At 39.4% G+C, this 235955-nt stretch overlaps 5 protein-coding genes and 3 long non-coding RNA genes across 17 annotated transcripts; 4 read left to right on the forward strand and 4 right to left on the reverse strand.

The window, feature by feature from the left end:
* Positions 1-7139: 7139 nt before the first annotated feature.
* Positions 7140-19987, reverse strand: SEH1L (SEH1 like nucleoporin). Of its 2 annotated transcripts, none has more exons than XM_052786966.1 (9): positions 19811-19987; positions 18118-18168; positions 16951-17097; positions 15332-15543; positions 14024-14122; positions 12826-12966; positions 12366-12523; positions 11530-11680; positions 7140-7903 (listed from the first exon to the last, which is right to left on the reverse strand). In XM_052786966.1, the coding sequence occupies exons 1-9, from the start codon at positions 19919-19921 to the stop codon at positions 7714-7716; spliced, it is 1260 nt and encodes a 419-aa protein (XP_052642926.1). In that variant the 5' UTR covers positions 19922-19987; the 3' UTR covers positions 7140-7713. The 2 variants fall into 2 exon arrangements, with proteins under 2 accessions (XP_052642926.1, XP_052642927.1); XM_052786967.1 differs by having other exon boundaries at positions 7140-9555.
* A 1546-nt stretch (positions 19988-21533) lies between these two features.
* Positions 21534-25861, forward strand: LOC128141805 (uncharacterized). The gene is made up of 2 exons (XR_008235180.1): positions 21534-21666; positions 23309-25861. It is a non-coding gene; the product is annotated as an uncharacterized LOC128141805 (long non-coding RNA).
* Positions 25862-38429: 12568 nt separating this feature from the next.
* Positions 38430-71825, forward strand: PTPN2 (protein tyrosine phosphatase non-receptor type 2). 2 transcript variants are annotated; one of them, XM_052788351.1, is made up of 10 exons: positions 38430-38637; positions 42010-42100; positions 49880-49980; positions 50617-50715; positions 51889-52026; positions 59430-59639; positions 61095-61253; positions 64948-65138; positions 66778-66981; positions 71464-71825. In XM_052788351.1, exons 1-10 carry the CDS (start codon positions 38569-38571, stop codon positions 71483-71485), a joined length of 1284 nt encoding a protein of 427 aa, XP_052644311.1. In that variant the 5' UTR covers positions 38430-38568; the 3' UTR covers positions 71486-71825. The 2 variants fall into 2 exon arrangements, with proteins under 2 accessions (XP_052644311.1, XP_052644312.1); XM_052788352.1 differs by having other exon boundaries at positions 66778-66879.
* Positions 71826-73694: 1869 nt separating this feature from the next.
* On the reverse strand, positions 73695-75408 carry LOC128142349 (uncharacterized). Its single transcript, XR_008235358.1, has 2 exons — positions 75280-75408; positions 73695-74649 (listed from the first exon to the last, which is right to left on the reverse strand). It is a non-coding gene; the product is annotated as an uncharacterized LOC128142349 (long non-coding RNA).
* A 1056-nt stretch (positions 75409-76464) lies between these two features.
* Positions 76465-83576, reverse strand: PSMG2 (proteasome assembly chaperone 2). The gene is made up of 7 exons (XM_052788353.1): positions 83432-83576; positions 81915-82086; positions 81048-81106; positions 80078-80196; positions 78563-78736; positions 77241-77361; positions 76465-76820 (listed from the first exon to the last, which is right to left on the reverse strand). Exons 1-7 carry the CDS (start codon positions 83501-83503, stop codon positions 76728-76730), a joined length of 810 nt encoding a protein of 269 aa, XP_052644313.1. The 5' UTR covers positions 83504-83576; the 3' UTR covers positions 76465-76727.
* A 52-nt stretch (positions 83577-83628) lies between these two features.
* On the forward strand, positions 83629-99557 carry CEP76 (centrosomal protein 76). 4 transcript variants are annotated; one of them, XM_052788347.1, is made up of 12 exons: positions 83629-83742; positions 84825-84980; positions 85321-85402; positions 85766-85990; positions 87066-87251; positions 90149-90246; positions 90926-91054; positions 93770-93961; positions 95890-96056; positions 96994-97327; positions 98524-98741; positions 99205-99557. In XM_052788347.1, exons 1-12 carry the CDS (start codon positions 83680-83682, stop codon positions 99341-99343), a joined length of 1989 nt encoding a protein of 662 aa, XP_052644307.1. In that variant the 5' UTR covers positions 83629-83679; the 3' UTR covers positions 99344-99557. The 4 variants fall into 4 exon arrangements, with proteins under 4 accessions (XP_052644307.1, XP_052644309.1, XP_052644310.1 ...); XM_052788348.1 differs by lacking the exon at positions 83629-83742 and adding an exon at positions 84152-84438; XM_052788349.1 differs by lacking the exon at positions 87066-87251.
* On the reverse strand, positions 98418-101013 carry LOC128142350 (uncharacterized). 2 transcript variants are annotated; one of them, XR_008235360.1, is made up of 3 exons: positions 100910-101013; positions 100206-100380; positions 98418-98747 (listed from the first exon to the last, which is right to left on the reverse strand). It is a non-coding gene; the product is annotated as an uncharacterized LOC128142350 (long non-coding RNA). The 2 variants fall into 2 exon arrangements; XR_008235359.1 differs by lacking the exon at positions 100206-100380.
* A 787-nt stretch (positions 101014-101800) lies between these two features.
* On the forward strand, positions 101801-235620 carry SPIRE1 (spire type actin nucleation factor 1). 4 transcript variants are annotated; one of them, XM_052786833.1, is made up of 18 exons: positions 101801-102382; positions 114856-114890; positions 161363-161596; positions 184584-184709; positions 194882-194965; positions 196030-196194; positions 203258-203344; positions 203729-203858; positions 207476-207517; positions 214535-214698; positions 219697-219787; positions 220950-221092; positions 223716-223889; positions 227255-227392; positions 228939-229009; positions 229761-229788; positions 229877-230013; positions 230881-235620. In XM_052786833.1, exons 1-18 carry the CDS (start codon positions 102061-102063, stop codon positions 231131-231133), a joined length of 2424 nt encoding a protein of 807 aa, XP_052642793.1. In that variant the 5' UTR covers positions 101801-102060; the 3' UTR covers positions 231134-235620. The 4 variants fall into 4 exon arrangements, with proteins under 4 accessions (XP_052642793.1, XP_052642795.1, XP_052642796.1 ...); XM_052786835.1 differs by lacking the exon at positions 207476-207517 and having other exon boundaries at positions 101802-102382; XM_052786836.1 differs by lacking the exon at positions 223716-223889 and having other exon boundaries at positions 101803-102382.
* Positions 235621-235955: the final 335 nt, after the last annotated feature.

Raw genomic sequence — 235955 nt, forward strand, 5'->3', positions numbered from 1 at the left:
AAATCAACTGGCAAAAGAACTTGAAACTTGGGTACCTCCGGATAATGAAGGGGTTTTGTTACAGTATGTAGATGATCTCTTAATAGCTACTGAAACCAGAGAAAGTTGTATTCAATGGACTGTGAATCTTCTTAATTTTTTGGGTTTGAGTGGATATCGAGTCTCTCAACAGAAAGCTCAATTAGTCCAGCAACACGTGACCTACTTGGGACTCGTAATCTCGGGAGGACAACGGGAACTTGGGACTGAACGAAAAGAGGCCATTTGCCAAACTCCGGAACCCCAGACGGTGAAAGAGCTGCGGACCTTCTTAGGGATGACAGGTTGGTGTCGCCTTTGGATACATAATTATGGATTATTGGTAAAGCCATTATATGAGCTGATAAAGAAAAACCAGTCAAAATTAATTTGGACTGGGGAAACACGAAATGCATTTAAACAGCTCAAACGAGAGTTAATGAGAGCTCCTGCTCTTGGACTGCCGGATGTTTCAAAACCATTTTGGCTGTTCTCTCATGAAAGACAAGGAATAGCCTTGGGAGTACTAGCACAAAGACTTGGTCCCTATAAACGGGCAGTAGCTTATTTCTCCAAACAACTGGACGAGGTGAGCAGAGGATGGCCTGGTTGCCTTCGAGCTGTCGCAGCAGTTGTTATCAATATTCAAGAAGCCCGAAAGTTTACCATGGGACAGAAAATAACAGTGCTGGTCTCTCATACAGTTTCAACGGTCTTGGAACAAAAAGGAAGCCATTGGCTCTCGCCCCAGAGATTCTTAAAGTACCAAGCAGTGTTAATAGAACAAGATGATGTAGAAATTGTGGTTACTAACATTGTCAATCCAGCCTCTTTTCTTAGTGGGACTCTGAATGAACCAGTGACACATGATTGCATAGAAACAGTAGAAGCTATATATTCCAGTCGACCAGACCTCAAAGAAGAACCTCTGGAGGATGCTGAAAACTCCTGGTATACCGACGGGAGTAGTTTTATAAAGCAGGGACAACGTAAAGCAGGATACGCAATCACAACCACCCAACAGCTAATCGAATCTAAGTCTTTACCTCCTGGGACTTCAGCCCAGAAGGCGGAGATAATTACCCTCACCCGAGCATTGGAATTGGCAAAAGGTAAAAAGATTAACATTTGGACAGATTCTAAATATGCATTTGGAGTAGTTCATGCTCACGGTGCAATTTGGAAAGAACGAGGATTGCTAACTGCTCAAGGAAAACAAATAAAACATGCAGAAGAAATCTTAAAGCTATTAGAGGCTGTAAAACAACCAGAAAAGGTAGCTATCATGCATTGTCGAGGACATCAGAAAGGAAACACAGATCCAGAAATTGGAAATCGACTGGCAGATTATGAGGCTAGGCGGGTGGCAGAAGAAGCGGAAGCAGAAACATTATCCTTAATACCAGACGGTAAAATCCAAACCGTAAGTACAAATCAAAAACCAAATTATTCAAAAGAAGATCTAAAATTAATTGAAGATCTGGAAGGTAAAATAGAGTCAGATGGATGGGTTCGTTTAGCGGATAATCGTATAGTAATACCATCCAATTTAATATGGACAACAGTTTTAACTGAACACAATAAGACGCATTGGGGAGCAGATACCTTGTACAAGAGCTTAAATCAGAAATTAATAGGACGCAATCTGTATACAATGGTGAAACAAATATCTCAACAGTGTGAAATTTGTTTACGTAATGACCCTAATGTGGCGAATAAAGTAAAGTTAGGAATAATTGGTAAAGGGAATTATCCAGGACAACAGTGGCAAATTGATTTTTCGGAACTCCCAAGAAAAGGGGGGTACCGATACTTGTTAGTCATGGCTGACACATTTTCAGGCTGGCCAGAGGCCTTCCCCTGCCGAACAAACAAAGCAAGGGAAGTAACTAAGGTATTGTTGAATGAAATCATTCCTCGTTTTGGAATTCCAGCAACAATATCTTCCGATCGAGGCCCTCATTTTTGTGCCAAAGTAGTACAGCAGGTGAGCAAAACCTTGAAGATAGATTGGCAACTACATACCCCATATAGACCTCAAGCAAGCGGACAGGTTGAAAAAATGAATCATTTAATTAAACAACAAATAGCGAAAATTGGTCAGGAGGCCAATCTAACCTGGCCCCAATCTCTCCCCCTGGCGTTACTTAGAATAAGAGTAAAACCAAAAACCAAGGAAAACCTAAGTCCCTTTGAAATATTGTATGGAAGACCATATCAGTTCCAATTTACAGGGGAGGATTTAACCCAACTAGGTACAGGACATTTGTATGACTATATGATATCCCTCCAAAAACAATTAGAAAATATAAATAAACAGATTTTGGGAACCAGGGCTAGAGGATTAGATCAACCAATTCATCCCTTTAAACCAGGTGACTATGTATATGTAAAGATCTTTTCAGGACAACCCCTGGAGGAGAGATGGGATGGCCCCTATCAAGTGTTACTGACGACCTTCACTGCCATTAAGATCAAGGAACAGCCGGCTTGGATTCACTATTCGAGAGTGAAGAAAGCACCTGAGAGGCCATGGACGGTCACCTCTACAGGACCCACAGGTCTGCGATTTTCCAGATCATGATAATAACTGAGTTATTACTTGGTCCAAATGAAGCTCGGTGGAACTCGAACTCACATTTCTCCTTGACACAAAACGTTTCCCAAATTCTGAACAGAACTGATTGTTGGATATGTACTCACATGCCAGAATATGGTGGAAAAGGGATCTCGCTGATTGGCATCCCGATACCAAGTAACCACTCCTGGGCCACTCTTTGGGAAAGTACCACATGGTATACTGGCAATGACGAAGTTCAGAAATTAGAAATAACTAGTCCTAAGGCCCAGGAGCCTTATTGCACGTGTGTACAGAGGTGTAATCCACCTAAAGGACTCGGAAAACTTGACTGCGTTAATGGGACGTATGTAGGGAATCACACAGTTTGTAATAAAACTATAGATATTGGAACTTCAACTTCCGTTAATACTACAGCATGGCCAGTGCCAGAGGGAAAAGGATGGTACTGGCTATGCAATGACACTGCCCGGAAAGTTTTACCAAAGAATTGGATGGGAACATGTACTCTGGGAGCTGTAGTACCGAATATGACTATACACAGTTCTCCACCAAAAGGATGGGTGCGAACACACTTTCACAGGTTTAGACGAGAAGTTGAAAATCCTTTAGTAAAGAGACCTACTGCCTTTCACAGCTTTGTCCGATGGTTCCTTCCATGGTTGGGAGTAAGTGAGCTAGAAAAAGCCATAGTTAATATTTCAGCAGTAATAGAGAATCTTGAAAATAAAACAATTGATGTAATAAAAGCCCAACAATTGGAGATATCCAGTTTATCTCAAATTGTACAACAAAATAGAATGGCATTAGATCTATTATTGGCCTCTCAGGGTGGAGTATGCACAGTTATAAACACGAGTTGTTGCATGTATGTGGATCAAAGTGGAAGGATATCCACTGACTTAGAAGAAATTTGGAAACAGACCAAAATACTACATGAAATAGCAAAGGATGACACTTCATGGGGATTTCAGGAATTATGGGATAAATTAACCTCATGGCTACCGAACTTTAAATGGTTAAAGCAAATATTCATAACATTTATAATTCTCATAGCCTTAGGAATAATAGTATGCGTAATGCTTAAGTGTTTCATGTGGTGTAGCCAGAACACCACCGAGAGCTATGAGAATTGGAAGCGGAATAAAATTAAACATCAAGTAGAAACTGGGAAATATTTCGCTCGGTCTCTTGAAAATAACGGAATTATATGATTGCAAAAGAATTTGCAAAGGTATAAAGAAAAGGGGGGAATGATGTGAAGACTCAAGAGACTGTTATAAACAATTATATTAATTGTTAATAATTGAGGCCTGTATGTGTAATCTACTGACTGTGGTGATGTCCTTTCATCCTGTTTTTTGTGTTTTGTATCTTTGTATCCCTTGATTTATGTTCGCCTAGGCAAGTTTAAACCCTTTGGTATGTAAGAAAACCTTGAGCTTTGTTAACAGTAGGCACAAAGAGATAAGAAACCTTGAGTTCTGCTGAGCTTCGTGATTAAAACTGGCCAGGGTCAGCTAACTGGGAGGAAAGAGATAAACCACCTGGGATGACCCACACTGCGCATGCCTTAAGAGAAAGGTCAAATAGCGGACACCGTGAGGAAGACTAGCGAAGACCACCAGAGGACGTCCGAAAGACCACCAGAGGCCTTAACACGCATGCGTAACGAACATTATAATATGTTAATGACTTCTCGGAAAAAGGATGAATATGTAACGTGTTTCTCGGAAATCTAATGCATATACATGAACGCTCTGTATTTAGTCTGTACACTAAAGCCTAACGGGGTGCACGATAGGTGGAGCGATCCCCCGTGCAACCAGCGCTGCTAATAAAGAATACCTACTTAATAGTTAAAATTAACTATTGAGTCAATGTCCTTTGAATCATGACAGTTTTTATTTATGCGGCGGGCGTTGTTTATATTACCGACTTTGTTTTCTGTTGTATTGTGGCTGTATGAGTCACTTAGGTGAGGTTGAGCAATGTGCAGTTCATATACAGTACGTGGCAAATTTTATTTCCATTTTGAAGCATAAATGTCACTTTTTTTTAAGTAGAGGATGAGAAGGCAGCAGATGCCTTCCAAATACACGTGTATGTGTGTATGACAAGTTCAGAAGATCTATAATCAAATTCATTGTCACTCCAGGACGTTTTTACAACACACTGCTACAGCTGTATTCCTGGTATGGAGATTGCAAAAAGCAAGAATGAGAGTGAAAATTCACACACTTGATGTCATCAGAAGTTCATGCTGTGTTCAAATATGTTTGAAACTAAACCAACCAACAACAAAACAAACACCAAAGCCTCTTCCTGGCTATTACAAGACCCCAAAACTTCTGGTCCTGAAGTTCAAGCTGAGATGTGCTCCAAACACATAAACAGCATATGGGATAATGCATTTCTTCTCTCAGAAGAAAAGGGACGGCAGCCTTACAATAAATTTAAAATACCGCAAGTACCTGCTGTAATTATCCCTTTCTAAGCCCTTCTATAATGTCGCTCCCTCCTGGGGGTTCTGCTGCTTACGTTCAAGGGCCCAGATCCTGCACAGAAGTACAGTTCGCCATCTTGAGTCATGGGAGCAAGAGAGATTAATAAAGAGGGATGCATGAGTTTGAGGAAATGGAGGTGGCCAGTCAAGGATATGGGGTGAAAGGTGCTGGTTTGGGGAGACGTCAATGCAAAATGGCAGGCAGGGGGAAAGGCAAGCATCAGCCACAAAACCAGCATAAGTTCATTTGTTGAAGTCAAAGTACTTGGCCAGTCCATTGGAAAGGTGACTTGTTTGCACCGAAATGTAAGAGCATGTTTCCATTAGTAAGAAGTGTGACTGGAGTTAGTCACATGGAATAACAGATGTTCAGCACAGAGGAAAATAACGTGACCATGCTCAATTAACTATAAAAAAATGCATTAAAAGCTGCAAAAAGTTGTCATTTACTTTATTATTACCATAACTGGTTATTCTGGGCTCCAAAAGAATAACAGAAGCAAATCTAAAGAAAAAAAAAAAAGAAAGCAGGACTCTTTCCTTTAGATCTGGCTTATCAAGGATAGTTATATGTAAAGAATTATCTTTGAATTTATTTTACACTCCTTGTTGTGACACTGCAGTAATTGAAGCATACCCGACATACACTGTAGGGTCTCACAGCACAAACTTTTAGCGTTGGGAAACAACAGCATATCTAGACACAGCCACTTTGCTTTCCTTGATGGCTGCTTAGGAAGGAGCCCTGGTTCTTTTTCCTGGTACAAGTGGAAGTGGTACCAGTAAGAAAAAGATCAATTGCGGTATTGAAGGAAGTAACCTTTTAAAGGGTTAAGACAGAAATTCTGGAAGTGGCTTAAACCTTCAAAAGTATATTCTGCTGCTTGCGTACCCAGAAACAGCTTGTTCTGTTTTTTCTGTTTTAGGAATGAATCCCAGTATAATAGCTTTGATCTCTTTAGGAATGAATCCTAGTATAATAGTTTCAATCTCTTTTTTATTTAAATTACTCATTCTCCCACAGAGGAATATTGTTACTTCCTACACCCATTTAAACTGTATTTTTTAATCCTGTAACATTTCTGTTGTTTACCATACAAAGTATGGCATGATTTTGTAGAAGTTAACTTTTTGGTAAAAAGGTCTAAGTACCTCCTCTTACTAAACCTCCCCCCCCCCAGTTCTGTTCCTGCTGGCTGAAAAGTATCAGCAGCCTACCTCCACACACTGTTGTCAGTGAGCACACCGTAACACTGTTGTTACCTGTCATTGTTTTTCAGCAAATTAAAACTAGACTCCTCAAAGAAATCAAGAAACAAATGTGGTGTATCTGAGCAAAAATATAGCACCTGAGCAAATACAGTTTTCAGAATACAAGCACAACTCACAGGAACTTGCTATCCTTTCTAAGAATGGAGGTTGCCCTCTCCATTACCTTATACTAGTGGTCTAGTCCAGGAAGTAGCATAAGACCACTTTGAAGCATAAGCCCTACACTATTAGGCTTTGGGTTTCTGCTGCACAGAGCACACCTTTATCCTTCCTCCCCCTAAGATGGGCTGAACGAGCTCAGCTATCACATCCTGTGCAGTAATGCTACTCCCTAGCAATACCATGTAGTCATTGTCCAGTTTTATCCTCCCGCCTGTCTCACACCAGCCAAAGCTTGAGTCAATGCCAGCATGCTGATCCATCCACAGCAATGGTGTTCCTGTGCTGACACATCAAAAAAGGAGGCTTTTAAGTCAGTACTATTTCTTCAAAACATCTTAAGTGAATTATTCAGTCACTGGAAAAGAATTACGAGATAATTTGAAATCCAATGACTCTAGTATTCTGCAGACCTTTAACACATCCATGAGAAAAGTCAGAGCACACCCTGTGGCAGAAAAATGTAATACCCAACTGCACATCCAGAATGGCATATGACTTCACAAAAGCAAAACTATGAGAATGGACACCTGAATCAAAAAAGCTCCTTGAGCAGGAGCCTGTTTAAAAAAAAAAGCCTATTACAAGAAAAAGCATACTAATACAGACCTTTTAGAATAAGTTTATTAGTCAACCACAATTATAAAATTTAAATATTTATGTAGCAAGATGGAAAATTCTTAAGTAACCAAACACTCCAAACTATTTTGCTGCAGTATACACAGGAATGGTTTTGTTTCTTTTACAAGTTGATCCAATATCATTCTTTAGTTACTCAACTTCTTGAAGGCATGTTTAATTTTAAGAAGGTATTTCACATTTGTCAGTGCAATATACAAAAAGAAAAAAAATTCATACTACACTGATTCCAAAAATAAAAGGAAAAAAAAAAGAAAAAAAAAGGACAGGCACATTGAAGTCAGCTACACCATAAATAGCTCGTGTTTAACACTGTTTGTATGTGTTGCCATAGTTAAAAGGGTACAGATTAAAATGTTCCTTTGATACACAAACATAAATAACATGTTCCAAATGTTGTAGTTTGTTCTGCAAAACATGCATGAAGTTCCCAAATTTTTTAAAATCTTCTGTACTAGAGAAGAAATACAAAGGAAGCCAGAAAGGGAAGCATTCACAAACACCAGAATAAGGCCCTTCAGAGTTTATTTAAAGTAACATGTTAAACCCCTTCATTCTCAGGTAATAGATTAAGAGGCCGAGATACACATCGTCTGCGAGGGTGAGGATACTGGAGGTTGGCAGTGTCAGCATCGCAAGAGTGCTCTATCAGAGGAGGAGGAGGAAGGAGCTGGGCATGACTGGACCATCTCGATCCAGCCCGTGGGGAATCCAGAGGGGGAAAGAAATACCTGAAACAATTAAGAAAGGAACAAAACACCAAAACAAAAAAAAAAACAAAAAAACAAACAAACAAAAAAAAAAAGAAAAAGAAAAAGAGAAAGGTAGTAAATACAAGGAGAACCAAAGGGGAGAAAAGACATGCTGGAAAAAAAAAAAAGGCTTTAGTATATCCATGCCAAAACCAATAGAACATAATAGCAGAAATCAATGCTTGTAATTCAAAACAAGACAAATCTGGAAACTGTTCTTTAAAGGAAAATAATACAGTCTTTTCCACTGAAATTCATAGAAAAGAATACCATAATAATAATCCTAGTATACGTTTTTACAAAAGAACAGATTGCTTTGGAAATCAAAAGGATGTTATAGCACAGCTATTAACAGGCTTTCATTCTCCCAGAATTCCTGCGATTCATTAACAGAGCTTTTAGTAACGCTTCACTTGTGACACAAAGTATACATTAAATATTATCTAAGTACATTTTCTGCATATGCATCTAATTCCGATTAACTTCACAGCACTTCTGGAATAGCCGTAAAAACATCATTGTTTTTACAATACTTTAAATTTAATAATATACATTTACAGAGAATCACTACTGTCAATGAAATACAGTCTTTGTATGTATTTACATATTTCTGCAAAATCCTCAGAGTAAATTTAAGATTCCTGGTGAATGCAAGACTCAGAATTATGCCATTTCGTGCCATTTTTCTGCTGTTTTTATTAAACTTACCCGTAATACTTGTGCATTTAACTATGTTAGATACCTACAGATGTTTTCTGTCTTATTTACAGTTCTGGGGACTTACATAAAGGAACAGCTATACGATTAATAAAATTATGGGACAATTCACAACAAGCTGCATTTTGGTTTCAATCTTTTTTAGGATACTATTCTTAGAGAATTTTAGTGACTCCATGGAATTATTACCACAGGAACGTACAAGTACAGATCAGAAAACGTACTTTGCTTAGGATGAAGAAAGTATGACAGTACTTACAAAACATTTATTTGAAGTCATACTGAGGTATAAATGAAGCAATACCAAACTATTAAAGCTACCGTCTGTACAATTGTCAAAACACAGTTTTCTTATTCCTTTAAAACTAACAGTTCCATATATTACAAAGCAGATACAAATTTGTGATGTTTAGGAATCTTAACCAAATGCTGAACACTATGAAATGCAGAACAAACTAGTTATCAAAACAATTTTCATGAAAATTACTTTAATGGTCACTTCCCTCCTCCCATCCCAATCAAGGACAAAAATTCTGATTTTTAGTCATGAACTATATTTTAATTTGACAAGCTTTCAAAAAAAAAAAAAAAAAAAAAAAAGCTTTGATAGAAGTTTTGGGGTTTGGGTTGTTGTTTGTTTGTGGTTTTTTTCCGAACAAGAAGCCTCTCCAAGTATTTTTCTATCAGGAGTTCCAACAGTATCAAACTGTGCGGGCTAGTACAAAAAACGTACACAATGTGTTTTAAAAAGGCTTTTTGAATAGCATTTAGTAGTTAGCAGGCTGCTGGTGTCTTGGGAGAGGTCAAACGGCGTTGGGGAGAGAAAAAAGGAGTTCGTTTTCCATTCCTGTGTGCATGCAACAAGCAGCAAAACACGAAAGTTACTCCAGTTAGCTTGGTATCAGCTCTGCTTTCTGTTAAAAAGGACATAATACAAATGGAGAATGGAAATTGTATCATAAATCTAGGCACACAATTACATCAACATAACAACATAGCCCTACTGACTTATTTTCCAACAATCTACATCATCTGTTCTGAAACTATTTTGATTACAAATCTAGTTTGATGACCATGCTTTAACAAAGTTTTCCAGATCTGCCTATGCTTTAGCTGTTTCAAGTATAGACACTAAAACACAGCATCTACAGTCACAGACAAAATAAATTCTGTGTAGGATACCAATTTAGTCAAATGTCAGTACATAAATCTTTATTGTGTTAATACACTAAAACAAAAGTTAGCAACTGTGCTTACGCAATTCAAGCCAATGTGATTACAAAAGAGAAAATGTAGTTAACTGCATCTTTTTTATAGTAAGGCTCAATCCTAGGACAAGACACCATATCTTTTGAAATTCCACAGCCACAGGCTTAATTCTGTAACAAAATGTTACTTCCAAATTGGAACTGAGAATAATTTATTAAAAAACAAAACAAAAACGAACAAACAAAAAAAACCCCACCACACTTTCAAAATACAAAGCAATGGAGGGAGTCTAAAAATAATGCTAGAAGTTTCAGTTTCACAATGGCTTACTACCAACTTCAGGGAGAGAAGAAGGACCGGTGGGGTAGGGTAGTCTTGCTGGCAGCAACACAGCCTCAGATAAGGAGACTGTGAAACCACGCCCTATGCTAAAGAGGTATAAAATAGTCTGTATCTCCCTGTAGGAGCCCAAGCAAATACAGTTACATAGGTTTGGATATCACATTTCCAAGACAGGACTACATTTCAGCATTTTTTTGCTACACTCTAAGTAGCACCTGGCACCAGGTGACCAGCATCATTTTGTCTGCCTTTCTTGCTGGAGACTTGGCCCATTACCACCTCTTGCTCTGCCATCTATCTTGTGAGGAAAATGATGAGACAGCCCTTCTCTGTTCAATGCAGCTAGGGATCTGGAAGCCAGAACTGCCATTCAGGACTGACTGCTGAAGGGGGGGTGAAGGCTACTCTCCAAAAGCAAACTGTCATAGTACTTCACAGATGAGCATTTTAAACTGAACAAAAGCCGTATTAGTAGCTGCACATGGATGAAAATGGGAGGCTATCCCAAAGCATTTGGGGGGGGGGGGGGGGGAAAGGTGGCCACAAAACTTGGAAGCTGCTGCTATGGAATTTGGCCACATCCAGTCCTTACATCCTGTAAAGTTGACTGTACACACTCCACCGTACAAATGTGGGGCTCAGTGTACTTCTAGATTTTGGTATGCACAAATTGAAATGGTTTTCTGAAGAGGCAGTTAAATTTACCTACTAAATAGCAATTATTACAGAATAAAAACATAACAAAGCAAATTAATCTGCAGTAAGAATGCCATATGAGGAAGATTAAAAAAAAACCAAAACCTTCATTCAATTGATGTTACACCTGCAAAAATGCAAGTAAACTAACACTAGAATACGACTTTTGAAACCATACATTATGAAGTATCTTTTCCTCCTTCCTTTCTGCTACATTATCCCAGTGAAAAACAGAAATTGTTGCTGGCATTTTTGCTTCACTTTTAAACATGCATCTAAAACAAAAGGGGAGTTACACAGCAGTATGATAAAGTTTCTCCTTGTTTGAAACTATTTCAGAAAAGTTATTTTTAATAATGTGAAAGAACTAAAGGTGAAAATAGTTGTTTATATTGCTTGTTTACATTGCTTATTTACACACAATGATTCAGTATGCCTTATGGTTTTGTTCATTTTCCTCTGAACACTGGCATAACAGACACCATTAGAGTAAAACTACAGAGCTTGCAGAAGTATTCATGCGATAAATGACATTGCACTTGAAAAAAAATTATAAAACAAACATGAAAGCTAAGTAAAATTAAGAAGATTCAGAGAAAAGACTATTTACTGAAATTCAGTCTCTCTGCTAATTAACCTACCTGCTGACAGATGATCCATTTAGTGAATTCTGTAGGCTTGTATTGGCTGAACCTAGAGAGGCATTAAAAATTCCCTGCTGAGAACTACCATTCACTGGACTGCCGTTACCCTTCAGTATACCAGTACACTTCCAGTTGTCCATGTAATTAGCTGCAAATATAGATATATAAAAACTTTTAGTTTCTCTTCTGAAGCTCAGCTTTTGATACAGCTATGATGTTTCAACTACTACGCACCTCGTGTGAATTACAACTGAACTTCAATACCAACATATAAATTCCAAATAGCTGAGGATCTGGCCCTTTAGCTGTCTGACACATTCTCTACCTATCCACAACATGAAACTCAGTTTTGTTCAGTAGCAAGAATGAGTTTCCTTTATTAAAATATTGAGAAACAGGTGACAATGGATGAGGAAACTGCCACTGGTTTTTTTTGTTCTTGGTTTTGGAAATTTAAACAGAAAAAAAGCCAGTTTGCCTGAACATTTTTGCCTGAACATTATTGCCTGAACCCTGAATGTAGATTTTCTGGTTTTGGCAGCAGGCAAAGACAGTAATGCAGTATGTATGTTAATTTCAAAAATTACAACTTTACACAGCTCTAGTCTGGTGAAACAATTTGAGGGTACAGTAACAACTATTCACAGCAGCCTAAATCATGCAAGTGTTCCAGCACAGAAAATTATTTCCTTTGTCTGAAATGTAAATATATAAAAATCTATCATTCACAAATCTAAAATGAACTTTGACTCCAGAATTATTTTTTGAGTAAAATTTCTCAAGTATATTCAGCATACTACAAAGCTAATGTATTTCAGGTTCGGTGACCTTACCCTTCCAGAGCCTAACGCACCCATCATCACCAGAGGAGGCAAGCACTGTGCCTGTAATATTCCAGCTCACTCGCCACACCTGGGAGTTGTGATTATCAAACTGTGCCACAATATGAATTTCAAATTTTGTTAGTCCTCCAGATGAAGTCAATTCTTTCCTGTTTAAGAGAGAAGTGACAGCTCTGCACACAACTGTTCAAAAGTCTGGACTTGAATGTGATGACAAAAAGAGAGATCTACATCTTTTGAGGAGTTTAGGTAACAATTGTTACTAGATTAGGAGTATTAAGAGGTATTTAGACAAAATTATACACTTGCTCACAATCTTGTCATCTTAAAAATCAGGCTGCTAAAAAAAATCCTGCATACATTGTTACTTCTTCTGCTTCTCAGATACTACTGAAATAAGACTATATAGTATACGCCACATCGTACAAAACTATCTTCCTTTTAAGCTCACCTTAGAGGTTTTAGTGTGAAAATTCGTACATCTTTGGTTGCTACAGCTAAGATGTGGAAGGATCTTCCCAGATTTGGAGCAAATGCAATATCATGTACAGGATCTGTGACTGTCATCAGAGCTTCTGCTTTTGCGTATTTCCTGTACAGCATAAGAAATTAACCTTTAATGCCATGAAAATTGCCAGCGCTGCAAATTATATAAACCAGAGATAGTGGAACAGGGAAAAAGGGGTTAGTATACTATAAGACTTGCAAAAATAAAAATATTTTCTTAACATAAATGTAATGGTAAGTAGTAATTACAAGCCGATTTCTTCAGAAATGGAATACATCAGATAGAGTAACTACTAAAAACAGTATGCTACATCATACAACAAAGCAAGGATTCCACTACAAAGAACATTTTTGTCTACAGTTGGAAAAGGGAAATAAAAAGATTCTTCCATTCACAAATCTAAAGGGAACTTGTGTCTCAGTAACTTATTAAATTTTCTGGGCTTGTAAGCAGACCGTTATCTGCCTCCTCCGCTGCACGACAAACACGTATTCCATTTTCTTATTTAACACCAGGTAAGTTACAACTTTTCTTTATTGTTAATGCACAGAGAACATTGTCTGAAGCCAGGCATAAATCCACAGAACACCTTGGCTCCTTTCCCACACCAATCACCCTGAATGAAACACAAGTTCTCTATCATCATTTAATTGACCGTGGTTGAGCACACACTTCCTGGCCTTTTCTAGTTCTGAATTCTTAACTGTACAAACTGAACTTTCACAGAACGCTAGGAATTCACAGGACTTTCTGTCATTATAAACATGCTTTTAAAAGCATTTTAAGGTCGTCTTGAACAAAACAGTGCCTAGTGCAACACAATTCAAATTTCAACTTTGCCCTATTAATTCCTTGTGCAAAATTAAGCATATAAATTATTAGAAGCGGAAACAATTCTCCCTTTAAAATGCTTGTATGAACACTGGCATTTCTGCACTGAGATAGAACAAAATTATCAGTATCACATTTGTTAACATCAGTTACCATTCTGAGGTCTCCCCCTCCTCTCCCATCCAATGTCTCAGAGACAGAATTAAGGTATTATTATTTACTAGTCCACTCCACATCTAATGACAGGAATAAAATAAAATGCCTTATATTACAAACTCCCACCAATGTTTTATGTTGTCATTTACCATACCTGGTATTTTCATTATATTCATAAATTTGAACCTTAGCCAATATATTTGGACTGTTGTCATCACTTCCTACAGCGATCATTGGAGAATGTGCTCGAGAGCTAAAAGGTGAAAATAAATACTGTTATATTTACAAATGATTCCACAGGAAGTACACCAACCCATTTTTTAAATTTCAGACACATTATCTATAAAGAAAACAAAACAATAACAAACAAAAAAAAGCACACAGAGGAAAAAAAAAATCACAAGGAAACATAAGTAAGTGCCATTCACAGTTACTGGTACAATCTCCATTCTGTTGTTTTGAAAGTCCACTTTATACACCCACTAAGGTAAAGTCATTAGGGAACATTATTTGGCAATTCAAGATGATGCTCCCAGAGAATAGGATCGATTTTATATATGCATCTGCCACAAGTTTCATGGCAGAGTCTGCATTCTTTGCAGTACTTTCAACGATTGATTTAGTGGGATTGCATTCAGATTTTGGAAAATAGATTACAAAAGCTAAATGTAGATGAGTTCTAGTTTTTAAATCAACTTTTAACCCCATCCCATGCGTTAAAGTGAAAGCCTGTACCTTCAGCACAGACTACTACTAATGAATAGAAGAATAACTGGATCAGCAGGACACAGACCACTATGTCTATAGGCAAAGCCACCAAGTGCTTCTCGACAAACAGAATCCAAAGCAGTTCAGCCCTGAATGGTTCTTCCCTTCCTGTTATTGCTGGGGGAGGATGTGAGAAGGGAAGCAAAGGAGAACCTCTGCTTGTATGTGTTCTTCGGAGTGGGGACTACCCAACCAAACTCCTCTCTGATTCCTTCCTGTTCAAGAAGGTTAATTATATCACTGAGCCCCTGAGGATATTACTAAAAGAACTCTTAGGCTTAGGGTGCATGTCCTTGTTAGAGTTGTCAAAATTATTACCTATTGCAACACCTTTCTTAAGGAAAGAAGAAAGAGACAGGAATTGTCCCTTTATAAACACTTTCTCTTATGAAAATCCCAGTTAAGTTTTGTGAAATAAAGAGCTCATAGCTCATTAGCTCATTACTTGCTAAAAATAATTAAGCTGGGAATATTTCCTCACAGAGCACAGGAGGACTTTTTGTAACACCTCTCTGGCTCTGCCAAACTTGCTTTATTAAAAGAAACGTTAGCAGCTTGCTTTCAGATCCGAGTAATGTCCACTCAATCCTCTCCATGCGTGTTTTAGGATTTATTCTACAAAATTTCAGAACTAACTCTTTGGATCTTCTGCTTAAACAGTCACAAAGCAAAACCTACAGTTTTAATAACATACCTTGAAGGATTCCAAGAGATACAACTGCAGCTTAGCTTACATGAGATTTCATGCTGCAGTGACCACTGACTGAGATTCATCACATCTGGAGCTTCATAAATCCTTACAACTCCATCCGCTGAACAGGTTGCCAACATAAGACCCATATGTTTGGGAGCAAACTTCACATCTGTAACAGATGTCCTACTGTCTACTAGAGTGGTCCTCTTTACCTGCAAAGAAAGGCAGAAATTCTTGAAGGAAATGCTAGCAATTTCCATCAAAAATTTATTCTCTACAGAAGGCTAATGAAAGTCTGACAACACCACTTCATAGGATCACTTACCTCTTCCATCAAGAATTAAAAAATCTTTAAACACCAATGATTTGGAGAAATGACAGATCATTGCACTGATGCAATTCCAAGCATCAAGAGATATACTCACAGTGGTATCAAAGTTCTGGTATCAAAAAGAGTCGGTTAGATTATGCTCTTCAGAAAAAAACCCGAAACACGTAACATAAGCATAAAATACAAGAGTATTGGCCACAGGCAGTTTGAAACTGTCCTCTTCATTCATACTGGTGACAATATTAACTGCAATGCCTAGCAACAGTGCTTTCTAATTTCAGTGCTGCTGAAGTTTACCATGAAGCATTTTCCAACAGAAGCATCAAAACAAGTATTTCTGATAAGGGAATGGGTGAATACAGCAGACATTTGATAGGAAGATTAGCTATGGTGACAGAGGAAAAAATCATTAACGTTTGTTTTTCAAGTTGTCTCCTCTCCTGCCAATAAAGCATGAGTTTGAGCTGAAAACTATGCCTCCTGCACACAGAAGTCAGCTTTCATACCCCACTGGGTGCCAAAGGTCCTGACAATCCAACTCTTCCCAATTATGCATTTTAATGTTAGAAAACTTCAGTAGAAAGTAGAAAACTGCAAATATTACAGCAACCTAAAACAAAACAAAACATTAGAGGCAGGAATACTATACTGAGTTATATAAGATTACACATGGAGAACAGCTGCAAAATAATCTGTTCAGATCTAAAATTCCCTTGACGAAATGCTACGCAGAAAATCCACTTTCAAGCAAACTATTTCCCCCAAAAACCTGATCTATTGTTTGAAAGATGAACAGCATGAGACAGTTTCAAATGAGCTCTTGTCACAGAAGAAAAAACCCACAACTTTAATTCTACTGTAGAGGGGAATTCATGTCTGCAAGCTGTCTGTCAGGGAACGTCTTATTAAGAAACACCAGTAGTAGTGACGCTAATTGGCCTGAATGTTGCCATTCAGCTGTTTTCCCCAAATGCATTAAAAATACTTACTCTATATTGGAATATTGCCACAAACTAACAAAACATCAGCAAAATCAGGAACACTTTGTATTAACAGAAGAAAACAGGGCGCTTTCTCTGTTTTGGGAATAGAAAAAATGTTGCAAACCCAGAAATGTCCAGTTACTTGGTATTTAGAACAATTTTCATGTTCTGTCTTCTGTTTAATTCTGGAATTTAAACAGTGTAAAGCTTCAGCCCATTACGATAAGCAAACAAATCAATGAGGAACAGTAAATCTGTTTATATGAGAACATACAGAAACTGTGATTAATACATTAACGTCTCACCCAGTGACTCTGGCCTCGGAGTTTATCGTTTGACTCTCCCACTATTTCTTCCCATACAGCTGCTGTTCTATCAAAAGAGCAGGAAGCCAGGACCTGCCCAAATTCAGGATGGGCCCACGTCACACGCCACACAGATCCACTATGTGTCTGCAAGGTAACACCAAAACACTATAGAGAAACATACTTATTTTATTAGTCCAAGCGATTGTGTATTTTCACGACTTTTTGCAGAAGTAAATTCTAGGAAGTAGTAAGAGTATTCCTTTGAAACCTATGTTCATTTATAAAGCTCGAAGTTACACAGCAGCTGTTGCATTTGTTTATTCCTATAAGCACTGCAAAGTTTTGTTGCTATTAGTTAATGGTTAAAAGGTAATTACAACTGTATTTCAAGGCATTATTTACTACTCCTTTGAACTGTAAGTTCCAAGCTGAGATTTTGCCTTGATGCAAAAAGTACATCTTTGTTTTCAATTTTCAACCATTACCATGCTCACTTCTAGCTTGCCTGTACTCTTCCAAAGCATATGCAGAGCATTATTCATCTCCTTTTTTACATGAAACTCCTCTGTCATACCTAGTCAACCTAACACTTCTTTTTTTAGAGAAGGGAAATTCAAAAGCTTCACTCGCCTCCATTTCTATCTACAGGTATTATTGTATTGTGGTTCTATTAAATACAAGGTTAAGGACAGTTCAGAAGCTGAATGCACTAATTATCCTGATGTAGCAGAGTCTCTAATGACAACAGTTCCCGGAAAGGTTTTGGAACAAAAAACAAAACAAACAAACAAAAAAAAGAGGTCAGATGTTGTAACATTTAATAGCCAGACCTTTTGCTCTTTCTTGGGGTTTTTTTGGTTACAATATGCGAAGGTACTGTTTTCCAACTCCCTAAACACCAGTTACTGCTATGTTTACTGATAACAAAATCTGCCAACATAACTAAGTACTAATAATGTAAGACTGCATGCCAGCCTCTGCTTTAAGTGAGAAGCATTAGAGATGTTTTATAAAAGCAGAGAAAAAGTATTTTACTGTAAGAAATACAGGATCTACAACAAACCAAAAGTATTTCTACTCTACAAGTCAGCAAAACTAAGTATGTTTCTTTGAAAACAAAGGAGAAATTATGGTTATAACTGTATAATTTTTATAAATACAAACCTTCCAGCTGGCAGTGCAATGCCAATCCCCATTTTCACTTTTGTCCCAGACCTGTTGAGAAATCAAAATACAATCATACAATTTGTGTATAAAGTTTACTAAGTAGTAATACAAAACACAGCCATTAAAAAAAAAAATATATAGATACACCACTAAAAATTTTCACCTGGAAAACTCTGCCTGGCTCAGTACACAACTGCACTTCACTCAACCTTGAAAATATCCCTACTACAGCTAGGAAGAAGAGGCATACACCTGCCAAATCCACTATTGTATGAAGTCTATCTTTTTAAACAATAAATTATTCACAGAAGACAAATTATTACAATTCTCAACACTTCATTCACTCTGTTCCACGAGTACACTACTCAGTTTTGCTCCAGAGCCCCCACCACGGCACATGCTCAGCCCTGGTCGCAAAACCCTGATGTGGCTCCTGGCAATCACCCCACGGAGAGAGCAGGGCAGCAGAAAGAGAATCAGGCTAGTGGGGGAAGAGATCTCCTTTCTGTTCCTGACATTTCTGCCTTGGTTTGTAACCACACACAAGTCACTTAACCTTCCTTTCTCTTGATTTCCCATACATCTTAATCATCTTTGTGACTTTTTTCCTGAAAAATTGCGAAGTCATGAAAGTTACCAGATGACAGATGCCTCTGGAAGCCTGGCATCCACTCCTGTTTGTCACTCCTTCACTATACAACTTTACTGAAAGTCACCTTGCTTTTGCCCTTCTGGATCTCTAATACAACCTCGGCTGTTACCATCACAGCCCAGCTTTGTCACTTCTCCCCGACTGCTGTTCTGCAGGGCCCACCGAGTGAGAGCGGGACCTGCGCCAGTTACAAGTTATCATAAAAGTCTGGCAAGAGTAAAACTTTTCTTAAGACAGTCTCATAAAGGATACCATTATGATTGGAAAGTAACATTGCTTTGCTAAAGAACATAAGTTTTGAGTCCTACCTACCTCTTAGCATCTTTCTTAAGAACATTCTTTTTCGGCTGTGAGTTTTATGTGGACAGTCCAGGCCAAAAACTGACATGGCTTTGGCTTACTCTTTGGGGGACGTTTTTTTCGTTGTTGTTGTTTTGTTTGCTTTTTAATATGTGGTCAGGGAGAAGGGGCCACTGGCTTGTTTTTAAGCCTCATCTACATTTGACGTAGCTTTCTACGGAAGAGCCGTTTTCTCAACCGTTTACCTGGTCTAACCAAAGATATGACTGCTCTCTGCAAATTACATTTCTTAAATCTAACCGTGTAACTCCTGGATTTTTGTCCGTCTTCTCACGATGTGCAAAAAACGGAAAAAACAATTCGCTTTTCCCTTACTTTTATTCTCTTTCCTCTAAAGGAATGTAAAATCAAGGTTTCTGATGGTTTCCAGTTTCCCTGGTCTGCCAGCGCACACGCGGGACACTTCAGCCCTTTGCCTGTTTGCACTTCCCCATGGAACGGCACCTTCTGCCCTTCGCCAAACACGGATTCTCAGCTGAACCAACAAAACCAGCAGCACCGCCTGTGGCCAAAGCAGCGGGTCGGGAAAGAAGCGGTGTTTTCACACACGTACGGACAAGGAGCGTGACGGGCGAACGCGGGAGGGAGAAGGCCGCCGCCCCGCCCGCCCGGTAGGCCGCGGCACCGCCCGCCCGCTCCCTCCCCTCCCCAGCACAAGGCCCGGCGGCTCCCGCTCACTTTGACGCTCTGGTCGCTGGAGCAGGTCGCCATTCGCCGCCCGTGGAAGTCGAAGGAGACATCGTGGATGAGGTCGCGATGATCCGCCGCGATGCTGCGCGCCACGAACATCGCGCCGCCGCCCGCCCGCCCGCCCTCCTCACGCGGCGGAGGCGGGGCAACGGCCGCCCACCGGCTCGCGCGCAGCCGCCAGAGCCCGCCGCGCTCGCCGGCGGCCTTCGCGCCTGCGCGATCCCTCCCACCCACAGCCGAGCACGGCGCGGGCGCGGGGCGGGGCGGCCTGGCAGAGCTGAGGTAACATTGCTCTGCAGGGGACCGGGGCGGGTGCCTGAGGCCTTTCTTGCCCTGACTGGAATGGCGGCTCGGGTTGGGGTGCGGAGTGTGGGTTTCTTGCTCCACGGCCTCGCGAAGGCGTGCGTGAGGCGGGCAGTTGCCGTGGTTTTGAGTTAGGTCCGTATGATGGGCTGTAGTAACGGGCAGTGTCGGATGAGCCCTGAGAAGGCTGTGGTGCGACAGGACGTGAGGCCTGCTTCTCATGTGTGGGGCTGGGTTCGGAAGGTTTTACAGGGAGTTAGCGGACTTAAGAGGCAAAAATAAATAGTAATGAAATTATGATGGTACTTCATTTCAGTTCCAGAACACTGCTCGAGGCACTAGGACACCTTCACTGCCTTATAGCTGTGATCCAGTTTTCAAATTGTACATGAAGTGATTAAGGAAGAGAGTCAAATGTAAAGTGTCCTGACATGAGATATATTCAAACTCTCTCGATGCAAGTCCGCTTCGGGCCTTTTCTAGAACATTTTTTACATCTGCACCTTTAACAGTAGATTAGTTTTACCATTTTCAAAAGGGCTTTTGATCTCACCGCTTCCACATTTGGTCATGGCAATAAGGCGTCAAATTCTATCCCCTTGATGAAGAGCATTTGTTCAGGGGTGTTCAAATACTTAATTATAAAGAAACCATTACCTGCTTGTGGAATAAACCTGGCAGTTTGGGTTTGATATTTAATGCGTTTATTTTTACAAACCGTAAGCTATGTTCCACAGCAACTGACGGAGCTGCTGCTATCACGTGCCATAGAGATCACCTTGCTGTTTTCTGCATAATCTGCAAGCATCCTTAACATGCAAGCATTTAACATGCTAATGCATGTGTTTCATTAGTGGACCTCATATTAAGACTAGATATGCCGGTACCCAAATGTGATAAGGAATGATAATAGATTAATGATAATAGACTGAGATAAATGACAACAAAGTTGGACTTGAAGGGACACTAGGACTTTTAAGATGCTAGGATTTAATTACTTTAATGATACTAGGTAAGGAAAAGTTAACATGGTGAAAAATATTTTGTTGCCCAAGTACAGGGAGTATGATAAAAATGTTTTCAGTTAGAATGGAAAATGCAGAAGTATTTAGAAGAAAAAATCACTAGCTGGTCTTGCATTCTTATCTAAGTTGGCCAATGATAGTTTAAAAATGCTATTTTTTTAAACACTAGAGAGCTAAATGTTAATGGAGCACACAAGATGGAGTTGAAGAGAGGAATTTGCAAGCTGTTGTCAAGAAAATTAAGACATCTAAGTTTTACCTATTTATATTAGTGGAGAATTTGGTTTGGAGTTTGCAAATAACAGAGAATTTGTAAAGCATTTTTAAAAATGAGGAGCTAATGAAGGGGGTAATGTTTTCTTGTTTCTGAAGATGAACTGGTATTGCACAATTCATCTCCTAGAGGGAAACTCACTGTCAACTGTACGGCCATGGTCAACATACCCTTTTTTTTTTCCTCCGCAATCACATGCAGCCACTTTGGAGGTTGAAATTTCAGCATTTTCCAAATAACAGGTAAAATTTAAGTAAAACAGTAGGAGGAGCAAGCAAAGTTGCTTGTTCCTGACAGTGCTGTAATTAGAGAGGTATTATGTTTTTCATGCTAGAGGGAAAACACTCATATATATAAGAATAAAACAAATAAAAAAAAACACCCAAGAAATAATATTCATGCACTTACTTGGATTGCTAAGGAGAAAGATTTGTTTTATCTTTCAGCATGATTAGAGACATTCCTACTTTGAAACTTCAGTTATTGCTTCATTCAAATAGATGGAGAGACAGTGCCTATTAAAAACATTAAAGCTGTTTTGTAAGTTCTTTAGTTCATGGCAGTATCTCTGAATGGTTGATTTTGTTACCTATTTTGGGGAAATGTCTTTTACTTTAAACCGTTGATTATAAAAAAATAGCATTTCTTTTTTTTTTCCAGAAGAATTGTTGCCCATCATTGATTCAGCTGTCAAAAACCCATTCTTTTGCAATTTTTAGTAATGTAATGATTTTGTCTAGACTCAAGAGTATATTACAACTAGTGAATTCATATTTTTCACCTGCTTAAATTTAATTTATTTCTTCAGCCAGTAATATCAGTGTAGCTGGAGCAGGGCAAAATTGTCAGGTTCACAAATAATTGGCATCAATCTGTTTCATTTGAATAATATATAGATATTTCAATGTGGCACAAATACATGTTTTTGTTTGACCTAAAAAGTTCATTTTCTTTGACAAGACAACAAAAATTGTACACTTCATATCAAGACTAGACTTTTTTCTTACATTTTAGTTTGGTCAGTAAGCAAAAAAAAACCCCACCTTTTAAAATACATATGCACTTCCACAATTATTTATTCATTTAAATACAACCTACCCCTCTCCTTGGTCTCTAGATTCAATGCAGATAGGTCAGTTTACATTTATTTAGAAAGTGGGTCCAAAATCTTTACTTACTTAAAAAAAAATCGAGGAAATACGTGGGGGATTGTGATCCCAGATTGTTAATTTACCATTGTGTCTGATTTCAGTCAATACCCAGTAACGAGATACATTTATCCCATGTAGACATTTGTATCAGGTGTTCTTTGTTAGGGGGAAGACTGACACAGAACTAAGGCTCAACAGAGGAAACACTTCATAGTGAAACATCAAAATTACCAAAGGGATGAGGGGACAAGCTATAGCCTTTCTTAAGGCAAGCAGTCATTAAATAGACAACCAAAGAAGAGGGCATGACATCCAGTCTAACGAAGAGGCATTCGCATCTTCTGGGAAATGAAACAACGCTTATTTAAATTCTTTTAAATAGCCAGACTATCTCCTGGATTAAAAGTAAAATAAAATTTATTGAATAAGATTCAATCTCTCTGGACCTCTTCAGGAAGACTTCAAATCCTATAAAAGAAATTGGCTATAAAAGCTAAGATGCCACATCAAAAGAGGGATTTTCCAATTATGTAACATGAGCATAAAATATCTAGGACCACAAAAGTCTTGACATCTAGGGTAGAATGGTACATCAGATGGAAATAATATGACTAGTATGCATAGTTTAAACATTTTACTTCCTCAGTTAGGTCTAATGTAAACTCTTGTTATTCTGTTGCCTATTTTTAATCTCATTAATAAGTACTTCAATTTCTTTTTTTCCTTAATCTAGATGAAACTGAGAATGAATTCAAGATTACTGCCTAGCAAGACACTCCCTTTTGAATGGGGTAACGAATCTAGAAAGCAAGGCACTGAGCACTGAAAAGTGCTGCAGCTCCATGCTGCATTTCTAGAGTATCCAGAGGGTAGCAGAGTTGGTGCACCATAGGATGATTCAAGCTGCACAGCGGTGGTGGGCAGCCACCACAGCCACGGTCAGGACGGCACAAGCATCCTTCATGACTGATGGTAACCAGAACACCGCGTGCCACGTAGCAAGATAACGGGAAGCACGCTTGAACTCATGGACACTCCAGGAAATTTGCAGCTTCCAGTTATTGAGCCATGAATTAGGATTCAGCTATTAGCTAACCTCAGTGACTTCCTCTTAAGCTGGAGCTGAACAGTAAAGAAAAACATGCCATTCACACTGATGGTGTGCATGAGGTGGAAAAGACAATTGTGTTTTAACCTTACTATTTGCTTGATCATGTGCAGAGGAAGCCCATACTGAATTACAACAATCTTGATACATATTTTTTAACATTTGGGTTCAGTATTATCTCTAGATTAAATTAAACTGAACCACAGCATAGGAGAAGAAAGGAAAGTGTCTATAATTAGGTTAGTTTTTCACTTTTGACACAGTAGGCCAATTTTGTTCTCAAATTGACTGTATAAACCTGCATAACTTAATTTACTTCTGCTGGAAGTTCAGTGTAATTGTATTAGCATTGGTAGAGATGATACTCTCATTCAAATTGACTATATCTGATGCTGCCTTGGATTTAAAGAAAATACAGTTAGTACTTTCCTTTTTTCCCTTTTAACTACCTTCTTCAAGTAAAAGATGCTCTTGCCTGTAGAGGGAGATTTTAAAACGTACAAAGACCTGCCCAAAAGAAAGTAAATCATGAACTGCATGCATTAAGGATGTTTATATTGGCATAGGGTAGAGGGTGAGGAAGCCTGTCTTATATGGCTACCTCTGTCATATGCTTCGGTCCTATCTGTACTAGAAGCTGATCTATTATGGACAATCAGGGATTATCATGCAAACAGCTTACAGCATAGTTAAAGGTTCCATTCCTGATAACCATTTTAAAATATTATTGTTGACAGGGAAGACCCACCTGGCCCTGTGAAATTCATACACTTTTCTGTACCATGTTTTCCTTAACTTAAAAACTGGATTCCCAACAATTCATAATATTCCATAGGGAGTAAAATAATATCTGTTATTCTGAGATTCCTGGATTAAGGCACTGTAGAAATACAAAGTGTTATTACTGAGCAATTAGGTTCAGGGAAAAAATCTAGTAAACCCAGTCACTAAGTAGGTTGCTTACCTTTGCGAATCTGAAGCTTAACGATTAGAAAGAGTTCGAAAATGTTAGGCATACTGCCAGTAAGTTGTCTTGTATGTGTAACATACTGTGTCATACAAACCAGAAGTCTAAAGGTGGATGTTTCAGAGGAAAGCACCCATAATCACAGCAGTGTGTGAAAGGTAGAGGATGAATTCCTGTTAGGGAAAAAGAATACCAGCAATTACTGCTATGAAGGGTAAGTCAAATTAAAAGAGGATCATTTACCAGGCATGACTGGCAGATCATGGAAAGAAATTAGTAGCAAAATTAGATTTCATGGGCACAAATGAGGTTAAATAAAGTCCCCAAGTCTTTATGTGAGTAAACTGAGAGTAAAACTCCTACAGGCATTTAAAGAAAGCAGAAGAGTGAACCTTTCTTTATGTGTCACCCTGCTTTGGTGCTGCTGCGATCAGAGTTCCACTTGCAACCTGTTATTGTTTGTTTTACTAGGAAATCACTAGAGTATCCCAAACTGAAATTAAAACTTACTGTTTACCTAAAAAAGGACTATTAGAAAGATGCAAGAAAAAGATAAGATCCAACTCCTTCAAATTACATTTTACCATATAATGTAAAAAAGAGTACTGGAAGACAAACTAAGCAAAATAATAATGGATTAGCCCAAGAAATGCCATTTGAGCAGAACAGTTACCCAGTCATGATCAAGTATAGCTTTGTCAGCAGATAAAAGATGAGTTAAAGGGAAACAGAAGTGATGTTGTATAGGCAAGTGGCTTACAGATGGAAAACTATTCTTAGTCATGTGAATGTGCAAAGAAATGTAAGGGAAAAATGGAATGACAGACTGACAAGCAACATAACTGACAGCTAGGAAGGGAATACTAGTGGCTTCATAACAGATGAATATGAAGGTTGATCTCAGATCGTATAACTACATCAGAGCTATCTTTAAACTAGTGATCTCGGATGTGGAAATAGAAACAGAGCTTGTAGGAATAAAAAAGGAAAATAGCTGGCCCTGAGAGTTTTCACAGTAGGAACAGACAGAAAAGTCTAAACTCGGCAGCAGTGGCTTTCCTCTGTCTGTTTTGGTCTGTATGGAAAGAAACAGTGTAAGTAGAAGATGATGTATAAATTGCTAACAAAGTTGACAGTTAAACCATTTTTGCAGGCTAGAATTGTGATGCAATATTAAATCAAATGCAATATTAAAGCCGTTGCTTACAGAATGGGTATTTATGCTGCTTTATAAGCGGAGGAAGCCTTTAATGCCTTTACTCATGGGTGGTAACGTGAATCTTTCACTACCTTAAAAAAAGATCTCACAGCACCACCAGATACTATAGTAATATTCAGTCATTTGGACAGCGGGGTCAGACAGGGTTTGGTGAACCGTGTTTGAAGAAGGACTTCACCCCCCTAATGCTGCTTCTCCTCAGATGACCTGCCCTTCCCAAGGCCCAGAGCCTGTCCTTTTGCATGTCAAAAGCTGCAGCATAGCACTGAACTATCCCAGCTGTCCTCCTCCTGATGGAGGACCCTCTGACGAGTACGTCTCCCTCAGTGAACACCCTTCTGCAGTCCGTAGTCTCTCAGTGACGCCACACGTGAGCCAGCTTTCATCTCCTTCAGCAGACTGCTGATGAGGGGGAAGAGCGGTGCTGCTGAGGGAAGGAGCAAATCTTACAGCCTTTCCTGTCGGCTATGGGATGGAGACACTCTGCAGGTGGCAATGTCCCGCTCCGGGGGGCCACAGAAAGCAGGGCTGGGCTATGTTACACAGGGTGGCTTCTCATGGGGTACTGTTTGATGCCAGGTATGCATCATGATGCCATCCATGTCGAATGCAACTTCATTTCATTTACCATAGGTATATCTGGAGTTTTTCTGTCTCACATTTTTGAAGCGAGTATACAACTTGATGTGATCTGCTTAATAGATTGCAAAATTTTAAGTGGTTAGTTACTGGAGCTGACTCAAGGCTGCTCCACATACAGGCAAATTTGAATTTTGCAGCAGTAGTAGTCAGAGTCTGTATTAAAAAGAACATGGGGGTTGTGGAAGGTGGAGGTGCACGAAGAAGAGCATGGAGGAAAGAGAAGAGGGAGATCCACTGTGGAGACAGGCTGAGAAGGCTCGGTGGGGTTTTGGCTGACTAGGAGTAGAAATAAGAGGCCATTTTCATCTGTCACTGGATCCCAGCACTCCAGTCTCTAGACGCAGGAGGTGGTGCCTCTCCTTGCCCACACTCCATACCTCTCAAGCAGCAGACAAGTCATCATTTACATCTCCTCCACTGCTGCCAGGGCTGAGCTGCTCCCATAAAGGGAAGGGGCAGAGAGAGGACCGAGTCAGAAGGGTCAGGTTTGCTACTGCTGCTGGTGCATACTCATTCTGAGACTCAGTATAAAACACATATAAATACAGTATAACACACACACATATATATATACACGCACACACATATATATACACAGTATGAAAGTATAAATTACTCAGGCTGAGGGAGTTTGCCAACAGGAAATCAGTTGTTCACATACAGCATGAACAGCTCAAACGTGGTCTTCCTCTCCACAGGAGAAAGGCCTTGGCAGAGGAAAGAGCGGAGCTTGGCTGCTCTTTATTGGGACCGTTTTGCCACCCTGAGTATCTGCATCCACAGGCAACCTGCCGACATTGGCTATACCTGCAGCTGGCCCTGCTGTTCTCTATTCAAATAAAAGAAAGACTCTAATGTTAAAATGGAAACGTCAGCATTGCCTATCAGTAGAAATAAATGTCTTTAAGAATTTAATTTTTTTATTTGGAAAAAAGAAGAATAGATGTTTATATTAGGGCATAATATTTGAATATTTGTCTGGTACAAATCTGAACTTACAGTGCAGCAGAGGTGGTACAGTGTGAAAGAAGACAACACCACGATGTTATTACAGCATTAGCTATGGAAGTAACTGTCTCATTACTCTGCTTACATGATCAATACTTTTGTTGTCAGTAAGTGTAACAAACCTGCTCCATTAAAATGCTATTTAGCTATAATAGGCTAAAGAGCTTTTGAAATTAATGTTGTAGGAAAACCACATATTCCCCAAACCCAAAGGACTACCCATTTAAAAAAAAAATTATTTAAGCAGCTATACAAGGACATTAATGTATTTCTGCATCTACAAGGGCAGCAGTTTCACAAACGCAGGGCCCATCCTAAAAACAGCCTTATACTTCTGACTTCCAGCAAAAGAATAATCCTTGGGGCCATTTTCATGTATCTAAAAAAAGTGCTTAAGGAGTCACGATCTATTATGTGCTCCAGGGCTAACAGGAATCCCACCTAGGGCAAGTGGCTGTACTTACGAACGACTTCAAGGCATATTGTTGAAAGGGTAATGTGAAAGGGCATAGCCAAGGTTTTCAAACTGTTAGAAAACACTTTCAGCTCTTCTTATGTAGAATAGACCCTGTCTCTCTCTCAGATTTCAAATTTCTACCTGGCACATGGGTAGACTATGCAATAGTTTTAGCATCACCTATTTATGAATGCCATATGTTATATATACCTTTTAGATCATTGTGAGACATAACAAGATGGAGTTCATTTAACTAAGGAATAGTCTGGGGACATAGTCCAGATAATATATACCAGCAAATGTTAAACAGACAATGCTGGAGTAATTTTCTAGTTTGACCACCGTTAGGAGAAGCTAAACAGATGTGTCTAGGAAGGTTTCAGGCTCCAGTAGAGAGAACACTGAAAGGCTCCCCAGAAGTCTGCTAAACACTCCTCCTCCCTCTGACTTTTCTAAAAGCAAAGATGATGAATTTATCCTGACAATAATAAAAGTTCATTGTTTCCAAAGCATTTGAAACATCTGGATTAAGAACATGTAATGAAATCCCAGACAAGATTCCGGGGAAGCATACTTGAATTTCTCAAAGACACATGACTACAAAAGCTAATTGCCCGTTCACTGGAAATTTTGAAAATGTTTTGTTGTGCTCACTTAAGGCTTCTCCCCTGCCAGTGAAATTCTCACTAACAAAAAATGCTGCCTTACAGTCAGCTATAAGGGTGCACTCTCTTTGAAAAGAAACTGTGATTTTATAGTCATCATCAACCACTTGATTCATTACATGTCTCAACCCAGAGGTACTGTTAGATCAGAATCGTAACAAGGAGAAATTTCCAGCAGGAATTGCTGTGAGGACAGATCACCCAAGGGACCAATCATTAGGTGCAGCAAAGAAGTTACATAATTTTAACTTGTTACTGCGTAAACTGTATGGTCATAGTTTATGTTAACATATCAGCAATTAAATTATTTCTAAACTTCACAGTTGCAAGACAAGAATCAGGTCTGCATATTGTTAAGTCTCTTTTCTACAAACTTGTACTAATTAGCATGGTTAGTTGGCCTTACAGGAAAAAGGGATGTTTGTGCTGTGACAGATATTTAAACTGAAAACTCTAGACACGTGTCAAAACAAACCCAGTCCAAGGCTAAGAGAGCACCTGCCTTATGAACACACTGGAAAGAGCACTCGAGTATTTTAAGGCGTGTTCACATCACGCTTTAGGATTAATGGCACTTTGAACATTCCCACACAGCTCTATTGTGCAGGCTTATTAGCAGCTGAACAGTGAATACTCCTTTCAGCAAAGGTCAGATAAGTGACACTAATTACCAGCAATTGCTTCCTGCCCAAGGTTAACTCACATGCCTGTTGTGGAGCAAACAATGTATACCTAACAGACGTAATTTCTACTGACACAACCTATTCGACGTTTCAGATTTGGTGAGTGGCTGATGTACTGTCCCCAAGTACTGAGCATAACTTTTGAGCCTATGTCCTTGAGACATCTGAAACGCAAAGAGAATACACAGCCCATTGCAGTGCTCTGTGGGAGGACAGCAGGAACAGATGGTATTTATAAACACAAGTATTATGCACAGAGCATAAACACACGCATGAAATGCTGAACAGAAGTGTTCTGTGCCTGGAGTTTACTTATCCACTGTCTCTTGAATTGCATAGATTAGTCAAACGGAAATGTTATTTCCATTTTTCCCCAATAATGCTATATTCTCATGTTGAAAGAGGTAAACTTCAAAGAGTTAATCATGCAGTTACCTGCGTGATTATTAAAAGTATCATCTGCCCTACTTTTTATAATAATATTTTTAAATTATTCAGAAAAATATAGTTCAGCACTTGGTAACTCTAGCTAATTTAATTTCCATCACATCTGGTAACACTGGGTAGGTTCAAAGGTAAACTTATATGCAACTCACATTACAAACAATTGTGTAAAATGCTGTGCACGTAAGTCTCCAGTAGGAGTAACCTGGGGGGTATAACTTGCAGCATAGATTTCATTAATCTAATTCATTATTGAATTACTAATGAGTCACTCCTCTGTCTGAACAAAGCACTCCCAACTACTTCTGCTCTCAGGAAAGTTAGAGGTAAAAGAAAGAGAAGGTAAAGTTTTACTGTCATCCTGAAAGGCATATATATTTACGTTTTTAAAACATAATCATTGCATTATTTCATTGGAAGCTCCTTTCCAAAAATATTCAGGATTTACTGCACTTGCTGTGACAGAATTGTGTAAATTCTGTATTAATATTGCACACTGTTGATTGGTGTTTGACAGCAGATTTAGCTGTAATGGCTAACGCAGTTACCTCCTCCAGCTATCTGCCTCATCCGACTTTCCAAGGTTGCTGAAACTCTGGAAATTAAGTGAGAATTATCCATACCACTTTTTATGGGACCAAGAAATACTGGCATCACAGGATTTGTGACATTCCCCAGAGAAAACCCCTAGAAGGGTGTTTGTGTGGCAGAATTTCACAACTAACACATCCCACTTCTCATTTTACCATTGCTGCTGTCATATTTATTCCTTATATGGTATTCACCAGCCAAAATATATTTGGAATCTAGAAATTAGATTGTGCATTTATAACTTCTGATAACATTATGTATAAGGTATTACCAATGTGTTGAGAAGCAATGGGAAATCAGGAGTGTACTGATTAGATATAGATGTTAATGTCACACCTTGTTGGGGTATGCAGGTACAGGCTTATGGCAGTCGTATTTCCTAATCCCCTCCTCACAGAATCACTTTCAGGAATCTAATCACCAGACTCAACTAAATATTCTTTCTTAATCAAGAAAAACAAAGGGCAAAACTGAGGTGGTCTTGCTTGAACACAGAAAAAAAACCCTTTGCTTTTGCTCTGTGTCCTACCTTTCCTGCTTAGTGCTTAAGAGGGGGCTGGTAAGAAGAAAACGGCCATCTTGGACAAAGAAAATCAATTTCAAGTGAATAGAGCTTCCAAAATTAGAGTAAGAGAATGGGAGCTAGAAGCTAGCTGAGATGCTAAAGTGACCCTGGAAGATATTTCTTGACAAATCTAATCTTAATAACATACCTTGTTTCTTTATCTCTTTGTAGCATTGTTCCATTACTGCCAATCTGTTAGTAAATACATTATTTTATACTTAAATCTTGAGAAGAATCTGACTCTGAGTGATCTAACACACAATCAAGACATTTCTGATATAAAAGGGTGGCAAAGTAAAGAAAACGGTGTACTAGGACACCTTAAGCATTTTCTTTGTCACAAATTGCTTCCAGTGTATTTAGAGGGGACTACTGTCTGCCACTAAAGAAGCTGCAGTGGTCTGTTTGAGAAGTGGTACCGTAAAGTTGTTTTTTTTTTAAATATCTTGTGATGACTAGTGATGCCTCTTTGCGTGCAGTGAGACAGTAGGAAAAATATCTAAAATTCAAAAGATCCGGAGAATTTCATACACCCATTTCCATACTGGACACGTTCTGTACAAGGGCACTTTTCTCCCCAGGTTGTTAATTCCAGTAAGTGGTAGTGTCATGACTTGAGCTGCTGGAACTGTTCCACTGGCTAAAATAAGACGTTAAAGACCTTGACAGCATTCCAGTTGGAAAACTTGTGTTATGGATCCTTCTTTCAGTACATTACACTCAGTTTTTCATTTCTTTGAGAAAACAAACAAATTGGTTTAGCAGTTACAGCAATTCATATGCCATAAGGGTACGAATTAGAGGTTTTAAATGTCTGGACCAAGGAAAACATAGCATACATTCAGAAACTGTAATACACTTGTTATGCAAAACAGATTTTTTTAAGACTCCTTACTTTGGTAGATTAGTTTCAAAGCCATTTTTATAAGAGACATTATCAAAGAAAAAAAGGAAAGATAAATTTTACATGCACTACTCATTTGTTTTTGTTAGGAAATCATACTGCCTGAAAAATTAACAGTTTCTTCATGGCTCTTTGCCACCTACAGGCAACATCTATTTTCCTCCTTGCTTTCTGATTTACTCTGAGGGTAAAAAGAGAGGTACATCGATTATTGCAATCCTGCCTTGCCAAGTAAATGTAGCTATGCAAATTCTTATCTACTATTCCAGGGTCCTTACAAGATTCAGTGCCTCTACACAGTGACAAAAGCGTGAACACCTTGCTCTGTATAACATACCAAAGGACATCTCAACAGACAAAACTAGCCACACGTTCATGGAACCCTGCCATCAAAACAGTGACTCAGAGAATGTGGCTCCTGCTGGGCTGCTGATTATCTCAATAGGACGAGCTTATACGGGAAATGTATGAAATCACATATATTAATATCAACTTAAAAACAGGAAAAGATATCACAAATCTTGCACAGATCTACCTCTGCTAGCACAGGAAAGACAGAAGTAATTACTGTAATACATGTTGAAGGCTCACCACCACATGGTAAATTTAAGTTTCTTTGAAGTTGGTAGCAAGATTTTGTAAATCATTATTACAGCTAGTAGTAAAAGAAAAACCCTTTCCTGTTATTGGCACCTCAGGTTTTCTAAGGCAGAAACATAAATTACAAAATGGATTACAATCCTAAATCAAACATAAATTACAAAATGGATTACAATCCTAAATCACGTTGCCAAAAAGACTTTTATTACTTTAGTTCAAACTATTGGGGTGGGGGGAGGCAAACACAATTTGGAGATTTTTAGACCCATGAAAATTGCTTTGTTCGGATGCTGGGAAACCCAAAGAAAAATGGGAACATAAAATTGAAAACACAAATTCATAACAAAAACATTTACCGATACTCCTCAGTACAAAGTCATCTTCTGCCAAAACAGTATCCTCTTACAAGAACTTCTCCTAGCAAATAACAGTGGTATGAGTCGTGCGTTGCAACCTTTTAGCTGCAATTCAGAGAATGCCCTTAATTTAGTAATTTGGAAGATAAGCTTGAATGTAGATGAAAATACATATAATCAAGCATGGAAGACACTAAAATATAGAATCTGTGCTATAGACAAGTTACAAGATCTTGATAACATGATTTCAAAATTATAAGAGAATGTGAATTAAAGACTCACCGGGCAACAAAAAGGTGTTTCCAGAACTGCAGTTTAGACACCTCTTTAACCATTATACAGTATTGTAAAGTGATGCTTTGAAACAGTAACTGTGAGATTAGAAATGGTCTAAGCACATAACAGCCCTATTCAGTCTGTGAGGAAAACAATTTTAAAATCCGATAAACCAGTGATCGTCAAACAAATGTGTCTCAGTAAACTTTCAACGTGAAAACTTTATGTCAGCTATAGGCGGTTTCTATAGATGCAGTTTCTAGCAAAAAATGACCTTCTAACCAGGAATGTGGAATGACATCAAGCCACTCTGCACACTTGTGGAATTAGACTTTCTCACTTGCAAACTATGATTTTAATAAATGTCACTGTAGCTAGGGGTGAAAAGGAAAGAGGGACGGCAAATCAAGTATCGTATACAAACCATCCCCAGCAAGCAAGATCCTCTCTACAAGCAATAAAAATAATAACTTGGACTCATCTTTCTCTTGGCAACTGGCTCTTCTCCTCTTCCTGTAGCCGTACCCCGCACCCCCTGCGTTGACTCACAGGCATTACGTTTTGCGGCTGACTGCACACCCCAGCTTAGCTTGCTGGAAGGGCTGCTTCACAAAGCCACAGCAGAGCCTAAAGTTGTTCTACCCATCAGACATCCTGGCTGGCTGCCTTTTCAGCTAGCTAGTGTCCATTCACTTGTGACAGCACTTCTGCCAGTTGCTGTTTTCTTTTCACACTCCACAATTGCTTCAGCTTCACCGCAGGAGTCCAGTGCCATACAGACTGGCACAAATCTCTGGCCTATAAACCAGACTTCCTTAACAGATCTTAATCTTTCCTTTCTTCCTTGGCTGTGAATTTCTCCTACCCAGAACTCCACTACAGTTTGGCCAATCATTTAGTCTGGACACAGCTGTGTTGTCCTTCTCTTCAAAGCATAAATAGAGCTTTGATAATTCCATCACTTTTACTACACAGCCATTTTTTAACAGACATTGGACACTAGAATCCCACTGCTGTGGACCTGTGACTGATGTGACAGACTTCCTTAGCTGAATGCAAACCTGTTAGGGCCCCTTACGCTTCTGCTACTGTTGCTGCTACAAGGATTTGCATTTGCTACATGCATTTTGAAGTTGTTTTTTTCTCTTGTTGCATGCCAAAATATAGTTTTGGGCGAGGGAAGGAAATCAATAAGATAGCTGGGGACAGGTATTTGCACTGGTGCCCACTCTCAGTAATAGGAGTTTTAATGTTCACTTGAACAAGGAATACAGTCCCCAAAAGTCTGAAATAGGAAGACTCTACTGTAAATGCACAGAATAAATGAGACCTGTTTTATCCTGACCATTGGACCTTTTCATTCAGCTTCCCCTGCTCCCTACCAGATGCCGGAAGAGTGGCCAGCCCTTCTGGGTTTCCAGTCCTATCCAGTTCGTAGGGGAAGGGAGGATCCTCTTCTCCTTTAGGACTTGGGCTATAAGACTTAAATCAGGAATGATATGTTCTCATCCTCTCACATCGTGGCAAGCTTAAGCACTTTACAGCTTTCTTCCTTAACGGCTAAGATTGATATGGAGTGTGTTTGTGAATAAAACCACCTCAGGGAAGAATTTGTTCTTCATCTACCAATATCCAAAATGGTTCTCAGAAAAGCAGCACAAAACAGATCATTTCCAATAAATGACACTTAAGTAATTCCCGTGAATGACCCCCAAAAAAACATACATGTGGAGGAACAAGCACTTAGTCCATTCCAGGCTGGTACTAAAGTTAATTGTTCAGCCAAGGTCACTGGACAAAAAACATTTAAAATTAACTCGATTGGTCTTTTTCATTCAGATGAGCAAGGTCACCAAAACCATTTCTGAGATCAGAACTGCTGTGGATACCAACTACCCTGGGGTGACTGTTTCGTCAGCAAAGCAAGGGGCTTCTCAAATTATCCGACATTTTAATAAGAAAACATTGCAGTAACTACTTGTTTGTGTTTATACTAAGACAGAAAACACTAACAATATACCACACATACCAGCAACTCCGTTATCCTGCTTTGCGTATGTCTCACACCATCTCAAGGGTTTAAGAATTTCTGTAGTAGTTCATCCGAGTTTGGCTGCACAGCTAATACAGAACTGGAAAACAGTACTGGCAACAGAATAAATAGTTTTCTAATGAGTGTACTTGGTTTACGTTGTGTATACATTTCTCCTCCACAGACCATTATAGCTGTAGTCCTGGGCCTATCCTGGGCTCAATTCCCAAAAACCAGAGAACTGGTACAACATTTTCAGCATACTTACAGTAAAAAATAACAAGCAAACAGCAAACAATGGCAATTTCTCCAGGAAACCCTGGCTTACCAGTTATTGCTTTTCTAAGCCAGCTGTAAATCACAATTAATAAACAATTCTTTTAGTTTTCCATGAACTGTCTCTAGGCACTGATTTGCATTACAGATTCTAAACGTAGCTGCTGCCATAAAACTCCTTCTCCTAATAACACAATTACATTGCTTTCCCAGTATGAACTACATCCCCAAATATCACAAGCAACGACAAGCACAAGCTTCTCATATGCCTGACAGCTGCTAATTAGAAGAGCAGAATACACGTTCCTGTGTTTATATATCAAAACTACCACTTCTCCTGCATCCTTCTCAAAACACACCAGTGTCTCAATGGCCCACTCAGCTGATACACACGGCGTGCGCCTTAGCTGATAGAGCTGTCCTTGGACTCAAGCGTGACATCTTCTCACACTCCATGGGCAGCGACCTCCAAGTCTTCCCTGGCTTTTGCACTAGAATAAAGAGAAAGTAACATGTCATTGGACAGCATCACTGTTCTCTGGACCAACGGGACGGTGACTGGGCCCTTTTCAGCTGCGATCCATGTCGGATGGCTTCATGGGCATCTGTGACCTACAGGTAGCTCCAGCGAAGGGTAAAAAAGGCTTTAATCGCAAATACTACAAATGCAGATCAGTCAGCAAGTTCATATCCAGAGAAAAGCCTACTGAAGACTAAAATCAGTGAGGAAGTTGTATATTTTAATTTCTTTGTTAAAATTTGTCATTTGGCAGACAGTTTCTATGTATCTATATACTTTCTTACACCCAGACCATGCAAGATCAGTTTTCTGAGGTTAAGAACACGTTTTGTTCATTGAAACATGAATTCAGAGAAAGATATTTTAAATTAAAAAGAATCATTACCTTGAGGATGGGCACTTAAGATTCTTCTCTGCACTCCCGAATCACAATTCACAAATGTTGTCTTATTTACTTATTTCATTAACTGATCACATGTAGCACACTGATGAACTGGAGAACACCTGCAGAACTACAGACATGGCCTGTCCCTCAGTCTTGCAGGCCAAAACATCCAGAAAAGCTACTCCCTATATCAATTTCAAACTTTGAAGCCACAGTTCGAGAAAACCTTCTGCAACATTTCCTTGAGTTACGTGGAGAAACATGCTATGAACTTACTAATGCATACTGTCCCATCAGCCATGCTTGAGAGGTGCATCACCCAGTCCCCTGGTGTACAAGATACCAGCTTTCGTTATAGTACTTGAGGGAGCACGTCAGCCAGTGGATTTGGAGTGCTGTACCGCGCTGCAGCCCGCGGACAGGAAGGAAATGCAACAGCAGACGACAGGTGTTTGGATGTCAAAACCAGAAGTCTGTTCCAAAAATATCTGTCTTACCTGTGTAACCACACACAGGTTTCTTGCATCATGCCGAGTGACCCTTGTGGCTGTTTCCTAGCTATAAAACACCACAGTGGAAGGGAGCGTGAACGCGGCTCACCCAGCACTGAGGCCACATTTCTCCAGCGTGCAACTTTCGGCCTTTAGGTGTGACGTGGGCAACCCTCATGCCAGGCCATCGTCCCTGGCTGCCCCTGCCACCGTGGCCTTCGCACTGCGCTGCTTTAATGGCGGGTGGCCGGCACACCACCTCATCGGTAGCTTACCGACGGAATTGCGTCAGCATGCCAACGGTGCGAGCGCCTCGCTCTGCCCACCTTTCCTCCTCACGTCACACGTCTGAAGTTGTTCTTAAAAACCACCCCAGGCCTAGCCCTGCACCACAGCGTCAGCTCCCGCTCGGGGCTTCGCTGACAGTGGGCAAGGGAGCGCAGAGGCGGTACGGCCACGCACGGGACCGCGCAGTTGGTCATCACGGGGGCTGTAGGTGCCCCGCTCAGCCCTTGCACGCGTGTACAACCCCGGTTTACGGGGCACTCTGAGAGGGACCGGGGCTGAGGGGGCCCGCTGAGGCCCGGCCACCGCGCCACCGACGACGGGCGCCGTGGCCAGGAGCGGCAGCGCGGGGCGGGGCTAAGCGCCGAGGGGCGGGGCTAAGCGCCGGAGGGCGGCAGAGCCGGGGAGCCGAGGGGAGCGGCCGGAGCACGGCGCGGGGCGGTGGCCCCTCGGGGCTGGGAGAGGGCAGAGAAGAACGTTCCCCGCCAAACCTCCCAGTTCGTGAGGGGCCGCGTTGGGGGTGGAGGAGAGCCCGCTGCCGAGGGGAGGGAGGGCCCGGAGTTACCTGCGGGAGAGGGACCCTAGGGAGAGGAGATGGCTGGGCTGTCACTGGGCTCCGAGGAGAGAGCCCGGCACTTTGATCTCTTCCCCTTTGGGACGCTAATTAACACCGCGCACGTTTAAGCCGCCGTACGCTGAGCGGCGACCTGCGCTGAGGCGCGAAGGGCGGCTAGCCCGCCCGCCCGGCTACAGGCGCCTCTCCCCCGCGCTGAGCTGTGCAGTGCCGTGCATTTCCCTGCAGCTTGAGCAACCCGGCCCTCGCTCGGCCCCGCCCGACCTTCGGCTTCGCTGAGCGTCTGCGGAGCCGTTTCCCGAGGGGCTCTCTCTCCCCAGCGAGCGCGGAGGGCTGCGGCGCTCCGCCCTGCTGCGTTCCTGCTTTCGAGACGGCAAGCCCTGCCGTCCGCTGTTTGTCCGACACCTTCCCGTTTGCGTACTTCTGCTTTTTCAAACAAGCAGCTGAAGGCTGGGCGCCGGCTGCGCGCCGGTCCCCCGGCCTCTCACCGCGCTCAAGCGGGCCGGGGACTCACCGGCGGCGGCGGTGGTCACCGGGCTGCCGGCTGGAAGCGCTCTTTCACTCGCGGAGCCCTGCCGGCGCCGTGTCCCGTCAGTGACGCTGGGACAGCAAACGGCTGGCAACGGCTCTGCGCCGTCTTCCGACCGGCTGAGGCGCCGCGGAACAGCCCCCGGGCTACCTGAGGGAGGTTCTCCCCTCCCCGCCGCCTCTTCCTCGCCCCCGCCGCCCCGTGACGTCACCCCAGGTGTTTCCCTCCTCCCCGAGGGCGTGGTCTCGGCCGCCCTCGGTGGGCGGGGCGAGGCCCGCGCATGCGCCTGGCACCGGCGGCAGCGGGACCCGTTGCGAGCGTATGTGCGCGCTCGCCGCTCCCGTGCGGTGGGCGGCGGGTGAGGGGTCGGGGGTTTGCCGGCCTCCGGACAGGCTCGCGCTCTGGCCGCCACCGCCATGGCCGCCATCGTCGAGCAGGAGTTCCAGGAGATCGACGCCACTAACGACTGGCAGGCGCGTTATCTGGTGAGAGAAGAGGCAGGCAGGCGGGGGGTGGGGGGGCGCCGGCGGCGCCGCCGCCGCCGCCGGAGCGAGCGGAGGACGGGGAGAGGGCCGCGACCCGGCAGCGCCCGTTGCCGGTATGCGCCGCCTCAGCGGGGAGCGGAAGTCGCTGGGCCACGGACTCGTTTTCAGGTGCACGCAGCGAAACTGCGGGCAGGCGCCGCGCATGCTCGCGGGAGGCGGCCGCCGCTTCTCCCCGGGAGGGGAGGGCGGGGGGGTGATTAGTGCGCAGGCGCTGTGGCGGTACGCCCGCGCGCCGGCCGGCGGCGGGGGGTGCTGGCGGCGCGGTGCGCCTGCGCGGGCTCGGCGGCGGCCGGGACCCCTCTGCGGGCGGCGGGGCGCGGAGGGCTTAACTGAGTGGGCCGAGCCGAGCCGGGGGAGGGTGTTTTCCGCCGCGGTTTCCAGTCAGAGCGGAAAGGTATCGCCGATCCGTATCGATCCGGCCAAGGCTTGCCGTCGCCCCTGGGTCCGCGGCTCTGTGCAGCGGTTCCTCAGGCTCCGGCTCAGCCTCCTCACCCGCCCGTTACCGCTGCCTTCGCCCGCTTGGCGCCGGCAGCAGGCCTGCACGATCACCGCTCAGAAAGTACGCTGCTTGCCCTTTTCCTCTAGAAACAACGGGATTTGGAGCTTGCAACTATAGTCTTTGGGTCAGTCCCATAAAACAGACTTCGTGTGTAAGCTTGCAGTACGAAAGCAGTTATTTGAGCCAGTATGTGTTTTGTAGTGCTCTCTGACAAGTGAGGAAAGATAACCCAAAACGAAAGGTCTCTTTACTAACTTTAAGTTGTGCTTTTTCTCTGTTAGATTAGCGGCGTATTGGATTTACGTGAACTTCAAATACATTACTTCTAGACACATGTGTTATGGAACCGAAATGTGGTTTGAATTTAACAGGGAACAGCAGAAATAAACTGTGCTAAGTGAATGAGATAAAAGTGTAAGGGAAGAATTCTGCAACCAGTATTTTTCATGAGGTAGGAAAGTACGCACACATATTACAGCTGGTATATCCAGACTGAACAAGTTAGCTTTCCCAAGTTAATTTTTATATTATTTAGTTGTACTTGGAGAAGTAAACTGAGGAGAAAATTGTATATTAAGCTCTGCTAAACTTTGTATGCAGATTTTCTAATCTTACTACAGCTATGCTGTAAAATATTTTTTAATAAAGTCTTTTGTATTAGAATTTTATGTTTCCCTGATTTTGTAGATTTTGCAAACTCAGGATTTTTTCAGGGTACTTAATGCATTTGTATTATGTTAAAACCAGGGATTACAGACCTGCTTAAAAACATAAAGAGAAAATAGCAACTGATGTTTCTAAATAGCACAAACTTGTAGAAAATACTCCAATTGCTGACTCCTTGTTTTTATGCCAAGTTTTTGTTTAGGAAGGTATTTTCCTATGGTATGGTGTTGTATAAGAAACATACATACTTGCCCTGAGAAGTGCAAGTTTCTGTGAAGAAAAAAAATTGGTATTAAGGTCTTTTTACTCTTCTGGCTGAGACCAGTTTTGTATATTTGCCCTTCAGTTCCATGAATGTGCCAAGACTTGTGGTAAAATCCTGTGAAGCTTGGAATTATTTATGCTGACTCCCGGAGCTCCTATCCAATCTGAATTAATGACTGAATAAATAATACTGATATTCACTTTTTTTTTTTCAGTGCAAGTTTTTCTGGTGTAATATGACTTGTATTACATCTGGCATCTGGTTTGTTTCTCCAACTTGTGATGGCTGGATTCTGTGTGGGGAAAACTGATTTTAGAACTAGTCATTAAACTTCCTTAGGTTTAACTCTTTCTAGCAAGCCCCTCCCCCCTCCACTACAGTAGTGTTTCTAGCTGTTTTAACGTTTCTTGAGCAAATTACAGGTCTGTTTCTGTGGACAGAGGATGCCAGTGCTTTTAAAAACAAAATATGTTGCATCCTGTTATGGAGTAATATAAAATTTGCAGTTCATGGGAACTTGGTTGTGAATGCCTGCCAGATGCATTTATTCAACATGCATGTGGTTGCTCCCAAAGCTTGTAAGCCATATAAGCTAGAGGAGAAGACAAGTTCCAGTGTGCTGTATCTAAATAAAAAAACCTGATTGTCTAATAGAGGAAGAGATTTTTAAACAAATACGTAGAGCATTGATGCTTGACAGTTGCTGCTCCACATTGTGGTTTAGGTTCTTTACAGGTTGGCACTGTGCTTAAGTAATGTCATGCACAAGGTGCTAAAAAATGGAGCTTCCTTATGTATATTAGATTTCTACTGAAGTCCTTTTTGGCTGGGAATATATAGACTATTTAGGAAGTTTGAGAAGACAAAGAAGATAATGGAAATATAGAGAAGACCAAAGAATGCTTAGTTGTAAAGAGAACTCTAAAGCTCTTTGGGACATAATGATCACATGTAGCAACATCCTCTAAAAACAAAAGGAGAATTCAAAGTAAAATATTGTTAATTCTGTATCGTACAACATGTCTACTGAGATGGCATGAATACAGAGATATGAAAGGATAGTTCAATTCATTGGAGGCTGCTTGTCAATAGCACTTTAGCTGCGTTTTCAGTTGTCTAGGAAAGGTAAGTGTGTATCTTAGTGGAGTTGTGGAAAAGATACACTCAGAGGCATAAAATTAGTAAAACTGAACATTCAGAGTATGTGAGCAGTACGCTCCTTAAAAAAATAGCGTGTAAATGAGTATATGTGAATAGCTTCCAAATGCAGGTTATTGAAAGGTTTGTATTAATGCCTGGGGAGCAGCAGGCTGTGATTTCATATGGATATTTGTGAGTCTAGAATTGTTCCTTCATATTGGGTCATGTTTAACTACAGCTATATGGGTTGAACCGTCAAACCACCAACAATAATCTTGTGGCTGTTAACAGTGGCCATAAAATCATTAACTAGTTCACTTACCTTTGGGGGGATTTATGCTGCAAGTTGGTGTAAAGGAGCTAGCAGTATACTGCTGTTAGTTCTGTCTATCTGAGTCTCTTATTACTGTGGGAGATAATGTGCAAGTCTGAGGTAAACTGTGAGTATAATAAATATCTGGGGGTTTTTCCCCTTTGTTCCTGCTACACCTCATTGCGCTTATGTTAGTTTGGTGGTGTTAGCCAAGTGTGGGAAGATCTAAATGGCAACAGCTTGGCCAAGAATGAGACACACGTTTTCTGAGTGAAAATAACACTAGGTGTACTAAGGTTGGTTTAAAAATGTTAGTTATTAATAACCTTGATTAATTAATAAGCTTGAAAGTCTTACAATAGGATGTGTAGAACACTAACCTTAATCAGGTTACCAGCTATAAATAAATTGCTGTTTTGTCTTTTAAAGGAAATTCGACACAAATCCAGTGACTACCCTCACAGAGTTGCAAAATATCCAGAAAACAGAAATCGAAACAGATACAGAGATGTTAGTCCATGTAAGTATCTTTTCTGTAATTATTGCAGTAAACTTTCTAGACTTTTTACTTGCCCAGTTTACTTTTAAACACTAAAAGTAACTAATTAATTTACTTTTAAACACTAAAAGTTACTAAAAGTAACTAATAAATCATGGTCATTGAAGAGTTTGTATTTTGTTTATTTCTGTAGGCGTGTGTCCTATGATAAATGTGTTTTTCGTAATTCATACACAAATGTGTATAACAGAAGGGAGAAAAGTCTGCTGGTTAAAGTCATTGTGCTGAATGGTGAATGAGAGATGACTGCAAATCATAGTTATTAGTATATAGGTGAATGTTTCTGAGCTGCAAAGTGATATTTTAAAGATATTTTTCTCATAAGGAAATTATTTGTTTAATATTGCTTTACCTGTCATTAAAATTAAAAAAATGAACATCTGCTGAGCACAGAAATTAAGTTAATAACCCTTGACTAACACAAACAGTTTCCTTTTGGGCTAAGTGATTCTGCACATTTATGCGATACTGTGTGGATAAATGTCACTCGATTTCTACTGTTGCTTTAAAAAACACTTGAGATTTCGTTATTTCTGTCTGTTTGGAAGAATGTATTCATGTAGTTGTTCTTTAATTTTCTCAGTGCAAGTAGATGTGGTATGGAGTGCTTTGTATTTTACTAACAGCTGTAAAATGGTCTTTGTGACATAACGGTCTTACATCTCAGGTGAAGAGAGGTTTTCTTTACCAGCTTCTTTGCTACTGAGATGTTGTGGACTTTTTTTCAGCAGCATTTACTTTAGAAACTGTAATCCAAAATCATCATAAAAATACATGTGAGCAAAAGATTACCAATATGTAGTTATAGCTGGTGAAAACTATCATAAGTCACTTTCAAAAGGACTAGGAAAAAAATTTAGTAGAGCCTTAATTTCTCTAGAAAGTATTGAAGTTGGAACAGGTTAAGTATTTGTGTGTTCATTAGTACAAAGTCTCCCAGAGCACCAAAGCCTCATAAAAAGCCTTCTTGTTACTGGATCTACAATTTTTGAAGGGTTGCTGGTGTATTGGGGCTTTTTGTTCGAGAGCCTAATCTGAATACCTACTGTAAGATTTGGAGAAGTGCTGAACTCCTTGTTTCCAGTTGAAAGTTGTGGTAATAGCATGTGCATAGAACTTCTCAAAATGACACGGAAAGGGTCTCGGATTGAGTCATGCTGGTCAGATGCAGTGCTGTGTGCTGCTCCTTAGACTGCTGCCAGAATGCTAACTTGCACAGCGTATTCTCACCAAATGGATCCAGTCTGGCATAATGCTGAATCTCGGTACTGCACTCTGATGAAACTGAACTTAAGAGTTCAGTGCACAGCCTCTTTGCTGTGTCTGCATGGCATTCCCCACCACGGTCAGTTTGAGAAATGTACAGCTCTGAAGAAGACACCCCAAATTAGTCAAGGCTTACTAACTTCCCCTGTATGCTCAGCAATGGGGGACAGGCCTCTGCTGGACCTTTGTTGATCTATGCAGAGGTACTTACGTGTCCCAGGTTTGTTGTCCTGTTGCAGCACAGCATTAGGACCTTATCAGTGGTAAAGTACATCATGTTTTATTCACTTCCTGTTTCATACCTAAGTTGGGATGGGGGTGGTAAGAAGAGAAGGCAGGAAATTGGATTTGAACCCATGAGACCCAAGTTCTATTCCTGGGTCCAATATCCTATACAACTTCTGTGGCAGAAGCTGTATTCATGCATTTACCATTTCTCCTGCCCATGGATTTCATTTCTTAGGCACTACTGCAGAGAGAATGGCAGCTTACCTTCAATGTATTTGTGGTTTTTCTTTCTTTTTAAAAAGAGTGTTTCTGAAATAAATAAGTAAAAAGACATTGTGTTATTTAAGTAGCATCTAATAATGCCTGCAATAATATCTTAGAGGTGTGAGTTGTATTCTTCTCCTGTAGTTTCTTGGACCTCAAAATTTTCCTTAATCATGGCATGCCATTTAAAATAGTGAAGAGCACCAAACACCTCGGCCTTCCTCATGGCAAAGCTTGCTTCTGAAATGCTCGTTTAGCCAGGAGGAAATTAATTATGTAATTGTATTAATCCCTGGACCCTGTGCAAAAGCAGAGAGACAGTTAGATAAAATCTAGTCTTGAAGTAGTAGCTGGGCTCAGGAAAGGGTTTGGGTATTACATGCTAGTTGACATGAAGTATAATGTGATGACTGAACTAAGATGGTGAACTTTGTGAGGCATGTCTCAGTATTTAGCATTTACGAAAGAAAGAAGGTTTGAATTGGGCCACCAAGATGGCCTGCAGAACTGGGCACTAAGGAGCAAGGCTGGGTAAAGTGAACAGAGCAAAACACTGTATTTGAACTAATTCCTGTTGAATATTACATTTGTGTGTTTTCAAATATAACTCATTGTTTCTGTAAGAATGGTGAGAGCTGGGAGGAGAAAGAGACCTGGAAGGGAATATAGGGTAAATAACATTCTAAGATAGCAGTACCTAAATTTCAAAGCAGCTGGGTAAAAGCTGTGTGGTTTGGTTACTGTGGTGAACAAACCTAATCGTGGTGCATGTATGCAAGGAACTGGCGTTGCAGAAAGGCAAGACTACTCAGTCTTACACAATCTTAACATCTCGGTCCTTCACTTTGCAAGTTTTACTGCTCTTTAACAGTGTTTAAATGAAAAAAGGGTAATAATATTCACTGATAGTCAAAGGCCTTCAGAACTAGCAGTTAGGCTTTTAAGATCTAGCTACTTAAACATATTGTAAGACATAATTTGATGAAAATGTTTTATTTCTCTATAGCAGTGAGAAGATGGTTTGTTAATCTAGATAGTGGCCAAGCCCGTCTAAAATCTGAGGTGGTGTGTCTGCAAGAGGAAATGCAAAGATTATTCTGTCTTAAGGAAAAGATGTCAATTACAAGTGCAGGAAAAAGTGCTTTGGGTTGGTTGGCCCCATTTCAACCATAATAGGCAGGACAGGTACACTGAAACCAATTTGTGTCTGTTACATACATTTCTAGGTAAAAGTTGATTTTCTGTTAGCTGGGAAAGGCTAATCATCTTTGCCCATTACAGTTGAGTTTCACATTGTCTCCAGTTTCATAAATATTTTTGTTAGTGTCCAGTTTTGTTGGCTAAAGAGCTATGGTGTGTATAAGTTTGGTTGGGTAAAAGCCCTCAAGAGTTACTGCCTAGCCAAAAAAACCAGCAGTCTAGCAGTTTGGTATTAGTCTAGAATAGGGAGAGGAATATTTTGGCTATGTAGTGCTCTTGAAACAGGAAGTTAATCTGAAATAGGTTTGGTTTGACAGCCAGTCATTTCCTGACAGATGAAACCATTTCTCAGAAAACATTGTTAAGCGAGGCAAATAACTTGTGGGGTTATTATTGTTTATTGATAACTTTAATGAAATGCTAAGATTTCTGTTACTGCTTTCTTTCTAATTCTTATCCTTAGTTGATATCAGAGGAGTCTAGTGTCTCAGATCGACTGCAAACACCTTTAGAGATCTGCTTGCTGTGTTCCCAGATTTAGAAGGCAAGAAGGAAATCCCCTTGGCAAAATTGGCAGGGTTTTGGTTTTTGCTTTTGCTTTTGGAGGGTAGATGGGGGTTTACACAGTTTTATCTTGAGCCTTCCTTTGTAATGTGATGTGTAGCCCAATATTTTAGGTCATCTGAACATTTTTTGCCTGATAGATCATGTTGCTGTTGGAGGATCTTGAGAGGTGGTGATTTCTCTTGTTTTGTTCCTGTGGCCATTAGTAGACTTTATGTTGGACCTTTCAACCATTGGCTTACAGTTGTCATAGCGTATATACCAGGGAGAGAGGAACATGAAGAGTATTGTGCTTTACAGGGAACAGAGTTGGAGCTGATGTGGGTGGTATTGCACATAGTGCTGATTAATTGCCATTACAAAAACGTTCCCTTTCTGTCCTGTGTTTAGAGTGTATGTGCTAAGAACAGGGAGATGTTCTGTCCAAAATAAGCCTACTGCAGTTCTTGTTGTCCGTATTAGAAGCTGACATCGATGAATTTTATGACGTTATCTAATGATTCTCTGAAACATCTTGGTACCAGAAACATGGTATAAATAAACTCAACATGCTGCTTTTGGAGGTATTTCTTTGTTTGGGGTTGGGGAAGAGGGGAATTTTATAGCACATACTGATCTGAACTTTATTGTATCTTAAGTTTTTTTTCACAGTCCTGCTTAAAAAGGTAAGGATCCTGTGGGGTAGTTATGCATATATTTCAGTATGAGCACATTTCAGTTATGAGTGAGGCCATGATTGATATGGCATTCATTGCGTACAACCAGTGACAGGGTGGGGAAAAGTCACTTTGCCTTTCCTTTGCCTTAGGCTACCTCTGAAACTTGAGACTGTAGGTCTAGTGACAGAGTATTGTAATTTGAATAATTTAGCAGCTCAGATAGACTAGATTTAGATTAGTGGAATGAAGGGGATTTGCTGGTAGGCGGGGAAAGGGTCAGACTGGGTCATTGGGATGGCTTATGGCTACATGTTTTGTTATGACTTTCTTTAATCCACTAAGTAGCATTTCACCCTCCTTTGTTATTAATAGCTGTATATTTGGGGAGCCAGAGAGATCTCTTGGATAAAAGAGAATTTTTAACTTACACAGTGGTTTCACTTCTAGAAACACAGTCGTTTTCAAATAAAAACCTTTCATTAACCAACTGCAAGGACTGTGTGATGTAAAATGCCAAATGTTTCTTATCTCGGTTTTAACTGGATGTGTATTTTTCTTTTTAGCAAGGAGTGGGCAAATTGATGTGTAATGTGAAGTCTTGGCCTTACTTGAGACACCAGGAGTGTTGTCAGTGGTATCAGTTGGACAGAGTTTCACTTGAAGTGGGTGATGAGAACTTGCTTATCTCAGACAAGGTTATTCTGGGAGTACTTTTCTTAGTGCAGGAGCCAGAATGAGAAGCATTTTTAAGGTTTCCACTTCCTTTTCAGGCTGCATAGTTTGTTGAAATAGGGGAATTAGCACTTCAGAAAATGAGTACTATATTTTAGCTATTGTGGGCATGGCAACATTCAAGACAAATCTTTAAGATAAGATTTAAGATAGGTTTATCGTTCATATAAATCTAAAGTACTTTGTAACTGGAAATGATTTACATACGGGAAATATGTTACAGCTAACTCGCTGTCAAAAGTTGGCTTGCTTCATTTAATTCAGAAGAGCAAGCCAGGGCTTGAACGAGGTTTCTGGGTCATTGTGTCCTTTAGAAACCTTCTCCCTTGAAAGAAGGGAAATTAATATATTCTCGTGGCTTTCTTTGTCCTGTGGCGTGTTTGCAAGTGTATTTGTAGGATTGCCTCTATTTTAGTTAGGGAGGAGGAGGGAGGCTGACTGTGCATAGAATTAGTTGTTAAAGGGGCTTTTAAAAAACCTTTCAGAATTTTATTTGTCATGTTTACAAAGCAGAATTTGTAAGAAGGAAAAAATAAGGCTGAAAATGTGTGTAAGGATTATGGTAGAAAACCTCATTAGGGCCTTGGCAATTATCTCCTACAGGCAGCAATACTGCAGCTGCTGCTGGGTGATTAAACTGTTAACAGTGCTTGCTTACGTCATCTTTCCGAGAACACTAGTACCGGTATGTGTGATTTACTATAACAAGATCTTAAGTTTTTCCTGTTGGCAAATGTCATGTAATATTTACAAAGGTCTTGATTTCTCTCCAGTAGAAACATTTCAGATAAAGTGATACATGAAAGGAAAAAGTAACACTTTCCTATCCAGACAAACAATACAAGGAGCTATGTTTTACTTTAAAATGCACATATGTCTTAATTTTACTGTGACTTGGCTTTGATAATGTTTTTTCATCATACAGATGTATCATAAATTGCTTTAAGACTCCCTAAAGTCAAGATGGTGTTGCCTTACAGCTGGAATGCTAATGAAAACAGACTAAACCAGTAACTTTCTCATACTTTTATATTAAAAATAGGTTTTCCAGCATATTTCTGTTCTCTGCACGTTCGTGTGTGACTGCATATAAAAGCTAGTAGCTAAAGGAGATAGGATAACAACCCCAAATCTCAGTCCTTTAAAAAAAAAAAAAAAAGGTAATTTACTGCCAACTTCTCTCCTTGAATCCAGCAAGATCCTCTTTGACAGTTGCCAATAGCAGATAGATGAGGGAGAGTATAAAAGCAGATCAAGACCTGGTAAATGTACTTTTCCCAGGTTTCCAAACATATGGAAAGTATTTACAAAATCGTATGAGCAGCCCGTAGGACAAGAGTCTAATTCAGTAACTATTTTTTGATTCCCATCAGCTTTTTGCCTATCTGGGGTCATACTTGTGGATTTCTTAGATAAGCCTTGTGCTGTATAGACTGGCTGGGATATGGGGACTTAAACCTGAGTTCAGCTATCATAGCTGCCCTGAATGTGATACTTGGTGGTTACTCATGTTAAAACTTATGGATTTTGTGCATTTCCCAAGATGTTTGTCAAAAGGAAGTTAGCCTTTTGGTGTGGGGATGGGAGAGGAAAAAGGGGGCTGACATTTTAACAGCAGCTGTGCCATCAGTCTGCACCCTGAATGAGTTTTGTGGGTTAGACCAGGTGAACGTAGGTTAAAAAACTGGCATTGCACTGAAATTCACTCTCAGCTCTGTTAGTTTCTTTATGGAATCTTTTCCATCTCTTGTGAAATGTGTTGAAGTCTCTTAAATTCATTTTAGTTTGCTGTTTTTTTATTTACTCTTCTCATAAGCAGTCTGTCCAGTCAGTTGGATCTCATTTCCTGGCATGCAGTTGTGTACAAATCTTAAACTAAAAATGCTGTTTATTTAATACAGTTCTAATAAATGGCTGAAGGATTACTTACTGTGAACAAGTCTGATTACCTAACTGTCTCCTAGAGGGTGATAAATCAGATGCTAAAAGGTTCTAGCAACAGCCACAGTGACTTTTTATTATGCAGTGTTTTAGTATGACAGTCTGATAATCTTTCTCATATCAATGTTAGAATTTTAAATTTAGTCCTTTGCTTGCCTCTGCTGTAAATAGGGGAATATTCTGTCTTGCCTGTGTAATAGTGAGAGACTGAAGCTGTGTGATTAGATTAGGTTTCATTTAATTTAAATAGGTACATTTTTGCATGTGCCCTTTCTTTTGTATTTTTAGTTTGTATAGTATTAATAAATTACAGGGAAAATTAAATTGATCAAAGCTTGGTTTGAATTATTGCAAGTAGAAATTTTTTTTTATTATTTTTTTTTAAGCTGTGTGAGTTTAACTTGATGATTCTCTCTCAACCTATGAAACTTCAGTTCACCAAAAACCTTGGAATTCTGAACTTAAAGGATACCATGCAGTGGAGTGATCTGGTGTAATAGGAGAGAGTGCTGCCTGGTGTGGGTTATAGTGCTGTTTGTTGTGTTAAGGAAATGCAAGTGTTGAGGGATGACTGTGAGCATCTTTCAGCATGTGTGGGAGGGTTGTTTTGTTTGGTTGGGTTTTTTAAAGAAACTGGGTATTCCAGTTTTCTGAGCAGCTTCTATTAATAGCTGCCTGAAATTACTCTGATGGGATGCCGAGGGGAGAATGAGACAGGCGGTTATCAAAGGTACATGAGAAATTAGTTTCATGTATATTTGTAGTTTGCCATTTGGTTAGTACTGCAGAATTTATTTCTAATTGCTTGTCAGACCTAAACTTGCCTGTTAAACAGTATTCATCAAGATCAGTGCATCATTAATTCTTAATTTTCTTTGAATTTTAGATGATCATAGTCGTGTAAAACTGCAGAACACCGAGAATGACTATATCAATGCCAGCCTAGTGGTCATAGAAGAAGCCCAGAGATACTATATTTTAACACAGGTAAGTAGTACCAATTACTAGGTTGTGGTAGGGATTGAGAATCTGGGGGAGGGGGATTTGTACAGTTGTAATTTGTATTTGGATGGTTCCTTGTCTCTGTGAATTATATATATCTCATACTAACTGCCTGTTTGATCTAGTTGTGAACACATTATTTTGTATTTTAAGAAAAAGCTAAAGGGAATATTTAAGTATGAATAATTTAATGCATAAAAAGCTTTTCACATATGTCTTGCTCTTTTCTTCAGTTCTTTTGGAAATAGGTTGCAACCATACCTTTACCCCTTATTTCATCTTGTACCTTCTGAGCATGCCTGCAGTAGCTTTTCTTTTAACAGCACAATAGTATTGATGCCCAAACAGAAACATCCATTCCCTGAGTTCTTACTGTTTTGTTGTTTGTTTATGGTTTGTTGTTTTGTTTTTGTTTTTTTTTTCAAAACCCAAACAACTTGTAAGTACTGGAATGATCTGTGCAGTGTGGTTACTTTCTTGTCTGTCATTTCTATCATTCTGTTAATAATTTGTTTAAACTTCTCAGAGGAAGGCTTTTTCCTGTTTCACACAGTGAAATACTGTGTTCAAACACTGCTTTGCCTGTATGTTCTCACACCCGTTTTTTCCTTTACTACACAGGGTCCACTACCTAATACATGTTGTCACTTTTGGCTAATGGTATGGCAACAACAAACAAAAGCAGTTGTCATGCTGAACAGAACTGTTGAAAAAGAATCGGTAAGTAATATTAGGCCTAAAGTGGTCGAGTAAGCCACATAATTTTAATACAGTTGAACAGTGTTTGATTGTTGTGTTAAAAGAACCAACAGACTTTCTCACTGGTGTACAACATAACATGTATTTAATATAACATTAAAGTGATGAAGCTAAGACACAAAATTCAGTTTGGGGAAAACAGCATCTAATAAATGTACATCCAGAAAGGTGAAAGTAACATCCTGAGAAAGGAGGACGTACAGCTAGAAATAAGATGGAGTAGAAGCAGTGTAAGATGCTCTAGAACAAAATGGAAGATGGGAAAACAAGTTTGCATTAAAGTATCTTCAGATTATTTCTTCTAAATCTAATAGAGTAGTATATTTGTTATATAGTGATCTTAACTGTAACAATGAAGACAAGCTGCTGCCCAGCAGCTGGCAAACTGATCTAGTTATTTTTGATTTGGTACAGCTGGTGTTATACATGCAGAATACATGAATCTTTTGTTACGATGTAGTTTTTCTGCTAATGTGCCTAAAACCACTGCGAATTTTAGTTATAAATGCATATCATTTGAGATTTATGGTTTTTCTTCAGAGTAGATTTGTTAGTGAAAAAGATCTGAGTAGTCCATTAAAAAGTCACTTACTTTCTCATGCAGAAATTTTCCTACAGAACGTTTGAGGGCAGGGCAAGAGGAGTAAAGGACAAGGGACAGTTTTGCATTGCTTTGTTAGTGCATCCTTTTGTTTCACTAGAATCTTCCTGTATTCAGCAAGCCTTGGGAAAACTGATGTGTTACATCAGTTATGTAAATGTGCAGGTGTGCACATCAGAAATGGAGGAGGGAAATGTTGAAGTAGCTGAGTAAAGATCTCTGTTCACTGCAGAGAACTAGAGGGGGCAGAGGGAGAAGGGTTAAGGTATATCTTAAAACATGCTAGCCCTGTGATGAAAGAAAGCATAAACAGATAAAGCTGGAATGCATAATACCCATTGAAACAGTTGTAGTAACTTGGTTGTAAACATTGCGGACTTTGAGAATCCCTCAAATTGGGAGCAGGTACTGGAGTCTACTTTATTGAATAATGGGGTCTCAGAATGGGTTCATGCAAAGCCTAAGATACTAGGATACTTAACCAGATTTTTCTTTTCTTTTTTTCCTCTCCTTTTTTTAAAAAAATAAAATAGGTGAAGTGTGCACAATACTGGCCAACAAAAGAAGAGGAAGTTATGACATTCAGTGAAACAGGTTTCCGTGTGAGGCTAGTATCCGAAGACATCAAATCCTATTACACAGTACATCTACTGCAATTAGAAAATATCAACGTAAGCTTTTCTCAGTCTGTAGAGCTCATATTCCTGGGCTTAAGTATATAATGAAAACTGTTCAGCATATTGTCACTACAGGTTTGATTGAGCTTTTACACTGAAAATTTTAATGCACTTTGCTTCTGATAATGTTGAAGATGTATGTGTGGCGTATAAGCAAGTGAGTTAGACCTGAATTAATCTATACATTAAAAGAGATAACAGCTTCAGCATTTTTAGATTTATATTTTCCATTTGGCAGTACCTTAACAAGCTGAATTGTAATTGATGGTAGCGGTGATTGTAAGAGGAGCTGTAAGAAATACCCTAAAAGGAGGAACCTAGGAGTTGAAAATTCTGATTTCTTTTGAATATCAGAAATCAGACTCGGTAATTACTGTTTTTTTTAATGAAACTTTAGTTTTCCATATAAATCAGTCCAGCTATCTAAGTTTTTGGGGGGAGGGCTGATTACCACCTGTAGATAGGTAACTTTATCTCCTCTTGCTTACCTCCCCTTTTGCTCCACAGGACCAACCATCCTTTTCTCTTAAAAATTAGAGCACTTTGACAATTTAATCAAGTTAAGCTCAAAAAAATTGTTCCTGGCCTGAGCTTGGGTTGGAATTTGCTGCTTCTGTTTCAGAGCTGAAGACAGGATTGAAGAGCTTGTCTGTTTGTTCCAGCTATGTCTTGTAAGATATTCTCTCTCCCTATAAACCTTGCCTTATATTAATTGAAAGTGCTAGTATGGCAAGTTTTATTCAAGGTTTTCTTGTCAGTGGATTTGGGAAAGCAAAGCTTGAAGATGTTCCTTTGCATGTTGTTTTATACAACTAAAGATTGATATGTTTGGTCAAAATTATTTGAATTTATAGTAACTATTAATGGTACTTTGAGATAATGTTTGTTAATTTGAAACCTCCCTCACAAGATCAACGTGGTAATGCTTGGTATGTTGTTCCTCAGTCTATTCAATGTAAGAAGAGCTTTATGAAAATCTGTCCCACTGACCTGAAGAATTTCTGTTTAGTTGTTTGTTTGTTGACAGCAAAGGCAAAGAAAAGAGCAGTGTTTGCAAGTTAGAGCCTGAGAAAGTATAACTCTCCTTTTTGGAAAGCTGAGGCAAGTTTTCCTAACTACTGAAAAGGCTTCTTCACAGCATTGTCTGGCTGATGTTGGCCCCTAATCTTAAACTTCCTATTTTCAAAGGATGCAATTTTCATGATATGTGTATGTTTGGATGTAAGATTAGCTGGAAAATGCAGAAATCCCTTGAGGAACAGCACAACATATACTATAGTAGACTTTTGAGTTGGAGCTATTTAGCACTTAAATTTCTGGGTTTGCTTTGGACTGGTAATGCAGGCCCATCAGTGCTGTACAGTGTTTCTTGTATGTCATGTAAATCAGTTTCGCAAATACTTAGCAAACTTACTGTATTGAATTTTTATTTTAATGCCATAGCGCTCCTGTAATGCTCCACGAATATTAACTCCAAAAAATATTTTTTTATGTAAAATAGCTACAAGTAGAACATACTTGGTTACTCAGAAAAACTACATAGTTCTAGAATAACACTGCAAATGTTAAGTGCAGCCTTCTGTAAGAATTTGATAATTATACCAGAAAACTTTGGGAACTGAGTATTCACAGTAACTTGTGAGCTTAACTATGTTTATACAAGTTATGCTGGAGGGATCTTTGGTGGAGGCAGAGTAGTAAGACAATTACCCACTTGACACCTGGAATATAAGGTGACTCATGAACGAAATATACTCTGAATTCCAAGAATACTTAAGAGAATTTAGTATTTCCTTGAAAACAGAACTAGAATTGTCTTTATAATACAAGCATTCTGAACTCAAGTAAATTTGTGTTACTGCAACAAATCTCTCTAATACATGAGCAAAATACATATGTATGGATATGTATGGAGAGTAAAGTGCTTGTTTAAGGTTGTTACCAGTGAAAGAACCTCCGAGTATTCAGTTGGTTTTGGTGGTGGTGGTTTTCTTTTGTTTTGTTAAAGAGCAGTTAGAAGTACAGGTGGGGTTGGGAGGGGGGCAGGCAATGTTTGTTTTTTAGGATTAGATAAGACATTTGGTGGTTTGATTTGTTTATATCTGTTAAAGGCAGACGTTTGTTTTTGCTGTTGCCGCTACTGTAGTCCAATAAAGCTTTGGAGAGGAGATCGTGTTTATTGGTATCTTTCAAAAATTTTTGAAAATATTTCTAATGTGCTTTTTCTTGCTGGTGATTATTGTGGAATTTCCTTATTTTTTGCCTGACCCAGTCTGCATCTTAGAATATAGTAATTTGAAGCTGCCTTTCCACCATGGTTCATTGCGTATCCTCCATCATTTTGTTGGTGTCAATTGTCAGCTCTTCTGGAAGCTGGCCACTGCTTTCTGCTGTAATTGCTCAGGTTCAGAATTCTCCTTGAGAAAAGACTGACTGTGAAGGCTTCCACAAACCCTTGCCTCTTGGAAAATAAGGGTAGAAGGAAAATACTGTGCTCATGTTAAAAATTTGTAATCATTTATGTGAGAAGCTATTGCATGTCTGTGATTTGAAGCGAAGTCTCCCAGTATACTAGAGAAGTGATAGGTGTTTGAGAGCCTTTTGTTAAACCTGTAAAATAACCTTATTGGATGGGGTTGTTAAGTTTTGTGACCTTATTATGGGAGAATTGTTAGATATTGACAGCTGACTTCTGGAAGACTCAACCACCTTGTGTTGAGTATGTATTTTTATATTATTCTTTATTGCTGCTTTTAGCTTTTCTTGTCACAAGTATAAGTACTGGTCTTTACAGAAAGAAAACTTTCGTTTTCTGATGTGGCAACCCAGATAGCCTGGAGAAAGATAGTGTGACACATAACCAATGCTTATAAGCAAAACCCCACTGTTGATACTGGGGAATTCCAGGAAGCAATGGAGAGGGCAAGTGTGCTTCAGTACTTGAGGGAAACCAGGGATTGACTGGGTGAGGAAATGGAGCAGTGGAAAGGAACTGAAATTGCTGGAGGAACCTTGATAAATGTGTCTCAGGCTGAGTTCCTAGGAATAAGAATAAAGCAGCCAAAGGAGAGGTTTGCAAAGAAAATACTTGCTGGAGGAGAAAGGCCTAGTAGAAATGAACTAGACTTGATGTGACCCTGGTGTATGATGCTTTAGAGTAAGGACCATTAATAAATCCCGAGTGGAATCTTGAGTCCTCTGCAAACAGCAAATATCTGGAAAAACCCATTAGCAAAATGGATTCTCGAGTTAGTACCAAGCCTCTGTGTGGCCATTGCTGTCAGATTAAGGTGACACAAGACTGCTTAGTGGCCCTCACTATCTGATCCTGTGTATGAACCAGGAAGAGTCAGTGTAGTTCAAGAAGATAAGATTTGCTTTGCTGCTAGTTTACAATGTCCAAAATGTTAAAGGTACTGAGAAGATCTTTTGTTTGTGGAGGCAAGCAATCTCATGGCAGGCGATGTTCTGGGATCTAGTGGTATCTCTGTATATGGATGTGTATATGTATGCAATTCCTATAGTGTTTTGAAGGGATTTCTGAGACATGGCATACACTTGCTTTTAAACTTGTGGGATGTCTTCATATCACTTTTGTCAAACTGCAACAGGGATTAATTTTGGTCTTCATGACATACACTTGCTTTTAAACTTGTGGGATGTCTTCATATCACTTTTGTCAAACTGCAACAGGGATTAATTTTGGTCTTCATGACCACAGGAATAAGACTGAGGTGTTAGGAAGGTATTGGTGTCAGGAAAGGAGAACCCAGACTCACTTGAATGTCAAGTGTTTTGCAGATTCAGTGGGCATAGCTATTACCATGTTGACTTGCAGGATAGGCACTAGTTATTAAAAAACCCCACAATGTTTGTGATGATTATTTGGCGCCATTATCCTCATTGCCATTTTTATGTAGATTTTGAAAATCATTTTGCCAAGCGTCAGAATGAACAAATAGAAGAGGTTGTGGTAAAAGTTGATTTAAGATTTTGAATTTCAGTGCTTAGAATATTGCCTTTATGGCATGTCTTCTCATTTTTATATGATCAAATTAGTTGTTAATGCACTTAAGGCATGATCGTTAAATACAGGACCACTATGGGGTTGTATGTGTATTTTACACCTTCATATGTTAGACCATTTCGGTAGCCCTTAAACTATGAAACGAAGGCTTTTATAAAGAGTGTGTGAAATTTGACAGACCAGCATTTTTCTGTCTTCACCTGTTTTACTTGACACTGAAGGCATCAACTTCCTTTGAGCATTTTGGTAGTATTTTATTCATGTTCATACTCTGGGGTGATGGAACAACCTAAAGTTTTTCTAAGATTTTTGTACAGTTTTGTTTTGAGTGATTGGATAGTCACTGTAAAAAGGGTATGACAAGGCTTGTTTTGATGAAAGTTTGTTTAATGACATTATATTATTTTTCTGCTGAAGTCTTCATGTGGATGTCTGCTTGTAACCTGGAGCATGGCTTGTGGTTTGATCATCCTTTCATTATGCTGTTAGTGTTGCCAGCAGTCAGTGGAGGACTGTGCAGTGTGGTGGTAACTTTCTGAGTTTATCAGGTTTAGCTATGTTGGTTATTTACTGAAAGCTTATCCCTGTAGTTTGTGAAACTTTCACTAGAATGGTTTGACTCATTTTCTTGAAAAGTTTTTTGTTTAAATGTTGTCCCACGATTATTCAAGGATTTTTTGAATTTTTTTTTCTTTTCGTAGCTAGTCTTAAGGAATAAATCTTGGAAGAATATGTTGTGGTTACCATAGATTAAGCTGGTTTTCAGTTATCATGCAGAAATGTGATCCCTGTGTATCATATACATAAAATTTTATGCTACTGCCCGAGCCTTGAAGTTCAGCTTTTTTTCTTTAGAAGAATATCTAGTTTTCTGATAACACTGTAGATAAAATTAGTTGTTCTTTAAAATTGAATTTCTGTCCATCAGTAGTTGTGAATCTTTAGCAAGCCAAACCTTTTCTCATTACAGTCCTGCGTCACTTCATGTAAGTCATAGCTGTGGTGCATGGCTCAGTGACGGGGGGCGGTGCAGTTCTTTAAGGAAGGGTGGTACAGATATTCACACAAAGGCAGTATTTCAGCTGCACAGCTTGACTGCCAAGCACCACTTGAAAGAACCATTCTGTTTAAGAGAGAAAATGTGGGAGGTTTGAAATATTCAAATGGGATTTGGCTGTACGATTAGAAACTGCAAGTTCAAAGAAGACCAGCCAGTTCTGGTGCACTAAAATGGCACTCGTGAAGAAAGATGAAGAGACTAGATATTTTCAAAATGAGGTGAAGTGATAGAAAATTGTGGGAAGGATAAAGCCTTCGTGCAGTATGAGGAGGAAGAAAAAAGTAATTCTGTGTGTTGGAGCTGGATGAGATGTACAACAGCACTGTTTAATCTCTCCCTTAGAAATACCTATTTTCAGATTAGTGTATGAGCAGGGTGATGGTTGGTCACGTGCTTGAAGTGCTACTGGTTTTTTTTAGGAGGAGGATGCTAGTGCTTGTTACAGTGTAGGATTTGGGAAAAAAACCCAAACAAACCACAGATCACCTTTGTTTTCTATAGCTAAGGGCATTTTTGCCTTCTTGAGGTATAAGGGAAGCTTTCATCTAGAATGCTATTTAAGAATTTGGGGGAAGGGAGGGGGGGGGGGAGTATCAATTACCACTTCCAAGTATCATCTAGATTCACAAGAAACAGCTTTAACCTTTGCTTTACCTAGTATCTGCATTTAACTCATCTCTCCAGTTTTCCTCTTAATTTTGTTTGTAAATTGATGAATTATTTTTCTTAGAGGAAATTGCTTAAGAGTGTTATCTTCCACTCTTACTTTTTTTAATGAGAAATCTGGAAATTATCTCCTTCATGATTTTTTAACAAATGGGTCATTTCAGTTGATTAGTGAGTTAAGTCACTGGTTGAAAAACTAGGTGCAGAAGACCAGTAAGAAGTTGTCAGTTGAAAATGCAAACTTTTTTTTAATTCTTTGCTTCAGACAAGTAAGAAAGGGAAATCCCAGTGTATTTATACAATTTAGGCCTTGGTAGATTTTTTTTTTTTTTCCCCCTTTGAAATGTTACTGTGTACTTATTTTCCCAATATGATGGATCAGACTCTGTTGTCCTTGTTGAGCCTTTAGCCAAAAGACAAAATATTCCTGGAAGGTAACTGTGCATTTGAGAGTGACTTGAGTCATGTTAATATCCACTGTTTTCTGTGAAAGTATTGACATTCTTGCAGTATCAGGTGTTGAAGGCAAAAGACAAAATGGGAGGGTACTTTTGTTACTGTGGTAACCATGAACTGGATTATTTTAGTTTCACAAAGGAGTTTTGTAAGTTGTCCCTCATAAGAAGTTGAAACAGACTGAGCAGATGAAGAACAGTAGAATTTATTTGAATTTCATAGCTATATTTTACTGTTGCTGAAAAAGAAAAATAGCTTTTCTGATATACATTGATATTTAAAATACCTTCTTGTGTTCTGACTTTGTGGAGGTTTCTGGAGGTTTACAGTCTCTGTGGAAACTAAGATGAAATGGAGGGAGGATAAAAATAACTGAACCTTTCTAAAATTCCTGAGCTTACATCAGTGATCAAGTTGTCTCAAAATCACTGTGCAAGGAGTAGCATTTAACAGCAGGTCTGAAGTGAGTTCCATAAAAATACGATCCAAATTTGTCATCAAAGCTTTTCAGATATATACATACTCTCTTGCTGTCATTTCAATACTTGCAGTTAGTTGGTCATGTTAGGAGAGGAGCTGCATGGTTCTAAAAGAACTGCATGGTTTTGGAATCCTTGTTTCTTACTTACAAAGAATGAATATGTCCAGCAGAAGTCTTACTAGACATCCTGCTGTATGGGTTCTTATAGGCCTTTCCCATAAATCTTCCTGCTCCTCTCAGTAGTGTGGTTCGTATAACGGAGATGCTAATACCTCTTGATACTAAAATTTGCTCTAAGCAAGAGCAGAGAGTGTTTAAAATGCTGACGGGTGGGTTTTTTCAGTGGTATTAATGCTAGCAGTCTAGTAGCTGCTGTCAGCCATTAAGCTGCATTAATGGTAGAAAAAGAAGAATATTTGGGAGCAAGTAGTAAAGCAAACCAAATACGGTATTGGAAGTTTGAGAAGAATAAAAAAAAAAATGCGTGTGGTAATAATTGTAAAGGGGAAAATTACCAACACGGATGAACACCTGCTTCATGTTGCACTGTTGGTTGTCACCCAATTTGAAGCAAGTTACTGGATTGTTTGTCTAAATGGGAGGTTTAAAGTAAGAAATAGCTATTGATTTAGATTGGGGAAATGTGTGCTAGCTAAAGAAAAGTAGAATACTTTCTAGTTGTATTGTTTATTTGTTTTCACTTCTAGAGTGGTGAGTCCAGGATGATCTTCCATTTTCATTATACTACATGGCCAGACTTTGGAGTTCCTGAATCCCCAGCTTCATTCCTAAACTTCCTGTTTAAAGTCAGAGAGTCTGGTTCACTAAGTCCTGAACACGGACCTGCAGTCATTCACTGCAGTGCAGGGATAGGACGTTCCGGCACGTTTTCATTAGTAGACACTTGTCTTGTTCTGGTAAGTGTTTGGTTGTTTTCTCTGTCACCCCTTTCCTTCTCCTGACGCCCTGCCTCCCTTCCCAATATGGGTTTTTTGGTCAGAAGGCTTTAAAAGCATTTAAGTTAATGACATGCCAGTGAAAACTTTATTTAAGACATCATATTTTTTTTTTCCTTCACGTATTTTGACAGTTTAAAAACACAGCTCTTGAAACACATTTACAAATCCATCTTGAAGTACATTACACATTTTCAAAGCTTCCTGGAAAGTAAATAGTAAGCATTCTTTTCCTTTTATGTAAGATATGCTTAGAAGAGGTTGAGTTGTTGGGTTTTTTAAAATGTGAGCTTAAAATTAGGCTTGTGAATATATATTGAGACAACTGAATATATAAGTCTTTTTCTCTAAACATGGCATATCTTGCAGGTCTGACAGGCCCCTTTTCTTAAGGTTGCAGAAAATTGGTATCTGAACTAGGATGAGAACTTGGGCATGTGCCTGGATCTCCTGCTGTGTGTAATGGAGGATGGTGCAGAATTTCCCTAGCTGTACAGCCTTCTGGGAGGTGGGGCTGGGTAGCCAGTTGCAGTGCCACATGAATGAGTAGATTTTTTTCTGTACTCAGTGAACTGCATCATCTATAATTGCTCATGACTTGAGTGAACTTTAAATGTTAAATAGTATTTAAAATCTCTTTAAATTTTTGTTGGATTTTAAAGTCCAGACACAGACTATTTCTCTTTGGCTGTGCTTTGTATAGAAATACAGCACAGGGTTAGGTGAAATAGGATTTCATTTAAATTATAAGACACTCGTCTTCTGGTTTGGTTAGGTCCTCTCAACTTATTTTTCATATTTTCTTCAGTTTTTCTTTTTTTATTTTCTGCATTTTGGAAAACATAGGTGTATATTTTGATGCAAGTATACTTTAATATTGGAAGAATCAAAATGAACGTTGCAAGAAATGCAGATACGTGGTTAAAAACACCCCGTGAATGTAGTGTGGGGACAAGTGTGTGCATTGCTTGGATTAGGGGTTCTGCTTTAAATAAGGAAACTTCTGCCACATTCAGTCATTCTGAATTGCTCTTCCATTCAGGAGCAGTGGGAAATACTGCTTTACGGTTCTGATTCTCGCAGTCCTATTTCAAAGTACAAATACATGCCTGAATAAAATCAAGCATATCTAAGTTTCTTAATTTTAAGACTTGGTATTAGGGTACTGATTTATTCGGTTAATACATGATCATTGATTTGTTCATAATAAGCTTTCATTAGACGGTTTGCTTTTTTCCTGTAAAAACAATTTAGAAATCATTTGAGATGTTAATTTCATATATAAGTAATAGAAACATAGTATGAAGAAATTAATTTTTAGATTTAATTTTATGACTAATTTTTACTTATAGTTATTTTTTCTATGTTGTCTTTCTATCAATAGCAATGACACTTTTGATGTAACTTTCTTTACAGATGGAAAAAAAAGACCCATTTTCTGTAGATATTAAGAAGGTATTACTGGATATGAGAAAATATCGAATGGGACTTATTCAGACTCCTGATCAACTAAGATTTTCGTATATGGCTGTAATAGAAGGAGCAAAATTTATAATGGGGGATTCAACTATACAGGTAAATGTTTAGCTCATGTATTTAAACATAAACAGTAGACTGCTAACAGTATTTAAAAATGAGCTCCGAACTGTATTAAAACATGTAACTTTGTGGGATTTAAATAATCTGCTGTTTTCAGTAGATGCCTAGAAGGTGTTAGAGGGTACCTGATCAGCGCCTTCTATCAGCTAAACTTCTAATCCTAGGTATTTGTCCCCTCTTAGATAAAATATAAAAATAACTTGACTGTACAAATGTTTAAAAAAAAAAAAAAAGGTTAAATCTATATCTTCAATACTGAAAAGCAAAAGTAATGCCCAGTATCACTTTGAAAAGATAGTAAGGATCTTTTTATGATTTCTTGAACTTTGCTATGTATTTTCCTGACAGTCATGTGTTACAGTTAGTAGAATCTAGCCAAATATAATGAGTTTTGGGGCAAACAGATTACCAAATCTCACTATTAATGCGGTTTTCAGATGTAAGAGTAGCTACAGCTATTTTGAATGGCTTGGGCTAGGTGGGAGGGAGGACTGTGAGGAGAGGCTGCGAAACAGACTTAATTCTGCTTTCATACGCTAGGGCTTTTTTATTTTGTTGATTTCTTAAAATCATGAATGAAGCAGATAAGCTAAAACACATTTCCTTTTTTCTGTGGTTCTGGTAGTTGTCAGATTTTTCTCTTTGACAAATGTTTCTTGACTTGCTATGTAAATAAAGAAATAATTTTGCACAATTACTAATCAACACCTAGGTAGTGTGCTGCTAGTCTAACACCTGTGCCACATGCTTAGAAGACTGCATGATTCATCATAACACTAACAGCAATTTAGCCTCTTTATTTTCTGGAAGCTGCTTCTGGTGGTATGATGGTATTCTTTCTAATAATTTTTGTGCTTTGTTTTTTAAAAAGCTGTGCTCCAAACTGTGAGCAGCTCTGGTTCCCGCACTTACCCATCTAGATCACAGGATTTCTTGTTTCTGTATACAAGGAAGCATTGTCAACTCAGAATATTGCTTGTCAGGTTCAAGTGTGTTATTTCTTCATACTAAGAGAATGCCTATGAAGGCACATGTCTCATTTGTTCTTTTTTTCTTGTTATGATTGTTCAGATGATCTTTCTTAAACCAGTGTTTTCTGCAGTGCAGGCAGCTGTCCTGGTGCTTTTCTCTTACAGCCTTAGGGTCATGTGCAGAAAATCAATTGGCAGTACTTAATAGGAGTATTTCTCTTTTCAAGGTCAGCTAGATCGTGTTTTTTTCCCTGCGTATGGAACAGTTGTACTGTCCAGGGCGTGAGAGTACAGGTTTATTTCTCTCTGCTAGCAACTGGAGGTCATGAAGTCATTGAACGCTTCTCTAATATAACATTAACCAAATGTTCACCTCTGATGTCTCCACGGATTTTGGAAGTCAGTAAACTCTGCAGACAAACACAATGTATACTTGAAAACCTTTACTTGCTTACAGCTGGTGGCTGCAACTGCAGCGCCTGTGTGGGGGGAGAGGAGTCTCTTCCCTCGTTCAGCACCAGTAGGATTTCCACCCGTGACTGAAAGGAAGGATCAGGCACTCGCTGAGGTTGCCCTGAAGGCCTGCAGAGGTGTGTGGTTGGTGTGCCGCTGCATGGTGCTGTAGCTGAAACAATTAACTTGCTTCCAATTGTACTACAGCGCTGCACTATATAAAATGGCTGAGGTGGAACAAGATTGAAATATTCATTTCTATAAAATTCCTTTGTAATAAAGATAAGTTAATATTGCTTCAACAACATAGTAGAATAACTTATCATCACTCTTTCAGAAAAATCTGTTGAAATGAGTGGTCTCTGGAAAACAAATTTGTGGCTTTGAAAGGACAAAGAAGGTTGAATTCCTTAGATCGGTAGATGTGCTTTGCAGACAGAGAACAAGAATGTTATAGTTTTGTACTGAAACTTGTGAATCCAAAAACTGTATCTGACATTCACCTGATTATGTCAACTGAACATCTTAACATGCCTTTCCGTTGTGTCCCTTCATTCCAAGAGGCAGTACAGGCCCTAAGTCTAGCTCCCCTGCACAGGCATTTTGGTTATAATTTTAAGGACAATTGTAATCTTAAATCGCATTTCATCACTTCTTCGTTTCTTCCAGCCATAATTTCACAAGATGCAGTATAGTACTTCAGTTCCCGACATACGCTTTTGTCGTTCTTTTTGTAAAGTTGCAGGTACTGTCATAAAATGGCAAAGGTGATTTAGCAACACAATCCTCAGTGTCTGTCTGCTCCAAGCCGTACGTTATTTTACCAGTCCTGCCATTCATGTAGTCTTGTCATAGATATTTAAACTTAAAATTACCAGCCATTTGATCTGTTGTTATTACATGTTTAAAATAGAATTCTTGGTAGGAAATTCCTTCTGTTTGACAAGAGTAGTAAAATTGTCTCTGGTTTCAGTTCTTCCTGTGTGGCTTATCGCTCCAGATGGAATCAGTATTCATCTTAGCCAGCAACTCTCTTAGGGACGCAACTATGTCTTCCAAAAGGCCTTTTTCCATGACAATAAGAGGGAGCTGCTAAATGGATTTCCATTTGTTAGTGGCTGTTTCTTTTTTGGGTTTTGTTTGTTTGTTTAAGACAAAACAAAGAAAACCTCTGACAGTGAAGTGTCTTGTGCATGAAGACTCCCTTTGTGAATTCCAGATCTATAGTGGAAGCTCCTCTGCAATGGAGGAGTTGGTTCATTGTTAAAGCTCATTCTGCCAGCAGTTCATCTATAAGTAGCTGGGTTTTTTTGACATCACTTTCCAAGTTTGATATTTAGTTTAGACCGGCAGTCTTGAATTCATTCCACAGATAAGAATCTAACACTTGCTTTGCGAAAGTCAATTTTCAGTTCATCTTCCTTATCATAGACATTTAAAAGTAGCTGATTTTTTTTTTTCCCCCAAGGTATTCTGTATCTTTACAGGCTGGCTGATCTGTGTGAGGAAAGAACTGGTTGAATTTTTTTAGGGGCGGTTCTTTTTCTCCTTGTTACCTTTCTAGTTTCCTTCTACCTTTCTAGTCTAGAAATCCTTCAGACTATTGATCATTAGGACAGAGATCTAGCAAACCAGTTTTACTTCTGATTTTTTTTTTTTTTTTTTTTATTCCTTCCATCTAATTTCAGATTACTTCTCAAAACAAGGTGAATATCTGTTTTATGATAGCAGTAGATCTCTGGGCTAATGGACCACTAGGTGAAATAGTAGGCCATGACTTTGGCGTAAATAACCCTAGATTTTTTTCATTGGTGTTGCAAATTTTTCCAGTTCTCTCTTTTTAGGCAGTTCTTGCACACAAGGTCCTACTGTGTTTTGGAGCCATGAAAGGTAACAGCACAGCATAGGCCTTTAGAGAGTAGAGAGAGATGGAAAGTGCTGGACAATGAAGGACTTCACAAGACAAGTTCCTTCCTCATTGTGGAGCTACTGTGGACAGTACAAACCCCGAAGTTAGTGGCCTCATACCTTCACAGTAGCATCATCCTGGAGAAGTATAAAAAGGGATCATTGTTGGAAAGGATGCATCTTCACCTAACCTTATTTCTTCATCAAGCAATTTTTTTTTTTTTTTTTCTAGTAGTTCCTTTAATCTACTTCTGTGACTCTTTTGTTGGAAGACATCTTGGGCAAAGAGGGCCTTCAGTGTTAGGGGAGTGTTTGAAATATGTTCTCCTTGTTTGCAGAAACGGTGGAAGGAGCTTTCTAAGGAGGACCAAGCACCAAGTTCTGAGCAGTCTCCTCCGCACCCAAACAAAATAACCACAGAGAAGTACAATGGGAACAGCATAGGCCTGGAGAACAAAGATCAAATGGAGAAAATTAATACTGACCTGTCCAATAAAGTTCAAGACATCACAGATGGAAACATTGAAAGGTAGGCAAGATGAAGAAACAATTTAGAAGGCAGATACACTCTCTTAAAAGGCTGAATGTATGCTTTTCTTATCATAAGAAACCTTCAATATCTTTCTTCAGTAGAGGGAAAGGACAGGTGGTATTTGACGGTCTTATTTAATTATTTCAAAAATACAACTTCAATTATTCCTTGTGACTAAGTTTTATTGTTTAAAGGTCAAGAGAAGAAAAACAAATGTCTCCAATTGAAGCAGCTAAATGTCATGCTTGAAAGCATTTTCCTACAGGCTGTCTGTGAACTCTATTGGGCAGTGTGAACTAGGTCCTAAAAGTGCCCAATGTAATTCAATAATGATTTTTAAATAGAATGCTAACTTCTGTTTGGAAAAATATATGATACCTCAGAAATACAAAGTCTTTATCACCTACCGCTTTCTGTATGGTGATTGAAATCGTGTCGTTAAAGCCATGTGTTACCCTCCGCTCCTGTTAAATCTACCACTGTGAATAGATTTCTGTGCTTTAGCTGCGTCATGTGAATTTGTCTTTCTCTGTCAAGTCTGTCTGCCTCATGAGTACTAATGCCTCGGCTGTGAGCTGCTGTGTTGGGAATTACCATCCGAACTGCTGCTCCTTGAGGCGCTGTGTCGCTCTGGCCTGCCTCCCTCCCCCTCCACCGTCCCACCCTGAGGGCAGCCAAACGTGGATCCATAGCCAGAGACCCAGACACCGGACTGGGGGCCGTGCAGTGCAGAGGAGGAGGAGGAGGCATGTCTGTCCCAAAGGGCTGCAGTCTGAGATGAGATGCAGCGGTTCAGTGTAGACAGACTGACATTCTGAAATAACAGATGTTGTGCTGAATGCCCCGACGAGTGTATCTTTCCATGCGTTTATGAGTGTTTTGAGGGAGAATGACAGCGGTTCTGTAGATGTTTGAAGGAGCCCCTCACAAGCAGGAGGGGGGCACGGGTGTGAGTGTGGTGTTTGTGTGCTACGGCTTGGACAACCAAAGCGGTTTTTTGTGTCAGAGTTACGCTTTCTTAGAGATTGTGAGGATACTCTTGGAGACAAGAATTACAAGGTGGCCCCGATAGTGTAACAACATACAACTGATTTTAAGCCTGTGTCTTTGATCAAGATTTGGTTTACAGCCTAAGATGAGCAGCATTAAATCTGCATGCAGACGTGAGTAGGTTACGATCAATATACCAGTGAGGCTAGCGTGAACTCTGCAGTGGAGGCACGCGCTTAAATACTGTGAATGTTTGCACATGGTACCTGACATTGCATATAAAAGCACCTCCTGTGCAAAAAATATCTGCCACCAAGTGGGGCACTGACAGGGGTGAAAGACTAAGTTCGGATAATAAAGTTCATTCTGTTCCCTGTTGAACACGTAGGTTGAGCACCACTTACATCTTTACATACGTCATTTACTTACTTCATGGGGCTTCACTGACCTGAAACTGCCCACATCAAGGTTGTTAAAACAGAATAAAGATTGTTTGGTTTAGATTTTATGTACTGCTGCCGTATACTACTGGTGGGTTAACTATTGGGAGTGTGTTGGGAAGAGGTTTGTTTTAATATTTTAATGGCCTTTTTTCCTGTTCTACAATTTAAGATGTCCCTTTTTTTTTTTTTTTTTTTTATTTAAGCACTGTCCGAAAACGACTGCGAGAGGATAGAAAAGCTAACACAGCACAGAAGCTGCAGCAGATGAAGCAGAAGCTAAATGAGACTGAAAGAAAAAGAAAAAGGTGGTTATACTGGAAACCTATTCTCACTAAGATTGGGTTTGGCACACTGATTTTAGTTGGTGCTTATTCTTGCTGGAAAATGTATTTTCAAGAACATTCCTTGTAAGTAAAGAGTAAGCCTGTCTGCTCCAGCAGCTAATTTTGCTGCAAGTTAATGACTAGGGGTGTGACTTAAAGCAGTAAACTCCCTACACCTGGAATGGGTACAGACCGTTACATACAATAGAGAAGTGATGTAAACTTGATCCTATGTCAACATCTCAGGACTTTCCACTGCAGGTACTTACAAAAGTGAACTGCTGCCCCCCAGCAAAGTTGATGGGTTTTGTTTCTATGAGCAGGTACAAACTTGCTCCAACTGTTTATACACTTTTTAAAATGGTGTTCTACCAGATTCTAAGCAAACCCTGAACCACAGAGGTTTAGCTACTGAAGGCTGTCTGGATTTAAATTTACATGCCTGACATAAGCAATAAACAGTGTTGTATCATTTACATTATTAATGCAAAGAAGTTATCCTTAAATGTGTGTAATGTGTAATGTACTAGTGACATGAACATAAACATTTTATATTCTTATGACCTAGGATAAATATATTTTATAATTGCATATTTAATCTTTTTGTAGTTCACTGTACTTTTAAAAGCTCAGTTTGTACAAATTTCTGACCAAAAAGAATTTGATTTTGAAACTAAATGTAATTATAATTTGTGCATGACAATAATAGTGCAACCATTCCCCATATTTTGACTCTCCACTTTATGATATGAGCAGCTAGGGGTCTGAAGAAGCACTTACCAATTTCTACTCTGTTAATTTGCATTCCTTATTTATTTTTTTGTAGTTTTCATTATTTAAGTAAGGCTTGGAAATCTGATTTTTTTTTTTTTATAAGGCTTTTGAGAACTTAGCCCCCACTGAAAAGCATACTGTTAAGTTGATTAATGTATTCAGACTTCAACTACTGTTTGAAGGCCAACATTGTTAAAGTTCTGACATTCCATTAAATGTGAAACATAATGTTTTGTGTGTCTATAGATTCTAATTGCTAGAAAGAATAAAATTCATTCATCAGTAATAGGTGTAGAAAGCACATCAAAGGAAACTGTAGCTGGACTTCCAAAGGTGATTGTAATAGAAAACAAATGTTGGTAGTGTTCTCCTGTACCCAGTATGTTCAGCTGCATGAGCCACTTCCATGACTTCGCAAAGCCCAGAACTGCTTTTCAGGTTCCCCAGCACTGTATTAGAGCGGCATGACTTAAAACACTTAATGACTAGTATTTGAGGAATTCCTAGGCTACAGTGACTTTAAAATTATTCAGCGCTCCCTTTCCACTAGTTGGGTGATAACACTTTCTAAATAGTAATTCAACACAAATCCCTTTCTGTCCTTTGAATACAGAAATCGTATGTGGCTGTATGTAGCTTGCTGTCATTCAGGTTGAGACCTAATAATTTGTAGTATTGGACTGCACTTTGAAACCTGGATGTTATTTATTCAAGCATTGCCTTGCTGGCCAACTTCAGAGAAGTTGTGTTTTCTCCCTCCATTTTCCTAGCTTGGTTATTTTCTGTTGGGTATGGGGTTTGGGGGGGGTTCTATCTGCTCCCCCCCCCCCCCCCTTGTCTTTTTGTCAAGCATTTCTTGGATTTACTACTGAAAAATACTAGAAGAGCTAGACAATGACTTTGCTCCTTATCCAAAGGAATTAACTTGAAAGGTTTCCAGTATGTTCAAGCTTAGTAGTAACATACCAGGCATGGGTCACAAATAGTCTGATATTTACTACGCAAAGCTGAGTTGAGTTTACTCTTTGAAATTCTCATTTCACAATAGCTAATACTGTTTTGGACTACGCTGTTTATATAGTAAACAAATGCTTAAGGGTCCAGATATGGAAAACAAGTGTAGTTTCACACAGTTCTGAATTTGGGAAATTGTGCGTCAGTAAAACGAGACAGTTTGTCCTGTGGCATTACTGACCAACTGTACAGCTCTAATTTACTGACGGGTGTGACACAGTATAGGCAGGCAGCTTATGTATTTTAAGACATGTCACAATTTTTACAACCACGTTAACTCTTTTAGCCAACAAGAGGCTTGGCAAAAGATTCTCTTTTTTCTTTAAATTGAGAAGACAGGTTTTTCAGTATCACCTATAACTGATAGTAGGTGTAAATGTATGTGCCTTATAAAAGTTATTTTGGTTATGGAAAAAACCATGGAATGTAATTAGATGCTTTTGTAACATAAATACTCCAGATTTTATTCTGAATACTTAAAGGCAGCTAAGGAAAAAGTGCAGGCAAAACCTTGACTGAAATCACACTCTCATTTCTCACCTTTCTGTTTGCATGAGAAATATGTCCTGGGCCACCAGTATCCTACAGACACAGAGCTCTAACTGTGTCTTGTCAAGCTGTCACTTGGATTTTTTCCTGATTCCATCTTCTAAATGCTGGCTCTTTTGTTTTCTCAATCCTGAGCAGGCATTCCTCTTTTCTGGGTGGGACAGGGTGGGAGGGGGCCATCTTGCATCACCTCACACTCTTTTACCTTTTTGATGCAATAAAGCAGGACTTTCACTTTCAACAGCTGATCTGTAAAAAATTTGGTTTGGTTCTATGATTGGAAGTGTCTTGAGAGCCTTAACTGTTAATAATTTAAGGACCACAAACCAATACAAGTCTTGGACAAAACTATTTTGTACAGCGAATTGACCGTGACAGTATGAGAATAGGAAGGGAAGTATTAGATCTCTTGGTATGTCCCAGGAGATAATTAGGATAAAACTCTTCTTTCTGGTCCATCAGTAATCCTTAAAACCCAAAATCTGCGGGAGGCTTGTTCTCCTTACTGCAAACTGAGCCCTTGTGACACTTGGTTATTCTGTGGGATTTAAACTTGCAGCAGTGTTGCACAACTTGGATGTTAAATAAGAACAAATACGGGCCAAAATGAAGAACTGTTGATCCCAGTGACCTGTGTCATAGGAAATGCTTAAAGAAAGAGTAAAAATGAAGGGTGTGCCTTCTGACCCCTCTCCAGCCTCCCTCCCCCCCCTCCCCAGTTTCTGGCAAGCTGCTGGCTGGTCCTGTGCTGCTTCTAAAATGCTGTTGCACTCGATTGAAAGTGTTACTGTGTTGGGTTTTCCCCGCTGTCCTGGAAATATTATCACTCAAAATATTGGATGCATAGTGGGCTTCTCTGAATTTTGTTGAACAATGTGTGACTCTCAGATGAACGCTTGTGTACAAATCATGCATGTTTTTACAGAAAAAAAGAATTGCTAGCAAACATTTGGACCTCTGTTGCAAGGGGTTTGCAAACTTGGATTTAGTCCTTTAGGTTTTCTGTTTATGTTCTTGCTGCAGGGACAGCCTGCTTAGAGTGATGGTACATCTGTATTATTCTTGAAGTGTATTAAGTAAAATAAGTGAATTCAGCGTGAAATAGTGATTTGAAAGAAAATCACAGATTTATTTTACGGAAGTAAGATGTTGCAAGTGAAGCAGCTTATTTTGTTAAACCTTGAGTAAAATGGTTTACTGACATCAGTTTATATCCCACTGAGAAGGGAAGAGGTGTAAATGTGTATGCCTGTATGTGTGATTGGATTGTGCAGGCAATTAAACAGCCTGGCAAGCTTTAAGTTTAACGAATGTTAAGCAAATTATTTAGTTTGCTGTTTGGCGTTATAGTTAAACCTGAGTCACTTGAGGACTGCACAAGAAACTAAATTAACGATGACAAAAGAGGAAGTCTTCTGCATGGCCAAGCAGCTTAAGTCAGAGGACGGGATTTACAGAGTTGACACAACACACAGGAGTCTTCCTGGGCTTTTTTGTTTTCCCCCAGAGTTTTAGGTCAGTCTTTCATTTTTCTGTACAAAAAATAAATGTGTTCAAAATTGCACCTCTGTCTGAGTCTTTATTGAAATTGGAAGGATAAATACTTGGAGGAATTTTTTTTAAGTGTCTTAACTGATCAAAGAAGGCTGCTTTATGAATCAGTGTAGTGCTTGCAGATCTTGGAAGTGGTTTACTTGTAGTAGTACCTTTTAAGTACCAAGGCCTTTTTCTGTGTTCCTTGGAGTAGAGGCTTCCCTTGCCCCAGAACAAAATGTCCTGTGTGGGGATGTCTTCCTCACTAGGTGAAACCTTTGCCTAGAAACTCTGATTTCCATGCCACTGTGCCAGGACTGGCCTACAGAGCCATGAGAGGGGATGTTAGTGTTTTGAGATGCAGCCTTCTGTAGTCCTGCTAAGGCCCAAGAGGACTTCTGCAGTGCTTGTGGTCAAACGCAGGAGTAAGTGGTTTGCTGGACTGAGACCTGTACTTGAAGCTCTCCAGCACGTATGTGCCTTATACTGTAATACGGAAATACCTTCTGAAAAGGCAACAGCTTTCCCAGGGTGCTTGCTGCAGGCAAACAGTAGTCGGTAGTTGCTACAGGGAATGCATGAGAAGCTGTTTGGTGGTTATAGTGAGTTGCAAACCCACTGTCTGTTCTTAGTTCTTTTTTTTTTCTCCGTACTGTGTACTGAATCGGTGACTTTCTTTTGCGTTGTATGTCACAGGCCGAGACTGACTGACACCTAAGCCTTCAAGACTTGTGAATATTCTGCAGCTATAAACTGCAAATTATTGACATGCAAAGCGAGACATGAACCCCTCTTCGGGAACAAAAAGTGAGGTCTGTTAAGTACCAAGAAGACCTCGGTTATCTGTTTACAGCGTAAACTGCACCGAGGGGACGAAGACCACCAGCAGCGTGCTACTTTGCAAAACAAAATCATTTGCCATCTTCTGTTTTTATAATGCTTGTATTAATGTAGAAAGATGTAAAAGAAATAAATCAGGAAATATTTTGTTTTGTACTGCCATTCTTATTGTATTTTTATACTTTTTGGCAGCATTAAATATTTTTTTAAATTGACAATATGCTGTTGTGTGCGCATTATGTTAGGGAGAAACCGTTAAGAGCTTGTTTTGCGGAAAAAGAAGTGGTTCGCCATAAGGTTTCCTGATATCCTGTCTTAACTGGAAAATGGCAAAATGAGTAGAACGTGCTTCACGCAAATATTTTCATTAATGCTAAGTATTGTAGTTTGAGCTAGGAGGAACTCTGGCACGTCTTTTGTAATACACCACTAAGAATATTATTTTATTAATCTGACCAGTTGGTTTGGTAATCCTTCTGATGTTTGCTACAAAATACGCACAAAATGTCCAGAGACACTTTGTGAAGGGAATGTCTTTTGTTGTTGATGCTTTAAAGGGAAGAAATGGGAGTGGGTGCTGAGGGCCAGGTGGAAGGCACACAACAGCAACCGTGTCTTTAATTAAACGGGTTTTGGATTGTGTCATCAAGGTGTGTTGTATGTATAATATTTTACTTCACATCTGTCAGCGTTCACCCTGACACAGTCTGAGCAGCTGGACTGGGAAGGGGTAAATGGAATGCCACTCGAAGGAGGTCTTCTCATGGACTTAGCAGGGTTTCCAGCCCTCTACCTTCTGTAACGGAGCCCATCGAAATTCTGCACTCGATGAGGTTCTCTGACAGTTTCACATAGGCCTTAATTCACCAAAACCTTCTACTTAATATGACTGTCTAGACTAGTATGTGGTGGGGTTTTATATGTAATTTGTACTTTGCATATTTTTGTAACAAGTTTTTGTACAAATCGTTAACAGTTGCTGATAGTGAAGCATGGAAGAGGGGGGAGATCCAAGCCAACTTAAGGCTATTTTTGCTAAAATAAGTAGCAACCGGAAATTGTAACTTGGCTTGGAGGCTCAGTCACGAAAACAACTGCATTCAGCGTTGTGTTTAACTTGAAGGTGAAGCTGAATCAGAGGAGCCCCTAATGCCATTACTTGAGCTAAGTATGTGCTTGACGCCATCTTGAAATCATCTAAATCACCAGTCTGGTTTGTCTGAGTATTTTTAATTTCTTTAGATGATGAGTATTGTTCCTAGCCGATGTTGGAGGAGAAAACAACATCACAACTTGACTCAGCTTTCATTTCCTTCACGTTGGTGCAGCTGTGAGACCAGGAGCATTCATAAGGAGAGACCAAGGTCTGCCAGACTACGGCAATAAACCCTGCTGAATACAGGAGCAGAGCCTGTTTGTGCCACCGGGGACATCTTTGGGTACGGCTTTCAGCCACTCGTGCCTTTTACCTTCAGCTATGATTTAAGTTTTCATTGTTTTTGTCCTCTGTGAATTTTGAGTAAGCATAAGGTGTGTGACTACTGGGAATGTGTACATGCTTCATTATTTTACCTGCTGCTATCAGAGATGACTATCAAATATGCAACTGATTTGGTTTATCTTGTGGGGTATAGAGAGCTGAATGTACTTTGGCCCTTGTCGCACCGTGGACGCTTATAAACAAAATGCTGATTGCTTTTGGTTTTTAAATGGTTTCCATCTACTGAGCTGCTGGACTAAATTTGATGTCAGGCTAACTTGATGAATAGGCAAAGGCGATAAAGATACAGTAGTTCCAAAACCAGAGCTTTGTTGGGTTTTATTGAGGGCTGCCTTGTGACAGCAGAAGTCTTAGCTCACTGGCCCAGGAACTTCTGACATGTGCGCTGGTTCTGTTATTTCTACACAAGGCCACAGTTCTTTACTACTACTGGGAAAACGTATGTGAAATGGTGAAGGAAGGGGAGATGCTGCCTTCTAAGAGAAAGGACAATTGAGTGTCTAACTGCAGCCTTAAAAGAAAGGGGGTTGGAAGAAGGAGAGACTTGCAGATTTTCAAATGAAAAACCTGTGATTTGCTGGCTGCCTTTTCTTTTTTTCTTTCATTTGTCAAGAGAAGTGTCACAGGGGTACTTGCTTTTATTTTCGCTAGTCATCTTAACAGGAGGACAAAACTGCTGCCTTGTTCTCCAGCAAGGTTTTGGCATGCAGAAGGGTAGGCAGGCAAGGTGGGGGCAGCGGTTAGACTCGTGTGTCCCACGGGCAGGCGGTGGAAGCAGCAGGCTGGGGTGAAGCAGACCTGCACCAGCACCTGCCCTCGGGGCGAGGGGCAGCCAAGGGCAGCTGCTGGCCACGCTGCAGTGGCACCTGGAGAAGCCGCCTTCTTGTCCTGATAAAGACCGAAAGGTCCGGAAGAGCCAGAACCGGTACCTTTTCCACAGGCAGCAGGAAAGCCTTCAGGGTTTTCTCTTTTAGAAAGTGGTCACAGTACTGAGTGCTCCCCTTTTTCTTTATCCTTGAGGCTTTGCTCCGCTGGGCCTCTTGAGGAAGTACTTTAGCATCTATGGCTCATGTAAGAAAAATATGGAGGCAAACGACACCCTCTTCATTGCTTTTGTCTGATCCTTCATTCCTTCAGTACTTAATTTGTCCTCTTGCTACATATACACCTCATAGTACCTTTTAAAAAGTTACAAGGAATCCTTTAGTGCTTAAAAACGCTCAGCCTTGTCTTTTTTCTCCTCCGCTCCAGGGTATGTCTTGCTGGTCACAAGTATAAAAGTATAAAGAGATTATCAGTTTGAATGCACTACTGTTCAAACACAGCTTCCTCAGTTTGGAACAGCACAGGCTTATCTTCCCCCCGACTCACCTGAGCATACCTTGCGCAGAATCTTCTTCCTGCCCTTTTCTGCTAGCAACACAAGCTGCACTGGTATTGTACTTGAAGAGGAACCCAAGAGGAATTGCTGCCAGTTTTGAAAGCTCATTATCGCTTCCCAGCGTTTTGTTGTACTTGGCGTTCTGCTCCATGTCAAGTTTCTGATGAAAAAAAATAAGCTCTGTTGCTTTTTTCTTGCTTACAGCACTTGAAGAATAGTGTCAGTATATATTTATGTCTGCAAAACACATTTCTATCTCACAACTTGCTCTATTCATCAGTTTTTAAACTCCAAGAAACTCCTTGCAATTGTGTCGTTTTGAAAATGTCTCCGATTGTGGCAAAGATAATGCCTGAAAGCAGCAGTCTAGCCTCTGTCACGAGGGTTTTGGTTAAGTGCTTAGTAGTTGTAGTTGCAACATCAGATAGCAGATACCCCAATTCAGATCCTGATTTTTTTATTTTTCAAATAACAAGCACTACTCTGGGGAATCTCACCTTTTTTTTGTGCCACAGGGCCTATTATTTTTCACAATATGTTAAAAAAATAAACCACAAAGTTTGTGGCCTGTCTGGAATGGTCAAGGCTTCATCCTTACTGTCAGCAAGTAGCTTATAACCCAAGATTTAGAACAGACTTTTCTGCAGTATAGCGATCCGACTGTGGACTGCTCCTTCCTAATTTTGAGAGCGTGCTATGGAAGCATTTTTACAACCGTGATCTCTGATAACAGTAAGTATCTTGCTGGTTAAGACCACCTGTCCAACCAACAAAGGTAACGTTGCCATACCTGCAAACTCCTAGCTGGAGGACGCCACAGTTTAACTCACGCTCGTTCTGAGGATCTGTGCACTCCGGAGGGAGAGACTACAACGTAATGCAGACATCGGGCAAACTCGGGATGAGAAGGTTGATGCAATTCTGAGCATGGAGTTCATCATATAGAGAGCGTGGATAATTTAGAAGAGCACGAAGTGATAAAAATCGTAAGAACTTTAAGCCTTCTAACTGCTTGCAAATACTAGATTTCATGCCTCATACTTTTTGTTAACAGCTGAAAAGAGATGCCAGTAGTGGAAAACTGCTCATGACCACCATGGATATAAAGGTCAGTCACTCCAATGAGTAAGAGCAGAGGGTAAGACCAAGAAATCTTAGTATAATTTTGTACTTTCCACTGCCTGTCTTTCTCACAAGTTTATTGCAAGATTTCGATGAAAAGGTTAAGAAGCTGTTAAAGACTATCTTAAGGGAAAGGGGGCAGGAAAGCCACCCTAGCTACTGCTAGTTAACTACATGATGGCACTTTTAAGTTAAAATACATCCAAGGGCTAATTTCAGTTTTCTTAGGGATCTTGCCGTTATGCTACAATGGGGAGCTTACCCAATTTAGAAATTCTAGATTTAAAATTACTGTTAAGTAAGCTGAGGTGACCACGCACTTCCGAAAGATCAAAATGGAACATGTAGTTTTAACAACACAGTAAGTACCATTACACAACTAGTGTCTCAGACTAAGCTTATAAAATAAAGATAACAGACTGCCTGCTATCAGGGCAATGCTTTAATTCCTCTACATTTCAGAGCACTGTATTCACCCTCCAGTCAGTCTAAGAAGGCTCATCTACTTAGAAAGCTTTAGCGTCAGCATCTCTGCAGCCCTTGGAAGCAGAATGGAAATTACACAGTGGAAGTAGACCAGAAAAAATAGAACAGGCTGCTATATCGCTTGCAGTCTCCCCAGCTGAAGCTACCACAACAGCATTGGGAAAGAAGGCAGAACTAGTCACTCCTGAGCTTTGCTTACATCACCAGGAAGGTTTTGAAAAAAAGCCAAGTTCCGCAGTTGACATGGAAGAGTAGGGTTTTATCTTCATAAGAAAAATCTATGCCTGCACATCAATCTCAAGTTCTCAGCTACATTAAGAAGGTGCGCCATAGGCTTTTCCTTAGCAATAACACTTAACCAAAGAAAAAGGTTTTTTAAAAAATATTTTATTAGAAAAAATTTCAACCAAAGTTATTCACTAAACAACTGTACAAAACATTTCTTTGGTCAATTTGTGAAAGTTACCTTAATTTCTTTAGCTACCCACATCTGTGAAAGAAATTTTTCTTAAATAAAGAATTTATGTACACAACAACTTAAGCTGCTGTTGCTTGGCAATGACTATGTAATCACCTTCTCAAGGGATGTTTGAGACTGCACATGTGACTTACAGAAGAATTCAAAACTGATCAGAAGAGTGCAGGTGGAAGACCGTTGCCAAAAAGTAAGCGCCAAGAACTTGGTATTTTCCATTGTGAAGAAGTATCTGTGGAATTGTTGCTCTGCAACAAGAACAGAATAATTCTTTAAGTTTTAAATAATAACGATGTAATTCTATCTCTGGCACATAATGGGCAGCATTTCAAGTGTCAGTATCATTGTGGGTTGCTTTAGGGAAGAGTACTGGAAGATCGAACTTGATCAAACCTTGACGCAATTTCCCCCCGTGCTTGTCAAACAAAGGGACGGGGGTTTAGGTTTGGCTTTTCAGGTGGGGAAATTCCCAGTGAGATTTTAAACCAAAACGTATTTTTAATTTGGCATATACTTGATGACCAAAGGCCAAAATGAACCCAACCCATACATTTTTTAACTTTTCTAAAATTCAGCTGAGTAACATTTTTCATGTGCTGGACTGAAGAAAAATGGAAATTACAGATAGGAAATACGAAAGCAAGAACTCTAGATCAAACAGCACTTACTTCACTTTTAATTAGCTGGAGCCATTCATTAAGATAGTTAACAAGAGCAAATGCATCAGGGATGTTGTCCCCTTCTGAGCAGAATTTCAGAAGAACTGCCATTTGGATTCCTTTTGAACAGCTGCAACAAAAATGAGCAGGCATTTCTATTTCTTGTCTAAATCCAGAACACTTATATTTATGTATTGAGAGCAATAACAAACTGCATATGGCTTGTTACAAAAAACCAAACCCAAACAAAAAGTAAAAATGTATGCGTATATATAGATTTTTTTTCTTTCCCTCTCCAGACTTGCTTGCATTTTCACACTTCATGTTCTTTTTCTTAGTCTTGAATTTGTTCTTTGCTTTGTGAGGCAGGAATCCTCGGTCATGGAAGAGTTACTCAGGGCCTCTTTTACATACTTAGTTTGCATTTTTGTGCTGGCAGGGCATTTATACAGGTCCTTTGATACAATCACTCCTTATCTTTCTGTGTATTTCAAACAGCAGTTTTGCAGGCTGCATGTTACTACTTTACTCACAATATTCCCATTTTTTCATTTAGATATTAATATTATTATTTTTTTAAAGTTTTTTTTCCTAAAGTCCTGGGAGGTCTTTTCTTTTGCATTTGTATGCTCTTTCCATACCAAAGTCAGTACAAAGGTAAGCACGATATTAATAACTCCTGCTGTTGGATGCAACAGTTTGGACAGGTGCCAAAAACAATAGCTAAAAAAATAAAAGTGAATTTTCCAACTGACACTTACAAACACCTTTTGCAGAGCTAACAAACACAGTTGTACCATAATGAGTGAGTACTACTATCCAAAATTTGAAACTCCGACATGCTTTCAGCACAACTTCTGATGCACACAGCTTTTAATAAACCCCCACATCTAATTGTTTGCTGGCCCTGAAATCTTAACTCCTTCTTAGTGCTCAGAATTTTTTTTTTTAACAACTGATGATGGAACTATTTGTCACAGGAAACAGTTAAAGTATCACAAGTATAGGAATTTTACTATTTACAAATTCCGGTTTGCATAAAATCAGATACCAGATTAATCACGATCTTAACTGTAAAGGCTTTATTATTTTCCTTTAGCCCACTCACTTATATTTTTATCATATTTTAACTTTATGATGCAGAATTCCCTATTTTTTTCCCCTCTTAATTATGGGCTTGATCTGGAAGAAGTTCTATTCCTATAAAACCCTTCTCTATGAAAAGAGGGACTTTTCTTTTCCTATAACATAGTGGTTTAAAAGATAATTTTACCCATGTACTAAAAAAAAGACTTCTGATACATTTCCGTGCTTATCTTTGGGCAACTCACCTCTCAGTAAATAATAGTTTTGTGATGCCACCTCCAGGAATATGTAGAACTTTTTCTGTATCATTTATTCCAGGGTAAGCTGCTACTTTTTCCATTTCTTTCCAGCTTAGCTCCTGCATAAGGCCTCCAAGTGCTTTCTCAAGATCAGGTGTAAGTAGGTAGCGTAGTGGTGTCCTAGAAACAAATCAAGAATACATTCAGTCTGACAATAAAAGAGACTACCAATGTTATTACTTGCGACAGAAAGAAGCTGCAAGCATTGAGGACATCACACCTGCAATAAAGAATTGCATTGATATTCCCTTCCTCCTCAAATCAAAGTTAAAAAGTAGTCTGTGGCCTCAAAACAGTACAAAATACTCAACTTTCTGCCACAAATGGAACTAAGGTACCCTCTTTTTACAGGCTCAAATGACTGGCAAGTACCAGATACATAAGCACATAAATTGGAGAACTGCTTATGGTTATTAAAATGATTTACAAATAAAATGTGCTTTTTCTTCCTTCAGATAGGAGGTGATTAATTTAAGATTTGTTAGGGTAAACTTGGACTTCACCGTGATACAGTATTTTTAATAAGCTCCCACTACAAATATATGCAGGCTTCAGTCAAGTCTAAGTGTCTTCTGAATGCACTACCTTCACTTTTTAGTCAATCTGCTATAAGAGAGTTACTCTGGGGTGCTGAGGCAGGGAGTGGGTGTGCGCACACATGCCTGCGTGTGTTAAATCACCACAACTTATGACTCGGTCTACATCGAATAACCGTCAGTCCCTCTCATTTCATTCTGTGTTAGCTGGCCATTCTGCAACTGTATGCAAATATCACTGCTAACCATCTGGGATGTACATGGACCTAAACCTCCTATAAGGCCCTACACATTTATAGCCTGAGGATAACAATTGCTCTTTTGCAAAAACACTGATTTTTGTTTGTTTGTGTTAAATCACCAATTATGATGTCCTCAATCAGCCAGTAATGCTTGTTTTTCAAAGGGGTAATATCTAGTAAGAGTACATATAGTCTGAACCTTGCAGTTGCCTCTCAGCAAATAAGAATTGATAACTTCCTATAAAAAAAGAATGACAACTTACTATACTGAAGAAAACCTTCAAAATGCAGAATAATGAAGAAGAGATAAGAAACTAACCAATATTCTAATTAACTGTTAAAAATCTAATCTGTGATCTGCGTGTTAGGAGCTAATCCCTGACATTGCTTGCAGCCAAAAGAAATTAAGAAGTTAAAACTGAGGCTCTGTTGCCTGACAGTGCAGGCCAAGTGCAATTTACTTATAGCTTATTATTTGCTCAGTACTTTCGACAGTAGTCACTAACAAAGTTCAGAGACTAATCCTGTATAACTTAATGTTTTAATAGGATATTAAGTATTTTATGATCTATTTACACAGCCAAGCAAAAGAACCCTGCCAGAAGTACTCAGTAGAGGGAAATATGTCAGTTTGTCAAAAAGAAGAGAAACATTAATTAGGTCTTTTAATGACACAAACATACCCAAGCAGTTGCTCATCATCGCGCTGGTATGCATGGCTGCTAGACAGAAGAACGATTCTGGCACATTTGCTGCTTTTCACCCAAGAAAGCAGTGTTTGACAGAATGGCCTGTACTTGTTCTTTACGCAAAGACAGAAGAAAAAAAAGTGAAAAATATATTGCATCCTTAAAAAAAGCCAAAAGCCAGCAATACTAGGTGTTAAATATAATGTTTAGCAGTGATAATTTTTCTTCATATCCATTTAGACTTCAGCTTCAGATATATTTTTAAAAAGCAGAGGACTGCTCTGGATGTTTAGTTAATCAAAACTACAAGTATAATGATAAAAATTATCATTAAGACCATGTTAACAACAACAGTACCATCTGTTTTGTGTGCCATTAATACCAATGGAAAAAGCTTTAGAGTAAGATGGGATGGTAGGATTACACAGTATTTTTTCACACTTTGAACTGCTAAAAACCGCAGCACAAAATTTTTTCTGGCATGGTATTCTGCTTATTTTAAATTACAGCCACTGTCCAGTTAATGAGTAATTCTAAATTCTTCATTTTTTACACAATGAATGCAGTTTAAATGAATATAAAACACTATGAAATAAGTAAATTGGAGTGACACCAAATATTAAGCTATTGCAATAGAAGAACCCACAAAACCAATAAATGTAGAGAAAAAAAAAAAAGACAAAACCCAGACCATTTTGTATTTTCAAGACTGTTAATAACTAAGGATGTATTTATACTAAAATCTACCAATATAGGTGGGCTGTTATGGGGCTTGGAAAAAAAAAAACAAACCCCAACCCTCAGTGAATGCAGAAGTCAGTTTTTGTCAGCTAAAACTGTATCAACTGCAGAAGTTGTTATAGCACAAAGCAGAAAAATATTTCTGCTAGGCCACTTAAAGTATCTGACAGCAGAACTATTCAAACTGAATAATGAAGTAAGAACAATCAATGAACATACCTACCTTTATAAAAGGTGATCTGATCTGCAGAACTACAAGTTTCTTTGAAGGTAACGAATACACTACAAGAAGAAATAAATCAGTTTTGTAAGAAGAATGCAAGAAAGAGATCTGGGTTTAGAAGTATCCAGATTTATCCAATTTACAAACTTCAGGATAGTAAACCTTTCAACTATCAATTCATATGGGAAAGCGTGACACTATCCACAGCGTTAAAAATACGTAGTTTTGTGCGTTGTCTTCATTGGACTTAATTTTGCCAAATTCAAAGGATTGAATGAAGAAAAATATATGAAGATCTGCCTCCTGTAATGATTCAGATAATCTCTTTATGCAGCTTTGCAAAGATTGACAGATTATTCTGAGATTTCCATGTTTTAAGAGGAAAAAAAAAATAATGAAATGCAATGATCAATGTAGGGAAAGAAACTAAGAATTTGAAGTGGGGACAGGGAGAAACCCCACATAAGGAAAAAGGCAAACATAGGTGTGAAGGAAGGAAGAAGAGAGAATAAATATCCTTCCACACCAGAAATTCAGCTTGCATTCCAGCAGTTTACTATAAGTATGTGCACACTGCATGTTGCTTTGGCTTAAAACCACAGAGAGTTTTGGCTGCATTGTAATATGGCTGAAATTCAACATTTCTTACTGGTTCCATATGTCAAACTTGTTATCCAAAATAACAATAGTAACAGTTTCCTCTGTGAAGCGTAAATACGTTCTTACCTGTAAGTTACTGAAGTGGTTATTACTGACCTTAGTTTAAACATTGTTCACATAAGCAAAATGTAACAACAACAAAAAAAGTAAATGTGACATTCTTGTACCGTATGCAGCTTGCAAATACATTCAGCATTCAATACCCACCTTCAGCATTTATACTCAGCTCCATTGAATTTTCTTCTGCTGTTGCATATGGATTATTTCCAACCATTGGCACCAGGCAATCAGTGTAAAAGTAACCAACTTTAGTCATGTCAAGCGTGGAAATCACTAGATCTATTGCCAGTTGACCAACATTTCCCACCGACACTGCTGGCTGAAGTAACAGAAGTAACTGAATTACAGTGTGTTTTATGGACAATACGAGATGCTCTTCAAATAGTGAAAGTTTAAATTACTTCAATTCTGGTCAAACATAATTTCTAAAGTAATAATCTTCTGACAAAGGTGACTACTTCTTAACAGATTACTAATACAGGCATTGGTCCCTGCCCCACAAAAACATCCTGACCATTTCTGTGAATAATCTTGTCTCACTATAAACTTAAAGGCTTGGAAACTTGTCTCCTCCCTCTCTTTTTTTTGGATACAGAGTAGATAAGTGTCACTCCAATGACTAATGCTGAGATTGGCAGGCCTCAAGTGACACCTAATGGTAAAGTTAATATTACATATTAAGCCTGTATATCTCAGCTTGGCTCATCTACAAGAGTAGATTGTTCTTCATCTAAGGACAAAAATGCTAAGGGTCATCTTGGATTCATTTTATAGGAATTACCACCGGTTATCACCAATCAGGTCTGATACCGGCCTAATCTGATGGCACCAAAAATCAAGAGCTTGTGTCCTTCTACAGAAACTGCTACAGGAAGAAAACAGGAAAATTTTCGCTTGCTTCCCTCTAATTTATAAGCGAGTCTGTGTCTACGAATTGCTGCTGCCACCAGCTGCAGAAAGACACCGAATTTGACGCTGATGAGCTCGCGGTGAAAGAGGACGTAGCAGCACTGACAGAGCGTCATTACCAACCGGCTGGCATCCAACAGCCAACTGTTACTCCCAGACACAGAAACCAGCCGAGGTCTATTTCCTCTGGCTAGTCAGCTGATGGGGAACGACTTCCCGTGCAGCCTGCAGAGTCATCCCGGGCCGCGCAGCCCTCAGTGCAAGGTGATACGGTTACCTTTAAGTAATACACTAAAGGGACCCACTAGCTTGACAGGAGCAGAAAACGGAGGGGGGGGGGGGGTCAGGAGGGAAACGTTGACGGAAACGGAAGAGAGCGCACCAAGCTTTGCTGGAAACGGCTCTGGGAAGGACCCCTGCAAATCCTCTTTTACTCGGCAAAACATCCGACAGATGTACTCACGGGCGCTGCAACCGCCCGCCCGGCGCCTCTCCGCCTTCCGGCGGCCGAGCACCCAGGACCGCCCCCGGCCGGAGGACAGAGAAAGACCAAAGCGCCCCGGCCCTCCTGCCCCACAGGCGCGGGCGAGCCGGGCAGACAAGCCCGTGCCCGCGCCCCACACAGGAGAGAGAAGCCCTCCGCGCCGGGGCCCCGAGAAGCGGCCTGCCCCTCTCGCCCGCTCCGGAGTGCCCCCGTTAGGGCAGCGCCCCCTGAAGCCCACCGAGGGCGGGGGGTAAGCAGGAGCGCGACTTACCATGAGCAGAGTGAAGCCTTTAAAGTCGGAGCCGGCGGAGCCGCCACCGCCACGGTCGCAAGGAACAAACATGCCGGCCGCGAAACAACGGGCGCTGCGCCGCTCTCCTCAGCGGGGCGGCGGGGAACGGCCGTCAGCGCCCGCCTCGCGCCGTCGGAACGGCGGTTGGGGGCGGAGCCTCCCGCGCGGCGCGCCCCCGCTCCTCCGGCGGCGGGAAGCGTCGCGGTTCCTTCTCCTGCGCTGCCGCCATGTCGCTGCCGCCGGAGAAGGTCTCCGAGCTGAAGCAGATCATCCACCAGCAGCTGGTCAAGGTGGGGGCGTCTCCGCGGTGGAGCGACTTCTCCTGCCGGGGGAAGTCCCGGGGAAGGAGGGGGAGGCTTTGCTCCTTCCCGCGTCGGCGCTGCGGACCCCCGGCCCTTGGTGACAGCAGCGCCCGCTCGCTCCGCGCCCGCTCCCTCGCCCTGCTTTGTTTTTCCCACCACAGCCGCTTCAGATGGTTTCCAGGCGCCGTTTTGCCTTACGGGCGTTTGCGCCCCCCTCTAATGGCTGCCTCGGCCCGCGGCCTTTTCCCCGCCGTCCACCGACCGCCTCCGCTTCTCGCCCTCCTCTCCTCGTTCCTGGGCTGCGGAGGGAGGCAGCCGAGGCCCGTGCCGTCCTGCCTCCTCCGTTGCTGCTCTCTCACTCGGTGACCCGTTCTGAGGAGACGGGGAGAGGACATGGCGGGCTGAGCGGCGGCGTCAGCACCCCGAGGCTGGGGCTCTCTGAGCCGGGTTCCCTGGGCTGTGCCTTGAGCTGAGGGGGAAATAGATGGGAATGCTTTAACTCGTGTATCGCCGGGTATTTCAGGTCCCAGCGGCTGCGTGGCCTTAACAGTCTTCCCGGCTGATCAACAGCTTTACACATCCACGCAGTTTCACAGCTGAGGGGAAGGACAGAAATTCTGACTTCCCTTTGCGCGTAGGGGAAGCTTGCAATGGAGATTTACTACTTCCGTGACTTACCTACAAGTATATAAAGGTGTACTTTTCCCCTTAAAAAATAAGAAACTATTATCGTAAGTTTGAATTTTGAGGGCGACAATAAATTAAAACAGTGAGCGTTTTATAACTGATGGATTTGCAGACCTTTTTGTAAGGAGGGAGGTTCAAAGCAGGGGATGCTGCCAAAAGCAGTGAAAATGCTCATGTTTGGTATGCTTGTGTTTTTTTTAACTGGTAGAGCTGCTTTGGTGAGATAGTGACTCATTTGATTCGTTCTGAAAGGATTAATATTTTGGTGTAGTTATTTCTGTGTTCCTAGGAGAATACCTTTAGTCTTATAGAGTGACTGTTTAGTCATAGCTGCTACAATATAAAGAGCTTGTATTTGTAGCATATAATGAATTTTCTTTCAGATGGATGTCCACGGCAGGATAAGAGAAGTTCTTGCTGAGACTATACGTGAAGAGTTAGCACCTGAGCATCAGCAGTTATCCACAGAAGATCTGATAAAAGCCTTAAGACAACGAGGAATCATTGATGATGTTATGAAGGAACTTAAATTTGTAACTGTAAGTAGCTTCTGAAGAGTGAAAATGTTTTTGCTTGTTCCTCTTACTGACTTGGTGTTTTGACAAAGCAAAACCTCGTTACTTCCAAAGGTTTGTGATGGCTTTACTGATTTGTGACATATTAGGAGCAGAACAGCTTAATGCATATGCTAAAATTGGTTTAATGATAATACTGCATTGAAAGTATTTGTTCAGTTTCGTAACATCTCAAGTACTAGGCGGGAGCATACCCAAGGAATGGCATTCAGTTGAAATAGAGGATTCTTTAATTTTTAGAAGAGTGCGGTAAGAGCACTGTTGCATCCCTTGGTGCCTTAAAAAGTCTTAATTGTAATTCCAGGATGTGAATGAAAAGGAGAGGACTTCAGCTCCAAAACCATCAACACATTTTGTTGCCAGAGAACCACCAGTTTTGAAAAGAAGTATGTTGCTTGTTTATTTTAATATTTGGATCATAGTTTTGAGAGAAATTTGAAGTCTATGATTTTTGAACTCTGAATGAGTAATCCAGTATGAACTGGCATAAAGGTGGATGTTTTTCCTGCTTGTCTACAGGAAGTAAATTCATGTAAGCAGCAGAAATTAGTGTCGCATAAAATGTGACTTCTTAAAAAAAATTCATTTATTTTACATTAAGATAACTTCCATACATTTTAAAATCACTCTCCTAAGCATTTGTTTCAAAAAAGTTTCTTTTTTTCTAGTCTCCTGTTAGTTAACTGATATTTAACATGCTTCCTAAGATCTGTTCGTAGTCTCTTCATTTTTATTGCTACGCTTTACAGCTAACATTGACCCAACACGGAGGTATCTTTACCTTCAGGTTTTGGGTGGAAAAGCTTTTCTGGAGCATCTTCAGGAACCGGAGCCTCTGCCTGGCCAAATCTGTTCTACCTTCACTCTGTGTTTACATTTTCGAAATCAGCGCTTCCGTTCTAAACCTGTACCCTGTGCCTGCGAGCCAGATTTTCATGATGGTTTTTTACTTGAAGTACACAAGGGTAGCCTAGGTAAGGAACATTGTGGGTTTAAAGCTGATGCTATTGGGTTTTTTTCTGACTTCAGAGTTGTTGCGAAGTATGTTTGATATTATTTAGTGGCTTTCCTTCCTATTTTTTATCATGTTTTCCTAAGGAAACTGATTGCTGTATTAAGTTACGCCACTTGTAGATCTTTCTCTACTCTGGCCTCTTTTCCTTCTATTCCACTCTAAAATAATTTTTGAAGTTGACCAACTTTAACCATAATTGACAGTGAGATGATAGTCTCAGAGATGGTAAGAGATACTAAGGTGGCTGTGGTTTTCATGAACTTTGTGCTGACAGGTGAATAAGGGAAATGTAAATTTGTCATCATATGGAAGGAAAAACTTCAGTGTAATTTCAGTTTGCCTACCAGAAGAGTCAGTTATCCATAACCTGTATTACCATTCTTCTGTTGGTAGCCAGGGAACATGGTAAGAGCTAAGTATGTTATGAAAAGGCTTCTGGATATTGTCTGAATCCTGTAGAAATCCAGGGTGGCTTGTGGAATATCAGGGAACAGAGAGAAAGCCAGAGCTATTGTAGTTGGACTTGGGGAAGGGAGTGAATATACCACAAATTCAAAGAAAAACAGAATTTGTTAATTCTGCTTAGGCTCATGGAGCAGACCCGATATCATAGGGTCAAGCTTAACTACAGAGAAAGTTGTTTCCTAAATACTGATGTATAGTAAGTTGACCTGACGCATTCCAACTTAATAAAATAGTATTTTTCAATTTCTTTTACTTAATGGTGCTTTAATATTCTTTATTTTCCTAAATGCTAGTTCCATTTTAATTTTTGTGCAGTGAACCAGTTACATTGGAGTACTCAACTATAGGAATCTTTTTATTTCCACTGTAAATCAACTGTAATCTTTCTGTAGCTCTGTCCTGGACTGAGTTTGATTTTAAGATGGGATCATTGCTTACACTTCTGTACATGAGATGTTTCTTAAAATGCTATGCATGCAATTAATGTAAATGCATACTTTTTTTAATTTTGAGGAGGACTTGGGATGGTAATATTTTTTTGCTGTCTTATCTTGGTTGAATAATGGCAGGTGATGGAAGTAAAATGGTGGATGCAACCACTATGTTATCTATATGTGATCCAGTGCATATGGTTCTGATCAAAACAGACACATTTGGTGAGACAACGCTAGTAGCATCCTATTTCTTGGAGTGGCGATCTGTCTTGGCTGCAGAGAATGGCATAACAAACGTTGCTGTTGAACTCCTGGGTGTGGGTAAGGATAAATAATAAGGCTGTAATGATGACTTGAAATATTGAGTACTGAGCTTGCTTATAAGCTTAAAGCAGTATTTATGGTGTAGTTTAATTTTAGTTCGACGCACAAATTACTATAAGGTATCATTAGAAAATGTGTAGGAGACTAATGGTCAGATTTTTCTGTTACCAAAGTACTAAAAATGTGTATTCCAGATCCTGTGTAGTAATGGCCCCCATGTCTGGGAACTCCCACTTCCCAGATCAACTCCCACTTGATTTTCTGCAAAATCTGGCTAAGTTGTCAAAAACAAACCAACCAACCAAAAATCTACTAATTCATGGTTGTGACATGGATTTGATGGATGGACCACTCGGTGGATAAGGAATTGGCTGGATGGTTGCGCTCAAAGAGTTGCGGTCAACGGCTCAATGTCCGAGTGGAGACCAGCAATGAGTGGTGTTCCTCAGGGGTCAGTATTGGGACCAGTGCTGTTTAACATCTTTGTTGGCGACACGGACAGCAGGATTGAGTGCACCCTCAGCAAGTTTGCTGACAATGCCAAGCTGTGTGGTGCGGTCGACACGCCGGAGGGAAGGGATGCCATCCAGAGGGACTTTGACAGACTTGAGGTGGGCCTGTGCAAACCTCATGAAGTTCAACAAGGCCGAGTGCAAGGTCCTGCACCTGGGTAGGGCAATCCCAAGCACAGATACAGGCTGGGTGATGAGTGGGTTGAGAGCAGCTCTGTGGAGAAGGACTTGGGGGTATTAGTGGATGAAAAACTGAATATGAGCCAGCAATGTGTGCTCACAGCCCAGAAAGCCAACTGTATCCTGGGCCACATCAAAAGAAGCGTGGCCAGCAGGATGAGGGAGGTGATTTTGCCCCTCTGCTCTGCTCTGGTGAGACCCCACCTGCAGTACTGTGTTCAGCTCTGGGTCCCCCAACATAAGAAGGACATGGATCTGCTCAAGGGAGTCCAGAGGAGGGCCACAGAAATGATCAGGGGGCTGGAACACCTCCTGTGAGGACAGGCTGAGAGAGTTGGGGTTGTTGAGCCTGGAGAAGAGAAGGCCCTGGGGAGACCTTGTCGCAGCCTTCCAGTACCTAAAGGGGGCCTACAGGAAAGCCGGAGAGGGACTTTTTACAAGGGCGTGTAGTGATAGGACGATGGGTAATGGCTTTAACCTGAAAGAGAGTAGATTTAGATTAGATGTAAGGAAGAAGTTCTTCACTGTGAGGGTGGTGAGGTGCTGGGACAGGTTGCCCAGAGAGGCTGTGGATGCCCCATCCCTGGTCTAGTGGAAGGTGTCCCTGCCTATGGCAGGGGTGTTGGAACTAGGTGATCTTTAAGGTCCCTTCCAGCACAAACCATTCTATGATTCTATTATCTCCAGGAATATATCAGAGCGGTGCACTGAAGAGAGTTTGTGTCCCTTTCATAGCAAACTAGCAACTGCTAGAGAAAGTGATCTCTGCTGTGCTGCCTTTTGTTCCAGTATCTGGAAGCATGTTTTCTGACAGAAGGGCTGAAGAGCTTTGTTTAGTTGCTTAGCAGGTAGTATATATGTGTATTTTTATCACTTGTCCCCACTCCGCTTTTTAGGAGTTCCAACCTAAGCTTTTAGGATATTATGATTTAGTGGATAAAGACTAGATCTAGGACTCAACCTGTCATGACTTGCTACGCTAGCTATCCCAGAGTTTGGTCAGCTAGTAGCTGCTGAGTCATTTGAGTATTCTTTATTGCAGTTTCTCTACCTGTTAGGTAGGTGAGCAGTTCTTGATAGTTTCAAAAGAGATTAAATTATACCTTCAAAATATATTGGAGGTTGGATATACTATGTAAATTATTCCTGATTGTCATCACTATTGGCTGCTTTTTAGGGTGCGGTGAGGGGGTGTGATTTGGTGCAGTGTTTTATCCAGCGAATACAAATCTAGTAAGCTTATTTGCTAATATGTTTGTTAGCTTCATTTCCTTCTGAAAATGCTGGCATTGGCAAATCTTTAGTAAGCAATATGGGTTTGGATAGTCTCTCAAATAGAGAGCTTTTTATGTATAGTGACTTGGAGATGCATAACAAATAAGTTGAGTTTAATACTCAAATGGGTGATGGGAGGAGTTAAATCTAATTATCAGTATCTTTTTTCCAAGTAATAAAGTATCAATCCAGTAAATCTGGTGCTTTTTCTCCTCTTCAAAAGTCTTGTCATTGTAAAAAAATGCATCAAGAACATCAAAGCATGCTGCCATCTCAGATAAACAGACAAACTACTATGTGTGGCTGCTGTTACTTGTATTGTTTATAATCCTATCTCTCTATTGTTTCATAATGCTTCTTGTTCTTTACGTAATTCTAAATTTTTCAGCATTATGCAACAACATTAGGTTTGTGGGGTTTTGTGGTTCATTTGTTTGTTGTTTTGGGGTTTTTTTTGAAGTTGATTAATCTATTTGTATGGCACTCTGGGTCCTTCATAATAAACTGTATCTTAGGGAAGATTAACTTCACTTATTTCCGACTACTTAAATTTGAGCTACCTGCATGATCAGTGGAATAGGCACTTCTGCAGTGTGTGAATCTCCTACTCTATTTTAGATGCCTATTCTAGATGTTTCTAGAATGCCATTCATCTCATACATCCTGGTACTGGCTGCAAAGAGGGCCTTAGATCACTATCTCAGATCTAGATGTCTGCTTTTTTGGCCAGATTATGGTTTCTTGGAGCCTCGTTTGAGTTTGAAATGTAAATAAAGATGCTTATTTTGCCTATATTTAAAGAAGTTTAGTTATTTTTTGTGATTAGATAGCTAACATATTTACTTTAACTATTTGCTTCTGCCTGGCTGAAATGTCCTAAGTAAACTGAATTTGAGAGAACTGATCAAAATTTATTTTGGTTCAAAGGTACAGAATCAAAGGTTTCTGTTGGTGTTTTAAACATCAGACTGGAAATGTATCCACAGCTTAATAAGACACTGTCTCCGGAAATAACTAATACTCAAGTAAGTAATTTCTGGGAGAGCTAGCTGACTTTTTTATTGGGGGGAGGAGCGGGAGCTCAGTATAGAATTACTTGTAGATGTTGAGGGCTGTGGGTTTTTGAATGTTTGATACTTCTTTTTTTTCTATTAAATTGAAATCTAATTATGGTTTTTTTGAACGACTTTGTTTATACTGAACATTATTTGAAATATTACTTTAGTAGTTTTTCTGATTACTTGTATCAAAACTTTAATAAGAAAAATAAGAAAGATGCAATATGCCTAATTTTCTTCAGGTAGTGTATGTTTTCTTGCTCTCTTTCCCATTTGAAACAATAATTTCAAGTCCGCTATTCTGCCTGGAAAGCCAGTAAATGTTGGCCTGAAGGTGCACACAGATATTCTTCTGCACATCAAAAGCTGAGCAATCCTTCTGTACAGAAATGCATCACTTAAGATGAACACTACTTCAGTCAAGCTTGGTATACGAGCCTACAAACAAGAAATGTAACTTGAGGTTTTTGTTCACTGGATTTTCATTTAAAAATACTCTTCTTCAGCATTTGTGCGGCACACTTTAAATATCAAGCTTTATTTTACATATGCCAGGATTTGGTGTTAATGTACTTACTGATTATGGGCTTTTTTTCCTGTTTAGAATTAACATGTATGTGATTGGTTATGTTTTTCTTACCTGCAGTTTGCTTTGGAACGTCAGAAAACAGCAGAAAAAGAACGGTTATTTCTTGTGTATGCTAAGCAATGGTGGAGAGAATACCTACAGATTAGGCCTACACACAACGTAAGGCTGGTAAAGATTTTTGCACAGGTTTGTAAATTTTATGAATAGACCAATCCTTTCTTTAAGTTATCTTTTTTATTTTTTGATATATTTTGAAGTTTATGTGTATATAGAATCTGTAGGGATTTATGATGTGGTTACATTCAGGTCAGGGCTACATGTGGTGTATCATGCAAAAAATGAAATTTGTAAGGATTGAACTTCTGTTTGTGTATTGAAGCTTAATAGCATGATGCAGACAGAAGGGTTGCTCCAACCACCTCTGATGTAGAAGGTGGTAAAGCCTGTTTAGTCTTTTCTGTGTATACTCATAAATGGCAAAGACTTACGTGATCTGTGCAAACTGTTTCAAACAAATTTTATACCAGATAAAACAGTTACAAAAACCAGACGTAGTAGATCTATTGGAACAAATCCACACAATATTCGAGCTCTGTGTGGTCTGTAAAACAATGTCTCGTTTATGTCACACGATAGCTATGGACATAATTATTGTAGGCTAATGAATTCAGTTGCTCCTTGGAGGCTGTCCCTCAGTAAAAGGAGTGGTATGATCCTTGCATTTTTCGTGCTATGAATTTAGCCTGCATAGTGGCAATTTTCCTAGCACAGATAATGCGCAGTAGCTTATTATCTCAAAGTAATGTCCTGAAGTGATCTGTGCCTACTCTTGCTCTTCAGTGAAGTAACAACTTCCATTCTGGCTGTACCGTGAGTGTTCAGTAGTGATGTGAACTTACAAATCCCAGCCAGCACGCTGAGGCCCTACCCAGTCACTAACTCACTCCACCCCAGCAGGATGGGGGAGGGAATAGAAGGGGCAAAAGTGAGATAAAACTCATGGGTTGAGATAAAGATGGCTTAGTAAGTGAAGGAAAGAAAGAAAGAAAGGAAGAGTGGGGGGAAAAAAGTGATGCAAAGACAATCACTCACCACCTCCCACCAGCAGGCTGATGCCCAGCTAGTCTCCAAGCAGGGGCATGTTTAGAAAAAGTCCGTTCTCCACCACTTTTATTGCTGAATGTGACACTGTATGGCACAGAACATCCCTTTGGTCAGTTCAGGTCATCTGTCCTGGCTGTGTCCCCTCCCAGCCTTTTGTCCACCCTGAAACTACTCCGTGTAGGGGCTTTGGCCCTGAGAAACAGAGACGGCCTTGACCCTGTGCAAGCACTGCTCAGGAACAGCTAAAACACTGGTGTGTTATCAACATTGTTTTGGTCACAAATATAAAACATGGCACCATAGGGACTGCTGTGAAGAAAATTAACTCCATTCCAACCAGACCCCATACAAAGGCTTAAGAGTTTCAGGGCAGGGTATGTAGAGAAACATATAATTAAATAGGGAATTACGGAACTGGGAGTTTGGCTGGGGACATGAGGTAAAAATGGGACTTGTCCTAGTTTGAGAATAAAGCAACGTATGAATTAATGGTATTCTACTTTCTGCACCCAGAAAGCTACAGTAGGGTTGGGAAGAAGGTTGGAGGGGGAAGGGTTTGTGGATAGGATCAGAAGACTAAGTTCTTTGTTAAAGACCAGTATAGAAACTGGCAGCCCTCAGAATGCTATAGGAACTAGGCCCCCTGCTAGTTCAGTACCTATAGAGAGTGTATCTTGAGTCTCCCGCTGGCCATAGCAAATGTTAGTAAAAGTGCTCTTAATGGCCTTTCTCATTTCTGGGAAGAGAAATGAGATTATCGGAATTGTTTGATAATTTAGTTATCATCCAGTTTCATATGTGTAATGCAGAAGCATGCATTACGTATATAAAACTAAATTAAATAATGAATCCTGCCTGTGATTTTTTTGATTGCTTTCAAGCTGTGAAATAATTTTCAACAGGATTCCAGTCAGCTTCAAATAAATGCTGCTTTTCTTACACCAACTTGCTGGAAAAGCATGGCAAAACCTTAACGAGGGCAATATGTGATATAGTAAAAATATGAGACCATAATTTCCTGAAGCTGCAGAGATTTAAAAGGCTTTCATCCCTTTTTAAAATATATGAACATAGAAGTACCAATTTAGCCCAGTGAGGAAAAGAAGAGTTCTGTACTTCTTGAAATAGTTTTAATAGTTGGTAATCATAGTATTTCCCTGCAGCATGTAATAAAATGGACCTTTTCCCAGTCATCTTATTTTTTTCATTTTTCCATGAAAATTCTTCCTGTTATTACTCTCTTAATTTATAGAGATCTAGTTACTTCGTTGTGAGTAAATTTTAACTGCTTTTTGGTGTTACAAGAGGTAGAGTATTCAAATTCAGAAGCAAATAGACACCTTTTAAACTCTAAAATCTGCTGAGTGTTTAATGTTTTGGGGGGTTGTTTTTTGGGTTTCTTTTGGGTTTTGGGGTGTGTGTGTATTTGTTCTGGTTTGGTTTTTTGCTTGGTGATAATGTAGAAATTGATAGTGGGTGGAGCATGAACAGTTCCTCACCCGTTTAAGAAAATTAATTGCAGCATGTGCTGCTCCAGGTGTTCACATCTTTAGTCCAGAATCTCCTACGAGTGACAGAGCCAGCAGAAGAGTCTAGCTGTAATGTCTTTGAATGAGTTGCCTTAATGATCTTGTGTCTTAATTCTAGAAGTATTTTTATGTCTTAATGTTTTTGAGTTTATAATGTTTTCTTTATTTCAGGGAGAATAAATCCCATTGCAAAGAAGACAGTCTAAGTTACGATGAATCTTTTGTGATATTTGCATGGCTGGCAAATAACCATGTTTTACATGTTCAGGATGAAAATGGAGTAAACCGTCCAGTATGTTCATATATCAGACCACTTCGAGCAGGCCGGTTACTAGACACACCAAGACAAGCAGCACGATTTGTCAGTGTCCTGGGTTATGAAAGAGCTCCTGTCATCGGAGGAGGTGGTGGCAAACAAGAACAGTGGTGCACCCTTCTTGCTTTTTTATGTAGAAACCAGGTATGTGAAAATAGTCGTTGTGTGACACAACAGAGTTGGTATCGTATTCTAACTGAAGTCAGTAATTTAAAAGAGGCTGCAAATACATGGATTAAATCAAATTTGGAGAATTCTGTTACAATAATTTGTTTAAGATCTTTTTAAAGAGAAACATGTTAAATAGCAGACAAGAAGGCTTTGGAGCAGACTTTCTTTACTGCTATTGTTGGGGTCCCTTTGTCAATACATCTGTTTCACAGTGAGCTTGCTTTTCTTCATTTGCTTTTCTAAGATCCCATATAATTATTCAATGAATCCCTGCTAGTGTGCAGGACACTAGTTTAAATTCTGGACTAATCCAGGAACAGTTGAAAAAGTCTCTTTTGAAAAACTGGTTTTTTTAGATGGGCTAAAATATACTGACAGTCTTTACATTCCATTTATGCAAGACAGGGATTTCCACTAAAAGTTTCAGCCTAGTTCTTGGTGATCTGAAAGTTGTATCATACAATTTGTTTTATTTATTATAGTTGTAACTCGTTCTGCATTATAGCTCTTCTGTTGTACCAATAAAAGTAATAGTGATCCCTTTTAATACCTCTTTGGAGTGGTCGGTGCTTTTCATTGCTACAGAGGTACTTCTGCATCCAAAAATAATCATCACTGATGTGTTTGTATTAAAAAGATGTGTTCTTGGCAGCAGGAGCTGTATCCCAATTTTTAGACCTGTTTCAAAGACCACACAGAACAGGCGTTAGCTGTTGTCTCTGAATATCACATCATGCATAGGTACCATATAAAGGCACCACTGGCTACCCACTGGCTTTCAGATGGAGATGATGATAGCAACTTTGAGTTTGAGGACCGTTGTGTTTGGAGGCACACAGAAAGGGTTTCCTCCAAGGCAGAAGTGGAAAGCTGTATAGAAAATAGCTGAATTTAGCCCCTGAGACACCAGCTGGACCAGTATTATTTTTCTTGTGGAAAGTGGTATGGCGTTATTAAATGAACATAGGTTCACTAAAAACTTGTTTAAATGTACTTTTCTGCATATTTCCCTTGTACTTTCTGGTAGGGGAAGATTGTGTTATCTGTGTAATGAATAGATAGATCAAAGAACACTGAATTTTACATTTTCAACATTCTGAATAGTACTTGACTAAAGAGTCTTACTCTTCTACTTCTGAATGCTGTGCTTTGTATTATGAAGGCTTCATTGTATGAGGAATTTTTGTTCTTTCTTTACAGCTAACATTTGTAAAGAACTTAAAGAATATTAGACATCACATTTGGAAATTGTTTTCTGTGAATTATCAATGGTAGTGATGTATTTATGAAAGAAATGTTTTTCTGACTGAAGGGAAAAGCAGTACGCATGACTCTCAGCTGGTTTATAGTTAGATCTGTGGGGGAGGTTGTTTTATCTTTGTTTAATTTCTGAACTGTGACAACACATCCAAGCGTGACGACACATTCAAGGCAGTGAAATAACAGTAGAATTACATTTTATTAAGTGACTAAATTTCCTAACTGTGAAAATATTGTGTAATTTCTAGTATTACATCAGGTATTTGCCTTATATATGTTTTTATGTTTAATTAGAATATTGGTTTTGTCTTCACGGGTCAATAGATTCTGGTTTTGGATTGCTTGAAGGTATCTTTATAATCATAAGAAATGTTTTCCAGTATCAATCATACTCTCTATTTGAATAAAAAATATAAATAGTCTATCATTAGAACATAGCACTATTTTTAATGGATTTATTCTATCACAGAAAACTAAAACTTGTCAAGTTTAAATCTTAAAATCCTGACTCCTGATATGTGCTTTAGGTAAAGAGGAGGGAAATATGACTTGTTAAATAATGGTTAGAGAAGTATCACTATTTTCTTTCTTAAAGATCTTATCCATGCCTGATACTCAACTTACTAATATTTACTGTCTAGGGTGACTGTGAAGATCATGCTAACCTTCTGTGCAGTCTTCTTCTTGGATTTGGATTGGAAGCCTTTGTGTGCGTTGGAACAAAAGCAAAAGGAGTCCCCCACACTTGGGTAATGACTTGTGGAACTGATGGAACAATTACTTTTTGGGAGAGCTTAACAGGACATAGGTGAGTAAAAGGAATATAAGAAAACTGAATGATGTATATGGGGGTTTGCATGGGATATTTTTGTTGTTGTTTTTTTGCTTTTTATCTTTACACCCTACCATGTAACTGTCGTGTAATCCAAGGTGACTTTTGCCTTTGAATCTTTTTTTCTGTGTACTGCTTTTGTTTGGAAAATAGCTGGTTCAGTGTGAGGTGAAACATTTCAACAGTTTGTAATACAGTTTTCAGTGGCTCTAATACCATATAGTAACTGTTTTGAGTCTTATGGCAGCTGGTAACTGTTTTGAGTCTTATGGCAGCTGGTTGCCATTGATGCTATCGCTGCTATCATTTGTAGAGGAGATGAAATCTGACATGATTGTTTAGGAACCCATATTTTTTTCCTTATTTCACCTGTGAAATCAGTGTTACATTACTTCTTTCCCCTGCAGGAATCTCTGCAAGTTCTCTGAGATTCTCTCGAGTCATTTTAGAAGGGCACACATAGTTGTTCTGTATTCCAAAGCTTCTGGAATCTGTTATATCCAGTGTTGAAAATAAACAATTCTGTTTTGCCACTGTTTGTGTATCCTATGGTTAGCATTTGAAGATGTATTTCTCCAAATGTGATGAATGGCGGGGAAACTGTATGGGTATCTTGTTATAGTTGCAAACTTTAATTGCTGTTGAGTATCTGCTTGATTAATCAGCTTATTTTTCTAGATTTAAAGAAAAAAAAAAAAGTGATGTATTATTTCACTGTATGTTATGCCTCCAAAATGTGTTTAATTACTTTTCTGTAAATACATGTATGCCATTGGGGGGGGGGGGGGGGGAATGTTAACAAACTTGGCTTATATTTTTAAAAGGAGGAATGGCTTATATCTGTCCCATCTAAATATTTTTACCTTGCCTTGAAATAAGGTGTATTAATAAGAAATTGAATGTTTTTGATTAGGTACATCCACAGACCTATCAACCCTGATGACCCTCCACTAGTTGAACAACCCAAGCCACTGTATCCTTACCGCACAATAGGTTGTATCTTCAACCACCAAAAGTTCTTTGGAAATTGTCAGCCCTCTGATGCTGTGGAGGTCTGTGTGTTTGACCTGCATGATGAATCTAAATGGAAACCAATGAGTGGAGAAGCAATAAAATCTGTATGTTCCCCTGGAACAACGTCTTCAGTTCCCCCTTTTCCTCCTCTGTGTGCTTCCACAATAGATGCTGCGGTAACAAGCAATGAGATAGAATTGCAGCTGAGAATATTGGTCTCTGAACACAGAAAGGTAATACTATTTAAAGATTGTTATTGATCTGTTGTGGTAATAAAGGTGCATGTTTTTACTGCATACTTGTTTTGGATAGCCATTTGTTAGTTCACATACTTGTATCTTTGCAACGTGTTTTCCATCAGCTTTTGCAGAAATGCAGCATGTGAAAAGTGAAATAACTGAGAAATTATTTGGAAAGACTGTACTGAGCTACTTTAGACATCATACTTACTATTTGCAGTGGTGATTCATAGCCTCGTGTGTGGGCTTCTTCCCCCCACCCTGCCTTTGCCTCTCGTTCTAGGTCTGTGATCTTCAGCTTATTGGCACCTGCAGGCTACCTGTGAGTGGTCTGTAAAAGAGCTAGGAAGATCAGATCTGGTTGTTAGCGGGCTTTGCCTGTCCTTCACAAATGTTTTTGGTCCTTAGATAAAAGCAGGCTTTCAGCTTTCATGATCTTACTCTGACTGCTTTACAAAATCAGAAGGTGTTTCTAGAAGTTAGTTTCGTTCTTTATCAGGATTTTTACAAGAAGTGTTGTGCCAGAAATGATTCTTCCTGTGCTGGATATGAAGGAGATGATATTTTAAATCCCCGTTAGCTTTTGTCTGTTTTTAATGGGTTTTTTTGGTTGTTTTTGTTTTTATCTCCCCACACAATGCTCAACCTTTGGGGTGGCAAGTAATTCTCGGCGTACGAGTCTCATACAATGTTGAATACATATGCAGTAGACTTTTCTGCTTCTTTGCGTTTGTGGGATGGTAGGAGGAAGGTGCATGTACATGTGTACGTGTTTTGGGGAGCTGTTGCGCATTGTTTTTTTCAGAAGTGGGTTTCCATGAGAGACATTAGAAAAATGAATCTTAGTTGATCTTTCCTGTATTTTTGCTGTGTATTTATGCACTGTCTTCTTAAATTTCATGCAGAGATGCTGTAGCTGAAACATCTAGTTTCAACTCTGCTCGTCTTGTTTTAGTCTAGTAGTCTAACTTAATTTCTTGCTAAATGTTTGGTGTTTTGTTGGTGGTGTTTGATTCTTCCAGCTGGTGTGTGAGTCAATATACAAATCTTATTGCTTCATGGGTCCACTTCCATTAACTACAAATTAAAGATTTGTCATGGGTTTATTTGAATCTGTACAGTATGCAAGCTTAGTCATATCCTAATGTTCATTCTGCGCAGTTGTCATCATTCTGTGACTTGCCTCACAGGATCTTGGCCTTTCCACTGTTTGGGATGACCATCTATCCTATCTGTTGTCACCAGCATTAGCAGCCTATGAGCTCGAACGTACAACAAGTCTATCTGCAGGAAACGAAGAGTTTCAAGATGCTGTAAGAAGAGCGGTACCTGATGGCCACACTTTTAAAGGGTTTCCTATCCATTTTGTATACAGAAATGCCAGGAGAGCATTTGCCACATGTCTTCGGTAGGTCTAAATGTAAAAATATACATATGTTAAAACCAAATAGGAATACTTAATTATGAATTGCAGCTTGCTTATTATTGATAATGACATTTAAAGAAGATGAATTTCCTTAAATTAGAAGTGGAAGAAGAGTTGTGCGGTATACATAAGGGGTCATGGGGTGCAGAGCTTTTATGTTACATTGGTGAGTTCAGTGATGATAGACTGCTCATGGGTTAAATTAAAGAATGAGTTAATTTAATTTCTCTGCACTTGTTAAAAATGATCAGTAGTGGTCTTGTTTTCCTCCAAGGCAACAGCCCCTGCACTAGAGACCAATATTATTATTTGTAATGACAGACTCATGGCACTCATTGTTATGTAAGTTTTAGTCACACTTAAAAAAATTGCACGTATGTAAGTGAAAATTTTAATATTAGCTTAGTAATATGTGTTATTCTTGTTTTTCTTTTTTGTCATATAGGTCTCCTTTTTGTGAAGAAATAATCTGTTGTAGGGGAGACCAAGTGCGCCTTGCAGTTCGTGTACGAGTGTTTGCGTACCCTGAATCTGCATGTGCTGTTTGGATCATGTTTGCTTGTAAATACCGCTCTGTCCTTTGAAAAAAACCAAAATCGTTCAGACCCTTTTAGATCTGCAAAATAATATATGTGGGTATAAAATTATGCAATTAAAAACTAATATCGTATTTTATATAAATGCCAGTGATTTTGAATACCACAGTGTGTGTATTGAAGAGGATTGTGTACACAGTAATGATTGTATTTATAAAGATAATTTAGTCTTATTTTTAATAAAGGTTACTTTTAATACCTACAGGAATGTGGGTCAAGTTACTAAAATGTGTGCATAAAATACTAGCTTCTCTTCTGCAGTTCTGAAGTGGTGTGAGAATTCATTTAGAAAAAAGTCTGGTTTACCTCTGCAGGGTAAGAGACTCTTTTATCGCTCCTCTCCGTGTAGCGTCCCAGGTGTACTTTGTGAGTGGCTGAGATCCAGAAATACTGAAGTTCAAGCATCTGTCCTTTCTAACAACAAAACTTATTTCTGCCTCTCTTGGACCAAGCAATAGCTTCTATATTCAGCTTCTAAGAACAGTTCAGTCAGGTATAGGTAATCTTGTTAATCTATGAATTTCATAATTTATGGATTTTTTTTTTTTGAGATATATATATTTAAAACTAAGACTTGGATACCTGAACATGTGAATATCTGTGCTGGGTTAGATAAAGTGGTTTAACCTGATGCCTTTTTCCTGACGTCAGCTTAGGAAGTTTCTGAGGTAGAAGTTGTAGCTAGGCCATTTTGCTTAACAACCATTCATGATTTTGTCTTAATTCTGACATTCAGATCCATACTCACTTATCCATCTATGGGTTTTTTTGTCTTAAACCTGTGGATGGTTATTTTGCTGAGTGTCTTTTAATCTTCATGCTTTGAGAAATGGCAAGCGATTGGACTTACTGAACTTCTCCATCCCATGCCTCTCACGGTTTCACCACATAGACTCCAGCCATCTCTTTTTGAGGCTGAAGAATCCAAAACGATTTGATTTCTTCTCTAAAAGCCATTCCATATCTTTGATAGCCCACATCTGCCTCCTTCTGTTCTACTTGTAAGAAAGATCCAACTCTTGGTGCTGGAGAAAAAAAATAACTAATCCCATAGGAGCTTGCAACACATATAGCAGGAGCAAATGTTCGCATTTTGCACGTACATTTCATCAGCGGTGTGGTAGTGTGACGCTTTTTCCAGAAGTGCTAAATACTGCCTACTGCAGCACTTGCATTTTAGCTTCAAGTTTCAGTAGTATGTTATGTACTTACTGGCCCTGCTGCTAACACGTTTCAGAAGCTTTACACATCTGTTTTCGTGTTGCGTTTATACCTGAAAGACAAAAATGTATTCATTTGGCTGTTACACAGCGTACAGGACCCTGATCAAAGCTTCAGACAGTACTGTTTCTCCACTGACTTCATTATATCTAATATAATGTGGAAGGCTAGATCATATTGTATGGTGAATATTGCCAAAGTTAATAGCTTTATTTAAACACTAGTTGTATCTTATTTGCAGCCGTGTATGATATGCACGTGCATGTCATGGCAAGAGATAAAAAGCACCCGTGTTCCATACAGGGAAAAGTGAAATAGGAAGCAGGATCTCACTCGTTAGAGCCAGCGTTGCGTGGCCTTGCCAGCGTGCGGTACTCCGCAGCCTTGTCAGTCAGTCGTGTGCTTCGGTCTTTCAGACAAGGCCGGCGCTAAGGGGAAATTTTTCATTTCCTTTTATGCGCTAGATGAAACTGTAGAATACCGAAGGAAAAAAAATAACAAAGCCCGCGCAGAAGTGTTTTTTGACGTGAGTTTTAAGGCACTTAGCCTCCACCGCAGGAGGCTGGCTTTCCCGTGCGCCGTGCCCGTTGGCCTGTTCCCGGCCGGGGGAGAGGCTGCGCCCTCCTGGGGCCCGGGGGTGCCGAGGGGCGGGAACGCCAGCTCCCAGCTGCCGGGCAGACGAGTCCCTTCTTGGCCCTTTCCAGCCGGTGCTCCTTCACCCGCCCTCAGCCTTTCCGCGTAGCCTCGGCGGCGGCCGCAGGACCCGCGAGCGTTGCCGGGGGAAGCTTCGCGGCGCGGGGCGTTTGCCTCGCAAGGGCAGGCCGCGGGACGCGGAGCTAGGGCACGGCGGGGATAACGCTCTGCTCCGGAACGCGAGGCGTCCGCGCTGCAGAGAGATGGGGGCCGGTGCCGTCGTGTACCTGGTGCGGGAGGCGGGCGCCCTGCTCGCTGACCGGAGTTGTTTGCCTCGGGGGGGGGCGCTACCAACACTCGGCGCACAACCGCCGCCGCCCGCCCAGGGCGGTGAGAGAGGAACGCCGCAGCCTCTCCCGCCTCGGGGGCGCGCGCGGCAGCCTGGCTTCTCGCAAGGAGACGTCAGCGCTGCGGGAGGGCGCGCGGGCCGAGTCCCGCCTCCTCCAGTCCCGCCCGGCCGGGGCTGGCGGCGGCAGGGGGCGCTGCGGCGCCGGGCGGCGGCCGTTGGCGGCGGGGGCGGGCGAGGACGCCATTGCGTTGCTATGAGGTGTCTCCCCCCGCGGCGGTGGCAGCGGCGGGCGGCCCGGGCGCCGCTCCTCCCGCCGGCCGGCCTGCTGCCCGGGCCGGGTTGTCCGGCGGCCTGGTGGCACTAGCGGGGCGGGGAGGATGAGCGCGGCGGGACCGGGCGGCAGCAGCAGCGCAAGCAGCAGCAGCAGCGCAAGCAGCAGTAGCAGCCGCCTCCGCGGCGGGGCCGGTCAGTGAGCCGAGGAGCACCGCGGCGGAGGCAGGGCATGGCGCTGCCGGGGGAGCGCGGCGCGGAGCCCCAGGCCGGCGCCTCCCGCCCCTCCGCCGCCGAGGAGGAGGACGGCGGCGGCGGCGGGCAGCCGGAGGCGCTCTCGCTGGAGGAGATCCTCAGGCTCTACAACCAGCCCATCAACGAGGAGCAGGCGTGGGCCGTGTGCTACCAGTGCTGCGGCTCGCTGCGGGCCCGCGCCCGCCGCGGCGAGACCCCCGCCGCCAGGCTGGGGGCGGCCGCCCACCTCCGCGTCTGGCGGGACGGCACCGTCACCCTGGAGCAGGGCGAGCCCCGCCGGCCGCCCCCGCCCGCCGCAGGTAAGGCCGGGCCCCGCCGCTGCCGCCGGCGGCCACCGTCAGCCCCCCCCCCCCTCCCCCGGGTACGGCCCGGCCCGGCCCGGCCCGACCCGACAACGTTGGCAGCCGGGTGTCGGGTGCGGGCGGGCGCCCTTCTCCCTCAGCCTTTGTCCCTGGGCTGTGGCGGCCGGGAGGAGACGGGTCTCCTTCCCGCCGGAGGGTTGCGGTGAGCGAGCACTGGGCTCCTCAGCCGCGGCGGGGCTGTGGGTGTCCCCGCACCATCTCGGTTTCCTGCGTGGAAAGGTAGAAACCTTTCGTCTCCTCGAAATTCATCGCCTGCCCGTGGGCACGGGGGAGGCGAGTGGGGGTTTAGCCTTGTATAATCGCTTCGTCTTTTGGTGCGTGATACTGTCGCATCCGCGCCTATAGCGCCTGCTTTTGGAGTTCCTTTGGCCGTGCTGCTCGCCCTACGGTGTCTTTCAGAAATAGTTCGGCGTCAAAAGGCACCTATTAGATCAGTTCTGAGGTGTGCCGGCGTTAAGTAAGCAAGCAAGCAAGCCGCGTCCGCCTACCGGGGGCTTAGCACCTGCCATCGGTTTCTTTAAAATACCCAGGAAAACGTGTTTTGCATTGCAGAGGAAAAGAAGGGCGCACGTCTATTCCTCGGCATTTCAAAGCTTCCGATTATGAATGTGAAGGGGCATATTTTTTTGTTGTAAGCAAAGCTTGATTTATGAAAAGAAGCTAAGGCTACGGAGCAGAGGGATGCAATCAGTTGTCACACAGATGATGATGGCATTCCCCAGTATCAACCTAGTCCGCGTTCAACGTCACTGAATTTTCCAGGAGGACAGAGGTTTCACATTTTAAAGTTATGTGAAGCAGAAGGCAATGGTAAATTCACAATGTGGGACTAATTGAGCCCTCAGCCTTTAGAACAAGGATATTATGCCTGGTGTTACAATTTAATGAAGGCTTTTAATAGAATGCCTGTCTGAAAAGTCTTTTGGCAGAAATTTGCAGTAACCCAGTTTGGAGCTATTGGTACATGCAAATATCAAAATATACTCAGTGGAAGAAGGGACATAATTTTGTTCCACAATTGGAATGAGTCTAATAATGACTTCCATTTCAATGTGATCTGATGTGCTTTTTTAATTATCTAAAAAAAATAGGTTATTGTAATGTTAATAAAATGCCAGACCAACACCCAGAAGTTCCAGGAAAATACTTTCCTGACCAAGGCATCTGCACGTCACCAGAGCATTGAAGAGTTTGGTATTGCATATTGTGTGCTGCTTTTACTTACAGTGTTTTGAGATTATATCAGACTACTTCTTTTCTCTTTCCTATGGTAGGAAATATATTGATTTATTATGTATTTATTTCTTTTGTTGGTTTTGCCTTGCTATTTGTGGGTTTATTCTATTTCCTCTTACAGTACATCTTTAATGGCCCATAGGAAGGCGTTGGATATATCTGGATATAAAGTTCAGGCCCCTCACTGACATCCCGTGTGTTTAGTTTATGCTAAAGCTGCATGCCATATCTGCATTAGTCTTTTAAAATGTTTTAGTTAACATGTGCTAACCTGTGTATGTTGATACTGTGTTTAAATCTTTGGATAGATGAGACCTTTTTCTTTTTTTTTTTTTTTTTTTAATCTTCCAGCCCTGACTATTTTTCTCTAATCCCTCCTTTTTTTTTTTAACCTTATTATTGTATGTATTATGTTGTATATCAGTTAACACCATGTATGTGTGCTTATTTCTTGAAAATCTTAGTGTGTGTGTGTATATATGTATTTATATATAAAAAAAGATAACCAGTCTGCTAAGACCTCCCAGGAAAGCATGACGGGGGAGATAACCCAGGGAGAGTATCCCCTCCAGTGCATATAATAGAAAAGGGGAGGAGGGGAGATTTCTGCCAGATGTCTGTTCCTAGACCATACCCTGTGATCCCACTTTTGCATCAGCCGCAGGCTGGTTGTAGCCTGGATTTGAAAGGAGGCAGTATTCTTTCTGGGGTCCTTTCCCTGCCACCAGTCTTCCTCATCTCCCTAACTTTGAATAGACTTCTGGAATACAGGCCATTGCTCAGCCTTCAAGCTTTCACAGAGGATTTTGTGTGTTTGTGGGAGTAGCTGTCAACAACATGAAACAAAGGTGGTCCTGGTCAGTTGGCTTTTATTCTTCTTTGGTTTGTGGACCCTGTACCAGGTTTTCACTGGAAATTGTCATATGCGTGATACAGTGAATGCTCGTAATTCATGGTACTGAATATTGAAGAGTTGACAGTAGGCTTGCTTCTCTTTGGTATCTTTTGAACTGTCCCAGTTCTTTTCCTCATTGCTTACTGCAGTGTCCTTCGGTGATGATTAATGAGTTTTCTGACCCAATTTCAGCTTGAGCCTCTTGAACGCATATTTATTCTTAGGCTCATGTATTCTCCTTAGTAGCAATGAGAGCTTAAGAAGAAACATTGCCCTGGCGCTATGACTTGGGGAGCAGTACATCGTAGCGTAGGCCCTGAAGCTGTCTGGCCACATTAATTTTACTCTTGAGATACAAATTAAAGTTTTCTTAAAAAGAAGTACTGATTATGTAGAAACTGATGGTACTTTTCCAAAGCCATTTCTTGTGAAGCAGTTTTCCAGTTAATGCGCAATACTTGAAATTCCAAGTAAAAATACATAGAAATTGAAGAAAATGCCCTTGAGATAGGAAACAAAGATGAGTTTCACTGGTACCGGGGCAGAATAACAACATTGGGTTTGAATCTCCATCCTTAAACAAAACCAGAGATTGACTCTCAGATCTTTCCAGTTTTATCTATGTGGTCTATTAATATTTGGTTATCTTGTTTAAAAAAAAAAAAAAAGTAAACAGTAAGGTTTTGGTTAAATAGAAGTAAAAAGATGAAGAATGAAAATGTCACTCGGTTGTTCATTTTCACATAAACATTGATACTACCTGAATCCCTGGCAAGACGAGGATCAGGAAGGATTCCTGCTAATTGTTTTCATGCCTTTGTATTTCAGACAACTTAGCTTTAAATGCCTCTGTCAGGAGGTTTGTTAGAGCAATAGGAGTTCTGCAGGTTAACACTCCGAGCTGTAAAGCTATTTTGTTCTAGTGATAAAAAAAAAAATATAGCTGTAGGTTGCTACATAGGTTGGGATAATTTGCAGGAACAAATATTGGGTGTTAGTTTCTATTTTTGTAAACAACAGAATCCTGTGTGGGCAAATAAAGGAGTCCCTGAAGAATGGTGTCTTTGGGCAGTGAACATTCGGGCTTTGTTCAGGATTGCGAAGAATGATGTGATCATTCATGCCTGTCAGTGGGGCTTGGGCGAAGTCAGGAGCAAACACAGCCGTGTCACAGAGTTTGCTTTAAAGACACTCACGAAGCAATGTTTTCATGGTGTGATGCAAGCCTTACCGTTTTGCCAGAACTGAAGCGAGTAAGAAATAAGCACCAATATGAAAAAAATGAAAAGCTTACTGTGGTCATCTTAGTATGAATCATTGTAACTGTCTGACATCTAAATACCACAGAAATGTGGGTTGCTTAGAAATACCAACGATGAAATTGGAGATACAAATGAATGTATTTTACCTAATGGGTGTTTTAGCCATCTCTTTGTTACTTACAATTTATATGAAATGAGCTAACAGTGGCATCTAGTAAAGTGCCAGATGCAATAAAAAATAACTTTTGAACGAGCTAAAATGTTTGGTATAAACATGTGGTTTGACTCCTCCAAGCTGTTTTCCTACAGAACAGTGCTTACAAATGTTTTTATAAACTTGAAGCAATAACAAAGTGATAGATACAGGAGTAGAAAACCCGCACAAGAGCTGGCAATCGACCTCGTGCCCAGTATTTAGCGGCAGCAGAACGCCACAGGGCACAGGAGGCTGTTTCATCAGGGTTGCCTTGTCACTGCGAGCCAGATAAGGGGCTCTCACTTCTCAGCGTGCCGGCTGTGCTGCCTCCTTCCCACTGGACAGTTTTGGGAATGAGCAGGCTTGGAAAACCTGAGTTTTCCCCCTGCATGTTTTGTTAGTGCCAGATGCCTGACTTAGCAAAGACAGCCACTGATTTGGGGCATTGCTGAGCTCCTGAGGAGGAACAGCCATGAGGATCTCGGAAAGGGGCAAAGGCAGGTATTTGGAAAACCAAACCGTGCTGACTTCCAGTCGTTGGCTGTTGAGGGCTGGCATGCATGCGGTGCTCCTCGGCCTTCCCTCTCCCTCCTGAGAGTGTGCCTCTGCGGGTAGTGTCAGTGGCCCTTCTTTTGCCTTGTCCTCCAGCCCTAGAGGAGAAAGCACAGAGGGAAATTACTGCTGGTTTTATCAGAAGCAAGTACTGTGCAGATATCTCTCTTGGAAATCTGCCAGATGTTCAGCGGGAGGGCATAATGCATGGAGTATTCTGGCTTTGAATCAAATGGATCACAGAAAAGTTGACTGCGCGGTGACTTTCACGGTACTCGGAGGGCTCAGGGTGAGACACGCTGGAGAGGAATAGCTTGCATTGTCTTGCTAGTTTTAATGACTTTCATGTCCTTCTTACACCCATGTGTGCCCAGGTATTGGAAGGCAGTGTGGAGAAATACAGGATGAATAAATGCAAATTTAGCTTGTGTGCATCAAGACGTTCTCATCTGTCAGTCTCTTGTGGAGCACCAAGGGAAAATATGCAGGATTTTTAGAGGAAAATGAATGTACTGACATTTTACTTCTAATTTTGTTGACCCTTTTGAAAGATAATGGATGGGAGTAGCCTTGCTTGCTGTTTGAATTTCAAAACAGGTGTTGCTATGAATACTGCTAAAATAAATAGTACCTCTAGAATTAAGACTTAATTATGCTCTGAATTCAGATTTTGTTCAAGGGTGTTCAGAAACATCTGTATTTAAAAATAGTAAAGTTTGATGTATTGAGCCACACCTTTTCCTGCAAGAGTTTTTAGATAGATAGATATCTATATATATATCTATGTAGATACATTAATATTGGAAGTCAAGGTAGGAAGAAAATGGCAGTAGACAGCAGAGGAGCCTCGGTGAGTTGATGCTTTATCTCTGTTTGCTTGCGCTGCTGATCTGTGGAAGAGAGAAGGCTTAGGCCTTATTTATGCTAGGCTTTCTGCCATCAGTGTGGTTCCCAGTATGTAAGGGTGAACTGGAAGGCTTCCAGTCATGGTTTATGCTGATGCATCCTGTGCACTGGGGGTTATGTGGGCTCCCTGTGAATGTACGCAGATGGCTGGGGACCCTGTTGTAGACAGCCCCAGGTAGAGAGGGCAAAATAAGCAAAGAAAAGATCCCAACATAACAAAATAATGTCTTTGGCTAAAAAAAAAAAAAAAAGCATATTCCAAATGCCTGCACAAAAGAAATGGAAGGAAGTTGCCAACAGTAATAGGTGACCTCGGTTACCTATATTTGTATGCAGAAATGTTGAAGATGGTAAGTCGGCAGTGAAGGAATAAAGACTAATTGGGTGTTGTCTGAAATCTGCATTTCTTCCTAAGGAAAACTTAAGAGCAAAGAACTTCGGAGAATTGTGGGCTCCTGATGTTCATAACTACTTAAAGTAAAAGATAACACATTTGTAATGTAATGGAGGTTTTCATGACTAGTGCAGTAAAAATGTCACTGTAGAAAGGAAAGTGGAATTGTAGCTGTCGTTGTTAAGAGTGATTGAAGAGTAGAGTGAGAAATGAGACATCTGCCATGATGTTGCAGAGTTAATATGATGTATGATGTTCCTATGGGGCATCACTGGAGAAAGAACAAAGATGCTTTTTAATAAATAAATAAATAAAAGTAATGGGTAATGGAGTCCAGCTGCAGGGGCTGGCTGGAGGTGACAGTTTACCCCACAGTACTGAGTGAGAGGTGATGGGTAGGACTGGGGTAGCATGAGAAGGGCTTTGAGAATGAAGATGGTAGCAGTGTATGATGTGACAGAGAGAGAGAGCGAGCGCACCTTTAAGAGGATGATTCAGAAAGCAAGATGTGATCAGAGCGACAAGCAGAGAAAATGACCCACACAGCTGCAGCGTTGTGAATGAGTCTGACCCGAGTGTGACTGCGTTTGCCAAATGTGCAGTAGGTATGTTGCAGGTGACAAAGAGGATTAAAGGTACATAACATCCAGGATCTATGTAGGCAATGAACTTATCTTTATAAAAGTGGGGAAGCTTTTTCATAATGTCTGTTAAAAGGAAACTGGAGTGTTCACTCTTTGTTTCTGAATTAATTGATCACATTACACCATCAGATCCGGTAAGGAGGCAAAATGAATATTGTTCTATTCCTGATAAAACCTTAAGCTAGCTTGCATGACATGCGCAGCTATGAATGTGTTATTGAATTTTATTACTGTGCACTTTAAGAGGAACAAAAGGAGATGAGTGAGTTTGTACAGTGTAAATACAAAACTGCGAAGACATAGCTGAGGTAGAGAAGAATTAAGAGAACTACTTTTTCATCTACTTGAGAGAGTTTATTAGCAGCTGGTGAAAGTTCTTAACAGACCCAACAGTGCTGTGTTATCAATTTAGAAAAGCTGTAACCTGCTTGAAACTCTGGATCCATCAAACATAATGGCAGAAACTACTGGTGATTTCAATGGAGTCAGAATTCTGCCACAAGCACACATACTTGTTGAATGAGCAAGCAAGGGGATAGCTCCAGGAGAAATTAGAATATGATTAGAGTAACAGAACTTCAAAAAAAAAAAAAATTGAGACGCGTGAACTCTGCAAATTCACACTTTTTGGGAAGGGTTGATATCTGGACAGGCCAGAGGAAAACAAGTGTAGTATCTGTACTTAAGCATCTGTAGAAGAGACTGGCAGCTGTGAATAGAGCTCAGCAGACTTGGAGATGTGTATCTACCACAGTATTTATATCAGAATAACAAAAGTTGGTGTGATCCCTTGGTAAGCTTACAGGTTTGCTAAAGAGGGAGAGCAGTGGAACATAGAAAGAATCGTATGGTGACCAAAGCTGGTTTCCTTGTGCAGAGTAGAAATGGGGCAAGACAAAAAGTGACCATTTAATTGTATCTTAAAGGTAGCCCTAAGGTAGTATGGAGTTGTTAATTTGGAATTAAAGAATATTATTTTTAAATAATTTCTATTACAAAATTTAACTGGGTAGTAACACCGAAGACCTCTTAGTCATTATCTTTGTTTTGTGCAATGTACAAGAGGATTGCTTATGACTGTAAAAAATGAGGAGTAACTTCAGTGGCATGATGAATGGAGAAAGACGAAGGCATGAAAAAAGGTTGACACAGGGAAGGAAAGTCCTGGCTGCCTTTGGTCTAGTAACTTCTCAAAGAATTTTCTTTGTATTTTCTTACAAATTTCTCTCCCTTTCCTTTTTCCTCTCCCAAGTAGAAAAATTAGGCATACCATTTCTAAATCATCAGTTGTAGGCTGATACAGAAATCATGAGTCAGATCCAAAAAGCCACAAGCTGTAAAAACTCATCCCTATTCTTGTTGCCTTCTGATTATACAGTTTAAAGGAAGGGTATATTGACCCTCAAAGCCTAAGTGTTTTACTTAAAAACATGGGTCTCCGTGCTCACTGCTTTGAGGGGTCTCCAGTTACCTCTCCTAATCCAGTCTGCTTCCTTCCACTTCCTTGTGTTCTTGCTCTTCTTGGCCTTTTTCCCTGCAGCCTAATGTCTCTTACTCCTAAGCTGTACTTTACCTCTATTTGTCTTTGTTGTTTCCACTTTTTTCTGTTTCTCTTTATCATGCAAGATTTCTGTCCTCTTCTGTTTATCTTGTAATATCCATCCTCTGCCAGAAATCTGTCAGTGTTTTCCTCTCCCTTCATTTAATTATGAATCCTGTTCTTTGCATATTCATCTCTTTTCCTTGTGTTGCTTGGTTGCCTTTGCTTTCTTCATTCTTTCCCTTACCTTTTATTAGTATTAATCTTGTCTCTTGTATTGGCAATCTTGTCAGATTTGGTAACTAATGCTCCAGTTCCTGCAATCAGATGATTAAATGCGAGTCTGAACTTCCCCCCCCCCCCTTTTTTTTTTTTTTTCTAAAATGAGTTCCTTATTCTCTTAAGGTCAGGGAAAAGCCTACTATTGTAGCTACAGTGCCTCTTGAAGACATAAATGCTAGAAAGCAAATACAAATTCAACTTAATTTGGGGGCCTGACTTAAGGCTATTCAATTTAAGGATCTTGAGTTAGTGACTCCCGTGTTCTCCCTTGCTCCCTTTCCTTCGATTAGCCCCTGTGTTCCTTCTTTGGCCACCTCTTCCACTGTCCTCCAGTATGTATAGGCAGTGGCTGTCTTTCCTGAAGGCAGCTTGAGTTCTGCTATCACAGAAATAGCAGCTTGATTTCACACAAAACCTGCAGAAATGGGCTGTGGCATTTAATTAGAATATTAATCTTTAACACAAAATGAGTTTCAAGTTTGTTGCCAATGCGTACATCAGCTACACTGTTGCCTGAAAATCAGTGCTAATAATTTCAATTCTGCAAGAAGCTGTCTTGAAGCGAATGCTTTTGGATCTATGCAGAGGAATCTGAGACACTAGAGGAAGGCTAGGAAGATGCTCTGAGGCTCTAAGCCGCAGGGCTCTTAGAGCAGCTGGTTATAGCTGAAACAGCGGCCGTGTGATTGTGGTGTCACATCACTAACGTCAACTTTGTAGCTTAATTTTTCATCAGATAGTGGAGTGCAAATGGTTTTGCACATCCTGCATGGTTTCTTACGTATATCCTGTGTCAGTCCATTTTAACGTACTGAATTATCTATTTTGGTTTTAAAATTCAGACTTAAATGTGTGGTTCTTACTATTGGCAGCAGTATGCTGCTATTTGCTTTTAAATCTGTGAAGACCCTTTCTAACCGTGACCTGTTAATCCTTGGACAGCAGGGAAATTGTGCTTCAGTGAAGCAGGGGCTATACGTATATTGAGTATAGTCTTTTTTTAAAAGCATTCTGAGAGATTTTGTGAAAAGAATTTTTTTTTCCAGTCTAAATAGCAGCCTGAAGCTCCTGCCTTGAGGGATGAGTCGGCATGCCCTAATGCTTGATGAAAGTTTGGCATGACTCCTCTTGTTGAGGAGGTTGGGGTTTCTTCTTTTTTTGGTGGCAAATATGTCTCTTTGAAGCCTGTTTTCAGAGATACAGGAAACCTCCATTTAAGTCTTTTTCTTTCTTTCTTGCAAAAACTGTTCATTTTTTGCATTTCAACAATCTATGAGAGAAAAACCATATGATCTTCCAAACTGTAGCTTGTTTATAAATTGAAGTTGACAGTTAAAGTTATGCTGTTTACTAGTAATGAATGCATTAGTCACTATTTGAAAGCTGCCATGGAAAAAATAACTGTTGAATCTTTTCTGGCAGTAAGAGTGGTGAAAATGCTACACAGATTAGTATCTAGTTGAATGGTTATGAAGTCTGGAGAAGTCTGCATCTATGTGAAGAAGCTTTTAAGTCTTCACCTATTTACCAGATAAGCACTTAATACTCCTTGCAGACAGAGACTATTCTATGACTTCTTACAGGGAATTTTTTTTTCTACTCGTGCAAATCAAGAAAGTGTGACCCTTAGGCTATGTTTAAGAGGTTCTGCTTTTTCAGTCGTGTCAGCTGAAGAGAGAAGAAATTTCTACTCCCAGCCAGTATAAGTAAAGCCAGTATAAGTAAATTGGCTTGCATGGGCCATGCGAAAGCAAATTCATTTCAGTCTTGATAGGTGCAAGTAAGTGCATGTTTCTTGGGCCGATACTGTTAATGCTGGTCTCTTCAGAAATGTAGGAAGTTCCTGACGGGGGGGGAGGTCCATAAGTCACTGCAAACAGCTCAGGGAAATCTGCGAAGTGTATAGCTGGACTCAAGGTACAGAGGCATATGGAATGGTATGGTTAATAATTACCATAATGCAGTATATATTAAAACGTTGTAAGTCAATTAGCAGTTTGCAGCTGTCTAGAGTACTGTCTGCAGTGCATTTGAGCTGGTGTGAGACTTAAACTACTTGTTACTCCTCCTTTCTTCCCCAGCACATGGAATCATGACAATACTATTGTTTTTGAAAATGCTGGTATAAATGGGAGTAAAGAATCCAGTTTAAGAGGTTTGCTATATTTTTATATTAAAACAAAAAATGAATTATGATTTGCTCAGAAAGCAGTAGTAAATTTTGATAGCGCCATATATGAAATAAGGAAAGTTTCCAGAGTTTGAGTGCTTTTCCTTGAACAGCTTTTGTGGAATTTTGTCAAAGAACATCTATCAAAGGGGCTGCGAGATAAGCTTCTTGCTATTCCTTTCAGAAAACCAGATTTTGCCTTACTTGTTTTGGTCTGGGCTAATTTATTTGGTTTTGTGCTTCAGGACTTGGTTAGGACTTCTACTAAAAGGATCTTTGTAGGATCTCAGCATTGCTATGAGGTGTAGCAATGAGTCTGTGCTATGAGAGGATCTAGTAGACAGTTTGATTCCTGTTCTGTTAGACCATAGGAGGTGCAAGTCAAGATATTTTAAATGATCCATGATTGCAAACATTGGTGGCCTTCTGTATGCCATTGCACCATTATAGGTTTAAAATTACTACTTTTTTTCTGAAGTAGTAATTAAAAAAAAAAAATAGTACTTTTCCTTCCAAAAAAGGCAGCATACTTTCCCCCCCCCCCTCGACTACATTTGTGTGAATTAGTCTTGTATCATCTTGTATCATGGAGATACATTGTTTTGCTCATCCATCATTTGAGTTTCACGGAAGTAGCCCCTAATATTCATAAATCTGCTAAAATCGTAGGAGTACTTAAAAAAAGTTCTCAGTAAATTTCTCCCATTTATAATTTATAACAACAACATGAATGTTACCATTTTAAACACAAAAAAATCTCTTATATGGATCTTGAAGTGAATCAACCAGAATCACCACTCCTTTTGAAAAGATGTGTGATGCAAAAGCTGCCTTTTTAAGTCCCTCTTCTGTTCTTCATTTTGAAGTCAGACACCAGTGCTAAAGGTTCAGCTTGCATTGGCAACAGTTCAAAATGAAGGTAAACAACTTTCACTCTGTTAGGTGGATGTTCCCTATTCATTCAAGATGTGTTTAACCTTTGGTTTCAAAGGGAAGGTGGCCAGTTCAACATGAAAAATTAATCTTTTTTCTATGCAGGTGACTCTCCCCTAGTACCAACAGTTTTGCATGCTGTTCAGATTTAACGTACAAAGTCAGCATGATCGCTTCTCTGAGCGAACATTATGCTAACCAGTTGGTTGAGCTTCCTTGGGCTCACCAGGCAATCTGATAAAACAGTCCTTCCAATTATGGCTGCAAGTTGCAGGCTTTTCCTAACTACTGCAGTAAATCCTTTGGCCACGCTGGGTGGTGTTCAGCAACCATCATCACCTGTAGTGTACGCTCTCAGCATATGCACAGTCAAGTGAACACACGCCGTTCTAGTTTTTGAGTATGTGGGGACTCGGAATCCTGTCACGCATGTCCTAGGGTGAGTGCCGTTAGGCTCAAAGTGGCAGATTTTAAACTAGCAGTGCAGGTGCAATGCAGCCAAAAAGCAAAGACAAAAAGAGTAAAATTCAATATCTGTGTGTTTTGAAATTAAAGTTTTGGGTAGTTCCCCTTTGAAGTGGATATATTTCTGTGGAATACTTGACTTTCTTGAATAATCATTTTTCCAACAGAAAATCTTCCTGTCAAAGTACTTCACCCTACTTTGATATCAGTTATTAATACAAAATGGTAAATTTGCTGCTGTTAGTAAAATGGTACCTTCCTAATACGCTGTGAAATTTCAGTCTTATTTTTTGTAAGCTGTCAAGCTACTTACATTTTTATACCAAAGTGTTTTGTCTTTGAGAAAATTGAGATTTCAATTCAGTGAAACAATTCAGAAACTTATTTTTTCTGTATTGTATGAATTCCAAAGTGATGTTTCTGAACTTGGAGGAAATGCAAAAATTGACAAGAGGGACTTACAAAAATATTACAGTAATATTTCAACTTTAATTTGCTTGAACTTCATGGTGGTGTTGAACTCTTTGATATGCCAGAAGTATCAGATGAAACAGTGGCTTTTCCCAGGTTTATGAATTAATGTTGTTTTTTATCTTGAAATAATTATTTGCTGCTGCTTAATTTAAGCCAACATGTTTTCGTGTTCCCTCCATGGCCAAGCATCAGTCATACAGTTTAAATAATGAAGCCAGGCATGAAAGACACATCTTTTTAAAAGGGAGTATTGTGAAGAATCCAAATAAAAAGGGCAGGGCCTTCTTGTTGTTAATTCTGTGATGCATATATAATGGAATCATTATTGAAATGTGTGATTAAAGTAAGGCAAAGAATACTTGACAATTACTCAAAAAAAAAAAAAAGTGACTTGAGTTTTTAGTTTTATTTGTCCTTCGTCTTTTACTTAATCTGAAAACTTTTTTCTTTTCCAATTACAGATAAATCGGGCCGTTTACACTGCACAGAAATGGAGGTAAGAGAAGTATTTTGTGTTCTCTGCTAGTGCTTATTTAGCTCAGCTGGCTTTCATTAACTTATAGTGTAAATGTGGCACATTTGTAGTGTGGAGTTATCATTGCAAAGTTGTCCTGTGAAATGTGTGTTGTGTTTATGACTTTCATGAACAGCTGCATAAATGTGTCTTAACATGGGATATAGTCTTATGTTCAGAAACAGAGGAAAGAAAGGCCATGTGGCTTTCCAAAAACAAGGTTAGGGATATGTTATGCGGCCAATGTAATCTCATTTAATATTTATTTAAAATATATATTTTCAGCAGAATATTTTATTTTAGATAATTTCTGTTTAATAAATTCTCATGTTATACTTACTTTAGAAAGGACTAGTAGGTCGTGGAATAAATACTTAGTGTTTATGGAATGGCTTGGTGATTTTTGACAACCCAAGAATTTGGATGGAAGGAGAGAAGACAAGTGATCTCAGGGTTGGTTGTTCATCTAAAGACATCCCAATTTCAGATATTTTTACTGTTTCCTTTAATTTATAACTCAGTGATATTTTGGGGGCCAAGACATATTGTTGTATATCTTGCTGGGTAGCAACAGAAACACAAATCCAGTTAAGTCTGCTTGATTTTTATCTTGACCATTATTTGACTCCGTATCTTTGATACTAAGCTGTGACTAGTGTTGTAAGAATGTTTGAACTATCATTCTGTCAAATTCATAGATTTAAGCCAAGACTGAAAGGAAAACTAAGTAGAACATCTTGTTGAACAAGATGTGGACTCGTATCATTTTTATTATCATTTGAAGTAAATAATATAGTCTACTCCTTAAATAAACTTTTCCAGCAATAAATACAATTTCTGTGTTCTTTGCAGGGCAGTCTTTTCTCACTGCCTTTGAACTTTCTTTGAAATGTAAAACTGAGTTTTTACTTCAACTGTTCCATCAGTACCTCAGGCTGAGCCTGGAGATGGGGCAAGTGCACGCATCTTAATTGGCGGGTTGTCTGTTTTCTCATCAATAATATATATGAAGGTGACAAACTGCTGTTACTGAATTGTTTATATGTAGATAAACTGCATGAAGATGGCTGGTTTAAAGACAAATTGAAAGGCCAGCTAATTCAAGTACAAATGGTAAAATGCAAAGGCCATCCAGATTTTTGCAAGTATTAATAATAAAAAAAGGAAATGTCCTTTCTGCAGGATACAGTGTAAGGAGTAATTCCTAACTGACATAGGTACAGAAATTGGAAGTGGGCACATTTTGTTTCTTCGTGTGGTTCAGTTTAAGCAAACGCATCCTGGTTTTGTTTCAGCATTTGTAAAATCTCAGTTCATAAATCTAGTAACTTATTTACAAATGATAATCTAGTGTGTCATTTGCTTTGCATACTACATATTGTTTGCAATTTTGCTTTGTGTTTTTTAATGGAAGGTAATGAAAGGCCTTGACACTAAAAATGCAGATAATAATAAACCCCTGTTAAAATATTTTTAACAAAACATAAAATATTTCATTTTGGGAAAGTAAAAGTGCTTTTGTTTCGAATGAAAATGTCTAGTGAGAGTCAGTTGGATATGTTATACTTCATCTTCCATGGGAAAGGAGTTTCTTAATTTTGATCTTTTAAAAATATTTTTTGTTGATAGTTGGAAAGAAAACCAGATTAGAATTTCCCGTGAGACAGAGGCTTCATTTTAAATTGTCTCTAATAAGCAGCACTGTGACCATTAGCATATTGACTCTTCTGTTTATCGTTGTCATTTTGAAGGAGGCTGTGAAGGAGTCAGTGGCTTTTTCCTCCTCCAAAATTCCTTTGGGGCTGCAGCTTTAGCCTTGGAATTGATGATGTTTGTGTTTTTCAGAACTAGGAATTCAGCAGAGACGGCCCATCTCACTTTTTTGATTCCCGTGGAAAAGAGTGTGGCCTGAGTGAATGTATTAGAATATGTAGGAAACTTCTTAAAATCGTAACTAATAACAATCATAACATTTTTGCAAGACATGTAAACTATCCTGAATTGGTACACCATTTATTTCAAGCAGGCAATATGAGTGGTGTGTCAAGTTCAGAGTCCAGATGCCGTAACCATAATGGGAAGATGGGAACAAGGAATAAGGTGACCTTATTTAATCTGCATCTGCCTATGACTCTGTTACGTACGTAATGATAGCGCTCCTTAGTTGTCTCAACCGAGGTGGTGAAGATTATATAAAATATGCCAGACGCATTTGTAAACATTTAGTGCTCATATAGAAAGTATTCTGTGAATGTGAAGTGATTCAGATGTAGGAGGGTTTAATTGCCATGTATTTGAAAAGACCCACCTAACTGAGCACAGGCCTGTTGTGTATGATTAATGTAGTTAACGAGTATGTATGCTAATCTAGACATACGTAACCTCTCACATTCGTTTAAAAGTTAGAAATGAGTTAAATAGCCTGTCCCAAAAAATGGTGAATAAATTGTTCAACACCATTCAGCTCATGTCAAATCACAAAAGGAATCAATTGTAGAAATGTTTTAGGGAGACTGCGTGTGCTCTGTATGCAAATTCTATTCATGAGCTATCAATTATATGTGTATCTAATTATTAAAAATCCTAACATACAGAGAAAATTATAGTATTTGTCTATGGAGCTCAAATTGCCTTTTTTTTTTTTTTTTTTTACCTTTTCATTGGGCACTTGAAATGTTGACTATATTTCAGGTAATAATTTAGGGAAATAGTTATATGGGTTATAAGGATATTCTGTTTGCTTTGTACAAATAAGAATATACTTGTTATTTCATTGTATTGATGCAAACAAGATCAACCACTTCTCTCATGCTGATGAAAATGAGAACATGTATTTAATAGCACAGAATGTTAGGATTTCAAAAGAGGTGTCATAATTTTGCATTAAAAATAATGCCACACCTACATTAAAGTGTGTTATCTGCTCAAAATTCAAGCAGTGTAAAATGGGTGTATTTAGCATATACTGATATCGAGGATTCATTTTTTTTATCGCTGTTGAGTGTAAACAAAAGTAACAATCTGACTGAGGGGTAGTTGCTGCAGCAAACAATCCTTGTCATGCACAGTGATAATCACTTCATTCTACTTCCTGAGCACTAACCTTATGGTGACAAGGGAGAAAAAATGTCACTGCTCAGAGAACAGACAAAAATGTTTTTATAAGAATCATTTCTCTTAGTAAAATATGACTGAGAGTGACTTCCATCAAAATAAGTTTTGATTATGCATTGAAAAAATAAAATTCTCTGTGAATGCTTGGTTACAAATCTGGTAATTCTATGAAAGCTTTTGATTCCTTGTGCTGTTAAGAGGAGAATTAACAGGAAATAGGGATTGCCTTCTAGAAATCAAAGTAGAATCATGCATCTTTTCTTGCGAGCATTAAGTCATGCTTGAGCATTATGTGCCAGTTCTGATAAGTGAAGTGCTCATGCCTTGCTGATGGAATTATCTTACAGAGAAGCTGCACGTCCAGCCTTTGAGGGACCTGTTATTTTAGGTACCTGAAAGCCCATTAAGCTTGTTCATTGATGTGGTGGTTCTGTGGCAGTCAGTCTGACCTCCTGATTTTCCTGAATTACTTCATAGTCACAAAGAACCAGCTTAGCAGACACTTGATTAAATAGTAAACACACAAAAAAGTAGAATTTAGGTTTTGATCTTTTGTGTTTTGTAATGAGCTGCTTTTTCAAGAGGACCTTTGTTTTTTGTAATTTGGGTGAGAGTTTACAGCACATCAGGAGGAGGTTGGAGGAAAACGGATTTCTGTTTACTTGCTATAAGCTTGGCACACCACCCTTTTCATTCAGCAGTTTCATTAGTAATACACAGTGAATATTGGGCTGGAGAACTTAAAATGTATTTCACTAAGCTGATTTAGTGATAGTCAAATCCTGCCATCTGTCCAGAGTCCCTAAGAGAATTCAACTGTTCCTTGTAAAGGCTTTGTAATTTTGCAGTGTAGTATGATGTGCCTTTAATAATCTACACGCCCTAAAGTCACACAGGATTTATGATGAAATCTTCATTCCAGTGATGTCACCAGTAAACCTTCTAATCAGCTGGGGAAGAGTGCAGAGGCAGATTTCAGCCTTGGTCTTCTGACAATATCAGATAATGGCTGATGGAAAACTAGGTCTTGCAGTAACTTTGATCCCTCCAGGGAACATTTTGCTTGTGAAAAGCACAAATAGCAGAGCATGGAGCATTAAGTTACGTGGTGGTGGTGGTGGTTTTTTGATGGTTTTTTGTTTTGTTTTTTTAAATCTCAAAGCACAAAATATTCCCTATATAGTTACCCTGGGGCAACTACAGAATTACCCATTTTTTTCATGAGGTTAAATGTAAAAGTTTGCAAATATAGTTTATATGACTCTGAAAAGGATCTTGGATTGTTGAGAGAATAAGGTAATTTGTAGAGGTCTTCAGCTTTTTGCAGAACCCTTTCTATATAAATTCTATAATAATGTGTATCATATCAATGACATGCTATCATATCTATGGTAGCTATCATATGTACTGATTGATATGATAGCATTGTATCAATTAGCTTTAAGGTGGTATTTTTTTAGTAGACCAGTGCCAGTGGACAACTCTGCCTGTCTGTTCAGACCAAGAGAGTAATCTGATAGCTCATTCGAACTGCAGGGAAAAATTAAGCTTTAGATGTTGTTTGCACACCTACAATTTAATGGCCCTTTGTATTGTCTGTCTTTGTTGTTGTATATAAGAAGAGACATGTTTAGAGTGTCAGTATGAAATGAGAATGCTATGTTTCATACTTTTTTTTTTTTTTTTTTTGCTTGTTATCAAATGAATTTTAAGCTACAAAAGTTACAACTACATTTCTGGTCTGCTAAATCCCTCAGAGGCTTCTGAGATCATATGGCATTGTTTTTCTATGAAGTCTGGTAGTTATGAGTTTTCTATTAGAGATGCTGTGTTTTCCTGTCTCTTTGCTAAGTACCAAATAGTTAATAGTAAAAACATAATCCAAACAAGGGGTATGCTTTCTGGGGTTGAATAGAAACCAGATAATAGTTCTTAGAGTGATTGCATGGAGGGAGCTCCTTGTTATTTCTTGGTGGATTTTGCCTAGGGCAATTATGAAACTGAGATAAAATACACCCCCAGAGTTCAGTAAGTTCGATTTCAGTGGTAAGTTTGCCCTGATAGTGTTGGCTTTTTGATCTACAGGAGAGAAAACGCAACCCAAACCTTCCTTTCTTGCATATCTATTCACTCAGAAGTCCCAACATCCACAATGTAAAAAGTATGCAGAAGATTTACAGGTGATGAGAATAAAGTACATAAAACATAGATTAAATGACAGATAAAAATTGCAGAAGGAAGCTGAATCTTTAAAGATTTCCTGTTGTTTATAGCCATTCTTTCCCTGCACCACTTCAATCCACATTGCGCTTGAACTTCCAGTGATGAAGTTGGGAGTACTGAATAGGTTCAGTGGGTGGCTTGATTTTTGGGAAGCTAAGGGAGATCAGACTTTAGCACATATTTTTTTAGGAGAGCAAGGAGCACTTTAGTGAGCTGGTTAAGTATCTGAATATATATTGCATACATTTTTGTGCTGCATTTTTCCTTCCAGATGTTCTACTTTTGGTATCGTAGTCATCTCACTGCAGGACATGAGTAACTTCCTCTGACTGAAATGCATATTAGTGGTGTTTCATGAAGAACAAACATCAATTTTTTAATTTTTTTTTTTTAAATGCTATGGTCCTGCTAGATTATTAAATCACCTTAAGAGAGAAAATTGCTCAAATAGACCTTTTTGTGTGTGTGTTCCTAACTGATCTCTAATTTTTCTTATTTCTGGGTGGCTGGGTTTAGTAGGTTGCTCTGACTCTAACATAAAGGCCTTTGAATATCTAAGCAGCATTATTTCAACTATAACATGTATTACTGGATTAGGCTAATTTTAACATAGCTAAGATAACCTAGTTACTTGTTTATCAGTTTTGAATTTGGTCAGTGGTCAAAGAAAACAGGAACACGAGGGAGCTAAACACTTAATTTCACTTCACCAGTTTGGATACCAGGTACTGGTTTCCCAACTTATAATTTAAATGCAAATATTGGTTTGAATTTAACTATTGAGAAAATGAGGCAAGGATTGAAAGATGAAACTAATAATATCAGTAAGTTTATTTTCAAAATGAGAAGAGATTTAAAGTGAGAGAAATAGTTATTTATGAATGAGGTGAGTCCAGAGTGTTCCCACCTACTTTGTTTAACGACACCCATCCTCTTCTTTTCGGTGATAATGTATATTAACATTGAGTCATTCTAACATTCCTGCTTTGAATGTGCTCAGAAATATTGATCTAGTTCATCTAAACCATTCTTGTATGAAGTAGACCATGTTTTAACATATAAATTCTTGTTAGCCACTTTACACTTTACATGTGTAGAACCTCCAGCAATTTATACATGGGAAAATAAACATTATGAAAGGCTTTTTTTTAATGCAGCTTTAGCTGACCTAATGCAGATGAACATGTGGAATTTTTATGAACAAGTAGACAGTGTGGTTAATCTTTTAGTCTTTAATTTCTCTTGCTGCCTTCTGCTGTCTTGTCTCTCTGCTGGGAGCAAGAAGGGCTGCTGTCCTCTGGTTGTGAACATGCAGAAGCTTCAGTTATTGCAAGAGAAGAGAGGAGAAATGTGGTGTCCCCTCACAGGATTTCCAAAGGTCACACTAAGGGTAAAGCTTAATTGGAATTTTAGTCAGATACGCATTTTCAGTAAGCTAATAACAGGGCAGGTCATGGTGGCCAGTTCAGAAATTCCCAGTAACACTGTCTGAGCATTCAGAAATCCTAAAGCTTATTCTAGCGTACAGTGAGATCGGTGTACAGAAAACAAACTGTTGAAAAGAATATGTTTTTTTTAGGTTAGTTCCTAGGTTTTGGTTAATACATACTCAAATACTTTTTTTTCTTTGCAGTTCTATGACTAAATGTTTTTTTTTCACATGAACACTAACACATAGCTTTTTATCTAAATCACTTGACCTGAGAAGTTGAGATGTTAAACAAAGCAAGATTTGCAGTTGAGTCGTGAGAGCGTGCAGCACTGTGCGCTTTCTTTGGCAGAGAGGATACTGAATCAGTCTTGGGGCTCACTGAGGCAAAAACGAGTTTTTGTTAGTTTTGTACTTTCTTTTGTTTGACTTGACATAGTGCAACTCATTTGAGCTTTTGTTCCAAACTGAACTTTTTAGCAACTGGTAAGTTTCTGTGTTCCCCATGACCTACCAGTGTGAACATTTTCATCTTAAACTGTTTAATTTTGTCTGCCACTTACATGTTTGTAATGCCAATCATGGGAAAACAAAGCAAGCTCCAAGATCTCGCCTTAATGGCATGAAGGAGACTCTAAAAGATGTGCAGTGTTGAACTCTTTGATTATCATTTAGTGTTGCTGTGTGCTGTAGCACATGAAGTAAAATACTTTTAATTACCAAAAGGAAATACAGAGGGTAAATTAAACATACAGATAAAACAAGGGGGTGACTGAATTCTAAATGTGTATTTCATCATGTCCCTTTCTTCTATTAACCAGTAGTAATTATGAAGCATCTGTAATGCTTTTAGTACTTCACCCTCAGCAAGAAGTGAAGGTTAAATAATTAACTAGGACAAGGCAAGCTGTTCACACTTAGTAGATTAACTCCTGCTTCATTTAAGAAGGTAGAAGTATTCTGTTAAACAGTTTTTCTCTTCCACGTATTTATCCCTAAGCCTGAAACACCCTTGTCCATGTCTCCTGTCACTGTTTCTCATCTGTATTGTACCTTTACTTCCAAGCCTCCCTCTCCTGTTTTCTTTCAAAATCTTTTATAGTTCATTCATTAACTCCCTTTATTTCTGTTTCTCCTTAACCAATCCGCTTATCATCCTCCTTAATAATCCGCTTTTGTGGGTGTGTGTTATTGCCTCTGCCCAATATTTGATGACTCTCAGTGTTGCAGAGATGACTCTCTGTTCCAATGTGTTCTTTCACAGCTCCCTGCACTTCTGCTTGTTTCTTCTGTTGGTCCTAGATGGATGTTGTACTGCTACCTGAATCCAATATTTCTCTGCTTTGTATTTCTCATTGTGTCTTTATCTTTCTCTGTTATCTGGACTTGAGATATTAGTGTTATCTTTGACTCACACTCTTTCCTTTCCTCCAGATGCTTGCCAAATCCTTAACTGCCAATTGCTAAAAGCACCCATCTCTTCTTTGTTGCCAAGATGATAATTCAGGCTTTGTGGTTTTTTGTTGGGATGTCTTGGCTAACGCAAACTGCCTGCCACCTACTCCTTTCTTGGCAATGATGTAAAATATTTCTTCAAAGCTTTTTTTAAAGACTCTTCTCTGTCTGCATCGTGGTTTTTGCATTGCTATATGTTGCTTTTCTCTTCACCTCTGGCCTGCACATTCAGACTATCTTCTTCCTACTATTGTAGGTCTAGAGCAGACACTCGCTGCAAAGTAAACAAGTTGCTCCATCTGGTCTGTTCATTTAGGAAGATGTGCCATTCCTTGTGCTGTGCATTCTGTTTGCTTTGGAGCAAAGCTCTTACAAGTATTTCAGAGAACATAGATGAGAAAAATGTGTGTGTATTCTTCTAAACTATGTATTTCTAAGTTCTTGACCATTTGGTGATTGTGAATCAATACTTTCATTTGAATATACTTTGTAGCATGTCAGATTACATTTGTTTTTCTGAGCATGTTGCTTGTGCTTGAATATTTGAATGTTTCACTTTTATTCTCAGAGTGAAAGCTCCATGCAATTCCTAGGTCTTCCACAAATGTTTCATTTAGTTGGGCATGGAGAAAATAAATACAGTTGAAACTGCATGAAAACAGTGAAGTAATTGTGGTCTCTGGTCCTTGGCCACCTTTTTGCCTTGTAATTTTCTAAAGGGCTGCTCTCGTTTATAACTCTTTGTATTGTTTGCTATTGGAGTTTGCTTTAAACCTACAACTAGTAAGGCATGCAGAAAATAGTTCCTTTCCCTTTTATTCTTTCTTTTTTTATCTGTCTGTACACTAACAGAAATAATGTTCTTAATGAAATTTGGTCAGGATGTGTTCATAACATCCAGCATTACTTTTTCATAATACTTATAGCTTTTGTTGTCCAACTTAATGTACTTGAGGACTTCTGCTATGTTTTTATTTTATAAACTTTCTATTATAATAAATTTTTCTTAAAAATTTTGTCTTCACTTTTGTCAGCTTTTAGTTAACTTTTTATTCAGATCTGGTAGACAAAGCTAGTGCTGAACCTGGCTTTCTTTATGCAGAGTCTGGTGCTTTTATCACAGTCTAAAGGACATTTGAACAGTAACATGGCATGCTCGTGGAGAGTCAGCTGCATGTTTGTGCCTGGAACATTTAAAGCATTGGCACTAGAAAATGTATTGGCATACAATTTGTTTTTCATGTTTCAGACTCATTACTGGATGTTAAATGAAAAGTTAATCTGAAAAACTTAGGTAAGAATTGTTAAATGAGAGAAAGGGAGAAAAACGTGCTCTTGTGCTGGAGAGAGTTTTACCACTTATTTATAGGGATTATAGCAAAATTATTTTTCAATTTAAAGTACTTCATTCTCTTACACAAGGAAAATGTTTGTTTAAAAGTTAAGGTCTTTTTAATCCCTGGACTCCCAACTTTCTGGAGTGTTGTCTGCTTGCAACTCTCTCATCCTCCAGTTGATTTCTGTGTCTTGTTATGCTAGTTATATATGCAAATATAGTAGCAGACTTCACAGTTTAAAACCCAGACCAGCAGTAAATGAGGCATGTGATGAACTTGAGGTTCTACGAGTTGCCCCACTGACTTAATTATATGGACACTAAAGTAGGCAAGGTGAATGTTTGGTGGGAGAAAATAAATGCTGTTCTCATTATAGAGACAGAAATATTAAGTTTGAAGACATCAGGCAAATTGCCCAGTGTGACATTTGGGCTGCATGGCAGAGCCAGCATAGAATCTAGATTATTTAAGCCTTAATCACAAAACCAAGTATCTTTCTTCAGATATTAAATACTAACTGAAATAACAAACCTGTTATTTTACTGCAAAGAAAATACTAATTCCCTTGAGAGACATTCATGAAGATACTAGGAATTTACTTTCAGGCAAGGCTATCCCTTTTTTTTCCTGTGTAGATTTCTTAAATACTTTAAAATTCTATAGAAGTAGTAACCCATTCTCTTTCAAAATAAATCTCTTATCTTTCAGGCTTATACATGTAGATGTTGCCATGTTAGTACAAAAGCAGACTTTACTTTCTGTGTACTGCCAGCAAGTAAACAATAGATTGAGCTTTGTTCCTACACAGAAGACAAAGTTACTCCTAAATTTATTGTATACATTTCAGACAGAGAAAGCATTTCAGAACTAATGTAGAATGTTTGGGAAAAATCAAAATGCATAGTTTCATAGAAGAAAAAAAGCAAACTTTGGGGGATTTGAAGTAGGAGTCATCTTGAGGTATAAGAAAAGGGAAACTATTCCCGTAACAAGGGAAAGAAGCATCAAAAACTGATACAGAATAGGGAAACCTTTCTTTACTGCAGCATTTGGAAAGACAGTGAAACAAATGAGTTGTATTGTCATTAAAATGTGGATGAAATAATGTTTAGCTTCACAGTGTGGTAATACTCTAGTAATAAGTAGTAGGACAGAGAGCTTGAAGAAAAAAAAATCTGCTAGAAGCGAGCAAGCTAGTTGTCCTAAAAGTAGAGTTTCATTTCACAAAATCTGCTTCAGAGGACAGGTATAATTTTTTAGCAGATGTATTATGAATGAAGATATAATCATTAAAACCAGCCTGAACCTCACTGTGGATTTACAGTGCAACACAGCATTTTGGTATTCTTCTAGCATTTCAAATGTCATATTGAAACACAAAGTGTCAAATTAATGAGATTCCAAGCACTTTCCTGTCAGTGTCTCATCTTTTTTTTTTTTTTTTTTTTTTGAAAAAGATGGCTTTTGTATGTATGAAGATCTTCATTCTTCAATCTTATGTCTGTGTGAATATCTAGATAGATGGATTTTACCAGGCAGCGGGCACTGCAGCAGGTACACATACGCACTGTCTTGCATTTCTTGTCTTGGCATGGAAACTTGAACATTATGGATTAACAGACGATTGTATTTGTATTTTTTTGCGTATAACTAAAAGATACTGTTCACCAAAGGTGGCTGAATTTATGTGACACTGGGGTTTTTGTTTGACATGGCCTATTACAGATTTTTATGAAATGACTGTGAAAGCAAGTTTTCAAAAAACTTTCTGAATGGAAGACAGAAAAGTGTTGATTGCTGTACTTCTTCCCAGTTTAATGGCTATAGGAACAAAGAACATCAGCTGCTTCAGGCTTTATGGTAGTTACAACCTCTGTGGCTTTGATGCAGTGAAACTGAGAATTATTAGACTTTGAAATAAAAAGCCCTTCTAACATTAGTTGGACAGAAACTACAAAACAGAGTATTGTTTTTCTCAAAAATTATGTTTTTATAGTCCCAATCCCGTATCCAAAGTGACTACATGTGTAATTACATTTACACTGATACATAAATTTGAATGAGAAATGTTACTTTATCTCTCGGCGATAGTTCCTGTGTTCATTCAGGACCTGGATTATTGTGCACCACTGTCACATACGACCAGAGATTCTTACAGTGCTCATCCAAGCTGCTCTGTTGTGGCTCCCTGTGATATGCAGAAGATCTAGTTAAGAGCATGTCCATCCCTCTGAATCACCCAGCACAACAGGAACTGTGTGTTATGGACATGTTCTTTTCCGAATTTACTTTTTTGTGATTCATTCTGTTGGAATGATCTTGACTCACCTCTACTACTCTTTTACATCCCTTTCTCCCTTAAAATAATTATTTTCTAATTACTTTGCCTGTCACCTCTTAGTGCCAGACCTCTTTAGCTCCTCAGTGAGTGATGATCCCAATCTGCCTTTTTTTCTGCTTTCCTTTAAATTGCTAGTAGACAGCAATCTTCTTCATGAGAACAGGCTCCTCAGAGCATACTTCTTGTCATCCACCCGCACTCTGAGTATCTCTGCTGCTCTGGAGAGATCCAGAAAGTAAGCATAGAGTTGTCTGTGGTTTCAAGTCCCACAAACAGAGGGAGCAAAGCCCACATCTGCGGAATCCCTCCTTGGAAGGGTGATGGGTGGCTACTCGGACCATGTTGGCCCCATTGGTGTTCCAGGCTAATTCCACTGTTGTCCCTGGCTTGATCCACTTCTGCCATGGCCTTGGGGGCTGCAAATCACCAGGGTCCTCAGCATCCTAGTGCAGGATTTCACCTGCAGATCTCATGAGGGTATCCTGAGAAAAAAAGTCTGAGCAAAAGAAACAGATGTGAATGGATACAGCAAACAGTTGTCCTCAGCCACAAGTTCTGCTAAATTCTGACTGCCCTAAGACTAGCAGCTGCTGCCAATGCACTCTGATAGCACCTACAGCTAGAGGAGTCAGGATCCTGAATGTACAGTTGACTCTTAAGGATGCCATGTCCCTCTTAATACTTTCTGTCTATCGTATGTTCTTGGCATCTGACCTCCATGACTCCTGCTGCATGGCACTGAGGTGGAGGAATAACTCACGCTGCTGCAGTCCATTTTAGAGATGTAGTTACTACACAAAGTTTCTGATTTTCTCAGCTTCTTCCATTACAGTGACTGACTTAAGAATGTTTACCAGGATTTCTAGGGTCAAGAAAAACAAGCATTGTCCTTTCCCAGCCTGCAGAGAACACTGTTGGGTCATAAGATGCTAAACAACCTGATTCCTGTATCATGAGATACTGAACGATACAATATGCTATTGAATTTGTACCTTTGGCAACATATTTACTGGTGTGTCTTTCTATGAAGTTGGATTTTCCTGTTAACCACAGCGTTATTTATGAGGAGACATTGAAGATCCTATGCCAACTGTTCCTATACAGACAATTTACTTGTGTTTTCTTTCTGGATGCACAAAGTTTACAAGTGGTATTACTTGCTCTGAATGTGAAAAATTGTCTTTTAACATTCACAAGTCTAAGCCCTTCATATTATCTCCCAGATATTTGTCTCCACTGTGGTGTAACTGTGGGGGTTGGCCATCCCTACTCAAATCCTTTGGACATGGCTAACATGCAGTGCCAAGACTGGTGGTCGTGCTGGCTTTGTTGGTTTCCATTTATTTCATCAGAGCTTTAGCTGCATTAGAGTTGATGCTGGGAAGGTTTCCAGCACTGACTTGTTTGGCATGGCCACGGGGAGCTCTGTAACATCATTAAGCTGCATGGCGTTGCTGAAAATTCTGGCAACAATGCCGTTTGCTAAGGATTGTGCTGGACTCTGGATGCTTGCATGTATGAAGGCCTCTGCGATCTGCTCTTTAGTGACTGTAAATTTGTAAGATGGGGCTTGAAACTGGCCAAAGTTACTGAATCATAGAACAATATAGTTAGAAGGGGCCTTTGAAGGGACCTCTGGTCATCTGGGGTGGACCACATGAGCAGCATGCTGAAGACAATGCTAACTTAAAGTTAAATGAGGTTGATAAGGGCCTTGTCCAGTGAAGTTTTGATTGCATCCAAGGTCGGAGATCCCACAACCTCTCCAGGAAATCTACTCGTCTGTTTTACCACCCTCATTTTGAAGAACACATATGCAGACAGCCACCCAAACACAGAAAAATAAATTCTTAGTAGTAGTTGTAGTTACTTCTAAATGTAATCCACAGGTATGGGTACATTCTTTCTGTCTTGTCTTTAATCTACTAGCACTTGTTTTGAATTGCAGGTTGAGAAATACTGAGGGCATGGAGGTTAGTGCTCAGAGCAGAGCATTGATGTGGCGGCACAACATGAAAGACAAAGGCATGAGCTCCTTCTCAGAGTACTGTTACAGCTGGAAACAGACTTTACAAACTCTAGTGCCCTTCTGTACTGAAACTTTGGGTTACAGATCTTGAGGAACTTAAATCACTGGTAATAAACCTCTTGTTCTTAGTTTCTGTGCCTGACCTTGTATTTGTATGTTTGGAAAACAGCTGACATGGTTTTCATTCCAGCAATTTCATGTCAGTCTTCAATGAGTGATCTTATTTAAACTTTGCAAATCATTCTAAGGGTTGGACTTCTTTTGATACAAAGCTCATGTTTTATAATGTATAGCAAACAAAAACACGTATGTGTGTTTGTATGTATGTATTTTTGTCATGGTGAAATAGCAGATAAAAAGAAGGCATAGTGGATACGTTGGTGTTTCCTGTTAGCAGCAGAATTGTATTGTTTGGTTTGCACACATGTAAAACAACATCAGGAATTAGTGTGTGTTGCACAAGAAAAAAGCAAAGTGAGACATGCTAACATTTTGTTAAGCTATGGTAAGTAGATACGTGCTCATTCTGAATATGTAAATATCTGGGGTTAAAAACAGTTTCCCTTTAAGTGAAATGATAATCACAAGAGTCATAGAGCCTTGTGACTGATCACAAGTTTTAGAAGAGACTTCAGATCACTGAACCTAATGTTAAATAAAGTTTGTCGTTACTTAACGAGTCTTATGGATTGTAATGTTTAAAATACCTAACATGTATTACCATAATGTAGATGGTTTCAAATTTAATCGAATGATCTTAAAAAGACTGTTAGGCAACCATTGTTATTAGACAGTTGGATATATTTCATTTTCTGGTTTAGATTGTATCACTGTCTACTTGCAGTAAAGCTGGTGATGAAATGTTTTCCAGACATATGAGACTGGACAGTTTCTACATAAACTAAGAGCTCTTTGTGTATCCTAGATCTTTCTCACTTGGTTGTATGCATCCTTTTTCTTCCCCATGTGGACGTCTCAAATTTAGATACATATTCGCCAGTGATTATTTGTATAGACTTTACATACCTGAGATTATTTTATATTTCTTATAGAAGGGCTGCTGCTCAACAACAAGCAACGTGTGTTATAAAACATTTGCTGATATATATGCCTATGTAGATAATTCAGTTTTAAAATGAGAGGGCTTCAAGATAAGTGAAGATTTTTATGTATTTCCTAGATATTAGTAATGTTTTCTTAGCTGCTCATTTTGTTAAACCAGCCTAAACATATGCTGTTTGGAGCACTTTGGTGATTTGTTTGTTCATGTTGCTGTAATGAAATAATTCATGTAAAAAAGACCAGATCTGTGTGCATAAATCAATCCTTTTTATTGCTCCTCGAATGCTCTGAGTCAAGCTTATTTTAGCTTTGTATTTATTCGTCTGCATTATCCTTTCCCAAGTATTTGATGGAAAGAAAGTTTTCTTGGTTTCCAGGTTCAGAGAGTAGAGAGAGTCTAATACATGGGTGTCCTGAAATATTTTAATAGCTTGGAATGCCCACGCCGACCTTGCATACGGAGATGAGGTGTCAGAGACGGTGCAGGGAGGTTTCAGGGAGGAGACAGAAGTGTTGCCCTGGCCGCACAGACTACCGGCTGACTCACAGAGTGTCACTGGGAGCGTAGGATGGTCAGGTGGCTAGAAGGAATGAGCCATGATGAGCTAAAACAGTTTAGTTTTTTTCAAGCGAGTCAGAGGCTCATATGAAGGACAGAGTACGAACAGGACGAGGATACTGCTGCTACAGCACCCATGTGTGCACTGGGGAGGCTTGTGCTACCCAAAATGAGTCTACCAGTGCAGGAATCACAGTAATATGATACCCAAGACTGATTCGCAGATGTGAAAGTTGTGTGCATGTTTGTTTTCAGTAATTCCTGCAATAGTTGTTGGTATCCTTTCTTTTAAAGGGAGGTCTTGTTTATGTGGTACTGTTGATGGATCTAATTGGTATTAGTTTCATAAATAATATTGGCTTAAAAAGGCTATTGTTCTCTCACACAAAACCATCAATGACTTTATTACAAGTATTTTCCAGGAGATTCCCAAATATAATAGACTTCATTTAATTAAAAAATGAACAACACGGGTTTGTTAGTAGGTCTCAAGATCAGTTATGAAACAAGTGTAGTGATCAAATTGCCAAATCTCCTTCATTCAGGAGGATGAAGTGTTTCTCTTCCTGAAGAACATGACTAGTATTATGTGTCATAGGTCAGGAAAACTCAAGATAAATATAGCGTTCAATGCGGCGCTCTCACAAGCTAGCTTTCAAATTCCATATATATTTCAGTATCTTACGTTACGTCTGAACACTGGATTGTTCTTGATCTTGACTTCAGACGTCTGATTTTTCAGTAAAACTTCATTTTCTGATGGTTGCCACATACTGTTTCATAGAAGAATACACACTTTTCTCCCTAGTGTTTTGGTATTTCCTGGTGCTGAGGCACAGCACCCTGTGCCAGGGCCCTGTGTGCACACCCCAGGTAGGGGTGGGCTGCCCATGCCCAAGGCCAGCTCTCCTGTGGTACAGCTGTAGCCTTGGATCAGGTGGCTGCAAAAACAGCCCTGTCAGAGCTGTGAAGAGTCAGGAGAAGCCTCATTGCAGGCATTCCTCCTTTTTTTCTCAGGAGCAACATTAAAGCTGAGCCTTTGCATTTATGTCTCTCGAGCTACACTGCAGCTCATCCATGCCCAGCCACGTCCCTTGCTGGACCTGACCTGCTGGCTTGCCTTCCTGGCCAAGCCTCAGACCTGCCTCGTCACTGTGGGACTTCTTTGGTGATCGTGGACTGTGGCTGACCCTGGTTTCTGTCGCCAAACCTGCTCTGCTTTTCCTGTTTGGGTACCCGGGACTGCGTCCCTGGTCATTGAGGGCACTGCCCCTGCCTCTGTTGTGGTCGCCCTCAGCTCCTGACTCGCCTTCCCTTGCGGAGGTGGCTGCCCCTGCTGCTTCCTCACGCGGTTTTCTTTGCTCATTCCAAAACAGGGAAGCATGTTTCCTTTCTCCATCACAGCATAAAAAAACAGTACAGAAAATATACACACACACACACGGATGCTGAACCCTGTAGGGGGGGATACACGCACTTCTTTTCTCTCCCTGCAGCTGTGGCAGCCAACACGTGCGTGTGAGTACAGGTTTGCAGAACACAGAATACAAAGGATTTTAAAGTTATGAATTATCTGGAGAAGTCATAGCTTTAATGCCTCATCTGTCTTGAGAGTATCATAGTGGGGTATCGAAGTAAATACTCAGGAGTTGTCCTGTGTTTGTCCCAGTGCATTACCATGCCCTAAATGCTGACAGGAGTCAGCGTGCCCCAGTGTCTGAGAAATTAATTTCAGGTTTCTTGCAGTATTTTACATCCACATCCTCTCCCCAGCCAGTGGAGATGCCATGATCACAGGGGCAACATCTGTGGAAGAGCCACCAGCCAGCCAGTGGGGTGACTCTGGCCTATCCATTTTTCCATCTTCCCACCCTTGATGTCTGTTTTATGTGGCCATTGTGAAAAAGTCACAATATAAATTTAGATTATTACTGGGACCATTGTGCCTGTTCACTTGAAGGTCAGGGACTTGTTTGTGATTGAAATTCCGGAGTGGAAAAACAAACATCTAAATTGTTTCATAGAAAATTATATTTGGAAATAAATATTCTCACTGAACTTCTGAGAAGAGAAATTATGATGTCTACTTTATGAGTCAGAAAAGAGCAGGCTTAAACTCTCAGGCCAACAAAAAAATAATACAATAAATACTAAATCTCATCTAATACTCTAAGTGCCCCCCACTTACTTTCATTAGCAGTATTAACACCATCACACAGTACTGCAAAAACAGTTTTAAAGCAAAGGAATACATTTTGTGTGTGCTCTTTCTCTGAAGAGAGGATAGTACATGCAGAGAGGGAACTTCACTTACTGTAAACAGGAACAGTAAAAGCCTGTCCTTTCTAAGGATACATAACAAAGTCAATACTATGTCCTTTCTCCTCTTGCAACATCTAAACTGGGAGCTGTTTTCAAGGAACATTAGTTTTGTAACTTCCATAGTGTTCAGGTATTAGTCAAAACTAGCCCTACTTTCATACCAAAGTTAATTTTGGCCTCTACAGAACACAGAAAATCACCCATTTTTATTGCTTTCCAAAGAGGAATGATGACATATTTCACATATCTGTGGAGCTCTTAAGTTAGAAGTATTTATTAGATAGTTTTGCTTATACTATTGCAAACTGGCAAAGGAACAGAAAACATCAGAAATCTTCCTTTTCTAAATTACTAAGACAATATTTCAGAAAAGCTCAGCAGAGAAGATGACAATTGTTATCTGAGCCATGTGGCCACTCTATGAATAAAAGAATCGTAACTGTTAAATGAAGAATCTGTTATTTAGTCAACTGGTTATATCTAACAAATCCTGCAAGGTGAGCATCCCATCATCATCTAATGCCACCTTTTTCACATCTTTCTGCCATTCTGGCTTCTCTAATTAGACGCTGCTATTTTACAAATATAGAAATTTCATTAAAAGCAAGAACATAAAATATCCATATATTACATAAAAAAAATTTTTTTTGGACTAAAGTATCTACAGATTGACTGCACACTGGCTGAGGCTGTGAACCAGGGAGAGTGGCTGGAGTATGAATTGGTGTACAGGTATTTTTTTGGTAGCTGTGTTGCAAGAGGACCACTCTGTTCAGCATGACTGAGTCGTTTCCTAATTGATGCGGAGTGGGCAGAAATTCCCCAACCAATGAGTTGTAGTTGAGATCCTTCCATCTTGAGCTGACTGATGTATTTGGGCTGCCTTCAAAGCTTAGTGGAGCAGAGTTTACAATGCTTTGGATTTTCCAGAAAGGGAATACTTAGAAAAGTTTCAAATATATATATATAAAATTTTTTTTTAATGAAAATCTATGTATCTGTGATGTTGCCATCTATATAGTAATATCTAATATAGAAGGACCACCTTGGTTGGATAAATGCCTGTTATCTCAACCAGAAACATAATTAACTCTTGGCTTGGTGATTGCCTTGCAATGTAAGAGTTTCAGTGTTTGTGCAGGAGTTTGGGCTCCGAGTCTGTCTTGCTGAAAGATTGACAGCCACAGTTTCCAAACAAAAAATACAAAATTTAATACTTGTAACCACAGGGAATACCTGGCTCTTCGTTTCAGCCTGCCTGAGCTATTTCTGAATGCAGGTAACCATGGTGGCCCACAGCTCCTCGTGGGCAGCAGTACTGTAAACTAGTTTGCTTGCAGCTCTTGGCTAGTGCGACAGATAGTTTTCTGGCATGAGCTGTAGCTTGCTGGAAATTTTGGTGGTGTGCACAGTATGGGCATATACTTCGTGCACTCAAAGTCAATCCAGAATAGATGTTCTACTTGCTGCTGAAAAGTGCTCTCTGGTAGCAAAACTGGATGTAGAGTCCTATATACTACTCTTCTCTGATGTAGGGTATGATCAACGAGTCAAACTTATTACAGTTATAGGAGAGGATATTCAAGGTACTCAAAAGTATCAGGGAGGCAGGGAACAACTGATTTTTATTTTTCTAGCAAAATGCTTTTTTCTTTTTTTTTTCATCTGTTTTGATATGACTTTCTATGACTTTGCCTGTTGCAACAGTTCTCCAATATGAGCAAGAAAAAAACGTGATGAGTTGACTTGCAATTTCATTATTTAATAGTATTATTTTACTGTTACATAATGTTGGTGGGCTACCCTATGAACATTAGTTGGGAAGCAATATCTTTATACAAACTTCATACAATTATGTAAATGTACTTTCTAAAAGAAGATTAGGCAGAAGTCACTTTGCAATAGGAGTACTTATGTGCCAGCCTAACAGACGTGCCCAAAACTAATGCCACATCTTACAATAAGTCAAAAATTGTCATACCATGGATGACTGGTTGAAGCTTCTTTTTCTGATGTTAGCAGCAGAATGTGAAAGTGGGAAATCTCACAAGACTGGAGGTCTTACATGAAATTCTGCAAGACAGATAAACTTCTAAGAGAATAATGCCATGCTATAAATACATTGCGTCTGCCTTTTAGGAAGAATGGTGAAAATATTTTTAGGATATTGTTGTCTCATCAGAACAATAGAAATATTCTATTTCTTAGGTCTCATGACATCTTGCATACTCAGTGTGGGAGTCTTTGGTGATTATAGCTGCCTGAAGCTGTATTAAGCACAGAATCATAAAATTGTAGATAGAAGGGACTTTTAGAAATCTTGTATAATTCTCCCTTCTACGTGGAAGCAGAAAAAAAGTCTTAAGTTATGCCATCACCTTTCCCTCACTAGATTATTTCTTCTTAGAAAAGTAGTTGATTTGCTTGTTTATTCCTGTGCTGCTCCTCTTTGTTCTTGCTCTCCCTACCAAGAAAGAAGATTAATGCTCACAGTAAAAAAAAAAAAAAAAAAAAAAAAAGCTATGAAGGCATTTGAATCCTTATCTTTTGCTTTCTATGTGGTGCCTTTCATGCCTTTGGGTTAACATAACACAATAGATCTACTACCTGTGCTGTAAATATTCTATCCTCTTGATGATATTTCATGATTCTTTAAATCCTTTGGATACAATAAAGGGCTGCCTGGTCTATGTCTGAGGAAATGACAGAGTGAAAAATTAGCTAAGATTAAGTTCAGGAGAGGTTTAATGTAAAACTGTTCCTTGAATGCTTAATGATTTTTGAAGAATGGTGCTTTTTTTTTTTTTCTCATTGCATTCTGATTTTATTTTGTATGCTATATTAAGTAAATTGGTTGGAAGTCTGAATTTACTGCATGTGATTAGAAGACAGGGTGCAGTAAACTTGTTTTTTGTAAATGTAGTGTGTTTTGGCTGTGATTAGTTAGATACTGGGAAAGTATTATAATGATAATTGCTAGTAATATCGCCCTTTTTGGGTAGGATTTGACTGGTGTTTAGAAACAGCTTAATGTTTGTAGGAGCAAGAATGTTGATAGTGGGATAGTGTGAGTTTGGTTTTTTTCTTCTTTTTCATTTTCCTCCCTAGCACTTATAATATTGGTATAAAATATATAGAGAGGCTGTATATACTAAGCATCCCTAGAAAATCTGCAGCTCTTAAAAAGTAGAAGTTATATAACGATTATTATGGGAATGATAAATCTGAAATGAAACAAAGCAGTAGTATAAAATCCAAGTATTTGAAATTGGGTCAGGCTTTAGAAAACCCTTTTTTTTCTCAAATTCGTGAGTTTGAATTCTTTAATTTACTTCTTAAAGCCCCAAGCCTTTTAGAATTCCTGGGGTTTGATTTTTTTTCTTTATTTACTTGAACTTTAATGGCTAAAAATACCCCTTTAAAATGAACAAGCAAAAATCCTTAAACTCTGTTGCACAACTCAGGAATTGGGACTGTAAGGAACAGGCTAAATTGCATGAGTCTTTTGATGAAATCATAAGAACAGGTAACTAATATTTCAAGTGCAATTGGAAACATGTCTCAAGACAGAACAGGTTTTAGTACAAATATGACTAGATAGTTTTTCGTAACTGCTGTGCTACAGACCTCATCAGTTGTCTTAAACCAAGATCTGTGTATTTTAAGGGTTTGTCTTTATGTTTTCATTAGAAAGTTTTCAAGACAAGTTTTGTTGGACTCCCAAGGAATGCCTAGAACAGAAATTGTATTACTACATTCATCTGATACAACTAAAATATGCTATACCATATTACCAGCAGTAAACATAATATTTACATAATATTTTAGAAAAAAAAATTAGAGAAGATATAGCCTTTTTATGCTACAAAAATTGGCATCAAGAACAGCAAAATATCAGGTGTCCTTGAACAAAGAGTCATCTGAAGGGTTATATCTTTGTAATGAAGCCTTCTCTTCTTGGGGGCGGGTGGAATCAAGGTATGTTTTTTGTGAACTGCTTCTGGGTACAACCACAACCTTCATCTGGCAAGGCCAGAATACATTGGCATAATTTCTGCTTTTAACAAATAATATTTTTGTGATGCTGGTACAGACAGGCTGTTCTGCTGGAAACATCTCATGCATTCAGTAATTATTAAGAAGAGAGAGTGACCTGGATTTTATAGTATGACTCTACGTAATATTTCAGAGACTCGGCTCTGTCAAACAGCAGCATTTCTGAAAGTCAATTAAAGTATTTAATTGTTCAGATGAGGAAAAGCTTATCAAACTAGTCAATATTGATCTTTTTGATAAAGTATCTACATAACTCAGGAGTTCTCCTGAATATACTAGAATTTTCCTAGATGTGTTCCCCATTATGTCCAATCTATTCCTACTTGCTGTCCTTCAAATATGATATGGTGCCATCCCATCTTCAGTTGAAGCTGACTGTTTTCAAGTTGGTCTTCTCCCTATTAAGATACCACCTTGGAAACAAGATGGATGCATTATGTTTGGTACTGCACAGCAGGCAGCTAAATCAGATGGTGCAAAAGGAGTTACAACATCAGGAGTGGGTTCTGGCTCTTACAGATTTTTAGTGACTTTTAGTTCTTTGGTATGTTTTGTTGCTTTCCCATATTATAATTTAGCACAACGTTTGGAAGTTTGTTTGGAAGTTCTTCAGTACATTGCTATCATCTGGGCACATAAAATAGTAGAAAAAATACAGGGATTCAAGTAAGGTAACTGCTTATACTTGTTCAAAAAAAGGGGGCGGGGAACTTTTTATAGACAGTGATTTGCACTCTATTTGTGGTAAACTGTACTTTTAAGACTGTATAAATTATCAATTTATAAATTATGCATTGTCATGTGCAAAGTTTTAATCAGTTTGCTGGGAAAATTCTTTATTCTCTCTTAGCCAGACAAAACACCAATCCTGTAAACAGTTTTATTACAAAATATCTGTATGTAAATATGTATTGACTTTTATATTTTCATTTAAATAACACATAACAATAGCACTTATTCCGTAAAGAGATAATCTGTATGCATGTGCATGAACTTATGCCCATGGAAAGATGCCATCTTTAGAGAAGATAAAACCTAATAAATACCGACAGCCTCTGAGACTTGTGTTTTAAGGGACAGCCTTTTTTTAAAATCATATATATATATATATATGATGGTTAATCACTGTATTTCTATAAAAAGAAAATTCCTCATTTCTGTATTTGCTGCTGCTCACAAGTTAGCTTATGGCCATCAATATGATTACTTTAGGCCAACTGCTTTTTCCATTGCAACTGCAACATTAAAATTTAAAGATAAATGTTTGCCTAAAAATTTCCAAACAGAACCATTAGGTTGGAAGGGCCTCTGGTCAACTCTCAATTCAGACTAAGTTGCTTGAGGCTTTTTGTCTAGTTGGGTTTTGAAAACCTCCAAGGGCAGCAGTTCCACAAGATCTCTGGACAGCCTGTTCCAGGGCTTAGTAGTCCTCCAGGTGACTTTTTTTTTTTTTTTTAACCTTATATCCAGTTTGAGCCTCCAGTGTTTCACTTTATGATCATTGTCTCTTGTTCTCACACTGTGCAATTCAGTGAGGAGCCTAGCTCTGTCTTCTCAATGACCACCTTGCAGGTATTGGCAGGCTGTGCTTAGCTCCCTCAAAATCTTCTCTTCTCCAGCCTTGAAGAAGCCTAGGTCCATCTGCCTCTCCTCTAATGGCAATGCTCCAGCACACAACCATCTCTAATAAAGGAAATAAAGACAGTCTCATCCAGGGATTATTTTCCTTGTCTTTTTAATTCTTGGGTTTTATGATTTTTTTTAAATAAAAATTTTAAAAAATTAAATTATATTTTAAGACACTGTAAAATAACACTAAAGGGCTAATTAGAGCGGTGGAGGGGAGAGGAGCAGCAGGAAGGAACACCTCGAAAACTTTCTGAAGTTGAGCAGAAAGGAAACTCAGTGTATTCACAGCAAAAGCCTGGTCTGGGGAACTCACTGCTTTGAAACGTGGTGTTACAAAGATGTAAGAACCTTATTATGATAAGGATATAGGGTATTTTAATGATTAAAAATGAAATTAATGAGGAGGGGTTTTAAGCTTTTGAACCATGCCGTATAATAGACTCTCTCATATTATCTGATTATCTGTTTGCTTGACTCTTGAATCTGTTGTAAGCACTCATGTATTGTTTTTCTGGAGACTTTCTTGGATTGCTTCGTCAAGGCTTTGTGTAAATGCGCTCTAAGAACAAGTGGAGATGTTTGAGATGCATCAATAGTTTTCAATTAGTGCTCACGGAAACAGTATGTCATGTTGGGAAAGCAGTCTATCAGTGAAAGAAACATATTCTGCAGGAAGGTCTGTGTGCTTTTAAAAACAAAAGATCTTTATCATTCATTTTAGTGGCAGTTAGTCTGATACTCTGTTCATCCTTTGGTTTGAATTCTTTAAACTGGTAATGTTTAAGATACTCCTGGGATTTACTATTTTTTAGTACAGAGGCAAAACAGTGGAGGTACTTGCTGTAATAAAATTGCTTCTTTATGTGAACAAAAAAATTCTTGGTGTTGATTAAAAGTTAACCAAGCTTTTCTCCAATCCCTGATTTTTTTGAAAGCAAGGAGGGGGGGGGGAGGAAATCCTTTTGTGATGCCTTCTTTAACCTTCTTTCTTCCTGCTCGTAAAAAAGGAGCTTTGTGCCCTTGACCTTTCCGCCCTTGAAGGCACAGAGCAAAATCGCTAGTTACGCTGCTAGTCAGTGTGTTTACTAACAAACTCTCTAATTAAAAGCCACCAGGAAATCCTCTTTGGTGCTATCTGTTCTGTATACTTGTAACATTAATGTTCAGATGATATTCTTTGTTAGGCAGAATATTTGCATATATTTCCAAAATTATTTTCTCCTACTGTAATGCACTCTAATCTCACAAAATTCTGCAAAATTATATTGTAAATAGATCTGAATTGAAGAGGACATATGTAATCACCCTTGACTTTTTATTCCTAGTAATTGCTGGCAAAAGTGTTTGAAATGATGTTGAAATGGAATCCTGCAGAATATTTTGACATGGATAGGTACACAGTAAAAGCATGTGCAAAAAATTAAGCCATTCTGTCACAACAAAGAATTCTCATTTCAGCTTGCTGGTAATACTTGTATTGACTGAAATGCTTATCTTTCTCCTCATACATCTTTGAAGAGGTGTGAAAGCTCACATGTTCATCCATGATCTTCTTATGAGCTGATTTAAAAAACTTTAAATCTGTTAAATGTCTAGAAATAATTGCTCTTTTGTTCCCCGTATGGCATCACTAATTTGAAAGAGCGACAGGATTATAAACGTTCATCTTTTAACAGGCCTTATGGCTGTTCCTTTAAAAACAAACAAACAAAAAAAGAAACATCAAGAACAGCAGTATATTAGATATATTAGCTATGAACTTCCTAATTCTGGATAGCTGTGAATTGGCTAAGGGTTTCATTTTTAAAACGTAATTACTATGTTCTAGATTATTATTGTTTTCCCAATTAATTTAATGGAATACCTTTGCAAGTCACATTTCATAAATGGAACTTCTGTATATTCACACCATGCTTGAATTTACAATTTGCGTAATCACGCTGTAAAACACTTGTAAACAAGACTTGCTAAAATTAAGTGTTAAAAACCCATAAGCTGATTTTCACAAGCTTTGTGGAACTGACCTAATGCTTGAAATTTGTAGGTGGTACTAGCAGTTAGAAGTTAAGAAAAGCTTGCATAATTTCTTTAAATTATTAGTTTTAATTTAAAGCAAGCTGCTAACAAATGGTGACGGTTAACATCCGATACCTTTTGCTGATGGGGCTCTGAACCCCTTCCTCTTGACTGCTGCTTTGGCTGTAGTTAATAGTCTTCTCGTGAAGGACTGAATTATGGTATCTGCAGCTTGCTATTGCATGACTAAGAGGCCATATAAAGGGAACAAATGCCAGTTTGACTCTGTGGAGCTAACTGGTGAGAGCACTTAGTGCCGTGCCTGCGCCCTGCATTGCTCTCAGCCACCAGTCGCATCCCAGGAGTGGCTCTAAATCGGGCTGCTTATGTTCAAAGCCCTAAATGTGCTCAGACAGCGTAATCTCAAAGGCTGCCTGCCTTCTCTATAGTAGCTTCTCCCACAGGAATAAACTACTGAAGTACAGGTTTGGTCTCTACTTTGTGAAATACTCAGGCACTAGACAGAGGATTGAACATTTTATGGTCTTCAGAAAAAGGCCAAACCTATTTTTTGTTTTTGTTTGCTTTTTTAAAGCAGTTACCCCTCTAACAGTTACGGTGTAAAACTGCTCCTTCTAATAAGCTTCCAGAGTAAATAGAGTAGGTTCAACTCTTTCAAAATAAGCAGCTTAGCTTCAAAGCCATAGCAGGGCATGGATGGGAAAATCATTTACTGCTGTAGGTAATGGTGTTTCTGTGTGTCTGTGCGCATGTGCGCTCACACATGTGTGTACCGTATGTGCGCACGTCAAAACATTAGTAAGGTGGGCTATGCACAGCTATATTTTAAAAGAGCATTTTGAAGGAAGACCTGTGTATGATACTGTTTCTACACACATGCATGTTTAAAAAAGGAAAAAATTAAGGTTGTAAATTCAGGAGTTCACAAACTTAAGAATGCCCATAATTGATGGTGGCCATGCAAGAGCAGTTTGGTTCCTTTCCATTTTTTGCATCATCTTACAGGTTTTCCACAGGATTTTCACAGAGTCGTCCTATGTTATAGTTGCAACATTCAAATCAATTTTCAAAGAAGGTTTGACTCTGTCATGGGCTGTACCATTATATTAATTGCTGTAATTTCAAAAGGTTTTACAAATGTATATTTTCATAATATGTCTTCATTTTGTTGTAATTTTAGGTGCCCTATTCTGAATAGCTAGAACCTGACTTTCAGAGTACTTAATGCTATACAGCACTTCAAGCGCCAAGAGCACAGCTTTCACTGATTTCCATTTCAGCTCTGGTGGTTCAGTGCCTCTGCTGTTCAGACCTATATTGACAATTTAGCCTTACAGTAAAAGGGGGGTATAAAATTTAGTGGCTAACTGTACTTATAGGGGTATTTATAAAGGTCTACTGTGACTAAATGGTGGAAGATTTTATTAAAGCTAAGAAAAGTCATGCCTGAAACCAAAGTCATGGACACCCATGTACATTTTAAGCCAGTCTTCCAATCAGTGGGGACTAAAGTTTTAGCAGTAAAGTTTTACCAGTAAAATGTTGCCCGAGCTTAATGAAAATCTTCATTTTTTTCCATTAGGAGAAGAAATAAGGTGAAGAATGGGTTGAAGAGCATGGGGGTAGGAGAGAGACAGGCCATACACTTTTGAAGTGTTCCTGGTCAGAAGTATCAGGGAGTCCTCTTCCCTTCTGCAAATATCTGCCAAGGATAAATCAGTCCATGTGGAAGATAGCAGCCTCGTATTGGGCATAGATTCTGGATTAGAGGTTACAGTTTTATAGGTGTCTTGATAGTAATGCTTTGACAGAGCTCATTTGTGTTAGCTTCCCCCCTCCCCCTTCTTGCTTTCACAAAATAAAACCTATGAACTCAAGCAGGTGAGAGTTGGGAAACGGCAAAATTAGTGTTGCCCATTTAATCACAATAGGAAACCTCTTGTGCGCACATAACAAGATTTTCATGTATAATAACGAAGCATTCTACTGTCTCAAAACATAATGTGGTTTTAAAGCTTATCCTTCATGACAGCGATCATATATCAGTTACTAGAAATATCCTTGCTGAATCCTGGTCTGACTAGTCCTCTTACAATAAAATTAATGAAATCGTCCTGCAGGGGGTTGCTTCGTTGCCCTTGCATGGTTCACACTATGCCAAAGGCATAGATTATGTATGTTTTTCTGTTTGGTTGCTTCTAATTAAATCTGTTTAGTGTCGATAATTAACAGTAACAGCAAGAGATTCAACAGGTTCTCTTCTGCCCTTTAAAATTTTAAGAAGCCCCCCTTTATTATTTCATTTTACTTGGAGAAGCTATGAAAAAGATACCTACTATTTGAAACTAAAGTTAGACGTCTAACAATGCCTGTGGGTTTGGGGACAGGAGAGGGAAGGAAAAAAGACAGAGCCAAGCCTGTGTTACTAACACAAAATTTCTTTCTGTTTCCCTTTGCTCTTTGTTGGAATAGGATACTCAGGAGACACTAAAGCTTTCTCTTCTGTCTTTAACTGCATTTATCTGAACTCTGCCAGGGTGTAAGTTACAACCAGCTCAAGATATCTGACCTTGACAGCCTGAAGCCCTGCAGAACAGGTGTAGACCACCTGAGATTGCATCTCACAGGCTGGGCATTGTGAAATAACTACAATAACTACTTGTAAAGTAGATTTGTACATCAATGCTGCTTTGTGAGTCAAGTCCTCATTAGATTCCTTTGTAGTCTCTTGTAGTGTGGCTCCAGCCTGGCAAACTGTTCAAGGTGATGTTGGACAAATGCTGATCTGCTCAGAAGTTATCTCCCCTTTGGAATAAATGCTCATTTGAGAGGGATCTCTCTGGTAAAGATCTGTGTGAAGTGGCTTAGAGCACTGCATCCATTTGTGTTTCCAATGACATTTGTTTTAGAGGCCATGGATCACAATTAATGACTGTATTTTCCGATGCATTTCGCACAGGTTATCAGTTTTCGCTTGGTTTTTTGATTCATTTTTTCCCCCAGAGATTCAGCAGTGCAGTTTCACGTATGTGTGACTCATATAAGGTGTAAATTACTCTTAAGCACCCTGTTGCCTTGCAGTCTCCTTCCCCTTTCCCACCCCTGATTCTGATCCCTCAAAAGCTCCCTTACTCCTGGTTGTGATACCATCATGTGTGCAGGTTTTCTGATGACATATTATCTGAGGATTTACTTTCAAATACAGGTATTTCCTATAGGAAGCAGGTTATCTCAGGTGACGGTTATGTACGTAAAAATGTGAGGGGTTTCATCTGTATGGGATTTTTAACCTATTGCAAAGTTGATGGTATAAAGAAGTGGATTTTGGAAGAGCAGAGTGAGTTTATGAACTACTGTGAGATGAGATTTAAAAATATTATTATATAGTGTCCAAAGTCATCTGATAATATTTGTTGTCATGAAGCAAGTGCTTTATTAGTGTTTGAGAGGCTCTGTAGTACAGACAAAAGAAGTCTTCTTTTCTACCCTAAGGAACTTTTTGGTGGGGAATATTTTTGGTCCACCACGTGTTTCAACCAAGCATGACGCTTCTTGTTAGTAGCTGTTTTCATATACCTCCTTTCCTGCCTTTTTAAGGCCATGAATGTCATGATTTCATTTTGCAGAGGAGAAAGGAAAAATTTTGAGAATTTAACTTGCAGTCCCTATTTGGCTTTCCTTGAGAAGCTGTTGTTCTCCCATTGCTGATTGAAAAGTATTAAGTAATTTAACCTTGGGGTGGAAAGAGAGAATAGATTTGGTGAATGCAGAGAATCCAGAATCCTTCTGGTCTTCCTGAATCCCTTGTTTTAGGTACTAGAAAATGTAACTGGTTGTAGAAGTGGCCAAGTCACGCTGAATCCCTTTTCCTGCACCATCTCACAGTCTTCTGCGCAGCAAGAAGGACTCAGCAGAGAGATTCCCAAATTGCATGCTGGGTACTACATAGGTGGAAGGAACCCTGTATGGGAAGGGTGTGGTTTGGGAGATAATAATTACAGTGCCTTAATTATTCACAGGACATTGTAAATGTTTAGCATATAATTATAACCTTATTTCATCCATATTTCATTATCTGTAGTCCCATTGAAATTGGACCTGCAGTAAGAAATGTAGATGTCCTAACAGAATACAAATAGGTTGCTGAACAATGCATATATATACACTGGTATTTATTTTTAAAAAAAAACAATGTTTGTCATTAATGTTAAACTACCCATTTGGTTTTAGTTCTTTTTTTTTACTTAAGTTAAATTATCCATTGCCTAGTCTGGATATGATTTCCTTCACTTAGGGTAAAGAAGAGTGGGTGGAAGGTGCTGGTTTGAACTGCAGTGTAGGTGTGCCTGTATTATTTCACCTTTTAATATCCAAAGCTCCAAATTCTATTTTAGATCTGTTACATTATGGTGGTTGTTACTTTCCTCTGGTAATTTTACATTGATGATTATTACTCGCAGTTTCACAGCACTGAGCAGCAAGAAAACATACCGATGTTAAAAGAGGAAAACCAGGCTATTTTGTTTAGAATGTCTGAATTATTGACATGTCTGGTTTTAAAAGAAACTTTAGCTCTTCCACTTGTTCTAGTGGATTCAAAATATTTTGTAATGATTATAACCATCCACTCCACATTTTTTAAGAATTTCTGAAGTTTCCATCAGAGTAGAAGCTAAGTGTAGGAGAGGAATCAGTACTCTGACTGAATTGAATGCACTTTGTAAAAACTGGTGAAAGGCATCACCTTGTAGTATATACCTATGGGAGGATAAAGGTTTGCAAAATAGGGCTGCTGTTTTCATCTTAAAGAGAATTTTCCTTTTGTGTCAGTATTTTCACTTCTACTGCAAAGGAGTATTTTAAAGGGATTTCTCAAGTATTTTACCGTACCAAATTTGTGTTCTCTTTCCAATGTACTTTTTAATTAAGGTGAAGGATATAAAATACATTTTCTTTCTTTCCCGTTACCTTGCTGATTGTGTGTGTTGACTCAAAGTAGAATGCTTTAACATTAATGTCCTAGCTTATAGATAGTGACAATATATTTATTAAACTGTCTTTGCTACCATCAGCATATCCAGCCATAATGATATTCATCCTCCTTCAGCTTGGGGAAGGAGCTCTGGTGGATGCTGCTAGATTTTTCATCACACAGTACAAGTGCTGGCCCAGATATCCTAGAGGTGCAGCCACCTGCCATAAATTTCCATTTAGACAGAAACTAAGCACAGACTGCATCTGAGCTGCCCAACTAAAACCACAATTTTTGTATTACAAAATTTTGTCCAAGATACTGGCTGCTGTTATTCCTTCTGTACTGGCTTAATAGTTTTGTGGTTATTTTACAACTTTTCATTTGTTCTTCAGTCTTGCATTAAAGTTATTTATGATGTTTCAGTCTCACCTCTGTTGCATTAACAAATAGCATGTTGCAAGTCTGTAGAGCACGAAAGTAGGTGTTGAGGACCCAGTGTCCGTGGAGTATGTGTCCCACTTGCTTTATTTCAGATTAGCTCTCTTCTGAGAGCCTTAGGCTGAGTGTGCCATCCCCAAAATAAGTACATTAGGTGAGCTTCTGGATTTCATCTTCCGTTTTAGCGTCATCCAAAAGGAGTCCCATTTGGCACAGCACTCCATGATGCAACCCAAAAGCTCAGAGAGGAATGAGGAGGAGGTTCAGTTCAAAAGCCCTGTTCTAAGCCATTAATGTAAATGTTAATGTGAGCTCCCCAAAGAAGAATGTGGTCGGTCAAAAATCTGTTCTGGTAAGGTTAACAAAAGCCCATTTTACTTGAAAACTGAAGTGCCATAGTACCCTTCAGTCACTGTGGGTGCTTTATCCAAGCATGTGCTACCTCAGTTTAGCAACCCACAGTAAGTCTGAAACATCATTCCACTTTGTAGCACATTCATCACAGGATGGGTAATGAATGCAGAAATAAGACTGTGAATGTATTTTGTATGTGTTTATAATTCATGAGCAGTTACTTCTTAATTAGCAAGTTATAGAAAAGAAGAAAAATGGGGTTTAGAGGTCCAGGGGTTTTTTTAATGCTGTAGCCCAAAAATGTCACTCAACAAGAGACATAAATGTGGGCCATCAGTAATGAATGCTGCAGAATTGGTAAATGTTCGTACCAGACCTGATAGGTCTGATAGTCATCTCAAGTTTCCTCTCCTAGGTTTAATGGCCACTGTTCCTTAGAAAACAGTGGCAAGTGGTCTGTTATGAACAGCTTAATGTTAACATTTGACCAGAATTTTTTAAACTTTGGAAAAGAGCAAAATACTCCAACAGAGAAGTAACTGGAAGTTTTATAGTATGAGGAGGTATGTTTGGAGGAAGCAGCTGTAAATCGGTCCAGCAAAATTAGCTGTAGTCAAATGGCCAGAGAGATCTAGGCAAATACCACATATACTCTAAGAATATTAACTCTTGCCTTCAGTTAAAAATTTCTCAGGCATTGTCACCATCTGTATCTGTGATGGCTGCTGGCCATCCTGCCTAACACAGATCTTATGTAGTGTTCCCATATGAGCAGCAGCTGCTGAAGTGTCTGCTCACTAGGAGGAAGTTTCTCCCTGAGGCCATGCTTTCGAGGTGTACCTTCTGCATAAGAAAAAAAAAAATTCTTTTTCTCTTGAATTTTTTTTGTACATGTTTCTAGGGCAGACACTTACGTAGTCCCATTGGTTGGTCAATTCATGGAATAAATGTTTTAGCTGGGAGGTGTGTTTAAAATTATTATAAACATTATTCATTCCCTCAGTTTGCCCATCTAAAAATAGAGGGCTTTCTGGGACAGGGAAAAGCTTAATTTCTTCTGGTAGAATACTTTTTATTAGCTTAATTAGCTAAGGGCAATGCACAGGGAAGGTTGTGTTTCCAGCCTGCTTGTTCCTTTGCACCTGGGCTTTGTTGGAACGTCATGTCTTTGTAAAAATACCTTTAAGTGTAATGGAAAAATCCTTAGAGATTTGATTTTAAGAGTTTTTATTTAATCCGGTTTTAAAAAAAAAATTAAAAATCTAAAAGAAAACACTTTATTTGGAGTATTTTGCTCCACTTTGAAACCTATTTAACATTATTAGATTTCTCCTACTAATAAATGTTAGTTTAAAATAATGTTATGATTTGAGTTAGATTTTTTAATTTTATTGTGTCTTGCTTTTGGTTGACTTGATTCATCTTTATATAATAATTTAAAAATAACCAAACTTTTTTTTTTCCCCCGCAAATTTAAGTATACAAAGCAAAGCCTCCTAACATTTCCCCCTCCCAGCTCTAACTGTCATAACAAGTATTTGGTAAAAAGCAATGTTCATAGGTAAAACTGGAGATTACGGAAGACAACGTATTGTGAAAACGTAGAAAAATTGTCAGAGAAAGAATTATGTTTACACCAAGCATTTTATCTAAAAATATTAATAGTTATGGCAAACAGTCATGCTGTCACTCCTTGTTAAGGCTAATTTTAGTTCTTCCAGTTAAAATAGACATTTCTTTTATCTGTAAGTATAGCTTTGAGGTTTCTGCAGTGCTATGCTTTCCTTCGGCCTAAAGCCAAAGTTGATGTACAGTAGCACAGAGAATGCATATACACATGCACAGAGGCTGCATACGGTAGCACAGAGAGTTGGGGTTTGGGTTTGTTGTTGTTTTTTTATATATATTTTTTATTTTTTGTATTTTATTTTCCTAAGCTGGTCAGGAAAGTGTGACTTTTATCAGCAAAGTCAGTTTTCTGATCTGGCAGACCACACTGCAACCCAAGCACTGTGATGTTAGCAGAGGGCAGGTAGAGAGGTGAGGATGATGCCCACCACCCACCCCCCCACACACCCCCCACCCCCCCACCCCCGCCCAGTTTGGCAAGTAATAGTTATTCCTTAAAACCAGTGTTCTCTGAAATGGTGTCACTGCTGTTTGTCTGACACTTACTCGTGGTCCCAGTCCTTACAAAAGAATCCCCTCCTTTGTGAGGTTTTGCCTTCACATAAGCTAACATTTACATGTTGCTGCCTGTTTGGTAGTTTACATGAGAACACACAGCTTAATGAAGTATAGTGCGATGGGACGAAGAAGAATAATGCATGCAAAAGGGTTAATAAGAAGAGAAGAAAATAAAAACAAATTCTGCCATCACTCTGAGCTCCAGAATTCACAGATATAAATTGTTCACTGGCATTTGAAATTCTGAACATTTGATTCCCTGGAGGCAGTTGAGTACATGCTCTTTCAAACTGATTTGATTGAAGATCTTTAACTCCTTCAAGACTATTGATGACCGTGCTCATTTAGTTAAAGAAATCTAGGCTTATGTTTGTTATACAATGATATTTTGCTTTTATTCTTACATTTCTTAAAGTTTGGGGGGGGCTACAAAATAAGAGAACAAGAAAAAAAGATTCTCTGATGGAATCAAATGGACGTCTCTCCAGTTAAAGATTACTTTTGAGTAACTTGTTTCTTGGCTAGGCAGGAATGTTTTTGCTATTCCAAAGCTGCGGTTCTTATGGAAGTTCAGTAGAATTTAGTGTTCCTTCTGTAATGGACCTTCTGACTGTTACATTGCTTTCTTTTATTTTTATTTTTTTTGCCTCCAGGAAAATGATTTCACTTGTTAGAGAACTATCTGAAGAAACAACCTTTTTTTCATTTTGTTTGGTCCAGAAATTGCCAGGGAATTTCTTTTTGAGCTATAATATGAACTGTCATGCTGTGTGTATTACAAAAGGTATTCCCAAAAGGGTGTGTGGGTATGATAGAGTTTGTAAAATGTTAAAATCTTAAAAGATATTAAAAATAAATAAGGATCCTTAATTAAAATAAGGATCAAAATTTAAAGCCACAATGTCCAAAATCATAAAAACCTTGCCATTTTTCCATTTCTTAAACTTCAAGACATTCATTCTCTAGAGTGTAGACTGCTAGGCATAATTACATTGGTATAACAAGACAAAGGGATGATGCAGTCAGAATTTATTTCCCGTGAAGCTTAGAACAATCTGATAGTCTAATCTTAGCAACTGTTTTCTCTGGCTACCTGTGCTACTTACACTTAAATAAATCACTCTTCTGTCTTGCTTTATATTCTCAAAGAAAAGCAGTTTTTTGTGTTGCATTGCACCCAGCTGATAAGCCTAACCATTAGCCTCAGGCATGTACTTTTCTTCATTTTCTTTTTCCCCTAGTTTATAGGGAACAAAAGTCATAGGGAAAACTGGATGATTAGAGGCACTTCCAGCTGAGTTTAAGCCTATGTGCATGACATGCAGAAATACAATTTAAACTTGCACAGCACTTCTCATCCAGAGCTTTGAAAATGGGTCAACATCCTCATATAACAGGTGGTAAAACTGTTATAGGAGAGGGGAAATGACTAGTGTGAAGTTTCACAAGAAATGAGCAATTGGGAAAACCCCACAGGACCTTCAGCCCCATACACTTCCTACATTTGAAATTGGCTCAAGTACTGGATGGAAGAGGTAATGCCTTGTTTTACAGTGTGGTTAGGAAGGGCAGTTCAGTTTATTTTGCTGGGGAATTTGGGGGTGTAAAGATGAGACTAAATTTAGGATTTTAATTCTTTGGCTGTTTTCTGTTAAGAAAATTGTGGAGGCAACTATATTCTGACTTAGAGGTGCTGTGACAACACTTACCTGGAAATTATAAACTCTGAATTGTAGTTGATATTTTACAAAAAAAGTGTGATGTTTTCAAAGTCAGCAAACTCGCCACAGTATGAACATAATGCCTGGACTTTCTTTTTCCAGGTAGGGATCCCATTCTGTCATTTAAAGGATGACACTGTGGCTAGAAAGACAGTGTAATATTGCAGCATTATTTTAATTTCCAAAGCATGAGAAGTCCAAGGGGATTTATAGTCCCTGTACACCTGAGCTCAGCTCTGTTCTTTGCAAGTCAGTGAGGAAGCTTTGAAGAGCTTGTTGTGAATCCTTGATTGAGGGATGAATTGTGTAGGACCACATTAGAGCTGTCCTACAGTGGTCCTATGGATGCGACAAGTCACTGTGCCCTGGTGTCCCCCTTCCCCTTGTGTCGTGGTTTAACCCCAGCCAGCAACTAAACACCACGCAGCCGCTCACTCACTCCCCCCCCACCCAGTGGGATGGGGGAGAAAATCGGGAAAAGAAGCAAAACCCGTGGGTTGAGATAAGAACGGTTTAATAGAACAGAAAAGAAGAAACTAATAATGATAATGATAACACTAATAAAATGACAACAGCAATAATGAAAGGATTGGAATGTACAAATGATGCGCAGTGCAATTGCTCACCACCCGCCGACCGACACCCAGCCAGTCCCCCGAGCGGCGAATCCCTGCCCCCCACTTCCCCGTTCCTATACTGGATGGGACGTCACATGGTATGGAATACACCGTTGGCCAGTTTGGGTCAGGTGCCCTGGCTGTGTCCTGTGCCAACTTCTTGTGCCCCTCCAGCTTTCTCACTGGCTGGGCATGAGAAGCTGAAAAATCCTTGACATTAGTCTAAACACTACTGAGCAACAACTGAAAACATCAGTGTTATCAACATTCTTCGCTCTGAACTCAAAACATAGCACTGTACCAGCTACTAGGAAGACAGTTAACTCTATCCCAGCTGAAACCAGGACACCTTGCTACCATGTTACCTCCAATATGAATCTTTACATAGCTTGCTTTTCCTTGGGCTGAGGATGGGAGAGCGGCTTGTACAGGAACTAACTTCAGCACATCCATTAACAAGGTCTCAGCACAGGCGAAACTCAGGATTGCCTCTTTTAGGCCTAATTTTATGAGACTCTCAAGTTTCCCAAGCAGTGCAAAATGCACTGAATAGGACAGAGAATTTCACTATAGATTTTGAGGCAGTAAGTCTAGTTAATTGGTATGCATATACCTTTTTTTAAAAAAAAAACACCGAACTTCAGCCTTTTTTTTCTTCCCAAGTGCCTGTGCAGCTTACATACATGTAAGTGTTGGAATTAATCCTTCTCCACCAATGGTTGGATATTTAGTAACTTGGCTGCTATCTTAGCAGCTAAGATGAATTACCTAGATAATATCTCTACTCTATGAGAAGTCCAAGTGCTGAGCATTGTAGAAAATCTGGCTGTGTGATACAGGCTTCTGCAGAGAGCCAGTTAGGAATGCTTTGGTTTGGGTTTTTTTTTTAATCTAAGCATAAAATGCATATGAGTTTTTTTAAATAGCATAACACTTCTGAACTGTGACTGTAAGCAAATCTTTGTTATCATTGCTATACTAGAATACATGGATATTGTCATTATTGGCAGAGAGCAATAAGACAATGCTCAGCAATTCATAATCCAGGAATATGGCTGTCCCATTAAGGATAATAAACTGTCACAGTTCAGCACTTTAATGACTTTGGAATCCGGCAAGTGCTAGAATATCTTGTGTTAAGGTAATTCATGCCTGAGGTTATAAACTGTATGTTTTATATATCAATAACTTTTAACTGCGATAGAGCTACGTTTTACTATGGATTTCTCCTGGAGGGATTTCACGGTTCAGAAGGAGATAGAAATAGAAAACTGCAAGTGTCATTTCATAAATGGATTCTCTGGGGTTTTGTGGCCCAAAGAGCAGGTGGTAAGCTTTTTGCTGAGGCTTGGCCACACATTCTGTTGCTTTTTGGTTTAGGGTTAAGTCAGCCCTCCGTGCTATGATTGTATCTGAATTTCAGACCTAAAAAATAATGTCAGGCTTCTATCTTCTTATGAATAGATGACTTGCCAACAGTGCCTACTAGTGCTTTCTTGGATTATTCTAGCAAATGCCAGTCTTTCCAACAAGGCCATTGTGAGAGCTTGACAGTAACTGTGCAGTAACTTCCTTTGCTCGTTACTAAAATATTTTGTGTTCACTTACGCATTCAGTCTTGGAGGAGTATTTGAATGCCTGTGATCCAAATGCCTGTATCCAATGTTGCTGCTTATGGGGAAGAGGATGTGGAAGAATATTCATAAAATCAGGAGCTTTGCAGAGGCTTTGTCAGCCTGCAGTGTTATGTTTGTATGACACAGAGATCATATGTGACCTAAATGAATAGCTGTCTGGCACATTCATAACTCTTGTCCACGTGAAAATTCACATATTTCATGATCAAGTTATGTCCTTAATGTCAAGCTCAAGTTTCCTTGCACATCTGACTAAAAAAAACCTCTCAGTATGAGTCTCGAATTTTTTAGCTTTTTGTTCACAGGCTGTATGTGTGAATTCCCATTAGTTTCTTTAGGAAAGCAGTCCCGTATAGATCTTTGCCTAGGTATGGCTGAGTGCTCTTCCACAGGATAAAAGGTAGCTGTGTATGGTTCATCTTGGGTGGCTATGTAATAAATGCCAACATCCCATAGACATCTTTGAAGTTTCTTCTTCAGTATGGATGAAAAGGACAGATTTCTTACTGGTTGTTATTTGACTTCCCATCAATATTCAGTACCTTTAAGACAAGCAGCATTAAATTTGTATTGCTTTGTGTGTGGTTAATGAATACTCCAGTCACTAGAAGGCAGCAGCATATGTCAGCCTTCTTTTGTGGCACATCACTTTAAAAAGGACCTGTTGTGTGGTTACATTTGGGCTTGTTTCTTGGCATCATTGAGTTTAGGCATGAAATCTTGGGATTACAACAATTTGACTGACCAGAGAAGTCTGTTAGGAGTCAGAAGGACATTATTTTTCCAGGAATGGAAGAAGATGGATTTTAGGAAAGCTACAGTTAAACCAGAACAGTTATCATGTTCCCAGCTCTGTGTGAACTTGTTCAGGTGTTCCATCTGTCTCCCTGAAGTTCATCATCTGTGAAACGCTTGAAATGCACACATACCTCTGACAAATATGGTGAAACCAGCCTAACTTTTGTAAAGTCTGTTGAGAGCCGCTGCTGGAAAGCTTATAAGACATACATGCAAATGTAAAACTTTAACTAATCAAGAATTTGTATTTAAAAGAATAGCTTTCATTGTGCAGGTATTTTGTTTGCTCGGCTTTTGTAGTTGTTAATTTGGGGGAAAATAGGTGTGAGAAAGTTCTTGACTCACAGGAGAAGAAATGGTTTATATTGCAGCAGTTGTTTACTCACTTTAATTTTTTGATTAATTAAATGGGGGCCAAGCCTATAGCAGGCAACTGTAGTGGTTTAAATGAAATCTGTGTGGGAAGGCTGAGAAGTTAATGCAAACAGATTTTTTGAGTAGATTAGTTGAACTGTGTAAACATTTTGAATAAAAGTGGCATTGATTTTGCATTGCTTCATGACTACCATAAATTGAACTGAATCAAAGCTACTGGAAGCATTTTATTATCAGCCAAATTTAAACCAGTCACACATGAATTCTTGGGATCAGAGCTACTGAACTAGTTTCCCTCTCCTTTATACCATTTTCCTTGAGCTGGTCACCTCTCTCTCACTACAAAATCTTTTGCTGTAATTAATCTGATACTCTCGTGTAATCTACATAAAGCTTTATTCAAAAGGCTGATACGGCAAACGGCAATTTCTGTGTCTTACACAATTTGACCCCACTGGAGTTTCTGTGGCCTGGTTATGTTTTTGTAGTCAACCAAAGTCTTTGCTCTGTCTGTTGGCTTACTTGGGGAGTTCACCTGATTGCTTTCTTTTTCTATGTAGAACTATATGTAGATGTTTAACTATATTTCATCATTTAAAAAAAAAACAAAACAAACCCAAAAACTTTGTTTGGACCTGACTTTATTTAGTAAAGTCAGGAATACTGAAGGGTTACGTGTGCCGAAAAGAATAATGATTGGTTTGGTTGGATAAGTGTAGTATTAAATGATTCTGATGTAATAATAGTACTTGTTGATTTATCAGATTAATACTGCATTGAAACTTTTCTTTAAAAAAAATACCTCTTATGTTTAAGAAGCATTACTCTGAAGGGTAATAGCAGATTTATGGCTTTGGTGTACATGAGAAGGGAACTAGAATAGAAGTTTGTGACATGATCTGATTTTGTATCTTCAACTTATGATAAACATATTCTCCTTATATTTTGAAATAGCATTTCCATAGTCATTGGGGCTTTCACAAACTTAATTTTGATGTACTTAACTTCAAAGCTGCTAAGATTTTGAATGAAGTTTTTGTGCAAATTGTCTTTATAGACTGTGATAATAAAATATTTCTTAAAAAAATCAAGGTGAGATACTGTGCCTAAAATCCTGAATAGGTAGGATATTTTAAGACAATTTTCAGATAATTTTAAGCGTACAGTAGGGAAATGTAACAACATACCCATTCTGCCTGTTTCAGCAAATACATTCTAACCTTAGAATTCTTGATGTCATCGCCATTTACTTAAATGGGATCAGGATAACATGACCTGTATTTAAAACCATGATATGAATAGAGGTGTATTTAAGAACTTTCAAATTACTTTCACCATCTGGGTTACTTAATTATTGCACCTAATTCTTTTACTAGAGCTTCAGCTATTACTGGAGTCTCCACAGTTAAATCAGGGAATTTAATTTTGTTTCTATCTGAGTATGAACTGTCGCTTCAGTGAAATTCCTTCAGGTTGGATAAATTGCTTAATAACAGAGTAATGATTTGTCTTAATATTGGGGATTATAACATATGAACAAAAACTACAAGAAAAATGAGGGGTTTGTTTCAATGTTTTAATGCAGCAGATAAAATGTAAGTTGAGACTGATACAATGGAATAAATTCTGCTTTCATTTATGCTAATAAATTATAGTTCTCCTTAGATAATATCTACAGTGAAACTTGAACAACCAAAAACATGTTTATAATTATCAGAACCTTTGAATAAATTGGAGAGTTATATTACACTTGAGCCTTAATAAACTTAGAGTAAAATTACTGCTACTTTATTAGAGGCAACTGAGTCCAACAACATTTAAGTGCTTAAATTTTTACATATTCACTTTGGGGGGAACAAAACAAAACTCAAAAAAGCAAGCATCCTCTTTGTATGTTTAGGCTTGTTCTGTGTCTTATATCAGGAGTTCTTCCACTGAATGTCTTTAATGTATACCTGAATAGTAAAAAGAGTTCAGTAGGTAGGTCTGTCTACCCACTTAGTGCATTCAAAGACTCATGGATATAAAATAATTTTGAAAAATATCTCCCCTGAATACAGTAGAGAAATTTTCCTAACTCTGAATGTATCTAAACCAGACTGAATCTTGTTAAAAGGGTGTATTTATTTTCCTTTCATATTTATTTTCTGTTAAATTTGACATACTTTGATTTTTTTTTTTGCTTTGCTTTTATTACTGCTTTGTCTTAAATAGCAAGGCTCATTATATTGCAGAAAGCATTATCTCGTTATTTCAGTAGCAAACCAACATCACCCAGAAGTTAAATAATCCTGTATCTGATGTCTATATTCTTTGGAAATGAGTGATTCATCTGATTGATTGGAAATATTCCAAATCCTTGCTGCTTACCTGGAAGCACTTGGAAGTTTTTTCACTGTTCTCATTTGACAGTCTGTTGCAAGTTGCTCTAATTTAGCGAAGGTCATATTTAAATTTAGCAATGTCCCCAGCTATTAAAACCTGGGTAATGCTAGCCTGTTTCCACTGGGGAATGCTGTGGTAAAAACTACATTAGTATACCTGAGGTATGCAGTCTCTTACAACAACCTATTTAGACATACTCATCCATGAGATGCTCTTCAGAGTTATGTAGGGCATCTAAGGATGAGGTAAATAACCCAAAAGTGTACTTTGGTTTATCCTAACCCCATTATTTGTTCACCCTTCCTAAAAGTGTGTCTTTTTCAGTTCCCGAATTGGGTACTGAAGAAACAACAAATTCCTTTGTTACAAATGGAAATGATAACCAGAGCAATAGCTTGCTCCCTCTGTCATCTAGCTGGAGAGGAACAGTTGGGTTTACATAAAATTTTAACATGCCTGTCTTTTGTACTGTACTACAGAATTTATCACAAAAAAGTGTGCATGTTTGTGTCTTCTCCTAATGCATCATAGAAAATTTAAGACACGTAACTCTTGACTTCAAGGGTGTCTATGGGTATGTTTATGCTGCGTCTTACGATTCCAGAAGCACAGTGTGGAGCTCCTGGCAGGCTAATTTGAAGTCAGCAGTAGGACAGGTTAGTCTTTGCCGATTGACTAAGTGCTGCCTAATACCAGGGGTGGTGGCAGAGTTAGTGGCGGAGAGGAGCTCTGCCCTAAGGAGTGCCGTGGCTAATGCCAGCCCCAGGCTCTTGGCACTCTTACTGTAAGGCAGAGTGATTCTCCTTCGTGAGATGTGTTGGAGGTCTGCTGGTAAGAAATGGGAGCACTTAAACATAATAATTGTAGTATAAATTTGTAATAAAAAATTTATTAGAATTCATGAAAGACAGTGCAAATATTGTTGTGACTGGTTGCCATATCTGAGGTCCCTGTGGGAAAGTTCAAAGTTAGTTGACTCACTTTAGGAGCTGGAGCTTTATGGCATTCTTAATCCCAATTTAGGGATACAAAACCTGAGTGGCTTTTGGAGGAAGGGAGAATTTTAGGGAGGGACAGGCATTTGAGCTGAAAAAAAGCCCTTTGCTGCTGTAAGTACAAGCCTGTCCTTAGGCTTTGTTGCTTTGTTTAAAAATTGAGGCAAGCCTAGGAAGAGGATGAAAGCTCAGACAGTGCCCTATTGTGCATGCGGTGAGTGGGGGGAATGGCATGTAGATTCTGCCTGTTCTCATCTACGCTTCAGCAAGAGTCAGAGACACATATATATGTTGAGGGGAAAAAAGAATTCTTCTCTGGAAAAAAAAAAGATAAGTGAAGTACTCATGGTAATTTCGATCGAGAGTTTTGCAAGTCTCAAACATATTTGGTTCCTATACAAAGGCTGTGTATTTGAAGAGTTGTTGAGAATGTTAAATTGGCAGTGTTCCTTGGAAGAACATAATTTGTGTCATATAAAAGACCTAAAACCCTAACGAACACCCTTCCAAGAGGCATGCCTTCATGTGTTGGAGGAAGGTATACGAAATGGAAAGTTCCATGCAGTGTTTGTGTATGAAAAGAACCTGAATGGTTTGGGGTTTGTTTTTGCTGTGTGTGTAAAAGGAGCATGAGGATATTGTTTTTATATCTTGTTTGAAGTCAAAGTGCTCCAGCAACTTTATCGCAACTTGTTGAAAAAGAGCAGTATTATACGAGTCCAGACTGGTGTAGGAACTGCAAGAATACTCACTTACGGTGAGACAAAATTCCCCTTTCACTAATGATTTAAGCACAGCAGAGTACAAGTTCGGTCTGTGAGAAACGTTAGTGTGTTGGGTTTTTTTTTTTTTTTTGGTCTGAAGCCATGACTTTCAAAAGAACTTGGTGAGAAAGTGTAAAGCATAGTAACGCAGACTTCCTTGTTTATTTTTTTAAGTTATTTAGCCACTGATTGATTTACAAAGATCAGATCCTTCACCAAAATTTAAATCAATCAGGAACAAATGAGTTCTAAAATTCAAGGTGCAGAACTTTTTTTTTTTTTCATCTGAATCGAGCAATATCATTTATCATTAGTGCTGGCACTTATTTCAGTGTCCTGCAGTTGTTTCGGTGTGTCAATGTACAACTCTGGTTTAAAAGAGCCTTGCTAAGTCCCTCCTTACCCTTGTTTTTCCTACTATACCTCCGTTTTCACATATAATTGAAAACTATGCCACTGCTTATCACTTGTCAGGTGCCAGAAGTATTTATTTTGTGTCAAATTAGCAAACAGTACAGTTTAGAACCAGTGACTTCTTTGTAAATAATTTATGCTTTTTTTAAAAAAAAACTTATAGTCCCTGATTATCCAACTCAAAAACCCCACATATTTGTCAATTCATTCATTCAGCTGTGAAAAGCTTTTCCTTTTTTGTTTGTATTTGATTTCTATTACAGGCAAAGTGACAGCACTCATGCCTTTAAGCAGCGATGAGCTGAATGTCTAACCTTGTGTACTATGTTTCTAGTTATATAGACCTAGAAGTTTTATTTGTGTGAAGTTGCATTAGTAGTTTTGTCCATGTGAAGAAGCACTGACGATGCTGTGACTTCTGTTTGATGTTCATATGGCACTTGTGTGGTTTTTACAAGATCCTTGGTAAACCAGTATTACTGAAAGCACTGTTTTCAGTTTTAATGCAAGTCAAAGCAAAGTTCCTCAGTTAAGATGTTCACTGCTTTGTCTTTCAGCAAGAAGAATCTGTGTTACTGACAGACGCTGAATAAATATGGTTTTGGTCACGACTCCTAAATAAGGAGCTGAGAGACTGAAATATAGGTCTGAATTGGTGCTGTTGCAGGCTTTCGTGTTGTGTCAGCTTTGCATGTATTATGAAATCTGTTCATAGTACGTAAAAATGCACAAACCGTATTACTGAACTGCAGAAGCCCCACTGCTGATACATCAAAGAAAGCAGCAGCTGTCATCCAGTTTTAGCCACAGTGCTTTTGAATGCCTTAATCCTCTTCCCAAACAGAAGGAGGCAGAGAGAGCACACTTTCTTTATACCCTCCCCCGCCTTCTATTTTTTTGAAGTGTTTGTGTAGCAAAATCCAGAAGCTGTGTTCAGCAGCCTTCACTGCATGGCACAAGACATTATTTTCTTTGCATCTAATTTGGACATTTCAGTCCTCCTCATGTATGCTATACTCTTTCAAATTTAGTTTTTATTAAAGTTAGAAATTACTCACATTGTGTTTACTCCCAAGTGTTTGAAATATCAAAGCGATTATTCAATTGTACTTCATTTTCATTTAGGTCTACTTCAAATTGGAATTAACTTGGTATTCTTTGTTCCCTTTCAGTGGCTGAAGGGGTGTATGTTGAGATTGTACTCAGAACCTGAGTTACAGGAAACATACATGTCTACTAGTAGAATATATTTTGTTTTGTGAAAATTTTCACATTTTCAGATTTTTTTTTAACAATACAAGTTTTACAAGACAGTTATTACAAAACAGCTTCTCTAAGAAGCAAGCTAGATATGCTGCAAACGTTAACTTTGATCTGTTACAGCTATTTTTAAGGTCTATATGGTGCAGTGTCCTGCCTCCAAAGTAGGTCATGGCAGAAGTCTGGGGAAGCGTATGAGAACTGAGCAAGCATGCAGTGATGCTTCCCTGGTATACTTTGCTGTCTCACTAGCATTTCCCAAGTCAGAAGCTCTTCTTTGAACTAAATAAATTAAGACAATTTTTTCTTCATTAATTTGCCTAATCACTTTTCTTAACTGCATTTTAAGAATATTTTCCAAATACATATGAACACATTTTGAGAGACTAGCATAGGAAAACTATTTATATTGAATCCAGTTATCAAAATTATTTGAAATAAATTATAAAAGGGTGGGCTTTATGTTTGCTTGTTTGTTAGCCACTGTCTTGCACAGTGAATTTGCACTGCAAAGTAATGTCAACAGAGGAGTGAAGTATGCAAGTGTAAAGCTGTCAAGACTACAGCTAGTTCATTAAATTGTCTGTGTAGGTAAACTAATAGGATATCATTTTAAGTCTTTGCTAACCTCCAGCCTCCCAGACCAAAAATACTTTGCTGTGCTGAAATGAGTAAGCTGGTAGAGTCAAATTTCATGTTTTAAGAATCCATTTTTGTTGTCCTATTTACCCAAATAGAATTTCAAAAATCTGCATTTAAAAGTGTGTTGACCAGGATAGTACTGAAAGCCAGATGAGAGAAAATGCCATTTGATGACAAGGTTTGGTATGTTTAGAAATGCTCCTCTTATTAAAGTTGCTCTAGTGCCAACTACTCCTACACTGGAGTCTGCTCATTTGTGTGACATGCTAGCCATCACAACACACAAGGAAGATCAGAGATTACATGCAATAACTCCAGTCCTACTTCCGTTGTCAGACAAGGATCTCCCAGCAGTGACATTACCTTCTTGTGGTATACTCCTGCAAGTCCATTTTCCCTTCCCTCTCCATTAATACCCATTTCCAAACTCCTCAGTTTGAAATGCCATCTCTTTACATCTTTAAAATGCTAGAAGCTTCAATATTACTTGTAAGGAAAATAATTCATGCCAAGAAAGAAAATGTGCATTTAGCATTTTGGGATGTTCATGACTTTCTTTGCTAGCTTACACTGAGTAAGACATCGTCTATCTGCTTTGCTCTTGACAGAGCACAAAAAAGCAGCCTCAAGTTCAATGAAAAATTGAGGTACTACCTCATTACTATGAAATCCAGTTGTTGGTAGTCTCAGTGGAATATGTGTGCCTCCACCGTCTGTGCAACAGACAAAGGAGTTCTTGTGGGCTGATGTCCCAGTGCTCAGTGAGTTAATATTGGGATGTCCACAGCTGTGTCCAGACACCTCTCAGGTCAATGAAGAGATGCAGAAACTGAAGGGCAGTTTCCAAGTGTCATTAATTTGTGGGAGGGGGGAGACAGCTCATGTTAGTTTAGTCTTTCTTTTCATTTCTTCCCACCTGCCCCCCCCCCCCAAAGTCATATGCATGTAATATAGTTTTACAAAGTCTAGAGCAGTGTTATTTTGATGTTTATCATATTAGAAGGAAAAAGGGAAAATAATCTAAAAAGGTCCTGCTTCATTTTAAATTATGAATTTTTATTTAAAACTTTGAAATAAGAAAGCAGTAGGTATGTGGTATGACCTGCTCTTGCATGTTCTGTGCTGCATTACCGAAGTACTACTGTAGGTATTAGAGGATCATTTTTCTGTTTAATTTTGATGTTTATTGCCCTCTCAGTGGCTAAGTTTGTTATACAAACACCAGAAAAGGGTGTTCCTAGACTGACCTATTCATTCATGTAAATGGCATTAATAAATATTTCTTTTTCACTTTTCTAGGTTATTGAATCACTAGGGATTATTATATATAAAGCCCTGGACTATGGTTTGAAGGACAATGAAGAGCGGGAATTAAGTCCTCCACTGGAGCAGCTTATTGACTACATGACTAATACCACAGAAACAGATGGGAGTAGGGATGAAGGATATGATGCTCTGGATGAAGGAGTGGAGGATGACGATGATGACAAAGCGGAAGTTGAGGCCATTCATTCCTATAAAGATGTCATGAAGGTACAGTAATGGGCAGCTTATATGATATTTCACTGTTTTTATCAATGAGAAAATCAACTCTATTTTCTGTGTTATTGTCCAGTGTGATACTGGCTGTATCATTTTCTGATTTCTCTGGTCATTCTGTAAGGCTTGCTTGCAAAAATGACATGCAGTAGTATTTCATGTTTGACAGTAAGCAACAGAAAATCCATGATCAACTCTATCCTTGGATGTGCCATTAATATCACATTCTGATTTCATGTATGCACTGGATAGTCAGCCTTCCAGTGTAATGTCTGTTGAATTACTTTGTGTACACTTGGATACTTCACAGGCTGTTTGAATTAATTCACCTTTTCATTAGTGTGGTGTTAGTTTAATTATTCCTTATCAGTTTCTTCCTTTGCCACCCTCCTCTACTGAAGCAGAGAAGTACTTTTATAGCTTATTTGTATGGAGTGAGTCAGGATACAGTATTTCATTGACAATCATTATGGTTGCGGTTCTTGACCTGAGTTGTGAGATTTGGAAATAGAGCTTATGTATTTTGATTGCAACAGATTCTTTAATGTTATCTGGGCTACCGTGAACAATAATTTAAAAGTATTAACCCTCTATTTTCTATAGAGTAGTCTTCAGTACAAATTTTAGAGCCCAATGAGCTCTTAGTACAGGCAAAAGTATTAATAGGCATGGATTTTGACAAAATTTGTATAATTGGTTTACCTCATAAATAATCTGAGAGTTTAATACAGGTTGGAAAATTGTATGCTACCTTGTACCAGGGGATTGAACCCTGTATATTGCTTCTTCGTAAATGCAAGTCCTATCTAAGGACCAGAAGCTTAGTGTGTCACAGGAATTAAGAGTGTAGTGGTGGAAGCTGAGACTAGAAGAGCGTCCAGATAGCACATCAGGACACATTAGCATGCAGAAACAAGACCCCACTAAAACCTGCCACTTCTGATGAGTTGACAGTAAAGAGGGAAGCTCTTAGGAGACTGGAATGGAAACTTTTGTTTGAGATGCTTTTGTATCCTCCTTGTATCAGAAATAATGCTAAATGCTTAATGCCTTTGTTTTTTCTCCTTCCCTCAGAGATGCAGGGGTCAGAGGGAGCAATGAATGAAATGGCTTTTTGCTCCCCCATGATGGGGAGTGCCTGGCTGGATGAAGTGCTCTCCCCTTCAAGTCCCTGCCACTCCCTCGCTGCAGGCAGGAGCGAAGGTTGCTTTGCTCTCTCTCCTCCCTCTGCCGCTCCCTGTCGCCCAGTCATCTTCCCTAGAAGTGGCCAGTAGCACCCTGCTAAGCCCCCGTGGGAGCTGCTCCAAGCAGCATGGTGTTACATAGAGGATAGATGCAATATATTATCTTTTCCCCCAGTTTGGCAAAAATGCTGTGAATTGGTAGGACAATCAAAGTTGGACCGTTAAGAGGAAGTTTCGCTTAGTGCAGAGGCAAAAGAGACATTTGTATGTGCAGAGCTGAGGGCAGTGTCTTGTAGAAGTGATTACTTTGCAAGTTCTTTACTTGATTTCTGCAAACAAGAAAAGATAAGTTTGGAAAATGTCTCTGAACTCCTTCAGTTACACTGGTACACATCCCTGAAATACAAAAAGGCTAAGAAAATGTTTGGTCAGATTTCACCCAAGATGGCACCTTTCTGGTTCTGCTTTGTTAATACATATCTCTGCTAGTCTGAGGTACCTGCCTATTTATATGTTTTAAAATCAGCGTCTTACATTTTAAATTTTATAATCTTTTTCTACTAATTTTTTATCATTCTGGAAATGTACCACTTTTGTGACTTCACCTTAGTGAACTGAAGTTCAGCTGCCATTTCTACATCATCCTAACTTTTACTCCTCCATCCCTTGGAATTCTCTTTTCTTGCTGTTTTTGCTTTTGCCTAAATTATTTGCTGCAGACTTAACTCTGCAACTCGCCTTTATTCCCTACTCTGTGTCATTACTGCATTGATAGTACTAGAATGGCAGCATTGTTCTGCCGCATTTTTGACAATCAGTGCAGATTTGTAAGATCCTTTTTTCTTGACTTCATACCTTTTCAGGGGTAAGACCATGTTTTGCATGTGGCTTTTTCTCCCCCCACCCCCCCCCACCCCAGTGGTAATCTATGTTGCAGGCTACACCCTTATTTACCCAGCGACTGTTTCACAACAATAATGTGACCATGAGGCTCGATTATTGTGATTCCCTCTCCACGAGACTCAACTGTGAAGATTTCTCCTCTGCAGTTTGTAGTGAATGCTGAAGCAGGTTTGTTCACTGAATTGAGCAACTGCTGTTCTTGCCTACCCTGCATTCTTGAAATTGCAGGCTTGGAAAATGGTAGAGATGGGCTGTGTGTACTTATATTGATTTTCAAGGTTTTTAACTATCTAGTCTCCAGTATGGACGTGATTTTGTCCTTGAAATGTGATTATATGTTTTGTCCTTCCCCAGAAAGTATCATTGTGAGGTCCAAGGCCTGTCTACCACTAAGACTGAATTTTTCACCATTAATCACTAATGTGGGTGAGCCTATTTTGTGATTAAAACACAGAGATAGACAAGATATGTGTCAGGTTTTTCTGTAATGTAAAGTAGGCAAGGTCAGTCCTGAACCCTCTCCTAACCTGGAAAATGCTGAGTAACATGGTGGACACCTTTTCCCAAGAACTGGGAAAAAGGTAAATGCTAAATAGTACTGCCAAGATCATCATTGGCAAAGCTCCTATTTGGAGAAGACACAGACAAGCTTTTGTGCTGCTTCTCGGTATATTTGGCTGATTTGGCTTTTGATTTCCTTGGCAGGACCAACCTGCTGCACGGACTTGATCCACTGTTTTTAAAAATGCATCTGTGAAGGGAGGAGACGTTGGTTGCCAGACGCTTAACTTTTTTGGTCTTTGATGTATTTCGGATATGGCAGCCCTAGTGCAAATGATGGGAGAAATAGAGACAGTAAGGACTGCATGTTTTCAGACAGATGCTTTCCTTGTTTGGGGCTCTCTTCCTTGCCCCCCTGCACAGTACATGCACACCGTGCATCTACGGTACAGAAAATCTGTACATCTTGGGAATGCCAGGTTCCCTGTGCACATACACAAGGACAGAAGTGTACATATACAGTAATTCTGAGGGGTCAGGAACGCAGTGGGTCTACAGCACGTGTATGGCTTGGGGAGCCTTGGGTCAACAGAGGATATAGACAGAGTAGGCCTGGCATGCTGGGCGGTGTTGGGCTTGCTAAGGGTGTGTGAAGCCCTGTCATGTAGCACCTTTATCATGGTGTGTGGCCCTCCCTGATACCAAAACGAGATGATGCAGTTTATCAACCTCTTTCAGGGTATGCTCAAACCCTAATTCCACTGCTAATCTTAACATTATCTAACTCCTTATCCCACAGATCTCTGCAGTCAGATGGTTTAAACCAGCACCACGTTTCATGTTAACCTGGAGGCGCTTTCTAAGCTGTAGTTTATCAATATCTGCTGGCCTGAGCCCCAACCCTAAACCCAATTCCAGTACTATCCTTTATTCTAGGCCAGCACCCTCTTCTAATTCCAGATGTAAATAAAGCCACATTACCCTTTGATAGCAGGTTTTAGTCTGTGCTGGTATTTGCTGGGCTGAACTGCCATCCTAGCCCTAGCTCCGTCATTTCTTCCAGCTTTCAATGTCATCGTAGCCAAATCGCTATTGCCAGTACTAGACTTTACCTTAGCTCCTCTTCAGAGCAGAGGTGTTGTCAGTAGTATCTGCAAGTCGTGACACTAACTTTTGTCACTGCCTCTGCTACCTTTTTCTGCAGGTCTCGTAGAAGATACAGAAGGAGGCAGTGGTCTTCCTGAACCAATATCTTGCTCTTACTTATGTTCACCTTTCATCCTGAAAGTTAACTCAACTTTAACAGGAACCTTATCTGTAGCTGAGCCACACCTTCTCACCTCAGAGACAAATATGGGTGGATGGCCCCCAGTGCTCAGTGGCCTCTGGTCCCAGGCCTTACCTGAGTAATCACTTTTAGGTAGTGCAGTAATAACATTCATTAATTCTGACCAAAAATTAACTGTCGTGCAACTGCTGCTTCACAAAGACGAATTAGTGACCCAGGTCCCATAGTAAACAAAACTTGTACTTAGGAAATCCCCATGCTGACCTTTTAATTTGTATGAAAATTATTTTCAGAGCAGCATATGCAGTATTGTGTTATCTTGCTATAACAAATGTAAACAAGGTTACGGTTTGCAATATTTTTATTAGTACAAGTTCATGTTTGTGCTTTGCTTGTAAGCAAGGAGGAAGAATGAATTACGTTTCTGTCAACCCCCCCCCCCCCCCCCATATTTCAGGTATTTTAATTGTCCTTTCATCATTGGCATGGTCTCTAAACTGAGAAACTTGTAAGTCTAGGTGACTTGTATGTCTTGGTAGTTCAAGTATATGACAGACTTTTTTCAGCTGAAAGGAACTGAAATTTAGTGGTGATACTGATCTGCTTGTGTTTTGTTTTGAGTACTCTGATGGTAGTACAGATCAAGTATCTATGGTATGTGTAGAGTTATAGAGGAAAAGGAGAGTGTGTCCTGTCTCCATGCGATTACAGGCGGCATGAGAAGATCTACATTTAGATCTAAGAATTTTGGAAGCTCCCTCTGAGTGTGAGGACATAGGTTATTATCATAATATGGTATGTCCCCATGTAAGTATAATATGGGAACCTGTCAGAGAGGAACCAGAAAATGCAGTTAAAAACAAGTCTGGGTATTTGTTTATGACAGTTAAAGAGTTTATGTTACTGGAATTCAAAGGCCCCTAATTTTGCCTAGTCCATGAGGTTAAAATTAGTAAGATACAGCTTTCTGTGAGTGTTATTCTGTTTAAGGCTGGGTCAGCTTTAGCATTTTTGTATGAGCTTGCTGAACAGTATTTATGCTTCATTTCAAAACAAGCAGCTTGCAGTGTGCCCTGTAACTCTGTCTGAAGCTGGTGAATATTTTGGAACCTTACTGAGATGGTAACCAATGCCCCAAATGTTGTCAGTACATTTTATATTAAAAAGAAAGGCAACAACATTATGCATTTGTGAAAATCATTATGCTCAATAAAGACAAGCGATCAGCTCTCTTCTCTTGAGTCCTGTTCTTAGTGTACTTAAATGTCACATGCTAGTCTTTATCTTGATATATCTTCTTTTAGAAAAAGGCAATCTATGTCTCCACATGGGTTGGAAGTCCTCATTTCCCTTCACTTTTTTTGTCACAGTACTTGAGTTTGATTTGCTGGCTTGACCAAAAATTAGTCATCATCTACCTGTGGATCTTCAGTTGTCCACACAGATCTGCTGTCTGAGACTGCTTTTGTAATGTCAAGGAACCTCCCGTCCCAACTCTTTAGGTCCCTGAAAGTGCAGCTACCTAATTTTTGTACCTCTTAAGTTCTGAGGGGTAAGTTCTCCTTTGGCTGTTTCTTTTTGCAGTTTAACTCTGTGGGGACTGTAAGCTAGAAAGAAACCAATGATTTTGTGAACACCCCCCTGTATCATGCTGCAGTGATAGGGCACCCTCAGGTGGATGCCCCTTGGGAGTTTGGGCCTCTGAATGTGGACCTTCATGGTGCTGGTCTGAGCAGGTAGTGACTTGTGTTGGCACGCTCCCTGGCTGCCCTTTCTGTGCTGCATTGACAGAAGTGGGACTTCTGAGTTCAGCAGCGAAGTCCCAAGGACCAGTGCTCATCTCCTGTGCTCAGGGGCTTAAAAACATTCCCTTTTGGGCTCTTACCCTCCCAAAGCATACTGACTGAGAATATCTCTACCCAGTGTCTTCAGACAGACACACAGACATGGTGAAGGTTCCAGAAAAAAAATTGCTGAGATTGGGTTAACAAAAAAATGTATAGGTCTTGACTGAATAGGACCCATCCACAGGCATTTTCTTATTCCTTCACCATTCTTTGAGCTAACTTGGAGTTGTCTTAGAAATGCAGTAAACCTGCTATTTTTCTCTTGTCCAAGCAAGCCTTGCACATCATGGTTATTCATTCAAACCATAGTGTATTTCTTCTGTCTGTGCTGTCACCTTGGCTGGGATCCATGTCACCTATATTTAGTCAAAGCATCCCAAAAGGTTTTTTTGTTTGGTTTTGTTCTTTTAACTCCATCAGTTCCTTCGTCTGTTTTGCTGCAAGACCTGTCAAACATTTGTGCAGGCACAACTGAAGGACTGGCAGAGTAAACTGTGCTGCTGGCTGAGTCATGAAAGGAGTCAGCGTTTGAAGCTCCGGTACTGTGCAGGCCCAGGGAGCTGAGCTGAGGGCAGACTGTGCAAAATAAAGCAGGGCTGTCTCTCTGCATGTTTGAGTCTTCGTAATGTATGAGCAGTATCTCCATGTTGTTGGTTTTAAAATAAAATCATTTAACAACAATAATAGGGTTTTGATATGAAGGGCTTTATAAACAGCTGCAGACCAAGTGGATTTATGACAACATAGAACTCTGCAAGTGAAAGATAAGTAGAAGCGGAAGTAATTTTGTACTGTTCACAATGCTTATTTTGAGAGGTTTTGTTTAGAACTGCATTATACCAAATGTACTTGCAAGGATTATACCAAATGTACAAGGAAGTTGTCCCTCATGACTTTGGTCTTTCCACCAAAAAGAAGGGCTTTTTGTTTTTTCTTTGCTTTAGCTATTCTCATACAGAACAGTGGAAACATCCCTTCCAGCAGCGTGGGCTTATATGGATTGGAGTGTCTTATTCCAGGCTGGGAGACAAAACCAAATCACCTTTTCTGCGGTGATTTTTACCTTCCCATTATGGCTCACAGTAACACATCTACACCAGTTAAAAAACCCTGTACCCATAATTCACATAATTATACTGGTATAACCTGTCTAAGGTCTAAAATAGTCTGAGGAATCCAAGGAGTTGTCCAACAAAAACAGGAAACACAGATTGGGTGTTCAGATTATTTTTATGTATGGGGAGGTTAGAATACACCTGAAATTTGTGTGTGGCCTTTATGCATCTAAAAGAAGCAGAGTAGGGCATGGACTTTTTTCCCATCTGTTTTATGCTGCAATTATTATAAATAATTTATACATGGGTAAAAATAAAGTTCCAGTTTTTAGCGGAGGTGGAAGGATTCTTTGGTGGTAATGGTGTCCCGTAGTGCATGAAATGCAGAATTTGTCATGACAGAGCTCCAGTTTTCCCTTTAAAAATACAAATGTCTAAAACGTGCAAAGCAATCTGTTAGAAATAACACATCTGAATACAAGGTTTAATCTGAAGTATCAAAGAACCTGTGTTAGCCTGCGCTGCCTAAAATAGACTCTAGAGACTGAAGTGGATCGATGAGTGTTTACTTTCACAAGGTATGTTTTGTTTGATCAGATTAATCTGAAATTCTAACTAATGACTGGAAATCAGGGTAATGGTCAAGTAACACAGTAATGCTGTAGTGACCCATAACAAAGTAAAAAAAGAGCAGAGCTGCAGTTACAAAAATGACCCATATCTTCTCTGCCTTATGGATTAACTCCAGCACTCAGCTGGGCAATGCAGACAGACTGACCTGTCCAAAGCTGAAGGCATCTGCCTGAGAGTCTGTGTCTTCAACTCGCAACTGCCTCCCCTCACCAGGTGTTAAAACTGCACAGAAGGCCACAATGGATTTTTCAGATTCACCGGCAGCCTGGTAAAGGCAGTAGATCTGCTCAGAAAAATTAGCCAGGACAGCAGCTTATCTTATGTTACGGTTTGGCAAAGGTTCACCTTGTCAGAATCTAGTTTCCACCCATGTAGACTTTGCAGTCTTGGATGTTTGTGGTGTTGCAGTTAGCTTTTTAGCTGGACTGGCTCCTTTCACTGCTTTAAAAACGCAGGCCATTTTTATACAGATTCACGTGACATCTTCTGTCATGTCTGTAAGGCACAACTGTTCTTTGATTTCCGTGTAATGCTAACATCCCATAGGGAATATCCCATGTACCTTGTCAGTACTGCTTGTATTATTTACATTATATGTTTGATATTTGTTTTAGTAGACAAGTAAATTAACGGTGACACACAAAATTGCTGTACAATTTTCTCTCTCATATAACGTTATGCATTGAAGGTTCCCAGTAGCTGCCGTCACAAACCATATTCAGAACAGTAGATTAACTTGTTTCTGCAGTTTTAAAGTTGTGTGTACACAGCTCTTGTTTGAAACAGGCGCTATAGGTGTTCTTGTAGCTGTAATGCTCTACAGGCACGAGAGAAGCAGGATTTATGGGGTGGGGGAGAACTTCTTAATTAGGCCAACTGATTTAGCTGGGGGAAAATACGTTAGCCCTTCCAGGCTGAAACAAAAGCTCCAATGGCAGAGTCTCCAAGTGCTTGTCCGCTATCAATTTTGGAGTCTCTAACTTCTGTGAGGTGTTAGAGCCTCACAATCTACCACCCCTTTCAGGAGAGACGACAAGAGGAAAAGTGGCTGTGGAAGCTTTGCCTTTTCTAGTTCTTGCCACGACACAAATGACTAGATTTAAGGACACTCGGAAGTTTTTCTTGCTGATAGCAGTTGTGTAAAAAACTCTGGGTATTTCAGTTGTCAATATTGCTAGTTCAGAGTCACTTTAAGGGTGGTATAATTGCATTGCCAAAGAAAATGGAAGCAGCATAGGTGCTTATGCCTCCTTGTAGAGGCATATTGTACTGTAACAGCAACATGGGAAAAGTAAAGAAACAGAGTGAGGGCCCTTTAATTAAGCCACTGTGATCTTCTTGCTTTTGAATTATTCAAGAGGGAGCCTTGGGCTTGAGGCAAAGTTTCTTTTGGTGCATTTATTTCAGTGCCGGTAACACTATTAAAAGAAATGAAACATTTGGAGGAAAGTTGTTTGAATTTACTTTGAAGTACCACTAATTTTCAAAAATAGTAATCTATTTTTTAAATATGCTCTTGATTACTGTGTTCCCATGATGCCATTTTCTGCTCCGCTTTGCTTAGTGTACTGTTGCATGCTGTATTTTAGAAAAATATTTAAGCGAGATAAGGCCATTTGATACAAAAAATAAACAGTGTACATTAGATTGTGCTGTCCCCTGAAGATCTGAATCTAGAAGTCAGAATATCGTATTTATCCCAAAGATTGGTCTGAAGACAGGGAATGTTTTGCATTTCTTAGTAAAAGGATTTTTACAGTAGGTTTTTGTTTAAAACATGTAGTTGCAACATCCTTAAATAGTATTGTAACTGAAGTAGTCTTAAGGGGTAGCTTTCAAAGGACTATTGTCTGCAGGATGCATGGCCCTGAGTGTATTTTAAATGATTGATTTGTAAATATTTTTAATTAAATAACACAATGGGAAAAGCAGTATTCTTCTGGGTGATGGTTTCAGTGCATTTCTCGGGTGGTTTTAGCTTTGCCAACTGCATCACTTTGGGCCATACTATCACAAAGCTTGTGCATCTGTGCAGATGAGTCTTGTATGCATACTTGTGGAGAATTATTTGAACATTTCATTCTAGCAGCCTTCCTAATAACTCGCACTAACTTGTGCAACTGAACAAAATGGACCCAAGAGATAAACTCCTTGAATCTACTAAGTTTAGCAGAGCATTTTTTGAAGGGAAGGTGTAGGCTAGTCTGGATGCTATAGGAAGACAGCAGGCACGGGAATTCAGGGGTTTTGTGTGGGAAGGCAAAGCAAACTGGCAGAGCTGAGTAGCAACCATGGCTACTCATTGTTAGGAGACCCAAACTAAATCATATAAAGAAGAAGATTTAGCTGAGGGATCAGCAAGGGCAGGAGCTAAGGGATCATGCTCAAGGAAGCCAGCTGCACGCAGGGGCAATGCTTCATATGCTGCTCTGAGTTTGCTTTGTGTAAAGCCTGTAAAGAAGGCACTAGGAAGACTTTTTTTGGAAGCCTGGTGGGATGGAAAACAGAGGAGGTTTTTTGCCTTTGCCCTGAAGAGAGAACAAACCCCTTTGTTTTATTGTTATTTATGTATTTGCATCTCTGAGAAAGAGGCTAGAAACTTGATTTTAAACACTAGAAAAAACAGGCATTTGTTTTACTGTTATTGACTTCATGATGGCAAGGAAGACCAAGATACTTTGGGTGATTTAAGCCAAAGGAGAGTTCTATGGTTTTTTGCCTGGCTTTCTCTTAGGACAAAGCAAGCTTGGAGTTGGGACAAGAAGGTCCTAATGAGCAATTGTATTTGTTTTTCCTTTTTGGCATGCCAAGATTTCTTGATGTGAGCACTAAGACCAACACTTGCTTTAGATGAGCAAATTCTCTTGAAGCCAAATCTCTTTATGAACTGGTCTCTTCTAACCAATTCATGTTGACCAGTCCACTATATCATACTGTGTGTAACAAGCCCTCATATATGTATTTTATGCAGTCAAACACACTCACACAGGTAGATGTAAAATATCACTGTCCTCAATCCACTTTTTCAAATGGAAAGATTATAAGGTGATGTTTGAAAACATGATGGCTTTGGGGGAAGAAAATGAGCTGTAGGGCTTGGTTTTTAAAAAAACTTTGACTTCTGTGGTAGCATGTAATATTAACAAACAAATGAAAAAACTGAAGTTCAGGAGAGTATTAGTCAGCATGATTTATTAAGTCTTTTCATGTCTGGACAGAGGAATCGTGTCACAGTAGAAATATTTTTAATGGCTCAGAGGTCAAAAAAAATAGAAAATACATTTTCCAGGCAACACACAAGTTTGGAAATAAAAATATTCAGTAAGTTAATTTTGCCCTTGTGTTTGCATTTAATTTCTTATAAACCTATACAGAAAGTGAAGGTATTCCTGTACCTTAGCTTGATCAAAAAAGCTGGGGACAGTTTGTGTAAATCCCTTTAATGTAATTTTAAAGCAGCTTTGAACATGACAAGTGTTTAAGTGAATTATGTTGATAGACAGGTTTCATTAATTAAAGTGATGTCATTTGGTGTCTTAAACAGTTGTCCTGATTTTTCATTCTGGGTAGTGTAATTGGAGGTCAACACGTGGTCCGCTTTACTTTTAAAACGAGCACAGTGGTTACTTTCAAAGGCTGATGTCAGTCCTTTTTGCATTTGAGTGTATTAGTGAGCAAAGGAGGGGCATTTATTGCAATTTCTTGTCCTGGTAATGGTGCTTACTGCCTTCGGAGCCAAGGCGCTTTGCTGGGGACTTTCCAGTGACGAGTCTGGCTGCCAGAGGCACTTGGCCTCATGGTGTCACCTTCAGCAGAAGTGCTGAAATCTGTCCTTCCGGGAAACCTTTGAAAAAAACCAAACTGCAAAATAGTTGCAAAAAGCGTACCTCTGAACACTACAGGTTGTTTTTTCTTTCCTACCTGGGCCTGCTTTTTGTCAGGAGTGGCTGAAGAAGGAGGGAGGAGAGGGGATGTGCCCGCTCCTTCCAGCTCCTCTCCCAGTGGCCAGGGGATGCATGGCACCCGTCTGCCCTCGGCCTGGCTCTAGGGTCAAGCAACCAGGAAAAACAGGATGGGTGTCTCGGTCACATCCAGGACATTTTCCATCATAGAGATGAAACTCGAGAGGTTTGTAATCTCCTACCGGTATTATTTCTGCCTGGGTGCGCAGCAGCAAACTGGTGAGGTGAGATAACTGGCAAGATAACTAGGCCACCTCCCCACTAGCCTCTATTGTCTTACATGCCTACCACAATAAAATAATTAATAATTTTCTTTACCACTCTGACAGATAAAGATAACCTCTCCTTGAGGTTAATTTGGCAGCTATCTAGGCCTTTTAATGAAGATGCTGCAAGCAGAGTGGTTTCTTGGCAGTTCCCAGCTGGTGTCACGCAGAGTTTGAGGGAACTGAGCCCCCCTCGCCTTCCCCGCCTCCCCCAGCTCTCGCTTGACATCATCTTTCTCATGGGACCCTGATGTATACTTCAGGATACTGGCAACAAGTCCTTTAGAAACACTTAGTTTGGGGCTTTTTGACAAGAGAGTGGTATTTTCAGCTGTCTAAAGCTGTAAGCTTTAACACTTATCGGTTTTATACCAGGCTCTCTGTAGATGTGATGGTACATCCTAAATTCAGTTCAGAGCTGTCAACAAACTCCAGCTGAGGCACTTTGCTGGTGTCTTAGGTTTGTCCCTTTATCCATTGCTATCAAGTTCTTCTATATGAAGTTGATGTTAAACTGGCTTTCATCTTGCTGAAGGTAGCAGTGTTTGAAATAGATTTATGTATTTGCATTTCTAGTTACCTGTACTTTGCTCTTTAAGTCTTGTTTATTTTTAAAATAACTGCCCTGAGTTTTGGCCCTCTAAAGTGGCTTTATCATGAAAAATGTCAGTACAGAAAAGAATTACCCAAGAGTAACAATTGGTCACTGACTACATGCAGGAGAGCACTCTACCACGATCACCCCTTTGATAACCTTACTCTCCATGGACTGAGGTCACTACAGTATTAATTACCTTCTAGAGATTTAATTCCTTTTATATTTCTGCTTTGGAAGGCATTGGTAAAGGTATCATGAAAAAGCATCTATTTCAACGGACATGTAGTAGATGCCTCTGCAAGTGCCAGGGGTTTTAAAGGTAGCTTTGAAGTTGAAGAACTGAGCTGGGAGTTCCTGCCTGACTTGCAGAGATATATCTTTCGTGATATGTAACTGAGAACAGGTAAATAATTACCTATGGTGCAGGTCCTTAGAATACTTGGCACGAAATAGTTTAATTATTTTAAGAGGTGTGTTTGAAAACAAAGCGCTCATGCAGCAGTTGACTGAAGAACTAGGAAAGTGATTTGCCTCCTTCCATTTTCTCTTTTTCCCTTCAGATAATAAGATTTTGATGAAGAGGAGGCTGGTAGCTGGGTTGTGGTGTGTGTTTTTTTATTGCTGTTTTTTCTTGTTGTTTTTTTTTTTTCCTTAACTATTCTCTGTCAAGGACAAAACCCTTTTACTGCGGAACATGCTTGTTTCTACAAGGCTGCTTCTTAGTTAGTTAAGAATGGTAAGACTTATCTGATGTGGTTGAAATAACCTGAAGTGCAAAATTATGTTAATTAAAAGCAAGGTAATGAGAGCTGGGAAGACTCTTCACATACTTTAAACTATGTATTTCTTTTCCAATGCTTTTTTTTTTGAGTGTGCAGAGAAATTTATTGCAAACAGAATGCTCAGCATTTGAAAGCACAAGTAGCTCTTTTTGAAAATATAACAAACTTTGCTTGTTTTTGCAATCAGAGACTGGCCGAGTTGCATGGCTTTGCCTCCTTCTACAAGTGGCACATTTTGAAATAAGCAACCTAACTGTTAGAAAGAACAGCAAAACCCTAGGAAAGAAGAAGAAATGTTTCTGAATTTAGTTTATTAGCGAGAGACGATCTCTCTTGCTCTGTATCTTTGGGTTCTCATCTTGCGTTGAGGTCCGTGTTGTTCATCCTTTTTAGAAGAAAGGACTCATTCCTATTCCCTCCAAGGAGTCATGATGTTAAAATAAAACTAATATATTTTAAGATTGGAGCAAGAGGTCAGCCTTTAGATTGTACTAGAATCCTCACAATTTCTTAATTAGGAATAATGAAGATTACATTTCATATATATTCCTACGAGTTCAGGACCTAAGATTTCAGGAAAACCACCGATTACTACAGATGCATCATAATTCACTACAGTTGTCCATTCTAAATTTTCATATGGAGACTGAAATCTTTTTAGCAGATAGGAGTGCAAATGGACCAACAAAGCAGGGACATGATAGAAAAATATGCTGTATCATCCTACATGATTTGGTCAGCTATGGCTTTGATCCAGAATTTTTTAATTTTCTTTACTAGAAAAGATTCCTGCCCAGCTCCTCGGTAGGCTTTGCTTCGGCCTCACATCTCGATTCAAAATAGAATTGGTAATTCCTAGTGTCACAAGGGTGAGAGAATACATGCAGCATGGACTGCAAGGCAGCTACTGTGATGGAGCCCCTACAGCACAACTGCAGTCCCCACAGTGTAGACTCAGTGCAGTTTGGGATCTATGAAGTGGTCTTGAATGCTTGACAGAGTGGTGTTTTTACTCCTGTTGCTGCTGTTGGCAAGAAATGTGTGGAGCCAAAGCAAAGCAGTAAAGCTGTCTTTCCCTCAAGTCTCTGAGCAGTCAGGGCAGTATAAACACCATCTGCAGTCCCTACAGGTGGTTAATCCCACCTATATACAGGGCGTATGTCAAAGCCATTGACACTAGATAATTCAATTTCTAGTAATTACCATACTGGAGACAATTTCCAGGAACTGTGTGTGCATGGAGGAAAAGGACAAAAAAAAGCACCACCACTAGAAATAGAGGGAATTGGGGAGAATATAACACCTTTTAAGTTCCGATTTATTGGATATCTGTTCTGCTTGAATGAGCAAAGATATATATTTGAATCAAAATTACAGTATTTTATTTTTAACCAATTAATTTAATCAATAAATTGTGGGTTAAATAATTTTGTTCATACCTTACAGCTGCATATGTTTTAAGTATTAACATTTATGTAACTGATATGCTTGATAAGACAATTGCAATGTAGATTCAATGGCTATAAATTTTAACAAAAAATTTTTAAGCATGCTTGCCTAGAAGAAGGAAGAGGAAGAATTTTTCTGTAGGCCTTTTTCATGCAATCAGAGTTTCAAGACCTGATTTCCCTGACAAAGGTACTACAAATAAGGAGCACGGCATACATGAAGGAATAGAATAGGTTTCCATACACTGAGATCTAATGAAGGCAAAATGAGACTGGTTAGAAGTTGCTGGATTTATTCATTGGGAATGAAGTTTAAAAGCTTGTTATGTTTAGTAATGCAGTTTGTTTGGTTATGCAGCTGGAAATCTGTTTTTTTGGATAGGAATAAAAAGTCATGCTTCAGGACAAAACATGAAAGCAAATTATTATTATGCCTACCGAGAGAAGTTTCAGTGCTTTACATAAAAACAAACAAGCTTCCCCCACACACACATTTTAAAGCTCTATACATGAACTGTAAACTGCTGCCAAGGAAAGTGCATGTTTTTATTTTAGTTGATATATTTTAATTGGATTTTAAGTGGCTCGTGAATAAAACTGCCTTGCATTAATATATTGTCTCTCATCTAGTAAGTGTGCAAACATCTGAACTGTTTAGTAATGAGATTGATGGGCATTATTGAAAAATTGATAGAGAAACAACCTCTCTTCTGCATTATTCTCCCCTTCCTTTTCTAGGTGTGTCAGTGAGATTTGGCTTCTGATTTGAGAGTCATCCCCCACCATTTTCTGTTGGCTTTTGATAAAATTGTTTTATTCCATTTGAAAATTTCACTATTTTCTACTGTTTTTCCAGAGATGCTCGGGTTTTTTTCAAGCAGTACCCTGAGTGTAATGGCTGCTTTATATGCTTGTATGGAGGCTTGGGGAGAGGGGAAGAAGGAAGGGCATCTATCCTGCTCTTATTCTCTGCTGCATATGCCAAGCATTCTGGTACAAAACCAACTCTCCTCTCTTTTCTGCTGAACAGAAGTAGTAGTTCCAGTAAGAAGGTACCTTCCAGCCCTAAGGAGGGCCTGAGAAGCATGGCAGACAACCATACGAAATGACATTAGGGGTGCAACTCTTTGCTATCAGTTGTTCAGGTCTAAGTTATTTAATGATGTAAAGGGTGGTTCCACAGCTTAATGGGCTGTTACTTAAACAACTACGGGTAGCCCTGTGAATATGTACAGCCACTCCCCTCCTCCTTTAATTATCCAATTTTATCATGTTTCCCTATCTATGCCTCTACTCCGTTTCTGAAGCTAGTTTTCTTACCCAGATGCCTCCATCCTGTCCTTCACGCTGCTGCTCCTGCATGAAATGCAGATACGTGAGTGGTACAGATGAGAGCTGCCGAATGTACACAGAGCTGTTGCCATGTTGTGAAGCAGAGAGCTTTAGAAAACGGTTGCTGCTGACAGGCTAACTAGTGGTTTTGCTAAATGTTGCAGGGGTTGACATTTCATGTAAAAAGAATGGGAAAAATATAAATTGTAGGATTTCACCCTTGCTCATGAATAATCCCATTGATGTTCCACTGAATAGTCAAAAGAACGAGAGCTAGCAAATTCAGATTACTGCATATTTATATTATTAATTCCTCCATTATTCTGCTGAGGAACAACAGAGCACAGTTTCTCTGAAACTAAGAGAGAATGCAGAATTGGTTTTCACTTAATTGGCTCTTTTGAAACAAGCCTCTTTGAGAAGCAGGATGTTGTTAGTCCACTGTGTAAAGACAGTGTAACAATGCACCTAACACATATTCCAGAAACAGCTGTATGGGGGGGGGGGTGGTGTTTGAGGGGTAAAAATAGCTTAACAGCTTTCAAGAAGAAATGAGAATTTACACGAACGCAGCTTTGCCAAGAAGTCTGCACTAGCACATAAAATTAGTCAGTCGTTGAAAAATTAATGTCAAAATGTCCAGTGGAAATATTGTCTCACAGAAACATAGGTTCACCTTCGTTTGAAGTCTATTTTGATAGTCAAGGTCTGCATTCTGTACTTAGAAAACTAATAAAGAGTAAGAATAGGGTTCACTGAGCATGGAAAATACAGGATTGGGCTTAAAAATTGAAATGTAGTCAGTAACGTATACTGTAGTTTGCTTTTCATTTCTTGACACCCATGTAAGTTTTAAATGCTTTCAGAAGTGTTCGTAATTGTGTTAAATATTTGTAAGACTTGTTTCCCTAAAGATAGTATCATATAAATGTAACAGAATAAAAATTGTCTTCACCTTTAATTGTTTCTGTCATTGGAAAAGGTTCAAGTTTATGAGACAGTTCAGTGAGGTGTTAGTCTTGCAGTTGCTGTCTGTTGAAATTTTATCAAGATTCTCATCACTGCTTAAATTCAGTCTAATAGTGTAGAAAAGTAGTTAAGACTCTTCAAATAGCTGTGAAGTGTAAGATTTTAAGAAAAAATGAATCACAGTGCTCAGCACCTCAAGGCAATCAGTACCTGGGGGAAACAGTGTCAGGACACATATTTTGTTCAGAACAAAATAGTGGAGGAGAGTCCTTTACTGTGCACCAGTTTCATCCTGAGCATTGCTGAATTGCTCAAGTTCTGCTTTGTATTTCTAAAAACAACTACAGCATATGAAATGGCACTGCAGCATTTCCCAAACACAGTCTACCCACCTGGGTCTTTCAACTTTACTTCCATGCTGACTTAAGTTCTGACTCAGGAGAGCATTTGCAAACATTTGTTAGTCTGTTCCTGGTTGACATTTAAGCACATATATAAATAATTTGCTCAAGGCCTTTAATCGTCAGAGTTTGCAAAACAGGGGGTGGTTAATGATGATGAAGATTGTATGATACAGGCAACTGGACACTTCTCTAAGGATCAAGATCTTATGCAAAGCGCTGTTTTCAGTCCTTGCATCATCTAATTCCCATGTGCAGTTTTGGCTTTAATTTCAGCGGCTACATTTTTTTCTTCTTTTTACAGTCCTGAAAGAGGGAACCAACCAAGGCCATTATTTCATCAAATTGTACCTGTTATTGCTAAATGCAATAGCTTTGCTGCTGCATTTGGGTTTTCATATTAGAAAGGAAAATCAGTAAAGAAAGAATGTATTTGTTAAGCCATTTTATGGGGAGGATCACTTAAACCATTAAATTTTGAACTTGTGTAAGTAGAGAACTATGTAGTTCTCCTCTTGTCCACCTTAAAGCGATGAAAAACATGATCAAAACAACAAATACCAGCACAAGGGGAAAACCTTACCAAGTTGCTGGAGAACACTGAAATAACGAGGTAGATATGCTTGACACCAGCAAACTAGCTATTTGCCTCAGTTACCAGAAAACCTACCTTTTCCTTGAGGTGTTTAAAATTAATTAGGAGCTCACATGTCAAGCAATTGGACATTCGATGGCACTTGCAAATGATCATTTAAAATACCAATTTAAAAAGTTACAAAGCTTCTGCAGGTAGCTCTCCAGGAAGAGCAACTTTCTGGGAATACTTTCTGTACTTTCTGTGAATTTATTTTGTGGATTAATAGCTAACTCTGCTCCCATCCCCTTTGTCTTATCACAGTCTTACTTCGCTAGTATTCCCCTAAAGCCCTTTATCAGAGAGATCAGCTAGTCCTTGGCCCACTGCAGTAACACGTGGCAGAACCAGGGACAAATCTCTGCCTGGAAAGTTTGAGAGAGCAGCTGTGAACTGGTGGGGAGCAGGTAAGCTAGCTCTAGGTGTTGTGAAAGCCACCTCAAAACTTGCACTGTGCCTAAGTACCATGTACTGTGCACAGGGGTGGTCCTAGCAGGCAGAAACATTTATAAGCTCATGTCAAAACACTACTTCTTCCTCTGAACAGTCCATCCCTTAACCTTAGTCTGGATGATAAAGCAAAGCAAAGTGCTCGGTTGAGTTTTGCAAATACACAGGTATTGTATTGATAAGATTTTTCCGGTAAGGCAGATGGCTCCTTGAAGTTCATATTCACAGGGATGAAAGGATATTTTTTTTTTTAATAAAAAAAAAGTCTCGTTTACCTGCATGGAGATAAAATCTTTCAGAAAATAACCTTGACTTGGGAAGGCACCTCAAGCTGAGTTTTATTTTTGAACCTGTTGCAGTACCATACTGCAAAGGATGAGGCAGATACCTAGTACAGTTGCATGTTCAGTGATCTATTGGTTAAAGTAATTTCTTCTTGTTGCTTAAGAAAAAGTACATCTTTTAAGTCTATGTTAATACTCCAAGGCTTTCAAAACACTTAACAAGCCTGGCATTTGCAGGCTGGTAGTATGTTTTGCATAATATCAATAGCTTGTCTTTGTGGCCCATGGGAAAAAGAAATCCTTTTCTTCTTTGTGGTACATTTATACAGGCCCTCTGCCCATGATGATTGCAAGTGGAAACACTTTTTGTGTTTTGAAATCTTAATTCCAGCAGGCCAGGTGTTTTGATGAAGCTTCCAGTATGCATCTAGCCAAAAAGGTTTTGCAAAACCTGCCTGAATTTTAGTGGGTGTCAGTTGTATTTTTTGTAATTTTATGGAGCCCTTGATGGACTATATTCAAACAGATGCAAGAAATGCTGTTTGATCGGATGGTTAAATTGTGATTTCTGTTAACACTGCTTTGGCTTGGTGCACTCTGTTTCCTAGTCAATTGAGGATGAATTTGGACAGAGGAGCTGGCAAGGCTATGGTATTTACATAATGCCTTTTTTTCTGTGAACCCCGAATGTGGATGGAAACAGTCTCTAATCTTCTTAGTGATCTAAACAAAGATTGAATGCTTTGGGTCAAGCTGGGTTTTGGATAGGCTCAGTTAGGAAAAAAAAAATTTTAAAAATCCCAGCTCTTCACAATGATTGCAAATGGAAATACTTACAGACCAAGCTAGTTAATGTTTCAGTAGTTGATAATATTTTTGATACTTCACCAGTTTGCAAAGACCACATAATTTGTTTTCAGCCATACTTTTTGAGACTTCTTGGAAACAGAACAAATAGCCCTTGTATTAAGCTCTGGGCACTGTTCACGTTCATTCCCCTTAGGATAGTTCTAAGTTGTCTCATGAGGGATGAAAAGGCAAGTGTTAGAATAAGCAGTAATCAGAGGCTTCCTTTCCTCGATGAATTCCGAATGGCTGGAAAAGACTGCAGACCTGATCTTAATCCTTCTTGCACCACAACAGCTATGACATGGTAAGAGGAAGAGGAATTCATTAGATGGCTGTCCTTTCATATCTCAATTATTAAAACATTCTGACTGTGATTTTTGTGGTGTGTTACAGTAACATAGCTTTTCAAACACTACTATCACAAAATTAAAGCTGTGATTTTAAATTTTTTTTTAAGTGGATAAATATCCTGAACTCAGGCTAGAAGTGACATTTCATACTTGATTTGCCTTGCCTGCCTAGATTTTGCAGTATTTTTTCATGTCAAAGTCATAGCTTGTCAGGCGCTTTGAACAACATGCAAGTACAATATATTGCAATGAAGCGGAAAAAAGAGTCAGTCTGTCCTATGTGCATTTTCCTTTTTCTTCAGGCTTACCTTCCCCAATCCAAAAATTTATGCTAAGTCACTTGACTTTGTTACCACAAGGGGTTTTTGTATGTAATGCATCTTCACATAATATAAGACAACTCACAGATCGATTTTTCAGAACATGAAAGTTAGTAGAAGCTGCTGGCCCTCTTTTAATATCTGCAGCCTAATGTTTATAAACCAAATGGTTAACTTTTTATGTGTTTGCTTTTGCAACTAAGTTCAGCAGCAGGCGTTTAATTTTTTTTTGCTTTACTTCTTGTTCCATAATAGAATCAAGATTATATCCATCCCTTGCTTGAACTTGCCACTGCTGCATTTCATTAACTTTCTATTTGATGCAAATTGTTTCTAATTAACATGCTCCTAATAAAGAAAAAAGCATTCTTAAAAACCTGTGTGCAGTCTGTATAAAAATAAAATTTTGTTCTCAGCTGTGAAGACTTGTACCATTTTATGACCTTTTTGAAACTGCTGTTGTTATTATTCTTACTGTTATTCCTATAAGTGGTGTATTTTAGAATGAAACCCTTTTTATCTGTACTATAATTAATAACCAGAAGTAGCTTACTGAAAACATAGTAAGGCAGGTGAGGACATGATTAGTTATTGAGAGAAAGGAACACAAATTAACCATACTCAGAATTTCGTCTTTTAAATGTTCTGACTTTTTCATTAAGTCAAGGGAAATATTTAATAGCTTCTATCTTTGTGGTATGCGTTGTCACTGTAGCACACATTAGAGGTGCATCTGTGTCAGTTTTTCTCCCTTTACCTGCAAAGGAGATGATACAATTTGTTAAAAAGGAAAAAAAGAAAAGAAAGAAAAAGAAAAAAAGGGGGGGAGGGGGAGAGAGAAAAAGGAAGAAAAAAGAAAGGGGGGGGTGTCTGTCAACTACGCCCTAGTGAGTATAAGAAAATTTTGGCCATCATCATAAAGCAGTATAACATTTGAAAGCGAGGAATCAAGGGCAGTTTTGTGAACATGTCTGCCTTGTGTTCCCTATATATAAGGAAACTATATAGGAAGGAAGGAAAATACACACACACTCTCACATAAACTTTCCTTATATATATTCTTTTTTGCAACTAAAAGGAGATATATCTATAGGTACAATAATCAGCATAGGACATTGCATGAGTTCAAATTGTGCTTGTAAAAATTTATCAAAGAAGTTGACCAAATCTGACCACTGAACTCTGTATTGTTATACTAATTGGAAGAAATAAAAGATAACAAGGGGCCTATGGCCTTAGAAAGCAACTTGTCAGTGAGATGGAGCCAATCTAAATCCGACTGCAAGCAAAAGCAATTGTTAGCCCTTCCTCCCTTTCCCGACTCTGGCAGCACATTGCCCTTGCTCCTTTTTGCCTGTGCTACTACATGTGTGTCCATGCTGTGAAGAGTAATTGTCTCCTGCTCCACTTCCTTCACGTTGTTAATTTTTGTCCGGGTGAGTAATCCTCTCTGAGTTAGGGCACGAACTCTGGTGCCAGCATAAGAGCATCAGTGGACGCGTACAGCTGGAGGCCACAGGACCACACCTTTTAGTGGCAGTACGGATTTAAATCAAATTGAAAGCAGTATGAAAAAGCAGCCCGAGCTTTACACACGTCGTGGCCCTTGTAACCACAGTGTTCACTGTAATAAGAGGAGAGATTTAGACAAATATGCCACTAGGCTAATTAAGGGCTCTTCTGCTAAAGAGGCTTTTGTCTCAAGCTTTAGTTCTGGAGGTCTGAATGTAGCCACCTACTGCCTCAGGTTTTGGCTTGTTCTTAGTTTTAGCTCTACAGCTACAAATACAGCTATATATATAATAAATAGCTACTATAAAACCACAGTAACAAGACAAATTTTAAAGCCTTGGTTAAGATTTTGTTTTATTTTCATTTCTACAATGGTGTGATACATGATATGGGTGCTCTAGTTTTGGCTTTCGGGTTTTTTATTATTTAAAACTGTTTAGGGAACAAATTATAAATGTTATTTTGTTCTGGCTATTTCTAGCCAAGATTTCTGTGACAAATACTTTCAGGTGATGGATTTAACTTAGCGGAAAAAGATATTACGACTATTAGTGTCAGTGCTGAGCTATTCTACAATAGTAGAAGCTGGATGTTTATGTTCATGAAGCTGGATGTTGCTCATACCAGGTTCTCTGAAATACAAAGGCTGGTTTCAGTTAAACTTCTCTTGTCGGAAATGGGAGCTGCATGTTTCACTCTAAAAGCAATGCTGGACTGACTGCTTAACGGTAGTTGTGAATGATTATTAGTAATTTGAGTAGGCTTTCAGAGTTTTGCAGGTCTAGTGTATATGAAAACATCTATCAGTGTTTCTTTACATCAGCTGTGCCTGTGTCTGGAAATGCTCATGAATGTCTGAGGTGAAGCAATAAGCCTGCGCTTCCATGGCTCTTGCTGATTTTTAAAATCTTTGTACTGCTTGAAATAAATTAAATCAGAGTTCCAGCTTGACTATTACACTTTTTTCCTTGCTTCATTTTCCATCCTTTCATAAATTGGTAGGGATACAGTTCTCTTCCACATTCATAGGAAGCTAAACAACACCTACTGTTAAAGCTGGTTTGAATTAAGTATGTTTTCCCAAAATTTGATACTGCAAGATCGCTTTTTTCCCATTCACCATTATGTTGTCTGTATTTTTAGTTTTTTCTTTAATGAAAAGGCAATGTCTTGCTTTTCAGAGTTTTCCAGGACATGGTCAAACAGTCCCCTTATCGTTATAGAACTCTTCTCATAAAATAAACGGTAGCAGAATATTTAGAAAATACACCCCAATTTCTGCCTAAACTTAAATGTCTCATGGATTTTTGTACCCTAAATATTCCATTGTATTCACTTTCATGTTATCTCATGCTCTGTAACATTAATGAAATGGGCCATTGTTTTCATATTGCTATTTATTTTTCTCTTTAGCTGTGTGCTGCCCACCTGCCAACCCGATCAGAGGCACCGAACCACTATCAAGCAGTATGTCGGGCTCTGTTTGCCGAAACAATGGAACTGTACACTTTCTTGGCCAAAATTAAAAGTGCAAAAGAGGTAAGCAGTCTGAGAAGGTTTTCTGCTTTTGAGCTCATTACTGTGTGAATTAGGCTTACAAAATCACTTCTGTGCCCAGCCAGTAGTGAATGTCAGATGCTTGAGGAAATTATCTGTAGCGTTCAGGGAAAGCAGTTCTACAGCTGAGGTTTTTTTTCTTTTGGCATATAACCATTTACAGATGTCTCGTAGAAGTTGTTATTAATTGCAACTAGTCTATTTGGGAGTAAAACAGAAGTTTTTCTTGGAGGGTTACACGTTGCATATATGCATCCATTCCTGCAGGCATGTATGCAATGTATTTGAGTCTAAAAACTTCTCTGGTGTTTCAGGGATGTTGTGAGGTGTCAGAGCTTTGCCTGTTGTTCCTCAGCTCCTTCTCATGCCCTGTCTTTGGCTGAGAATTATCTGAGATTCTTCTTGGTCATATTTTGTCCCCAGTCAGCAGCTTCCCTTACCTTTGATGTATGATTGGCTTGTTTGTCTGTCACATAGGCTTCACAGCACAGCCAACTTAAAGACAAATTTCCGCCTGTGGGTCATGATGCTTACGTTCACTGCCTGCTTGGCTATTAGTGTTGACTGAAAGGCCATCCTATGAACCACTGCAATTAAATGGTCTGGCTGAAGAATAACTTCGAGGGTGGGCAGATGATTTTTAATTAAGATAGTTTCAGTGATCTGGCCTGCAGAATAGCTCCATAACAATGGTATTAACACAGTGCGGGTATTGGTTACATGGGAAAACTGGTGGGAGAGGGAAAGGCAGGAGGGGAAACATGCTTCTTAAAGCTGATTTCTTCACCGAAGCCAACTTGTCAAGTAACAACGCTTTCATAATTTTTCTTTTTAATCAATCACTGAAGGATTTTCTTTTCTTTTGTAAGTCAAGATCTACAGTACCTTTGAAAAGCAGGATAAGATTTTACAGGCTGATCTAAAAGTTTTGCTGCTGAAAGAAGCAGAGCTGTTCCACCCACGCACACATGCTCCCACTGTTCTCCTTCCTCTGGTTCTGGGAAACAAACACAGCAAATACCAAACAACAAAAAAAAGAGGAGTCATTCCTTTTCAGGTTAATGTGCTGAATCAGCTCATTAAAGGGTCAGATGAGCCTCAGAGCAGCACAAGAGAGCTTTTATCCTCACACTGGTGGTGGAAGATGCAAACCAGTCAGAGGTGTAAAGGACTGGTGCTGTCTTTCCTTCCTGGTTGAGATGCATCTGTCCAAGGGGGAGAACATTTCAGAGATGTTTTTCTGTTGCCTGTGGTTAAGTTTCACCTCCACTTTTCCTCCAGTCCTACTCAAACCAAAAGCAATTTTTAAACTGAAGCAGTATCATACAAGGGTAATTTTGACAGTGTCAGCATGGCTAAAGAGCCACTTGTTTTCTGAATTGCCTGTGTTATGGTTCGTCTGCATCCAATGCCCCTGATACAGAGAGCAGACAGGATACAGTATCTCTGTGCTAAATCTGTCTCCTGAACCTTGAGGTCTTTAATTTCCCATCTTGCCTTTTGACTGCTCCTTAGTGTTCTGACCACTGGATATACTAATTGAGGAACCTGTGCTAGAAATACCTCAACTAACAGCTATTGCAAAGTCCATGTTGAGGCTCAAAGATAAGACCCTTTGGAGTTCTTTCTGCTCAGAGAGGAATTATGTTTCCAGTAGTTCTTGAATATTTTGGCCACAGTAAGCAGTAATAAGGCATGTCTGTTGTCAATGTAAAAGTAAAATACTGTGGTTAATAACCATTTAAAATCAGGTCTTAATAATAAAATTTTTTTTATTAAAAAAATAGAGGGGTGTTTTGAATTTGCAAATTATTTAATCACCTTGTAATTGGACGTAAAAACCCAACAACATCTGATCACACCATAGAGCATACTATGAGTTAATCCCAAATGAAAGAAACCATTTGCCTCTCAAAGGCTATTAGGGATTGATTCAAAGCACATTTAGGTCAAAGGAAGTAATCCTTGTAGATGGAATTTTGGCCCTACTAAAATCAGTAAGACTTTTATTGCTGCACCTAACCAAGGCCAGAATTTTGATCTTTTGATTTCATTTTACTCTGGATCAGTCCCCCAGTAGGCATATGAGAAGTGACCAAGAAAATTATCTTACAAGCAGCTTCAGGAATCTAGTACTTTGGGTTTATGATGTGCTTGATCCTTGCTTATAGCTTTTATCCAACTATAGATTTGGAATGTATTTAATTTTGAAAATAAAGTAACATACAAAGAAAAAAACAGGTGTGAAGAAAATATGAGGTGGAATGCTGTAAATTTTGTTACACCATTTTAAAATGACCTCTATAGTTTATACTTGACGCAAGCAGGAATCTCATGATCACGATAGGTTTGTGCCAGTAAAAGCTGTGGTATTGTTTATATGCTCTTCTCTCTTGAAAATACATAGAAGAATCTTAATTCATGAGGAATACGGTTAAATACTATTCAAGTCAATAAATTTGTTTTTCTTTTCCTTTTGTTAATGTCATATGAGTATTGGGTATAAAGAAGAGAAACACTTAATACTTCAGTAAGGTCATTTGTTGTCATGAATTTGTGATGATTGCATTGGCAGATAACTGGGGGAAAAAAACCCAAGTTACATACATCAGCTCCAATTAAAAAAAACTTACACTGTGTAATATTGTGTTTGTGACACTAAAGATGCCAGGAATTTTAAACTGTTAATTTATTTAAAAAACTGACAGCTTTATTTGGAGATCTTCCTTTAGAATTCCTCAGACTTAGACACAGATGTGGATGTGAGATCAAAATGAAGTTAAAAACACTAGAAAGGGGGAAGAATCCTCTAAAACTACTTAAAATAACTTTCCTATGAATAAAAATTACTTTGAAATTCCTTGGATTCCTTCTGGGGCCACTGGATGGCATCTGGGTATCTGTTTCCCAGGTATATGAAGTTCATAGTTTTTGCTCAGTAGGCAGTTAAACAGCCAACTTCACTGTAGTGGAAGAGGGAGAGTTTTTATCTGCAGAAACCTACTTGCTAGGAATGGACCAAATCTGACCTATCTTATGCTATAGCCCAGGACAGGTTTAGAAGGGAAATAAACTGAGAGAGAGGCAGAAAAAATATTGCTGTGATGCTGTTTTCAATTTGGCACTGTAAAAACTTGTCAGGATTTTGAAAGTTAAAGGATTTCATGAGGGATAGATCAGGAGGGATAAGCCTATAGGGTTGTAATATATTTTGTTACTAATATATATACACTGAGTAGTCACATGCTCTCCAGTCATGTGAACATCACTGTCATATAACAAATGGAGCATAGTTTCAGAAAGGGTTTTACAGGCCTGTGTTTGGGTAAGTGCATTAATCAGAAATGATGAAGCAATGAGTGAGTTGTTCAGGTCATCTCAATGGATGTCAAATAAAATGTTTTAGGCACTTTGTCACATACTTGATGCTGTGTGGTTTTTATTTCCAGTCTGATTCCCTGTGTATGAAAGGTCAGCAGTAAAGCTGACTTGCAGACATGAAGATGGTACTTCCATTCTTAAAGAGAATGAAATGTTTAATGTAGTGGATGCATAGGACAGGACTCAAACCAGAGTCGAGAAAGGTGTGATACTACTATTGCAATAGTAAAAAAAAAAATTAAAAAAATAGAGTAATAGTAGTAAAAATATGTATTTCTGTGGAGTAGCAGCAGCAACTCCAAAGGTAAGGTTGAAATTCAGTTAACTAATCTGATGTAATTTTGCATCTTTTTGCAAGGTGAAGTTTTTTTAGCAAGTTTACTGGGGTGGTTTTTCAGCTTGCTGGCAGCATCCGTATGCTGCTCGGGCTCTGTGAAAGGTGCTCTTGCTGTAGATCCAGTCTGGGTACCACCTGCTGCCATTCAGAAGTGGTCTTTTGACAGGCAAAGACCTAACTGTGTCCTGCTGTTGGGCAAAGACCTAACTGTGTCCTGCTGTTTAAGCATTTACAGCTGATGACAAAAATGGAGTACAGCTTGTTTCCAATCTCAAGCACCGAGCTTTTAAAATTGCAGTAGGAAAATTCCACAAAAAGGGGATCTCTCCCTTTGGTTTTTTTTGATTGTGTGTATGGAAAAAAGGTCAACAAGATGGAGGAAACGCATGCATCTGTGGCGAGGGGAAAGATAGTTTGAATATCTGCTGAAAAGGACCTCATGTGAAAGAAAAGATTCATCTTTTTCAGGTTTATCCAAAAGTCACTGAGATCACCTTTGCTGCCACCTAGACAGAACTGTAGGCACAAATAAGCGATGTCCATGAGATAAAGCAAATGTTCCTGCTGTGGAGTATCTGAAAAGGTCATGCACGTTGCTCAGAAATGGCACCAAGTGTGACTGAGAGAGACAGGGAGAGACTATACAAGCATAGGAATGGAGAAACTGCTGTTCTGGATCGGACCGGGGATCCACCTGGTCTGCTATCCACATTGTGAACTTGCTTTATTGAGGGGATATCTGCCCCATTTCTCCTTCAGCACCCTGTTACTGCCTAGTTTTGCCTATTACTGGAGTTAATGCTCCACGTGTGCTTAATGGCTGAGTGAGCCAGCAACGTGTCCTTGCAGCAAAGAAGCCTTACGGTGTCCTGGGCTGCACTGGCAGGAGTGTTGCCAGCAGATTGAAGGAGGTGATCCTTCCCCTCTGCTCAGCTCTGGTGAGGCCACAGCTGGAGTGCTGGATAGAGTTCTGGGCTCCCCATTATGCGAGAGACGTGGACATACTGGAGTGAGTCCAGGAATGGCCACAAAGATGATGAAGGGACTGGAGCATCTCTCCTATAAGGAAAGGGGGAGAGATCTGGGATTGTTCAGCCTGGAGAAGAGGAGGATCAGGGGGATCTCATCAATGTATATAAATAGCTGAAGGGAGAATGCAAAGGGAATGAAGCCAGAATCTTCCCAGTGGTGCCCAGTGACAGGACCAGAGGCAATGGGCACACGCTGAAACACAGGAGGTTCCCTCCGAACATCAGGAAACACTTTTTCCCTGTGAGGGTGACCGAGTGCTGGCACAGGTTGCCCAGGGAGGCTGTGGAGTCTCCATCCTTGGAGATATTCAAAAACCGTCTGGACACAATCCTGGGCAACCGGCTCTGGATGGTCCTGCCTGAGCAGGGAGGCTGGACCAGCTCACCTCCAGAGGTGCCTTCCAACCTCAACCACTCTGTGAGTCTGTGAGTGGTACCAGTAAATGGTGATGCCAGCCTGTAGCAGAGCTAAGCATTCGTGAGTGGGCTGTGGGTGATCAACTCCGCAAATGGCACAGCTGGTGCTAAAAAGACACCACGTGATGCTGGCCAGCATAAAATACAACAGGTGTCTAGTAGGCAGATGTGTCTTAATCTGCCACAGTAGGTTTGACTCATGTCTCAAAAATTTTTAGAGATTGATGTACACCCTAAAGCATCAAGATTAATATTCCTTCCAAACTAATTAAGACTTTGTGTATTTTTATAATTGCCTACATCTTCGATTGCAGTGAAAGTCCCTGTTCATCAAAAACTCATCCATAACTTCATTATCCACAGTATGCCTTGTAATTAAGTTTTTGGTAGAATACAGATAAAGCTCCCGATTTATCATCTTCGTACTGTTCTTTTAAATCATGTCACCTTTCATTTCTGTCCTTCCTGATGTAAAACCATAATCCTTTCATAATTCTGCCTGGATCTGTTTCAATCTGATCTGTATGAAAACATAAACATACACATTCTAATTAAGTACATGAGTAGAAAAGAAAGTACCTTTCTTTTTTTCCTAGTTTCATGCCATGCAAAGACTCAATTGGAAAGCAGTTAATTAAAAAAGTCAAGTGTTACTTTCCATTTAACATGGCTATACTGGTGTATTATTTGTACAAAATATGATAATAGACGTAGTTAATACGTACCTAAACAATGTTAACGGCTAACTTAGTTTGGAAATACGGTCATTAGCCACGTTGCTCTTAATATTCTTGTGACTGTAAAAGCTGTTAAATACCCTGCTGCTTGGATTTTCAGAAAGCACAGCTGGAGAAAGAAATTGATTCACAAACTTTCTGCTTATAAATCCACTTGTGCCTACACTTCCAGGCTTCCAGTGGCTCCACTTTTGCAACTGTGGTGGTGTCGTCAGGCTTGCAGCCCCATCTTGATCTGTTTGATCCCTCAATTTAGGAGCTTTAATAAATAAGGGAAAAGGCTGTTGGGGTGTTTTTGTGGGGGTTTTTGTTTTTTCTGAAGTGATGCAGGCACAGGCATAAGTGTTACATGCACTTGCTTTGGGGGTTTTTTGCCTCTTCTTAAACAGATATGTTGAGCAGCATGGTGACTATTGCCCTTTCCAAAGCTGAGCAAAGTGCGTCAGCCCATACCACTATATATGAAAAACTTTGTCTGATATCCACTCGAGAGGTTTTCAGGGACTGATTTAATTGATCCTATTCCCATGTTTGAATTAAATGGGATTTGGGTCTTTTCAGAGAACTAGAGTAATGCTGCTGGCCGAGCCCTTGGAATTTAAACCCAAGTTGGATAGCTGAATATATAAAAGCAGTTTTTCCCCTATGTTCGGGTTATGTATTTTTAAATTGAGCCTAGAGGTGCAAGAATATTTTATTAGTTTTGCAGATAGCAGCATAAGAATTACTTACATCAGTGAACAAATGATTCCTAATTAAGAATATAAACTGGGAACTGCAGTAGACTGTGTTCTGCAATTGGTGAAAGGCAAAGTCCAGATCTGGATTCCTGAGAATACTGTCTTCATTAAAACGTTGCGTTTTAGAGAGCATTTTGTGGAAGCAAGTCTTTGACACTGTGCTGACAAGTGTCTTATATAAACTCCCATCTGTCACCAAGCACAGGAGAGCATGTCTCAAATGTGGGACACGCAGCAGCAGCAAATCAACTGCCTGCTTTTAATAGTGCAGCAAGACGTTTGAAGACATTTGGTATTTTTATTACTAGCTTTTGTCACAAAATGCAGGTTTTTTAAAAAAATGGCCAGCTGCTGTAATGGTTTAAAAAAAGCTAAAGCTGTTGAAACACTCGCTTCCTACACATCCAAACCTCATTTCCTGAATGAACACCCAGGCTGGAACAGGTGAATCAGGTCTGTGGTATGGGTCTGAGGTTCTGGGATCATTTAGAAAAACCCTTTTAAGATATTTCTGCTTTCTGAAATGGAAACCCATTTAGGCCATGTATTTATTATACTATAATAGCTTTTCTTAAGCTGTTGTCCCAAGGGTAAGTACAAGTGGCTACAGCCACTGAGGTTACTCGCAGGTTTTAGATCACAGTTAAGTTCTGACAAATGGTCTCTTGTATTGTAAATATGTTGGTTTCCGTAATTTACGATTGAAACAGATGCGAAACCCACTGATGCTGGCTGGGGGCATGTACTGGAGGGAAATGATAATGTTTCATTTAGTCTAGAAGTTTAAACATTATCATTTGTCACAGCAAATTTAATCCTTCCTAAGCAGCACCTGACGGGGAGAAGAGTTAAAGAAGCCTTCCTAAGCACTGGCTGCAAGGATAGAGCACTTGCTGTTTCTTTTTCTCCCCAATCCTCCAAAGCTTTCTAACTTCTATAATGATGGAAATTCCTTTCCTTTCTACTGTTCTCCACTAATTGCAAGGTGAGCTGCATTTAGGGGTCTGAGCCGGGTGCTGGGGAGAGGAATGAACTATCCCTATGAAGTGTGGATCTGTGCTGGTATGAGGGAAGCAGCTGGAGCACTTGGCTAGGATGGAGAAGAGTAGGAGCCCAGCTTTGGCAGTAGCCTGTGCTTGTATCAGCTCATTTGGATCATAAAACTGCACTGTGAGAGACTTACCTCTTGGCTGGCGGGTTTTGCTCTTGCAACTCTCCAGTGTAGCCAGCATCACTACACCTGTGCTTTCTCGGGTAGAAACGCCCCCTCTAGCTATGGTCCAGAGAAACTAATTAGATGGTTGCCTTATTTGGAAGATCTTTCAGCTGCTCAGGGTTTGTTTTTTTTTTTCCCCTTCTTATTTTCTGCTGTTAAGAAAAACAGGTTGTAGTCTTTTTAGCTTCATGAAATATTTACGTCAGTCAAAGGCATGAGCCTTTGGGCATAAATGAGCCCAGTAAACTGTATGGTAGGGAACATGGTTGCTGTGATGGGTAATTGCTGCAAATCTTGTTGAACAGTCAAAGTAAAGGTTAAACAGCTGGAACATGTTAATTTTTTAAAAATTAATGTGTACCTTCCAGTGTGGAAAGGAGGAGCAAATCTGACAGCTGTGAGCTCATTTACTGAAGTCAGCTTTTTGATTACAAAGAGGAAAAGGAGAAAGTATCAGAATGATTTTATATTTTGCAGTTTATCAATAAATGTTAGCAGTTCTCAAAAAAGCAAGTAATTTACAGTTCACAGATACTGTATTTGAAATGATTACTGCAACTGTATGATACAGAAAAGAAGAAACCCTGGATGGCAAAACACACATAAGTGAGCCCTTTATGTTACTTGTTCTTTCCATTTTTCTTTTTTTTCTCTTGGAAAAGTGTGATTGCCTGTAAGTGTCAGACTGACTGCTGACCGCAGTGACAGCACCAACACAAATTTCCATAAAGACATTCTTTCCCAATTGGGTATCCTGTGGTGATACTGCAAGTTATGCCAAAATGTTCCCACGTTCTGTAGTGTAGGTGATTTGTGGGTTTTTTTAGAGTCTTCCTGTAAATTATGTTCTTTATTTTTATAGGGCAATGGTAGTATTTCTTCTTCAATATGAAAGCAAGTGTGTTACTTAGGTAAGACAATAAATAACCCATCTGCTTTCTTTCCAAAACCTCTGTGGTGGCTGACTCACATGTGCTATCTCTGTAACCAGGTTTGGGAAATGCTTGCACCCTGTTAAATGTGCACTCTTCCAGTGCTTCTGTTTCTTGCACTGAAATGTCGGCAGTTTTGGAACTACTTCCAGGAAAGAAATTTTTTACAAAATACGCTTATTTTTAAGTTTTCTAGGAAGCTCAAAAGCTAAATTGAGACTGGTTGTTCAGTTCCATTAAAGGAAGAGCTTGAGTGCTTAAAAGTGAGAAAAAGATTTTTGATAAAGAAATAAATGTCAGACCTCTGACCTGTTGCTTTAGTCTCATAAAATAAACAAGTAGTTAGCAGAGGATTTAATTATCCATTTTGAATATATTAGTGAGTACTTAGGAAACAGATCAAATTAAACATAGTTAAAGATTTCCTGGAGAACTCTCTGTAAAAGTGGAATGGAATATTGAGAATTTGTTTGTACTGCTGATTCAGAACATTTCTATACAGAAGTGAACCAAAAAACAGCATTTTGAATATGCAGTTGTTGATGTCTATAAGATCATATCTGTAAAGCCACAGCCTTTTAAATCTTTTGTTTGCATTCGTCTGTGTGAAGCCTGCCTATTGTTTGGTCTGCTGTAACTTTTAATCATTTTTCAATTCTTGTTAGTATGAAAGGGGTTTTTTGGCCCCTTTACAGACAATCTTTTCCATATTTGCATGATCTGGTCTTGTTCATAAAAAGCAGTTTTTAAACATTGAAAGATCTGTTTCTCTTTCTTACATGATTTTATTACTCAGATTGCAGAATCTATAACCATGTTATACAGACTACTTAATTTCAATATATATGCAAGTCTGTCACTATTCAGTTTAAAGGATTTTTCATAGTTTATTTCTCCTCACAACTAACTTTCTGGGAATTTCTCCTTCTACAAAAATGAACTGTCTTGAATTCAACAAGTAACAGTAATTTTGGTATGAATGGGATCCTTACCAAGTTGGTAAAGTTTTCTGTGTTGTAGCTTAACAGACCTGATAGGTGGTTGGGTTTTTTTCTGTGCATAGCCCAATTTTAGGAATATTAAAATTTCTATGTATAGTTTTTCCTCTGGCATGCTATTATCTGAAGTACTTTCATACTCAAAACTTAAGATTTTTTCCAGCATTTAAGGTCTACTTTTCAATTAAGAGAAAGATATTCAAATAGTATTTCAAGTTACTTTTACAGTATTACTATTCAAGTCATAAAACATTCAGTAGAATGCCCAAACAACATAATTCAACAGATGTCAAAAATTAAGCTTCAGTTTTACTTGAGAGTAATGCCACCATTCATTTATTGACTCATTTTCTTTTCATTGGCAGAATCTGAAGAAGATTCAAGAAATGGACAAAGAGGCAAGTGATGAATCCAGCACGGATCTTGATGACTTAAAAAATGCTGACTGGGTAAGACAACAATTGAATAGTGATTCAGCATCATTACTAGTAGGTTATATTTCTTCATAATGCTTACCTAAAGTTGTTTGTTTTATGTTAAACTCAGTGTCTGTTCTTTTAACATATGAATTAATAGTAACTCATGACAACCTTCCTTCGCAGACAGATGAAACAATACAAGTATCCAAGCATTACAGTTTTTTCTTTAGACTGTTTTCATGGAGAAGCTTTTGCAATTTAAAAAGGCTGGATATTTAGACAGGTGTCATGCTGACTGCCCTTCAAAGGGGCAGCCAGGCATTAGGCAGAGCCACCAGCTGAGCTTCTCCAATGATGAAAGAAAAATGTTACAGAGAAGCTGTTAACAGAAGGAAGCTTATTTTATTTGCTAGTTACTATCCTTGCCAGTTTGTAGAGGAATATTATGAGGTTCTTGAAAGTACTTGATTTCAATCTTCCAATTTTCTATCCACCTCCTGTTCTTCCTCCTCTCCAGCCATTCTCTCTGCCCAGAAAATGGGAGGGAGGTGTTAGTGCGTGGTGCTCTTAGAGACAGAGCAAAAGGAAGTTGGGTACTGAGAGGCTATTGCTAGACCTTAGGATTTGGAGTCCATTCCAAAATTTCTATTTGAAGAACAACTGCTGGGAAATCTTGCAAGAAAGTTCTGGGCCTAAGGGAAACAAAGTTTTGGATTCAGTCACTGTTCTAATTCACATGGTATTAGCTATAAGTCTAGAAACTTTCCTGAAGTGCTTGACGGTATACTTGAAATGGAAATACAGATGTATGGTATGAGAATTTCAAATCCTTTTTCTGTATTATCTTAGAGATGAACATTGAGGTGACACTCTGCAGTCCTGCTGAGTTGCAACAAAGTTTTTTTACGTTCATGAGGATTAAAAATAGGCTTATATAAAATAAAATGGGTTTTGATTGATGTGTTAAAAATAAAATAGTAACAGCTGTACGTATTTGGTGGTGTCCTGAAAGGGGAATGAACAACTTTGGTTTAATCTGAGGTGGCATTCAAGGGTAAGGTATCAAATAAAATTTTTCTCTCTTTTCTCTTCAGGCTCGTTTTTGGGTACAAGTGATGCGAGATTTACGGAATGGTGTTAAACTTAAGAAAGTTCAAGAGCGTCAGTACAACCCGCTCCCAATAGAATATCAGCTCACACCCTATGAAATGCTGATGGATGATATTAGATCCAAACGCTATACCTTAAGGAAGGTCATGGTAAGTCAAGAAAATCACTAGAATTTGTCAAATCTGAAATGTTATTTTCCTTTTTTATCTTCTTCTCCTCTTTTTTTCTGAGAACCTTGAAATTATGATTTCATGTATATAGTAATGTTCATGGTTTTTATATGGCATCTTAAATTTACGTAGTACATTGAGGGGAAAAACATGAAACCAACAAATGTTGTGTATTTTGTATTCGGTATGGCAGGCATTTAAAATTCTGAAAGACATACCTAAATATCATATGCTTGAACAAATGACTTGTGTTGGTTTTACGACAACCTTAAGAGTCATATCAAAAGTCCTGTCATGCTTTCCACTGAGAGATTGTTTTAGGTGTTTCTTATTGGGAAGAACATTTATCTTGACTTACAACATAATTTTTGGAATTCCAGAATGTAATGTGGTACCATGTTGTAACATGAGTGATACTGTGATGGGAAAGGAAAACCTGCAGTGGTTGAAAACTTATATTACCTACTACCTATATTACAGTGTTTGAAAACTTATGTTACCATGATCTGTTATGAATTTTCAAGGAATACTCTATGGAAAAAATCTTAAATCTTCAATTTGTAGAAGTTGAGCTTAATTATTTTCAGCATATCCTATTGCTGCTTTCAAGTCAAGACAATATGTCAAAGCAAGCTGGAGAGTGTTGATGGGTCTCCTCCTCCTAGATACTCATAAAGGTGCATGTAAGATTGACTTGAGGCACTCTTTTTATTAGAACCCATTTGATATTTACTGGTGTTTCCTTGTTCTTTCTTCCCTTTTGGTTTATCTTGTGTTCAACATTAAGATGTTCTTGATAAGCTAGCAACTGATCTAAAGGGCTCCTTATCCCCAGTAGGACATTTTAAACACCTTTGTCAGAGGCATGTATTTGGTTAATCTCAATATTTATACCTTGCACTTACTTATCTTTGCCTGTTATTAGTTACAGTGGAAGCATTGTCTTAGAATATTCAGTGTTCAAATGTATTTGCTTTCCTGACAAAACCTCACACAACCTTTGTTAGTGAAAAAGCTGTGATTCCACCAGAAAAATTCAGAGATGGGGGAGGGGGGGACGACAAGAGAGACAGAAAGCGTGTAGTTTGTTCTGTCAGAGATCATTAGAAAAAAGAATAAAGGAGGAAAAAATAGGAACAACTACATGGGGAGCAAATAAATGAGTTCTGTTACAAATACAGATGCCTTTTATGTATGAGCTGAAAGTACTTTCCTAATCAAGATCTGGATTTAGACTATCAGATTGTATTCATTTTCTGCAGCAGATGTCGCTTAAATGGTAAATCAATAGGATAAAATACATACCCAGGTAATGATGTTATCTGTCTTTCTGCTAACAATTCAGAGACCTGTGCTAAGTGTTCCTACTACCCACTGCAAAAGAGGAACAGTCCCCTCAGGACCTTGATTACTGTATGCAATCAGGATAGTAGTTTTGTTTGAATGGGAACCCCTGGGTCATCTAATTTTGCTTTTGTCAGACTAGCCTTTAATTCACCTTCTGCTGAACAAGCTCCTGCCTCTTCAGAAGAGATTTTCTTCATTATATGGTAGGTCTTGGAGGCACAGCTGCTCCTCTGCTCATCCAGGCTCTCACTGTATACAAAATCCCTGCAAGCATCTATTTTTGTCTTGCTATCTTGTCTACTAGGTAGATTGTCCAAAGTGACCTCTGGGCATAAACATGCATTGGGATTACAATCAGCTGCAGGTACACTACCTGTAGGGCTGTCTGTGATGTAATTGCTGGCTTAGTCTGACAACTGCTAATGACATTGTGTTAGAAAAAGAACTTCTTTCTTATTAGATGTCTTAAATTCAGTAACTTGGATTCTGCTGCAGGGTCTGCTTGAAGAATGTGCAAAGTATGCACAATAATAAGAGTGCAGCTTGACATGAAATGTGTGGAGCCTGAAGGATTCACACAGAATTACAAGTTTAGTTAGGTCGCATAAATACAGCATCTTTTAGCTGACCCTCATGGGTCAAAGCTGATCATACGTATTCCCATCAGAGAAGACTGTCATAGTTCTTGAGAAGAGGAGAAAAGAACAAGAATCCTAAACCTGAGGTTTAAGGCAGCCTGGGAAAGATGGATTATGTTTGTTTCTTTCAGTCAAAATGGATGTATGGCAAAATTTTTATTAAAAGCAATTTTTGCTTTAAATTTATAGGTAGTATTTTTAGACTTGGTAGCTTGTGAAAATGCATATGCTACTAATGATAACAAGAGGTTAGGTAAATTTTTTAAGTAAATGAGATGCAACATGAAGTCTTTACTGTTCTTTTTATTAATATAATGCTATGTTTAAAAGAGTAGCTTGATCTGTCCCTGACTGCTCAGTACTCCGAGTAGAAATTATGAAAGGAACAGATACTCCTATTAGGTGCATTACTTAGGAACTACTTTGGTGTTTCAGACTATCAAAAGTGTTAACAGATGCCAATAACTGGAGCTGTCTGTTCTCACTCATCTTCTGTCATAGTGCAAATATTCAAAATGCTTTGAAGATGTAAAATGTCAAATTCTGGGCTTTTTGTAAATATCTGGTTTCATTAGTTTCGGTGACGTTGGCATTTCTATTTCAGTACATACAAAAATAATTTCAGATTTGTCATCTCTCTATCCCAGTGCAAGAGTCCTTGTTTCTGTGGTTGTTACGGGAACGAGGTAACTTTCATTCTGGCATTTTATAATCTAAATGTCTACCTGGAGAGATTTAATAGCATTTTTCTCCTATGGAGCACTCACTCCCAAAAAGTTAAAAATTGTGAACATTGGTAGAGTCAACACTTGGAAACAGGGAAATTTAAGAATTAAATTACTCTTACAGGGTTAATTTTTCTTTATTATGCATGTGTGTTAAGCTATAGCTTTTAATTCCACCTTGATTCACAATTAGCTCTCTTTCCTGCCCACCTTTCCCCCCAAGATGTGCAACTTTCACTATATTTCTTGATCAGTACTTATTGAACAGTAGCTGATAGGTCTTATGTTACTTATTCAGTGCATGGCTGTCAAGTACCTTTTATGTAGTATCCACTTGGCATTACATTGCATTAACAGTTCAGTTCTTCAGAGGTAACAGTGCTCTTGTCTTCGTATCCGAGCTCTTCACAAATACCTGTGATGCAGTGCTATTAGCTTGGCCAAGGGGAATTTAGGCATATAGGTTGAAGTGACTATTACCAAAAATGTCCAGTAATTTGAATGTCTAATCTGAGAATCCTGTGGCATGGTTGTTCAGGTATTTTTAACAAAAATTATTTATTTCTTTTCAGTATTTAGCATCTTACAGTACTTACATTAATTGCAATAACAGCTATGCATGGACAGTATTTTCGTAAGTGAGATTTCAGATGTTTCAAGCTGGACGTAGAGAATGTGAGGAAAAAACTTTGACCAGTTTGTCCAGCTGGGCATGCTAGAGTCTGTCATTCTCTTATGCACAGGTCTGACTTAGTTTTACTGAGTGGTATTCAGCTGCTTTAAGCAGGGAACTATTCTTTTTCATTTTCTGCCTCCGTCACCTGTTTCTGCAGAAGTTTAGGAGTCATCCTAGGTAGAGCAGTGAGCTTTACAGTTCCTAATCATGCTTTAGGGGTATTCAAAGAAGGAGTGACTTTGTGTAAGTACTATGGTTATCATATGGTATCATAAACTTGTATCTATAATAGATGTGCAGGAACAGCAGGGTGAATACAGTGGCATATGATGTGAAGTACCAAAGCACTTCATTCTTGGACACTGCTGCTTGAGCTTGCTGTGTGGTGTCAAATACAGACTGTGTAACAACTATGTTAACAAAAGCACTATACTGTCTGCATAATGAAAGATGGCAAATATATATCTACTTATAATACTTTAATTCACAACAGAACTTTATCATGAGCTGTTCTGGAAATGTTGTAGCATGCCCCCTCTGTTTCAGTGTCCATGCAATCTCATTTTAAATGAGAATTTCTAGATCGTACAAACAGTATCAGTTTCATGTTGCCTATTATTTAGAGATAGCACTCTCCTACTTAATGCTGTCACCTTTTATAGTGAGATAAATAAATGGCTGAGATAATTGAATGTCAATGATAAGTGATGTAGTTTTTGTGAAAGTCACATGCAATGCACTTCTTGCTTGGGATCACCATTTTTAAAGCTCAAGTTTCAGCCAAAGGTTACTAAGTACCATTTGCAGCTATGTTTTTAAACTGTGAATCCATATTTATTTATTAAAATGTGATCGTAGCAGGTTGTGAGTGAGTAGATGATTACATGGTAATTTTTCTGTGCTTTTGCTGTTTAGATCTCTAAATTTCTGGTTGATTTTTATAACCATTGGTTATGCTTTCCCCACACTGCCAGTTTTAATGCCCACTGCTGTACAAAAGCCATTTTATACACATGAAGACTTAGGATAGTTTTACAGTGTTTTGAGGTATTTACTTAAATACTAGTTTGCCGTTGGGGCCAATCTGGTATGTGTTGGTTGTTTTTTTTCCCCTGCATGTATCGTGGCTGCATCTGTGCAATATATCTCTGATTTAGACTTTAATCAAGAGCCATGAATTTTAATTAATTAAAAGTAAAAGATGCATGTGAAATTGCTCATTACAGAGAGAGTTAGTTTGAGTAAAGCAATAGATCTAGTGTGGACAGAGAGGATAAAAGCTTCCCTTCGGTGACTTTCCTGGCAGCATCTGGTTTGGGCACCAAGTATTAGAAGGCAGGTTCTGCCACTGGTGCTCCTGCTCTTGGCTTCTTGTCTGCGAAGCATCCACTTGCTTTGCCACCAGCTCCCTGTGTATCCTGTGGAAAATCAGTTAAGCAAATCTTACATTTCTCCTTTTCCCATCAAATGGGAATACTGATACTAATTATACCCTGGTGGCATTAAGTCAGGGCATAGAGTGCCCTGAGGTGAAAGGCTCAGATCCATGTATTATTTATTTCCTATTGTCATGCCAGAGGGTTGTTCCCCAAGGCTGGAATGGAGATTATCAGTTTACAAAATGGCTGTTCTCATGGTAATAACTCTCAACTTCAGCTATCAACTTTGACATCTGATGAACAGTAACCTGGGGAAGAGAGACTTCTCATTTCATTAATAATCCCACAGAGCCTGCTGGCCTCAAAAAATTGCTCAGTCTTTAAACGGAAAGAATCAATCACACCACTTAAAATAATATTCTCCTCATCATAGAATGTCAAATCACTATTTAATATAAACCTTTTCAATTTTAATTTTTCTGCACTACTTTTAGGAAGGTGATGCATGTTGCAGAGTTTAGCAGCTTGGTATTCTGTGCCAAGCTGTAAGAAATTCGCTCTAAGGAAGCTAAGGAGGTGGGGGGTTGAACAAATGGAATGTGGACCATGTCTGGGGTAGGATACCTCCAGAAAGAGACCCCAGGAAAGCAATGAAATGTTTCCCAAGAGGGCCTTTGCAGCTACTTCCTTACCAGGAAGGGATGAATTTTCTCTGGGAGGCTGTGGCTCTGCCTCAGCCTGGAAAGAGGGCATGTCTGAGGTGAGCAGAGCTTATATGGAAGCTGCATGGCATTGCTGCAGTTCAATTAGGCATCATATTGAGGTGACCTTATGGGCATTCAAACTCATTTTTCTGACTGCAGCATTCCTTCTGGTTAGCAAAAGCACATGGGATTTGACAAACCAGAGCTGTGTCTTTACATACATTTTCTGGCTACAGAGATTGTATGAATAGAGTCTCCCAAAGAACGATGAGCAAACCAACCCTTAAAAAGAAAAAAGAAAAAAAAAGTGCTGAAATTTGGGACATTTGGTCTAAGAAATATAGTGTCATAGGAATTTCTGTCAAATTGGAGGACAGGACTGATAGCCAGCTACTGTATAGTAATAGAAGGTACCAGAAGGTTGTATGGCATAGGATGCTCTCTCATCCCTGACAGTGTGCTTGAGCACTGTGCTGTATGAAGACTGAACCTGACAGGTGGATTTTTTTAAGCAAATCCATACACTAATTCCCAGCTTACAGTTTATAAATTCTTCATATGATAGGAAAACTTCCGTTGCCTTCTTTTATATCCTGTACATACAGTGAATTGCTGACTCTTTCCTGTGATGTCTTGTATACAGTCTTATGTCTAAATGAGGTATCAGAGGAAGAAATGTCTGTCTCTCTGGAGAAAACCAACCAAACAAGCAAACAACCCTCACCCAGCCCCTTTTCTACAGAAATATATGATTTACAGCGAGGAAATACACTTCCTGTACTTCCAATGGCATGACATGGCATTCTAGTGATTTACTTTCTAGACATATTAACAAACTTCATTTTACACTTGAGTACTCTTTAAAGTGCATGTGAAGGGGTAGCTATGAAATCATGCTCAGGGCTTCCCTCTCCTTCTGCTGGTATTTACACACAAGGGCACCTCTTCATGGCCAGAGCAGCAGAGACAGGTGGTAAAGACAAAAAACCAAGGGGAACATATTTTTCATCCATCGCTACAAGCAAGTCATTGGTGAATGTGCCAGATCTAGCTTTGCTTTCACATCAGTGCTTGGGAGATGGTAAGGAGATCAAGAAAACTGGGGCCTTAAAGAGCATCCATGTTTTCTCAGAGGCTAAGAATAGAGTATTAGAGACTGTGTAACGGTTGGCAGTGAGATATGGTTCAAATTGGTGTTCTTAAAAATAGTGTTGGCAACTTTTCCTCCAAGCATGATCCAGTCTTTGTCTGCATTCTCCCATAGACACAATTGCAGCCTTGACATTTGATTTCATCATTTCAAAATCCTAAGTATTGCTGATTAAAGCTGCTGCAGCTGTGGTTATTCTGCAGCTGTCTGCAAAGCTGAAAAGCTGTTATCTACATTTTTGCTTGCCTGTCCTCTGCATATGGATTGTTGTTCTGCTCAGGACTGGTGGGGTTTTACGTCTGGTGCACGTGTCAGAACACTTCAAGCTCTGTCAAGGTTGTTGTGAGTTTTCAATTGATCTCATCATCTGCATGAATATGAATGCAAAACATGGAAATACATATTTCACTTTCTCCTTTCCAGGTCAACGGTGACATTCCACCTCGATTAAAAAAGAGTGCCCATGAAATAATCCTGGATTTCATCCGATCGCGACCTCCATTAAATCCTGTATGTAATCCAGTGGGCTTCATTCCTAACAAAAATGTGGCTTTTTAAAGCATGTTTGTGTCCAGGGAATATGTTAAATATTATGTTTTCTGACATGGGCTTTCAAAAATCTTGTCTTCTGTATATAAAGTGATCTCTTAAAAGAACAGTGTGTAGTATCTTGCACCTGCCAATTAATAGCTGTTATTACCAGCAGCCCTTTATCTCTGGGAAATCATGATGAATTGGGGAAAAATACAATCCTCTTTCCAATTTACGTGAGTTTTACAATTGAGTGCATGTAAAATCATATCACAACTTTCCACATTTTTTTCCAAAAAAGTGTGAAATCTACTTTCAAGGAAGCACTGTTTTATGTAAATATGATTATCTTTATATCCTGAGGCCTCGGCAAGAAAACTGAAACCAACCCCACCACGGCCACGCAGCCTTCATGAAAGGATACTGGAGGAAATCAAGGCAGAGAGGAAGTTACGTCCAGTCTCGCCTGATGAGATAAGGCGTAGCAGGCTGGGTAAGCACATTGCTAGTTTTTACCTGCAGCATCCACAGAAAACTTCCCACATAAGAAGCAGCAATATTAGCGATGCCTGTGCAGTTGTCATGGAAGATAAAATTATTCTCATCCCTTCAGAAAAAGAAAGAACCTACAGGCTTTGTTAGGGCTATGCAATCTTTGTGCTAAGTTATATTTAAAAATAAGATACTGTATGGTTCAGCTTGATTCCCTTCAAGTTTTTAATGTAAGTATTAGATAAATTTAATGGCATTATATGGCTTGTTGCACATGACAGTTAATGTTAGATTTGCTCAGAATGGAATGGGTATTGCTTCTCACCAGTGCAATATTCCTTACATATCTGCAAGTATTCTTTACATGTCTGTTTTTAATTAATTTTATTCTCTTTGTTTCCTGTTGCTAGCATCATCAACTTCCTTATTTTAATTTAAAAAACGCTTTTATTTTGTTTGCTGGATCTATTGTTTTTATTTTGAATGTAAATCTTTGCTTCATTTTGTAAGTTATGGAACATGTGTTTGTATATATTTTCAGTGGGCAAATAATTCAGACTTACACTGGAAAGTATTTCATTTCTGCAGTGTATATTCAACAACCCACTCTGAAATTATACAAATACTATGCTTTCCAACAATCACCAATTTGCATTAGTTCAAGGTTCTGATGACAAAAGCATGACAAATACAGTCTTACATTGTGACTTACATTTCTTTAAGAGCATGGTATTTAATTGTATCACAAAACCTGAGCCAGTTGGAGTTTTGAAGAGCAAAAGTGGCATCTGATGGCTGAAAAGCATGAAATAATCCATGTATGTACTCCCTGTCGCTGCTTTTTGCAAAATATTTGTACTTGCCACATGTGCTTAAAGGCACTGGTCCGGATTCAAGTGGGTTGTGACAACCCATTGTCTCCAGAGAAAAACAATTTCATCAGTCTTGCTTTGTTGCATTGTTTTTGAACTGCTCGGTAGAGTTTGGTGAATGCTTGGGTGCATTTTTAAAAGCATGATGTTTTGAATATTGTTTCTTTGGGCCTTCCAGTTTCTGGTTTGGATTCAGTTTATGCTTGCTGTATCAGTTAATGTTTCTAATAGGCCTAGACATTTTTCCAAATGTGGGAAGCTTGTAAAAATGTGGAATGATTCCTTACTTTTCTTTCAGACATTCAATTTCAGTATTTTAAATGTTCTCCATCTGGGAACTATCATGTCCTCTCAGGGGCAGCAAATTTGGTCTAATAGATCTTCAAAATTTCTGACTGATATAAATGACATCAAACCCATTTAGTAAACAGTTTCTAAAAACAATGTTAAATTTTGGAGTATTACTGGTTAGGACTTCCTGGGCTGATTTCAGGGTATGGCCTCCAATGAGGGATACCTGTCTTCCACCAATTCTTCATTTTCTGTTAAAGAATTAAAATTTTGAGTTTTGGAACTGTGGTAATTCCTGTTCAGTCCAGTGAATCATTTGGATTAAATGCCATATTACTGGAGGTGTGAAAGGGGATGCATGCAAGTTTTATTTCCCAAATGTTTATTTGCTGCTGGCATGAAGAAAAAAAAAGAGGAAAGGCCTTGAAGATAATTTTTTCTTATGTCGAAATACAAGGGTTTATGCTTTCTCACATTGAAATGATTGCTATGTCCAAAGTTTCTTTTAGAATAAAATGTGTTTGCGCAGAATTGGGAATGGAGTAATGCTAGTGACATTCAGTATGGTACAAATAGATCTGCCATATAGTTTAGATGACAACTGAATGTAATTTAGTGTAACAACATGTAAGATAATGAGGTTTAAGGATTATAAATCTAAGTAGAAACACCATGTGGGACACTTGCACCATCTGGACAGAAATATTCGTTGCTATTAAAAAGAAGGAAAAAAAAGAACGAGTGAAATATTTGGGAGTATAAGGTACGTTGCACATATTCGTTGTTGCTCAGTTTATAGCAGTCAAGAGCACAACTACACTTGACTACTGGGGTGAGGGGGGCTGTACTCTTGCAGTTCCTCCTCTGCGATATGGGTGGACCTATGGCATGTGTTTCCCAGCAGCCCCAGGCTTTGTCTCTCTGCTCTGCACAACACATGTACAGGTAAGATCTTCTCTACCCTGAGCTGCCACTGAGAAAAGCCAGCCTGTGGCTGGCTGCTCTCAATCTAAAACTTCTTTGGAAATGGTAATTTAGTCTTGGTAGCTGTTCTTACAAGGGGAGAGGTTTGAATAGAAGAATTGGAGTGAGCTTTCAAATGACCTCATAAAATCATCAGAGTAAGCTATGGAGACAAACACAGCCTTGAGGTACATGTCCTTTTAACTAAAAGCATGGATTTGTAACTCAAGCAAGTTGAGCTCATGGAGCTTGGAGAAAACTTTGTTTCATGTACATGTTTTATCAACCTTCAGTGAGGACTTAACATTAGGTGATAAACACCCTTATGCCTTAAAATGTATTTGCCTTTATGCTACATTTGCACAGGGATTTAGATACTGTTTCTGTGGCTGTTCTCTGTGGCTGATGTTGTCTAGTTAAGGAACTACAGGAAAAAAACCCTGACTCCCAAATTTGGATCTGAGTCAGCCACCTGCTGCGTTCACCACGTAGATTTATTCTTCTGAGCAAAACTTGTCCCAGAACAAACTTTTTTTAAACATCTTTTAATGCAGTGGTACGTGTGGCTGACAGGCCCTTTCATACCAACTTGCACGTTTATCACCTGTCAAGTAAAACAGATAAGCTGATGTCAGTTTTGATGCCTTCTTATACATTCTTGTTGTTGGGCTTGGCCTGCTTATTTGGATTAGTGCACTGGAATTTTCTTTTCAGTTGAGAAATATTTTGAGTGTCTGCTCCCTGAATTACATTGTTTAATTGGAAATACAGATAGGTCTTTCCAGAAATAAAGAACATCTGACCACTTTCTTATCTAGGAATAAAATGGTTAGAGGCCCAGAAAGAAGAGGATAATATTATGGATACATTTTAAAGGCTAAGTCCACCTAAGTTTTTTAAAAGGAACAAGAATCAGCACAAATCACACTGTGTTCGGCCTTTGTTTCCATCCTCTTCAAGGAAACTACTGCTCAAGCTTAGCTCGGGTGTCTCTCTTTATTAGTTTAATTATAATCATTGGAGATTACGCTTAAAAAAATTAGAAATATCTTTATTTCAGGTCACTGAAACTTGTGTGAAATGTGGCTTTGTACTTTCAAATTTTTGTCAGCTCTTTCTTTCTCCTCTCTCTCTCTCTGTCTCTTTTCCCTCTCCCCTTTCTCTCTTTCCTGGCATTTTAATTGAAAATATTCCATTTTTAAGATACTTGCCTCTTGTTTTGATATTTGATTTATGGAATTCCAAAAAATCTCATTCTACAACTATACAAATATGTTTATAATTGCTCTGTTTACAAGTCCCATTTATGCTACTGTAGTTTTCAGACTTTGAGCTTTACTACAGTAAAGCAATAGCATGTCTGACACATTTTGGATTTAGGCAACAGAATCCAAAATGTCTCAAGTGGAGTTAATCTTTTGTTTTCATTACCCCTCTGCTTTTCTAATAGCTGAATCGTTTTCTTTTTGTTGTTTTTGTTTCTTTTTTACAGCAATGCGGCCACTTAGCATGTCTTACAGTTTTGACTTGTCAGGTAAAAGGCGCAACAACACCTGACGTGGTTATTGTGCTTATTGTGAAATTTGTTCCATCTGTTTGTTGAATTCCCATTTAAGAAAGAAACTTGAAGGGATTCTTCCAAGATATGGTCAGTGAAAATAAAAATTAAAATAAATTATTTATTATTACCTACATTTCCCTTGCCACAAAAGGATGCCTAGGTATAGGAAACAACTGTATTTCACCTGAAATGGAGTGCTGAAATTCTGTTTAAATAAATAACCAAAATAAGGTGGCCCAGAGCTATTCCAAACTCTAGAAAGGATTGCAGAATACAGTGTTACCTTCAAGTCTGATTTACTTACTTATTAATCTGACCTTTGTGTCTTTACACTTGCTTTTTGACTAGACCATCTTTTGCAGTACTTCATTTCTCACAAGGATCCAAAAACTAGTTTTGAACTCGTCTACCTTTCTAGATTTAATGAAATACACCCATGAATACTAATCTAGAAAGGAACTGTCAGTTCTACTGAGTGTCTTTACAGTAAATGCTTTCTGAGTCGTGAAATCAAAGACGTTCATTCAAAAGAGGCTAAACCTTCCTTCTTCACTGGTTAGCAAAATAAATTGCTAAGGTTTGCTGAGGATTGATACAGAGGATTCGATAGCTGATCTTTCATCAACTATCTAATATCAAATTTAAAGTTTCCTCTTGGTGGGCCATTAGTTAGGACATGCAGTAACTATATGAATATGTTCTACATCAGAGACAGCAACATTAGAAAGAGTTTGTGCCTACTAGCCAGAAAATAATTTCATTCCTCCCTCATCGTACACTAACTTTCCAGGATGCTCAGGCTCAAAGACTCCCATCATTGAGGTTGGAATATTCTACATTAGCCTCAAAGGTTTGTCCGCTGAGGAGCGCTCTTATGCTAGCTCTTACCTAATTTCCCCTAGGTGACTCCCGAGAAAAACAGTTTCCCAATAAATCCATGCTCTCATTTTGTGAAGAAGCAACAGCAGCTGTACCCCCCCCCCTCCAGTTGCACATAGAAACATCTCATCTGGGACTTTCGCAGTTTCACCCTCTGTTTCTCCATGTGGTTATTTTCCCCATAGAAGGGCATAATCTGACTGAAATGCTAGCATATTGTGAACTAGAAAGACCATATAGAAGTTTTTTGATTACCATAATATAAAAAATGCAATAGTTTTGTAGTATGCCAGTGAAGTTCACAAGTGGCCTGTCTGTGAACGTGGCTTCATGTTCTGGCTGAGCCAAACAAACAGCTTGCCGCTGTCAAGAGGCGAGGAGGGTCTCTAGCTGCTCCCCTTCCTCCCCAAGCTCCCCTCTAAGCGTGTGATTCCCCTCCTGCTCTGTGCCAGTCCTGCTCACTTATTCACAAGATGACCTGGTTAAACTCATGCAACCCAGGAACAAATACTTTTATTTTTTTACCAGGTTGGTTTTCTGCTCTTTTAGTGATTTAAACCTGCTTACTATCTGATGAGATGATCAGAGAGCTGGCTGAGGGCAGGTGATGAGCATGGGTGGATGGGAAGGAACCAGTCAGAGGTGGTAGCAAGCAGTTAATCCAGCTCAAGCCCTTTTGTGAAACCTTACACTCATGGTGTATTGTACAGCTACTACAGTAGTCTGGTGGGATTCAAATTATGTAGGTACTTGGTATCATGTTTTACTCCACTGAAAGCTGAAGGGTCCCCAGGGCTTCAGGTAATAGCATAAACAGGCAAACTTCAGTTTTCAGAAAGTATTGCTACTTTCAGATATGCCAAAAGTTCCTTCAATTTTAAGACTAGGAAACTGAGTGTGCCAGTGACCAGCAAAAGGGAAATGTTCAGATCTGTCCTTCTACGTGTGTCTGTCTGCTTCTTCTTTTGCCTTTTATTTCTAAGAATCCTGAGACATCCTCATTTGTTTAAATCCAAACAATATTTTATAAAAGCTCCCTTCATAACCCATTAATTCATTACCATAATGTTTTTATTTTAAAGAAGTAGCTTCATAGCAATCTGTACTGTACTTGGATTTGCTCTTTTTGACTGACCACTGAAGAACTCTTCCTGTTTTCTTTATCCATCTTCCAAATGTGATTGGTTTTGTTTTTCAAGTCATGTGGTTCTCAGCAAGTAGTATCATATGGCATGACTGAGTGATCTGATAAATTGTCTTTAGAAGTAAATTCAGGATGATTAAAACATTTCAGTTAGGTAGATGTGAGACACCAGATGAGCAGTACAGATGAATTAGATGGGTTGGGATGTTGATAGTAAGTGGTAGTTTTGAATGTTGTTGCTTTGCGTGCTTTCACTTTTCTCATTATTTTGGAGGCGGGGAAGCTATACTGTGCTTTCATCACTGTTTCCACATACTCGCTTTTTCACTGCTTTCATTGCTCTCTGCTTGATGGAATTGCTGTCATGAAAAAACACAAACCAGCTGAAAAACAGAAGTGTTTCCTGCTAAGTGCTAAATGACAGGTGCAGGCTTATATTATGCTTGCTGTCTGCGACTGGGATGATGCAGACCAATTCTGAGAAGACTTTTGCTGGCACTGAGCTGGTGTAGTTGGTATGTCACACTGCCTGGCTCCACACATCTGCCTGCTGTTATCCTGAAGAGGAGAGGAGGGGTGCCTGGGACCTCCTTTTACACTGCTCTTTCCTACTGGTAGAATAGAAGGAGCAAGTAGTATCCACCTGCAATGAGAGTAATCCGAGAGGTACTCAGGTATTGACTAGGGACCAGGGCAGTCATTGCCTAATTCCTCTAATAAAAAAATAGCTTAAAAGCAGACTAATTTTGATGCACTGTGTTGAATGCAGCTCAAAAGATCAGTCATTCCCACTCTTAACACTCAAATTCTTCCCTCAAAGCTGTATGCGTGGCTGCCTTGGAGTTGTTACTTCAGAAACGGTTTGTACGTTTTGGGGGCAGAGGGGGTTCAGGGAGAAAAGAAAAGGGAAACTGAAACATTTAACCCAAATTTCACAGGGATTATTCCTGTTGTTCCCAACTCTGTGAGGTGGTATGTACCACTGTTGGCTTTACGTGATCTGTGCCTTAGACCAGTGTGAGGAAGGAACTCCACCAGGTCCTGGTAATCTCTTAATTTAGATAACACAATAATAAATGTGATGCAAACACCAGCAAAAGGCTGGCAGCTTGGTATACTGATTTATTAGTTCTCAGGTTTGACTTCAACATCTAAGTCCATTGAAAGGAACAGCACATGTCTGTTACCATTATTCATTATATAATCTTTCCCAGTATATTATCATCATCATAACTAGCAAAAAGCAAACCTATATTAATTCGGCAAATCTATTTTAGCCGTCTTTTAAACTCAGTGTAAAAAGTGGTAAGGTGGAGGAGTAGATTTTCTGTATAGAACAAAATTCAGGTTTCTGTTGTCATTATTTGCCAAGGAGAGCTGGTTAGGAGGCAGAGAGCATATGGTTACATGACTGCTGTGGTTTGCATGTAATCTGTGGTCTGCTTAATTCCTTGTTTCATAAGAGATGTAATCTTACATGTAAATAAAGGCACATTTCATATTATCCTAGGGTGGGGTTTTTTTGTCTCCCCTTCTTAAGGCTAGTCAGGGAAGGTGAACACAAAGATCGAGTAATAAATCAAGACTTTCTCTTCTTTCATTTGCCTGTTGTAATGATAGCTTAGAAGAAACTCAAAAGAAACCAAACATATTAATCCAATTTGCAGATACTGCTCATTGTACTTGCTGCCTGAAAACACGGAGAAATGACACTCTCCCAGTGTGTCTGACTCTCTAATAAAATCTTAACCCCAGGCTGTTACTCACACAAGCCTTTTTTTAATATCATTTGAATAATCTTCAAAACATTTAGATGTTCTATGAAACTAGTGATTGTGAACTACCATCCATTAAAAAAAAATTTAAAAAACAGGTTTTTGTTTCAAAGAATTGTCCATGAATTTCTTCTCTCATATTCATTTTTATAAGCATTAGCATTGTTTCTGACTTGTTTATTCTGATTAATTTTATCTTGTTTATGATGATGTATGATTATTTGCCACCCAGTAATGTTTCTGTTGCCTGAGTACATCGCTAAAATAGCTTAAACAAAGTAATAATTTTTTGGTCTGTATCTGCTAACAAATTCTGGTTTTAATTTTGGAACAAGTTATTTTTGTTGAAATCTGTTTGCTGAAACTGTAAAATTTCATTATCTTTTCTTTAAATTATGAGAATCCATTTATTCATGTATATCCAGTACTGTAAGTGCAGGAACGATAAACTGAACTTGAGCACTATTAACAAAATGGATTTTATAAATTGGATGGTTTTCTGTTTTTTCCTTTTTTGGTTTGGGTTTTTTTTATTCTTTAGTGCTTGCAAGTTGTAAAAAACCCCTGGTTTTTTTCTTTGGAGGAAAGAATGGTGATAAATGATATTTCCTGCTGAAGAGCCCTTCAAAACAAATACTATGTTGGATTGTCTTCTCGATTTACCTAAAACTTCTCCGGTATTTCAAGAAGACTTATAAACCAACATATGAACAACTCAACAATATGTATGAACAACTCATACACGTGTGAATTTAAATAACAACTGGTTTAGGCTTTGTAGATAGTGATTGGCTACATAAATTACCTCCAAAATGGATCAGAAATTTCCATTTCTGGGGCCTAAAGAAATTGGGCCTAAATTCTTAGAAAACAAAACAAAACAAACCCCAAACAAACAACAACAAAACAAAAAAAAACCCAACAGAAAACAATTTATGCTGTACCCTGGATATCCATTGCATCACCTTCCATAGTGCTAGGGGTTGTCTGGTGGATGTTCCCTCCTCTTTCCTTTCCCCAGACTTATCATGTGTTTATTTTTTTTGGAGGGAGAGCAATACTGTTGGCCTTCCCATCATTTATTCTCCCACTGATTCCAACAGTACTTACAGGCCATTCTTCACCCTCAGGCAGCGGAGTCACCACCCAGGAAGTTTTTGGGAGAAGGGACACCTTGTGTTGGTGGTGCTGGGGCTGCTTCATTGGATGGTCTGTTCAGGAACTGCCCTGTGCAATCAAAAGAAATCAAAGGTTTTTCTCTTCCTCGTTTGGGAAACTGAGCTTCTTCAATCAACTGCATGCCAGCTAATTATGAGGTCTCAAGAAATAGTATTGGCAGCAGGGAGGTGAGGCAGTTCAATTTTTGTTTTCCTGCTGTCGCTTTCTGGGATTGTGTTGAGCGGCTGTTAGAGCAGGAATGCATTTGATGTGGAGGATGCCCATGCTGTACTCGCAGAAATCTAGGAGGAAAAAAACCCCATGACCTATAAGCCACAGTGCTAGTCAGGACACCCATTAGCAAAGCCTTTGAAGATAGGAACTAAGGGTTAGAGAGTCTAAGTCTTTGATTGCAACTCTTTGTAGGGAGGACCTGAAGGCAGTAATAACACTGTAGTACACACATTCATAGGCTTGGAATGTCACCATGACTTTAATAGTCCAAATAATCACCTTTTCTTATACTCCCAGTTGAAGGTATGATTTATAGAGGAACTATAATACATCCCCCGTCCTTTCTAGCTCAGTTTCCAGCATTCAGCAATAACCTAATTAATTCTTTAAAGTATATATTGATTTAACTTATTCCTCTTCTTACTCCTTTTCAATAGCTGCTCCAGTGAGAATGTTGTAAAACGGAACTACTACTGCAACTGAGGCTTTATCTAGACTGTGTAGTTTTAATTTACCTAGTGCAAGAACAGCCTTTATCAGTGCAAACTGTGTTGTAGCAGCAGTGACTGTGTCTGTTTATACCAGGGCAACTATGTAAGTAACTCCAAACAATGTGTGAGTACTTGGATTGCTGGCACTGGGAATATTTGGGTGATATAATTTCTGTCATAGTCCTCCCAGTAACCTAAGGTACAAGTCATTTGACCTTCTGTGCCTCTTTTCACCGTGTATAAAAATGGGAGTAATAACTTGTCATTACCCTAGCCTTAAAATACTTGGAGGTACCTTGTTATTACAAGACTGGGGAAGGAGTCCTATAATTATATGGGCAGAAAAACACATTTGTAGAAAGACCAGATGCTTAGGCATACATGCAAATGGGAGATTAAAAGCTTCTCTTCCTTCTCCCTCTGACATAATTTTCTTCAGATTGGAATACTGCACTTTGTACTTTTACAGGGATAAAACTGATTTATTAGACCAAACTCTAAGCTCCCTTAAAATATCAAAGCCTAGGTCATTATCTTAATGTCTAAGCTAAGCTAGGCTAAGCACAGCAGACCCAATGCTTAACGTTATCCAAGATGCATCTTCATTGCACACTGGCAGAAATCCCGAGTAATTTACTCAGTGGAGTTACATCCTTGTAAAACTCATGTAGATGAAAATAGAGCTGGAGCCTCATGTTTCTGCTGTTACATGAAGATTTGACATCACAGACATATTTTTAATACAAATGACCATGTGAGCCTAAGAATTGTGCATATTTTTGATGAATGCTAGTTACTTAGCTCATTTTCATTCCTTTTCTGTATACTGCAGAATTAAACGTAATTCTGTCCTCACAGGAAAAACTAGGTTTACTCCATGCTAAACCTCCTAATTTCTGTGTGGCGGTGTCTTCAGATTCACTGGAAACCCACTTGTCCAGATACGGTTGTACATTCTTCTGATACTTGTTATATAGTTAATTATAGACTATAAGTTGAAGGAAGAATATTTTTGGGTTTAACACAGGATTTTTTTTTTTTTTTAAGTTGATTGGTGTTGGTCTGAGGTTGGTTTTTCAGTATTGTGCACTGCTGCTTTTTCCACTGCTTTCATTCTTTCATATTGCTTCTATACCACAAGCCATTGCCTGTAGTTCTCTGAGCAATGTATTGCTAAAGTAAAATAATTGCACACATAGAACTATCACAATGACTTTTTTCTTTTTGTGTATGTTGCCTTGACAGTAAGATTTGAGAAGGCAAAATAAAAATTAGGTTCAAATACCAATTGTTCTGTTTCTTTTGCTAGATGTATCTACGCCAGAGGCTGGAAGAAAATTAGTGGATGCCTCTGTAGTGAATGGTGGCCTGGCACCTCAAGGAAAGCAGAATGGGGCCACACAAGTGACAGTACAACGCAAGAGACTCCTTAAGGCTCCCACGTTGGCTGAACTTGACAGCTCAGATTCAGAGGTAAAAAATTAAGTCACAACTTGCTTCTCGATTTGTCAGAACTGAGTCTTGCTCCTTAATTTGCTGAACTGATCAGCTGAGAAGTGACTTTGCAGATTATCATCTGAATTTTCCATGACTGCTTTGTCAGCCCACAGAACTTCAAAAATATTAGATCAGACCTCAAAAATGAGAAGATTCTTTTAAAAGGTTAAATGCTAATTTTGGCCTTAAACCCAGTATTTACTTATTTTTCTAAATGCCCAGTATCTGTCCACAGTGTATATGTAGCAATTATGCTTTTGGGAATGCAGGCAAATGTGTTGCACCCTTCTGGCACCCATGCAGGAGCTGTCACTAAAGGACTCAGATGTGAGGCCAGCCTTACCGTACCAGCTGTTAAATAAAGAGCATCAGCTGTGCCAGAGGGCTTGCAGTTTGGTGCAAATGTCAGTGCGTTAGTTTGCTATATAGGCTTGGGAAGTAACACCCAACAAATGTTTCACAGATAGGGACAGGCAAATACCACTTAGATGGAGAAACAACTTTGAATCCATCCTCTCTCAAACGGAGAGTTAAAGATTTAAAAAAGCATAGAAAAGGCAAAAGCTTAAAAAAGTTCCCTAGCTTAAAAGCTGCATTATACATGACCCTCAAGAAGTACCGATATTACATCCTCAAGAATGAGCTTTATCTTCTGGACCAATAGTATTATTAATTGAGTTTGAACCTTTCTGAAAGTTAAGCTGTCTGGAAAGCACATGCAGGCAGGATTTATTCACAGAGGCTAATTTTAGCCTGGGGAAGGCAGTCTTCCCTGACTCTCTTTCTCTCTAGTAAATGGGGAAGGAGGGGTTTCCTGACAGGGTGCTTACAAAGGCGTCTAAGCTGAATGGTAGGAGGCTGGGGAGAAATATATGTGGGGAGAAATTTATCTCTTTGCATACTTTCTTGATCTGTGAAAGGTTGGCCCTCTTTGTTATTAGGGCCTATCCTAGGGGTGACTTGTGTGGGTGCATAATTTGGTGCATCTATTCTGAAAGCAGAAGAGATTTGCATTCTGAAACCTCTCAGCAGTCTTTAAAATTACAATAGAGGCTATATGAGGTTTTGTTAATATGAATGAAGCTGGGCAGGATGCAGGAATATTAAGACCTGTCAATAAGAGTTGGATCTTGAACTTACAGCTTCCCAGCTTGTAGCTCTGTGCATCCTGAAGCTAACACAGCATGATATTTCACACGGAAAAATGAGCAGAAGTCAGTAAAAGAAAATTCTGTAAAGGCAAACGTGAAGTGATCCTTGTAGGAGGGAAAAATAAGATGTCTGACTATTGATTTGGGAATACTGTGTAGGCAAGCAAAGTCATATAGAATAAGCTCTGGAACATACAGCAAAAGATAAATTGAAAATAAATCAGCCACATCGAGCTGTCACAGAGGACAAATGCTGTACTGGTTGGAGTCCACAGAATTAGCTGGTGAAGCAATTAAAACGATTAAGATGCTCAGCAGAATACTGGTTGGGGCTCAGAAACAGTGCTAAGGTAGTGTAAATAAACAAACTGAAGGGAGTTTGGGTGAAATTTTCCGAGCTGACGAAGAGGGTGGGACACAGAACATTTGAAGAAAGTGAAGATCGTTCTGTCAAAATGACTTTTACCTTGTATATAACACACAGAAGAGCATATGTGTTGTCCTGATTGCCTATAAATGATTCGGCCAACTCTTTGCCTTCAATTTGAATTGGGCTTAACCTATTTAGAGTTACTGGGAGTTAAATTATGACTATGTTATGCCCTAAATTACAGGCTGCAAATATCTGCACTGCTGAGCTGTGGACCTCCAAATGAGCTATGATGCAGACGCATTTTCTTCCCCCTGCATCCCCTTTGTTCTTCTCTCAGCTGCGTTGTGATGCAGACTACGCCCCAACACTCAGTGTTGCCAGCCACTAGTACAGCCCTATGCCCATTTGCTGGCAAGGATGAATATTGTACAAACCATTCCTGCTTTCTGTCCTTGCTTTTTTCTGCATCACCACTAGAATCACAGTTTCAGAGGGGGAGCAGGAAGTGCCATTTTGCTTTGTGTGGCAAAGAGAAGTAGCAATCTAATAGTGATTTTTGATACAGATATAAAAATGGTATCTTCCTAATGAAGCTACAGCTATCTGGACAAAAATCATGTCAGTAACATATTCAAATGTTTTAAGGTCATGCCTTTAAAGCTGCAGCTTTCTCCATACATGTAAAATTCTAATTGTTTAGCGCTCTGTGGAGAAGTGCGCAGTCCCAGATGTTGGGTTGATCCAGCCTCAGATGTAAAATGTCAGATAGTCTACCATAATAGTCAACAGTTATTGTATTGATATGAAGAAATTTATACAATGGTTTATCAGTACTTGCTACACAAGATTTCATTCTCAAAAAATCTTTCCATGTTTGAGAAATCATAGGGCAGTAATAGCATTTTCAGTGCATGCATTTGTGCACAGAAAAAGTAATTTGAAATGACAAACCAGGAATACCTGTTGTCTAAGTAGGGTGATATGTCAAATTTAACATGCTTCTGGCTTCCATTCTCCCTGGGTTGGTTGTTTATACTTACTATTTTTTATACTTAGCCATTGGCTCTGACACTTCATTCCCTCTCATTCTTTAGAATAAGAAGTGTGGCTCCTGGAATCTTTCTTGTAGGTCTTTACCATAGAGAAGTCCCTCACTCTCTATTTTTGTCCATTTCTTTCACTCTGTTTTTTTTGAGACTCCTAGGCCACTGGCATAGCCAGTGTTCATCCATTACTGATGAAGTAACTAGAAATCTTTCACAAAAATGGGAGCAAGATGGAGATATCTGTGTGCTACCTAGTTTTGCAACATGACTGAGACATCATGTCCATCTCAAGTTCAGAAGTGGCATGAAGAATGGTCGATAGCTATTTCTTTCCATTGAAAGGTGGCAATTAGCAAGATTAGATGGACATGTGAAACATTTCTATAATCCCTAATTTACAGTTTTACATTAAAATATATATATATATGCTTTTGGTATTTTCAGTTGTGCACCTTGTTTTGTCTCTCTTCTCTCTGTGCCAGTGTTTCAGACACAGGAAAAATGGAAGAAAAAGGAGAACAAAAAAACCCCCAGAAAGTCATTTAAATAAACTCAACACATAGACTGTTGCTTGAATCGTGATTCAGTCTTTTGTAAAACTCTACAGCATAAGATGCTGACAACTGTAGCACTTACAATTTTTGGTCAGGACTTGGTAGGGTCCCACAGAACAAGAGGCTTCTCTAGAGCAAGTGTTGGTGGGATTGTGCTCCAGAAACAGCTGTTCCCCCGTCAGCTCCTTAAAAAGCCCTCTCTGAAGCCCTGACTGCTCTTCATTCATAAAAACGAGCAGCACAGCACCATGGTTATGTTTTTTTAATTGACGGCTTGCTTAGTTCTTCACCTTAGCTTGTTAGCTTTTCTGGCAATGGGAAAATAATCTTCCACTCAGAAGAATTTGACTTCTACAAAGTGAAAATTTTAGTAGTTCCCTTTGTACCGGGGTTATTCTCCTTCAGAAAATTTAAATGTTTAACTCTAGACTTGTGAACACTGTTGCACTCCTTCTAAAGAACAGTGCATCCGATTGTCTTTCAAGCTCTCCAGTGGTCTTTTAAGGCAACCATGTGGTATGAAGCAGTGATATGCAAAGGTATCTGAGCTAGCTCTGTAGCTAAACTGTACTGGTTTCTGGAAGTAAAACAGCTGATGTAGCTAAATGTGCCACTCAAACTTCCCTACAAGCTTCCCATCACAATGGTTTTGTAGGGTCACACTTGATATGTTAAAGTGAATATACTGTTTTGGGATCTGAGCGGGTTTGAGTCCCTTTGCAGAATAGTGTGTTGTGGCATATACATGGGAATAGTATACATCACAGTGTCGTCACATACAACGTGTACCCTTGGGCTGAGCATAAGTACAGATCACCTGATGGGAATTTGTGGAGGCCTCTCTCCTGTGATGCATGGTGCTCATTGAGGTGATCCTGCCAGCTTTTCTTTTCTGACTTGCTGTTACCAAAGAAGGTAAGTGCAGCCAGTGGAGGTTTTTTCTGCTTGCGATTCCTGTAATTAAGGAAATCTGTGAGAGAGAAGCTCAGCCACTTGCTGGGTTTTAGAGCTGGTCACTTGTTTGATCTGTAAATCTTGACAACTTAAATGATGTAAGTCTCCTCGGTTAAAAGTATTCACACTCAGTCCTTCAGCTCTGTTCCTTTGGGAGGCTCTGTGATGATCTGTATCTTGCTGGTACCTGGTGGCAGAAGACAGAGGTTTTAGGTGAAAGCAAAGGATTTAATAATTTGGGTGGCATAATGCTTTAGGTAGCTGAAAGGTGTTCGTCAAAGCCCATTTCACTTTCATTCATCTTGCAGGAATTGCTCTTGGCTGTTGTGATGAAACATGCTTATACAATGAATGAGATTTCTTTTAAATACAGAAGAAAGGAGAAACGCACCCAGATTAGGGATTAGAGAACAGTGCAGTGGAGATCAGATTAATTTCTCTTTACCTGAATCACTTGTATGTGTGGCTCTTGTTCCTTTGGAGACCAGAGAAATCCAAGTGCTGATTCCTTGCTAGTGTGAGATATAAAGTTGAGTTAACCTATCTGCTGTAGCTGCAAATCCTTAGAAGTCCTTGAATACAATAAGGAAAATTAACAGGCTACAATGGATTCATGCACCTCTCTTCTGATCTCGTTCTTTCATGCAATAGTTAAATATACTGAATTCCAACCATGTACCATATATTCCAGTTTCTAAAAAAAATTGAGCATTGAAAATTCCATTTACTTAGTGCAGTGTAGAGTCAGTGTTTTTCTCAGGACTTCTTCTAGGGCTTTGAGTGATTGCATGGTACAAAACACCTTTGATAGTTTGCGATTTCTGCGTGCTAAGAAGCAGTAAGAGAAGAAAAAACAATCCCTGAGGAATTCTGCTTCTTTTCCTCTTGCCACACAGGAGGAATCAGTGCACAAATCAGCAAGTAGCAGCAGCATCTCCCCCTCACAAGTGGAAGACCCCTCTCAAGAAGGCACCAGCAGCAGAAAGAGTGAGTTTTGATGAGAGAGCCCAGTGGCTGCTTTTGCACACTTGTGTTGTCTTCTGTTCTATGAACTTTGTCTGAAACGTTTATAGAAAGCTGAAGATGAGTGTTGTTAAGGGAATAAATCTCCAAAGCTGAACCCTAGAACCTGCTGAATAGGTCAAATGTGATTAACGATTGGAAAGCATTAGCCCCCGCTATATGTGGGTATCTTTGTGAAACAGGTTTCATACTTCATAGAATCATAGAATAGAATCATAGAATGGCTTGGGTTGGAAGGGACCTTAAAGATCATCTAGTTCCAACCCCCCTGCCATGGGCAGGGACACCTTCCACTAGACCAGGTTGCTCAAAGCCCCATCCAGCCTGGCCTTGAACGCTTCCAGGGATGGGGCATCCACAGCCTCTGTGGGCAACCTGTTCCAGTGCCTCACCACCCGCACAGTGAAGAACTTCCTTTCACCTAATCTAAATCTACCCTATTTCAGTTTAAAGCCGTTACCCCTTGTCCTATACTTGAAGTTGATGTGGAACTGTAGAGGAGGCCACAAGTGAATGGGGGGTAGTTTACTAGGCTCATCTCATAAAAGAATTTGTTGCTCCAGAAGCACATTCTAACCTAAGACCAGTTTAAATGTTTCCTGCATCTCTGTCACCATGGCAGTGGATGTACTTGTTTGAAAGACACGTAGCAATCACCAGTATTTCTCATAAGTACTTACTGGGAAGAGGGGAGGATCTGTTCTTTTTTTTCAGGCACAGTTATTGTAGGCTTTAATGTGTAAAAATATTTTTAATTTGTTTCAAAGTGTTTCAGTTTAACTGGAAAGGTTTTGTGATGAAACATGTAATCTGTGCGTGTATTTTCTGTGCACAATGGTGAAATAAGTAGAATAAGCCAATACCCTGAAACGCTGAATTTATGTACAATGGTAACTGGACAGTAGCGTGCCTATATTTGCTAGTTTTATGTGTATTCCTATTCTCTCAGTCTGGAAAATGTGATGAATGTGATACCTGTCTTGAAGATGCTCTGAGTATGGACGTGTAACTTCAGCCACCAATAGTGGGAATTCTAGCAAATCAGTAGCTGGTTTAAGTACTGAGCAATGTTATCCAACAGTCTGTCTTACAAGAACTAATTTATTTATACTGGTTGAATCTTTAGTGCCTCCAAAGTTCTTGCCCATATCATCTACACCACAGCCTGAGAGACGGCAGCCACCTCAGAGACGACACTCCATTGAAAAGGAGACGCCAACCAATGTGAGACAGTTCCTACCACCTTCAAAACAGAGCTCCAGATCACTTGTAAGTGGAGTGGGTGGTAGGAGAGAGAAAAAGAGGCAAGCTAAGAGTATAATGAAAATTAAAACTTGGCTTCAGTGTGATTAGAACTTGACTCAAAGAAAACTCCTCAATTCAGAAACAGCCCTTGGCTACTAAAGACATTTTGAAACCAAGATTTGAACTTTGTCTCTCTAGCATATTTATCCGAAATCCCAGGTACAGGTGCCTCAGAAAACATTTGCACTTTGATTAGGACTCTGGGTAAAGCCACGTGTCTTGATTTTATTTCAGAATGTTACCAAACCAGACGAACTTCACCTTACTGATTTTCCATTTGAATAGAGACAATTCCAAAGCAGTGGATCTATTTTGGGATTCGGGGGAATTTTTAGTTGTTGGAAGTAGTTTAGTTAATGGCTGAATGAATGGAATGGTTTCTTTTCTTCCCAGCGTAAGAACTTGTGTAGGAATGTTTATACATATGAAAGCTCTTTCAGTAATTCAAATCAAGGTTTGTCTGTGTTGCTTTGTTGAAGTTACTGAGGCAAAAACCTGTATTATTACTTGAAAAGAAAGTACAGTACATTTGATCAATTAGCTTTAATTGAGAGCTGTTTTCCAACAGAGTGTAAACAGCAAAGGGTATGAAGTCCTGGTTCGTTTATGCTGACATACTGATTAGTGCTTTGTAATTTCATGCAGGATATGTTCCTCGTCTCTTTTCCTACCAGCAGGGTTTCGAAGTATGCCCCATGAGGTGCTGGTGAATAGAGAAATCTATAAACACATCCTAGTTTTGAAAGGAAGGGAATATTCGCTCGCCCTGTCTTTTAGTGCACTGGTATTAATTGGCTTTGAAGACCATTCTTGTTGGCCCAAGAGATGGTGGCCAGGATCCAAACTTAGTAGATGATGAAGTTGAACAGTAACAGTAACAAGAAAATAATCTCCAAATATTCCCACAACATGCTTCCTCCTCTTCTTTTCAGACAGTCTGCTGGATTGTGTTTATTATATCTTTGAACTGGAATGTAGTTCCTCATTCCAGGTGAAGGTCAGGTGGTAGCATGTTGATAAACGCACAACGCAAGCCGACTTCTTCTGCCAAAGTGAGCTTGGAGCAGAACGTATTGCACTAGAACCAAGCTGGAGGGTTCCTTCAGCATGCATTTGAAGACACTGCCATATAAAATGGATTGCCCTGTCATCGCCTGCTGCACTCACTCTGTGGGGAAGCACAAGCTTTATTTTCTGATAGGCCCAGAGTCATTCACAGACATTGTTTAAAGGGAGGAGGGGAGAAAGCATTATATGTTAGACTGAGGCATTTGCTTCATCACACTTTTAGTGTATCTAAATATGTTACATCATAATATTGATCTCATACGTATTTGAGGGGATCATGCAACTTAAAAATCTTATATATGAGGCCATTGTTTTAAATAGGTCAAGCAAGTTCTTAACAGGGCCTTTTTGACCACATGTATTTTCCCTCTGTCAGTCTGTTCAGTGACATATGCCTAGAAATAAAACCATTGCAGAAAAATGAATTCAGTTATTCCACTTGCCCTTAAAAATACTAAAGGAAAAGGGAGAAAAAGACATTAGTCAGGCTAATATGGGAACACATGGGAAAGGTTTTACTCGTTTCTTTTGTACTTGGGTTTTTTGGTTTGTTTTTTTATTTTTTAAAATCTTTAGAGAACTGTCACCTAGCTTGGTTTTGGCTATGAAGTGAGAAAGAAGGAAAATCAGTAGTGAAATGATGTTCTGTTAATAAGAATCTATTTTATTTGATGCCTAGAGAGCTAATTCTTTAACTTGGCAATAGTGCCCTCTAGGGTGTGACAGACAATTCCCACAATACTTTTGGTTTTAGTTTTGGTAGATGGTTTCTGATACGCTGGCCCAGTGCCACACTTTGGCTTACTGCAAGTCTTTCCTTCCCCGGAAAGATGCCAGCTTCTTTCTGTGGCTGCTCCAGATGCTGCATATGTGACATTGCCGTTCCCGGAGTGAACGCTTCTCAATAAGTGCAGAATATTATTTACTTTTTATTTGACTTCACACTTCTTCATCCCTTCCTCCAGGATTGATGGAGTTTCATTTCTTATCACCTGCTCCTGTGACTGCAGTTTCTCTCCAAGGTGAAAGAGGCCTCGTCAATAAATAGCCCTCAATGCCAGTGAAAACAGGCAGGGGTTTGCTACAGTCTCTTAGCAGGATTAGCAAGAAACTGGTCTGTCTTGCATACTAACAACGGTTTTGTGAACTGGCATCTCATCAGACAGAGGGAGTTAGACCTAAGTAGGTGGGGAGGGGAAACAGACTTGGAAGGATGCCAAACGTAGTCCTTTTGATATGTCACCCTACCACCGCTACATGGAAAGGCAAGGCAGCTCAGTGATTTTTGGGGGGGTCAGCCTAGTGGTGTGCTCACTGTACTGAGCTGACTCGGTGCTTAATCAGTGAGATGAAGCCAGTGTCCTGAGATGTACATATTAATGCCTTTGTAGTCTGTTTGCTTTTTTAATTAGTATTATTATTATTACTATCATTATTATTTTTCATGACCCAGAGGACCAAAGCTAATGGTTTCGTTTATACACAGCATTCGCTTCTCTGCTTCCTATCTATTGTTCAGGTTCCTAGGATAACCAGTTTATTTCCAAGGATGACTTTCAGACCACTTTTTTCAACTGTGCAAACAGCTTCTCTGCTCAGCTCTCATCCCGTTGAAGCAGCCATGTGTGGGGTGGCAGGGGCTATATACTATCTCTGTGAGAGAGCTTTTGCCAGCAGGTGGAAACCCGCAAAGGTTTGCCTCTTTTTGCTGGCTTTGGAAATCACCTTCACCAGCATGTTCCCTCCTAGGGGAGCACTTCCTAAGCTGTGGCAAGAATTAAAGCTCAGGCTGGGACATTGCACCTGATTGACATTGATTTCAATGTGTGTAGGATATTTGTGTGTCTTCAATCACCTCACGGGGAAAAGAAATCCGTTCTGAAAGGACAGCAAACTAAAAATGCAACATCACAAGATTATCAATGGGACAGACCTTAAATGTTACAGCACATGAAGATCCTGCAGCAAAAATCCAGCAAAACTACTGTAACCCTTGGACTATGTTGAAAAGAATAAGGTTTTATGTTTCTAACAAGATACACTATGTAGAATGGAAGGGCATTTGCAATCTGTTTTACTTGAAAACCTACATATGGTTTTGTTCCTCAGCACACTTACGTATCAGAACTTGCAGAATAACTAATAGCTATGTACCAGCGAAGGCAAATCACCTAAAAAGAAAAACTGATTCATTTACCCCTATGTAGAACTAAACATGAATAATTTAATGTTTTCCTTTTTTTTCTTGTCTCAATCAGTAAGTGAAAGTGCAAAACCTGTTACAGGAGAGTTTATAGTTGAGATATCCAGCTGACTTCTTAGAAACTTTTAGTCTCCAAAAGTAATGAGAGTTTAGAGTGCTTGACTAATTGTGAATTGCAGAATTTAGAGGCCAATCTGGCACTTGTTTGTATTGCAGTTTACTGGGGCAGCTCATTTAAGTGCCTAGTGACATCCTTTAATGAGAAGTTTAACAAGGAATATATTAGTGTGAAAATATGTTAGTCATAAGGAGCTATTAGGCGTGCATATGCTGAGAATGACCTACAAAGCACTTTATTTCACATTATGGATATGTAATTCTTACTACCTGCTTTTCCTGAGTAAAAAAAAAAATTACACATATGCACCTTAAGCTATTACAGTGTATATAATAAGACCGCACAGTCAAAGTGTTAAGCCAGTTCTCATGAGGATCTTTGAAACTTCAAGTTCAAAATACTATTTTTAAGTAAGACTTTTTTTCCTTTAAAAGTAAGAATACTGACTTGTGTTTAATATTAAAATGAGCATTGAGTACAATTCCAGAAAATCAAGACCATTCAAACCACATTTTGTCTTTAGCATGTTCTGTTGTATGCAAGTGTTGCAGAGAGCTGAAGTTCTCTCACTTGGAGCTGCCTAACTTGAGTGTAGATTATCATTGGAAGTTTGAGCAATAACTCCAAAGCATCATTGTTTAATGAAGTTTAGCCAGTGCTTAGCGTAATTTTAATTAATTTCAATGCCTTAGAGGTAGTGTAGAAACAAAAGATATTCTTGTGTACTTATTTCTATTCCAAAAAGGGAAAAAAAATAATCAAGCTTTTTTCTGAAATCAGCATAATATTTATCGTTCATTTAATGTTGCATTAACATTTTGTTGTCCTTGTGTAACCTCTGGAATTAAAACATTAGCATTTAAACATGTGAACATTTTCTATGTTTCCCCTGTTGCCTGCTAGCTATTTCTATTTGCTTTAGTGATAATCATTTTTGATTGGTACAACAACAGGCCCACACTATTGCCCTAGTACCTGCTCTATACCTATAGCAGATCCACAGCCTTTCTTCAAAGGAGCAATATTCCCCAATGTCATCGTTCTGTAAATTAAAGGAATGGGTGTTCATGAGGGGGAAGGAAGAGCTTCAAGTAAGAAATGTATTTCTAAAGGACTTAAAGCTCTGATTGATTACAAGCATTCAGTCAGCCTCGTTCACCTCGGACAGTTTCTCTCAGTCTCCCACGATGCAGAATCGAGGGGGTTTGCTGGCATTGTATGCATCACGCTTTCCCAGGCACTTCCTCTCCTGTCTCGCCCCAGCCTTCAGGCAGTGCCTTCTCCATAGCGAGGCAGTTGCTATGGGAAGAACCCAGAACAAAACACTGAGATCTGCTGGCTAGCTGTAAAGTTGCTCGTAAGGAACAGAAGTTACTTTGTTTGGGCTGTGCAGTTTTACACCTCAGAGCAAATTGCAGTTGCTTTTGATGTAGTTTGTTCTTTCCAGAAAACTAGTGATTCTATACCCCAAAGGTTTAGCCGGTACATCTAACAAAGTTAACTCAATTCTAGTCTTTTGTGGGGTACCTTAAACAGAGTGAAGTTTCTTTGTGTTCCCTTTCTAGATAGGTAAGACAACAGTTTTTAAAAATGTGGTGGTTCCTAAATGCTAATGTTTGCCAGGTCTGCAACGTAGAAAGATTTTCTTCTTAATCTAATAGAAAGACAGAGCAGACCTCCGAGTACATGGAAATGGAGCATTTCACTACTAATCCAATTCATCACTTCAATTTGTAAACGAGATCTCCAACCTGTCAGCCACGTCTTTGTATCTGCTGGAGAAATTTCCTTCATTTATTCAGAGAGCATTACATGTCATTGTCATTGCCGCACAGTAGCCCCCTCTGGGCTGACTGAAAAGGTTCACTAAGCATAAAGCGATGGGAGTTCCCACAGAGGTTTCTGTCTTTCTGTTGGAAATGTATAATCAACTACAGGGCTGGATTACAAATTGGGTTGGTGCTTTTTATTCTCTGGTACCAAATTCAGGAGTTCTCTACTCAATATTCTCCTAAATGCTGTAATACAGAGCAGATGCAAAATTTCGTAAGTGGAAAGTTGTGGTGTTAGTCTCTGTTTGAGTCTTTTCCATTAATAATTCAACATTGGGTAACCAGTTCTCCTGCTTTATATTTGAAGAATATTCTGTAAAGCTTAAATTGCTGCTGTTACTTTCCTGGGGCAGAAAGGAGAACTTTTCTGCCTAAACTGACGTAACTTTTTGTAGTCTTGGTGGGATTCTGATCATTGTGAGCACCAAGATGTGGTACCACTGAATAAGAATTTCTGCTAGAATGGGCTACTAACAACTTTCCATGGCCACTCTGGGCATCACAAAGTCTCAGAGAAATTGCGTGTATTTAAACCGTATACTTAAAAGTAATGCCATCTGCCAAATTACCTTTTCCCTTTCAAATTATAAACCTGAACATTGACTGGTTTGAAACAAATCTTCCTAGTAACAGACAAACGGAGAGAAGGGTCAAGTGGTCTGAGGAGGAAAGATGAAGAAAACTGTCCTGGTTGTGAAGGTTGAACACCAGACCATTTAGATCACACTTATGCAGTCTCTGGCGGTTTGGAACTCATGTGATGCCCATGAATGAGCCAGTGCTATTCCAGTTTGAAGGGAGAAACCCTCTATTTCTGGAGTGACTAACCAGGTGGCTGGTTGTCTAGGTTGAAGTCTGGAAGAAGCCATTTGGCTTTGAAATAATACAGGTTTTTTGGCTTCCAGGAGGAGTTCTGTTACCCAGTGGAATGTCTGGCTCTGACAGTGGAGGAGGTCATGCACATCCGTCAGGTGCTGGTGAAGGCGGAGCTGGAAAAGTACCAGCAATATAAAGATGTCTACACTGCTCTCAAGAAAGGAAAGGTAGGGCTGAGTCTGTGGAGGCTCCAAAGCTTATTGAGGGAGGCTGGTCACACAAGCCTCCCAGTTACACATTTGTTTCTTACCCTGTGTTGGAGAGAAAGAAGAGATATCCACCAAATATCCCCCTAAATGTATAACACATGGGTCAGCTTCCTTGAATTATGGGCAGAAACATCAAAACTTTTCATGGAAGTACCATATTTGTTTAGATTGTCTATAAAAATGCAGTAGCATTTGCAATTACCAGAGCATATCTGCATGGGTATGTTTTAAACTTCATTGAATGAAGAGATTTCTGTCCCCGTGCCTTCTGCAGTATTGCTTAGCATTTCTGTTCCAGAAAATAGAATTACAGATAACAGTAGGAAACTACAACAAGTTTTTCATATTAATCTTTACTGTCAAGGAAAGAGGGAATGAAAGCCTTCAGAGAAGTCGGACAACATGTGACCCCAGAAGGAGTTTTAATATTAGAGAACCCATTAACTAAGGCATTTTTTTTCTGTAAACTGCAGATTGGGAATTGGTATTTACCAGTAGAAGCAGTGTCCTTTTCTCTCACTTCTGACTTGTGCTTCTTGAACACCTCCAGCAAGTGCATTTTGACTTCACAGTGTATTTTACCTACAGGCCTACCTGTGTCTAGTATGCAGATTTAATTTAAAGACTTAATACATTTAAGGCGGAGGAACAAGAATCTGAAAATGTCATTCATTAGATTCAGCTGTTGCCTATTGTCATGACATATAAAGCTTAGTAATGAGCTTTTATCAAATCTCAAAGTAATCTGATGTTTTCATTAATTTACCCCACTATTAAAACTCTCCACTTTTATTTCTAGCCAAATTTATCTAGCCTCACCTGAGTCTCTGGATCTCAGTATGTCATCGTTTGTTTGACTGCAGAACTTTCACTGTTCAATGCCTTTCCTTCCTAGAAATGTTCTTAAGCTGTGATCCCTACCTCCTTTGAGTAAACTGAATAGTTGGGATTTATTATCCCACTATAAAGCAGGTTTTCCTCAAGTGAGATTGCTATAATAGCTCTTTCCTGCACCTCCTCTAGTTTTCAGGAATGTAGGATTGGAAGAAAATCGTCAAATGTTATCACAGGCAAAAACTTCATGTCCCAGAACCAGACCCAGATGGTTAGGAACCATTTCCAGCCTAAATGTATTCACGGCTGAATTTATGCCCATTTGTTCTTGTGTTCTTCGGCTGTAACAGCTGCCCTTCCTTAATGCTGTTACTCTTACTTTCCTGGTGCTTGTTTTTGTAGTAATGATATAAACATCAGTGAGGGAGAAGTAAAAATCAGTTAATTAATAACTGGCAAGTATTTAATTTAGGTAAAAACTTAAAGGAGTATTTCTAAATATACGAAGATACAATTCTGGACCATTCCTTTCAGTATCATCTTGGGAAGTATGGACCCCAGAACTGGATGTAGTACTGTAACTGTGGTCTCGCTGATAGCAACTGATAGATTAAGTCATTACTGTATAGGACTTTGCCTAACGTTGTGGACTCCTCTGTTCTTCTTTTAGCTCTGCTTTTGCTGTCGAACAAGAAGGTTTTCTTTCTTTACCTGGTCTTATACTTGTCAGTTCTGTAAGAGGTAAATATTTAATATCTATTAATAAATGAGTACCGTTCTAGAGGGAAAAATGCTGATTTATATATTAGAAACCCTCAAATGTTTCTGCTGCATATTGTTGGGGTTTTATTTCTGTAACAGTAGATGTTAAAAAAACTTTGTGCAAAACCAGTTCCTTCCTAAGTGACAGAATTGCTTCCTTGGACTGAAACTCTCAGTAAAAGTGAGAGAAACACTCCTTTGCTCTTTTGTGCTCATGGGAGAGTGAGATGGAATTTACTCAGACTCCCCAGTCAACAGTTCCATAATCTCTGGTGTTAGGGAAAACATTTCAAGGCAATTTACCTTTTGGATTATTTTTGGAGTATTAGTGGGGGAAGAAGGGAAAAGGAAAAGGAATCATTTGCAGGAAAAAGGAAAAATGAAAAATTTTAAGTTGAACAGTGAGACAGTAATTCTGAAGATCTATGGAATCACTGACTTATTGTCTCACTTACCAAAGGAGGTTTCTTTAGAGGAAAACCAGTTTGGTTTTTTTTTTTTTCTATTTTTTAATTTAGCTGTAGTTCTTTGGCATTTCTCCTTGCTTTTGGCTTCATGTTCTGGTTGAAGTTATTAAAGTTATTACATTGAAGAAGCTTTAAAAGTAAAAATGTTTGTTTAAGGGGAGGATGGGGGAGGATTCTAACTCCTGAAAACACTTATCCCTTGTTCTTGATTTAAATGTATTTTTTCCCAATGAAATGATTCATGCTTTTGCTTTCTTACACAGGCCTGTATGCTCACAGTGTTGCAAAAAAGTAAGTAAGTAAACTTATGGTTAGATCCTTTCTAAAAAGCTGTAATCTTTGTAATGATACTGCATGTTCCTTCTGCTATTCTCAACAGATGCGGTTGCCATCGAAGCCATATTCTACTCTCCCCATCTTCTCACTGGGACCTTCAACCTTGCAAAGAGGAGAAAGCTTTATGAGGCCAGAGAAACCCTCTACCAGTCATCACCATTCACTGCGGAGCATGTCCAGGTGAGAAGCAACCCTAGCTCACTTGTGTCTATTGCAAATGCTTCCTAAGCGTTTCATATTGAGATATCAATCATTACAAAGATGCTGCCTACCTGTTTTGTCATTGTCAATGTCTCTAATGCTTGTAGTAACTTTTCTGAAGCCTGAAAATCCATGTCTCTTCCACTCATTGCTTTGATTTACAGAAATAGCAAAACTAACAGCATGTCTTAAACCTTTTTCACATTACAGGGGAAAAGTAATATGAGTCTGGGACAACTGTATTTCTGTAGCACCTCTGCAAAAATATCCTTAGCATATCCTTTTCTGGTGTGAATAGACTTTCCGGAGAGAAATCTCACAGGCTAGAATCACTCACTGAATGGGATTTCAATGATGTTTTGCACAGATTTATCTTTTTTCCCCCTAATTTTTCTAATTCTAATTTTCACTTTTTTTTTCACTTTGATATTATGAAGTTACGTACTAGTTTTATATCTTACACACAGATGGTTGTCAAAGCTAATCCAAGAAATTTAAAGATAAAAGAAATGCTCCTTTTTGAGGGAATCTACAGTATAACCCCTCTGCATAATTCACTAGCGCTATGATGTTGTGTCAAATTAGCCAAACACATCATCTATTTATAGTTATTAGTAAGGTTGTTTTTGTCAAGGAAAATGCCCTCAGTTAGTCACCCTGCAATCTTGCCGAACCAGGCAGAAGCTGTCCTCTCCGGTGTTTGGTCTCCTGGTGTCATTTTTGGGACAGAAGAAAGGAAGATTTAAAGCAAGACTGTTCCGATGTGCTTGTTTCCTGAAGGTGTCCCTTGGGGCCCACTGCCATGGAGCTAAACAATGTGACAGGTCCTGTTCTTTTGCGTTTCAGGTTGACCTCAAGGTCCAAATCTGTGGATAAGTCACATGAAGAGTTTCCCAAAGAATTGATGGAGGACTGGAGCACGATGGAGGTGTGTGTGGACTGCAAGAAGTTTATTTCAGAAATCATCAATTCAAGCCGGCGCAGCCTATCTCTGGCCAACAAGCGAGCCAGGTTAAAAAGGAAAACGCAGTCCTTCTACATGTCGTCTCCAGGAACCTCTGAATACTGCCCCTCTGAAAGGACTATCAATGAGATCTGAGCCGTGTGCCTTTTTCTTTGCTTTTGTCTTCATGAGGTCATCATCCATGAGCAAGGTCACTGAAACTGGATTATCATTCTGTTGCTTCATTTCACTTGACTGACTTGAATTTGCGTTAGGTCACAGGATTTCCTACTCCAATGGTTCCCAGAGACACAACGCTATGTTTAGATCTGTGCAGAATGATACGCAATGGGTCAGCTGCTCGCACTGGAAGAAAATCAATGGTTTGAAATTGTTGCCTCTTTTGTATGTGTGCGTTGAAACTCGAAAGCCTTTTCTTGCTTTCAATCTTTTTTTAACCATGCTTTGAATCATTTTTCAGGAGATGAGCTGAAAATAGATGTTTAATGGAGAACCAAATCTAACCAAGTGTCCATGTTAGCACAGTAGCAAACAGTAAGTCATATTGGCATTACCGCCCTAGTAATGCTCACGTCCTAGTTGAAACAGCAAAGGGTCATATCGCACACCAGACACCGAGTGTGAGCGACTGTGGTCAAAACCATCTTTCGTTGAACTGTTTCGGTTGCTCTGAGATCAGGGTTCAGCACCGGACTCTACAATGTCTGTGTCCTAGGGCAAAATACACGACGAAGCTCTTCGCCCGTGTGGTTGGCCATTCCCCTGAGCTGCTGTACTTTTTAAACCTTAGCGTACTTCTAAGTGTCTCCTGAGCAGGTTTTAGTAGTTTACTTTCTATCTTGAATGTATGATGATGACTACTAGTAGCAGTGAATTTTAGTGGTAGACAGAGTTGTACAGTTTATGGGGAGGATGGGAAATAAGGGAGGCTTCTAATTTTAACTGAATACCTGTAAAGTTGTTCTAGTGGTTACACAGAGAAAATAGTGGGTAAGGTGTACATTTGTATTATAATGGAGCACACAAATACTGCTATAGTTATGTCTGACAGCATATCCAGTGATAACCCCATTTTTTCTGGGGTTTATAGCTTGGCTGTAAAAATTCGTGTTCTGCTGAAATTTGGGACAGTGCTGTCTCAGATTGCGAGCAATCTCTCTTTTTTTTTTTCCTTTATTTTTTTTCATTCTTTTTCCCTTTTTAATTCACTCATGGAAGAGTGCTAGACTAGTTGTTTAGAAGTTCCAGCAATGTTACAATGTTGACTGACATCTCATGCTTTTTTGCACTTTTTTTTATATTCAAAATACTTTTTTTAAATTCAGGCATAGCCAGAGTTTAGTCAATAATTTGGGGCCAGATCATTTTGGTATTTAAAAACAAGCTAACATAGCCAAGTTATTAATACTTGAAAATCAACTACTGTAACTTTTTCATAAATTTTTTTAATACCCTGAGGCATATTTAATATCTATATAGCAGTGTATTATAGAATGACATAGCAGAAAAGTTTCAGATCTATTTATTAACATTTCTATACTTCGGATTAATGAGAGATACCTCAGAACTGCTCCAAAGTAGCTGGGACTGGATTTCCATAACCTGATTTTAAAGATGTGTTAATCAAAACAGATTCTCCCGTCCAAATCTCGTGCACCGAAAAGCCCAAGAGAAGGCAGACTGCCCCGCCAGCCCTGGTAGGGCACGGTGTGGAGGCTGTGGGGCCCCAGGAGTGGTTGGCTCCCCTTCAGTAGCCCAGCTCCAGTCCCACTGTGGGCTGCCTCTTGCTGCCCTGGGGAACAAGACTTCCCCTTCAAAGTGTATTTGCACATTACATTGCAGCCTTCGGAGCAGCCACTCATATTTTATCTTTTAAGTTGATTTAAAAAGCACATACAAAAGTCCCTTACACCTCCCTAGGGACTCGTCCATCCTTCTTTTTCTTTAAACGCCCCCTTGGAAAATGAGAATTTTTGCGTATGCAGGGCTTATTGAAATAATGGTTTTAATTTTTTTCTGAACCAATGCAAACAGGAGAAGCAGGGCAGGTGTCATGGCCCTCTCCTCGGGGTACCCCTGGACAAGTGTCTTGCATGTTCAGGCACTTGAAGTACTGGCGTGAGATAAGGATGCAGGATTGCAGGAGGTGAGCAGCACAGGCTGATTTGAAAGCTCTGCTCTCACTGGAAGGGGTCGCCTGATCTCAGTCACATCAGCACTTTTTCTTGTTTCTGTGCCAAAACCAGGCCGTGTGTTTGCTGCACAGTACATCAGGAAAACTAGGCTGAAAGAAATGCAGGAAATCTCACTTTGCATCTCCCCTGTTGTTGTTCTTACCGTTTTCTCCTGGAAATGCCCCAGCCACACGTTACAATCGCTCAATCCTCTTCCCTGGCATCCTCAAGCCACCGAGGTGCAGGGGATCCAGCACATTTATTCTCCCCTTTGAGAGGGATTTTGGACGTTGCAGAGCAGGCAGGATCAAGGACTAAGTAAAAGCCGAGCGTGTGAAGGGAAACGAGTCCCTCACGGCACGCCTGTGCCCCCCTCTGCCTGGGGAGCGTCCGGGGCGCCTCTGGGGAAGCGGCGGAGCCTCGCCATGCAGCTTTGGCCTTCCCGGGATGCCCAGCAGCCCTTGGCTCGGGCCGGACTCTGCTGCGCTGGGCAGGGCGCAAACACCGAACAACAACGCAGCGGTTGTACAAACTGCTCCGTGTTGCTCACCCAGAGCTGCCGTGGGGCAGGGCCTGGATAACCTCCCTTTTTCTCTGGGAAACCCCCCCCGCGGGCTGCTGACACACGCTGTGGCAAGCTCCAGAAAACATGGTGCGGAGGGCTGCCTCTCCCCTTCCCTCCCATCCCTTCCTCTCTGGCACAGTTTCTCGGCGTTATCCTGGCATTTCGTTCCACAAAATAAAAAGCAGCAGGTTGGTTTCTCACGTGAAGCCTCAGGAGCTCAGCTCACTGGTTGCCTGCCTCTCTGCGGAGTGGGCTATTTTTAGCTTTCCATCTCGCTGCTTGCGCTAGCATCCCAAATCCACTGCAGCCATCTGCCTGCATACCCTGCGGTGCCGCCCAGCATGTCCTATTTACGGTCTGAACTTCACATTAGCGTCAGAGGATGAAATCAGAAGCTTGTAAATATGTGTAATATATTTATTAATATTTAGGAAGTCTCCATCAATCATGCAATGGGAATTGACTTTCCCATGATGTTTTAAAATGGAAATGAGTGTTATTTATATGTGTGTTGGCTATTATCTTTATTAGAGTTAAGGCTTTCAGCCCCCTAATAACAGTTTGCACTCCATAGGCATTTTAGAGTGAATTACTGCTGAAAAGAATGCAGGACTAGCACAGTGAGCTCCCTTCCACGAATTTTTAAATTTTTTTTTTTTTTAGATTTATTAAGATGCCCAAGGTCTGTTTAAATATAACATAGGAGACCCAAGGAGTTAAAAATGCCACCAGCAGCATCCGTCTTGCTAGTTTGTTTGTGAACCTGGTTGTGGAGAATTCAAAACCAGCTCTGCCTCACGGCGGCAATGGGGGAAGCGAGCAGGCCTTTGCTGCAGCTCTCCAATGCAACCTTTCCAATGCTCACGGTGACAGTAGTGCTTCGGGGGTTTGTTGGTTTTTTCCCTTTCCCCATTACTTCCTTTATAGAGGGAGGGGTGTTACCTGGCAAAAATAAAATGCCTTTCCATTATAGCCCCTGTCTGTGTTAATTATTCATGTGGAAGCCGACTTAAAGGTTCTGTCTCTCTTCTTTTCCATGCTTTTCTAGTTTTGTAAGATCAGTCAGACATTTCTTTTGGCAAAGAATTGTTAATGAAAATAATTGAGTAACAGCTGAACGCTGGCTGGCTGCATGAAGGGATGGAAACATGTCGAAGTACTTAGAATAGCAATAAAACTGCTTGTGTAACGCCAGTGATGCGATTAGCACCTACTCATCACTTGCAGCCAGCTCCCTCTGTTACCAGGGTGTTGCTACTTTCCACACCAACGGTCTGTAGCTGAGGCGCGCTTGTCCTCCTCGTAGTCCAGGCTTTGAGAAATCTCCCTCCCTCATCTTTGGGAGAGAAGTGCTGGCAGTCTTTTGGAGAGGTTTTTGATCGATTGTTTTTAAACCAGAAGTGGAGAGAACATTTTTATCACAACTATTAAGTTGTTCTCTGTTCTCTTTCAAGCTCCCTTTTTCCCCAGGGAAGTTCAGCATCAGCTTCCACGGTTAGTTAATGGCTGCATGCTCTATAGGTTAAAACTAATTTAGAAGGTCCAACTTTAGACTCCCAATTGCTACCTTCACGCTTTACCTCATCCAGCAGCTCTGTACACCTATTAGGAATGTTTCTTACGAGCTCAGTCTCATCTGTGAAACAGTGACAGCACACAGGCATGAGGGAAGAGTGCTGTGACTGTATGCTCTGGTGCTACCGCGTACGGATTATGTTAATGTTACCATAAAATTTTACAGTATTTCCATGTTGGTAACTTGGAGCTGCTCTGGTTTATTTCTTCTTCTTTTGTATGTATGTATCTTAAGGCCAATCTGAGAATGTTTATTAATATTGATTCCAGCTATAAAGATCTGTTTTGTTGTTTCTGTCTGATTTTTACTACTGTGTTTCAGATTTTTTGGGTACCTGCAAGTACTATTGACCAAAGTTTCCTGGTAGGAGAACCACAAGGGAGGGGCACTAGCTCAGTCTGACGTGATACACAGACACAGAACCCGTTTCCTGACACGTAAGCGTAAGTTCACGAGCACTGTCCTCACAGCAGCTCGATCCAGTCCAGTGCCACAGTCCCCTCCCGCTGGGAGAGCTGGTGCCAGCTACCATGTGCAAGGAGTGGGAGCTGAGCGGCACCCACGAGCTCTGGCAGCCCCAAGCAGAGGGAGCCCACCACCCTTCCCTTCGTTCTCGGCTTGACGTTGAAAAATCCCAGAGCT

Source organism: Harpia harpyja, chromosome 5 (assembly GCF_026419915.1).
Source record: "Harpia harpyja isolate bHarHar1 chromosome 5, bHarHar1 primary haplotype, whole genome shotgun sequence".
NCBI lineage: Eukaryota > Metazoa > Chordata > Aves > Accipitriformes > Accipitridae > Harpia > Harpia harpyja.

What these genes read in the sequence shown, in the direction of transcription:
- SEH1L (XM_052786966.1), bottom strand. Translation starts at nt 19,921, where the DNA reads ATGTTCGTGGCGCGCAGCATCGCGGCGGATCATCGCGACCTCATCCAC. An exon ending in GAATATAATGAAAATACCAG is followed by an intron (nt 12,967 to 14,023) that starts GTATGGTAAATG and finishes TATGCTGTACAG; the next exon opens with GAAATACGCAAAAGCAGAAG. An exon ending in TTCACACTAAAACCTCTAAG is followed by an intron (nt 12,524 to 12,825) that starts GTGAGCTTAAAA and finishes TCTCTTAAACAG; the next exon opens with GAAAGAATTGACTTCATCTG.
- PTPN2 (XM_052788351.1), top strand. Translation starts at nt 38,569, where the DNA reads ATGGCCGCCATCGTCGAGCAGGAGTTCCAGGAGATCGACGCCACTAAC. An exon ending in ATACAGAGATGTTAGTCCAT is followed by an intron (nt 42,101 to 49,879) that starts GTAAGTATCTTT and finishes TTTGAATTTTAG; the next exon opens with ATGATCATAGTCGTGTAAAA. An exon ending in GATACTATATTTTAACACAG is followed by an intron (nt 49,981 to 50,616) that starts GTAAGTAGTACC and finishes TTTACTACACAG; the next exon opens with GGTCCACTACCTAATACATG.
- PSMG2 (XM_052788353.1), bottom strand. Translation starts at nt 83,503, where the DNA reads ATGTTTGTTCCTTGCGACCGTGGCGGTGGCGGCTCCGCCGGCTCCGAC. An exon ending in AAGGCTTCACTCTGCTCATG is followed by an intron (nt 82,087 to 83,431) that starts GTAAGTCGCGCT and finishes CTGTTACTTCAG; the next exon opens with CCAGCAGTGTCGGTGGGAAA. An exon ending in TCAGATCACCTTTTATAAAG is followed by an intron (nt 80,197 to 81,047) that starts GTAGGTATGTTC and finishes CTTTGCGTAAAG; the next exon opens with AACAAGTACAGGCCATTCTG.
- CEP76 (XM_052788347.1), top strand. Translation starts at nt 83,680, where the DNA reads ATGTCGCTGCCGCCGGAGAAGGTCTCCGAGCTGAAGCAGATCATCCAC. An exon ending in TGGTCTCTGAACACAGAAAG is followed by an intron (nt 97,328 to 98,523) that starts GTAATACTATTT and finishes CTTGCCTCACAG; the next exon opens with GATCTTGGCCTTTCCACTGT. An exon ending in GCATTTGCCACATGTCTTCG is followed by an intron (nt 98,742 to 99,204) that starts GTAGGTCTAAAT and finishes TTTGTCATATAG; the next exon opens with GTCTCCTTTTTGTGAAGAAA.
- SPIRE1 (XM_052786833.1), top strand. Translation starts at nt 102,061, where the DNA reads ATGGCGCTGCCGGGGGAGCGCGGCGCGGAGCCCCAGGCCGGCGCCTCC. An exon ending in TACACTGCACAGAAATGGAG is followed by an intron (nt 114,891 to 161,362) that starts GTAAGAGAAGTA and finishes TCACTTTTCTAG; the next exon opens with GTTATTGAATCACTAGGGAT. An exon ending in TCACTGCGGAGCATGTCCAG is followed by an intron (nt 230,014 to 230,880) that starts GTGAGAAGCAAC and finishes TTTGCGTTTCAG; the next exon opens with GTTGACCTCAAGGTCCAAAT.